The sequence below is a fragment of the Apostichopus japonicus genome, chromosome 2, assembly GCF_037975245.1.
Source record: "Apostichopus japonicus isolate 1M-3 chromosome 2, ASM3797524v1, whole genome shotgun sequence".
Lineage (NCBI taxonomy): Eukaryota > Metazoa > Echinodermata > Holothuroidea > Aspidochirotida > Stichopodidae > Apostichopus > Apostichopus japonicus.
Window position 1 is genome coordinate 31,739,411 of NC_092562.1, and position 241,792 is coordinate 31,981,202.

General features: G+C 38.3%; 14 protein-coding genes across 39 annotated transcripts in view; 9 read left to right on the forward strand and 5 right to left on the reverse strand.

Moving 5' to 3' along the window:
* The window catches only part of LOC139956844 (uncharacterized), a 64,148-nt gene extending 19,440 nt beyond the window's left edge, over positions 1–44,708 (forward strand). For 3 of the 4 annotated variants that reach the window (XM_071955235.1, XM_071955233.1, XM_071955237.1), the window contains 21 exons: positions 132–422; positions 565–762; positions 897–1,097; positions 1,360–1,641; positions 1,764–1,949; positions 2,134–2,331; positions 3,274–3,564; positions 5,092–5,286; positions 6,545–6,898; positions 7,871–8,017; positions 9,503–9,862; positions 10,454–10,557; positions 11,372–11,642; positions 15,049–15,208; positions 15,460–15,656; positions 16,654–16,736; positions 18,298–18,428; positions 41,524–41,823; positions 42,237–42,304; positions 42,792–42,891; positions 43,791–44,708. In XM_071955235.1, the coding sequence (XP_071811336.1) occupies positions 132–422; positions 565–762; positions 897–1,097; positions 1,360–1,641; positions 1,764–1,949; positions 2,134–2,331; positions 3,274–3,564; positions 5,092–5,286; positions 6,545–6,898; positions 7,871–8,017; positions 9,503–9,862; positions 10,454–10,557; positions 11,372–11,642; positions 15,049–15,208; positions 15,460–15,656; positions 16,654–16,736; positions 18,298–18,428; positions 41,524–41,823; positions 42,237–42,304; positions 42,792–42,891; positions 43,791–43,911 (4,238 nt within the window). In that variant the 3' untranslated portion in view covers positions 43,912–44,708. Of the gene's footprint in view, positions 1–131; positions 423–564; positions 763–896; positions 1,098–1,359; positions 1,642–1,763; positions 1,950–2,133; positions 2,332–3,273; positions 3,565–5,091; positions 5,287–6,544; positions 6,899–7,870; positions 8,018–9,502; positions 9,863–10,453; positions 10,558–11,371; positions 11,643–15,048; positions 15,209–15,459; positions 15,657–16,653; positions 16,737–18,297; positions 18,429–36,121; positions 36,419–36,715; positions 36,784–37,256; positions 37,357–38,274; positions 39,206–41,523; positions 41,824–42,236; positions 42,305–42,791; positions 42,892–43,790 lie in introns of those variants that run through there. The other variant, XM_071955234.1, reaches the window with a different exon arrangement.
* Positions 44,608–50,178, reverse strand: LOC139956906 (UDP-N-acetylglucosamine transferase subunit ALG14-like). Its single transcript, XM_071955239.1, has 5 exons — positions 49,988–50,178; positions 48,730–48,866; positions 48,361–48,483; positions 47,811–47,870; positions 44,608–47,105 (listed from the first exon to the last, which is right to left on the reverse strand). Exons 1-5 carry the CDS (start codon positions 50,148–50,150, stop codon positions 46,935–46,937), a joined length of 654 nt encoding a protein of 217 aa, XP_071811340.1. The 5' UTR covers positions 50,151–50,178; the 3' UTR covers positions 44,608–46,934.
* A 4,085-nt stretch (positions 50,179–54,263) lies between these two features.
* Positions 54,264–68,150, forward strand: LOC139956922 (TLC domain-containing protein 4-B-like). Of its 3 annotated transcripts, XR_011789429.1 has the most exons (8): positions 54,264–54,644; positions 56,226–56,444; positions 57,324–57,413; positions 59,565–59,623; positions 62,339–62,433; positions 63,031–63,104; positions 65,013–66,815; positions 66,910–68,150. XR_011789429.1 is itself a non-coding variant. In XM_071955240.1 (7 exons), exons 2-7 carry the CDS (start codon positions 56,257–56,259, stop codon positions 65,329–65,331), a joined length of 825 nt encoding a protein of 274 aa, XP_071811341.1. In that variant the 5' UTR covers positions 54,264–54,644; positions 56,226–56,256; the 3' UTR covers positions 65,332–68,150. The 3 variants fall into 3 exon arrangements, 2 of the variants coding, with proteins under 2 accessions (XP_071811341.1, XP_071811342.1); XM_071955240.1 differs by having other exon boundaries at positions 65,013–68,150; XM_071955241.1 differs by lacking the exon at positions 54,264–54,644 and adding an exon at positions 54,673–54,691 and having other exon boundaries at positions 65,013–68,150.
* A 4,165-nt stretch (positions 68,151–72,315) lies between these two features.
* Positions 72,316–80,006, reverse strand: LOC139956953 (E3 ubiquitin-protein ligase RNF170-like). Of its 4 annotated transcripts, none has more exons than XR_011789433.1 (6): positions 79,627–80,006; positions 78,478–78,701; positions 77,886–77,959; positions 77,511–77,621; positions 75,485–76,525; positions 72,316–75,355 (listed from the first exon to the last, which is right to left on the reverse strand). XR_011789433.1 is itself a non-coding variant. In XM_071955242.1 (5 exons), exons 1-5 carry the CDS (start codon positions 79,737–79,739, stop codon positions 76,250–76,252), a joined length of 798 nt encoding a protein of 265 aa, XP_071811343.1. In that variant the 5' UTR covers positions 79,740–80,006; the 3' UTR covers positions 72,316–76,249. The 4 variants fall into 4 exon arrangements, 1 of the variants encoding a protein (XP_071811343.1); XR_011789434.1 differs by having other exon boundaries at positions 72,316–74,839; positions 75,031–76,525; XR_011789436.1 differs by having other exon boundaries at positions 72,316–74,327; positions 74,460–76,525.
* A 3,219-nt stretch (positions 80,007–83,225) lies between these two features.
* LOC139957000 (adenosine receptor A2b-like) lies at positions 83,226–86,076 on the forward strand. 2 transcript variants are annotated; one of them, XM_071955246.1, is made up of 3 exons: positions 83,226–83,889; positions 84,350–84,605; positions 85,295–86,076. In XM_071955246.1, exons 2-3 carry the CDS (start codon positions 84,517–84,519, stop codon positions 85,995–85,997), a joined length of 792 nt encoding a protein of 263 aa, XP_071811347.1. In that variant the 5' UTR covers positions 83,226–83,889; positions 84,350–84,516; the 3' UTR covers positions 85,998–86,076. The 2 variants fall into 2 exon arrangements, with proteins under 2 accessions (XP_071811347.1, XP_071811346.1); XM_071955245.1 differs by having other exon boundaries at positions 83,226–84,605.
* A 230-nt stretch (positions 86,077–86,306) lies between these two features.
* On the reverse strand, positions 86,307–101,831 carry LOC139956984 (uncharacterized). Its single transcript, XM_071955244.1, has 18 exons — positions 101,657–101,831; positions 100,441–100,971; positions 99,841–100,006; positions 98,624–98,700; positions 98,249–98,322; positions 96,888–96,927; positions 96,511–96,668; positions 96,130–96,225; positions 94,475–94,639; positions 94,148–94,267; positions 93,744–93,887; positions 93,135–93,320; positions 92,677–92,838; positions 92,288–92,396; positions 91,444–91,601; positions 90,292–90,348; positions 88,518–88,734; positions 86,307–87,774 (listed from the first exon to the last, which is right to left on the reverse strand). The coding sequence occupies exons 2-18, from the start codon at positions 100,931–100,933 to the stop codon at positions 87,476–87,478; spliced, it is 2,721 nt and encodes a 906-aa protein (XP_071811345.1). The 5' UTR covers positions 100,934–100,971; positions 101,657–101,831; the 3' UTR covers positions 86,307–87,475.
* Positions 101,832–109,193: 7,362 nt separating this feature from the next.
* Positions 109,194–122,639, forward strand: LOC139957026 (transmembrane protein 59-like). 7 transcript variants are annotated; one of them, XM_071955254.1, is made up of 8 exons: positions 109,194–109,388; positions 110,322–110,433; positions 112,581–112,675; positions 114,685–114,892; positions 115,829–116,064; positions 120,123–121,018; positions 121,132–121,187; positions 121,331–122,639. In XM_071955254.1, the coding sequence occupies exons 1-6, from the start codon at positions 109,221–109,223 to the stop codon at positions 120,306–120,308; spliced, it is 1,005 nt and encodes a 334-aa protein (XP_071811355.1). In that variant the 5' UTR covers positions 109,194–109,220; the 3' UTR covers positions 120,309–121,018; positions 121,132–121,187; positions 121,331–122,639. The 7 variants fall into 7 exon arrangements, with proteins under 7 accessions (XP_071811355.1, XP_071811352.1, XP_071811349.1 ...); XM_071955251.1 differs by having other exon boundaries at positions 120,123–120,960; XM_071955248.1 differs by having other exon boundaries at positions 121,132–122,639.
* Positions 122,640–124,486: 1,847 nt separating this feature from the next.
* On the forward strand, positions 124,487–127,460 carry LOC139957102 (large ribosomal subunit protein mL64-like). Its single transcript, XM_071955255.1, has 3 exons — positions 124,487–124,781; positions 126,469–126,639; positions 127,060–127,460. Exons 1-3 carry the CDS (start codon positions 124,507–124,509, stop codon positions 127,310–127,312), a joined length of 699 nt encoding a protein of 232 aa, XP_071811356.1. The 5' UTR covers positions 124,487–124,506; the 3' UTR covers positions 127,313–127,460.
* A 5,185-nt stretch (positions 127,461–132,645) lies between these two features.
* On the forward strand, positions 132,646–161,349 carry LOC139957118 (alpha-N-acetylneuraminide alpha-2,8-sialyltransferase-like). Of its 6 annotated transcripts, none has more exons than XM_071955260.1 (8): positions 132,646–132,785; positions 147,138–147,616; positions 152,676–152,798; positions 153,807–153,957; positions 154,691–154,797; positions 155,625–155,714; positions 158,412–158,647; positions 160,473–161,349. In XM_071955260.1, exons 2-8 carry the CDS (start codon positions 147,414–147,416, stop codon positions 160,706–160,708), a joined length of 1,146 nt encoding a protein of 381 aa, XP_071811361.1. In that variant the 5' UTR covers positions 132,646–132,785; positions 147,138–147,413; the 3' UTR covers positions 160,709–161,349. The 6 variants fall into 6 exon arrangements, with proteins under 6 accessions (XP_071811361.1, XP_071811359.1, XP_071811358.1 ...); XM_071955258.1 differs by lacking the exon at positions 132,646–132,785 and adding an exon at positions 143,789–143,942; XM_071955257.1 differs by lacking the exon at positions 132,646–132,785 and adding an exon at positions 145,004–145,144.
* A 197-nt stretch (positions 161,350–161,546) lies between these two features.
* Positions 161,547–170,548, forward strand: LOC139957185 (uncharacterized). Of its 2 annotated transcripts, none has more exons than XM_071955263.1 (5): positions 161,547–164,774; positions 165,487–165,688; positions 166,391–166,552; positions 167,231–167,369; positions 169,299–170,548. In XM_071955263.1, exons 2-5 carry the CDS (start codon positions 165,489–165,491, stop codon positions 169,419–169,421), a joined length of 624 nt encoding a protein of 207 aa, XP_071811364.1. In that variant the 5' UTR covers positions 161,547–164,774; positions 165,487–165,488; the 3' UTR covers positions 169,422–170,548. The 2 variants fall into 2 exon arrangements, with proteins under 2 accessions (XP_071811364.1, XP_071811363.1); XM_071955262.1 differs by having other exon boundaries at positions 161,548–164,778.
* A 4,174-nt stretch (positions 170,549–174,722) lies between these two features.
* LOC139957211 (hydroxysteroid dehydrogenase-like protein 2) lies at positions 174,723–187,774 on the forward strand. 2 transcript variants are annotated; one of them, XM_071955265.1, is made up of 9 exons: positions 174,723–174,892; positions 179,393–179,556; positions 180,729–180,872; positions 181,349–181,418; positions 182,348–182,451; positions 183,316–183,417; positions 184,297–184,497; positions 184,857–185,069; positions 185,432–187,774. In XM_071955265.1, exons 1-9 carry the CDS (start codon positions 174,885–174,887, stop codon positions 185,671–185,673), a joined length of 1,248 nt encoding a protein of 415 aa, XP_071811366.1. In that variant the 5' UTR covers positions 174,723–174,884; the 3' UTR covers positions 185,674–187,774. The 2 variants fall into 2 exon arrangements, with proteins under 2 accessions (XP_071811366.1, XP_071811365.1); XM_071955264.1 differs by lacking the exon at positions 174,723–174,892 and adding an exon at positions 178,613–178,864.
* A 4,508-nt stretch (positions 187,775–192,282) lies between these two features.
* On the reverse strand, positions 192,283–204,816 carry LOC139957237 (phospholipase A2 AP-PLA2-I-like). Its single transcript, XM_071955268.1, has 4 exons — positions 204,597–204,816; positions 197,088–197,241; positions 194,826–194,956; positions 192,283–194,652 (listed from the first exon to the last, which is right to left on the reverse strand). Exons 1-4 carry the CDS (start codon positions 204,685–204,687, stop codon positions 194,504–194,506), a joined length of 525 nt encoding a protein of 174 aa, XP_071811369.1. The 5' UTR covers positions 204,688–204,816; the 3' UTR covers positions 192,283–194,503.
* Positions 197,670–202,617, forward strand: LOC139957253 (uncharacterized). Its single transcript, XM_071955269.1, has 4 exons — positions 197,670–198,268; positions 199,094–199,263; positions 199,930–200,087; positions 201,410–202,617. Exons 2-4 carry the CDS (start codon positions 199,177–199,179, stop codon positions 201,483–201,485), a joined length of 321 nt encoding a protein of 106 aa, XP_071811370.1. The 5' UTR covers positions 197,670–198,268; positions 199,094–199,176; the 3' UTR covers positions 201,486–202,617.
* A 1,638-nt stretch (positions 204,817–206,454) lies between the features above and the next one.
* Positions 206,455–238,035, reverse strand: LOC139957269 (receptor-type tyrosine-protein phosphatase epsilon-like). 4 transcript variants are annotated; one of them, XM_071955271.1, is made up of 21 exons: positions 237,695–238,035; positions 229,674–229,703; positions 228,031–228,072; positions 225,735–225,969; positions 225,208–225,260; positions 224,471–224,634; positions 223,688–223,775; positions 221,514–221,590; positions 220,922–220,958; positions 220,183–220,283; positions 217,544–217,666; positions 216,606–216,754; positions 215,914–216,049; positions 215,033–215,164; positions 213,729–213,828; positions 211,748–211,818; positions 211,485–211,610; positions 210,775–210,915; positions 210,450–210,601; positions 209,774–209,909; positions 206,455–208,189 (listed from the first exon to the last, which is right to left on the reverse strand). In XM_071955271.1, the coding sequence occupies exons 1-21, from the start codon at positions 237,846–237,848 to the stop codon at positions 208,007–208,009; spliced, it is 2,430 nt and encodes an 809-aa protein (XP_071811372.1). In that variant the 5' UTR covers positions 237,849–238,035; the 3' UTR covers positions 206,455–208,006. The 4 variants fall into 4 exon arrangements, with proteins under 4 accessions (XP_071811372.1, XP_071811371.1, XP_071811374.1 ...); XM_071955270.1 differs by having other exon boundaries at positions 229,674–229,706; XM_071955273.1 differs by lacking the exon at positions 228,031–228,072 and having other exon boundaries at positions 237,695–238,034.
* Positions 238,036–241,792: the final 3,757 nt, after the last annotated feature.

The following is a 241,792-nucleotide window of genomic DNA, read 5'->3' on the forward strand; positions in this document are numbered from 1 at the left end:
GATTATTGAGTTCATGCTCTTGATTCCTTAATATGATCAGAGCATTGCTAAAACTTGGTATCTTCAAAGACATGATTTAATGAGTCTCTTGAATGTCTACAAACCAGACAACTTGCTTCATTCTTTGATAGGGTTCTCCAGAGATGATGCCAATGCTGAGGAAGTCACAGCCAAAACCAGAACACAATATTCTGTCACAGTGAACTGGAAAGTGTCGGAGGTCAACTGTGATGTCTTTGGTTACACCATCCGTCTTAGGAACATTGAAACTGAGATTGTGAAAGCATTCTATGCACATGGAGGTGCTACCAACAGCCTGGTAGCAGATGGCCTGGAAAACAACTCCACCTACCAAGTCACTGTTGCTGGGTTACAAATTGACAGACAGTTACCTGAAGTTGGCTTTGTGAATGTGTCAACAGGTCAGTAAAGTGTTATTTTTAGCTGTAGAAAGAAGCTCCGATATTGGTACGATCTTTGAAAGCTAAAGCAGTATTTGATTAAAAGAAACTGGGTGGATTTAATCAATTCATACATATGATCTTTGACCTTTCTTTTTTTCAGGTTGTCCTGATGGATACGAGACCTCTCCTACTGGAGGCTGTTATTTCTTCTTCAGCGAAGGAAGAACGTACGATGTGGCTCGAAGAAGCTGTCTGTCAGATCCTGAAGGAGATCTTGCCATCATTGACACAGAGGAAGAGCTCAATTATCTTGTGGGTAGAACAGCTGAATTGATGAATAGTCAGAGTTGGTGGATTGGTGAGTAAATGTTCTATTTGAGTATTAATGTCTGTGAAACTCATTAAGACATTAATGTAAGTGTTGATGATGCAAATGCATGTTGCATTCAAAACTGTTGCTGACCATGGTTCTATAATTATCTCTTGAAACAGGTTTCTTTGATATTTCTGTGGAGGGCAGTTGGACGTGGGCTGACTGTACCCCAGAGAGTGAATGGCAAAATAGCTTGTGGGCTGATGGAGAACCAGGAAATGGAGTGGAAGACTGTGGAGCTCTCTCACCCAACACCAGCCAGCTCTATGATAATGTCTGTGATGTGTTCCTCCCGTACGTCTGTGAGCTAACCACAAAGAGTAAGTTTCATTCTGCTCAATTTCTTTGCTTTGGCAGCCTGGAAACTTGAAAGAGGCAAAGTGTCATAGAATAATAAGGCTCTTTGAATTTTGTTTTCTTCTTCAGTGCTCCAATTGAGATAAGGAACTTAGAGCTTATATATCAGTAAGAAAGATCTGGCTGGTTTCATTAATTGTATTAAGAACTCTATAATGCTGACACTCTGGATAACAGTTAGATGAAAGAAAGTATTTAAGATCAGTACTATCTTTCTCTTTGCAGGTTTCTCCAGAGATGATGCTAATGTACATAATGTGGCTGCTCTTCCGATATCCTACACTGAGACCAACGTCACTTGGGAGAATTCTGAGTTTAATTGTGATGTATTTGGATACAACATCTATTACACCTCCAGGAACACTGGAATTAGATCTATGGCCACTGTTTATGGCGGAGATGCTACAGAAGTGACTCTCCAGGAGCTGGAAGAAGGGGTCATCTACGACATCAGCGTTGCTGCTCTGCAGACTGAGCGAGAATTGCCTGAAGTCGGTCCTGTAGCAGGTATGAGGGAAACATTTGTCGCTTTCATTGCTCTTTTGAAATATTAACATAAGGTTGTTAAATTTGTTAGTTTGATGGTAACGATATTGACACCTTCCTCTGTTTTTGTTTCAATCTGACAGTTTGTCCTTACCTGTATGAAGCGAGCCCATCTGGAAGTTGCTACTATTTCTCCAACGGCAGAACCTCCTACCAAGGAGCTAGGGGCTCATGTTTGAGTGATCCAAATGGAGATCTTGCCATCATCAATAACCAGGAAGGGCTTGATTACCTGGTGGAAAGGATCGTTGGAGGACCCAGATGGATAGGTCAGCATAATGAAAGAAACTCTTTAGTGATAATTTGATGTCCTTAAGAGTTAATGAGTGTTGATTTCTAATGATTTTTTTTAGTATTTTTGTTTTTGCATATCCATTCAAGTAAAATGTTAGTATGCTAGAGAAGTTATGTTTGGGTGATACGATAACAGATTGGATTATTGACATTTTACAGGCTATTTTGATAGAGCCACAGAAGGGCACTGGACGTGGGCAGACTGTCAGGATGCAGAATCATGGCAGGAAGCTCTGTGGGGTCCAGATCAGCCAACAGGCTATGATGAAGATTGTGGTGCTTTGGAGAGCAGTGGACTCCTGTCAGACTATGTTTGTGACCAGAGTTTCCTTTATGTATGTGAGATCTCTCCCAAAGGTAAGATGTGAAACCATCAGTGGAGGAATACCTAGATTAATATAGAAACATGATAAGGATAATGTGGTTATTTACAATGGTAATCATTCACAGTAATTGTGGTGGCCTTTATGTGTTTTTGCAATTTTCTGTCCTTTCATGCATGTCTTGAGTTTATGTGGGTTTGTCAAGGTTGGAATTTGTACACATCTTTTGCATACAAGATTTCTCCTGTTTATAGTTGGGGTTAGCAGAAATTGAAATATTTAATACTGTTAACTATACTGGAATCTCAAAATAGACACTTGGATGATCCTTTTATAGACTTTCAAGGACGCTGCGATGATCTCAAACTCTGTTATATGGTTCATAAACTTTTATAGACTTCCAAGGACACTTGGATGATATAAAACTTGTTATAGGGTTCCCACGTTGATTGCAATAACCCTATGGATCTTAAGGTAAGGTAAATTAATATCAAAATTTAGAAACATTGGAAGAACAATATGGCTCATTCCATGAGGTTGGGTTGCAACGTATGGCATCAATGTCAAAGTTTCAAAATATTTTTTTGTTTTGTTCTTTGTATTGCCTTAAAGTTACATTGTGTTGCTTAGCTGTATCTACATTATATAAGGTTTAAATGAAAATACCCATGTAACATGGAAAGTAGCTTATTTTCAACTACTAATAAAATTAAAATTAAATAAAACTGTTAGCAAACTGCTTATCCACTAGAGAGCCTGTGTAAGAGAATATGTAAAAGTAAGTTGGCCTGACGTTTCGATCCTAGCAGGATCTTCTTCACTACGCTAAAATTTTAGCATTTGAAGAAGATTCCGCTAGGATCGAAATGTCAGGACAACTTAATAATATTTCATATCAATCTGCATTATTTTGACTAAAACTAAGTGAATATTTCCATGATCATAACCCATTTATTTTGATATTTTTACTCTCCAGGATTTTCAAGAGATGAAGCGAATGCTGCAGATGTTTTGGTGGAGTCTACATCGGCCACCCAATTCACTGTTACCTGGGTAACGTCAGAGTTTAACTGTGACGTCTATGGTTACACCATCAGACTCAGACATATTCCTAGTGGTGAGATGCACTTCTACTTTGCTAGCGGCGGAGATACTAATTACTATGTAGCAGACGGACTAAGAGCAGGTTTTACTTACCAAGTTACGGTAGCAGGACTGCAGATCGACAGGGAATTACCAGAGGTGGGATTTATCAATGTAACCACAGGTAATGATGCATGTTTGGATAGGTTAATGCATATTTCAGTTAACTCCCAATAATGTCAAAGAAAAGAGAAAGTAAATACAAAGTATTTCTGTTTATTCATTTACCTTAATCAGTTTGATATGTATCAAAAAATGAAAAACAAAACAATGGACACGTAGGTAACCAAAGTGGTTGTGTAGTTGGGAGCTTTCTCTTTCAATGACAAAATATTAATATGACAACATTTAATAAGGATAACAAATTCTGGTGCAACAGACAGGCTTCTTATCAGAATTATCTCAACATTATATTCCATTAAAGTTGTGTTCACTAACAAGTACATAGGCTTCTAGCTATTGAAACAACACACAGTATGAAAGGAGAGTGAAGACATACTACAGACTACACAATCAGTTTCTGATAACAGCAGTTAAGTAACTATTCAGAAAACATTCCCAGGATTTTCAATTAAACAAGGGCACTTCAATAGTTATGTAAGCAAGCCATACTGATAACTAACTGAGAGGTTATGCAACATACCAACCTACCTGTTTGCCTATGCACACAATCTGTGGCTGCATCAGTCATGGACTAATGTCAGCAATATATGCCTTGTACAGAGTCAGTATAATTGCAGACACTATTCTAGCTCCAAAAGATACAATTCTGATCCAATCAACCAATATGTCAGTAAATGCTTTCCCAAGCAATCCATAGATGAGGCAGGTCTCGGAAATTACAATTTAAGTCGATCAAAATGATCTGTACGGTTCTAGCTGAATAGTACATGTAACATGCAGTAACTAATGATTGGTGTTAAATGATGAGAATGATATTTATTGTTGAACCATGTGAATTGCTATATTTTGTCACTTAAATCTCAGATATCTTTTTCTTACAATGGTGTAAAGATTTTTTAACACTTTAGGATGAACATTTATTTTATTTTGCATTAGAAGCATTCTTATTTTCACAATTTCCTTCTGTCTTGTGTTGGCAACTTCTTATTCTTGATCACAATATGTGGCTGGCTTGTGTTACTTTTGAAGTTCCTTTATAATTGGTAGGTAATATTTTTATCTTTTTTTTGGGGGGGGGGGGATGGTCACACGCACCATTGGAAGTGTCTGGAATTCCTGTTCCAAAGACTCATTTGTTGGTCTTTCAGTATGGGGTATTTTCAAGAGGTTACCTTTTGAGGTGATCTATTTATATCATTTATTGGGGGACCATTGCAGGGCCCCTATTATCACGCCCACCAGGGAAAAACTGCAGGCGTCAAGAATCTTTACTAGTATCCAGACCAATCACTCACAAATTAGTGACCATCTCAGCTATACTAACCCACAGTGGCTGCCAGTCTTATATTACACAATATCAATACACAGTTTACTTGTTTAATTTCCTATTAGTACACAGCAATATTTGTTTTAGTATACTGCCATCATAGTTTCCTATTTTGCTAGGGTAATCCCCTCAGTCCATTAAGTGCATTATTTTACTTACTGCTGTTGTTGTGTCGTAAAAATGATGTTGCTATTTTTCTAGTTTGTCCATCATTCTTCGAGGCTGCCCCATTTGGAGGGTGTTATAACTTCTCCCCAGAAGAAGATACTTTTGATATACAGAGACAGTCATGTCAGAGCGCATCTGGAGCAGATTTAGTCGTTGTTGATAATCAGCAAGAATTAGATTATCTGATGTCAAGGACAACAGAGCTTAGCATCACTAAGTTTTGGCTGGGTGAGTAGAAGCTGGAGTAAAGGACAACGCTAAATATTTTGCTTGGGATTTTTAGTACTGTGTGTGATGAGGCAGGTCACATGACGTAAGCTCCCTCTAAAATTAAAGCTTATTGAAGATGTTTCGCTTTGATTCAAGCCATTGGAGTTTGGACTACTTATATACATGTGTTGAGGTTGACTGGAGTAAAAGTCCCCACTTAAAATAAAACTTATTGCAGATGCTACTCTTTAATTCCAGGTCTATTTGATTAAAGAGTGGAAGGTGACTGGAGGTGTGGGTCACATGTAAAGCCCCCACTAAAAATCAAACTTATTGAAGATGCTACTCTTCAATTCCAGGTCTATTTGATTAAAGAGAGGAAGGTGACTGGAGGTGTGGGTCACATGTAAAACCCCCACTAAAAATCACAGCTAATTGAAGATGCTACTCTTCAATTCCAGGTCTATTTGATCAAAGAGTGGAAGGTGATTGAAGGTGTGGGTCACATGTAAAGCCCCCACTAAAACTCACAGCTTATTGAAGATGCTACTCTTTAATTCCAGGTCTATTTGATCAAAGAGTGGAAGGTGATTGGAGGTGTGGGTCACATGTAAAGCCCCCACTAAAAATCACAGCTTATTGCAGATGCTACTCTTCAATTCCAGGTCTATTTGATTAAAGAGTGGATGGTGATTGGAGGTGTGGGTCATATGTTCAGCCCCCACTTAAAATTAAAGCTTATTGAAGATGCTTCTCTTCAATTCCAGGTCTATTTGATTAAAGAGTGGAAGGTGATTGGAGGTGTGGGTCACATTTAAAGCCCCACAAAAATTCAAAGCTTATTGAAGATGTTACTCTTCAATTCCAGGTCTATTTGATTAAAGAGTGGGAGGTGATTGGAGGTGTGGGTCACATTTAAAGCCCCCACAAAAATTCAAAGCTTATTGAAGATGTTACTCTTCAATTCCAGGTCTATTTGATTAAAGAGTGGATGGTGATTGTAGGTGCGGGTCACATGTAAAGCCCCCACTAAAATTCAAAGCTTATTGAAGATGCTTCTCTTCAATTCCAGGTCTATTTGATTAAAGAGTGGATGGTCAGTGGAGGTGTGGGTCACATTTAAAGCCCCCACGAAAATTCAAAGCTTATTGAAGATGTTACTCTTCAATTCCAGGTCTATTTGATTAACGAGTGGATGGTGATTGTAGGTGCGGGTGACATGTAAAGCCCCCACTAAAATTTAAAGCTTAACGGAGATGCTACTTTTCAATTCCAGGTCTATTTGATTTTGGAGTGGAAGGTGACTGGAGGTGGGTAACATGTGAAGCTCCCACATCGTGGCAGGAGTATCTCTGGGCACCAAAGGAACCTGGCAATGGTCTAGAGGACTGTGGTGTAATGGCATCCTCAACAGGTCAAATGTCATCAGCTGTTTGTGATGAGTATTTCAGAGCAATTTGTGAGGTCACACCGAAGTCTTTTACCTTAAATGATACCAATGTGATTAGTGTGTCTGCTCACACCACGAGTTACTCTACCATTCTTGTTCAATGGGAGTTATCACCAGTTGGCTGTGAAGTCGTCGGTTATAGAATATTTTACAGCGTTGGATCAAGCCCATCATCAGAGGGTTAGTAGTGCTATGGATAGTTCAGTATTAATGTAGTAACTGTTAAATTGTCTCATGGCAAGCATTAAACTGAATTGCACATTCAAGAAATAACATGTGGGTATTGCTGGTGGAGGGTGCTAAGGGGAGGGGAGAGCAATTGTGATATTTATTGTTTTAGTATGCTAAGAACATTTTAATCAGTAAAGTGATGTATGAAGGCTGCAGCTTGCATTCATACAAGCAACATTTAAGATTCATAGTTAATAATACATATGAATATTCATAGTCAGTCTAAATGGTAGCCATTTTGGGACAATTTGCTAATTCAAATACCACTGTATACTGTCCTTTCATATCATGCTTCAAAGCACTTGTACTAAGAGTATAAATAGTTCCTAACCTTTATCTAAAAGAATCAGGATATTCACACTGCTTCATGTACTGTCAGTAAAAGTGTTTGGAAATGTAACATGAAAGTACAGTAATTAAAACAAATGGTCCCAACTTGTTATAATGGTAAATAAGAAAGCAAATTAAACATGGAAGCTATCATGCTGGGGATTCTGTTAGCTTGGTCAAATAAGACCAGTACTGAATAAATTAATGAGTTATATTGTTTTGGTAAAATTCAAATGTAGCGTTGACTAATTATCGTACATAAGAATGATTTGATAGATTCTTGTACTTCAACATCTAATTCTATATCTTTAAGTCACTTTGTTATCTAAACTATCAAATATACACACACACAAAAGTTAAAATTTAAGTTATGTGGATTTTTAAGTAAAAAGATTTTTCTTTGGGCTTGAATATGATAAATAAAAATACTAATGGTTATTTGCAAAATCAACATTTGGTGAGCAAAAATCTATAGCTTGTTTATGTGTTGTCATCTGCAATCATGTTGATTAAACATTGGTGACTGTGATATTGTTGTTGTAAACCTGTTTGTCACAAAGTCCTTTCTTTTCTAACATGATTGGCTTTCAGAATCTAGAGATGTAAATGGCGGTGATGTAACCAGTTATGAGTTGACTGATCTTTTACCAAGCACGTTGTACATCACATATGTAGCAGCTCTCTATCGGAATGATGAACTAGATAAAGTTGGACCTGCTGTTGCTACAACATTCACAGGTAAGTCAATAACATTTCAGGACAGAGATTCATTGTAGCCCCTCTAAATGTATAAACTAGTTAAATTAGCATATTAATTTTGTCAAAATTTACATGACTCATTATGAAATTTGCCTGACTTAGAACACCATCTTGATATGAGAAAATTGCAAATCTACGAAAAATATTGACTAACAAAATATATTTAGCCTTTAATATCTCACACTGATCATGATGGTGTATCTGGTCTTTGTTAATGTTGGGTTCATCATAGTCCCATTAATGGTTTCGATTACTTTCGGTTTTTTGTCTGTTCATAATCATTATGCACCGCAGGTAATTGCTAATTATCTAAAAGCATCATGAAATTATTCTATATGCTTGATTCAGTTTGAATACTTGGTTGTAGGGCTACGTATTCTTGAAATTATTCTAGATGTTTGGTTCAGTTTGAGTGTAAAGCTATGTATTATTGAAATTATCATAGATGTTTGGTTCAGTTTGAATGCTTGAGTGTAAGGCTATGCATTCTTAAAATTATTTCTAGAGAAGTTCACATTTACCTTGTATAGCTTCATTAAGGTTAAATTTCTGTTGTTTGCTTCTTCCTATTTTTGTATCTTAGTATTGTTATATCTTAGTATTGTTATATCTTATATCTATTGTAGTATTGTTATATCTTAGTATTGTTATATCTTATATCTATTGTAGTATTGTTATATCTTAGTATTGTTATATCTTATATCTATTGTAGTATTGTTATATCTTAGTATTGTTATATCTTATATCTATTGTAGTATTGTTATATCTTAGTATTGTTATATCTTATATCTATTGTAGTATTGTTATATCTTAGTATTGTTATATCTTATATCTATTGTAGTATTGTTATATCTTAGTATTGTTATATCTAATATCTATTGTAGTATTGTTATATCTTAGTATTGTTATATCTTATATCTATTGTAGTATTGTTATATCTTAGTATTGTTATATCTTATATCTATTGTAGTATTGTTATATCTTAGTATTGTTATATCTTATATCTATTGTAGTATTGTTATATCTTAGTATTGTTATATCTTATATCTATTGTAGTATTGTTATATCTTATATCTATTGTAGTATTGTTTTATCTTAGTAAGGGTATAGACAAACCTGAAGAAAAACTAAGAGAAACAAACTGTTGTGTTTGATAGGCCAGAGCAGGACTAGCTACAGTTTATTAAAGCAACACGATACACACAGTAAAAAGAATGTTCGAGACTACTGACAATACATTATGCAAATAAGTACACACACAACAAATAACAGAACAGACTGCATAAACAGTCAATAATTACTCTACAACACCCATGAAGGTAGGAGAATTTTTCCTTTGAATAATCTTTTAAACATCTGTTATGTTTTCATTGGTGTTCCTAATGCTGTGGCCATTACATTATTACATTCTAATGGATACCAAGGTTCTTCCTTCCATAACATTTCTTTTCTTTCTTACCAAAGTCTGTGATCCTGTAACCATCATCAACCAGAATGGAACCATCACCAGTCCTCAATACCCAAACCCCTACCCAAACAATGCTTTCTGTGAGTGGTACCTGTCAGCTCCTGAGGAGAACTACCTCCTTTTACAACTCCAGGAGTTTGAGACCAAGAGGTCCTATGATTACCTTACAATAGGAGAAGGATCGACCATTGATTTTACTCAAGCCTTGTATCGCTTCTCTGGCATTTTGGGAGTAGATGAGGATATCCCTGCAAAGATTCTAAGCCCTAGTGAAAGTATTTGGGTTGTATTTGAGAGTTCAGCAATGTCAAACACACTCACAGGATTCAGTATAGATGTCTCCATTGTCAAACAAGGTAAAAGTAGTTCATGTTTTCATCCAATCAATCTTTCCTTTTTTAACAATAATAATCAATGATTGTTTTAAAAATCCTGACACCATGCTAAGAGCAGTTTGGGTTATGCTGACACTGCATTGAGAGCACGTTTGATTACTTAAATTGCTGGTACCAGTGTAAAATGAAATTTTGTTTGTTCAGAAACCCTCATGGATTGATTCCATTCATTCAAGTCACTAAACTGAAATTTGCTAATAATTAGTGTTTGTACCCATGAATGATTTAGGGAAGTGGTTAGGGGAGGGGGCACAAGTATTGCCCTTCTTCAAAATGGCTTCTGAATTCAAGCCATCCATACTCCGATAATGCAAATTTGTTAAATTATTCTCATAGGTGTGGTAATATGTAATTTGCATAACTCTCTCTCTACTCAAAATAAAGTGTGACTCTACAGTTCTGCCTCAGGTGTTTTAGCATTCCTGTTACTCTGTTTCTAATGATATTGTTGGATATCAGAATCTTGCAAATTTGTGGAATTTGCTCATTTGTTTCTTTGTTGTTGTCTTAATACTAAATATTAAATTAAATCCACTGTACTTTCCTTTTAAGGTCCAAGCACACCTGTTCAGGATTCTCAATACATCGTAGGCCAATCAGGAGGCACAATTTCATCACCAAATTTTGACCAAGGACTATTTTATCCTAACAACATTGTAAGAATGAAATCAAGTTTGAATCCAACAATGAGTGTGTTGTCTGCTCTTTTTCAAGTAAATCAAAAAGCAGGAAAACTAATTGTTGATGCATCATAGTGGCAAGACTAATTTTACATCTTTTCCAAAGACCTCAAAAATTTCAGGTCCCTGGATTAAATTGATCAAATAACTAGATGTTACCAACTATTTATTAAACTAAAGGCCTCTAGGTTCCCTGTTAATATACTAGGCAATGTACCTTTGCCGTTTTGACTTACCTAGGTTACCTATAAATCAAGTGATTAGCTTAGACATCTGTTGGGTAACTATGTAGTATAATTACCTGTGATGAGATACCTAGGTTACCTATAAATCAAGTGACTAGCTTAGACATCTGTTGGGTAACTATGCAGTATACTTACCTGTTATGACTCAATTAGGTTACCTATAAATCAAAACTTACTAGTTTAGACACATCTGTTGGGTAACTATGTAGTATAATTACCTGTGATGAGATACCTAGGTTACCTATAAATCAAGTGACTAGCTTAGACATCTGTTGGGTAACTATACAGTATACTTACCTGTTATGATTTGCCTAGGTTACCTATAAATCAAATGACTAGCTTAGACATCTGTTGGGTAACTATGCAGTATACTTACTTGTTATGAGATACCTAGTTTACCTATAAATCAAATCACTAGCTAACACATAGATCTGTTAGTTTACTATCTATTATTGTCTCTATATATTTGATTACTCACTTATTCTTGAACTTCATAACTCACACACCCAATGTAATTCATTAATTGTCTATGTTTTCATTGTCAGGACCTGATATGGTTCATCACTGTGTCCAAGGGTTATCAAGTTGATTTCCTTGTGACGTTGGTCATGATAGAAGAGAATGTTGATTACCTGAAGGTGGGTGAAGGTGTAGAGATTGAGCTGAATACGTTGTTAACCCTGACTGGCAATACAGAGGAAGATACGAAGACTAACACAGAGACCAACCAGGCCTGGATAAGATTCACAGCGGATGAATCCATTAGCAACAGAGGCTTTAGTCTGGAATGGGCTGAGGACAGAACCGTTGGAGAACGTAAGCAAACATTACAATCATCATTCTCTCATGATATCACAGATACTTCATTTGAGATGTTAACATCACCCTCTCATGATATCACAGATGTTTCATTTGAGATGTTAGCATCACCATCACCCTCTCATGATATCACAGATGCTTCATTTGAGATGTTAACATCACCATCATCCTATCATGATATCACAGATGCTTCATTTGAGATGTTAACATCACCATCACCCTCTCATGATATCACAGATGCTTCATTTGAGATGTTAACATCACCATCATCCTCTCATGATATCACAGATGCTTCATTTGAGATGTTAAAATCACCATCACCCTCTCATGATATCACAGATGCTTCATTTGAGATGTTAACATCACCATCATCCTCTCATGATATCACAGATGTTTCATTTGAGATGTTAGCATCACCATCACCCTCTCATGATATCACAGATGCTTCATTTGAGATGTTAACATCACCATCATCCTATCATGATATCACAGATGCTTCATTTGAGATGTTAACATCACCATCACCCTCTCATGATATCACAGATGCTTCATTTGAGATGTTAACATCACCATCATCCTCTCATGATATCACAGATGCTTCATTTGAGATGTTAACATCACCATCACCCTCTCATGATATCACAGATGCTTCATTTGAGATGTTAACATCAACATCATCCTCTCATGATATCACAGATGCTTCATTTGAGATGTTAACATCACCATCACCCTCTCATGATATCACAGATGCTTCATTTGAGATGTTAACATCACCATCACCCTCTCATGATATCACAGATGCTTCATATGAGATGTTAACATCACTATCATCCTCTCATGATATCACAGATGCTTGATTTGAGATGTTAACATCACCATCTTCCTCTCATGATATCACAGATGCTTCATTTGAGATGTTAACATCACCATCATCCTATCATGGTATCACAAATGCTTCATTTGAGATGTTTACATCACCATCATCCTCTCATGATATCACAGATGCTTCATTTGAGATGTTAACATCACCATCATCCTCTCATGATATCACAGATGCTTCATTTGAGATGTTAACATCACCATCATCCTCTCATGATATCACAGATGCTTCATTTGAGATGTTAACATCACCATCATCCTCTCATGATATCACAGATGTTTCATTTGAGAGGTTAACATCACCATCATCCTCTCATAATATCACAGATGCTTCATTTGAGATGTTAACATCACCATCATCCTCTCATGATATCACAGATGCTTCATTTGAGATGTTAACATCACCATCATCCTCTCATGAATTCACAGATGTTTCATTTGAGATGTTAACATCACTATCATCCTATCATGATATCACAGATGCTTCATTTGAGATGTTAACATCACCATCTTCCTCTCATGATATCACAGATGCTTCATTTGAGATGTTAACATCACCATCATCCTATCATGGTATCACAAATGCTTCATTTGAGATGTTAACATCACCATCATCCTCTCATGATATCACAGATGCTTCATTTGAGATGTTAACATCACCATCATCCTCTCATGATATCACAGATGTTTCATTTGAGAGGTTAACATCACCATCATCCTCTCATGAATTCACAGATGCTTCATTTGAGATGTTAACATCACTATCATCCTCTCATGATATCACAGATGCTTCATTTGAGATGATAACATCACCATCTTCCTCTCATGATATCACAGATGCTTCATTTGAGATGTTAACATCACCATCATCCTATCATGGTATCACAGATGCTTCATTTGAGATGTTAACATCACCATCATCCTCTCATGATATCACAGATGTTTCATTTGAGAGGTTAACATCACCATCATCCTCTCATGATATCACAGATGTTTCATTTGAGAGGTTAACATCACCATCATCCTCTCATGAATTCACAGATGCTTCATTTGAGATGTTAACATCACCATCATCCTCTCATGATATCACAGATGCTTCATTTGAGATGTTAACATCACCATCATCCTCTCATGATATCACAGATGCTTCATTTGAGATCTTAACATCACCATCATCCTATCATGATATCACAGATGCTTCATTTTAGATGTTAACATCACTATCATCCTCTCATGATATCACAGATGCTTCATTTGAGATGTTAACATCACCATCTTCCTCTCATGATATCACAGATGCTTCATTTGAGATGTTAACATCACATCACAGATGCTTCATTTGAGATGTTAACATCACCATCATCCTATCATGGTATCACAAATGCTTCATTTGAGATGTTAACATCACCATCATCCTCTCATGATATCACAGATGCTTCATTTGAGATGTTAACATCACCATCATCCTCTCATGATATCACAGATGCTTCATTTGAGATGTTAACATCACCATCATCCTCTCATGATATCACAGATGTTTCATTTGAGATGTTAACATCACCATCATCCTCTCATGATATCACAGATGCTTCATTTGAGATGTTAACATCACCATCATCCTATCATGGTATCACAAATGCTTCATTTGAGATGTTAACATCACCATCATCCTCTCATGATATCACAGATGCTTCATTTGAGATGTTAACATCACCATCATCCTCTCATGAATTCACAGATGTTTCATTTGAGATCTTAACATCACCATCATCCTCTCATGATATCACAGATGCTTCATTTGAGATGTTAACATCACCATCATCCTCTCATGATATCACAGATGCTTGATTTGAGATGTTAACATCACCATCTTCCTCTCATGATATCACAGATGCTTCATTTGAGATGTTAACATCACATCACAGATGCTTCATTTGAGATGTTAACATCACCATCATCCTCTCATGATATCACAGATGCTTCATTTGAGATGTTAACATCACCATCATCCTCTCATGATATCACAGATGCTTCATTTGAGATGTTAACATCACCATCATCCTCTCATGATATCACAGATGCTTCATTTGAGATGTTAACATCACCATCATCCTCTCATGATATCACAGATGCTTCATTTGAGATGTTAACATCACCATCATCCTATCATGATATCACAAATGCTTCATTTGAGATGTTAACATCACCATCATCCTCTCATGATATCACAGATGCTTCATTTGAGATGTTAACATCACCATCATCCTCTCATGAATTCACAGATGTTTCATTTGAGATGTTAACATCACCATCATCCTCTCATGATATCACAGATGCTTCATTTGAGATGTTAACATCACCATCATCCTCTCATGATATCACAGATGCTTCATTTGAGATGTTAACATCACCATCATCCTCTCATGATATCACAGATGCTTCATTTTAGATGTTAACATCACTATCATCCTCTCATGGTATCACAGATGCTTCATTTGAGATGTTATTTTTTTTGTTATCTTAGCTTGCCCAGCCCAGGAGCTAACAGAAGCATCCGGTTTGATTCAGTCACCTGACTACCCGAACTCTTACCCACACAACCAGGACTGTGTTTGGACCATCACGCTACCCTCTGAAGGGAATGCAGTACTTCTAGTCTTTGAGGAATTTGCATTGGAATTTGGGTAAGATGAAGCTAAAACATTCATTGTGAAAATACCACGAATGTAAATATTTTATCCATGGGTCAAAATCGGCTATATGAACATTGTATGAGCTCTAATCAATGTACTATCTAATCTAATGTAGGAATGGTCACTGATTGGACAGGGAGACACTCAAAGTTGAGATATAGTAATATCATCATTTACTGATCATTGTCATCACTAAACTAATAACAGTAATTACCATTTCTTCTTTATTATATCTTCAACAGATTTGATTACTTGTATGTCGGTGAAGGACCAGACCTGGATGAAAATGTTGTCTCTATTTTGACAGGGTTTGAGAATCCTTCTGAGATTCAGACTTCAACTAATCAAGTCTGGCTACGATTTACCAGTGATGAAGCTGAAGCTGCTGCTGGTTTCAGTATACAGTACAGCAGTACCCCCCTCTCCACACCAGTACCTAGTAAGCTCACTTGTATATACAGTATAGCAGTACCCCCCTCTCCACACCAGTACCTAGTAAGCTCACTTGTATATACAGTACAGCAGTACCCCCCTCTCCACACCAGTACCTAGTAAGCTCACTTGTATATACAGTATAGCAGTACCCCCCTCTCCACACCAGTACCTAGTAAGCTCACTATACAGTATAGCAGTACCCCCCTCTCCACACCAGTACCTAGTAAGCTCACTATACAGTATAGCAGTACCCCCCTCTCCACACCAGTACCTAGTAAGCTCACTTGTATATACAGTATAGCAGTACCCCCCTCTCCACACCAGTACCTAGTAAGCTCACTTGTATATACAGTATAGCAGTACCCCCCTCTCCACACCAGTACCTAGTAAGCTCACTTGTATATACAGTATAGCAGTACCCCCCTCTCCACACCAGTACCTAGTAAGCTCACTTGTATATACAGTATAGCAGTACCCCCCTCTCCACACCAGTACCTAGTAAGCTCACTTGTATATACAGTATAGCAGTACCCCCCTCTCCACACCAGTACCTAGTAAGCTCACTATACAGTATAGCAGTACCCCCCTCTCCACACCAGTACCTAGTAAGCTCACTATACAGTATAGCAGTACCCCCCTCTCCACACCAGTACCTAGTAAGCTCACTTGTATATACAGTATAGCAGTACCCCCCTCTCCACACCAGTACCTAGTAAGCTCACTTGTATATACAGTATAGCAGTACCCCCCTCTCCACACCAGTACCTAGTAAGCTTGAATTATTATATTGTGCCTTGGCATAATTTATTGTAAGAACCAGCAATCAAAAATATTCCAGCAAGTTATTTTGAATTAATAAGAATATAAATATTTGTTGCTGGCTTGGTTTACAGCATTTGTTCAAGGTGCTTTTCACTTACACTGATCTAGCAGAATGGGTATTTATGACATCACAGGGTGCATATCTATATATTCTACAACAATACTTTCTTCTTTTGCAGCTGAGCCTCCACGGACACCATCATTGGAAAACAGGCAAGACTCCAGTGTAATTATTGTGGTACTGGATCAAAACCAATCTTGGGTAAGAACAATTAACATCATATGATGAATTCTTGACCTAATATGTAGGTATATAGGGACAAAGAGAGGGCTGCAGCTACCTAATATGTAGGTATATAGGGACAAAGGGAGGGCTGCAGCTACCTAATATGTAGGTATATAGGGACAAAGTGAGGGCTGCAGCTACCTAATATGTATGTATGTGGGGACAAAGTAAGGGCTGCAGCTACCTAATATGTAGGTATGTGGGGACAAAGTAAGGGCTGCAGCTACCTAATATGTAGATATGTAGGGACACAGTGAGGGCTGCAGCTACCTAATATGTAGGTATGTGGGGACAAAGTAAGGGCTGCAGCTACCTTATATGTAGATATGTAGGGACACAGTGAGGGCTGCAGCTACCTAATATGTAGGTATGTAGGGACAAAGTAAGGGCTGCAGCTACCTAATATGTAGGTATGTTGGGACAAAGTGAGGTCTGCAGCTACCTAATATGTAGGTATGTGGGGACAAAGGGAGGGTTGCAGCTACCTAAAATGTAGGTATATGCGGACAAAAAGGGGGCTGCAGCTACCTAATATGTAGGTATGTGGGGACAAAGGGAGGTCTGCAGCTACGTCATATGTAGGTATGTAGGGACAAAGGGAGGGCTGCAGCTACCTAATATGTAGGTATGTGGGGACAAAGGGAGGTCTGCAGCTATGTCATATGTAGATATGTAGGGACACAGTGAGGGCTGCAGCTACCTAATATGTAGGTATGTGGGGACAAAGTAAGGGCTGCAGCTACCTTATATGTAGATATGTAGGGACACAGTGAGGGCTGCAGCTACCTAATATGTAGGTATGTAGGGACAAAGTAAGGGCTGCAGCTACCTAATATGTAGGTATGTTGGGACAAAGTGAGGTCTGCAGCTACCTAATATGTAGGTATGTGGGGACAAAGGGAGGGTTGCAGCTACCTAAAATGTAGGTATATGCGGACAAAAAGGGGGCTGCAGCTACCTAATATGTAGGTATGTGGGGACAAAGGGAGGTCTGCAGCTACGTCATATGTAGGTATGTAGGGACAAAGGGAGGGCTGCAGCTTCCTAATATGTAGGTATGTAGGGACAAAATGGGGGCTGCAGCTTCCTTATATGTAGGTATGTAGGGACAAAGGGAGGGCTGCAGCTATCTAATATGTAGGTGTGTAGGGACAAAGGGAGGGCTGCAGCTACCTAATATGTAGGTATGCAGGGACAAAGGGAAGGCTTCCTTAGGCACTCTCCCAACCTCAGTTATAATAGTGTTAAGAACAGTGTGACAAATTGTCCATATAATGATGCATGCCATTCTGATGAAGATATAGTTTAAATGTACAGTGCTAGACCACACAAAGCAACCACTGCAGGTTACTATTGCTACAGAGCAGTGGATGTAACCATAAACATGAACGGAGCCCTCAGTTACAGATCAACTTCAATGAACACTATTGGACATCCTTGTATCATTTTCATTTGCAGATCATACTTTGAGTAGGGAAAGTATCAATTTTGACTATTAAGATCAGAGTCATCATGCATTTGTTGTTTTTGTTAACAGTTTCCAGATAATGAGTTGACATTAGCTATCGCAGTAGCCCAAGCTCTGACAGAATACTGTGCTGAGAATCCAGGAAGCTGTCTCGAGGAATCAGTAAAGAGACGAAGGAAACTGTTAGCTTCAGAGTATCAGTAAGTATCTGACCAGGAAGTATCAATAATTCTCGTCAACATGTGGTCATGGGGAGGGGGTGGGGGTTGGGGATGTGGTAAAGGGGAGGGGGACATGTAGTCATGGGGAGGTGTGGGGGACATGTAGTCATGGGGAGGTGTGGGGGACATGTAGTTATGGGGAAGGGTGGGGGACATGTAGGCATGGGTAGGGGGACATGAAGTCATAGTGAGGGGGTGGGGGACATGTAGGCATGGGGAAGGGATGGGGGACATTTAGTCATGGGGAGGGGTTGGGGGCATGTAGTTGTGAGGAGGGATGGGCGTAGGCTGGACCACCACCTAAGCATTAATTTTACATCAATTAAACAATTCAGAAAAGTGTCAGGGCCAGAATATCTCAATGGCCGTCTATATAACATAATTTATGTTTCAGTGATTGTAGCATATACCATTAGTATATTAATGGCCATCTATATAACATAATTTCATGTTTAATTGATTGTAGCATGTGTACCATTAATATTCCAAGGTTGTTTCTTTTCATGACTCTAAACAAAGTAAGCGAGCAGAAAACACTGATCATAAAACATAATTAAATTGTAGAATAAGTCACATCATCTTCTGAATAAATGAAATTCCAGTCATGGTTACAAATGTTATATATCACATGATCAATATTATGTTTGGAGTAATGTCTAGTAACCATTCTGGTTAATATTACAACTACTACAGTAGTTACCATTTAAGAATACAGGAGAATGGTCACTTATATCATTAATGAGCACTCCAGATGGTATCATTATTAATGTTAGTAAGAACCAAATCATTAAACATAGAAAAGTCAGTCCATCTGACAATGTTAAGTTTCTTAAAAACAAACAATCCAACCCTACCACCTTTTCTGCTCACTCTGTGATTTTCTACTATAAAACTATGTAAACTTCCAATTGGATACCAGAGTTAGGTTCATTGTCAAGCCAAGATTCATCAAAGCCAAGGACGAGAAATTATGATTGAGAAGTGAGAGGAAGTCATCAATTAGTCAAATTACATCATTAAAAGTTTTGTTGAGGGTTCCACTGTTCATGTGAAAGAGTGAAATCATCTAGGAGTTCATTAAAAGTATCGGTGTGATACTATTTCCAAGCGTTAATAACATTTGTCATTCTTGTATGAGCAGGTAAGTACATGTCACAAAGATTCAACAATGACAAGGTTATTAGCTTGAATTGCATAAATATATTCAATATCATCAATCATTTGATTGAAAGGAAGACTATGCAACTCATACGTCCACTGGTTGGTTACGTTTCTAATATCAATGCAGTGATTATGATCATTATAGCATTGTATGACTGACAGCTAGTGTAATAAGACTCAGAAGTACAGTCAATATATCTGTTACACTTATGACAATTGCTGTTGTTTCACATTGTATTTTAGATTTTTCCTGATAACTGTACATTTGGATACTTTATTTATTGTTTTATATTGGATATTCTTCATGTATTTCTTATGACTGTTTGTTGCTCTTATATATTTTATGGAGGTTTTGTAAAGCACAGCCATCGCGTATTGCGCTATACAAGTTGCTTGTTATTATTATAATTAGTAAAACTACAAAAAGTAAAGAACACAATAGATTGTGACTTGCAACTTTGCTATACACAACTCAGATCAAACATTAATCAGGAGTAAAGGTTTTGTAGGTCGTTGTGTCCCCATATCAGTTTGTTATTTTCAGCACTGTTTCTCCTGCTGTAACTTCCTGGTCATGTGACCAAGCTAACTCAACTAATTCACTGGGTGGCTTGGAGCAGATCTTGCTTTTTCTTTGTAAGGTCTTCTTTGATGACAATTTTGGTTCCCAAGTAATCGGTTTCTGGCTTCAAGGTGTGTGGGTTTGACAATAACTGCCAGAGGCTTTTTTTCCATCTTTCTTGCTGACACGATGGGTTCATTCAATGTCAGTTTGGGTAAGAGTGTAACCCAGATGATTAGAAGCCAAGTCAGCTATGAAGTTATCTATGTTTTGTTTGGGGTTTCTTTACATCCAAACATCTTGCTGTACAAGTATGTATATGTATTGTAATGCATGATTGTATTTGTCTTTGATAGTACTAACTTTGTCCTGGATTTTCATGATTGCAGTTTCTTTTGTAGTACTAACTTTGTCCTGGATTTTCATGATTGCAGTTTCTTTTGTAGTACTAACTTTGTCCTGGATTTTTATGATTGCATTTGTCTTTGATAGTACTAACTTTGTCCTGGATTTTCATGATTGCATTTGTCTTTGATTGTACTAGTTTGTCCTGGATTTTCATGATTGCATTTTTCTTTCATAGTACTAACATTGTCCTGGATTTTCATGATCGCATTTGTCTTTCATGGTACTAGTTTGTTTTGGATTTTCATGATTGCATTTGTCTTTCATACTACTAACTTTGTCCTGGATTTTCATGATTGCATTTCAGGCATGAGACTCTTCCGCGGAAACGCGGATTTCAGATTATTTTTTTTTTCATTTTCGCATTTTTTCTCGTAATTCGCGTTTTTTATTATTTTTTGTATTTAATTTTTTTTTTTTTTTTTGCCGAACATGCTGGACTGTGAAGGGAAGGAACACCGAATTTGACCAGTGGTGGAATCAAGTAGCACAAAGCAAGCAAAAAAGCCTTTTTTTGGTTCAAAAAAGCTAATGGATAAATTATACAAGCAGAAATTCCACAATTTTTTGGCGAGTTACGTGATGTGATAGATTCCATCTAGAGTCCACCATTTTGCATTTAAGCCCTCCTTACCTGACAAAAAAAAATTCTAAAGGGGAGGGGGACACCCCGTCCCCTTAAACCCCTCCCCCAGGACGGCGATCAATAAATTTCAGATTTTTTTTCCGCGGCTCAGTCTCATCCCTGGCATTTGTCTTTCATAGTACTAACTTTGTCCTGGATTTTCATGATTGCATTTGTCTTTGATAGTACTAAGTTTGTCCTGGATTTTTATGATTGCATTTGTCTTACATAGTACTAATTTTGTCCTGGATTTTCATGATTGCATTTGTCTTTGATAGTACTAACTTTGTCCTGGATTTTCATGATTGCAGTTTCTTTTGTAGTACTAACTTTGTCCTGGATTTTTATGATTGCATTTGTCTTTCATAGTACTAACTTTGTCTTGGATTTTCATGATTGCATTTGTCTTTGATAGTACTAGTTTGTCCTGGATTTTCATGATTGCATTTGTCTTTCATACTACTAACTTTGTCCTGGATTTTCATGATTGCATTTATCTTTCATACTACTAACTTTGTCCTGGATTTCCATGATTGCATTTGTCTTTCATAGTACTAACTTTGTCCTGGATTTTCATGATTGCATTTGTCTTTCATAGTACTAACTTTGTCCTGGATTTTCATGATTGCATTTGTCTTTGATAGTACTAACTTTGTCTTGGATTTTCATGATTGCATTTGTCTTTCATAGTACTAACTTTGTCCTGGATTTTCATGATTGCATTTGTCTTTGATAGTACTAACTTTGTCCTGGATTTTCATGATTGCATTTGTCTTTCATAGTACTAACTTTGTCCTGGATTTTCATGATTGCATTTGTCTTTCATAGTACAAACTTTGTCCTGGTTTTTCATGATTGCATTTGTCTTTCATAGTACTAGTTTGTCCTGGATTTTCATGATTGCATTTGTCTTTCATAGTACTAACTTTGTCCTGGATTTTCATGATTGCATTTGTCTTTCATAGTACTAACTTTGTCCTGGATTTTCATGATTGCATTTGTCTTTGATAGTACTAACATTGTCCTGGATTTTCATGATCGCATTTGTCTTTCATGGTACTAGTTTGTTTTGGATTTTCATGATTGCATTTGTCTTTCATGGTACTAACTTTGTCCTGGATTTTCATGATTGCATTTGTCTTTCATAGTACTAACTTTGTCCTGGATTTTCATGATTGCATTTGTCTTTCATAGTACTAACTTTGTCTTGGATTTTCATGATTGCATTTGTCTTTCATAGTACTAACATTGTCCTGGATTTTCATGATTGCATTTGTCTTTCATGGTACTAGTTTGTTTTGGGTTTTCATAATTGCATTTGTCTTTCATAGTACTAACTTTGTCCTGGATTTTCATGATTGCATTTGTCTTTCATAGTACTAACTTTGTCCTGGATTTTCAGGATTGCATTTGTCTTTCATAGTACTAACTTTGTCTTGGATTTTCAGGATTGCATTTGTCTTTCATACTACTAACTTTGTCCTGGATTTCCATGATTGCATTTGTCTTTCATAGTACTAACTTTGTCCTGGATTTTCATGATTGCATTTGTCTTTCATAGTACTAACTTTGTCCTGGATTTTCATGATTGCATTTGTCTTTGATAGTACTAACTTTGTCTTGGATTTTCATGATTGCATTTGTCTTTGATAGTACTAGTTTGTCCTGGATTTTCATGATTGCATTTTTCTTTTGTAGTACTAACTTTGTCCTGGATTTTCATGATTGCATTTGTCTTTCATAGTACTAACTTTGTCTTGGATTTTCATGATTGCATTTGTCTTTGATAGTACTAGTTTGTCCTGGATTTTCATGATTGCATTTGTCTTTCATACTACTAACTTTGTCCTGGATTTTCATGATTGCATTTATCTTTCATACTACTAACTTTGTCCTGGATTTCCATGATTGCATTTGTCTTTCATAGTACTAACTTTGTCCTGGATTTTCATGATTGCATTTGTCTTTCATAGTACTAACTTTGTCCTGGATTTTCATGATTGCATTTGTCTTTGATAGTACTAACTTTGTCTTGGATTTTCATGATTGCATTTGTCTTTGATAGTACTAGTTTGTCCTGGATTTTCATGATTGCATTTGTCTTTCATACTACTAACTTTGTCCTGGATTTTCATGATTGCATTTGTCTTTGATAGTACTAACTTTGTCTTGGATTTTCATGATTGCATTTGTCTTTGATAGTACTAGTTTGTCCTGGATTTTCATGATTGCATTTGTCTTTCATACTACTAACTTTGTCCTGGATTTTCATGATTGCATTTATCTTTCATACTACTAACTTTGTCCTGGATTTCCATGATTGCATTTGTCTTTCATAGTACTAACTTTGTCCTGGATTTTCATGATTGCATTTTTCTTTTGTAGTACTAACGTTGTCCTGGATTTTCATGATTGCATTTGTGTTTGATAGTACTAGTTTCTCCTGGATAAACTTATCATATGAAATTTAATCTAAGGTCTTATATTTGCAGGTCTTTCAAAGGTGTATGGCATTACTATGCTAACAGAGATAGAGCAAATCAACAATCATGTTTGCACCTTGGTGTATGTATGCATATTATAGCCCTTGATCAAGGCCAACATGCAGTAAAATTCATTTGAATACATCACTTAGTACCTACCAGAGATACTTTCAATGCTTCACACTAATAACTAAATATTGACTTGATAATGAGAGAGATCCTGTACCTGCTACTATGTATCTGTTACTCCAACCCTGCTATGTTCTGATCTTAATCACTGTATTGTGTTAGCCTGCCTTATTTGTTGTTACAATGTCACACTAGCTAACTAACAATACCAGGGCACATACCAAACAGCCAGACTTTCACTTCATTCACATATACAGACATATGGTTTTATTTTCAGCTATTTATGGCCACAAACATTATTACCATTTTAATGATCAGTTTTCATGGATTTGGAAGTTGTAGACTATTGTCTGGAATGTTAGCAAAAACATTGGTGACCTTTACCATACCTCTAACATCTTCTATCATTTAATGATAATAGTATGATTAGAAAACAAGTCTTACATTACCTCAGACAGCTTGGTGGGTTACAGGTGGGTATTTCTAGGGTACATATACACATTGGGCTTGGTGGGTTACAGGTGGGTATTTCTAGGGTACATATACACATTGGGCTTGGTGGGTTACAGGTGGGTATTTCTAGGGTACATATACACATTGGGCTTGGTGGGTTACAGGTGGGTATTTCTAGGGTACATACATGTACACATATTGGGCTTGGTGGGTTACAGGTGGGTATTTCTAGGGTACATATACACATATTGGGCTTGGTGGGTTGCAGGTGGGTATTTATGGGGTACATATACACATATTGGGCTTGGTGGGTTACAGGTGGGTATTTCTGGGGTACATATACACATAGGGTTACATGTGGGTATTTATGGGGTACATATACACATAAAGGGCTTGTGGGTTACAGGTGGGTATTTATGGAGTACATAGACATATCATGGGCTTGTGGGTTTAAGGTGGGTATATCTCTGGGGAATATATATATATACATATGTATAAACAAAATAGGGCTTACACAATATAAATACAAATAGTTTGTAGACAGAGGTATCAGTTTTGTGGGATCTGATGGGAATGTAGTTATAGCTTGGAGATAGAGTTATCATATTTTAGTGGGTTTCATTGTGATTGTTCTGGTAACTTGGAGAACCTTTTTATTAGTTAAAAAATTGATAAAAGAATCATCTGATATGTTATATGATAGATCAATTATGCAGCATTGATGTTCTTCATTAGTCATGAAACTGCAATATGACCTGTCAGGTCATCAGGAGACTGCACAGAGGTAAAATAATGTCCAGAGACAGCTAAACTAAATAACTTAATTAGACTGGAGAACTATCAGTTAATTACAGAGATGTGGCAGCTTACTTATATCTTAAACATACTCTCTCAAACATATATCCCCCCATAAATGTTCTTGGATTGCAGTACATGCTCTCAGTAAATATCACATCTCCCCCTTCCTTTTCCCCACCGCTTAAAACAACCTTACCAAGTTTGTAAGTTGTGAAATCATCTAACTATCCATAAAGTCGTATGAAATGTTCTGATGAAGTTTCAACACATTTAGTTCATATCCAACCATATCATATCGGAGTCATTTAGAATTAGGTAAACTTTCTGAATGTTTCATATTTCGAGGAAACGTCAATGGCAAAATGATGAAATCAATTACTGAAGTAAAAGATCTTGAAACTTGCCATGTTCACGATGTTATTACAAACCAAACAGTTTGCCACAATTCCTGGAATCATGGCAACTATGAAGCTGTTATGCGGTAAAAGGCTTGTGTAAAAAGTGACATATTGAGGTTGTTCCTTTAGCTTGCGTTTTTCAGTGAGCGGAACTGGAATATGCATCTGGTTGTATTTGCTACATATTTTGATTAAATTCATTGTCTACAAGAACACATCTACACGACACCCGACTCACTCAACAGAAACATCTGTATCGCGCATAGGTACGACCGGCCAATATCATACAGCCAGCTATATTAGTAATGTCAGCTTGAGTTTGGTCGACTCAACATGTTGCGTTTTCCCGAATTGAAGTCGGCGACCACAATGTAGTTGTGAGTGGTACAAGGCTACAACTGCGCTGGTTCTAACAAATGTAGGTAAAAACTGAATAAATAAATTTAGGTGACGTCAGTTATTAACAAACACCTGAGTCAGTTTTACAACTATGAGTAGTCGAGTTCACACAGTCTCTGTTGAATCTTTGAGTCTTGAGGACTATCCAAAACTAGGTCACCACGGGGAAATTAGACTACTCAAACGAAAGAGGAGTCAAGTTTATACAGCACATGCAGTTGTCGGGTAACGTGAATGGATTTGAGATGTGGGTAAAATCCCTCATGTGATGAACATTTGCAACAACAGGCTTACTCATGTTGATATGGTGAAAACTGGCAATGTAATGAACTTCGGCAACTGATTGTAATCCCATTTTCATTCATCGTATCTGCTTACTGCTTCATTATTGTCATAATAATACGGTAGTAATATTTTTATGGTTTCCTCACTGTGAATCGATAATACAAAGATGATATCTGTAATAACATTACAAGTATGTTGAGAGGACACCTCGACAGACAACCCGTGGAGTTGTTGATGGACATATATACAAGGTCAATTTATCAGTCAGATCATAACAGCAGGCAGTGATTATAAGACCATCGCGTTTCAACAGTGGCTTGTACAAACCAATCGCATTAGCTTGATACTCTTGGTTTCTCCGTTTGATATCGGAGTTTATTAACACCGGAGGTAATGCACGTGTGGTCATGTTGAAGTACCAAATCCTGCTTAATATTATCTGTGAATGTTCCCATGGGAGGTGCTGGTCAGCATATTTCTGTACAAGGAGATGTATTAATCTGACAAGAAAGAAATAACATATTTTAACCTGAGTGAGATCATATGTCACACTCGCTTTGCTATCAGATTGAATGGTTCAGTTCGAAATACGTTGAGACAGTTGCTTGGAAGATTTAACTTTAAGAAGTAGGCCGAATATCAGAAAATTGGAAAAACGGAGATTATTAACGAATTTGAAAGATGAAAGTTTGGTGCCCCGACACACACAGGTAGCCTAGTTCCCCCTTCATTCGATACAATAATATAATAATATATAAATGTATATGCGGCGCAACCCTAAACAGTCGAAATTTCTTCAGCATCGTTTTGCAGCTTGCAAAAGATAGCACCATTTTGAATCCAAGCATCCTCGATTTTACCAAATTTTCGAAAAGGAGAAGGGACACCCCTCCTCATAGACCCCTCCCGACGACTTAAAATCTTAGCCACCCCCAGTTAAAGGTGATCCTGCCCACCCCATGATTGAAAACCCAGTACCCAACCAACTGATTAAGCTTTCCAGACCATAGGTATTGTTAATATCAGTACGTAGTAATTTCGTGTCCTTGAGCGCCAAACCTAGCCACATCACTAAGCGTAAAATGTAGTCTTGAGCTCCAGTCCTAGCCACATCACTTAGCGTACAATGTAAACCTTGAGCGACAATCATAGCCATGTCACTTAGCGTACAATGTAACCTTGAGTGCCAGTCCTAGCCACGTCACTTAGCATACAATGTAACCTTGAGCGCCAGTCATAGCCACATCACTTAGCGTACAACGTTACCTTGAGCGCCAGTCCTAGCTACATCACCTAGCGTACAATGTAACCTTGAGCGCCAGTCCTAGCCACGTCACTTAGCATACAATATAACCTTGAGCGCCAGTCATAGCCACATCACTTAGCGTACAACGTTACCTTGAGCGCCAGTCATAGCCACATCACCTAGCGTACAATGTAACCTTGAGTGCCAGTCCTAGCCACGTCACTTAGCGTAAAATGTAACCTTGAGTGCGAGTCCTAGCCACGTCACTGAGCGTACAATGTCACCTTGAGCGACAGTCCTAGCCACGTCACTTAGCGTAAAATGTAACCTTGAGTGCGAGTCCTAGCCACGTCACTGAGCGTACAATGTCACCTTGAGCGACAGTTCTAGCCACGTCACTTAGCGTACAATGTAACCTTGAGCGCCAGTCCTAGCTTCATCACTTAGCGTATAAATGAACATTGGGTGCCAGTCCTAGCCACATCATTTAGCGTACAATGTAACCTGGGATTAAACGCCAATTTTATCCGATACACCCCAGAGAGCGTTGAGGGATCTTAAGAAAAATGTGGGAAATTATCAACAAATTGTGTTGTAAGAGATGTTTTATATCGATTTCCCTTGAATGGTTATCAAACCATTCGACGAGTCGAGGTGATAGCCTCAGCACCCCACAAATCGTCTCTGGAATTAGTTACTCAGTACTTCTCAAGTCACTCTATAATATCCCATTGCGTATTATTTGCCTTGTTTGGTAAAGTAAACGAAGTTATGAAAAGTTATGTATAGAACGTCTCAAACTTTCTAGCATTTATCGCTAGGCTTCTCTCGGTTGTATGCACATTTGCTATTCAGCAACACTTAAGCAAGGAACGTACCAGTTCGTCCCACCCCCACAATGATACGAGGGTAAGAATGCAACTTGAAACCGTTTGTTTATGGTAACATTCCAACGTATTTTGTGGCGTATGCTGCAACGCCCCTATGTGTTTGACTATTGCAAAGATTTATATACTATATATCTTTGTAAACCACTATATAATAACTACGTGATCACAGATTCCCCGAGAGAGCAGCATATTCTGCCTGTACACTTTTCATATTATCAAATCTGCTCTCCGCCTGCTTGAAAACAGCAGGTTGTCATTCCTTAGGTTCAAAATTCGATCCCCGAGGAACCGCGCTTATGGATAAATTAAAGAGGCACCCTCACGGTGGTGAGCTAATGGTTGATTAAGATCAGTCGGGATGGTAAGTGAGGTTGATGAAGCATGAGCCAAATACACGAGACACAAGGGACTTTAGTATGCACTGATCAAAGAGGCGATATAATAATATATATATATAGAACCTTCTCACATCTTACACTATGCGATACGTTATGAGAGGAAAAAAGTTGGAATTTTAGCTTATAACTATGTTTATGTTGTGATTCGGACATTTTTGAGCGTAAATTTTCAAGAAGGACCCCTTTTTGACTGTCTAATACATTAGTGCAGGGCATTATTGCCATGATCTTAGAGAGAAGATATAACATTATCATACAGGTTCGTGCCTAGCCAGTCTTTTTTGTGTGAGAACGTGTGAGAGGGGAGAGTGTTTACAACTCCCTCAACACACTAGATCCGCACCTGAAAGGGGCTTTGTATCGGAGGGGTGCCCCTACCATTTGAGAAAATTTTCATATTAGGTTTAGACTTCAAAATTCGTCTTTTTAATATATTACGTAACGCATCCCCCCCCCCCAAAAATAAATAAATAAAAAATAAAATAAACGTAGATGAAAACCAATAGCGTAGCGCGCATCTTGCAGCCTCCCCACCTCCATTCCACCCCTTCTTTGAATCGGCCTCTACCTCCATATATGTATGTATGGTTGATACAACCCCTTTAATTCATCTGTTGGGTGCATATGTTGGGCTGATTCATATGGTAAGTATGGGTAATCTTGGTTGCATGCATGGTGGTTAACAGTCTACAACTTTAGCTGCGATCAGTTACGACGTCGGAAAGGATTTACTATCGTTAACTTATTTCACCATTTAGCCGAGTTTGACCCGCCTCATTACTGGATCAAGTTCGTGAGTAGTACCAGGCAGCCATACTTGTAATATGTTGTCTTATATAGGGAGGTTCTTTCCTCACTTGTAAATAGGCTGTCTTATGTAGGGAGGTTTTCTTGACTCACTTGTAATAATAACTAATCCCCTTATACATCTATCTCTTTGTGTTCACCATTCTCATTAACCTGTCTGTATTCTGTGTGTGTTTTTGTCCCTTCTGTTACTGTTATACTTGTCATTTACCCTTTGAAGAAGATCCTGCTAGGATCGAAACGTCAGGCCAACTTACTTTTACACACTTGTAATAATTTATATAGTTAGGTTCTTGTCATACTTGTAATAGGTTGTCTTATATGGGAGGTTATTGCCATACTTGTAAGTAGGTTGTCTTATATAGTTAGGTTCTTGCCTCACTTGTAAATAGGTTGTCTTATATAGGGAGGTTCTTGCCATACTTGTAAGTAGGTTGTCTTATATAGTTAGGTTCTTGCCTCACTTGTAAATATGTTGTCTTATATAGGGAGGTTCTTGCCATACTTGTAAGTAGGTTGTCTTATATAGGGAGGTTCTTGCCATACTTGTAATAAGTTATCTTATATAGAGAGGTTCTTGCCATACTTGTAATAAGTTATGTATAGGGAGGTTCTTGCCTCACTTGTTAATATATTGTCTTATTATAGAGAGGTCCTTCCCATACTTGCAAGTAGGTTGTCTTATATAGAGAGGTTCTTGCCATACTTGTAATAGGTATTGTTCTTGCCATACTTGTAATAGGTTGTCTTATATAAAGAGGTTCTTGCCATACTTGTAATAAGTTATCTTTATATAGAGAGGTTCTTGCCATACTTGTAATAAGTTATGTATAGGGAGGTTCTTGCCATACTTGTAATAAGTTGTCTTACATAGGGAGGTTCTTGCCATACTTGTAAGTAGGTTGTCTTATATACGGAGGTTCTTGCCATACTTGTTATAAGTTATATTATTTAGGGAGGTTCTTGCCATACTTGTAATAAGTTATATTATTTAGGGAGTTTCTTGCCATACTTGTAATAAGTTATATTATTTAGGGAGGTTCTTGCCATACTTGTAATAAGTGCTTTCACCTGTATTTGTTTCATTTTCATTGCTCTTTTACCTTGTCTGTTTGGCAAACCCGAACTGAAGGCTCTGTGCCCCCACCCCCATTATGTACGTGTTGTTATGTACAGTATGTGTTGTACTGATCACTGATGTGAATGATCATGCAAGCTTCTGTAGATGGTACTTTTCTAACAACCGTATGATCCATGTTAGTCTGTGACCGAGAGTATATTTATCTGTTGATATTGCAGTGTTCTCGAATATCCGTTTGTTAGGGCTTTTTTAAGGTTATGCTTGTGTTCAACAGTCTGAATATATACTTACATTTATACTTAAATGGCACTCAAGTTGCCGTCCAGTCCTGGCTGTTCTCTGGAATATTGAAATGGTGTCTTTCGTTTAATTAATAAACCTCTAAAGTTTGTGCGTTGTTATCACCGGTTTCTTGCACTTAGTTACTTCTCATTGGCGATTGTATTAACTTACAGTCTATGTATACTAATAGTCTCAGGATTATAGTGTAATTTTATCAGTACATCACACGGTTACAAATTAACATTATGATGATGTAATGTCATAACATCATGGTCTTCCTCCTCGTCATGGGTACATCATATTGTTCTTTTGTAGTACATCATTATCAAGTTTTACACGATCATCGTATGTGGCTTCCCTTTTGGCGTTCCATACAGTTGTGAAATAATGTCTTCAGTCCTACCGGAGAAGCAGATCTTCGAAATGTAATCTTGCAGACTGAAAGAGAGACTAATGTTGGATACATTCACGAGAAATCTAAGGAAATTCATTTCATTTGGGAGATATCACTGTTTTCACGTTCCTTCCAACAGAAAGCTGTAGACTTGATCAAGTCTAAATATGACGTCATCGAGTCGTGTTTAACTGCTTGAAGGGCCATGATTCTCTTTTATTATGTTTATAACTTTTATTTTCTGTAAAAGAGACAGATTTCGCAGTCGCTGTATCTAAATGACTGAAGTTCTTAATGGGACCTTGTGTTGGTTTCATTACCGTCTCTGCGGTGACATCCCTATGTTCCGACGTCTTTATGTTCCGACGTCTCTATGTTCCGACAAAAAGGAAAAAATCGGAGCAATTTTTTTTATCCACAAATTTGTTTGTACCAAGAAAATTAGTTTTGTGACCCCGAAAAATGTTGGTAAAAATACTTTTTCTGAGTCCAAAACAAAATTTTGGGTCCTTGAAACAAATTTGGAAAATAAATAATGGGGTCTGAAAACTTGTTTTCTCCGTACAAACGATTTTTGGATTAAAAAAAATTGTCCCAAATTATTTCTTTTTGTCGGAACATAGAGACGTCGGAACATAGAGACGTCGGAACATAAAGATGTAACCGTCTCTGCTCACATGTACATACGATACACCGTGAAAGTACGGTACACAGTGAATGTACGGTACACAATACATGTAAGACTGTCTTCATGCACATTCTAGTAATAGTATGACAATATACACTCACAAAGTTGCAGCTCCCTGACATGACTTATAAACCGCGACATCTCCCATTTTTGGGACAATTTCCCCCTGTAGGGTAAAGATGATGGGTAGCCATAATGAAATCGTGAATCAATTTACAACAACGTTTGTGAAATTATCATCAATTCTCAGTTTCTCACTATACGAATAAAGCGTGCACCTTATTGTGAAAACTGCAAACATTTCAAGAATGTTGAAACAACATCGAAATGACTATTAGAAAAACTACAGACAAGGCAAAACAATAAAATAAATGGTATCCTCGTTTTATTTAGTACACATAGAGCATGAAAAGGTGAAATTGTTTCACCCTTCGATCATAGTGACGGTAAATTTTACGGTATTTTTCCTTCCATACCTTTATGCAATGTTTATAAGTTGATTGTAAAATTCTTCATTCGTTCCCAAAGGTCGTCTTGCTTTGAGTAAGGTGTAGTGAGCTTAAAGGGTGTTGTGATAACAGCCGTTTACCCACCTGTCTCTGTATCTGATACGATACAGGTAACAGTCTCTATATTCCTATAGCTTTTCCTATGGGAGTGCCGTGGACAACCTTAACCTTCTTAGGTGGGATTGTTTCATCACCCTCCCCGGCCTTCCTCCTCTAGCCTCCCCTTCCCCAGGGATATAACTTTTGTCCTCAGTAGGTCGTGCTTATATTTCTCAACCCCGTCCCCACCACACACACGCACATGTAATTCCAGTCTATATCAGCCCTATCAAGTCCAGTGTGCTGATTCGTGTAGCCAATAAGATTCGTTCCAATCGTACAAAGTATACTTTTAACAGGAAACGAAACTGATTGTTGGCCACGGTATTCAGTATTTGGCAATCATTAGAAAGGATTGGACTGCTTCCATACCCGTGACCTATGTATGTGACACACATCATGGGATGGATGGAGTTGGCTGCATCTCAACTATGTTTAGTTTGGATGCCGCGGGGTGTGTCTTACAGCGTTATCTATATACTTTTGTTGTGTTTGATATATGATTTCTGTTGTTCATCCAGCCGGCCAACTGCATTAAATTATGGTCAGCGTAGTTCCAGTAGGGTCGTTCTTCATTCATGTACAGGTTTCTATAGCTACGTTCAAATATACAGATTAATAATTCCTGTATATTTAATGGTCAGTTTAGGTTGAATTTCCAAGCTGATATCATTAATACTAAAAACCAAGCTTTTCGTAGAGAAGACTATTGTTGACTTTTCCAGTAGATTTTTTGTTTCACCGATGTATATGTCTGGAGCCATCTTAGCTACCACACAGGAGAATACAAGACCATTTCATAACAGTGCCATTATTCGTTCCTGGTTTAATACGTTCAGTAAGTTACCATTCTTGTATCTTTATAACGCTCTAGACTACTTCCCCGTTTCATTCGTCGTTTTGCGTTCTTTTCTTCAGTTACACCCTTTAAATTTATCATTTTGTATAGTGGGCTACCAGGTAAAGCAATATTGCTTCCTCATTTCTCCTCAACCCCCTACCCATAGTGTGTGAGATATAATAGAATACATACAATCACCCACACAATCATACTGCAGAACTATTCATTACTCTACCAGGGCCCAGGCGCGTAGCCAGCCTTCGTAGTGTGAGGGGCGAAGCCAAAATATATTCCCCCAATTATCATTAAAATGAGGGAATTTAAGGTTAAGCCTTATTGACTGTATTGATATGACTCTTACTTGCACCATGTATAGGCTCTACATTATGTTACGAATTTTAGGGGGCGGGGCACAACATTTGGCTGACGTCTGTTCTGGGGGGGGGGGGTTCTTATAGGGAACACCCGACCTCTTTGAGAAATGTTTTTTTTTTCGGTGCAAACGAGATGCGCATTTGTGCTATCTATTTCCATCATTATTTTAACTATACATGTGTTTATACGACCATATGCCGTGTGTGTGATTATGAAATGTAAGCCATTTGGAAGAAAGTTTGTGAGAAAGTAGGAGACAGTGCCGTCCCTATACATGTCCCCCTGTACGGCACTGTATATGTAACGATATCAAACATTTACCAAAACATAACAGTACGTACGGTGGATCTCATATGGAGATATTGACACTTTTGTGGCTAATTAAACTTTTACAGTCACTGAGTCAAAGTTAACTTGTTCAGAGAAATGCTCGTTCTATGCTTAGAACGGCTTATGAGTAAAACTTTGTGAGAAGCACTGATACACCATGGTATCAAAACAAATAGCTTAAAAATGTGACTCGAAACGGAGTCAGTGACTCGATTTTGTTAAGCACATCATGTACATTACTGTGTTAAATAAGTGGAAATAACTCCAAGTGAACCGAATAACCTCGGAGTACGATTAGAGCATATGACTCTCGCTCTCTCTCTGTCCTGCATTCTCAATCTACTTGGCCTATTCTATCGGTGGTTATAACTCTTAGTTATTTCTTGGCCTTCCGTCAAGTAAGACACATCTTACTATGTATGAATACTTCACTAGTTTAGTGAGTGTAATATACTTCCATACATGGTTAATACCTGCATCAAGTAGCTGGCTGATCCCAATTCCCAAACTAACGCGTTTCTAGCTGCTACCTTCACCTTGTTGTTATTCAGTCTGCACCTGTTGGGATATGTCAAGCTGCTGAGGTCAGTTCGTAGGTCTCGCCCTGCGTTAATACCTGGAAATTACACTTTATATCAGCATAGAGGTATAGCAGGGTCGAGCAGTACAATGATCATACAATGATAATAATACCTTGCTACCCTGCATAAAGAGATGAGCGGTTATTGATTAACAAGTTAATGTGAAGATTATGTTCTTTGATTTCTTATATCTTGAAAATTCAAACCCATTTAAAGTTGCTATTTATAAACATATTTCACTTTCCTCCATTCAAGAATTCAATGTCGTGTTTAATCTTATTATTTATTAATGGACATATAAATATATTATTAGTACTGTTGTAGTGACTCGGTCTGTTTCTCGAATCGACTCAGACACGAGTCCCGATAATAAAGACTCGACTCGAGTCTGCATGCAAAATACTTGAGTTGAGTCTCTGATTCGTAAGTTCAAAAGACTCGAGTTTGACGAAAGGTCAAAATACTCGACTTGAGTCTCAACGTATTGTAACTCGATTGACTGGAGCCTGGCTCTTGTGACTCATCTTCTATTCGAGTCATTCCCTAAATTTGGGTCCAAACGGACTTGTGACTTGAGTCATAAAAAACAGTGAAGTACCTTTAAATATACGCAGTGTTATAACTAGAAGACTACGATCGCCAAACTCCGCACCGGGACAGACGACGGTAAATTGTGATAACCACATAAGTAACCATATAGTGATAGGTAGGCCCTATATCCAATAATGTGTGAATATGATAGGCCAAATGTCACATGACTTATAGTGATAGGTATATCCAATATTATGTGAATATGATAGGCCAAATGTCACATGGCTAGGTTATATATAGCATGAATACCACACGACATCTTATTACATACATTATATATGAAGGAGATATTCATGTTGGTATGTGTGTCGAATTTAATAGGCCTGTGTAATTTATATATGGAAGTAATAGAGATTTGCTTACATCCGGGAGTTCAGTATGGCTGTACATGTAGATGAGGGGTTCTCTATTAATATTCTGCGAGGGCTCGAGAGAAAACATTGATTATAGCAAAAATGATTTTGATGATGATGATCGTCATGATGATCATATCATGCATCATGCATGATGATGATGATCATCATCATCATTATCATGCATGATGATCACGATGATCATGATCTTAGTGATGATCAGGCGGATATTTTTACGACGAATGACAAATGTGGGAGAATCTCGCAAGGGCCTCTGGATTACTACTTTCACGTCGTGTCTTACAATTGTGTAGATAGATACACATCTATATAGTGTACCACACGGTATCTAGATTACAGGTACAGGATAATTCCTTCCAAACAGTTCACTCATTACCGATCAACTCTGTGTTGTCTATATTTTAACGTGCCTGTTTGTGTGTTCTTGCTTGTTCTTGTTTCGTTTTAATGAGATTCATCCTTTATTATTCTTGTTCTCTCTGCATCAGGGAAACTGACGTAGACTTTGTATTAGTTCAAGAGTCTGGAGATAACTTAGAGGTATACACGTGGGTATGGGAGCCGACTTCACCCGGTACTGGAATAGAACAAGATGTTCTAAAGACAGCTCTGGATGACAAACAAGAAACTATCAAAGAAATCATGGACGATCCTACGTTCGACTTTACCACTGAGCTGCCAGAAGACCCAATAACCTCACAGGGATTGGAGGCGTGGTCAATAGCCTTAATCATCGCCGCAACAGTCGTGCTGTTAATAGCAATAGTCGGTTACTTTGAATTTAAGTAAGTCAAGATAAGTTTGGATGCGGGCGTAGTCAATAATCTTAGATATAGCAAATATAGTATAGTTATTGAAACGTCAAATACTCAGTCAACTTTCTGTTGTTGAACCCCACCTCCACCCCACCTCCACCCCCGCCAACTATGTCCACTTCCCTTACCCCTTCCCTATCCATCATAACAAACATTAGCATGTGATATACATGCAACTGTGTTTATTGTAATTATTTCTTTGTCATTTTCTTATCAATGCTTCTGACCTGAGCATACAAAAGAGTTTTTTTTTATAATTATTTGTAGGTCAAGAAGGAAAGAAAGTAATTATCTTGTAGCTGGAGACAAAGAAGATGAAGAAGGACAAAGACATGGTCAGTTAATATCACGATTGATTCAAAGGATCACATCTAAAATGAAAGATAAATATAAGCTTACTCAAGGCTACAAGTCACAGATTGTGCATTTAGAATGGTGTATGGCCCCGGTTATGCAGTCAGTCGATTGGAGTCATATTAAGGGAAGGTCACTAACACTTGGTAGCCTACAATACACGATACATGCATCCACTTGTAAGAGTGTTATCAACTTGATATCACACCTTACCAGTCAACAGAAACTTTTAGAATGATTTGGCGAATATTTAGACTCAATGAACTCAGGAAACAAGACATGTGCAAGCCTATCAGCTGAGAACGATTTCAATATATCATTTAAGACTCATCATTTACTGATTTAATGCCGGTCTCTCCTGATTTAATGCCGGTCTTTCCTTATTTAATGCCGGTCTCTCCTGATTTGTTCCTCATTTAAAGCCGGTCTTTTCTCTTGCATGTTCCTCTCACAGATTCTGACAACACTCCAAGAGAAGCAGAAGAGGGCGCTGTTTCCCAAAATGGATCACCTGATGCACAAGCAACACTAGGGCAGACCCCAACAGAAACAAAGTTAGTATCAGAAAGCAAACAATTCTTGAAAGCAAGGTTTATGTTCCAAGCTTTACATTTGTAGTTGTGCATACAGTTTTCATTCTGTTTCATATACCCCCCCCCCCCACCCCCTCCAAGCAATGAAGGGAAGTATTGCATAATCCTTTCACATACTAACACAACCATGAAAAGAAGTAATATACCATAAATAGTCTAGACTGATCTCATTATTGAAGGCCTATTTGTTCAGCTGGAGCATATCAAACACATACAATCTCCATTTGGTGAAATGTCGTGTAGGTTACTTTCCAATGACATCTTTAATCTCCATGAGGCACATGTGACTGCTTAGCGGCTTAAAACAACCTATATTATAACATAAAAATAACACACTCACATGCTGTTTTTAACAGTGTGATATAATATGCACACAGGTAACGGTACAATGAAACTCTTTCTCATTGCAAATCTTTAAATTTATGAAGGACAAAAGGAACATGCTTTTGTAATTCCAAATTCAATACTACCCATGTCAACAAATATTTCACGTGCTGTTTTCACGTACTGACGAATATGCATATTACATTATTTTGTTTTACATAGTAATGAATGTTTTTGAAACATCTATATGCCCTTTAAATTGTTCTACTTCCTGTAAATTTAGAACGGCAATAAAATATAATTTGTTGTCGGTAACTTAAAACCAGGAGACTGCTTACAAAAATATTATTTGTGATCAAACATTCAGTTGCATATCAGTGAAATGATTTGGACCGTGATGTATTTATTTTGTAATATTCGTCAGTACGCGAAACATGGGACGATGTGTTCACTTGATTTATTTATAATCTTTATGTTACAACTTTCTGTTCTTTCCTTTTCCTTTTCTCCTTTATCTTCTACTGCCTCTTCTACTTCCCATCTTCATCCTGGAAGCAACGAGTATGAGGATCTCCAGGACATTCCATTACAAGAGAAGAAGGACAAGGAGGAGAATGACAGAGGAATGCTAAATAAGGCTTACGAAGATGAAGTGGATGAATTTACAAAAGTTTGATGAAAATATTTGTTGACACAGAGTTTTTAAAAGATTTTTTGATTTATAAATAAAGTTTAAGTAGAACTGGAAAACTTTGATTTATTGGCTGTCATTAGTTCAGTGTCTCTGACTGTGTTCAAGCAGCTGATAGCAGCACCAGAAATTTGAATGTTGGTGGGAAGGTGGGAAGTGGGGTGGGGGGTGTGCTTACAAGGTTTGTTGAGTGGTTGAAGTCAATTGTACATCTGTATTTTAATATTATGTCTTGAAGCATAAATATTGTAACAAGAGGGTAAGGTGAATTATTTCATATTCAATAATGCTTGCAATCATTACATGAGCACCTACTATTCACCAATCAAGACTAATAATACTTTTCAAATTTCAATTTTAGACACTTTTATAATTGTTTTCCACTAAATTGCCTATATCAGCAAATCAAGTTATCTTCCCACAAGATTTTAATCAATTTAATACACTTTAAGGTTAATGAAAGTAGTTAAAACAATTGTTTGTACCTGTCTGGAGAGAACCTTTTGAGGGATTGATATGCCCCCCCCCCCCCCCCCTCACCATTAACCATATAAGTTCCATGCTATGTTAGACTCAAGTAATGGTCAAATGCACAATGATGACTAGACATAGCTTGTTGATAGTAAGCAAGGATGAAAACTTAATGGTATAATATCTCTTTGAATTATCTTAAAGAAGAAGCAATTCAGGCCCATATTATAGCTTTTAGATCTATTTCATCATTTATGCAGTACAAGAACAAGTGGAATCAAGTTCGATTGGCCAATGAGTTGAATAAATTGAGTGCAATCATTAGTTCAAAATACTTTATCCTTCTTTTGTCATCTATTTGTTAATCTGGATTAAAGTTCAAGTCATCTCAAGTGGAAAGTGTGTCTTGGGTTGCTTAATAACTTTTTAATAACATTGCAAGATTTGTGAATAATGGTTGTGCCTGTCAAACATTAGGGGAAGAAAGAACTGTAAGAATGAGAGTTTCATTTGCCAAAAATATCCACAAGTATCTTTCAATATCCACAAGTACCTTTTTATATCCACAAGTATCTTGCGACATCCACAAGTATCTTGTAATATCCACAAGTATCTTTAAATATCCATACGTATCTTGTGATATCCACAAGTATTTTGTGACACCAACAAATATCTTGTGATATCCACAAGTATCTTGTGATATCCATAAGTATCTTGTGATATCCACAAGTATCTTGTGATATCCACAAGTATTTTGTGACACCAACAAGTATCTTGTGATATCCACAAGTATCTTGTGATATCCACAAGTATCTTTTAATATCCACAAGTATCTTTAAATATCCATAAGTATTTTGTGACACCAACAAGTATCTTGTGATATCCACAAGTATCTTGTGATATCCACAAGTATCTTGTGAAATCCACAAGTATTATGTGACACCAACAAGTATCTTGTGATATCTACAAGTATCTTGTGATATCCACAAGTATCTTGTGATATCCGCAAGTATCTTGTGATATTAACACTAAGTATCTTTTAATATACACACTAAGTATCTTGTTATAAAGTCACGCAAGAACTCAGTTCATTCTGAAACATTTTGGGAAATTTCACAATTGTTGTCACTTTTTCTTTCTGCTAGAGGTTAGTAAACAGAGAGGATATGAAGACGGTTTCAGTTCTAGTTCAAGTTTAAACTTTACCTTAAACCAGGATACACAATGTATCTGAACCTGTAACCTTGCATAGGGTCCGATGATGCGAGTATCAGATCTAATTTTTACTCAGTCGTAAAAGAATTACATGAAATGAAAGAAACAACTTCAGCTGTTAGCAACCTAAAAGACATGTAGTGTTATAAATGGGCGACAGTTCCATAACACGACGTTGTAGAAGATCTTACAATAGAATAGAAACCTAAGGGTTTTTTTTTATATAAAGACGCATGAAACTAATAATGTCATAAGATTAATAAAGGTTATCTTGTGAACTTTTGCTAAAATCATCATCTTATAAGTAGCCTACGTTCAACTTGTCACAAGGCATCTAGTATATTAATAACTAGGCTACCGTTAGTGAATTGAGTTGGTCGAGCGGGATTAATACGTAGAGAACATCATCGGACTATATGGTAGCATCCCGCAGTCATTTATTGCAGGTCCGTATATAGTTTCTCATACAAATTAACTATATTTTAGTAATTAAAATATTTATGACATCATTGGGGAAAGCGGTCTGTTGAGACCACGAGCTGGAGTAGTAATACGATTCACTTGTAACTTCCTTAATCAGTTTTGTAAAAAAATGCCACATCGTGGTAACAACATAAAACGATTTTATGGTTCGATCGCCAAACCCCGCACCGGGACAGACGACGGTAAATTGTGAAAACCACGTTAGTGTCTTATATAGTGATACTGATAGGTATATCCAATAATGTGTGAATATTAGGCCTACATAGGCCAAATGTCACATGAATAGGTTAGATTCAAGCCGGACTTAAAGCTATGTATATACAGCATGAATAGCACACGAAAACTTACAACATAGGGGGCCTACATTATATATGAAGGAGATATTCATGTTGGTATGTGTGTGTCGAAGTTAATAGGCCTGTGTAATTTATATATGGAAGCAATAGAGATTTGCTTACATCCGGGAGTTCAGTATGGCTGTACATGGAGATAAGGGGTTCTCTATTAGTATTCTGCGAGGGCTCGAGAGAAAACATTGATTATAGCAAAAATGATGATGATGATGGTGATGATGATGATGATCATCATCATCATAATCATGACGATGATCATGCATGATCATCATCGTCATCATGCATGATGATTATGATCATAGTGATGATCAGGCAGATATTTTTGCGACGAATGTGGGAGAATCTCGCAAGGGCTTATGGATTACAACTTTCACGTCGTGTCTTACAATTGTGTAGATAGATACACATCTATATAGTGTACCACACGGTATCTAGAATACAGGTACAGGATAATTCCTTCCAAACAGTTCACTCATTACCGATCAACTCTGTGTTGTCTATATTTTAACGTGCCTGTTTGTGTGTTCTTGCTTGTTCTTGTTTCGTTTTAATGAGATTCATCCTTTATTATTCTTGTTCTCTCCGCATCAGGGAAACTGACGTAGACTTTGTATTAGTTCAAGAGTCCGGAGATAACTTAGAGGTATACACGTGGGTCTGGGAGCCGACTTCACCCGGTACTGGAATAGAACAAGATGTTCTAAAGACAGCTCTGGATGACAAACAAGAAACTATCAAAGAAATCATGGATGATCCTACGTTCGACTTTACCACTGAGCTGCCAGAAGAATACCCAATAACCTCACAGGGATTGGAGGCGTGGTCAATAGCCTTAATAATCGCCGCAACAATCGTGCTGTTAATAGCAATAGTCGGTTACTTTGAATTTAAGTAAGTCAAGATAAGTTTGGATGCTTGCGTAGTCAATAATCTTAGATATAGCAAATATAGTATAGTTATTGAAACGTCAAATACTCGGTCAACTTTCTGTTGTTGAACCCCACCTCCACCCCACCTCCACCCCCGCCAACTATGTCCACTTCCCTTGCCCCTTCCCTATCCATTATTAAAACATCATCTGATATATATGCAACTGTGTTTACTGTAATTATTTCTTTAAAATAAATTTTAAACTGTTAGCAAACTGCTTATCCACTAGAGAGCCTTGACTTGTCATTAAGCCTTTGAAGAAGATCCTGCTAGGATCGAAACCTTACTTTTACACATTAATTATTTCTTTGTCATTTTCTTATCAATGCTTCTGACCTGAGCATACAAAAGAGTTTTTTTATAATTATTTGTAGGTCAAGAAGGAAAGAAAGTAATTATCTTGAAGCTGGAGACAAAGAAGATGAAGAAGGACAAAGACATGGTCAGTTAATATCACGATTGATTCAAAGGATCACATCTAAAATGAAAGATAAATATAAGCTTACTCAAGGGCTACAAGTCAACAGATTGTGCATTTAGTATGGTGTATGGCCCTGGTTATACAGTCAGTCGATTGGAGTCATATTAAGAGGTCACTAACACTTGGTAGCCTACAATACACCATACATGCATCCACTTGTAAGAGTGTTATCAACTTGATATCACACGTTACCAATCAACAGAAACTGTAAGAATGATTTGGCGAATATTTAGACTCAATGAACTCAGGAAACAAGACATGTTCAAATGTGCAAGCCTATCAGCTGAGAACGATTTCAATATATCATTTAAGACTCATCATTTACATTTTTCTGACATAATGCCGGTCTCTCCTGATTTAATGCCGGTCTTTCCTTATTTAATGCCGGTCTCTCCTGATTTGTTCCTCATTTAAAGCCGGTCTTTTCTCTTGCATGTTCCTCTCACAGATTCTGACAACACTCCAAGAGAAGCAGAAGAGGGCGCTGTTTCCCAGAATGGGTCACCTGATGCACAAGCAACACTAGGACAGACTCCAACAGAAACAAAGTTAGTATCAGAAAGCAAACAATTCTTGAAAGCAAGGTTTATGTTCCAAGTTTTACATTTGTAGTTGTGCTTACAGTTTTCATTCTGTCTCATATACCCCCCCCCCACCCCCTCTAAGCACTGAAGGGAAGTATTGCATAATCCTTTCACATACTAACACAACCATGAAAAGAAGTAATATACCATTAATAGTCTAGACTGATCCCATTATTGAAGGCCTATTTTGTTCAGCTGGAGCATATCAAACACATATTATCTCCATTTGGTGAAATGTCGTGTAGGTTACTTTCCAATGACATCTTTAATCTCCATGAGGCACATGTGACTGCTTAGCGGCTTAAAACAACCTTTATTATAACATAAAAATAACACACCTAGGATGTTTTTAACAGTGTAATATAATATGCACACAGGTAACGGTACAATGGAACTCTTTCTCATTGCAAATCTTAAAATTTATGAAGGACAAAAGGAACATGCTTTTGTAATTCCAAATTCAATACTACCCATGTCAACAAATATTTCATGTGCTGTTTTCACGTACTGACGAATATGCATATTACATTATTTTGTTTTACATAGTAATGAATGTTTTTGAAACATCTATATGCCATTTAAATTGTTCTACTTCCTTTAAAGTTAGAACGGCAAAAAAATATAATTTGTTGTCGGTAACTTAAAACCAGGAGACTGCTTACAAAGATATTTTTTATGATCAAACATTCAGTTGCTAATCAGAGAAAAGATTGAACCGTGATGTATTTATTATTAAATATTCGTGGGCTGATGTGTTCACTTGATTTATTTATAATCTTTATGTTACAACTTTCTGTTCTTTCCTTTTCCTTTTCTCCTTTATCTTCTACTGCCTCTTCTACTTCCCATCTTCATCCTGGAAGCAACGAGTATGAGGATCTCCAGGACATTCCATTACAAGAGAAGAAGGACAAGGAGGAGAATGACAGAGGAATGCTAAATAAGGCTTACGAAAATGAAGTGGATGAATTTACAAAACTTTGAAGAAAATATTTGTTGACACAGAGTTTTTAAAAGATTTTTTGATTTATAAATAAAGTTTAAGTAGAACTGGAAAATTTTGATTCATTGGCTGTCATTACTTCAATGACTCTGACTGTGTTCAAGCAGCTGATAGCAGCACCAGAAATGTGAATGTTGGTGGGAGGGGGGAAGTGTGCTTACAAGGTTTGTTGAGTAGTTGAAGTCAATAGTATGTCTGTAATTTAATATTGATTATGTCTTGAAGCATAAATATTGTAACAAGAGGTAAGGTGAATTATTTCATATTCAATAATGCTTGCAATCATTACATGAGCACCTACTATTCACCAACCAAGACTAATATTACTTTTCAAATTTCAATTTAAGACACTTTTATAATTGTTTTCCACTAAATTCCTGTATCAGCAAATCAAGTTATCATTCCACAAGATTTTAATCAATTTAATACACTTTAAAGTTAATGAAAGTAGTTAAAACAATTGTTTGTACCTGTCTAAAGATAAACCCTTTGAGGGATTGATATGCCCCCCCCCCCCCTACTATTTACCACATAAGTTCCATGCTATGTTAGACTGTCAAATAATGGTCAAATGCACAATGATGACTGGACATAGCTTGTTGATAGTGAGCAAGGAAGAAAACTTAATGGTATAATATCTCTCTGAATTATCTTAAAGAAGAAGCAATTCAGGCCAGTAATATAGCTTTTAGATCTATTTCATCATTTATGCAGTACAAGAACAAGTGGAATCAAGTTCGATTGGCCGATGAGTTGAATAAATTGAGTGCAAATATTAGTTCAAAATACTTTATCCTTCTTTGTCATCTAATTTTTTTTTTAATCTAGTTTAATGTTCAAGTCATCTCAAGTGGAAAGTGTGTCTTGGGTTGCTTAATAACTTTTTACTAACATTGCAAGATTTGTGAATAATGGTTGTGCCTGTCAAACATTAGGGGAAGGAAGAACTGTAAGAATGAGAGTTTCATTGCCAAAAATATCCACATGTATCTTTAATATCAACAAGTATATTGTTATATCCACAAGTATATTGTGATTCCAACAAGTACCTTGTGATATCCACAAGTATCTTGTAATATCCACAAGTATCTTGTGATATCCACAAGTATCCTTAATATCCACAAGTATCTTGTGATGTTCACACTAAGTATCTTGTAATATCCACACTAAGTATCTTGTAATAAATTCATGCAAAAACTCATAGTTCATTCTGAAACATTTTGGGAAATTCACAAGTGTTGTCACTATTTCTTTCTGCTAGAGGTTAGTAAACAGAAGATATGAAGATGGTTTCATTTAGTTCAAGTTTAAACTTTATCTTTAACCAGGATACACAAAGTATCTGGCAATAACTCTCAGCAAACATAAACACAGTTGAACACAATCCTATATTATTAGCCTATTGACTATTATAATACCTCACAAAACATTTGATACATTGCCAATATCTTTGGTACATTAAACCTTCAACAAATTTGTAGCTGATGTACCTAGGCCAAGTCTACTTTAACAGAAGAATCATGCAAGAGCTGTTAGGTTATTAACCAGTTAGTTGCACCAGCTACAGCAATATTACATTGTATTATTACAACAATATTCTATATTCCCTTTAGAAACTAGCATAGAGTCAGCACAAGCACTTCACCTTAACCTAACAGGTGTATATGGATGGTACCTAATGACATTAACAAATCAATCATAATATGAATTAAACCCATCTATCTAATCTGTGCTGCTTTCCCAAGCTAAGTCATTGTGCTTTCAAAACTGTTCCCCAAGATTTGAAACCCTGTTAATTTGACATTAAACTGAGCAAGCTAATAATATATTCTATGTTATAGTGTACTTGAATGATAAGAGATACAGCAAACTCACAGCCATATTTCATTTGAAATATCCACTATACATCACGTACAGGTTACACTGTAATAATAACCAGCTTAATAAATATTCTCATGTTTGAGTTGCATCATACACATGGATCCATTATCTATTTAGCATGAAAACTACTCAAAGGCAATTTTTGTAAGTTTAAGTTGATAATTGTTAGTATAAAATTCAATACTAAAATCACATAACAATGAAACTCTTTTGCTTGTCAAGGTTTCTTTAAATAATTAAGTAACCTTAATTAAGCTTTCACTTTCATGATGGCATGGATGTTGAGGATATCTGAGAGATAAAATGTTGACAATCAAACTAAAATCCTTCCTTACTTCCTTATTTCATTCACTGGATTAAAAATCAAGTCCTAGATTAGTCAATTGTTATCTTCTCTTCAGTAATACTTTGTAGGTTTGGTAAATTGCAGACCAAACACGAAACCGCTTTAAATTGATATATCAAATGTTGCAACTGTCCCTACCTCATGACTCATACCTCATAATAATACAACCAATGAAAAGCTATCAAAATGTAAAAGGAAAAAGCTGCTTGTATTTAATTGTAACATTTTCCTAAAATCATTACCTGAACTGTCCGTATCTTTTAGCTAAAAATAATTTCAAAAATGCAAAAAAATAATTACAAAAAAAACATCTTTGAAGATCTTACATGCTGTGGCAAGATATTTCTGGGATACACTCTTTGATTCACCTTCTTCAAGAAATTTCATATGACAAATTTCACACCTAGATTCCTGAGTTATGATAGAATAACATTAGCAAAACCTCATGATGTGAGCACACACCATTGATCTGGTGGAGCCAAATAACAGAAACAACCTTGTGAGTACATAAGACATCACATACAGTATTAATATGTATAGTGCTACTCAGATATCTTCATTTATGCTGATCTTTGTATAAAATTATCCATAGAAAAAGTGAACAAATTGACCTTGTCACACTGTAAGTGATATATCATGGTATTATTGACATGGAAGACACTGTGGATTGGTAACTTTCATTTCTCATCAAAGTTTTGCGGTTTTATATCATACGTCTGCATAAGGTCCAAACATCACCAACACAGAGACACTTCTGCATATCCTGTCCATATCCAGTTAAACTATTCGTCCAATGTACTGCGCCCTGGGATATTTAGTGACCAACTGTGGCCATTGGACCAGAAGTTTATCAGCGAAGTAGTACATGATAAGTCCAGACACGGAAAGATGTTCCACCCGACATATACTCTCTACATAGACTTGTATAACTGTCCTTAAACCTAACACCTGGAGAGTGGAGAGAATGAATCCAATTACAACATGAGAAAGACCTGAGTACTCTAACATGGGTAAACTTTACTTCAAATGGCAACAATAACTTCTAAAGACTGAACTAAATGTTATTACTAAGAATGGTACTCTGGCTTCAATGAACTTTGAAAGGCTTGAAAAAATAATGAACAACAGAATACCATGTAAGAACTTAATCTCAGTCACTTAAAAGACTTCTCAACTAGGTAGGATCAGAGCTGAGTCTTGCAAGATTAGATAAAAGGGGCCTGGAATAAGCCCTGAGAGTCTGCAACTCATAAATAAAGCATACTGCACATATGTATTTTATGAGTTATATACATGTTTGGAGAGAGTGGGGGGGGGGGGGATACTGGCTGCAGTCTTAAAATTTGCATTGCACTGTAAACTCTGAACATAGGCATTAAATTGCAATACATTTGCAGGAGATGGGAACCCAGGGAATAATATATTGAGTATCACATCACAAAATGGTGAAATTGCTGCACAAGTCCAAGGATGTGTAACAGTTGTTTACACAGTAACCCTGGTATTTGACACGAGACTTTAAACCTGCTACACAAAATTTGAACACCAAATCATTCCCTGGAAACACCCCCCCCCCCACCCAGCAAGTACTGGCCCTCCCTCCCGAAAAGTGGGGACCTAGGATAAGAGATTGCGGGTATCTCAGCTACTTACCCTCAACATGAATGAAGCAGCACATACAGGAATACAGGTTCCTGGTCCATTTACTAATACCTGAAAAAAATATCAGCTAGAATTAGAAAATGCAAACATGATAAGCAATGCAACAAGGAGAAGAATATCAACAACACAGTTAATCATGTTATATTTTCTTTCTGTCAAAACTATATTTAAGATAAATAATTAAGAGTTACCTAGTTTTCAATTATACTTAAAGAAAGAGGCACATGTCTAACTGACTTTGAAAGCAAGAGACTGATATTTTCTCAGTTTTTTAGTACAATGGGCCATTGCCAGTGACAGTTCTGTATAGAGAGAAAGTCACATTGCCAGCGGAGCCTTATTACTGTAACAGGTTGTGCCATTGCCACTAGATGAGTTATAGCTTCATAACTGCTGTATCGTCCTCATTGAGATGTATACACAAAACTCAAATTACTGGAACACTTTAGAACATCTTCATCGTTTTAAGTGTTTTCTCTTTGTTATTTCCTGTGACTTGACACAATCAAAGATGAAGCATGCAGTAGCTTAAGATACTTACTAGATCTGGTTTGACTCTAAACACCAGCGGGAAGGCGTACCATGTTGCATAGAGAGTAGAGGCGATACTTGTAAGATAAGACTGCCGAACCTCTCGGCTTCTGGGTATGATTTCTATTGAGTACTGTTAAAGAAATAATAAGGAGTGTGAATTGTGAACACTGAAAAAGAAACCACATATTTCAGAGAAACATTTTCTAGTTCTGGACAAAGCATTCACTTCAGTAGCAGTTGATATTAAAGGTTCAAATAAACAGAAGTTAACATACTGTAAATTAACAGAATTTTTGAAAACTTTTCAAACACACCTACTGTCTGACAAAGGTACTAAGGCTCCAAGAACATTGACAGGAGTATGTCTAATTCTCACCTCACAGTTTTTCTTTGATTCAAATTCTTGTACTTTATCACAACTCATCTTATCCGTGTTTGCTAGAACATAAACTCTAGGCTTGTAGTTCCCAGACAAGGATCCAAGCAACCTTAATAGTTCTGAAGTATGCCCACCTGAAAAGGAAAGATGGTTGAAGTTGTATCATGCTACGTTGGGAGTACTTTGTTACAAAACTAAATAGCTCAATGGGTTTCACCAAGGAGTGCTCTACAGAATGCCAAATTGCAATCACTTATTCAATATCAAACCTTTTCAAAAAGGAAGAAACACTTATTTGCTGTAAAACATAGATCAAAATAAAAGATGTAATTTGCTGTGATTACATACAGTATTTTCATAGGGCATACAAAATGTAAAGGCTGCTCACTGGGGATCATACGTCCAAAACAGTCATGAACAAACCACATAAAGTTTGCCTTACTCCTCCTTGAGATTGAACTGATGTATTACATACACTTCAATATTCACCTTTCGATGATAAATTTCTCCAAAGAGGAATGGAAATAAGTCACATATAACGCACATTTTGTTTAATGGCATGCACATGCATTTCACCGTTCCTGTTATGAAGCATCCTACCAACTTCTACTGTAGCTAAAATTGTTCCTAGCTCTCTGCACTTTCAGCCAGCTGTGCCAGATATACACAACTCAAGGTGACTACTTTGATTTTGTTTTATAGAATACCCTGCCTTTCAGAAGGTCTCTTTTTCAGGTGGAGTCACAGTCATGAAAAATTATTCTACCCACTGTGACGAGCAGACTCCTGCCAAAAAGCAATTTTGAAACATTTACCATCACCATCTCATTCCAGCATGAATAACCTGTTTTAGAAGATACTGTAGCAATGGTCTGCAATAATGTTTTGCTCTCAATGTAAAAGTTTATGAACTTCATAGCAATGCAGACTCTAGCATTATTATTAATTTCTTATTATGCCTAATGAAGCACATTTTCAACTCCTCAAACTGTTACCAGAACTGTTGCCACATGGGCCTAAATAACTGAATGTAAAAGATCAAACTCCATTCCTTTGATCCGATTCCAAAACTAGGCCTAGGCAAGTTAGACCTACAGTACAGTATTCCTACCGTGACTGCCTAGCATACTGTATCTATATATAGCTACTGTAGGCCTAGGCTACGTTATGTTACTGTACTTGTTATGTTACTTGTTACTGTTACAGTGTTAAGCATAACGTTTGGCATATGATAATTATGGAATCGCATTGTTACCAGAACCGGCGACCACAAGTAATTTCATTGCTCTTTCTGACTTTGTGTTTCTAGTTTTCACTTTCCCAAGGGTAAATATTATGTAAAGTACTCTAAAAAATAAAACAGATAGCAGTATGACAAGAAAGCAAAAAAGATAGATCACGAACATGGGCGCCGCCATGTTGGAACAGCTGTTTAAACGGCTGACCAAAACCTGACATAAGATTGCTAGATAGAACGTCCAGAGCCGTCTCTATATACGGCTCTGAGAACGTCTAGACGTGGCTGCGGACACTTCCAGGAAATTATAGTTGCCACTGAGCCTTCACGTGCTGTCATTTTGTTCAATATGTCCCCCTGTCCGCTGCAGTGCAGTTGTAAATATAGGTACAAGCCTTATTTTATACTGGAATGGGATATTTCTATCTAAGGATGTACTCTCCGGAATCATTTAAATTAGCTACAAGAATGTCGATCATATGCATGATGGTGGCCATTGCGAATGCTCGATTTTAGTTTATACAGTCTCCTTCATAATCAAGCGTCTAGATTTCGACTCAGTGTGTGAAGTTTGACATATGAAAAATTGAAACGTCACAATTTTTAGATGAAAACATGGTTACTAAAAAAGTTAAGGTTACGTTGCAGCCGAAACGTAGGCCTATATGTCCGAGAAATATATATTTGCTTTATTTACTGAGTTACTTCTGTGGCAACATATGCTCTAGAAAAGTTTCTGCTGAGAAATATGATCCCGCTGTACTGGCTTTCTGACACCCTCCTTCGATACCTTCCACCCCCTCCTCCACCCAACTTATTGTTTTAAACTTGAGCTCGCTGCGTGCCACCCCTTATGCGGGCGTATCCAGGATTTTCTAATCCGGGGGCCGCGAATTACTATCTAAGCGGAGCGCCACCATCGGTTGGCTGGCGTGACAATTTCTGGTTTTGATACCCCCCCCCCCCCAGATCACCGGAAATGGCACTTCTCGGGCTTGAAACTGACCAACCAGATGTACACTTTTGCCTGAGAACCAAGTATTTCCAAATATTTTTTTTTTGTTATCTGTAACCTTTTTGAAGATTGTCACCAGTCACACATCATGTTCGACCTCATCACATCTCCTGTGAATCATTGCTTTTGTAGGTGATTCTACGTCGCGGCCCACAATACCCGTCAGCCCCACTTTTCAAGGTTTTAAGCCCATTATTTGTTCAGAATTTGAAAATTCACATTTCTCGAGAATAAATTCACTTTAAAACATACCCATAATGTTGCACAAAATTTCATATACATACAACCAATATAGAAAAACCTCCTTCAACCCTAACAGACTGGTCAAAATTGCACGAGTAGAGGGAAGTATGATGAAGAATGTTGGTCAGGGAATTTTCGAAAATTCAGACGGTTAATTTATTGGTGTACAAATATTAAAACCTCTTATAACGGCTACTATAAAACTTCGTTGAAGGAAATAAACAAAATACCAGATATTTCCGAAACCGAACACTACACACATCGACAGTTTTGAGCCTGGGCGCAGATCATTCTTGGATAATGCTGGGGACGCGTGTCTGTTCTCTGACGCTATTTGAGTGGAGCGCGACCATGAGTTCGCGCGTAGCGTACAAGATTTTTTTTGGCAAATATACCTCCCAGATCGCCGCGAAATAACACTTCCCAGACCTAATGATGCTTCCAAACCTCCTTAAGTTTTAGATTTTACGGCTTAAAAATTTAGTTTGGGTAAATACATGGGCGTCTGCAGAAAAAAGGGACAAATAATCCAAGTAGACTTTTTTATATGATGGGTCTGGGGTACTCTCCCAGAAAACCATCATAGACTGCCGCAAATGCGATTTCCGTCCTTTATTTATCAACTGTGGATAAAATATAATAAAATGAGAACTGCTGCATATCGTTTGCACAATGCTGGATCAAATTGCGCCAAAGTTCAATTACAGGTGAATTTAAAATGCAGCTATTGGTCAAGACAAATTGGTGGGGACACGATATATCGTGTCCCCACTACTGGAAAAGTTGATGGGCACGCGTCCCGCTGTCCCCACCAGCATCTGCGCCCATGCATGGTTTGGAGGCTGTTCATCCTGGAACGCCATTTTCATGCTCACTGATATGATGTGATATCTGCTGTTTGCTTTACAAATTCGAATAATTGAAATGAAACTGAAATAAATAACTTTGATCTGTTTATTGTGCAATGCCCCACATTCTTTTCATTTCGAAAAACGCACAGTTTCAAGTTCAGTACACACTGAAGGCTTCGATTCTCTATCTGCCTTCAGTTTAGGGAAGATCTTGGGATTTTCATCCCTAGATATCACTGGATATTGCTAGCTATCCATACAGTACAGTGTCCTTGGGATTTTCCTGGGATTTTTCGAGGCTGATCTTGGGAAATTGCAAAATCGGGAGTGGTCACACTCCATTTAGGTCAGTGCACGACCTCTAGACGTCACTAATACACAACCCGATCACTAGTCTTGTTATCGATGAAGTGGTGGGTTGCCGGATTTTGTCAAGGTCGTACGGTACTACGGGCGAAGGTTAATTATTAAGTTTCGTAAGTCATCGGGAAGCGATTAGAGGGGTGGGGCGTAGGGGCTGTGGGCGCACGTTTTCATGCAGATGGGAACAATATCAAGAAGTGATGGGTGCATCCTCCCCCTCCCCCCCCCCCCCGCCCTTGGATCCACTACATGATATTCACATGAGATGTGCTCAAGGGCGGCGGAAGCACTTTAAATCTGGGGGGGGGGGCACCGACATCAAAGGGCACTTTGCAGAAATTCGATTGGACTGATGCAGCCTTATATTTAGTACCCTTTATAACTCTTATTGTATTATTTTATTTGCGTATACACATCACTCCATCAACACCCCCCCCCCCCAAGGAAAATATGCATATATACTAGCTCTGCAATATCCAATGTGCAAATTTTGAAACAAGGATTATGTTAATATCTTAACAAATTTTTTCCATTCGAAATAGCTTTGAGTTTGACCCACAGAAATTCATTAAAAGTTAGGAGCGTAGCCAGGATTTGCAAAGTTGTTTGCACGACTATCTGAGAGGAGCGCCACCATCGGTTGGCGCGGAGCGTACAAGAAAATTTTTGGTTTTACAAACCCCTCAGATGGCCGGAAACGGCCCTTCCCGAGTGTTCATTCTGGTTCCCTGGCCTCTTGCTAACTTCAGACACCTCAATTTGTATGTAGAAAAAGGGCACATTTTTAACCTGAGGAAAAGTGGGGGGGGCACGTGCCCCCCCCGGTTCCGCCGCCCTTGGATGTGCTCAATTCTCCAATCGCATGCGGAATTTATTTTTAGATTCATTGTAAGAGTTACGGTACTAGGTTTGGAGTAACAATTAGCATTCAGGTCGGAGTGTATAACATTTTATCTGTGGATGGCAGTGTTGCATCGAAGGACATAGGTCTAGTGCAGTTCGCATATAGATCCTGGTCTAATACCGAAATGCGTCATGTTCCCCGACGACTCGGTCGGGTTCGAGAGCCACAGTTGGTGCCATAGCATAAATGTACAATTGTTTAAGGCGTCCATACACACACACGCGTTATGATAGACCATATATTGTACGGTACATATAATATACATTAGTGAGAGAGGGAAAATGTAAACGTCAAAAATGGAGTTGTCAGTGTAAGGGGTAGGGTGAGGCGCACGCTCCATCCGAAATCCTCGATCCGTCACTGGCTACCTTGTGTATATAATAGGGATCAGCGTTGTAATTATGGACTGTTCCTCTTTCTCTTCCCGGTGTCTTGGCGTTTATCTTCTACTCCATCCTTTTTGAGTCCTTTTTCTCTCTTTCTTCTTTTTCTTTTCCCTTCCTTCTTCTCCTTCCTCCTCTTCCCCCCTCCCTTTCCCCATTTTCTTCTCTTTTCTTTCTCTCCTCTTTATCTTACCCGGGGGGGGGGCAACACCCCCTGGATACGCGCCTGTTATGCCCCCCACCTTTATGTCAACATGTTTATCTGGATTTCTTATTCCCCTGATGTGTGCACCAACCCATCTGTTTCAACACCAATGTGTCCCCACTCCTCCCCTCCAGTCAATTACCGATAGTATCCCTCATAAAAAAAACGGCGGCAAGTGGTGTCACTTTGTAATCTCTTTCAAAAGACAAAATGTCATGCAATTGTGTGCCTACAACAATGTAATTTACGCTGCCTTTCGTAACTCCCACTGCAACTTCATTGAATGATTTCAAGGCAAAATTGGACAACCACTGGAATCTAAATGATGAGGAACTGTATCGTTTTCAGGCAATTGGGGGTATCATAAGATTCCCGTGTAATGAGCATGTGATGACATTACAATTAGCACGCATAGCAACCCTGGATCAGAAGGTCATCCAGCTACCGTGGTAATTGTGCAATCAAGGGTCGTACGTGCAACAGATTCGCGTAACAGATACAACCACTGATCTGTACACAAAGTTAGTTTACACAAAGTTAGTGTACAGATCAGTGGATACAACACGTCGTAGTACTAGCCTACTACTAGAAGAGAATCAACTTGGAACGTGGTATCTCCAGATCATACATCGACACCAGTGAAAATTACTGTCGATTCCATAACTTTCAGATCTACACGCTCATCGCAAACTCAGTTTGGAAACTTCTAATGTATGTTATTGAATAACTGATGTTTCAACTTTAGCCAACCTAGCCTGGTACTAAATTAAGCTAGGCTAGTAGTAGTACTATTACTAACGTTAAGCTAGGCATAATACAGACTAGGACTAAACTAAAGTTAGCCTACTGGCTATCGCCTCGATCTAACCTTGGCCTTTACCAAATACGCCTAACTGTAAGGTAGCAATAACTTACCTAGGCTAGTCTATATGCATTTTGTTATTATAATTATTGTATTTGTACTGTTGCTTAACTTTAAAATAAGCCTTGAAATTACTGATAGCTGACCTACAATACTATTACTAGAAAGAAATATGTAATGTGTAATGTAAATAAAATTTTATATAGCACACTATGCACCATGCATCTGTGCACTTTACAAACAGTCTAGAAGATACAATGACAAAAAAACAGTAAATACATGTAGATACATACAGGAATATAAACTGCTGCAAAAAGTGCAGAGTTTGTATGTTGGTTGTATTAGTGCAACACACTTAGGAGGTTAAGGTTAAGGTGGTAACACTTGGTAAAGCGCACATTACTGTTAAAACACTCAATGGCGCTGAACAACAATACAATTATAAAAACGATTTCTTAAATAAGTGAGTCTTCAAAGCAACTTTAAAAGTTCTGATGGTCTTCGCATTTCTTGTGTCAACGGGGAGAGCGTTCCAAAGTCTGGGGCCAGCGACGCTGAAAGAGCGGCCTGCGAAACATTTGCGACGTGTGAAAGGAACCTTGAGAAGGATGCCCTTTGACGAGCATGTTGAACGACCAGGTGTCTGAATTATAAATACACTTATAAACGAGGAGGAGGATCTTGTACTCGGCACGGACATTGACGGGGAGGATATGCAGCTCCTTCAATGTTGCGGAGGCACTGTCATATTTTGATCTGCCAAGAATAATTTTAGCCGTTTAATTTTGGATCCTTTGTAGAGGATGAAGTGTGGAGGCCGGGAGGTTGATAAAAAGACCATTGCAATAATCCATATGGGAGAAAATCATGGCATTTGCAATTTTGAGACATGTCGACTTGTCTCAGGAGCTGAGATATAGGTTAATTAAAGTAGTTATAATTGTAATGAGCTGAGAATCATGTCTACTCTGATTAATTTGTATTGCTCTATAATAGCAGTAGGTTGCAAAGTATCTTTGTGAAATATAAAAGGCCATACAACAATGTGCTGAATCCCTGTCTCTGATATCCCTGATATTGTTTAAGAGGTTTCAGCCAACAGTAGTCTTAACAATAATTTGTATTGAACCGTTGTCAGATTGAAAAAACATACCAAAGCCGAGTAAATTTCTCTTCAGTAACCGAAGCCTGTATGGTAAGTAATTCCAAACAAGCAGCTGCATTGACCTTAGAAGGTTTTGCTGACTTATATTCAGTGATCGTTCAAGTTGGTCTTTAGTTAAAATTCTAACTCCATCGAAGTAAGAAAATGAGAATATATTGTTTATATGTAATTTTTTATTTTATGTGTATTTTGTATTTTTGGCATTGTAGGTTGTATTGTGTTTGTAATGTTGATAGTCTTATATTTGTTCTTGTGTGTTTGACAGAGCGGATTGGACATCCTTGAACAGATCTCTGATGGAAGGGAACATAACATATGACATTGATGAACTGTACCAGATCAATTATGCATATCCTGCAGTTGCTCTCATCAGCTGGGGTTTCTTCACGTTTCTCTTCCTCAAAGCAAGTCCGTCCTGGTCAAAGAAACTCTTTCCTGCCTATGATTCATTATCAGATAATCTGAAGCAAGATTGGAATTCCAGGTAAAGTTGCTATATATGTTAATTACATTGATGTGTTACTGTACATAGTCAAATGAGTGATATAGATGATTACACTCATGGGTTCTGGTAAAGACACATATTTGGTTTCGTAGCTATATTAACATACTGTAGTGCTAAATACTTCAATTCATATGTTATGATGCTTGGTCTTAACGTATTCATCTTTACCTTACAGACTGTATTAAAGCAGACACAAAACCAACCATCATCTTTTGCATTTATGGTATAGATCATTGTGAAGAACAACCCTCCCAAGCACTAAAGAAATCTAAATCCATTCTGGAGATGCCCTGATTAAAAAGTTGTGTCTGGGTCATTTTGTAAATCTGTGATTTCATGTAGCCACTAGGATTTGAAACCTTTAACCTTCTTTATATTATTAGTTTCATCCGTCCATCTACACGACAGAAAATTAACTTTCATAAAAGATAAACATAAAACTAAGGAAGAAGCATGTGTGGCTGGATGATGTCATATTTAGACTTCACCAAGTCTTCAGCATTGTGTTTGAAGGAACATTGATATCTCTCAAATGGAATAACATTTGTCTTAGCTGTTCAATCAGGAAGTTGTTTATGACAGTAATTATGGTATTCAAGGGGAAGGAATGAGACCGGAAGTATTACAGGAACACAACATAGTACACAAGATGGAGGACTGTATTTCTATGTTTGTACCAACTTGAGGATAGCATACAATAGAACAATGAATTCACCGCTAGAGGTCATAGAGAAATTCAATACTGTGACTATAATCTATATCACATAGACCAATTATGATGAGTTGGTATGTGTCCCCTTAGAGTGGATTGTTGTATCATCCTATTAAATAGAGTCTTTTTTCTTTGGATACTTACAGAGTTACATCCTTAGTGCACTGTGCTATTGTGTCTCCCATTGCCATTTATGTGGTGCTTGCCGATGAGGAAGTTAACAGAGACCCTGTCTGGTAAGACAGTCTGTACATATATATGTAACTTGCAGGACAGATTAAATCTTCATCAGCATGACATACAGCTTCTGTTATTTATGGCTGAATGTCTGACTTTGAGGCTCTCTGACTTCATCAGCAGCCTACACATTAGACTGTAGTGCATTGCTCAATCTCCATAATACCTCCATAGTATGCTTTCACCTAGCCTTTAAAGTTTACCTAATATATTATACCTAATGTATTATACCTACAGTAATATGTTATACCTACAGTAATATGTTATACCTAATATATTATACCTAATGTAAGGTCTAATATCTTATAGATGTTATCTTGCCACTAAAATGCTTCTCTATCAGCATCCATTCAGTACTTTGACTTTGTCACCCTTTTGTATTTAAGTGATCACTTAACATGTAGACAAACGTGGGAGGTTACTACTCTCTATTATAGTATATCTCTATTCCCATTGACTTACATACCAACACTCTGCTATAGTATAATGTTGATCACTATGTTGGCCAATTTTATTATCTTTTTGACATGTAGCCCACATACTGTTAATGTCTGTTTTTGAATCTGAGCATTTCTTGCTTCACCTCAGCCATCTTGAATTAATTTCCAATATTATTTCTTTCCATCAGACCTACTTTCTCATTTCTGTGTATACACATATGCATGACCACTACATGGCTAGATTATAATATTCTATTCTTAGTTCATTACCTCGTGTATACATATGCATGACCACTACATGGCTAGATTATAATATTCTATTCTTAGTTCATTACCTCGTGTATACATATGCATGACCACTACATGGCTAGATTATAATATTCTATTCTTAGTTCATTACCTCGTGTATACATGCATGACCACTACATGGCTAGATTATAATATTCTATTCTTAGTTCATTACCTCGTGTATACATATGCATGACCACTACATGGCTAGATTATAATATTCTATTCTTAGTTCATTACCTCGTGTACATACATATGCATGACCACTACATGGCTAGATTATAATATTCTATTCTTAGTTCATTACCTCGTGTATACATATGCATGACCACTACATGGCTAGATTATAATATTCTATTCTTAGTTCATTACCTCGTGTATACATGCATGACCACTACATGGCTAGATTATAATATTCTGTTCTGTTCATTACCTCGTGTATACATATGCATGACCACTACATGGCTAGATTATAATATTCTATTCTTAGTTCATTACCTCGTGTATACATATGCATGACCACTACATGGCTAGATTATAATATTCTATTCTTAGTTCATTACCTCGTGTACATACATATGCATGACCACTACATGGCTAGATTATAATATTCTATTCTTAGTTCATTACCTCGTGTATACATATGCATGACCACTACATGGCTAGATTATAATATTCTATTCTTAGTTCATTACCTCGTGTATACATGCATGACCACTACATGGCTAGATTATAATATTCTATTCTTAGTTCATTACCTCGTGTATACATGCATGACCACTACATGGCTAGATTATAATATTCTGTTCTGTTCATTACCTCGTGTATACATATGCATGACCACTACATGGCTAGATTATAATATTCTGTTCTGTTCATTACCTCGTGTATACATATGCATGACCACTACATGGCTAGATTATAATATTCTATTCTTAGTTCATTACCTCGTGTATACATATGCATGACCACTACATGGCTAGATTATAATATTCTATTCTTAGTTCATTACCTCGTGTATACATATGCATGACCACTACATGGCTAGATTATAATATTCTATTCTGTTCATTACCTCGTGTATACATATGCATGACCACTACATGGCTAGATTATAATATTCTATTCTTAGTTCATTACCTCGTGTATACATATGCATGACCACTACATGGCTAGATTATAATATTCTATTCTTAGTTCATTACCTCGTGTATACATATGCATGACCACTACATGGCTAGATTATAATATTCTATTCTTAGTTCATTACCTCGTGTATACATATGCATGACCATTACATGGCTAGATTATAATATTCTATTCTTAGTTCATTACCTCGTGTATACATATGCATGACCACTACATGGCTAGATTATAATATTCTATTCTTAGTTCATTACCTCTTTTCTTTGTCTATTTTAGGGGATATTCAGTGATATCTCGAATCGTCATGGCTATAACAGAGGGCTTTATGCTTGCAGGTAACTGAGAAAATGTTTGTCTTGGAAATTCCTCATAGTACTTTGAGTTTCATATGTGATATATGGATACTCACAGTTCAGTACAAACACCTTATTGTTGTATCTGGTGATACAATGTTGTGTGAGGTCAACAGAGGTGACAACAGAGTCAATGGAAAATGTGAACAAAACTTGTAAACACTGTATCTCAAGAATGGAATCTTGAACAAATCTCATTAGTGCTTCATATTTTGTTAAGGCTACTGTTTTTGGTATATATAGTTAAAAGGTCAGAAAAGCTCAACTTGCAAAATCCAACTTTGAAGGGCTATTTTGGATGGATCTTACACTTTCTATGTGCCCACAAGAAACCTAAAAAGGTTTAGGAGAAAGTATTATCTTACAAGCAGCTCTAGATAATAAAAACGAAAATGAATGAGATATCTGGATTAGATAAAATTAGATAGATGACATACTTGGTAAATAAATTACCAATATTGAGTAAAAGAAGTCTATTTTTGTATTGGTAAAGTTCCTGTGACAAAATATTGAGTATTTGTGAAGTTGTTGCAGATACTGTACAAGTGGGTTCAAGTATTAATGTTGGCTTTTAACATTCTTCTGACCTCAGTATTAAACCAAGTATTGAGAAGTAGCATATGTAAGTAGTTGTTAGCCTCAATCATTGTTGAGGTCATTCTGTGGCACATACTGTACAATTAAAAACCATACATCAGCAGGCCATACATATATTATCAGTCTCAACTGAGTCTGCAAACTACACTGTTGAAGACCATACATATATTATCAGTTTCAACTGAGTCTGCAAACTACACTGTTGAAGACCATACATATATTATCAGTTTCAACTGAGTCTGCAAACTACACTGTTGAAGACCATACATATATTATCAGTCTCAACTGAGTCTGCAAACTTCACTGTTGAATACCATTCATATACTATCAGTCTCAACTGAGTCTGCAAACTTCACTGTTGAAAATCATACATATATTATCAGTCTCAACTGAGTCTGCAAGCTGCACTGTTGAAGAACATATACATATTATCAGTCTCAACTGAGTCTGCAAACTACACTGTTGAAGACCATTCATATACTAACAGTCTCAAGTGAGTCTGCAAACTACACTGTTGAATACCATTCATATATTATCAGTCTCAAGTGAGTCTGCAAGCTACACTGTTGAAGACCATACATACACATATTATCAGTCTCAAGTGAGTCTGCAAGCTACACTGTTGAAGACCATACATACACATATTATCAGTCTCAACTGAGTCTGCAAACTACATTGTTGAAGACCATACATATATTATCAGTCTCAACTGAGTCTGCAAACTACATTGTTGAAGACCATACATATATTATCAGTCTCAAGTGAGTCTGCAAACTACACTGTTGAATACCATTCATATATTATCAGTCTCAAGTGAGTCTGCAAGCTACACTGTTGAAGACCATACATACACATATTATCAGTCTCAAGTGAGTCTGCAAACTACACTGTTGAATACCATTCATATACTATCAGTCTCAACTGAGTCTGCAAACTACATTGTTGAAGACCATACATATATTATCAGTCTCAACTGAGTCTGCAAACTACATTGTTGAAGACCATACATATATTATCAGTCTCAACTGAGCCTGCAAACTACACTTTTAACTACCATATATATATATATATATATATATATAATCAGCCTCAACTGAGCCTGCAAACAACACTGTTGAAGACCATACATATATTATCAGTCTCAACGGAGTCTGCACACTACACTGTTGAAGATCCTACACATATTATCAGTTTCAACTGAGTCTGCAAACTACACTGTTAACTACCATACATATTATCAGTCTCAACTGAGTTTGATAACTACACTGTTGAAGAACATACACATATTATCAGTCTCAACTGAGTCTGCAAACTACACTGTACAACATTGCAACCTCAATGCAAGTTTGGCTGTCATGTTTACAGTTATGAGATATAGAGGGCATTGTTGATCACTACACAGTTTATCTTCAGACAGGACACCGTAAGCTGGTAGTGAGACGAATTACTTAACCATAACATATCTGCCCAGAACCTAAGATGTGAATTAGGCTAGTCTTTTGTAAGTATATCTGCCATGAAAGTTTTAATATTTATTCTAAATCTATGTAACAGACTTTACATTGCATTAAAAGTGTTATGGAAAAAAGCCTGTTTTGGCAGTAATGTAAAAAACATTATATTTTAAGAGTGATGTGGTCAAGTGGTTAAGGCAGTGGACTTGTGATCGAAGGTTTACAGGTCAATCCCTGGCCAGATCATTGCGTTGTGTCCTTGGTCAAGGCACTTTATATCCATTGCCTCTCTTCACCCAGGTGTATATGTTGGGACTTGCCAGGTAACTTGTACATATAGTTGCGTGTGCCAGTTTGTGGCTGCACCCTATGGGAAGTCCTCCTGGTGACACATAGATGCGGTGTGCTGTAGTGTCTCAGGAGGGATTGTTTGAATTGTGCACACTTTGGTGTGTGGGTATGACAAGTTGCTACGGACCAGGGTTAAGTTGGGTGAGGGAGGCCTTGGCCTCAAACAAGACTGTAAACCTTCAACTTTTTAACTTGATATTCTGTGGTGATGAAGTTCTTATGATAGAATTGTTTCCTAACCAAGAATTGGTTTAGACCTTTCTGTAGTTTGCTGTCTTCTTTTTTTTAATTTCAGATTTCTTGGTGATCATCAAGTATTTTCCATTGAAGGATGCCATAATTTTTTCATTTCATCATTTAGCAACACTTTATCCTTATACCTACAATGTGGTAAGTAAAACACTCTACTTAATTTACCATGTAGTAGAGAGATCATAGTAGAGCCTTTCTCAAGGCTGTTCAGTCATCCTAGTCAACAGGTCAATCTTAATACCTCCCTCCCCCCCCCCCCATGTAGGAACACTTTATCCTTATACCTACAATGTGGTAAGTAAAACACTCTACTTTATTTACCATGTAGTAGAGAGATCATAGTAGAGCCTTTCAAGGCTGTTCAGTTATCCTAGTCAACAGGTCAATCTTAATACCTCCCTCCCCCCCCCCCCCCATGTAGGAACACTTTATCCTTATACCTACAGTGTGGTAAGTAAATCACTCTACTTGATTTACCATGTAGCAGAGAGATCATAGTAGAGCCTTTCTCAAGGCTGTTCAGTCATCCTAGTCAACAGGTCAATCTTAATACCTCCTTCCCCCCAGCAGAATTAGCAGGGGTTTTACCCCCCCCCCTCCCATCGCAGCACCCCTACACAAATATGATAAATAAAATCTTTCATTTACCTTCTTTTACCAAATATATTACTTTTTGTCTGAGATTATTATCTCTGATTTGTGTGATAGTCTTGATCATTTTTTCACTTTCCATAGCTGTACGGTCCAATGCCTTACTTTGGCTGCTTCAAACTAACCACAGAAGGTTCCACTCCATTTGTCAATTTAAGGTGAGCCACTTTCTCATGTTACTTGATTCTCTATAAAGCTATCAAACATAGGCATTGTTTTGGGTTCAATGTGGTTCTTTGGAAAACCTATTAGTGCTACTGGCAAAATATTGTCATTTTTATGATTAATAATTGGTTCCTACATATTGTTAATGTATTCCTACATATTAATTTGTTCCTACATATGATTCATTTGTTCCTGTGAATAGTTACTTAGTTGCTCCAAATTGTTATATTCATTGGTACAAATTTTCAATTCATTTTTATGACTCTTAATAAGTTGTGAGAACATATAATTAATTTTTAATAAAGTGTTAAGTTGTAAGAATGAATTAGTTGTGAGAACAAGAGAATAAAGACCAGCCTTTATTTCACACTAGAACCAAGTATTTAATAATTTATATAAAACACTTCACAAAAAGGTTGAATACTGAATAATTCCCTGTGATGTTGTGCTTACCAGATGTACATATACATAAGAAACTCATCAAACTTTCAAAATCCACATATTTTGCTATAGAATTTGCTATCAGACTGTCTATCTGACTGGATAGGAAATTTTAGAAATAAGTTAAGCATTGAAGAATGTTTGCAACTAATATCACAGACCTGAGCTAAAGATGTTTGAAGTGTACATACTGGGTACATGTAGTATGTAATTTCAGTCAGTATTATATCAATGCTAGATGTGTACATACTGGGTTTATTCAGTATGTAATTTTAGTTAGTATTATATCAATGTTTGATGTGTACATACTGGGTCCATTCAGTATGTAATTTCAGTCAGTATTATATCAATGTTTGATGTGTACATACTGGGTCCATTCAGTATGTAATTTCAGTCAGTATTATATCAATGCTAGATGTGTACATACTGGGTCCATTCAGTATTTCATTTCAGTTAGTATTATATCAATGTTTGATGTGTACATGTATACTGGGTCCATTCAGTATGTAATTTAATACAGTCAGTATTATATCAATGCTTGATGTGTACATACTGGGTCCATTCAGTATGTAATTTCAGTCAGTATTATATCAATGTTTGATGTGTACATTCTGGGTCCATTCAGTATGTACTTTCATACAGTTAGTATTATATCAATGTTTGATGTGTACATCCTGGGTCCATTCAGTATGTAATTTCAGTCAGTATTATATCAATGTTTGATGTGTACATACTGGGTCCATGCAGTTTGTAATTTAATACAGTCAGTATAATATCAATGTTTGATGTGTACATACTGGGTCCATGCAGTTTGTAATTTAATACAGTCAGTATTATATCAATGCTTGATGTGTACATACTGGGTCCATTCAGTTTGTAATTTCAGTCAGTATTATATCAATGTTTGATGTGTACATACTGGGTCCATTCAGTATGTAATTTCAGTCAGTATTATATCAATGTTTGATGTGTACATACTGGGTCCATTCAGTATGTACTTTCATACAGTTAGTATTATATCAATGTTTGATGTGTACATACTGGGTCCATTCAGTATGTAATTTCAGTCAGTATTATATCAATGTTTGATGTGTACATACTGGGTCCATTCAGTTTGTAATTTCAGTCAGTATTATATCAATGTTTGATGCGTACATGCTGGGTCCATTCAGTATGTAATTTCAGTCAGTATTATATCAATGTTTGATGTGTACATACTGGGTCCATTCAGTATGTAATTTCAGTCAGTATTATATCAATGTTTGATGTGTACATACTGGGTCCATTCAGTTTGTAATTTCAGTCAGTATTATATCAATGTTTGATGTGTACATACTGGGTCCATTCAGTATGTAATTTCAGTCAGTATTATATCAATGTTTGATGTGTACATGCTGGGTCCATTCAGTATGTAATTTAATACAGTCAGTATTATATTAATGTACTTTGTCTCCTTACAGGTGGTTTTTGAGCACTCTGGAGCTGACCGATGGTGACCTTTATTTCTACAATGGAATCCTCATGACCTTTTCCTTCTTTGTTTTGCGTATTCTGACTATCATTCCTTATTGGATTAGTGTCTACCGTACGTTTTCCACTCATCCGATGCCGGGCATCACACCTCACATGAGGAACTCATTAATTTTTGGAAGCATAGCGTTAGACCTTCTCAATATTTACTGGTTCAGGAAAATGCTGCTAGGAGCCAAGAAGGTCATGGATAAGCGAAACTTGGCGAACGAGAAGGAAGCTAAAACCATCAAGGATAAAGAGTTATAAGACAGGACCTTTTGATGTGGAATAAGTTGTCTTTGATTCCATGTTGCTATTGTCTGCTAAATGGATTGCTATCTATAGTGCAGCAGCATCAGGATTGTCCAACAATTTGCTGCTATTGAGAGAATTGAACTCTTAAAGGATTGGTTCAGGTGTTAAACATGTCTATTTTGTATGAAAGAGCACAAAAAGACAAAAAGAACAGTGAAGAAACTACCATGATAGCATGCTCTGTTAAGGAGATATGACACTTTGAAGATATCAAAATTTCTTGAAAATGAATGGTGTAGAAAGACTTACTGTGAGGGTGTGACGTCACATCCTCACTTTCTTAACATTTATATGAATATATTTCTTGAAAAATTATTTACATTTTTTAACACATTTGAAAATAATATAATCAAAAATTCTTCAGATGTTTAATCTCAAATACTTCCTTTGACAAATATGAGATCTCCTGACATATCTTTTGGTTGAAATTCATGAAATCTCACAAAATATTTAGAGAAAAAAAGAAAGACTTTTCAGGAATGTGAGGATGTGACATCACAGCTAGTCAGATTTCAGCAGTTTCTACACAATCTGATCAAACTTTACACTTGAATATCTCTTTAACAGAAAAAGATATTTGAACAGTTTTTTCACCATTGTTTTCTTTTATTGTCCTCTTTCATATAACATAAACATGTATGACAACTGAACCAATCCTTTAATGATCTTATTCTTTCTAACAGATAAATGTTTATTAAGATATTATTAACAGTAGATGATGATCCATGCTTTGTGTTTATTGAAAGGCCTAAGCTTTAAGTTATTACATGTACCTGCCATTTATAGTGTAGCACATTTTGTACCTGTAATTTGTACTTAAACCTAAACTTAGCCTAGGCCAACCTACCAATCAACTGATCTGTTGGGGCCTAGTGCTTTTGCACATTTTACCGATCTGTCAAGTACCACTTACGTCTTGATAGTTTGTAAAGATTATGACTGATCTTTTCATTTGTCTTGCATTTTGCCCTTTTCCAAAGTGTATTAGTGAAATCATCACTCATTGCTATTTGAAGCTATGTGAGCCTGCACTGTGCATTAAGGTGTGCAGGTAGTGGTACTCATATTGTATTAAGGCAAACAGTCACACTGTGAGATCTCTCCTACACAATATCAAGGTATAGAACTAGGTATGCAAGTGTGCAGGTAGTGGTACTCATATTGTATGAAGGTAAACGGTCACACTGTGAGATCTCTCCTACACAATATCAAGGTATAGAACTAGGTATGCAAGTGTGCAGGTAGTGGTACTCATATTGTATGAAGGTAAACGGTCACACTGTGAGATCTCTCCTGCACAATATCAAGGCATAGAACTAGGTACAGTATGCAAGTGTGCAGGTAGTGGTACTCATATTGTATTAAGGTAAACGGTCACACTGTGAGATCTCTCCTGCACAATATCAAGGTATAGAACTAGGTATGCAAGTGTGCAGGTAGTGGTACTCATATTGTATGAAGGTAAACACTGTGAGATCTCTCCTACACAATATCAAGGTATAGAACTAGGTACAGTATGCAAGTGTGCAGGTAGTGGTACTCATATTGTATTAAGGTAAACGGTCACACTGTGAGATCTCTCCTACACAATATCAAGGCATAGAACTAGGTATGCAAGTGTGCAGGTAGTGGTACTCATATTGTATTAAGGTAAACGGTCACACTGTGAGATCTCTCCTGCACAATAACAGGGTATAGAACTAGGTACAGTATGCAAGTGTGCAGGTAGTGGTACTCATATTGTATTAAGGTAAACAGTCACACTGTGAGATCTCTCCTGCACAATATCAAGGTATAGAACTAGGTATGCAAGTGTGCAGGTAGTGGTACTCATATTGTATTAAGGTAAACGGTCACACTGTGAGATCTCTCCTACATAATATCAAGGTATAGAACTACTGTAGGTATGCAAGTGTGCAGGTACAGTAGTGGTACTCATATTGTATTAAGGTAAACGGTCACACTGTTAGTTCTCTCCTACATAATATCACTATCTTAAATAATCCCAACTCTTGATTGGCTGCTGACTTTAGATGGCAGTTCATGGTAATTCCTATGGTTATGACCTCTGTCTTCCTATGTTGTACCTCAAGATATTAAATGAAGTAAGAAAAACATTAAATTACAGAATTAAGAAAATAAGAGCAGTAATTGTATTCTTACTTTGTACAAGAGCAGTATCTATAACAGAATGAGGTCAATTTTATGTGTCAAATTTACGTTCAATGACTTTTATGCTGTTTCCTATCCATCGATCAGGTGGTTTTATCTTAGTTTATATTTGTGGATAGCAAACAGTCATCATACAATTTCTTACATGTGGTTTCATAATGACACTATATACTAGAAGTACTACAGCAATGTGTTCATATTCAGATTTATTTTTTGCCATATAGCTGTAACCTCTGCAGTCACCTTGGCATGTGTGTGTATGTTTTGGGTGGTTGTGGTTGTGTGTGTGTTTTGTTGTGAATGCATCTCATTAAGGGAAGGTTACATGTGTGACTCATGCTCAGCATGTGGGTCCCCACATTGATAGAATCAAGTTGGGTGGGTTGGGGTTAAAGGTCAGAAATATTAACAATAGGGTATTGGATTATTCTCATGCAGTTTGTTATTATCTAAGCAGTAAACTTAGAAATGAGCATCTTGTTCAATTTGGGTGAAGACAAAGGATATGTTAATGGTGCACCATAGCCACTTGGTGTGGCACTAGACAGCTACAGGGTATTAAGCTGTTCATTGGAAGAATAAAAACATGGATGACTTGACAGTTTTAGAGTCTTGTCTCAAGTCATTGCAAGTTTTCAAATAAAGTGACTTGAAAGAATTTTTTTTTTCCTAAATTAGAGACAATACAGTGACGAGTGTCTGTGATGACTCAGGAACATGAAAAATAATGACTCATCTTGACCTTAACATGAAGTGACTAGTTACCAACTGTGTGAATTTATTAACATGAATATATGAATTATCTGAAATAGTTATTGATCTACTTATTGAATTACATGTTCTTTTCTTTCCTTTGACCCAGATGTTTGACCTAATTTGTTATATTTTTTAGCCAATATTTTTTAGCCAAATATTCATTTCAATTGATAAGAAGCATTATTATATTTATTAATCTGTAGTATTTGAATCCTCAGAGCAGCTGCTGCTTGCAGATTTCAGAAAGGTCTTACTGCATCATATTTAAAACAAATCAAGATGGTGTTGCAATTCATGCTTCATCTAAGTTAGTGTCAAATGAATCATATATGTTATATTTAACTCTACTCGGAGCCATTGACATCATAAGTTACAACACAGCCAGTCACTCAGTAGGAATGTAGTAACCAGTAATGGTTATAATAAACATGCATATGTTAAATAAATTTGAATTGAAATAAATGTTAAGAAAGTTTTGTTCATTTTATGCTTAGAATCCAGCAGCTGCCTTTCTACTTTAAGTATTTGAGAACACTTGAATGAAAGAATGTCTGAAATGAGACACAAACTTAATCTACACCATTGATCTATGTAGTAGAGTCGCCCGTGTAGTAGAGATGCCCGTGTAGCAGGGACGCCCGTGTAGCAGGGACGCCTGTGTAGTAGGGACGCCCGTGTAGTAGGGCCGCCCGTGTAGTAGGGACGCCCATATAGTAGGGACGCCCGTTAAGTAGGGACGCCCGTGTAGTAGAGTCGCCCGTGGAGTAGAGTCGCCCGTGGAGTAGGGACGCCCGTGTAGTAGGGACGCCCATGTAGCAGGGACGCCCGTGTAGCAGGGACGCCCGTGTAGCAGGGACGCCCGTGTAGCAGGGACGCCCGTGTAGCAGGGACGCCCGTGTAGCAGGGCCGCCCGTGTAGCAGGGCCGCCCGTGTAGTAGGGCCGCCCGTATAGTAGGGACGCCCGTTTAGTAGGGACGCCCGTGTAGTAGAGTCGCCCGTGGAGTAGAGTCGCCCGTGTAGTAGAGTCCCCCGTGGAGTAGAGTCGCCCGTGTAGTAGAGACGCCCGTGTAGTAGAGACGCCCGTGGAGTAGGGACGCCCGTGTAGTAGAGTCGCCCGTGTAGTAGGGACGCCCGTGTGGTAGGGACGCCCGTGTGGTAGGGACACCCGTGTAGTAGAGACGCCCGTGGAGTAGGGACGCCCGTTTAGTAGGGACGCCCGTTCAGTAGGGACGCCCATGTAGTAGAGTCTCCGTGTAGTAGAGTCGCCCGTGGAGTAGAGTCGCCCGTGTAGTAGAGTCCCCCGTGGAGTAGAGTCGCCCGTGTAGTAGAGACGCCCGTGTAGTAGAGACGCCCGTGTAGTAGGGACGCCCGTGTAGTAGAGTCGCCCGTGTAGTAGAGTCGCCCGTGTAGTAGAGTCGCCCGTGTAGTAGAATCGCCCGTGTAGTAGGGACGCCCGTTTAGTAGGGACGCCCGTGTAGTAGAGTCGCCCGTGTAGTAGAGTCCCCCGTGGAGTAGAGTCGCCCGTGTAGTAGAGACGCCCGTGTAGTAGAGACGCCCGTGTAGTAGGGACGCCCGTGTAGTAGAGTCGCCCGTGTAGTAGAGTCGCCCGTGTAGTAGAGTCGCCCGTGTAGTAGAGTCGCTCGTGTAGTAGAGTCGCCCGTGGAGTAGAGTGGCCCGTGTAGTAGGGACGCCCGTGTAGTAGGGACGCCCGTTTAGTAGGGACGCCCATGTAGTAGAGTCGCCCGTGTAGTAGAGTCGCCCGTGGAGTAGAGTCGCCCGTGGAGTAGAGTGGCCCGTGTAGTAGGGACGCCCGTGTAGTAGGGACGCCCGTTTAGTAGGGACGCCCGTGTAGTAGAGTCGCCCGTGTAGTAGAGTCGCCCGTGGAGTAGAGTCGCCCGTGGAGTAGAGTCGCCCATGGAGTAGAGTCGCCCGTGTAGTAGAGTCGCCCGTGTAGTAGGGTCGCCCGTGTAGTAGGGACGCCCGTGTAGTAGGGACGCCCGTTTAGTAGGGACGCCCGTGTAGTAGAGTCGCCCGTGTAGTAGAGTCTCCGTGTAGTAGAGTCGCCCGTGTAGTAGAGTCGCCCGTGTAGTAGAGTCGCCCGTGTAGTAGAGTCGCCCGTGTAGTAGGGACGCCCGTTTAGTAGGGACGCCCGTGTAGTAGAGTCGCCCGTGGAGTAGAGTCGCCCGTGTAGTAGAGTCCCCCGTGGAGTAGAGTCGCCCGTGTAGTAGAGACGCCCGTGTAGTAGAGACGCCCGTGTAGTAGGGACGCCCATGTAGTAGAGTCGCCCGTGTAGTAGAGTCGCCCGTGTAGTAGAGACGCCCGTGTAGTAGAGACGCCCGTGTAGTAGGGACGCCCGTGTAGTAGAGTCGCCCGTGTAGTAGAGTCGCCCGTGTAGTAGAGTCGCCCGTGGAGTAGAGTGGCCCGTGTAGTAGGGACGCCCGTGTAGTAGGGACGCCCGTTTAGTAGGGACGCCCGTGTAGTAGAGTCGCCCGTGTAGTAGAGTCGCCCGTGGAGTAGAGTCGCCCGTGGAGTAGAGTCGCCCGTGTAGTAGAGTCGCCCGTGTAGTAGGGTCGCCCGTGTAGTAGGGACGCCCGTGTAGTAGGGACACCCGTGTAGTAGAGACGCCCGTGTAGTAGGGACGCCCGTGTAGTAGAGTCGCCCGTGTAGTAGGGACGCCCGTGTAGTAGGGTCGCCCGTGTAGTAGGGACGCCCGTGTAGTAGGGACGCCCGTTTAGTAGGGACGCCCGTGTAGTAGAGTTGCCCGTGTAGTAGAGTCTCCGTGTAGTAGAGTCGCCCGTGTAGTAGGAACGCCCGTGTAATAGAGACGCCCGTGTAGTAGGGACGCCCCTGTAGTAGGGACGCACATGTAGTAGGGAGGCCCGACATATTTTGGAGATATCACATTTTTAATGTATCTTCACACACAAGGATGAAGTTATTGAAGTCTAGTGATGACATCATCAACCATCAGGTACCCCAAGCCTTTGTGTTTCTTCATTTTATACACTATCTGTTTATTTTAATTGTGACAACGCTGTTTGCAACTGACCTTAAAAATGTGAAGAACAAAATACCCAAACAGAAAGTGAAAGGATTCAGATGCTAGTGTCACCATGACAACACATATTTACAAACTGAGAGCTGCCAGAAACCAGGGTATCTCCTAAACAGGTTTTGAAGGTCTCTATCATAAGAGATAAGATTATAGTTTGTGTCTAATTCTCTTTTTGAGTTTTATCTAAGAGAATTGTCAAAGAAACAATTGCAATTATCTACAAACAAAAACAATTTATTTCTCAAAAGCGTAATATTATCACAGATGCTACCAAAACATGATAAATTGATTGACAAGTAGAAAAGTGTAGAGGGCCTAGGCCCTACCCTGGTATCTACCATTAATATGGATGATATACTTTCTTATATTCAGAGTCAGACTAATCCATAATTGAAATATTTTACTGCTTGATACTCTCCATCTGCGTCTTCTACTTTGTACTAACTTAGAAAACACTGTGAGAAAACTAGGAATATCGTTTGCAGTCAAAATATTGCAGATCATTTTGTTCATCCCAAAGTGAGAGTAACAAATACACCAGTAATAAAATACAAAACTAATGGTGATTGACTGGAAAATGATGACATCTTTACTTCATGAAAAGGGTATTGTTGAGTCTCCGTTTAGTGACGATAATAGTAAGGATATGGGTGCAAGGATAAGTTAGGTCATTAATGGCACACAAGTTAGATAAATAATATGAAAGATAAATACTTGATTGACTATCGGTCCTAGAGGAGTGGATGGTAAGAGAGGGGATGGGGGGGGGGGGGGGAAGAGGTGGGTGACAAGAACTCCAAATAGTCATCTCAAGTTCATTAATTTGTATAATTTCATATTAGCAATTCCTTATTGCAATAAAATACTATCATTTTTTTTTAAGGAAAAATCACAACATGATGGAGTAAATACAAACTAACAAGAACAAAATTGAAGAAACAGAACAAAAACTATCATCTCAAAACAGATTTATTTAGAAAAAGATATCAAGTTTGCAAGCTTTGAAAGCTTTTAGTTATATTGAGAACTTAAAAAAAATGTAATTTTTCCTCATGATAGTACAAAAACAATTATTTAAGTCATATTTTCTATGTATGATTGTAAAACCAAAACAGTATATAAATTATATGGTTTATTTCAGGTTAAATGAAGACACAGAGAAGCTTCTTCTCTAGAACAGACAATTGGTAACATTAAGCAAGTAGATATACGTATGATGGGTCTAACAGAGAATGTAAACCCACAAGACTTGCAAGGCATCAATTCAAGTACTGATCCCAGAAATGATCCACGCTTTGTGTACTGTCCAGGGAATATCTCCAAACTTGTAAAAAGAAACTTCACTAATTTCAAATTTTCTTCTGTTGGGCAAGATCCTATTTGTAGAGAAAGCTTGAACCTAATTAGACTGATGTTTACAACCACAAATATAAAGTTCATTTATGGCCCACAGGTGGAGGCAACGCAGGTATAGTTTTATAGCCTGGAATAAACCCATGTTGTACTTAGTGAGGAACAATAAGACCTGTCAACATACAGGGATGGGGGGGGGGGGGGAATCATGTCCGCAGACTTCCTGGAGTAATATTGTCACCTTTCATTAATGGTGGTTCTGGTCAGTACAAAGCAAACCACTCAGACTGTACGGAATATTGAGATGCAATGCTCAAGAAAGGTTACTTTCTCTCTGTGATTCAGAGTTATTTTGCCAGCAATATCTGTGAAGCTTTTAAGAGATCAAATCTGTAGTGGAGGTGGTTTAGGTGGAGGTGGTTTAACCTAGAATGATAGATCTTTAAAGCAAGGCACTTTTTTTTCTTGAGACTTGGAGCAAATACATAAAACTCCTAGAAAATAATAACTAGTGAACTTTATCTGAGACTGATATAAATGGAGGTACTACTGTAGTCAGATGTGGAATATATTAAAGGATGAATTCTATATTTGAAAAATACCCTGCTGTTATGCAACATTGTATTTCTATAAACAATTTAAATTTTTAGGATATCACTCTTCAGTTAAAGTGACTGGACCAATAGGTCACAGTTGCTCTGATGCAACACAAAAATTAAAGGGAAAACAAGAGATTATTATGGTCTCATGTGATGTGTTCACAATGCAGTATGACTTTGTCAAGGAAAAGTAATGTTGAATGTCATCCAAGGGTGCTCTGTTGTTCACATGAGGTTTAAAGAACATATTTTAGATGAGTTATTATTATTGATAGGACAATGAATTAACATTTAGGCCTGCACTGGAGAACTGTTGTCATCATCAATTTAGCCTTAGAGGAGCAATCCAGAGATCTGGCATATGTATAAGGTGAATATCTTGAAATCAAGAGAGCATTAGAATCAATACTTTCACTCAATTGTGTACTTTATCCTGGATCAGACACATCAAGACCAAACTTCTAGCCTGAGTCATCCTTCAACCCTCACCTAGGCCAGTACAGTAGGTGTGAGTATTACTAATATTATTATTAATATCAAGGAGAAACATCATTCATTCATCACTTGGAACATTCCATTCAGCAAATTCAGTTAACACCCAATGTCACCCAAGACTGTGTTTTCCAGTATGGTAATATTCTGATTGTTACTGAAGTAACAGCTTTTGCTATTTCAATACCTGCTTCTACATATGTTGTTTTCTATACCACTGTATTTCTGAATTGCTAGCTAACATGTTTATTGTACTTACTAACTTATTTTCTTTTATAGGCTGACTGAATTAAGTATTAACTACCAAATGCTTACATGATACCCTGTGTATACATTGCTAGCTACCTTGTCTGTTATCTTAACATTCTTCTGTTGACATTGCTAGCTACCTTGTCTGTTATCTTAACATTCTTCTGTTGACATTGCTAGCTACCTTGTCTGTTATCTTAACATTCTTCTGTTGACATTGCTAGCTACCTTGTCTGTTGTCTTAACACGCTACTGTTGACATTGCTAGCTACCTTGTCTGTTATCTTAACATGCTACTGTTGACATTGCTAGCTACCTTGTCTGTTATCTTAACATGCTACTGTTGACATTGCTAGCTACCTTGTCTGTTATCTTAACATGCTACTGTTGACATTGCTAGCTACCATGTTGTTTGCTTGAACAAGCTACTTTATGTAATATTTGCTTTCTAGTACATTGCTAGTACATTTACATTCTTTGTTTGACAGTATCGTTGCCATATGTCTTACTGGTATACCTTCTAGACATTTTATTCTATTATCAGCCACCTTCATACACCACAATTATAAATTTATTACTAAATCATTACTGATATAAGATTTACAGTTGTTGCAAGCAAGGGATTAAACCAATACAGTTGCAACAAAGAAAACATGATATTTATTTAAGAGAGGAAAAGATTTACAAAATCGTGCAAAAAGTAGCTGAAGCTAGGACTAATATTAAAGGTATGTTTGCTGTTAGTCTGTGAATACTGTACTACACTTCTTCTTGGAGAAGCAACCTGCCAGTTTGGCTGTCCCTAACCAGTGATTAGGAATCCAACCATTAGCTAGGCCATATATGCTAACCTGCCAGTGTGGCTGTCCCTAACCAGTGGTTACGAATCCCACCATTAACCATATATGTTAACAGTGTGGCTGTCCCTAACCAGTTACTAGGAATCCAACCATTGGCTAGGCTATATATGCTAACCTGCCAGTGTGGCTGTCCCTAACCAGTTACTAGGAATCCAACCATTAGCTAGGCCATATATGCTAACCTGTCAGTGTGGCTGTCCCTAACCAGTGGTTACGAATCCCACCATTAACTAGGCCATATATGCTAACCTGCCAGTTTGGCTGTCCCTAACCAGTGGTTACGAATCCCACCATTAACCATATATGTTAACAGTGTGGCTGTCCCTAACCAGTTACTAGGAATCCAACCATTGGCTAGGCTATATATGCTAACCTGCCAGTGTGGCTGTCCCTAACCAGTTACTAGGAATCCAACCATTAGCTAGGCCATATATGCTAACCTGCCAGTTTGGCTGTCCCTAACCAGTGGTTACGAATCCCAGCAATCAGCTAGGCTATATATGTTAACAGTGTGGCTGTCTCTTACCAGTGATTAGGAATGCACCATAAGCTAGGCCATATATGCTAACCTGCCAGTGTGGCTGTCCCTAACCAGTGACTAGGAATCCAACCATTAGCTAGGCCATATATGTTAACAGTGTGGCTGTCCCTAACCAGTGATTAGAAATCCCACCATTAGCTAGGCCATATATGTTAACAGTGCGGCTGTCCCTAACCAGTGATTAGGAATCCAACCATTAGCTAGGCCATATATGTTAACAGTGTGGCTGTCCCTAACCAGTGATTAGGAATCCAACCATTTGCTAGGCCATATATGTTAACAGTGTGGCTGTCCCTAACCAGTGATTAGGAATGCAACCATTAGCTAGGCTATATATGTTAACAGTGTGGCTGTCCCTAACCAGTGACTAGGAATCCCACCATTAGCTAGGCCATATATGTTAACAGTGTGGCTGTCCCTAACCAGTGATTAGAAATCCCACCATTAGCTAGGCCATATATGTTAACCTGCCAGTGTGGCTGTCCCTAACCAGTGATTAGAGATCCAACCATTAGCCTAGGCCATGTATGTTAGTTTAACTTTTGTTAACTTTGCTCTTGGAGAGCATGACAAGAAGCTTCAGAGAGTACATAGCATACCCAATGAACATTCTTATCCATCAGTCCTGAAAAATCAAGAAGACTTCCAAGGATCTTGGATCCATGTGAAAGTAAAGACCACAACAAAATGCTTAGCATTAGCTTCACTTGTTACAGAACTAATTTAATAAATTGGGAACTGTTGATAATCTTAACTTATCAAATTAGCATTATGAACTATTAGTAAGTACCTGCTATGTATCAAAATTGCCTCGGTTGGCAATAACTCCTCTGTAAATTATTGAGACATAAATTGCAAGTAATAAAATAACAAAAACATCATCTAGAAGACCTAGGACTCCAAAGACTGCCTCTGGGATGATGTCAAGAGGTGAGATGAAGTAGAGAAGAGCTGCGACGAAACACACAAAGATCCGGAAACGAAACATCCAAACAAGGCCACTGAAGGAGAAAAACTCTTGGAAAATATGTCTCAGCAACGTAGGCAGATCATAGATGTAGTCCATAAACTGTGAAAAGTCAAAGAATATAGAAGAAATGAACAATTTGGGATGAAATGGGGCATAGGGCAACTATCATTAACTTGAAATATTATCAAAAATAACTATTTCAGTGCATGTTAAGAATACCAAACATTGTTAGAGTATGCCATGTCACGGCAGGTACCTGGGTAATGCACCAGTTCTATTGGTCAGGTACACAGTTATGAATTTACTGCCCGGTGTAAGCACTGAGAAATATTGATTTCAATTTTAAAGTAACATAGAGTTACTAAACAAACCACATGTAATAACTTTGAAGTTAAATATCTAGCTTAATGTACAGTACAGTCACTTTAACAGAACTTAAGTTTACTGCAAGTTTGAATTTGCCAAAGGACACTATAATCTGGGCTGTTTCTTACAGGTACTGCAAATATCAAACATGTGTTCTTCAATGCCACTTTTACCAGAGGTTGACATCGACAGGTTAGCTTAAGGAGGGAATAAGACTTTTAAAGATCTGTTTTATTGGCTCCAATTATAGCACTCTATAGCTAGGAAAGTTTATTGATTACATAATCGACCTGTCACCGTAATAAATCGACCTCAGGCTGTACAATTAGCCTGAGTAGGTTCTTAACACAATTAGGCTCTTTTTGTAGACACTGTGGAAATATGTTCATGTCTACAGTGTAGTTAATCATACAGCGTTCACACAAATACCCTCATACAAGATAAAAATATGTGGCAAGCTGTTGCAGACTAATTGGTAAAAGAGGTCATTTTACTTCCAAGGCAGGTCTATTATGTAATCTCAAGATACGTTTCTATGATAGCATGCTATACTGTAGTTGGGATCTATACAGCAGACCTTTAAGGAGGTGCAATATCTCTAATATCCTCTCTATCACTTAATCTCAAGAGACGTTTCCATGATAGCGTGCTATAGTAGGGGTCTATACAGCAGACCTTTAAAGAGAGGGCAATACATATCCTCAGATCTATCACTTACTGGCCTTGATTCTCCTGAGAACCTTCGATTATAATTATTTATGTCATCCATCATCCGATTAGCATCATCAGAATTAGGGTCCTCTTGAAAGACGGGGAAGAGAATCGTCACCTGAGGCACCAAAAGAAGAAGAGTAAACCTGTTTGCTGCCATCATACATTGTTTTTTTTTTGGTGTCAAAGTCAACAACAGAGAGATTGCTTTCCAACAACCTACAAACGATATGATCTCTAACTCATGCCAGGCATGTTCTGATGAAGTATCTTAGCAAAAAATTAAATTGTGACTTGAGGCAACATACATATAAGTATCCTGAAATTCTACAACTAACAGCATACTAGTATTTATTGAGTTTTCACAACACAAATAACTCACCTGCTGCCTGCAGACTGGACAAGCGATGGCTCCTAACCAGTTACCATGTCTCCAGTAAGCAATTAGACAATCTCCTAAACAAAGAAACAGCAGATATTTTGCAAAACCACAAATTTGCGAGATAATACTTCAAAGCGTTAATATCTCTATTGTTATAAGTTTTAAGGGTTTTCTCTCCAAGGTACTAAAATATTGTTCTCTACTGCATTTATGATCTTAGTTATTGAAAACTTTCATGACTGCAGGGACGAATCAAGTTTCTTGATTTATGCAAAGGTGAGGCTAACTTAAACAGTTATTGATATGTAGTTTCTTTTAATTCCTAATGACCTCAAGTTCTTTAACACCTACCCTTGGCAAGGCAGTAATAACCAAAGTTTAAATCGATTTGTAAACTACTTTAACCAACTGTTTAAAAAGAGAAAATTAAGCAAAGACATACATTTTGGTAAAGGGCTGTCAAACTGTTGGGAGCATGCACTTGTTCATTTATTAATCACTGCTTCAGTAGAGAGAGTAAGTGACAGTAAAGAAGCAAGTAAACAACTCAACTTCAGCATGCTCCTGAAGAAAAGAAGTAAAAATGTCTCACCACAGAAGACATGGCCACAATTAGTTTCAGTAGATAGTTGTCTTTCCTGAAGACAAACTGGACATGTGCCATCTACGGTATAGCTTGGACCTCTGTTTTGATTTCTTGTGTCACTTGCCCCACTTGTGTTAGCTGTTGATGCAGCATCATTGCGGTTCAAATGTTGTCTGGTTTCTTGGACCCTTTGCACATTTTCAGGATGAATTTGCTGGTGTCTGGTGAACCTGGGGGAGTAACATTAAGATGAAATCCTAAGAAGCTTGGTTGTAGGATTGTTCTTTTTTTCTTTGTGGACGAGTTCAAACAAGAATGTTACTAAGATGTATTGAAATTTGACAAACAAATATTAAATCCAATCATGAATATTTGCATTTGATTTTGGTAGACAGATATTAACACATTGTATCGCTTAGTGGTATCATCAATTTGTCCTCTAGGGAGTATTGTATGTCGAGGCCTTTAAGGCATGATATAAATACTGTCACAGATACCCAAAGTGTATTTGACTTCCACTTTTTAGTTATGCTGAGAGGGAGTGATGTCACAAGCTACAGGCATGAGAACTGTCCAGTTAGCTACACTGTATATTCAAGTTGTGAGAAGGAAATGAAGCCTCATTTTTAAATAGTTATTCTCCCTAAATGAGCCACTGCCCAAAACATATATTATATAGATCATTAGTCACAACTCACATGTATCTTATGTAGTCAGGATGGGGAAGGATTTGGACTGGAACTGAGTTCACATTAGCAGCTAATGTCATACTTAATTTCATACTTTTCTCACTGTCTATTCTTTCTCCTACCTGCTGTACGAAAAAACTCTGTGCCTACACCCCTACATCATCGCCCACAAGATTACCACTCAAGCTTTCACAAGGTCACAAGACAAACAAGGGACTGTCCTCCTCCCCAAACTACTATCAACAAACCTAAAATTTAGGCCTCGTTGAGCAGAGGTAAGGATGAGAGAAGTTGGCTGTTATTACACGGCAAAATGAAACACAAATTTTTAACTGTGGAAACTGAAGAAAGGAAAATATTTTATTTTCGCGAAACTAGTCCCATTACACAGTCTAGCATACTTTAAGATAACATACGTAGACTAAAGTAAGTTAGGCCTGGTATTTTACGATGATCGTAAACAAACCTATGGAACATTGTGACAAGAATGGGGACAATGACCACAACAACACCAACAAGTCCACGGATAACATCGTCTCCGACACCTTCAATAATCGTTCCGGATTCTGGCTCTGCCATAAACCGAACTTCGTCTTACCAGAGGACTTGAAGAAATTCACTGTTAAAAATAGCTGTAAAAGAAATTGTCCTAGGCCGGGAGCACCTATGTAATAACGTTGGTCTACAAGACTCACAAAGCCTGAGCATACCATATATGTGGGCATCTACAGGTGCTGACTATAAAAGCCCAAAAAGGGAAATTTTATAATTATGGGTAACTTTTGCAATCTAAAATGAAGAAAACTTTAATAAAATGTCTTTAAAAAAGTGCTATATGTCAGAACGTTCCCCGCGCACCAATTGTAGATGGTTGTGTTATTATTACTTCCTGTTGGACAGCTTCAGTGGAATTATTGTTCCAACGCCTCACAATGATGCAACACTATCCATCATCCATCCTCCCCACCCGCAGGCCCCCTGCATCATCAAATCGACAGGCCGTTAGTCTGAGCTATGAATATACACAAGGGCGTAGGAACCGGGGGGCTGGGGGGGCGCCAGCCCCCCCCAGTGAAAAATGTGGAGGGGCGGAAGTATCATTCCGCCCCCCCGCTTCGCAAGTCAGAAAACCCCTTTTTCATTTCCAAATGAGAAAAAAAATCTCATTTGGAGCACCAAATTGCATCTAAGGCCAGGTGAAAATACAAATTAAGTTTTCAAAATGGAGTGAGTGTTGAAGTGTGCTATATTGTACCAAATTGCATTTGAGGCCACCTGGAAATGCAAAAAATTCCAAAGGGGAGGGGGACACCCCCTCCCCTTAGACCCCTCCCCCAGGCCGGCCATCAGTCTTCAGCCCCCCCCCCCCCACTCAAAAGTACCTTCCTACGCCACTGAATATACATCTGATAAATCAATAACATGCATGATTGAGGTATCTTCTTACTGGAAGAGATCTCACTGACAATATCTTATATATGTTTCGTCTGTTCATATAAATCCCCACTTAGCCTGTTTAGGCAAATGTAGCCTGCGTAGTAATTAAAAAAATGGTCAGTCATTCACTCTAAAAAAAATCAACACGCATTTGGCACCACCGTCAAAACATTCCCTCTCATCGAGAGATTTAATCGACTCATATATGAATACAAAGTCAGTGTCTGCGAATAACTTAGAGGTCAAGAACCTGGAAATTTCTGTTAAGAAATTTAGCAATTTAAGCATAATAATGTTGGGACCATTTAATACTGATCACCGTTATAGATTTACGTCAATCAGCTATAGTCATCGGCTATTCGATCCCTAAACGTTTTCTTTTGTTTGGAAAACAACTACTTTCTTTTAAAGAGAGAGAAAAAGAAAGTAAACAAATGAAAAATGAAAAAAAAAATCAGAAAAATGAAATAAACTGAGAAGATAATATATGACTTAGTTCTTACGAGATGATCAAATATAAGAATATACAGCCAAGGGAAAGGAAACTTCAGAATATCATAGAAAAAGCCTACTACATGTCCAACGCAATGCCCAATTGAGTACCAAAAGCACGTGCTAATCGCATTAAAAAAACTTGTGCCGAAGTGAAAGAGTTTCATTTTGTAGTAATATTCTATTGTACGTTATGGAAACACTTCGTTTTAGAGAAAAAAACATAAAGCCATCTAAATTAGCAAATCTTTCTTTAGGGATAAACTAAAATCTCTGCCAAAAATGCCTGTTCACAATTAAGCAAGATATTAGACTTCAAGTGCGAAGACCAAACTAAATGTTCAATTGATGAAGTCTCAGCTAAAAAAAGGATACAAAATGGAGACTCGGTTTTGCCCATAAAATTAAGCCATTTATTCGTTACTTAAATGAGATCTAAGAATCAGAATTGAAAAAAGTGAATTTATGCATTGGAAAATGTTTAAAAAAGACCTTTCATAATTCTGGTAACACAATCTCTATCAGTAACGTTAAACGTAAGGCTCCACAGCGATCAGGACTCGACACAAGGCGACCATCTGTTCGTGGAAAATCATGGACGATGGGGCAATCTGCGTACGGTGCTTCAAAGATTACTGTAGGCAGAATTTTTGTCTTGTTTTGTCAAAGTCCAAAAAAGAGTTTGACTGCTATTGTTATATTAATAACTATTTATATTCCAGTCTTCAATATATTAACTTGAAAAATATGCCAAATTTTTAGGATGCTGCACCTCTATAAATGCTAAAATGAGTGTTTTTGCATTTAACTTGCTAGGCGGGGATCATCACTTAATGTCGTGCTCATCCAATTGTCGAAAGGGCACCCTTATTAAAAACCAAACGGCTAACTCTACAGCATCTATTCCAGCATCATAATCGCATAGATTTGGTTCGATCCCAACGGCTAACTCCGCGGCGTCTATTCCAGCATGATAATCGCATAGTTTTGGCTCAATCCCAACGACTAAGTCCGCGGCATCTATTCCAGCATCATAATCGCATAGATTTGGCTCTTTTAGTGATTTATTACTTCTTTGGATCAAGAGGAACAAAACATCAGACGGTGAGAAGTCTATAGTGACTATATGCCAATTGTTGTTGGATCGTTATTATTTTGTCATTGAAATACTTCTTCCTTAAGTTTGCTCCTAAGATTGACATCAATATATATGTGCACATGGAATTTTATATTTCATATCTGCAAAGACTGCAATCACAAACATATGATACATGCGGGCATCCAGGCCAATATATGAATTTGTTGTATCAGGTAAAAATACAAGACTCTTCTTTTATTGTTAGAAAAATTAACGAAATTGTCTGTTGACACGAAGAGAAAGTCTTTTCAGGTGACGTCAGAAAATGAGCAGTTATTTGATATGGAAATAATTGTATTTGTTTTCTGGAAGTTTCATATGTCTATTGTTTTAGTGCTTTTTATGAACTTTAACCATCAAACACGCACGTATATGTTTTGATGAATATTTCCAACATGAAGTAATTCTAGCGTGATTGAAGGGTACAAGGAAATAGCACACTCAAACCTCAGTTTATTCAATTAATTTGTAGAAATGTAATCGTTGCACTCAAATGACCGATTCAGTACAATTGACTTTAGATGTACTGCGCATGCTCTGTGATCATGCAGACCAAAGCAAGGGGAATAAGAAAACAAGTTTGAACAACAAGCGGACATGACTTGGATCAACTTTTAGCTCACGTCCGGGGTAAACTTGTGATATGCTTTCAGTTTCAAGAAGACGTTATATCTGCAGGCTTTGAAGTATACCCGTACAGAGACTGGAACACAGTAGATGACTTAATAGGATAAGATATGCAACTAATTCATCGGCCGTTACTCCATCCATTCTCGGAAGTTAGATATGTTTGTATGGTGGCACTACATCGTGAAACTAGCGAGAGTGATTTAATTCGTGCTATGGACGCAAAATTTGTGTGAAATGGTAACATAGACTACTAATTTCTATGTCTGAGTGTACGCAGGAGCAATCAAGTATTTACCATTGGGTATAAGTGAATAATTTCGTGAGAAAAAAACATTGTAAATGCGTGAATACTGGATGTGCATATACAAGAAGCCGGAAACAGCCTCTACATGGAGGAACAAACCGTATCTTTTTAATTAAGAGTGAGATATAGAGAAGGTAACGAGCAAGTTCATGGAAAAAATTTCAGTAAAGGTGAATTTCAGATATTCCGTCGAGTCATTAAGTATTTCAATATTTGGTGATTTCTACAAATAATATTTAAATCCTTACACGTCACCTCAAATAATATTACCAAGCGGAAATCTGAATTATTTGACATTTGTAGATTTCTTTTGACTCACAAAATACTTTCATATCATGCTGATTGATTGTTTCTACCGGAAATTATACTTTACGCGGAGAGGAAAGAACTCCTACTACTCCGGACCACATATTAAACAACCAGTGCTATTAACTGGGGTTTGACTTACTACGAATTATTATTTATCGGGCGGACAATCGCGATAAGCTTAGTCGTAAGATCGATGATAATACGGTATAAGCAACGATATCAATGACTCATTTAACGAGGCTGAATATCACCCTACAATTCTTCTAGATGGAGGGTTATAATCTTAAAATATTTCCAGCTCATGACTTCTCGTTAGTGTCATACTCTGTTTATGATGTCGTTAAAAGTATGAATGTTCGATTCATATCTTATTAATTGGAATCTTTACTGCCATGGTTACGCCAGCTATATATAGAATGGTGAGTCATTGGAATGATCTATAATACTTGGAATTGTTCAAAGATAACATGAACTATCGTATATAGGCAATTATCGTACGCACGTGGAATATTATTCGGATATTACTCAGAATCATGGAAATGTTCTGGAGTCTGTTGGACTAAAAATATGAAAATTCAAAATTCATTTGACAGCTACTGACTGACTAAAGAGAGTAATCCGGCTCGCAATGTGAAGAGATTACAGAACTGATGGTGAAACATTCTTCCTTATCTAGAGGACAATATACTAAACATTTATCTTGAAAGGACGGTATTTATACAACATTTACTTTGTAATAATTCAACCACTATTGAGTTGAGATGATGAATGTGACACGTGATCTTGACATCGGGAACGATGACTGGCCCCATCTTCGCGTGGATCCATTTTGGGTTCCAATTTATATTTCTTTTTATTTTCCGATTATGTTTTTTTCAGTCACTGGAAATCTATTGGTACTAATATCATTTTACCGAGAAGTCGAAATACGGAAGCGACGTCATAATTACTTCATAGCGAGTTTGGCTTTGGTGGATTTACTGACAGGGTTGATTGCTATACCTAGTACAGTGATAGCTAGGCTCGTAGTAACAACATTCACATGTATGGCTAAGACACGGCCTATCCTTCATGTACCAGCTTATACACTGTGTGCAGCCTCAGTCAACCACCTCGTGGTTATCAGCTCAGACAGGTAAGCATAAAGAAGGTCACAATTAAAGGAAAATGATCAGGCTTGCATTTTTATTCAAAGAGACAGGAAGAAGAAAAAGGAAATGCTTTAATGATTAAATGCTTGAAGCAGTTTAGCTGGAATTTGCCAGGTAGAAACTTCGGTACTATTACAGTGGCATGGGGAAGCTATCAGAGATGAGGAGGGAGGACGGGGTGGAGGAGGATGAGGAGGGATGAGGAGGGGAGAGAATAATGACGAGGATTGGTGATTGCCTAGAAATAAAACATTTTTGATGATACGGCAGGCCAGACGGCTTAAACTTGCTCTCAAACTTAAAAATATTTTAACTCAACTTACCACTTTAGTTTTTCGATAAATCGACTTTAAGCAAGCAATTTCTGTATTATTAACTGTTTTTTTTTTATATCAACGTTGCAACATTTCCTTTACCAAATTTCAAATTAACTTCTAAAACTTTCGACCAAATTGGACTATGTTATTTCACAACTTCTACTTAAAGTTCTCATCAGTTTAACTTTTGTTCTCGACGAATAGAGCTATTCAGAATTATTGGTGTATCTATTTATTTTTTTTTAAATCATTTATCTCGTTTGAATATTTATTTTGCCTTTAAGATAAACAATAGTTTTCTGTTTTCTACCAGCGTATATGTTAAAAGTAGTTGTATATATATTTTGCTTATCTAGATACCTGGCTGTTACTAAAGTCCTAAAATACCAATCCATCTTGACGAGTAGACGGTGTTACTTTCTCATCGCTATTGCGTGGAGCGTCGCCATTTTGTTTGGTCTGACTCCGGTTCTAGGAAGTATGAAGAATCCAGCTGATTTATCTATATGTGATGGACATCGTTATAAAGCCAAGTCTGTTACTCTACACTCCTTGGCGATTATTGCTTTAATTCCAACCATTCTTATTATAGTTGTTGGAATATACGTACGCGTATTGCTGGTAGCACTGAAAGCTTCACATTTGCGGACTAATATCTCTAATGCTAGCAGCAATTCTACGCCATCCGAAAGAGAAGTAACCGCTCGTCTCCGAGCAACCATCACCATGGCGATGGTTTTAGGCGCGTTTATCTTCTGTTGGCTTCCTACAGTTTTCAAACATATCTATGAAATAAAACATTGGTATGATTTCGATATTATGTTTGCTGTGAGAACGATTGTTGAAATCATGGCCTACTTGAACTCTATGATTAACCCAATAATATATGGATACAGAAATCATTTATTTAGGAAATCTTACAAGAAATTATTAAATCAAGTTTGTCGTCGAACTAGCGGTAAATTGTTCAATGGTCACATGAGGTCTTTAACAATAAGACTTCAGTTAACGAGTAGCACATCAGTTGATCTTGAGGGAGGGGACCACTCACAACCGTAAACATCTTTGAGGTCATTTGGACATGATGGAACAATCCTCGAAACCGATTGTTAATAAAGTTACATGCCACCAGATGGAGGATGCACCTGTAATGCGGTTTTACATTAGTGTGGTGTTATACCATGAGGTTGTGATGGTGTGTATTGTCATGTCACGTCTTTATAGTCAATTAAGTTCCTTTTCATGTTATATACATCTATGAAGCTAAATAGCGAGAAGAAACAAAAAAAAATATATATATATGATAAGGCTCAACAGAAGAGTACAGTTTTATTAGGAAATGGTGCTTTTATCGTTAACGCAAATTGAACATATCCGTGAAAAATAAGATTACACAGCCAAACACTGGCAAGATTCATTCCTAGCAAGAAATAATATTACAATCCGCAGGTTTTTACAAGAACTAAAGATTTATAAATAAGAATAGAGTATAGGCATGAACTTTTTAGAACCAGATTAATGCATTTACGAAAGTCAAATTTAGCACAAATATTGACATCTTGTCTTAACAGTATCGACTATTTTCTAGTTTACAGTAACTTCTTTCAACAAAACAAAGGCAAGTTACCATAGAAACATAACGTTACCTGCTCTCGCACTAACCTCTGTGAACTATGATATTTATTAAAAGACATAGTTAACAACTAACGAAGTAGACATAAATAAAATACTGCAGTACATAAAAGGGTATTGTTTAGGCTATATGGGTAATAAAAATGAAGAGTAAAATTGTTTTCTACTATGATCTTTAGATTTCCTACTGCAAAGTCTTCAAAACAAGAGATTTATGCCCTGAATTAACCTTATAGTATATGTAGACAATTTATTATTCTTATTGTTAAATGTACTGGTACATTGAAATATGTTTGTACAATAGTCAGGTATTATGTAGATATGTATTTGGATACCATTATGACGTAGGTCGTGGTGTCTCTTACTACAGTATTCGCAAAACAATGAATGAAACTATTATATTAAATGACAAAGATTGCAAATACGAGATGATATTAGTTTAGAAATGTTGTATATAGAATTAATGTCCGTAAATTACCTTACGTATGTGAAATAAATTATCATTTTATGACATCGAATGTTACCGCAAGTTCACATTATATGTTCTCTCTTCTTATTTGGTCTTTATAATGAAAGAAATGACAAAACATTGGAAAAACAGTAAGAGAAACAACAATAGCTGCAAATAAGAAAACTGGTCAAACACCAGAGATTCTAGTAATATCGTTTGGTCATATATATACCAATATATATAACGTATCAAATACACCCTGTAGAACCAATCCTTGCATCAATTCAATCTCTAAACTAGCCAACTTGTCTCGGTCAGTTTATTTTCAACCCTGGGTGGTATATGAAGTTAATTAACAGAATACAATGACATTATAGTAATATATCGTGTGATGCCTTTTCACTATGCAGGATCAATAGAACAACAAAATATTTGACTAAATCATTGAATAAAATCATTCAATATTTAACTTTTCTTTGATTACATCAGCTAATTTTCCTTGGTCGACAGAATCAGCCTCCAATGCTTGTGTTAGAATGTCTAGTTTCTTCCTCTCATCAACAGTACCGGAAGTATCTCTCCATTTAGCTAACATTTCATAGATCTGGTCTCCTACACTAAGGTTGTTATCTGCCTGGATGTGATAAAGGTCTTCTTTGGTCAGACCTAGCATTCGACCCAAAGCCTTCCATTCTTGGCCGAGTTCAGCAGAAATCTCCGTCAGCAGTATGTCTGTTAATAGTTGATCTTTACCTATGTGAACAGAATAACGAGGACCTTATATTAGATGAACAACGTCCACGTTAGGAATTGCGAAACTAAGGGAACAACACACCGTGGTAATATTTGCAAAGAGAAACTCGCTGACCATAATACATGAATGACTTTAATGCCACAGTACTAAGCAAAAACTAAATTACACGTATAAATACGCATCCTTCCCACCAAGTTAAAGTTCTCTGCAAGTAGTTCGTGCCAAACGAAATTTGTGCATGTTTAAACCCCATGCACAGCCTGTATTCAAGGGTGCACTACCCCTAACCACATACTCATATCTAATAAATTAATATACTACAAGCGGAAATTTGGTGTTCTGTCATTATATTTGTGTAATAATCAATTTCCTTACATAGTACAGGTGCGATGCAGCCTGGGGAAGGCACAGAGGGCATATGCCTCTCCAATTTGTGTGGAACACCTGAGACTGCTCCTTTTCATAATCTAGAAGTGTCCATTTTTGTAATGAAACGTACCCTTTGGCATATTTGCATTCAAAAGTGCACTTTTGTTGTGATTTTGTAATAAACTGTTCCCTTTTATCATTTAAGTGGTGTAGGCTATGGTAGCAGAAACTTTAAATACATGGATTTTAAATACGGAATTCACACAGGAAGCATTTCGAAGAAGCATTATTTCCCCCTCAAGTAATGTCATATATCTCACATCCCCTCACCCAGACGCAAACATGCTCTGCCACGCCACATTTCATGGCTTACCGGCACAGGAAGCCTCCGCATTGGTTGAATCTTTGAACCAGCTTTGGATGGATGACGTCTGGATCTTGTGGTTGTTTTGACACGTGACCGAAGATTTACGAAGACAGGCATCTACATCTACTAGATTGTCACAAACTGGACACTTTACAGAGAAGGTAGACTTAAAACAACGATTGGAAGTTTTAATATTCAACTGTTTCTGAATTTCATCTTTGATCTAGTGAACAGAGAAAGAAAAGAACTGCAGTTTACTTCAAATATAAGGATTATGATTTCATGTATAGGCCCTAACCATGTTAGGGAGGCCGACAGTCACCTGAGACACAGTGTTGTTACAAATATAAGATCTTGAAGATCAAATGACACCAAAATTGGTTGTTAAATGACAGGCGGCCATTTTGGCCTTCCATAGAGACTTTTATGTTCCTGTTAATTACAGTTGTAACTGATACCATGCTTTAACACAATCTTTGATACAGTATTCGACTCTTACACTTACATCGGAGAGATAGTTGGGGGTAAGCTTTGAAATTTGTGTACTTTATATTTAGACCCCTACAGCTCACAGAGGATATCTTTTTGTCCCTTTGTGAGGATAACTGAGCTGTAGATGAGTCGTTTTTTCTCCAAGTGTGAGATGTAACGTTAGGTTCCGACAGTACTGTTTACTACCATACTATCGGTATACGCATTGTGTGAATACAACTTAGTTTGCGTTAAGCCTATATTAGTGAGAAGTTGCAAGGTTACTCGATGTCAAAGTCATTTAGTATCATGATTAAAGCCACATGTCTCTTTGTAATAGCCCTGTCTTTTTCCTGTGGTTCTTAATATTTTTTTTTATAACCATCGTATTTGCGGGTGTCATATTTATAGATTCTCAAAGAAAGGACTATAATACTTGGTGGTTTTCATTAAGGGCAGGCTTATGCCACATTGAAGCCTAGCTTTAGAAATTAGATCAGACCCAATGACAATCTGTAGTACCGCTTTCTCGGGTCAGGGAGCTCGCTATGTAGGTGATGTAGTTATCTTGTCTCTCCAAATGTGTATGTTATGATGAGTCTTCATATATTCGTTACTAATTACGGTAATCTTAAACACCAAAATTGTTACTACGTATACTGCAATTGTGATCAATTTCACTCACAGCATTTGTGCTAGTCCATTTTAAAGTTGTTTTTATAATAAAAAAAAAATATTGTGGAGACAAATGAAGGCATGAATCAACCGATACAGACCTGTAACATCAATAACCAAGCGAAAGATATTTAACACTTGTATATTCTATATGAATTCCTAGCTATCTTTTGGACAGCTACAGTAAGTTCTCTACTGGCTTGCAACCCTGCATGTGACACTGACAGTAATATCAATCAAAACCTGTTTTTTTATTGATGTATTTTTATTTCAGAGTACACAAATGGAAGTAAATTTGGTGCAAAACTTGGGTCAATTGAGGCAATTTTAGACAATTTTAGGCCTCCCAAGAGCAGTGTACGAAAATTGTTTACTACCGAGTAAAGAGGTTTGTTTACAAGTGATGAGAACTTCATGGTCTCATAGCAAAAATCTTTATGAACATAACATGAAAAACTGAAGGTGCCATAAATGGCCAACTTGTCAGCTATCCAGTGATGGGTAGAGTTTAGCTGGTTAGAACTTCTACAAGGAATAAGAGACCACATTACTTTGAAGATTTAATGTATAAGTCTGTGGGAAAAAAATACATGGAGAATTAATCTACATGGAGAATGCTCCCAGAAACACTTACCTTGCAAACTGTCTGTGCTTTAGGTCTACTGCTTCCACCTGAAGATGTGATGTAAACCTATTGGTAGGACGTTAAACAGTTATATTAGGCAAACATTAAAGAAAGAGTTCCAAATATACGTACACTACTTTTAATGCATTACAATGCATGATAATGTTATGTGAGGTCATCAAAAGTCTAGTTTCTGCTGAGGTTTGGATTGCTAGCCTAATGGTTTGTGTTGTAGATTTAGTTGTCCAGTCACTTTGACCAATGAGACACTGATAATTAAAACATCATTCCTCGCAAACCAAGGGTAACTGAGACTGTTAGCAGTGGTTATATAGTTTAAACTTATGTCAAATCTAACTAGAGCAGCAATCCTGCAGAATATCAATCCTACTGATGAGGTTTTACTTTGATGCTCAGTGAATCAGTTAATTAGACAGGTATTGTGGGTACAAGTCATTTAAGGCATGTTGTGAACATACATTGTCATGCACAGCTCAAGTCACAGGAGAGATCACCAATACTACAGAATCACATAATGACAAGTATTGCAACATATAGCCTTAATTAGAATGACGTCACTCCCAACGAACATATCTAAGTTATAAGACCACAGCCACACTGGCAGGATAACTTTGAAAGCAACAAGTTCCTTTTCAAGATTGATATCTAAGCTGTCTAGATATAATGATATAACCTTAGATGAGCTGAGCTGTGACCTTAGATGTTTCATGCAACAAACGGAAGGCAACAGTGCCCCATAATATGTCTCTGAAATTATTTTAGGCTTTACTAAAATAAAAACTTTGTAAAATAATTTCATATAGTATCCAGCGATCTGACAGGAGAAGCGAACAAACCATGGAGCTGTCAAGCATTACATGACGTCTACTGTGTATTGAGATCAAATATAATTCTGTGACAGGGCGTGGGGTTGCTCCCACCTACCCCCCCCCTCCCTGCAAAAAAGGATTAAGAAAAAATATAACTTTATTACGAGATAGAGCATTTTGAATTAAATTTACACTATACCTTAGCACTGTAAATAGGTCTGCACACACGGTTGTGCTAATGACTACTTTATAATGTGTGGTTGAAAGGGTGGATGGGTGTTGAAAAGTACCATGTCTCCCTGGATCCACGTACTGTATGGAATATACTTACCCCTAGTACTGACTGGTCGAAAGTACAACGTGTTAGTGTAAGTTCTGTATCCTCCTCAATATCGAAATGACAATGACCTTTGGTCAGTCTAGACCCACCCCAGTCGTTTTCAATAGTCCATTGTCTAATCGATATGCAAAGCTCTGTAAAAATGTATTCTGCGAGGAAACAAATCAGGAACAAAGTCAGGCAAACAACAACTATTTCACACTTCGACATCAAGTTCATTTTTATTGGTCGTGTGTTTGGTAGGAATTATTCATTCTTTTCGGTTTTTCTTTTTAGAGTGGAAGCATATACACATGACAATGTTATATGGCAGATTCACAGATTTTACTCATATTGGGTGTTTCGCACAAAATTGTACGTTGTTCAGCAATATCACCCGAAACAATAAATATGAATTTAATCAACTTTAGACACCCTCTTTGATTTTTCCCAGAAGGTTTTAGAAACATGTATTAAATCATTGCAATCGGATTCAACATTTCGTCCAAAAACACTATTTTACGATAAACTTCATCACAAACGTTTGTTAATTATTTGAAATGAAGTCTTAAGACTAATATAATGAATGAACTCACTGCTGACTATTAGTATCGAATACCACTGCAAACTTGATCAAAATCACCTCAAACACTGACTGCTGTAAGCAAATTTAGAAGCTTAATCCTTACCAGGCATGCACCCAGCAAAATCTACAAACAGTATGACATCATCACTGCTGGCTAATCTAATATATGAACTTAACTGCTGACTATTAGTATTGAATACCACTGTAAAGTTGATCAAAATCACCTCAAACACTAACTGCTGTAAGCAAATTTAGAAGCTTTATCCTTACCAGGCATGCACCCAGCAAAATCTACAAACAGTATGACATCATCACTGCTGGGTGTCTCTACTGGATCTGGATTCGGAAGTAGACTCGGGATCAGGAATTGTCGAGTTTTCTAGTAGATATGTAAGTATATATATATATGGGGAGAGAGATATATGTTAGTAAAATGTGTACAATAGATTACAAGAAATCATCTTGAGGAGTGCATATCAGGAGGTACTGTAGGTCTGCACTGCCCATTGGTTGTCTATCATTAAATATCCATAATACATATAAAAATTGTTAATCAATATTTATTGAAATTATCTCTGTTAATAGCTTTTCTCTGACAGATATGTGTTTATGAAAACCATTGAAAAAGATATATTTGAAATATGTATCTTGACACTGACCTCATTCTTTCCTGTTATGTCGTACAAGAGATGATGGAATTTCATAAAATCCAGGAGCGAGTCCTTCTCTTTGATACACTCCTTCCACATGTGACTCAGCAAATTTTCTGAAAGCACGCCCTCTTTATTCAGCTTGGTCCACATACGATCATGGGTGGACCACTGTTCATAACACACACACACAAAATGCATGCAGTTAGTACATTGATAAACTTGAAGTTAAAGTGAAAAATATTACTTAATTAGTAGAAAAAAAGTTAATAAGCTGGAATGAAAGTATTATAGTTGGAACCTGCTGTAGTGTATAAGTGGGACAAACGGACACGAAGCACTACAAGCACGTTGTTCTAACCGCCTGCAATAATTACAATCCAAAACAAGGTTGTAAGTAGGCTGCAATAATATCACCATGGTAACAACAAATCGATCACAAACATAATGTATACTGATAAACTTACACGCTCCGAGGGATCCACGACAGTCACTGCTTTAACTGTTGCGTCCAAGGTTTTGATTGGCTCAAGGAAGACGTATGGCCCGTCACTGTTGTATCCAGTTAAAGCGTCACCGGCCTCATTTACATAATGGAGCGCCTTCTTTATATCTGGCAACGTTTTATTCATCTCAGTACACAAAGTATCGACCTGATAATTAATATAACATTAAACAAATATGATTTAAAAATTAAGACACAAGTTGTTACTCTTCTACAATTTCAATTTATATCTGCGATATTCCATAAATTTGAGTTAATATATACACATATTTATATACATTTAATTAAAAAAACAAGACTTGTAACATATTAAAAAGATATGTGTATTAATGCATGTAATTAAGTCATGCATACAACAGGCTTTGCTTCCGATATTGGAATGACAGGTATGTGCAGGTGCCGTACACTGCATGGCACAGTGAAGTAGAAAGACAATAAAATTGTCTATCGGCACATTACGCATGTAGGCAAAACTAATTAACATGTGTGTGCCGTAACATGTTAGTTGACTCCCTGACCCTCCCCAGTTCTAGTCCTATCGTGAATGATCCAGAAACATGGTGATTGTTACCTCCGGAGGGGATAATGACATCACTCCGCCATCTCGTTTCTTCATGAGGTTCATCTGTAGAACATGATACCAAACTGGCGTCATGGTTCCCGTTTCTAGTTCTCCATCAGCTACTCGATTAATATGTTTACGCAAGTCATCGATCTATTAAAGGAAGGTACAGCAATTAATCAATTACTTTTTACCGATATCTTTCTATACTTTGCAGTAGGCGTATTTTATATTTAGTCATAATTCATTCAGAATAGTTTTTATTTTTGTAGCTAGTTTTCATATAGTCGTTGGAAGTTTTCATAGAGTTACGTTTTCATTACTTCTAGAACCTTCACCGATTCATCCTCTTACTGATATTACTACCCACTACCTACCCCCCCCCCCCCAACCTCATTGCTGTGGACAATTACCATCTTCGTGCTCTTGGAGTCCATTTCACCCAGCTCTTGATGGGGGATGGCGTGGTACAGACTGATCACGTGTGGCTGGTAAACCTTCTCCTCAAGGCTGCTCCGAATCAACGATTCTATCTAAGAGATGATGATAAAAAAAACACTATTTCATACTTTTATTTGCCTGAAATATCAATCTAACATGTACTTAAGATTACGAATTTGAAGGCAACAAAATGTTGCGACCATCTCCTTTTTCTCTGGAATCAATAATTTGAGAAAACACTATTAATATTGTTGAAGTATACAAGAAGTGAGGAAAATAGTAAGTACTGCGTATGTTACCTTCTCGATCTGCCCGTCAACTAATTTCTTTTCATCGTAAATTCCTACAACAATCACAGGTGGAGACAGATACTGTTTATGGACTGGTTCATTAGTCTCTTCGGAAGCTCCCAAGACTCGTGTGAATATCATCCGAAGAGTATTATGAAATTGATGGAGAAATAACTGGCAAATATAACAAAACAAAACCATAACATGTATCATCAACATTGCTTTATAACAGTGATATCGCAAATATCATTGCAAGGTGCATATAGCCCATACATACATTTGTGTTTTATGTTTAATGGCACACATAGTAAAAAACTATCTCTAGTTTATTCATGATAGATGTACACGATAAATGTCTAGTTTAACACAGTCATATACAATATTTGTCTAATATACATAGTCACATACTATAAATGTCACATACTATGAAAATAACTATTAAAGTATGGTCTCATGAGGCAATTGATGAGCTGTAAGACTGTTTTTTATCAGGTGGGATCAGGTAAGAGGGCAAGGACCTGCATTCATTCAATGCATGGTCAGAGTGACAGCATTCATTCAATGATACTGTGACTGCTTATAAACATTTCTGTCAAGACGTAGAGTATACTAAGACTGTTACGTAATACCCAAACAACCAGCCGCCCAAGTTTACACGAACATCTTTAACTAGTCATTGAGCTTGAGCGATGTACCTAGGTCATTCAAAGACGTAGTAATAGTTACGGCTCCAAAGAAGGGAAACATGTTTAAATGACTATCGACCAGTTGCTCTTACATCTGTAGCCTACCAATGGTAATTACGTTCGAGTGCTTTATTTTAACATTGCGGACATCAGTGAGACTTTGGCTCATTTGGTAAACAAATGTTCCTACGCCCGTGTACTTTGTATTGATTATAGTTCTGCTTTCAATACTATTATTCCTTCCCGGTTACATCTTAAATTATAAGAACACCTCAAACTCCCAGCTTCTATTTCTGATTGGATTCTAGATTTCTTTCTATGCTTGCAAACAGGCTGTCAGAGTGGGTACCATTCACTCAGAAGTCTCAGATGCTATTATATCGAACACAGGTACTCCACAGGATTTTATCACCGTAAAAACTGTTCTACTACGAATGTGAAGCCGCCGGCATGCGTGCCCAACTCTTGATAAAAAAAAGTGCCCAGGTTCAAAGTTTTACCCAACTTATTTTAGAGTGTGCGCATCATACCCGTTAAAAACATTTATATTTTGTGTAGAATTTTATACTTTGTGCACACTTATATTCTATATGTGTGCATTTATATATATTTGTGTGCTCTTATTTTTGTTCAAATATACATTTATATATTTTCGTACATTTTGCATTATGAGTGAACTTTGAAGTTTGTTTGTATATTGCATAGGTCTGTTGTTTACAATTTTGTTTTTGTTTAGAGCTCTTGCTATTACCCGATTTCCATTGCATTTTTGTATGCTTGGCGGGATAAATACCTATATATCTATAATACACATCTATCTATAATACACATCTATCTATAATACACATCTATCTATAATACACATCTATCTATAATACACATCTATCTATAATACACATCTATCTATAATACACATCTATCTATACTACACATCTATCTATACTACACATAGTCATATAATTTGAATGAAACACTTACCGACTCTCTTGGTTTATCTTGCTTGATATCTATAGTATCATAGTTTACAATATACAATACAGTCATTGGGTTCGTGATGGGAGCTGGCATGAAAACCTGTAACAAAACGAAAGTAATCTCGATTTAATTTACATGCTAACGTTAACCATACATTTAAAGGAACCTTAAAGTCATGCTATGACTGTACTAGCGGGCAGTACAGTAAACAACAAACCAAACTGAGCAATGATTCTTAGCAAACAGCTTAATTTGATCCTGCCACGAGTTCATGTTTTCATTGGACAGTTGGATGAATAGATTATCTAACCGAATATTGAACAGTTTATGAGTATTGATAATTTAAAATAGATTGATAAATATGTAAAACCGTGTATAACTGACCTCATGCAAAGACTTTGAAAGACATTCTTGACTGAATTCCCATATCGATAGGCGTGACCTCACTTGCTCATCTTCAGCTGTGACCTCTGTTACGTCATTGGCTGTCTTCAGCAACTTAAACTGAACTCTCCTTAAAATTCGGCTTTCTAAATCTTCATCTAAATTGTAATGGTGAACATCGAGGGTAAACTATAGTTAATATTTCTCTTACAATTTATTTTACGCAAGGTCTATTTTCAAAATGAAAACTTTCAATGTGCTTGAATTTAAATACGTTGCAGACTAAGAATAAATTTTAAAATAAAGTTTCTTTTAACATCGTGGTATGACTTTGGTAAGTTAAGTTATCCAATTACTTGGTTTCTTCTCTAACTTACCTATATGTATCTTTCTTGCTATTGGTTCTAATGAGTTCTTCTACAGAAAAAAGAAGAATTATTTGAGGACAATAGTCGTAGGCAATACTGAATGTATTATTCTCGTGGAAACATTATACATACGGTATTTTATCCTGTACATATCTGGGTAAGCAACTTCCGTGTCCAGGATTCACTTAAAGAGGGGAGTCGATATCAACTTCACATATCGCAATACCTACTGTCGCGCATGCGCGTCTTGCGTTATCTCCACGTGTGCGTTTACAGTTTTCAAACTACGAACGGTTGAGTCTTACATAAAACAGGTTCACTAGCAAGGAATCAACGAAGACCCCCCCCACCCCCCCCCCCGGTACGCTACTCAAATGACGTCACAACAAACCAACGTCGATAAATGTTTACAGAACAGACGATTAATAGATGTTGTTAATGAACATTTTCAAGCCAATTTTGCCGGAATAGAAGGAAGCAGTAGTATAAATATTACATAAAAAGGTCAACATTTCATTTGCGAAAATTCTCTTGAGTATAAGTGCCTCTCTGATGCTGTTTTACTTTTTCTTTATTCCAGGACAGATAAGGTCGTATGCACATATGGACAGCGTTATGGAACTATCACATATATGCGTGTACGTATTTTGACTTGTCAAGTTGTCAGAACAGGCCCTATACGACAACAGAAAATGAACGAATAGCTTTCAGAACACCGACTTCGCAATACGTCCATATATAATGAAAGTAGGATCATTAGGACACCCGTTTTAAATGTTTATTCTATAAACTCTACATTGTGCAGTACTATTCTTTGAGAAACTGAGTAATAAATAAGGCAGTGGCGTAGGAAGGTACTTTTGAGTGGGGGGGGGGGCTGAAGACTGATGGCCGGCCAGGGGGAGGGGGTGTCCCCTCCCGTTTGGATTTGTTTGCATTTCCAGGTAGCCTCAGATGCAATTTGGTGCAATATAGCACACTTCAACACCCACTCCATTTTGTAAACTTAATTTTGTATTTTCACCAGGCCTTAGATGCAATTTGGTGCTCCAAATGAGATTTTTTTTCTCATTTGGAAATGAAAAAGGGTTTTTTCTTACTTGCGAAGCGGGGCGGAATGATACTTCATCCCCCCCCTCATTTTTCACTGGGGGCTGGCGCCCCCCCAGCCCCCCCGGTTCCTACGCCCTTGAAATAAGTACAACTTCAAGAGGGCAAGCTGATTAAATTTATCGTTCCTCTGTAAAGCGATCTATAACCTACAAGATGGTCTGCATACCTTTAACACGTGACCCGTAGAACTATAATTAGACGCTAAGAAGGAACACTCCATTGCCAGAAAAGTAAGACATTTAAAAGTTTATACATACCGCCTCAGTGTTGGTTTCTTTTAACTTAAACGTCACACATTCTGCGCATGCGATCTCTATCAGTCTCTCTATGTCTGAAAAGGAAATTTGAGCTACGTTTTATGGTTTTCATGATAATCCTTTCTTCACAATATATTGTTGAAGTACAAAAGCACTTGGAATGAGCTCATTGCAAGGAAACTGCAATTAGCACCACAACGATGTAACCAATGGGACGATTTTGAGTACTCATTTATTTTAATAAAATGAAGAGTGCCCTCACTTTATAATAATTCAATTTTACTTTAGGTATCACCTGATTGGTGCACATTGTTTGGACTGTAAATTCAATGCTAGGAATTTACTGATGATTCTGCGCATGATCAGAAATCTTACCATTCCTCTTTAGCTTTGGTATCCAGTCTTCACAAAATGTGACGCATGCTAAACCTGTGGAATTACCCGAGTCTCCACTGTTGATAGAAAGCGGAACAAACAAGAAAAGAAAATAAAGCCGGAAAGATAAAGTGTCCGGTATGTGTGAATGTGTAATGAAATACTACTACTGAGTATCCAAAGCGGTGGAACGCGTGTTCGGCAATAATTTGCGTGTATATTCACAGAATCAGGCATGAGACTCTTCCGCGGAAACGCGGATTTCCGATTTTTTTTTTTTTTTCATGTTCACGTTTTTTCTCGTAATTCGCGTTTTTTATTATTTTTTATTATTTTTTTTAATTATTATTTTTTTTTTGGCCGAACATGCTGGACTGTGAACGGAAGGAACACCCAATTTGACCAGTGGTGGAATCAAGTAGCACAAAGCAAGCAAAAAAGCCTTTTTTTGGTTCAAAAAAGCTAATAGATAAATTATACAAGCAGAAATTCCACACTTTTTTGGTGAGTTACGTGATGTGATAGATTCCAAGGGCGTAGGAACCGGGGGGGCTGGGGGGGCGCCAGCCCCCCCAGTGAAAAATGTGGAGGGGCGGAAGTATCATTCCGCCCCCCCCCCCCCCCCCCCGCTTCGCAAGTCTGAAAACCCCTTTTTCATTTCCAAATGAGAAAAAAAACCTCATTTGGAGCACCAAATTGCATCTAAGGCTAGGTGAAAATACAAAATTAAGTTTACAAAATGGAGTGGGTGTTGAAGTGTGCTATATTGCACCAAATCGCATCTGAGGCCACCTGGAAATGCAAAAAATTCCAAAGGGGAGGGGGACACCCCCTCCCCTTAGACCCCTCCCCCAGGTCGGCCATCAGTCTTCAGCCCCCCCACTCAAAAGTACCTTCCTACGCCACTGATAGATTCCATCTAGAGTCCACCATTTTGCATCTAAGCCCTCCTTACCTGACAAGGGGAGGGGGACACCCCCTCCCCTTAAACCCCTCCCACAGGACGGCGATCGATAAATTTCAGATTTTTTTTCCCCAGCTCAGTCTCATCCCTGCAGAATGCAACATGACATGTTTTATTAACCACCAGATGCATTCACTATATTATTCACCATATGTAGGCCTACATGATGAATTGAATAAGAATTGTACAAACTGCACATGTTATTGTAAGTTTGGTCCAGCTGTTAGTCATATTTAATTATAGGATATCTTACCTTCCTTGCTGTCTTATCAGACCCTTCTTGATAAATCGAACGGACTCGGAGTCGTCCCCTAACAGCACTAACCTGACATCAAGTGGCGCCAAACATCGTGAGGACAGGAGAGCCTCGTTCAGAGCGTTGTTTGTGATAGATGGACATGTATTACTGGAGACTGTAGCTAAACGATAAACACAGTAATGTAGATATAATGCAAATTGTACAGTTTTAGGTTTCAGGCCCATCCCAACTCAAGACACGTGCGAAGCGGGCATTATCAGTTCCAAATTCATTGGGCATTCCTCTCTATCCCCGCCCACCCCCACCTCCTTACCAAAACGAAAACATAGAAAGGCAATGATAAAAATATTTCTGTAGCCAATTCAGTCAACAGATTCCATCTTGTCACATAATTTAGAATTGTAATTGTGAAACCCTTTCGCTCCTGTTTTATGTTTTGTATTTTGGGAAAGAGAATGATGTAGTGAGGGAGACCGAAAGTCATGGACCTTTGATATTTTTTTACTCTTCAACATAAGTCATAGATCTCACTACGTTCACACGAAGCTATATTAAAATGTCTAAAAGTTAAAATGAGCGTTTCTTTGAACTAACCTTTTGGAATGATCAAGCGGACTTTCGTAACTGATCCATATACATCAATGATACCCCAGACGGGTTTAGCGAAATCAATATTATCTTCTGCCTCTTTAAAGGTTACTCTTGCCACATCGTTTGTGCATAAGCTGACAGATTTGTCCTCTTCACACCTTAAAGTCACCCAGTCGTACTTCCTAAGAGAATTCTCAAGAGAAACCCCCCAGTTACCAGTCTTCTGCATAAAGTCAGGAACTGATGACGTCGGCAGTCGCTTGAATGATGCGGGGTCTTGATTGGTCAGTCCGATGCAAAGGGTCCCTGAATACGAAGGGTCCACTGCTAATATTTCTACGATGATAGGGGAATTTAAATCAATTGGAGAATTGGTGAAGGTCACTCCTTGCCCGAATGTTGTGTAAGAAGCACCGGTTGGGTTCTCGCGGCTCGCTATTGTTCCATTATCGAATAAAGTGATGTTTTTACCGCAACGGTCGGCGTGGAACGACATTTCAGGGTCTGTAGTACAGCTCACAGCTGAACGCGAAACTAAAAAGAAAAAGTATCATGTGATGTAATATGACTATATATCATTGCTCTGCTGATCTTCTTTCCAAGTCGAGTAGCTGTATCCAGCAACCATGAAGACACCTCACATTCGGCTAGAAAGTTAAAGGCTTGTATAATAATAATTCATGTTAGAAAAATATACTTGAACTTAGCTATATTTAAGGCCGCAACTTAACATTAATTGCACTGAATATGTCGGATCCAAGTACACCGTATAACGTTCAACCAAGCTTCAGTTTTGGATTGATGTTGTTTACAATGTTTTCAGGTTTTGACCTCTATTGTCGTATTATGACATCTTCAACTCCGTGCAAGAAACGATATTATTCTTATACTCAAAATAAGATCAAACAAATTGGCACAGTAATAAGTATAAAGCACATCCTAACTTTAGTTTTGAAGTTATTGCATTTTGATATCTGTTAATCTCAAATGACGTTGAACAAGTGTTACGATCAACTCGATCAAGGCCAGAATACACCTCCCCTTGGATTCACAACTCAAATGACTAAACAATACACTGTAAAATTTAACTTTAAATATAACAATAAGTATTTATTTAATTGTGTGTTCAAGGTAATTAAAATCAAACAAAGATCATTTATCAATATCAAAGCAGTTTACACTAAAACAGATTTAATAAGTTATACTATAATTTACTCACGACCTGGTGTGTGCCGCGACGCGAGCGCAGTGACAAAAGTCCTGGCGAATATTCCAGCGAAACTTGTAGACGGACGAATGTCCAATATTGAAGAAATCCAGCTCCCAACTTGATGACTTCCACTCCGGAGGTCGACTACTAATGAAGTTGTGCTTGCAGCTTGTTTATCCTTGGATTCCTGTCCTTGGGTAACTCAGAGGCCACAATAAGTAGTGCTGACTGGCACAGAACCGAAGACGGCTACACAACGATGGGCGACTTCGAAGCCGGTAAACTTGTAGCAAATCCACTAATAAAAAGACAGCTATAACTTTACTGTCAAACTAAGTGAGTATTTACTCACACTGGAATTGTAGGATTTACTTGAGCGAGATGCTATTAAACTCCCGGAGCCAAGATGGTTAAAAACTCTCGATCTCAAATTATCAGGTGCTTAGCCTTTTCACAAGTCCAGAAAGATCTTGCAATGTCCATCCATTCTAGAAGCATCTTACAGTAGCTCCAGCTCAGTTCAACCAATCCAAAAGGTCACTTCACCTTTCCAGGAAATCCTCACCTAGTGTTCTAAAAATAGCACAGGGGATGTCCCCTTGGCAGCATTCCAATGTTCTAGCACGTTCCAATGTGTGCTGTGTTGAGATGATCTAAATTGTTCTCAAATGTTCTAACTCTTCTAGAAGCTTCTCAACTTTTCCAAATATTCTGCACACACCAGATATGCACACACACCAGGCAGTTCTATACTATGATTCTTAGATTAATTTATAATATTCTATAATATTGATTTATAATACAACTAATTGTTGCAAAAATCATACAAATTATTGAGATTACTTAGGGGCCTGTAACACAAGATACATGTTGTATTTCTCGATAAGGTGGATACACATACCATATATATAAATTTAAACCGACTTTACTCAGAACTTTTCGTGTTTACAGTGTTTTCAGACATTGACCTCTCTTGTCCTCGCATGACCTTTGAACTTCGCAGCAAACAAGCGAATTATTCTACTGTACTCGCTAACGTGGGATAATATACAGTAGGCCTACCAACTGTACTAAATTCATTACTTTTGGAGTTATTCTATTTACAAACGTTTCAGGCTTTGTCGATCCCCAGAACGGGCGGGGTGGAGTGAGGGTGGAGATGGGAAATACAATATGTACACGTTTTACGACCATTGCTCACAAAAGTGTTGCCAGTCAGTTTTATGTGGTTATGGGCATAGGCGTAGGAGCCTCATTTGATTTGGGGGGCTGTAACGACTTGCCCGAAAAAATATAACCAAACTTTTCACACGCTCCGCGCACGTTCCACATGTTAATGTGCATATCATATAGGCATTCATCGGTTATTACATCACATGCCAATAACATAAAATCATTTTCCGTGTTATTACCCTTACATATTGGTTATAATTATTGGGGAAGTCGTTACAACAATAATGATAATAATATAAGTTTAACCATTGAAAAACACATTGCAAATTCTTCTTCTTTCAGTAGGTGCCAGTGGCGGAGCTAGGGGTATTGGTCAGGGGGAGAGAATGGTCTGTACGGGCGCTTTCGACACTATCGAAGCGGAGCGCCACCATATAGGTTGGCGCGGAGCGTACAGAAATTTTTTGAGTAAAGATACTCCCTAGATCGCCGGAAATGACCCTTTCCAGGCTTTGCTAATTTGCAGATAAATGAAGAATAAATAGGTGTCATCGCCATTTGTCAAAAAATTGCAGCAACAAAATGTGACAAATGTCAATAGGTATTTGAGAGCGCAATAATAAAGTCAATAATCGCGAATAAGTAGAAAGTGGTAAAAAGCTGAAAAGGGCGCCAGCAGTCCATTTGAGTCCGTCAGGGGGGAGGGGGGGCATCCGCCCCTCTGACCGTATGGACGCTCCGCCACTGGTAGGTGCCCGAAAAATTCTCAGCATATTGCCCAAATTTTCAGCAAAAAATTTGAAAAACACACTGCAAATTATTATACTTTCAGTAGGTGCCCGAAAAAATTCTCAGCATATTGCCCGAATTTTCACCAAAAAATTTGAAAAACACATTGCAAATTATTCTTCTTTCAGTAGGTGCTCGAAAAATTCTCAGCATATTGCTCGAATTTTCACCAAAAAAATTGAAAAACACATTGCAAATTATTATTCTTTCAGTAGATGCCCGAAAATTTCTCAGCATATTGCCCGAATTTTCACCCCAAAAAAAGATCGGGGGGCTGCAGCCCCCCAGCCCCCGCCTCCTACGCCTATGGTTATGGAGACAAGTGGATTGATGGGAGGACTGTTTCGTCACAGACAAGGGTAGCTACTGTAGAGGGGGTAAGTCATCTAAGGGTCGGCGGCTTTGGTACTTTCTGGGAACCAACCAAGCTACTGCTTTGGGATCCTTCATCTTAAATTAACTTACATTAAACGATCGGATAAGTTAAAAAAGTCAGGTAAATCGTACCTTGCATTAAAAGTTCAGGGTAGGTCCCATCCTCCCTGGCACCCCCCTCCCGCCACCTCTTCATAATACTCACTCCTAAATCCTAATAGCTTACCCGCATCACTCCAATGACACCTGTTTTACCGCAAAACGGATCGGAACTTCGCAAAAAGATATGAGCTTCAACGATCTAAATATCTATAGTTATCCCACCATACCATCCTTCACAAGGCCATCATCAGGTATCCTACCACACTATATAGTCTGTAGTAGGTCTATATGTGATCACACTAGACCTGGAAATAGTATATCTGTTCACACTAGACCTGTATGTTTAGTATCTCTACCCCTGTTTTGTGTATAAGTTACGTTAGCATGGTTCTTTCCGTGTTTTTGTTTATATTGGGGTGTTTTCACGCAATTTGATCGTACGATATTTAGCCGACATGCAACAATAATGTTATCAGAACAAATAACGAAGTAAGGAAAATCGCTAAGATGACATTTCCTGTTGCCATGCTCGCCTATGGCAGATATGAATTGATGTAATCTTTCTTTCTTCACAATATTAATCACATAATTAACAGCCTGTCGTTATTGCATCTTAACTTCCTGTCCTTTGCTTAAATTTTCAAAAGTGAAACTCTTCGACACGCCCCTCTGAGTTTTATAGTTTTACTTCCCTTTACTTCATGCATGTTCATATCATGTTTTATATATTGTGCACTTGAACTATTGAATGTTGTAGAAAAACAAATAAACGAATCGAAAGTAAGCTATATCTAAACTAGAAATTGTGTCTACGATACATCGCTTTGTCCATGAATATCTGTTTGTCATCGTGTGTATTAAGTATGTAATTAACACACTTTCAAATTAGTTTAATATAATGAAAGGACGGTACTGTTTATGGATATATGAATGTACTGAGCAATCGGCAGCTGTCTCAATATTTTGTTTTAATGTGCTATTTTGTTTATCTTGTGCATATTACTATAAGCACCACAGATACAAGAGCAAGAGGATATTTAGAGATATTAACCCTATAGTCGCAACGCCACTTCCGATATAAGATCGGACATGGTAAACTAGTTAATTCTCGTATAAAGTGAGACCCAAGTAATTTTCCAAACTGAATATTCTCTGGAATCGACAATTCTTCAAGGCATATGTAAAATAAGGTGACCATACTTGCCTGACTGGAATCAGGGACATTTATTTCGTGACTGATATGGGGGAGGGGTGTAAGGGAAGGGGTGTCCCCTTTGGAAAATTTTCAAGTGCCTAAGGTGCTTAGATGTAAAATGGTGATGCTCAGAAGCACTTTTTAAATCAATTTTATTTTCAAAAATGTAGCTTTTCTTAGATGAAATTTACTTACTTTACGAAAGAGTGCTAGGCTAGATCGATCTAGCATATTTTAACAGTGTTTCCACTTTACACTGGCTCACCTGAAATACTGTTTAGTTCCGTTCTGCGACTGCACACGTTACTAAATTTTGTTTTTACAATTATTTTACTATAATAATGTGGGATATTTTCGAAATTCCTGAACATTTTGACGAATCGGGGACATTTTCGGGGACACTTGTTCATCGGGGACAGCACACTGTAATCGCGGACTGTCCCCGAAAATCGGGGACGTCTGGTCACCTTAATGTAAAATTAAGTTCATTTCCCCCCTTCCCTACCCCTCGATCTCGCCGGGTAAAACCGGTGCACGAAGGTATAACTAATACTGGGTTAAAAGCCGTAAGATACACGGGTATGTTTCAGCCACTTGCACTGTTGACCTCTCGGCGGCCTGATTACAATGATTCCATACCCTTTGACTAGCTTGACCTGTACTCATAGCAATATATTACCTCCATGCAGTGGCGGAGTTAGGGGTATTGGTCATGGGGGGGGGGGGGGGAGAGAATGGTCTGTAGGGGCGCTTTCGACACTAAGCGGAGCGCCACCACAGGTCGGCGCGGAGCGCACAGATTTTTTTCAGTTAAGATACTCCCTAGATCGCCGGAAATTTGCTAATTTGCAGATAAACGAAGAATAGATAGGTGTCATCGCCATTTTGTCAGAAAATTACACCATGAAAATGTGACAAATGTCAATAGGTATTTGAGAGCGCAATAAAAAAGTCAATAATCACGAATAAGTAAAAAGTGGTAAAAAGTTGAAAAGGGCGCCAGCAGTCCATTTGAGTCCGTCGGGGGGGGGGGGGGGATCCGGCCCCTCTGAATGTATGGACGCTCCGCCACTGCCTCCATGGTTGAACTATATCATCGAATTAGAACAATACATACAAAGACATAGATACCCGTAGTAGTAACTGAAAAATTGACGGACATACGGACAGAGAGAACGATAAATGTAATGCTGCTACGGAGTTGTCTTTTACTGTGAGTCTGTGATTCATCTCCCAGCATAAAGGAGGAAGTGAATGATAAAAGAATGAAATATCAATTAGGCCCAAGGTACACGCTTAAGCGCGATGATGGTGGTGGGGAAGGTAGGTGGGGAGGTTGGAAATTTATTCGCGCAATTTATTCGCCATCTTCTACATTCGTTGCCACTGATCTTCAGTCCGGGATTTGCCAGGAAAGCCAAACACGCCGTACGTGTGAACCTGATCAGAGCCTGCTAGATTTCAGCGGAAACGATTACTTGCGCAAACTATACTAAGTACGATATGACAGTCCATTTTCGTAAGAAAATTGAACACTGCAGGACCAGGGAACTGCTACTCTGCATTGTAGCCACCTATATGGAGTTAGTAGTTACACTGTAAAACGCACTACACTGCTATCAGGCGCAAGAGAATTTCAGTTCTGTGCTACCAGGCCGTATCATTCCCATTGTACGTATACACTGTGTCAGCTAACCACGTAACTGGTTCGTACGACGAAAGACCTTCAACATACTTCTAAATGATAAACTACGAGAAATACACGTACACGTAGATTTTACAGTTCACGTCTAAATACCCACATTGCATACAGTACTCGTGTGCATATATAATTCACTAACTGTGCGGTATGCACGCCCAGAATTAATTTCCTTGTGTGTATAGCTTTGTAATAGGGGCTTCCCGTGCAATAATAATAATACTTCAATAACCGCTGTAAGACTATTTCTCTGTTGTGCAGAGTATTCCGTCTGTAGATTCAATGAGGCACAAACAGCTGCCAGGTTTCAGCAAAGGGAAAGTCATGCAAAGATATATCATTATGAGTCAAGTTTGAACCTTCTTAAATTGAAGTAACTTACCTTAAATACAAATGTAAGAATATTAAATATCGTGGATCCCCGGAGCTCATCGATCGGAGGTATGAAATCATACAACGCTATGTAAATAAGATGCAGTTGAGAGGTTGAATAAATTGAATTAGCCTTTGGGGGATACATGTACGGTGCGTGTAGCGTGCCATAAATCCTGAAATCGACATATATCGAACTAAATTTACATATGTAAGTTTCTCGTGCTTTGATTGGATAAAATCGACGCCTAGTGTGCCATAAGTCCTGACATCGACATATGTCAAATTAAATTGACATGTGTATCGTGCTCTTATTGGACGATCAATGTCACATCATGTTTTATAGTGATTGGACGAAATCGACATATGTGAAAGAAATCGATATAGGCTATGTAATTGGTTTCTCGTGCTCTTATTAGACGTTATGAATTTAGGGTCAATTAAGTTTATTCTATGCGGTTTATACTAACCTTATCCATTTCAAATTTAGACGAAGATACCCGCAGTTCCAATCGAAATATAATTATACAAATGTACGTAATGATTTACTTCATTTAAATATTTAATATTACGATTTCGAGCAATTGTTGGATCAGCAGTTATCTAGATAACCATGGAAATATTATTACAAAACCAGCAAGTTCGCGTAACATAACAAAATATACTGCCGAAAATCACAAACATTCTTCACTGGAACTAGCTAGCATTGAAAGCAACAGCTGAGCTGTAACTTATTCTTGAAATCGTTGATACTGAGTATTTAACTTATGAGGTAATGGCGATGTGTGAAATATAGAAGGTAGCAGTTGGGAGGAGGGGGGGAGGGGCTCAATAATGTCGGCTTTCTCCCTCCCTCCCTCCCTCCCTCCCTCCCTCCCTCCCTCCCTCCCTCCCCTCCCTCCCTCCCTCCCTCCCTCCCTCCCTCCCTCCCTCCCTCCCTCCCTCCCTCCCTCCCTCCCTCCCTCCCTCCCTCCCTCCCTCCCTCCCTCCCTCCCTCCCTCCCTCCCTCCCTCCCTCCCTCCCTCCCTCCCTCCCTCCCTCCCTCCCTCCCTCCCTCCCTCCCTCCCTCCCTCCCTCCCTCCCTCCCTCCCTCCCTCCCTCCCTCCCTCCCTCCCTCCCTCCCTCCCTCCCTCCCTCCCTCCCTCCCTCCCTCCCTCCCTCCCTCCCTCCCTCCCTCCCTCCCTCCCTCCCTCCCTCCCTCCCTCCCTCCCTCCCTCCCTCCCTCCCTATAAACCAACAAAATGTGACAAATGTCAATAGGTAGATGAGAGCGCACTAAAAAAGTCAATAATCGCGAATAAGTAAAAAGTGGTAAAAGGCTGAAAAGGGCGCCAGCAGTCCATTTGAGTCCGTCGGGGGGGGGGGGGGCATCCGCCCTGACTATATGGACGCTCCGCCACTGGTCAGGTCATGTATAGGCACTCAATAAACTGTCAAATAAGTCAATTGCTTCTGTTACACAGGTGTATAAATGGGGACCTTTGAAGTAACAAGTTGTATATATACCTGAGTTGGCCTAGTTATAAATGCACCGTGTGGTATATGTGCCCATGGGGGTCACATATATGGCGCACCGTGGTTCGCCGTAAGCGACCGTTTGAAAAATAATTGTGTACACTTGAATGTGAGGGCACGTGTGACCAGTTACCATGCAGTCACCCGGGGTTTGATTATAAAGCGTCGCTGAACATTCATTCTTCACCGAGGTTACATAAGTACCCACAATTTTAACGTATTTGACCCTCTCGTCTCTCCTCAGACGTCGATGCCTTGTAAGTATACACAATACCGTACACACGAGAAACGACTGATTTCCACTCTACAGTCTAATATGGTCTCAGCGGATTACGTCATCACAACAAAGCAAAATGGCCCTTACGATGGCTGGAACTACGTTCTTTTCGCTTTTAATTGTTGTTCTATGTTCAGTTAATGCAGAACAAACCACAACAAGTCCATTCGAAGGAATTTTAGAAGATGCAGCATCTTGTAAAGGAGACTGTGCTGGAACATACCCTCTTCATACTTACCCAGAAGTAGGTATTTCGTTGCTGAATATTACAGTAGGAAGTCCTAATGTTTTATCAATCAATCTTGTATAACGTTGGCAGTCTAATATGTTGTGTGTAAACTTTGTATAGCAGTGGTATACATTGGTGAGTGTGGTACGATCATTACTGTATGTCACACTAACCGCTACTGTATGTCTACTTATCAGATTTCGGACTAGGAAGATTTAATACAAAGCATTGCTCATGGTAACATGTCAGTCACCAACCCAACTGAGAAAGGACACATACAATTTCATAGAGAAAATCTGTCAATTTTAATATATTGAGAGATGTCAAATGTACTGTAAATGTAAACAAATTTGAAACTTTAATGATAACACAGATTGGATATAGTTATAACATTACACAAACCTTCATGTTGATAATGGCTATTCTCAGTTATAGGGAAGGGTTTGTGATATAAATATTAAATGTACTATCAGTATGTGTATAGTGGACACTCTATCAATGTGCCACGGTGTCCTGTAAACACCTTTTGATGACCGCTGAACTTATTGTGTAGTCATAAAGTGTTCACATTTTGTGTAGCACTTTGGAGGTTTATGGAGCAGGCAGTGACAAGATTATAGAAGTCTAGGGGATGTGTGGTCTATGATGGTTCATGTGCAACTGCTGCATTTTGGAGTGAATTTATCATTATGCTTGTTGTTACTGAGACTTGGTACTGTACTATAAATCCCAACAATAGATGGTCAGTACTATATTGTGTAATATATCTACTGTAACAGGTAACTAGAACGGTTAGTTCCTCACCAAACTACAAGTTTGCCATCAAAATCTGATACCACGACAAACTAAACACAGTGGTACCACGTGTAAACGGCACCATATTATGCTCAACGTGCTGGATGAAACTTGCAGATAACACAGTCTACCCTTTCTTGTCTTTTTCAACAGCCAGCCGATCTGAAAGCTTGTAGCAGAGGATGTCGTCTCTTCTCAATGATGGACTTTGTGGAAACTTCCTTTAATGAAGATTTCAACAACACTATAACAGAGTGTCGCAATGGTAGGCCTGCTGCATTACAATGCTACCACTGTATGCTTAACTTAAGATCAGTGGATAAAGTTGAAACTTCATGGCAGTTTGGCCAAATTAAAATGATTCATATGATGGTTGTTCAGTTCACATTAATGTGATGCCCCATACTGTTATTTGTCATAAATAAAAACTGTTACCATATTATGACAGCCAACATCATCTTTGTTTCTCAGGTTAGCTGTATTTACATTACAAATTATACATTGAGTGAAGGGTCTGAACTCTGAACCTCCCTCTATCCTACTTTATGGCTGGATCTTAATTCCTGTTAGCAATAACATACTTAAAACCGAGCGTGGGATGAACCCCATGCTCGTGGTCTAATGTATGCAGGTCCATGAGTACATATGTTCATCTCACTTAATACAGTACTTTGGAAGGGAGTGGTTGTTATGTTGTAAATAGAGACAGACCATGCTTTAATTAAGATTTTTCATGTGCTCAGATTCTGTGACAGGCCATTCTTTGGGGAGAAAAGCACCTTACTGTGATAAGGTGTTGTGCTGCTACAAACCAGTGCCCCCAAAAAAAGATTGCAACAGAGTCAGTACAGCTGGTATCAGCTTATGTTTATAATGGAATGCAGAATGGCAGAATGTTTTAGCTCACACACATTACTTGTGTGAGGTTGTGGAGTTCCTGTTGTTGTCAAAGTTTTCAACTTTTTTCAGTGACTTTTGCTTCCTGCTCTTTCCATTTGAGATTTTGTGAGCTTCTTTGGGGGAATTAAACTTCTTCTTTCTGCTCATGACTGATCATTAAGTGATAAAACTATAGGTTTTGGTAATTTTTATTATTTCCGCGAACAAATTGTTTATAAGATTTGTACATGACACAATCGTTTATTTCTGTATCAATTGGGTGTATGTATTGCCAGCCTTATGTTGAGCTCAATTAAAGTGATATGGTTAGTGTACCCCCCTTTCCTTATAATGTGGTATGTGCCGTATTCATGATACATCACTACTTTGTTCCAACTAACAGTCAACTGATATTGTTTCCAAAGTTGCGGTTACTACTTCTATTAAGGGGTTCCGTATTAAAATCCCCTCCCCTTTAAGTTATAACTGAGCGCTGTAACTTAAATCAACTGAAGCATGTCTGATTTCACACAACCAAGTCAATGGGATGTTAGGGTGTGATTTCCGTCGCAAACTGAACTCAATGGAGAAGGCCCATTGACAGTACTGTGTAAAAGTAAAACAACCGTTGAATCAACATTCTTGCAAAGAAGGAATCAAGAACGATCTTAACAAGAGTTATGTTGAGGTTAGATAATAGATACTTTGTTTATTTATATACATGTTGGCTGAAGAAAGTGAAAAGATCACTGAATAAAGCAACCACATTGTGAATAACAAATCAAACAAAAGATCCCCATAGTGCCAAGATTTGTGGGTTACTCTAGTGTAACTTAGTATGGAGGTAGGATGGAGATGTTACGCTTTGGCCTGACCTAAATTAGATGTAGGCTTAATGCTGTATGTGCTCAAAAGTCTGTTGTTTCAGGTATTGTCCGGAGGGCCGCTGGTTAGTTTGGTGTTCTAGTTTGATGAATGACCCGTTAAATGGCTATTACAGAATTGAGTAAAAGAAAACTTAATAGATCGCAGTGGACGAGTAACACGTAATCCAGTGCTCAAACTGGAACCTACTGGGGCTAACTTTTTGGCTAATTTAAAATAAAATAAAACTGACTTAGAATCTAATGTAAAGTTGTGACTTGCTCTTTCATCATTTATCTATTTGTCCTGGTGTTACCTGTCTATGCCGTCTTCTACAGGTACTTATATTTCCTTTTATGTATGATTGTATGATAAACAGATACTGTTTCTCAATGTTTGTTTCTGTTTACTTGTCAATCATAAAAGAACAAATACTTTAAGAGTACTGTGTTGTGAGGTGCCCAGTAGAGTGTTCCATTTTGTTTGCTAGATTTCCCAATTGTTGACACAATTCCATTCAATTTCAAATGTCTTCCCAAGACCTTATAGTAATAAATGATGAGGAATTGTTACAATGAGCTTCAGAGATATAGATTGATTACTTGTGGGCCCTCTCCCATGTACACCATAAAGTTTACCCTGTTTTCACTTGATAACACTTTTCAACAGCTTGTGGTGAGGCCCATGCAGACCCAAACCAGTTACTGGCGTGTGAACTTGGCTGTAGTTATCAACTTCCATATGCTGTGGCTCTTCACAAACAGGTAAACCATTTGCTTCAGATGGTGAGAAGTAGTTTACATAAGATATGAATTTACCCCTAAGTGCTGTGAGTTTCAAGTAGGTCCTCAAACTCAAAGGTTGTATTTTATGGAACGCCAAAACGGACATTATTCAATATGCTGAGTGAAAAGATCCGCACATAATGACTTGCAATGGTTTTTCTCATTATGTGACTGTGACACACAATTTACTACTGTAGAAGGAGTAAAAGCTGCATAAAAAAATACTGAATAACGTCCATTTGGCATTCCATAGTATTTAGGCGTAGATTTGTTATCAGCATCTACTGTTATAATTATTGAGGTTCAGGATAGGGTACCTGAAAACACAAATGACAAGGCAAATTACATATGCAAATTATATAGGTAATTACATAGGCAAATAATAACATATGTAAATTGCACCAGGAATGATAGATTTAGACACAAACATGAAAGGTTACCAATTAAATTATTAATATGGAACCAAATTTCCTAGATTGGATGGAACAGAATTTCATTTTATTTCTAATTATGTGTTTAAGTACTGTAGCTATGGTTGGTCAGTATGGTGCAGAGTTAATATTATAATATATTTTAAATGCACTATAAAGGAAAAAAATTAAATGAAACAACTTGGTAGGGCTTGTGCAGATAAAAGATGTTTTTAGTTTATACAAGGTTTATATTACAACATGGTTGAAATACAGCTGTTGCCACTCTGTAAGAAGCAGAATGTTAACTCAAAATCCCAGCTATGTACAGTATTACACTCCAATGATGGAAAGTTCCTTGGCCTGAACTTTGGACAAAACTCTGTACAGCATGCAGACATTGTAGTACTGAATATCTTGTAATACAGAAGACAGTACAGTTCTATTTAAGCTACTGTGAAGGTTCTTGTGACTGGACCATTGTAAGGACTGAATTCACTGTGAACTTACAATGATGTTCAGTGGGGCATGTCAGAGTGTATTGTACTAACAATGTACACAGACTGTCCTATTCACAAAGCTATAATTGGTAATAATTGTGTGCAGGTGGCGTGAAAGGATAATAAAGTACGTAGATTTGTACAGCTTACAGTGTGTTGAGTTTGGTTGTGGCTGTGTTACTGAAATATCACTGAAATATTATACAGACGGCAGCTGTCAAATTATACACTTACTGTGCATTACAGTAGTGTACAGTGTACATACATTACTGTAATATATGTAAATATTAATAACTATGGTAACTACAATAACTGATGTTAAGTGCAGTAAATATATGGATTACCACAGTGCACTGTACATTACTTTCATGTCCACACATTACTACTATCAACATGCACTATACATGTACATGATAGATCATTACAACATTTCTACAGACATACATACATTCCTACAATATAATTACAGCGTAGATGCATTCCTACAATTTACCTACAATATTACTATATACTACTTGTAGTTACAATTCTAAGCTTTAAACTATTCTAAACAAAGGTAACCCAACTGTTATCTAGTACATACAAGAGTTACTTATAGTGAACAAGGCATGGAGAATAGAGTTTGTAATTCAGTTTGAATTCAGTTTGTAATCTTAACAAAGATAAATTCTTAACAAATTGTTAACATAAAAATATATAAAATAACACTGTTAGCAAACTGCTTATCCACTAGAGAACCTGTGTAAGAGAATGTGTAAAAGTAAGTCAGGCCAACTTACTTTTACACAAATTGTAAACATGATAACTTCAAAGTGCAGCTTGGATGAACTTCATACTTGATATTTGCAACAACCCCATTGTTTATGTTAAAGGTAAAGGTCAAAAGAGGTTAAAGACTGAATACCTATTATACATTGTCCTTTCAAAGTCAGTATGGATTTCATACATTATAGGTAGGTCCACATCGGTGCAAGACATTTACTGTCAGCAATGGTCAAATCATTATCCTCTTGCCTGTATTTTATATTAAATGATTTCATATAAATATCTATTTTTTCATTCTTGTTCTTATGGCCAGTGGGCAGAGGAAGAAAGCAGTGTTCACCTCTTGATACCTTTGTTGAGTGTACAGAGTCTCTGGCAAGGCCTGTTGGACACCTACAGAGGTATGAGCTTATCCTACTGGACATTCTATATGGAAGATGAGAACGGCCAAGTCTATTTATTTGAATCACAACCAGAGATTGATGTGTTTACTCTCCACCCAGAGGGTAATAAAGTGTCAGGTAAGTTATGAGGAACTTGTTTGAGGAGTAAAACTTATCTATTGATTACAGGATCCTCAGCTATTGGCAATAATTGGTATGGACTATGTGAGCATCCATAGTTAGTCAGGCATTATTATGTAATGAGCAATTAAGGTAGTCATACATTAGTATGTGAATCTGTAAGTGCATGAGTATTGTTGAAAATATTCTTGTAACCCAGTACATTTAGTGCATGCTGTTCCAGTATTGTCCATACCCTTAATTTGGTGCATTTCCTCGTATATCAACCGACAAGTCTAACCACTGGTGAAATCATTTGTACACATTAATCCACCATTTCCATACCACCATTCTACAGGTTAGGATGCTCTCAGTGTTAAGTTGTATGGTAAACACACTTTATGTTCATGAAATGTCAACTGTACATTATCATGAAATAATTTATGAAGTAAGACTGATATATGTTATGTTTCAAGATGGACAACATTTTAATTTGCTTTCTCATACATTACCGTACCATAAATATTTCTAAGAATAGTGGTTCGTATAACATGTGCAACATGTAGGCTATACAGTAGCCTATAATTGTGTAGGCCTACCATTGAAATTGTGCAGTCTTACTGCAAACATGATAATTTAATGGAAAGATGATGAGAAAACACAAATCATTCATATTTCTATTACAATTCAGTCACATTAAGAATGCAGTAGTAAGAAACAACATTGAATGAGCAGGAATGACAAGATTGAAATGAAGAGGGACTTTACACAGATATGGGTTAGAGTTAGGCTATAGTTTTATTATATGTATGTGTAATCGGTAGCAGCTTATAGTGGGAATTGAAATATCAGTTATCGGCAGAAGCCGACAATGACAATATCAGTGCAACACTAATCTATATCAGTTACAGTCATTGAGTGCCTATTGTTTTTTTGTTTTCTTCTGCACTCTAGCTCGTAACTGGATTGACTCTGACACCAATTTACGAGTATACAATCCACAGACATCTACAGATGTTAATGGCCAGAACATCTACGATGACTCTTCAACCTGGCTGGAGTGTATTTCCCGTAAATCAGGACTTCCAAGATGGCTGCTGAGTATGACTCTCTTCCTCTCTGTCCTGGCTCTCATCTGGCTCTGCTTTGTTACTTTTGTCACAGCTCCTGAGCAGCGGATATCACCACCTGTAAGTCAACCTGCTCATTCAGGCCACTATGTCATGTTGAGATGTAGGCCACTATGTCATGTTGAGATGTAGGTCACTATATCATGTTGATATCTAGCTGACTAGCATACATATGTTAGCTACTCTAGCAGACTAGCATAGATATGCTAGCTACTCTAGCTGACTAGCATAGATATGTTAGCTACTCTAGCAGACTAGCATAGATATGCTAGCTACTCTAGCTGACTAGCATAGATATGTTAGCTACTCTAGCAGACTAGCATAGATATGCTAGCTACTCTAGCTGACTAGCATAGATATGTTAGCTACTCTAGCTGACTAGCATAGATATGTTAGCTACTCTAGCTGACTAGCATAGATATGTTAGCTACTCTAGCAGACTAGCATAGATATGCTAGCTACTCTAGCTGACTAGCATAGATATGCTAGCTACTCTAGCTGACTAGCATAGATATGTTAGCTACTCTAGCAGACTAGCATAGATATGCTAGCTACTCTAGCTGACTAGCATAGATATGTTAGCTACTCTAGCTGACTAGCATAGATATGTTAGCTACTCTAGCTGACTAGCATAGATATGTTAGCTACTCTAGCTGATTAGCATATATATGTTAGCTACTCTAGCTGACTAGCATAGATATGTTAGCTACTCTAGCAGACTAGCATAGATATGTTAGCTACTCTAGCAGACTAGCATCGATATGTTAGCTACTCTAGCAGACTAGCATAGATATGTTAGTTACTCTAGCAGACCAGCATATATATGTTAGCTACTCTAGCTGACTAGCATAGATATGTTAAATACTCTAGCAGACTAGCATAGATATGTTAGCTACTCTAGCAGACTAGCATAGATATGTTAGCTACTCTAGCAGACTAGCATATATATGTTAGCTACTCTAGCAGACTAGCATAGATATGTTAGCTACTCTAGCTGACTAGCATAGATATGTTAGCTACTCTAGCTGACTAGCATAGATATGTTAAATACTCTAGCAGACTAGCATAGATATGTTAGCTACTCTAGCAGACTAGCATAGATATGTTAGCTACTTTAGCAGACTAGCATATATATGTTAGCTACTCTAGCTGACTAGCATAGATATGTTAGCTACTCTAGCTGACTAGCATAGATATGTTAGCTACTCTAGCAGACTAGCATAGATATGTTAGCTACTCTAGCAGACTAGCATCGATATGTTAGCTACTCTAGCAGACTAGCATAGATATGTTAGTTACTCTAGCAGACCAGCATATATATGTTAGCTACTCTAGCTGACTAGCATAGATATGTTAAATACTCTAGCAGACTAGCATAGATATGTTAGCTACTCTAGCAGACTAGCATAGATATGTTAGCTACTCTAGCAGACTAGCATATATATGTTAGCTACTCTAGCAGACTAGCATAGATATGTTAGCTACTCTAGCTGACTAGCATAGATATGTTAGCTACTCTAGCTGACTAGCATAGATATGTTAAATACTCTAGCAGACTAGCATAGATATGTTAGCTACTCTAGCAGACTAGCATAGATATGTTAGCTACTTTAGCAGACTAGCATATATATGTTAGCTACTCTAGCTGACTAGCATAGATATGTTAGCTACTCTAGCTGACTAGCATAGATATGTTAGTTACTCTAGCAGATTAGCATAGATATGTTAGCTACTCTAGCTGACTAGCATAGATATGTTAGCTACTCTAGCAGACTAGCATATATATGTTAGCTACTCTAGCAGACTAGCATCGATATGCTAGTTACTCTAGCATGCTAGCATAGATATGTTAGTTACTCTAGCAGACCAGCATATATATGTTAGCTACTCTAGCTGACCAACATAGATATGTTAGCTACTCTAACAGACTAGCATCGATATGTTACCTACTCTAGCTGACCAGCATAGATATGTTAGCTAATCTAGCAGACTAGCATCGATATGTTAGTTACTCTAGCATGCTAGCATAGATATGTTAGTTACTCTAGCATACATATGTTAGCTACTCTAGCAGATTAGCATATATATATGTTTGCAGAATAGCATAGATATGTTAGTTACTCTAGCAGATTAGCATACATATGTTAGCTACTCTAGCTGACTAGCATAGATATGTTAAATACTCTAGCAGACTAGCATAGATATGTTAGCTACTCTAGCAGACTAGCATATATATGTTAGCTACTCTAGCAGACTAGCATAGATATGTTAAATACTCTAGCAGACTAGCATAGATATGTTAGCTACTCTAGCAGACTAGCATAGATATGTTAGCTACTCTAGCTGACTAGCATCGATATGTTAGCTACTCTAGCTGACCAGCATAGATATGTTAAATACTCTAGCAGACTAGCATAGATATGTTAGCTACTCTAGCAGACTAGCATATATATGTTAGCTACTCTAGCAGACTAGCATAGATATGTTAGCTACTCTAGCAGACTAGCATATATATGTTAGCTACTCTAGCAGACTAGCATAGATATGTTAAATACTCTAGCAGACTAGCATAGATATGTTAGCTACTCTAGCAGACTAGCATAGATATGTTAGCTACTCTAGCTGACTAGCATAGATATGTTAGCTACTCTAGCTGACTAGCATAGATATGTTAGCTACTCTAGCTGACCAGCATAGATATGTTAGCTACTCTAGCTGACTAGCATAGATATGTTAGCTACTCTAGCAGACTAGCATAGATATGTTAGCTACTCTAGCTGACTAGCATCGATATGTTAGCTACTCTAGCTGACTAGCATAGATATGTTAAATACTCTAGCACACTAGCATCGATATGCTAGTTACTCTAGCATGCTAGCATAGATATGTTAGTTACTCTAGCAGACCAGCATATATATGTTAGCTACTCTAGCTGACCAACATAGATATTTTAGCTACTCTAGCAGACTAGCATCGATATGTTAGCTACTCTAGCTGACCAGCATAGATATGTTAGCTACTCTAGCAGACTAGCATACATATGTTAGTTACTCTAGCAGACTAGCATAGGTATGTTAGTTACTCTAGCATGCTAGCATAGATATGTTAGTTACTCTAGCATACATATGTTAGCTACTCTAGCAGATTAGCATCTATATATGTTTGCAGAATAGCATAGATATGTTAGTTACTCTAGCAGACTAGCATAGATGTGTTAGCAGAATAGCATACATATGTAAGCTACTCTAGCAGACTAGCATACATATGTTAGCTATTTACCAGACCAGCATAGATATGTTAGCTACTCTAGCAGACTAGCATACATATGTTAGTTACTCTAGCAGACTAGCATACATATGTTAGTTACTCTAGCAGACTAGCATAGGTATGTTAGTTACTCTAGCATGCTAGCATAGATATGTTAGTTACTCTAGCATATATATGTTAGCTACTCTAGCAGATTAGCATCTATATATGTTTGCAGAATAGCTTAGATATGTTAGTTACTCTAGCAGACTAGCATAGATGTGTTAGCAGAATAGCATACATATGTTAGCTACTCTAGCAGACTAGCATACATATGTTAGCTATTTACCAGACCAGCATAGATATGTTAGCTACTCTAGCAGACTAGCATACATATGTTAGTTACTCTAGCAGACTAGCATAGGTATGTTAGTTACTCTAGCAGACTAGCATACATATGTTAGTTACTCTAGCAGACTAGCATAGATGTGTTAGCAGAATAGCATACATATGTTAGCTACTCTAGCAGACTAGCATACATATGTTAGCTATTTACCAGACCAGCATAGATATGTTAGCTACTCTAGCAGACTAGCATACATATGTTAGTTACTCTAGCAGACTAGCATAGGTATGTTAGTTACTCTAGCAGACTAGCATAGATATTTTAGCTTTTCTAGCATAGATATGTTAGCTCATTGATTGTTCCTATCTGTGTAACATCCAGTGTTAATTGATATACAAGGGTTAATAGCTACTTGCTATGCTGTGATCAAACAATCAATCACTTGATTTCAGAATAGATCAATATGTTTTTACTCAGTTGATTCTTTTAATCTGGTATTTGTGAATCTCAAATCTTCCTCTTACAGAAGCTGAGTATATATGGAGATCTGGAATACTTGAAGAAAGGAAAGGTCTCTCCGTATCCTGTTTACATCCAGAATATGGCTGCCAAGAAGCATTCTCATCCTCCCAGAGATAATGATGATGATGATGATGATGATGAGCCTCTGCCTCTCAAGGTGGATGTAGCTGCCCATCAATCAATAATATAAATAATAAAGGCTTCAAAAGTAGATCTTTCTCATTTGAAAGATCAATAGCTAAAGACTTAACGATTATTTTCTGTCCAAAAGTTTACTTTGTTTGAAGCAAAGAAATTGGTAAACTTTGGTCTTTTCTTTGATTTTTGTTACTTCTAACGATTGAACTGTCATGAAGATTGGTGAGTTCTTTCTTTCAATCTTTCAGTAGGTTTGATTTAAAATTTATCATTGTCTGTAGAATTCTACTTTTTTTGTTTTGGATATGGGTAAATATTTTCATCTTTTTCGTCTGAATTAGAACCTGCAAGCTCTTATTCATTGTTTACACAATTATTGTTCACACTTAATTGCCTTCCTCATTACATGTCACTAGCATCTAAAAATTAAGACTTTGTTCTCATTTTCTAAATAATTTGGTTCAGTTAATATCATATTGTAGTCCCTATGTCATTAGTGTGATAACTATTGTAATGCATGGCTGATCTTTGCTGACTGAGGACACTGTGACAGGATTGGTTATATTTCAACAGCACTGATAATGCTAAGTTAAGGACTCTATGACATTACAGGTAAAGTTATGTTTTGGGGCATTGTTACAACTGCATGTTTCTTAAAGTTTTGCTATATTTAGGTGTTTCTTGCTACTTATCAATGATTTCTGGTCTGATTACTACTCAAGTGATGATCAGGTCTGATGCCTGTACTCAAGTGATGATCAGGTCTGATCACTACTTAAGTGATGATAAGGTCTGATCACTACTTAAGTGATGATAAGGTCTGATCACTACTCAACTGGTGATCAGGTATGATCCTGTACTCAAGGGATGATCAGGTCTGATCACTACTCAAGTGATGATCAGGTCTGATCACTACTCAAGTGATGATCAGGTCTGATCACTACTTAAGTGATGATAAGGTCTGATCACTACTCAACTGGTGATCAGGTATGATCCTGTACTCAAGGGATGATCAGGTCTGATCACTACTCAAGTGATAAGCAGGTCTGATGCCTGTACTCAAGTGATAATCAGGTCTGATGCCTGTACTCAAGTGATGATCAGGTCTGATGCCTGTAATCATATGATCTCACTTCAGGATTGATCTCTGTAATTACATTTCCAGTTCCTTACAACAACCTTTGACTTTCATTGCATCAGTATGAATATAACATTAACACAAATTTCTAGGTCAGGCAATTCCATAATAAGTAATTAATAAAGGATAGAAGAACGAGCAATCAACTATTATGTGTTATTACTTTCCTCTTGGTAAAGAATACCGTGAAGGTTGACGTGAAGGTTGCAGCTTAAAATGAAAACATTATTTGCCAGTGTGATCAGTATTATTAATGTTCATTATGATGACCAAAATGTGACAAGAGCAAGAAGGATGAGAAAGCAAGATTCAATTGATTGTTGTGTTTAGGAATTGTTTAGTTTAATGTACTGGTAATAGCATAGAAATTTGATATTTGGAATAATAATCCTATATGTGAGGGCTTAATATTGGTATTGTTGACCCATTAAAAGCTTCCAGTGAAGTCATTTCCAATTTAAATCTCCTATTTTCAGTTTATCTCACTTTTCTACAGACTGATTTTTCTACTTTTATGTAAACAGTTTGACATTTGGTCTGGTCTGCATCACCATGGAGATGAATCTGTTAGTGTGACAGCCAGTGTGTTCCTTGACATCTGATGTAGACACACATAAAAACAGTCTCTCACTCCTTTGTTTAATCAATTTTCAGGCTATTTGTCTTAAACTTTTATGATCTTTATATTTTGTTTGTTTGGGTTTTTTTCTCTCTTTCGGAAAATCTTCTTTTTCCAAATTCTGTCAAAGCTACAATGACAGCAAACCTTTCAGTGAGAAAAACCAGAATAGAACAAAAGGTTCACAACTCCACATGTAAGACAGACACCTTAATGGTTCAACTGTCTTCTTCTTTGATCTTTACCATGTTTGGCAACTCCTGCAATACATCCACTGTGTTACCTAGTAATTGCAAAGTGACCATTTATTGCAGTGTATGTAGCAGAGAACACTGCTTGTAGCAGCAGACGACACTGCTTGTAGCAGACGACACTGCTTGAAGCAGACGACAGTTTTCTGTGGTGCATGTACCATAGGTCTCTTGTAACTAACAAGCTTTATGTAACACTGTGCAACCTGAATAAAGTGTTGACCAGTTGGAGGATGCACAATGGTTAAAGTTGACTAAGAAATATTGAAACTACAAGAAGACTGCCTTCCCTGGTCAGGTTTTAAGTTTATTCAGTTCTGGTTAAACTCTTTTTATTATATTGTTCTTTCTAAATAAATTATGTAACGACTGATATATTACCATTTACTTTCTACTTCTTTAGTTCTGCATTGATCATGTGTGTTAGTATTCTATGCACTATATCGCATTCAAGTACATGATGCAATTGGAAATCTTCCATAGAATGGGGTTTGGATGCCAGGATGGATTGGGGTATCTTCCAAAGAAGGGGGTCGGGGTGCCAGGATGTAATAGGGTATCTTCCATAGAAGGGGGTTGGGGTGCAAGGATGCAATAGGGTATCTTCCATAGAAGGGGGTTGCGGTGCCATGATGTAATGGGGTATCTTCCATAGAAGGGGGTTGGGGTGCCGTGATGTAATAGGGTATCTTCCATAGAAGGGGGTTGGGATGCCATGATGGAAAAGAGTATCTTCCATAGAAGAGGGTTGGGGTGCCATGATGGAAAAGAGTATCTTCCATAGAAGAGGGTTGGGGTGCCATGATGTAATGGGGTATCTTCCATAGAAGGGGGTTGGGGTGCCATGATGTAATAGGGTATCTTCCATAGAAGGGTATGGGGTGCCAGGATGGAATGGGGTATCTTCCAAAGAAGGGGGTTGTGGTGCCAGGATGGAATAGGGTATCTTCCATAGAAGGGGGTTGCGGTGCCATGATGTAATGGGGTATCTTCCATAGAAGGGGGTTGGGGTGCCATGATGTAATAGGGTATCTTCCATAGAAGGAGGTTGGGGTGCCAGGATGGAATAGGGTATCTTCCATAGAAGAGGGTTGGGTGCCATGATGTAACAGGGTATCTTTCATAGAAGGGTATGGGGTGCCAGGATGGAATAGGGTATCTTCCATACAAGGGGTTGGGTGCCAGGATGCAATCTGGTATCTTCCATAGAAGGGGGTTGGGGTGCCAGGGTGGAACAAAGGCGTGGCTGGCGAACAGAATGATGAACCACATGAACATTTCCAAAACACAACACGTTTACTCCATTAAACTTTTGTAAGTTTTCGTCCTTTAGTCAAAGCTTGGAGAGCTACTGTAGTAATGCATCATAAATGTACACCGACACAAGCATGAAGGGTGGGTTTGCTCAACCACCGATGGTGGTAAAATGGAAAAGCAGGTGAAATATTCTATAATATAAGTATATAGAAGCTGCTACATCTTCACAAAGATAACGTGACATATAGATCCACCAGACCCCTAAAACCGTTACATTTGCAGCTCTGTTTACATCCATATATCCCGAATTTCACTGCGCTACGCGGGAGGTTATTTAAAGGTCATCATTTTTATTCAGTACTCACAGTATGCTTGAAAGTTAAAATACTGGATACCGGTGTTCAAACACTATCCTGGAATTTGCTTCCAAACCCTCAAGCAGTTTCCTTCTATGACATAATTGTTTAACACAGCTTAGTGTCTGAGAATAATGTGAAGAGTAGGAGCCTCCAAATATGTGTTAAAATTGGTTTAGCAATCTTAAGTGTGGGCAACGCTAATGACCATTAAAGGTGTGTTATTATACCGCTATCCATGTGTTCAAATTCTCATTCGCAGTGACACATAAATCCAACATGGTCACTATCCGAGGCAAACATAATGAAAAAAAAAACCTTCCTATACTGTACACCATAAGTTCAAAAGTGAAAATAATGTAATGTGCAGTTTTGAAAACAAATCGGGATTAAACCAAAACTAGATTGCAATTAGCCCGTCTACTCGTCTTATCACATGAGCGCGAATAATACTCTGCAAGTCTCCCACACCTCCCCTCCCCTCAACAAAATCTGAAGTAATGATGCCTACGTGAATCTTTTGGTATAATGGCGCTATCATATCATTTCTTTGGAAAAACGTAGATACAGACACATCGATCGTATCTTGCGATAGCTAGCTGGTAGCTAGCTACAAGCCGATAACAAAGATGGCGGCCCCCTGTGGAAGAACCGTTCTAACAACAGCTTACAGAATATTCACTATTTCTCCAACATGTATACGTGATAGTGCCGTAAAAGTCTCCCCACTTTCTTCGTGCAGACTCTTTGGTAGTATTCGAAAGAAAACCGATGAGTTGAAGGAAGGATATGCACCCAGGGATCAACATTTAGAGGGCAAAAGTCCAGAAGAAGTCATCAAAGACCTTCTCGCCCAAGATGCTGGAAGACCGAGGAAAAAAACTAGATCAGATTATTGTAAAGAGTAAGCATATTCAGTAATATTTACATTATCGAAGCAATGGTTCAATCATTATGTCGGCGGAGTCTTAAAATCGAAAGTCAACCTACTATTCATGTTTTCTTAGCAACATGCGTCAGCGACGAAGTCTTGTTAATTATCGCATGTCTTCTGTTGCCTACAGGTACAGTATAAGACTAGCTTAACACTAGGCTAAGTTACAGTAGGCTATTGTCTAGCCATACTTACATACTACACATCAGATTTTATCACTCAGCAGAAAATGCTGTTACAAATTGAAAGAAGAATAGCCCACATAGGCTATAAGTATGGGACATGTGCCAAGTCTACTGTATGGTGTTGTTTTGTTATTAAAACTTGGTGCTGTCCATCCACGATCATCACAAGGATAGGGTTCATATGAACTTCGGCTAGCCTCCTTACCATTGGAATACCAAACATAACAAATATTTTCTTATCCAACATTTTTGTGGTATGTCATAGTCCAAGAAAAAAAATTGAGTACTGGTAATATTTCTAGACCTGTTTCGGTCTTTAGATTTTCAACATTTTACTAAATCTAAGGAGTGTTCAGGACTTGAATGCGTAATGATGATAGGTGCCTTAATAGTGTTAATTCATTTTCCCATAAATGCTAATAAATCAACCAAACATGGTCTCTGAACTTGAAAGGTTCAACAGAGCCCCCATGGGTGACTTTCAACACAATTAGCTTGTGACAAATTTGTAATAGGCCTATTCTATAACCTCTTGTCCTCCATTACCTCAAGTCATAGTGCAGTCTTATGTTTTGAGGAGCTGACCTGATGGTACAAGTGTCATAGGCTAAGTAGTTCAGCCACTTTCACTGATGAGCCTCAGGTCTCAAAAAGTTGCTTTTGAGTTGACTGGAAGACTATTACACTGCTTCAGGCCCTCAACACCTAATGTACAATAGGTGTCTAACCAGATTACAAGCTTGCCAAGAAGTACAAACATGTAGTTCATTCATGCATAGTCACATATAATGGCAACCTAGATCATTGAGTAATTTAGCAGTCCCTGAGTAATATTCAGATCATCTTTAAGTATATACCTTGAATTTTCCCATCTTTGGAATTAGATTTTAGACAAATTACTACTCTCTTTGAAAATTTCTAGAAACATGAGCATTTACCCATGATTTTTGAAAGCATACTGTACAACAACCAGAATTGAGATGGCCTTAACATTTCTCACTGTAAACACTACCTCCCCTCTCCAACCCCCCCCCCCCCCCCATTTCATTATGAGCGGTCAACCAGCAAGACAACGTCCCTGAATTTCCGAAGTTACAAAAAGGGTTACCTTATTTAAACACCATCTACACTAAAAGTTTCCAAACCAGACAATAACATATTCTCATTTTTGAATTTTCCTTCTGACGTTGTACGATTAGAGTATTTGGTCAGTATGTTGAGAAAGTGAAAATGAATCATAACTCTGAAAACTTTGTAAATCCAGTATCTCAAGAAAGGAAAGTTGCATGAATCTAGTACACGGATACCAAATATTGTGTAGATGAAATATATTGCTTTTAATAGTAAGCATGATACCTCAAGAAATGAATTTTCAAGTATCAGGCATGCAAAGTATTTAAAAAATGATGTCATTAAAACCTCAATACATTTATTTATTTTTTCATTTTTTGCTTTATTTTTGAAATTCCTAGATATGCCCTGCATGGTAAAGCATCTGGTGTGGATCCCTCTATTATGTGGCCAACCAAAGGAGAACTTAGACAGCTTGTTGAAGATGAGAATTATTACTGCAGAAGTCTAGAATCTATGCAAGCTGATCTTTTACTGGAAAGAAAGCGTAAAGAGCTGGAAGAATTGAAAAAGTATGTATTCAACTCACTCCACCTGCTTTTTTGTATACCATTTCTTTTTTTTTTTAAATAGTAATGTTTTAAATTGTTCATTTGTAGCATGATGTATGACAAGTGACAAATCAGGCAAGCAGACTGCATGATATGAATTATTAATTTGGCTACTGGTGTTGATAATAGAATTATAACAGGAATCTAAAGATGCTATAAAAACAATTATCTTAAAGCTTCTACTGATCACTACTGTACTTGATACCTTGCTTGAAAATGAACTCTTTGTAAAAACTTTAATCAAAATAATATGAATTACAATTAAGTATACCACCTGATGAAGCAAATCATGTGAGTAAGTAAAGTTTGAACTATTGGATGAATTTGTAGATCTCACCTCAAGTGCAAATTTTATTGGACGAATTTCTCGTTACTCTGCAGACAAAAACATATTGAGAAATGCTTGGCGCAGTTACCCAAGTTAGAAGAGGAGCATCGCAAGAAAGAAGAAGCAAGACTACTGAAAGAGGAAGAATCCCGCAAAAAGAAAGCCGTGTTGCTGGAAGCTGCAAGGGAAAAACTGGGTTATGCAATTGATCCTAGAAGTCAAAGGTTTAAAGAAATGGTGGAAGAAATGGAGAAGGAAGAGAAAAAACAGAAAAAAGCTTTAAAGAGGAAAGGCATCGGGACATAACAAAGGTGTTTATGATAATCGCATATCACTTGTATTGATATACAATGTACAGAACTATTAAGGTAATCAGCTGATGTCAGTCTCATGTAATTGGAATCATAGCCATGCAGGTCTGCAGGAACTTGTTGTAACATAGCATGAGTCTCATGTAAATGGAATCATATCTATGCAGGCCTACAGGAACTTCTTGTTACATAGTGTGAGTCTCAGGTAAATGGAATCATACTGTAGCTATGCAGGTCTACAGGAACTTCTTGTTACATAGTGTGAGTCTCAGGTAAATGGAATCATACTGTAGCTATGCAGGTCTGCAGGAACCTATTGTAACATAGCAATATGGTAGGTATCGCATCACAGATATATATATATATATATATATATATATACCTAATACATCTTTACATTTGTATAACAATTTGTCCATATTGTATACATTTTGTGATGTGATACTGGATAAATTATTTCTTGTAATTGAGTAAACCAATCTAACATTCTTGTAATCTTCATCCTCCAAAGAACGAAGGTAAGACTTCCTGGAGATGGATGTTCTGTCTGCTCAGTCTGCTGTCATCAATGAAACAGGTCAATAAATCTCTGCTTATTTCTCTATGATTCTTTTTAACTCTGTCTACATTTTTACTCAACTAAGACAGGCTGTTTCTTAACATCACTTCTCCTATGTTAAGTTGTTAATGTTGCATGGCATACAGTGTCTGTCACACTATTGAATGGGCATCTGGTGGGTAATGTTGCCCAGGAGAGCGAAGAGTGCACCAGTGGCAGGATAACATCTGATTGGATGACGAAACACTGCAGCATAAAAGCATAAAAGGAAACTGTGCAAACCCAGGCCTGCATCAGCTCTACCAACCCGATAAGGGATCAAGGAAATATATACCATAGAGATGGATGGATCTAAAAAGCTGTGTAAAGTTTAAAGATTTCCCCTTCAAGGGCTGTACTGTGGTAATTTGTGAGAATCAAAACAATTTGTAATAACTGATTCAATTTATTATAAAGGTTGCACTTACTATAACTGCCCTCTATTGTGTTGTTTCTATGACCTATGACCAGTGGCGGAGCTAGGGGTATTGGTCAAGTAGGGCGAGAATGGTCTGTAGGGGCGCTTTCGACACTAAGCGGAGCGCCACCACAGGTTGGCGCTGAGCGTACAGAAATTTTTTGAGAAAGATACTTCCTAGATCGCAGGAAATGACCCTTTCCTGGCCTTGCTAATTTGCAGATAAACGAAGAATAAATAGGTGTCATCGCCAACAAAATGTGACAAGTGTCAATAGGTAGATGAGAGCGCAATAAAGAAGTAAATAATCGCGAATAAGTAAAAAGTGGTAAAAAACTGAAAAGGGCGCCAGCAGTCCATTTGAGTCCGTCAGGGGGGGGGGGTATCCGCCCCCCTGACTGTATGGACGCTCCGCCACTGCCTGTGACCCTGTTAACTTCATTGCCTTACAGCATAGTTATCCTTCATTTGCATGGAGACCCTCAATTTTCCCCATTATCATCTTTGTAACCCTGCAAAGACAAATGTTGTTGCCTGGGGATGGAGTCTACCGGTGGCGTACCTTTCATGGTCCACAGTGCAATCAAGAGTGTTTGCAGAGGGGTACTTCACCCGTACATGTTTATTGTCCTTACTTTTCAGCCGATAGGAATGAGTTACTGAAATCATATTTTAAGAAAAGAATAAAATGAAGCATTTGTTTCAATCATCGGACAAAAATGTCCTTGTTAATCTAAGTAAATTTTGTAGTAAAATCCTAAAATCGTTCGTCTTTAAAATTTTCCAAAGTCCTAAACCCCCCCACTTTTCAAGGTTTTAAGCCCATTATTTGTTCAGAATTTGAAAATTCACAGTTCTCGTGAATAAATTCACTTCAAAACATACCCATAATGTTGCACAAAATTTCATCTATGGACAACCAATACAGAAAAACCTCCTTCAACCCCTAACAGACCGGTCAAAATTGCAGGAGTAGAGGGAAGTATGATGAAGAATTGTGGTCAGGGAATTCAGACACAGTTAATTTATTGGTGTACAAATATTAAACCTCTTATAAGGGCTACTATAAAACTTCGTTGAAGAAAATGAAAAAATACCAGATATTTCCGAAACCGAACACTACACACATCTACAGTTTGGAGGCTGTTCATCCCGGAACGCCATTTTCATGCTCACTGATATGATGTGATCTGCTGTTTGCTTTAAAAATTCGAATAATTGAAATGAGACTGAAATAAATAACTATTATCTGTTTATTGTGCAATGCTCCACCAGTGGCGTAACGATGAGCCTGGGGGGGGGGGGCTCCTGGCCCAAAGGGGCCCACTATCAGGAGGTCCAAGCAAGGGCGTCCGCAGAAATGTTTACAAGGGGGGAGGGATCAGTAGGTCATAAAGGTGTAACACACTACTTGATACTATCTAATCGGAGCGCCACCATCAGTTGGCGCGGATCGTACGACTATTGTTTTGCCATAAAATACTCCGAGATCGTCGGAAAAGATACTTCCCGTTCAAGTTGCATTTACACATCGGTTATGTTGAGATCTCGTGCCTTAGGAATTTGACTTTCAATAATTTCAGTAATGCATTATGGGTCCGTTTGCAATGAACATAACTAGAGAACCGTTGGTTGGGGGAAATCCTTGAAATGTCAAATGCTTAACTTTTATTTAAATGTTTGATTTTCCAGGGGGGAGCCTAAGCCTAATTTCCTGTTCTATTTTACTTACCAGATACACCGAAGGCATCTTTATTGTTACCTTTTATTATTATATTTATATGAAAGCCCTGCCTTCTTTTTCAAATGAACGCAGTTTCAAGTCTGTTGGGTGTTGGGTTATTGTTTTAGAATTTTTCATAAAATCATTTGTCCCGATGTTGTACTCAGTACAACATTGGCTGGAATTGGGTTTTAAATTATATACTTCGTTTTCTATTATAATAATAAATAACACAACTAGCTCGATACAGACATTAATACCCAATAAGCCCATGATCATGATGTCCGTATTCCGTATCACGTCAAAATATGTATATTGTCTTGTTCAGTCTTTGCATGAGTTTTTCTTTCCCAGTAAAACGGGCCCTCCCTATCCAAAGAGGTATACCCTTTTTCTGTGCATCAATTTAGCGGGGCCCCTTTTGGTCGGGGCCACCTGCTCAGCACGGTCCGAGCCCATAGGAGTTACGCTACTTTGCCCCACATTTTTTTCATTTCGAAAGACGCACAGTTTCAAGTTCATTACACACTGAAGGCTTCGATTTTCTATCTGCCTTCAGTTTAGGGAAGATCTTGGGATTTTTATCCCTAGATATCGCTAGATATTGCTAGATATCCATACAGTACAGTGCCCTTGGGATTTCTTGGAGTTTTTCGGGCCCTGATCTTGGGAAATTGCAAAGTCGGAAGTGGTCACACGCCATGTATGTCAGTGCACGACCTCTATATGTCACTAATACACAACCCGATCACTTGTTATCGATGAAGTGGTGGGTTGCCGGATTTTGTCAAAGTCTTGGTACTACGGGCGAAGGTCATTAATTAAGTTTCGTAATTCATCAGGAAGCGATTAGAGGGGTGGGGCGTAGGGTTGTGGGCGCGCGTTTTCATGCAAATGGGAACAATCTCAAGAAGTGATGGGTGCGTCATGTTCCCCGACGACTCGGTCGAGTTCGAGACCAGCCACAGTTGGTTTCATAGTACAATTCTACAATTTAAGGCGTCCATGCACACACGCGCGTTATGATAGACCATTGTATATATAGATATCTACATTAGTGAGAGAGGAAAACTTGGAAACGTCAAAAATGGAGTTGTCGGTGTAAGGGGTAGGGTGAGGCGCACACCCCCTCCGTAATCCTCGATTCGTCACTGGCTACCCTGTGTATATAATAGTGATCAGCGCTGTAATAATGATTGTTCCTCTTCTCTTCCCGGTGTCTTGGCGTTTATCTTCTACTCCCTCCTTTTCTCCTTTTTCTCTCTTTCTTCATTTTCTTTTCCCTTCCTTCCTCTTCTTCCTCTTCTTTTTCCCCCTCTTTTTCGCCTTTTTTCTTTTCTTTTTTTTTCTCTCCGCTTTTTCTTACCCGGGGGGCGCGCGCCCCCAACACCACCCTTGGATACGCGCCTGATATTTTGCCAAAATATTTTTGCAACGCTACGCTCCAAGCAGGGTGGCGCTCCGCTTAGATAGTCTTTGGGACGTCCAAGTCCCCATACCTTTCAGGCCTTAGGGGCAAACCCTGCTGGCATCCCTGAGTCGATCTTTACAGAAATTTTTGAGCACCTGCAAGAGAGCTGGTACTCCAAGTTGGAGGGGCACCAACATCGTATGGAGGGGCACCAATAATTAAAGGAGGGGCACAATACGCATGTGCTGTATACTTGTGAAGTATTTGTGCACGTGATGGTGGGACAAATTAAGGGGGTGAGGGTGGGAGAACACTATTCTGAAAGTGGAAGGGGTATGCCCCTGGGCCCAGCATGGCTACTAGACTACTGGGAAGGGTTTCATACACAAATGGAGACATATAGCCAACTTAGACAAATGCTCAGTGAATGACTGATTGGGAGGGGTTCATATTCAAATGGAGCCATAAAGCCACCTTAGACATATATGCTCAGTGCATATGATAAACTGATACACATTGTAAAGTCATGTTGAGGTAAAACGTTTGCCTGAAAAAGCTCAGTAAAAGATCTTCGAAAAATTACTGCATTTTTAACTGAAAGGCACCCCACAGTAATGAAACAAAACCCATGCAGAGGCCATTATTGTTGTGTATAACTTTATGATGCAGGTGCTTTGAAAAATAGGTCAAACGCAAAAAGATTTTGGGTAGAACTTCACGCAGTGTCACATTGCCTAAGTGGATACGAGTATATTGATACTTGCTAAATGATAGTAGAGATGGATAAGAGTAGGCTTTAATATCCTCTCTTATCCCCCCCCCCCCTTCCTGCATACAATGGATTTTACAAATGGCTTTTTACAAAGTGCATAACCAGGCACCATCATAAATGTAGGCCTATCACGTCGGGGTCACCAAATTGTGGAGGTGGTATTTATAAAACTTAAAAGTCTTACCTATTCCTTATGGCTGTGAGTGTTCACGAAAAGGTGGTGTTTCTGGAATCTGCTGCGCCGGCCCGTAAGTCGGATTCACGACAGGTATGATGGCGGCAGACAGAATTGAAATTATTGTGTTGAGGTTAGAACTTTTACATTCATTACTATTTACCTTTCCGTTGGACACCTTAAGTCCATGAACGTTTATTATAAAACATGTGAGCTCTGATTCCAGCTTATTTATATTTTTTGTGAGTGGATTAACGTTTCAACACAGTAATTTCAATTCTGTCTGCCGCCATCACACCTGTCGTGAATCCGACTTACGTGCCGGCGCAGCAGATTCCAGAAACACCACCTTTTCGTGAACACTCACTAAGGTAAGACTTTTAAGTTTTATAATTATAACCGCCTCCACAGGCCTACAGACGTGTATTGCAGCATTTTTAGTAGTCTGCAGCGTTCGGTGGTGCATGTTGACTCACATGTGCATACGCACAACCTCAAAAATAATGCATACATTTACAACAAGCATTTAATCTTCATCGTCATTTGTTTGGAAGGTACAAGGACTCCGTTGTGTTAAATCTTACACTCTAAAAACTGTTGGGCAAAACTGGTTGAGCAAACAAAGCATTGCCCAATATGAGTAAATATTAACCAACAACTGACTGAGTAAAAGAAATTACACAACTGATATGGGTGAACTTTGCTGTGCAAAAATTAAGATGTATTTTATTGTTACTTTCTGTTGGGCAAACAAGCTTAATTTGCCCAATGTTGTGCAAAAACCAGCATTTTGGCGCCATATCTCTGTACTGGTACTCTGCGCGATGTGCATGCATCATGAGTAGATCGTATATAGGCCTAGTGAAAGTGTTATAACTTCCACAATGGCTGACGAATTTGTTAGCGCAATACTCAAGAGGTGGGAAATGCCAGAGTTATGTGAAGGTGAGCGTAAAAACAATCCTCTGCTTGGTGTGTGCATCGAACACTGCGATCTCTACATATCAGTGGTATCGAATGATCGTTCGTTCTCTGGGTGGTACATGTAGGCTATACCAGTCATACGTAAAGGGCACTTATACTAATTGTATTTCCAGCATAGTTGTATTACGTTAGGCTAGTTTGTAGTGAAGCGATTCACAGGCGTACCCGCAAGTGTGTAACTAGGCCTAAGTTACTCACATTGTATTAACGATGCGAACGCCCGTGTAAATGCAGATCCTTGTCAACTTACGGTAAGCTTTGCGTATTCACCATATATCTTGGCTATAGACAAGGTTTCACTGTAGCATTTTTGCGTTGTAAATCATCACTTGCACTCCGTTTTTTTTTTTTTTTTTTGCGGCAAGTGACCACATGAACCCTTATTAGCTTAACGTTAGACCTAGCCTTTCATAACTTAAGCCTAATGTTAGACTTACACGTACGTTGTTAATGCTAGTACTAGTAGTAGTACGTATCTACAGTATAATAATGGACCCTTCGAAGTTCGAACACTTAAGCACTAAAATGCTCCAGAATTGTATTTGTTCACACTTCTTTTAAAATGATACTATTGATGGCGGAAGAAACATTCTCGTTATAAAAAAAGTCGCTTCATAGGTTTCGTCAAATTGGTCCTATTGTATTTGTGCCATGGTGACATTATGCATTCGTTAGGGGTGTCCGAACTTCGAGAGGTTTTTCGAACTTCGAAGTACAGTAGCCTAAGTTAGGCCTGGCATTTAATGAGTTCTAGGCTATAATAATATTAGTATAGCATAGTACATCAGCGCTAGTAATGTTATAGGCATTTGCATATTTTTCTCTTTCCTACAGGTAGAACAGGACTTCAAATTATTCCAAAAACCAACTGCCAACATATTATACAACAAAGTGGCCGAATATTTTGCATTAAGAGAAGACGTTGGATGCACTGACTGATGGTAAGCCTAATTTATTGTAGTTGTGGCCTGTTAATTCATTGCTAGCTTCACTTAGAGCTTATGCCATGACAATATAGTTTCTCTTTCCAGTATATCGGTAAAGATGGGTCAATATTTGGATTAACCTTCAAAATATGTTTGGTGGTTTGTTACTTTCTAAAAATCTATCAAAATCAACTGATCTGAATGGACTAAATCAGGTTAATGTCAAATGGTGGCTTCTGAACCTTTCTGCCGCAAACTTTATCTCCAAACATTGCATTCAATAATATTAATTGGTTACTAATTTATTTTGTAGTCGCATTTGAGTTTGTGTGTGGTTGAAGTGAGACCCAGCCCTGTTATAATATTAACTCAATGACAGTCACTTGGACATGTATCAGTGTTGTTTGTAGGTTCCACATAGGGTTGGAATAATTCCTGTTGATGTCTCATTAAGTGAAATGTTTTTTGGTCAGCAGGAGTAATTACTGAAAACCTCATTATTAGCCTTGTTCACTCATTAATGCTCAATTGAATCTAATATTTGGATTAATTTTAATGTCGATAAGCACAAACTTGAAAAAGACCAATGAACTGAAGCTGGATATGTATACTTTCCAATGCTGAGGAAAAGAATTTAGCTTGTTGTGTTGTGTATTCTTTTCAAGATGTTTTATGAGCAGGAAGATTAAACATGTTAAAACTTCTAGAAATTGATTTTTCCCAAAATATTGGACAATTGTATTCAGATTTCAGCAGTGGCGTAGGAAGGTACTTTTGAGTGGGGGGCTGAAGACTGGTGGCCGGCCTGGGGGAGGGGTCTAAGGGGAGGTGGTGTCCCCCTCCCCTTTGGAAGTTTTTTGCATTTCCAGGTGGCTTCAGATGCAATTTGGTGCAATATAGCACACCTCAACACCCACTCCATTTTGTAAACTTAATTTTGTATTTTCACCTGGCCTTAGATGCAATTTGGTGCTCCAAATGAGATTTTTTTTCTCATTTGGAAATGAAAAAGGGGTTTTCTTACTTGCGAAGCGGGAGGGCGGAATGATACTTCCGACCCTCCACATTTTTCACTGGGGGGGCTGGCGCCCCCCCAGCCCCCCCGGTTCCTACGCCCTTGGATTTCAGTACGACTGTGTCAGGATGAAAGGTTAGCACATATTATGGGCTTTTTCATTTTTTTCTTCAAAATCTTATAAAATTTGTCTTTTAATTAGTGTGTAGGGTAGGTAATTAAGTCTTCTAATACAAATGTGTTGGTCCCCTATGAGTACACACGCCACATTAACTTTCATGTTGCTGTTATTAATGTGTATGAGCATAAAGTTGTGGAGCACATTTAGGGCGGTGTAGATCCCTTGAATTGTATCCTCAGTCCTTGAAGTTTTATATGGTCAGACTATAGTGTGTCTTATTAATGTTTTTGTGGTTTATACCTGCAAGCATTCTCATTTCTTGCCTTAATCTCTTTTACAGATGAAAAGAAGAACTTAGCTTTCTTTCTGTTGCCATTGCTTTTTCGAGGACGGGCAAAGAAAAGCGGGTCTACTACGGTGACTAGTTGCCTTCAAGCATTCATAGACGATCAGCCAGTAAGCAAAATCATTAATTATATTTTAACTAAAATTCTTTTGGTGGTACACCTTTTGGTTCATACCAGCTCAGCTGCAAGTTTGTTTAACCTCATAAACTTGGTGTGTTGTTTGTTACTTATTGTGCTAGTGGTCAAAGGTCATTTGAGGTTAACAAGGGTCAAACACTTAAAACCTTGTAAATATGCTAACTTAAAGGGTGAAAGTTGGATGAATCTCATAGGTTTGCCAAAATGAGTACACGAATCCCATTGATTATAGTAGAGGTCAGAGGTCATTAGAAGCCACCAGGGCAAATTTTTTAATTACACTAGTGATGAAATTGGGGAAGGTTCAATAATTTCATCGGTATGTAAACCCTGGTCATAATAATGAAGTAATCCGTTGCATGATAGTGAAAGGAAAAGGTCATTTGACATTAATGGGGTGAGGGCTACACTTTGAAAACCTTGTCAAGATAACTATGTTGACTTTCTTGATCTGTCTTTATTTTAATTACACTGGTCCACAGTATTATAGCATTGTGCAGAAGTCATAAAACTCTGTCTATCCACCTGTTTTTGTTACATTTTATTTGCAACTCCAGGACTTTATTTTCTTTAATTTGCAGTCGGTGACAAGTGTTAGAGGACTACTGCAAGAAAATATCGAAGGATGAGAGACCACAGCAATTCATTCTGTGCTTAGGAGAGAGCAAAGGTTCCTCAGCAGGTTTTGTGATAATTGAGAGACATCCAATATGCAGTCCTCAATCCTAAAGGCAGTAGACTATTTGTTTTAAAAGTCATTATGTGTTGGACATTAACTTCCAAACTCAATGTAAGGGGGTTGGGAGTTTTTCCATTCTGAGGTGTATGAACTTGGTTTTATCAAAAGTCGTTCACTGAGTGCCTTTGGAGCTTTCGTAGCAAACAGAAGTATTTAAGGGTCATAATGTCCTGGAACAAACTTTTTAAATGGTTTCTCAGTATTAATCTGACATGTTTACATTTTAGGGTTGCAAACAATTTTTTGGGGGTCGGGGGGTGGTGGGGGGTAGGGGTAGATTTGTTATTGTATACAGTTGAGGCAAGGTTGGTATATCAAACAAACATTCAATTTGTGTGTCTTTCAGATCAGGGGCCAGCAGTGTCCCTATGATCACTTATAATTTTGATCTTGAAGCTGTTTTTTTTCTAGTACATAGAATCAATGTGGGATTTGTAACCATTTGGCTTTTGTTTGAAAGGATACATAAATTTTACACTTCATCAATCATCTAAGCAAAATCAAAATGTTAGCAAAATATGCCTTGCCTCCTTGCCAAAGCAATTGCAGATACAATGGTGTATCAATATTTTTCGGTGTGTGTCCTTGTTTAAAACATAAAATGGTTAGCTTCAATTGACTATATGTTGGAAAATATCAGTGATGTTATATTCACTTATTAAGACCAGAGTTGCTTGAAAGAGACCAACATTAAGCTGTACATGATTGTGTGTTGCACCCAGGGACGTCGCTAGAGGGGGGGTGTGGGGGGGGTCTCACCCCCCCAATCTTGGTAAAAATTACGATAGTTGGAAAATTTGAGTGCGGCAATCGGAATTTCCGACTGTCAGAATTTCCGACTGTCGCCAGCTTCAATTCGGAATTTCCGACTGTCGCACTTTAATTTTTCTGACTGTCGCATTTTTATTTTCATATGTTCTTGTAATTTGTGAGTGACATAAAATTTTCGATCAAAATTGACCTTTAATCAGTCATATTTACCACGTTTTCCTCGTCACATTGAGAAATTGTATCTCGCGATCCTTATACTCCACCATACAAAACTTCGTATTATTTTGAATGATACTCTAAAAAAAAATACAACGTTCGCCAGCTTCAATTCGGATAATTTATGTATTAATTTTGCTATTGGGTGGGTCGACCCTGTTCGCTTGCTTCAAGTAAGTTCAGGATATACAGGGACATAGCCAGGGGGAGCAGGGGAGCGACTGCCCCCCCCCCTTTAGTGTCGAAAAATATGTTTAAAAACTGTTGTTATTACACTGCTAATTAATACACGGCGATAACGATATTTGTTTTTAGGCCACTGCACATCTGGCTGTCTTACAAAATATGAAAGTTTATATTGTCCATCAGTTAAGTTCGTCAAATGTATTTCTGATATATTATGTAAAAGAACATGTAAAAGAATTCAAACAGGAAAACAAAATCTGCTGATAATATGATATCATATGATAATGATGAAACTGGCAACAAATTGCACCAGATCGCATCTAAGGACCTTCAATTGTTCAAAAATATCTCAAAGGGGAGGGGGAGACCCCCTCCCCTTAGACCCCTCCCCCATAACAATCGCAAAAGGTGTTCCCTCTTTCAAACTCTTGGCTACGTCGTTGGGATATATATTGTCTCTATGGTATACAAACGCCAATGCTAATCTATGGAAGCTTAAAAGTGCCATCAACATAAGAAAAAACTTTGCCCCATAAAGGTACAAATGTATCGAAAAAAGTTCGGAACATAAGTGCAGTCGCGAAAGATGGGGTGTCTGACTGACACTGACAGTATCGCTGACGATTAATGCGGGTGTGGGGTGGGGGGGGTACAAGGCAGCAGTCGGAATTTTCTGGCTCCAAAACCCATCCAGTGGGAATTTCAGCCACTACACCCCCCCAATCATCAGGCCTTAGCTACGTCCCTGGTTGCACCTGTACCTTGTGTAGTTGATGTCAACATACAGGAGGTCTTCTGTGGTCAACACATTTCAAGAACTGAAAATAGTAAACAATGGCACAATATGGATAGCTAATATTTTCAGCTTTAATAATGTTGATATGTTGATTGTGAGTTTATGAAATTATTGCTATGGATGGAAGTCACAGATCGTTTAACTAGGTAAATAGAGGTCAAGCACTGAATGCTGTGAGAATTCATACTGGAGGAACAATCTGAAGTCGGCTAAGACCAGAAAAAATGAAAGTATGAAAACATTGAATTACTTGTTTGTTCTTTATCATTGTCTGTTTAAGCTTTATAACCTATTAAATAAACCCAGTTGTATGAAAAAGTTTGCAATGTTACATTCCAATGTTGGTATTGTATTAGTTAACCAACCACTGTTATTTTTAACTAGCTGTTGGGCAAGAATCATTGGGTAAAGAAAAATCCATTGGTAAAAGGTTTTACACAACCATTGGGCAAATTGGTGACCAACATTGTTGGGTAAAGGCGTTGGGCAAAGGTGTTGGGCATTTATTTAACCGTTTGCTGGGCAAAATCATTAACCAACTTAGTTGGGCACTTTTTTGCCCAATATCAACCAGGAGGCATACGGACCCAACGGATGTGTAAATAATTGCCCAGGTTGGACAATACTCATAGGCGTACGGGACCATTTCGGTTTGGGGGGCAGAAACTTTTGTGCCCGAAAGTTCCTGTGACACTATCTAAGCGGAGCACCACCATCGGTTGGCGCGTAGCGTACAAGATGTTTTTTGGCAAAAAATGCCTCGCAGATTGCCGGAAATGGCACTTCTGAGGCCTTGCAAGTTGCATCTAAACATTCTTTATGTTATAATCTCCCGTTTAGAAATTTACACTTCCCCAAAAATTTGGTAAATTAGAAGAAGAAAAAATGGTAAAATCACTTTGAAGGGGAAAAATAGGACAGTATATTTTTTAGCTCCTATTTAGTTGTAAAAACCGTATTTATTATTTTAACACAGTACTCAGCTACCTCCAGAAAAACATCCATTGTAGGCGGGAAAATGTCGCTGTGTCGGGTGAGACTGCAATTTGTCTCACAAAAAAAGTATAAAAAATAACAAAGAATATGATAAACCTGTACTTTAAGGCTTGTAGGCACCCCCCCCCCTCCACCATCCATGAAAAAGAAAATGTTTCTTATATACACTCATGTCGGCAGGGGCGTCAATCCGATTTGAAACGTGGGGGGGGGGGGACGTAATCGCTTCGAGTATTCCGGCCGTAAGTACAATCTAAGCGGAGCGCCACCATCGGATGGCGCGCAGCGTACCAAGAAAATTTCATATTTTAATACCTGCCAGATCGCTGGAGATGGCACTTGACAGGCTGGATAGCAGCCATCTATAGTTGCGTGATTTCGGGAGAAAATTACAAATTCGTCACTCAGGAAATCTGCAATAAAGTTCATGCGACCTTCACTTTTGGTGGATTATTTCTTTTATTAGTGATTCCAATTGACATGAACATTAGACCCAGTGCAAGTTGACAAATGATGCGGCGAACTGGAACCCCAGCCCCATTTTGCCCTGTTTCAGGATAGAATACCCCATTTGTTCGAACCCATGTACAATCTGTGAATAAATTTACTTCGAAATGGGCACATTATATTGCACCAAGTCGGTCAATGAATGACCCCAGGGCCTCAGATATAGGCCTATTGCAGGGGTGGGCAACCTTTTTGAATGAATGGGCCAGATTTTAGGAGTGAAAGATTGACAGGGCCGCACCTAACCAACGACCTGCTGTTGATTTCAAACCTTCGATTCCGAGGACGTTCAAGCAATAGGTGTGTGTACTAGTTGCTAGGTGGATCTGCATCTGGTAATCGGGTGAATTCTGGTCGGAGCGTACTATGTAACCACCGTGTACCCAGGGACGTAGCTAAGGCCAGAAATTTGTACCCCCATGCACCCTCGCGCTGTTCCGAACTTTTTGCGATACATTTGTACCCACTGGCACTCATTTCACAAACTTATTAGCCCCCCACCCCAACCAAATATTTTGTGAAAATTCGGACAATATGCTGATAGCTTTTTTGGGCATCTACTGAAAGAAAGATAATTTGCAATGTTTTTTTCAGTAGTTAAACTGATATTATTTTTACCCAATAATTGTAACCAATACGGAAGGGTAATAAGACGGAAAATGATTGTATGTTATTTGCATGCGATGTAAATACCGAAGCATGCCTATATGATATGCACATTATTATGTGGAACGCGCGCGTAGCGCGCGAAAAATTTTGGTTTTCAAAAATCAAATTGGGCTCCTACGCCTATGACGGTAATTCTATTAGGTATTTTTTTTTTGTAGTATTCAAAATCATACGAAGTTTTGTACGGTGGAGTATAAGAATCGCGAGATACAATTTCCCAAAGTGGCAAGGAAAACGTGGTAAATATGACAGGTTAAAGGTCAATTTTGACCGAAATTTTTCAATTTTGTTAGGTCATGCACAATCACAGGGATAAATGAATAGGCTCTAGCTATGAAGTACTGTCTCTTATGATAATGACGGAGCGCACTAGTTTTCTACTGGAATCGGCCGAAGATGCGGCGTCTGTAATCCGAGGAACCAACGAACTTCTCTGCTAACTCCTCAGGCTTCAACTGGGCTAGACGTTCGCGGTGAATATGGCACACCAACACATGGTTCAGCCTCTGTTGAGTCATGGTGCTCCGTAGCATTGTCTTCAAACGCCTCAAAGCACTAAAAGATCTCTCGGCCTTCGTCGCGGAGGAGACGAGGAGCAACCGCAAGAGAGCCTCATCTTCACCAAACATAGCCCGTACCGCTGGATTCATCGACTTGAATATTTGTCTATACCCTTCAACCGACGACGAATGGAACTGGCCTCGAAAGAAAGGCAGACTAAGCTTAAGATTGTTGGAGAGCTCAGGGTACCAACTCACGAGATCTGGGTGGAATTCTCCATTCAGCAACATTGAGTGATATTCGATGATATGAATCCTGAGATGTGTAAGCCCTAACCAAATAGAGCAACGACACTACTCTTTTTCCAAATGTGTGGGGGGACATTTGATATTGTTGTCCCCACCCATCGAAATGTATTGACGCCCATGATGTCGGGGATGTCCAGGTATACAGTTGACTAGTTAGAAAAAATGTTTACTGCGGTTTTTTGCACTTCAGAGACTGCTACTCTCCATGCATGCATGTCACCACGATTGTGAGCGGCGTTCCCTGTTAATAATTTTGGGCGATAGTGCAAAAAGCGTGGTAGCCCAGATGAGCTGCGCTATCGGTGATGTTACACGGAAATATTCGGGCATCATGATGCTAAATATAGAAAATCATTAGGCCTATATTAATATTAATGTCACAAAACAAATAACACAAAACGCTCTCCACGGAATTGTCGGGCAAAAATATGAAAAAGATTCGGGCAAGCTACTGCATATTTATATATATATTTTTTTTTTTCTCCTCTTAGGCTGCCCGAATTTTTCAGGACTTTTGCCCGAATTTCTTGTCCTCTGGAAATGTGGAGGGGGGCAGTCCCCCCCCCCCCGCCTCGTTCGCCTATGGCGATACTTTGCCCAACAATTTTAAGAGTGTAGGCTTCTTTAGTTGATTAGCAATTTCAAATCAGTAAGGCACATCAATGGCCTATACCGGACAGTACTAACAGCAAGACCAGACTTTCATCTCAGTCCCAACAAAGCTTTTTATCACCAATACTTGTGTTGAATTCCAATTTCACATCCTAGCAATTGGATATAGCCTAGCGTAGTGAGGTGAACTATGAATATGCATGGTGGGTACTATTTCTTGAGGGTGACCAGTTATTGTTATAGGAGTGTTAATCATGAGACATGTTAAATGGGTTGATGTTGAATGAATGGCCACCATTTTGTTTATTATAGAGAACAAAGGGTTTGTTACGAGGCATATACCGACCACATGGTCCCATGTATGGATTTTATGATTATACTACTACTACTAGTAGTAGAACTACTAGTATATCGTCATGCTGAAGGAGTTGAGGATTTATGATTATTAATAGTTGTTTTCAGTTTAATTTATTCTGATGTATAGTTTGTTATGGCATATTAAGTCTGTATAAGAAAACTGTTATTGTTTCAGGGACGTAGCCAGTAGGAGCAACTTCTCACCCCCCCCCCCCCCCTTTCAGTGTCGAAAAATGTTAAAAACTGCTTTTTTTTTAGCATGGCATTTTTTGTCAGTGCTCTTTTGATCTTGAATACTCGTCAGCTCCGTTAACTCGATTATAATCGTAGTAACATTCAGACCTACTGATTGAGCTACTTACTTAGTTTGGCAGATGTAATTAGCTAAATTTAGCCCATAGCCTATTACAAGCCTTCGGTAGGCCACTGCGTAATAAAATACATATTGTCTACCTAACCGCACTCGATGGAGTGTCACGAACCGTATGCACAACAACGTCGACAACGTTCGTTCTCATCCTTTCTATATGATTCGTCCTAAGTTGTTGCACGAACAGCATGTTATGAAGCTAAGCTAGCAATCGTACGTGATACGCACTTCCTATAAATAATTATTACACTGCTAATACATTGCGATAGCGATATTGTTTTTAGGCCACTGCACATCTAGCTGTCTTACAAAATATGAAAGTTTATATTGTCTATCAGTTAAGTTCGTCAAATGTATGAAAGTCCAGACATTGGACAATAAACAAGAACCATCCTACTGGAAAAAAAGTTAAAAGAGCCATATGTTTGTCTTTCTGATATAATATGTAAAAGAACATGTAAAAGAATTCAAACAGGAAACAAAGTCTGCTGATAATATGATAACATATGATAATGATGAAAGTGGCAAAACATTGCACCAGATCGCATCTAAGGACCTTCAATTGTTATTAGGGGACACCCCCTCCCCTTAGACCCCTCCCCATATCAATCGCAAAATGTGCTCCCCCTTTCAAATTTCTGGCTACGTCGCTGCATTGTTTCATGTTATACTGTTATGTCATACTAATATACTGGTACACTGGTACTGATATACTGGTACTGGAATAGTATACTGATATACAGTGACCATACTGGTTACACATAATATGTGTAACCAGTAGGGTATAATATACGTAATGTATCCCGAGGTTCTTTCTTGCCAATTGCAGGGTGATTGGTATTAGTATAGTACTTGTGTGCATATTATGTTTGGTATAGGTTCTGTGTCGATCATCACACTTGGTACTGTAGGCCCGTACTGTCATCCCAGATATACATGATTCACTGCTGTCATTGTTTCGTTGGGTTGGTGAGTAGGCTGGCCTGCATAGGCCTATAGGCGGTTATGTATCATAAGTGGTTGAGAATCGAGATCCCACATATTGCCTCTAGTTATTACCTGGTGAAGAGTGTTAAAGATTTGGACACAGAGTACAGTTGATTTCGTGATTATGTGTTGTCATTCTTTAACCTGAAACTATATATTACCGCATAACATATATTAGGTTCATTAAAATGTTATTGTATCACTGTTAGATATTAAGAGGTAGTATAGTTAAGCTCAAGGTTATTCTCTTGTCATTTGAAACATGAGAAAATAGTACAAAGTGTGTCCCATGAATTTTATGGTGTTCCATGTACTTAGTTGTTGTTGTGACATATTACCGTAGTATTGTCATTCATGTTAAAGATACTTTTCTTTTTTGTCACATATTTCAGAGGCTGTTTTAACCTTGGTAAATAAATCGACAGTATATATTAAGCTCTAATCTTTGGTGTCACCCAGCTTATCGCTGTAACTGATTCTAATCGACAGTCTTACCCATCTTGTCCCCTTCCTTTTTATCGGTGCACGACCCTTCACTAGACATAGTAACTACTGTAGCTTGGATACAACCATAACTTTATAGTTACACTAGTATAGTACTACTACTACTATAGTTAACTTGTAGCTATGCTTAGATTATAGGCAAACCGTATGATATCGTCCGTTGTGTCACTGCCAGTTAAATACCAAATGACAGACGCAATGTAGAGGTAATATAATACTGATCGATGAAAACTTCGGTAACTTTCTACGAGTTGTATCTTAATTTGTTCAAAGCTGCATTTCAATTTCTTGAAAATGTGAGGTATGTTTCCGTAGAAAATACTAATTAGTATTTTTACGTGTGAGCATTACAGATCGAGCAGCAACAAACTTTTTGTATTAAATAAAAACATGTTAAGGTTCCTTTTCGCTTTCCATTCCGCATACACATACCCTTATATGTGTCTCACAATTCTGTGTATTTATTCATTTATTTATTATTAAGAATTTTTTACAATAAAAAAATGAAGGGCGCCATCAATAAGTAAAGCGACGACGTCAGCCGTGTTATATATACATCTTGGAAATAACAAAACAGACAGTCCATATCCAGACTAGGTCGGAGTAAACTCAAACATACAAATTTGTGACATTAGCCGATAAGTGCCATTTCGTCCGGATGCAACAAATTCCGCCGGCTGGTAGGTTAATTGTATTACATTAATGGAGTTCGATCATGAACAGCTAGTGATGTTTCCTTTTGTAAGCAATTGCCCAAGGTTACGCGTACTCTTCACTTTTATGGAACGCGAATAGGGAAAACGTAAGTAGTGGCAGCAACGCATCAGTAATAAACATCTGATAGGCTAGAAACGACCTGTTTTGAATTTATAACGACCTGTCTCGAATTAACGTGACGACCCGTTTTGAATTAAAAACGGCGTGATTTAACTTAACGGCATGTTTGGAAGAAGCAACGGATTATTGTTAGTAGTAACAACCTGATGTAATTAGTAACGGCATTACTTCAATTCGTAACGAATATAATATCAATTAGTAGCAACGCTGTCGTAAAATGGTTTATCAATGCGTGGAAAAAGCGATGTGTAAAAAGCAACATTAGGTAAAAATGATTTCTGTAATCGTTTCTAATAAGCTACTGCACGGAGGATGAACCAATACGTATATATCGACGGTGAGCTGACTGATGTCAGGAAACGGAGTAAGGCTATAGCCTTTACTATGTCATGGTGTGTATGATGTGATCCCTAACCCAAATGATAGCTACAGAATGAGCCTATACTATGTCATGGTGTGGATGCTGTGATCCCTAACCCAAATGATAGCTACAGAATGAGCCTATACTATGTCATGGTGTGGATGCTGTGATCCCTAACCCAAATGATAGCTACAGAATGAGCCTATACTATGTCATGGTGTGGATGCTGTGATCCCTAACCCAAATGATAGCTACAGAATGAGCCTATACTATGTCATGGTGTGGATGCTGTGATCCCTAACCCAAATGATAGCTACAGAATGAGCCTATACTATGTTATGGTGTGGATGCTGTGATCCCTAGCCCAAATGATAGCTACAGAATGAGCCTATACTATGTCATGGTGTGGATGCTGTGATCCCTAACCCAAATGATAGCTACAGAATGAGCCTATACTATGTCATGGTGTGGATGCTGTGATCCCTAACCCAAATGATAGCTACAGAATGATATGCATGAAACAATTGCAACTTGAAGTACGTACAGCCATACGGTTACAAAGTCATTCTGTGTTATTTAAACATTATTTGGGGAGAATGATTTATAAGACACACTTAAATTGTTTTGAAAATATGAAGCGCCGGACAAGAGGTGCGGTATGTTCTCTCAAATATGAAAAATGACAAAATGGTGGAGGTATAGATTTCATCTTTGCTTCTGAGAACGAAAGATCTATTCTTCTTGAATATCGAGTACAATTATCTGCCATTTTATTATCGCAAATAAAGTCAGAGTATATGATGCCATAAACATCAATATATTGACGCAGCGGTATAGCTTAATGTCATATTATAGTTAACTCAGCACTTAAGTGTTGACTTGAACAAGCTATATTATGATCATACATCATGTTACGGCTGACTGATCAGTAATTATAATCGACACTCAGCGTGTTATTAACAGAGTGTCATCAGAATGAAGTGGAAATGTTTTTGTAAGCATGTCTGTTAATACGTTTCAACTGCTTTATACATGTGCCAAAAACTAGTCAATTGTTTGAAGCATTGTCTGTTTTTGTAATGCGCTGATAGCGATTATCGCTGGAATTGGTGGCACAGTCTGCACCATCTTAACCAATCGAAATATTTACTAAGGTGTTCTTAAATTTGGTCACCTCTGCCACCCCGGAATGATCATGAGGATATTGTGGTCTTTCACTACATTTGCTACAATGATTGTCATCAGTGAAGCCTAATGAATGCCGTCAACAAGATAATGTATATTTGCTTTTATTAAACATATTCTTAATGTAGTGTGGAACTTTATTAACCTGTGTAGCTTGACAGAGCACTTACATGTGTATAATACAATGCGTTAAGCCCGTAAAAACGCTCCTGCATGCCGTCCGTATTCCCATAGCTTCACCTTATGTATTCAGCTTTATAACTGAAAACCGACTTCCTCTTTTTCAACAGATTCGATTCTACCAAATTCAAGAAGTTGCAAGAACATCCAGCCGTCACGTTTCCCTGTAGTAATTCTGGCAGTTTCCCACTTAGCGGTATATGCCGGTGAACTTGAAGCAAGCGAACACGGCGGAGATATATTTCTCAGTTTGACATTGATGTGTACTTTAATGGATATATGTGCATCAACGACACATCATACCATTTGGTTAATATTTTACATTGGATCTTGTAACCTTTCAGTTTGATTGTTATCAAGGTCAAATACTTGATAAGATAGATAAAATGAAGGCCTTTCAGACATCTAAGGTTTACCTGACTATTATTCTCTTGCTCAATTTTGTGTATCTTAGTTTCATTGGATTCCAGTTACAAAGTGGTAATTCATGTTTCGCTCCAGGGAGGACATCAACTATCAGCAGATCTTTGTCAAGACAGGCAGAAAGCATTACCACGTCAGATTTGTCGGAGAACAGGACAAGAAACAGGTAAAGAATTACCACTTATGGCCAATCACAATACTTTTGTCAATCAGATCGGACACCATGTTAAGTTACCTTTAAACATTGGAAATTATTTCTACTAGGCTTATAAGACATATGCCCCTGACTATGGCTTTAGCCTGGCGAAGATCGAATGCGTAGTGAAAGCGAAATCTCACAGAACATTCTATACATCATTCTTCCTCGGGAATTAAGAATGTCAGTATAATATATTCACGTTATAACTAATTAACTGCGTGGGTTTCTGTTTACAAGTTGAACCTTGAAAGTTATCTAGTACTATTGTTGTATGCAAACAGAATACTCCAGTTGTGCTCATTATCAGTGTATAGGCCTATAACCCACTAAGCAGTAACAACCATGTTTATAATGATCAAGGGTTAGCAGATTTGATTTCAAATCTCTCAGGATAATTGTTATAGGTCTATTACATTTAGTGCACTGTTAGATAGTACTTAGTACTCCAGAGTATAAAGAGTAAACAAGTGACCGTATAGTGCCTTAGCCTACTGTTATTTAACACTATACTTGGATCAATACCTAAGTATAGATAGAGAGTATAACCTTACGAAGAGTAAGTTCACAATTCATAGGCTATCAGTGGCGTATCCAGGATTTTCTAACCCGGGGGGGGGGGGCGCGAATTACTATCTAAGCGGAGCGCCACCATCGGTTGGCGCGCATCGTACAAGAAAATTTCTGGTTTTGATACCCCCCAGATCACCGGAAATGGCACTTCTCGGGCTTGAAAATGACCAACCAGATGTACACTTTTGCCTGAGAATCAAGTATTTCCCAATAGTTTTTTTTTTCCATTCATAACCTTTTTGAAGATTGTCACCAGTCACACATCATGTTCGACCTCATCGCATGTCCTGTGGATCATTGCTTTTGTAGGTGATTATACGTTGCGGCCCACAATACCAGTCAGCCCCACTTTTCAAGGTTTAAGCCCATTATTTGTTCAGAATTTGAAAATTCACATTTCTCGTGAATAAACTCACTTCAAAATATACCCATAATGTTGCACAAAATTCATCTATGCAGCCCCTAATTCGCCATTACTAATGTAAAAGACATTTTTGACATGATTGGACCTCCATGCTTTTTCTCCATCTATATAAGACATTTCGTTGTTTACACTAGCATCCCGCGGCATACTGCGCAACTTTCACCGACTGGACGGTACACGATGGCATGCGATATAATAACCGATGCTCGGTCAATGATATTGACATTACCAAGTTGAACGCGCGCAGAGCGCGCGAAAATGGTTGGTTATTTTTTTCGGGCAAGTCGTTACAGCCCCCAAATCAAATTTGGGTGCTAGACCCATGACTAAACACATAGACAGTTTGAGGCTGTTCATCCTGAAACGCCATTTTCATGCTCATTGATATGATGTGATATCTGCTGTTTGCTTTAAAAATTCGAACAGGCGCGTAGCGAGGAATTTGCCAAGGGAGGGGCTTGTAGGCAAACTATCTAAGCGTAGCGCCACCCTGAGTTGGCGCGAAGCGTACAAGAAAACTTTGCCCGAAAATGCCTCCCAGATCGCTGGAAGTTGTACTTCCCAGGCCTTGTAAGTTGCATCTAAGCATTTTCTATTTAGAAATTACTAGCGATATCATAAACAAAATATGCTCAAGGGGGGGGGGGGGCGGTCGCCCTCTTCCCGAAATGCGTCATGTTCACCGACGACACGGTCGAGTTCGAGACCAGCCACAGTTGGTTTCATAGCACAATTCTACAATTGTTTAAGGCGTCCATACACACACGCGTTATGATAGACCATATATAGTATGATATATAGATACATTAGTGAGAGAGGGAAAATGGAAACGTCAAAAATGGAGTTGTCGGTGTAAAGGGTAGGGTGAGGCACACGCCCCTTCCGAAATCCTTGATCCGTCGCTGGCTACCATGTGTATATGAAAGGGATCAGCGCTGTAATGATGTCACTGTTCCTCTTTCTCTTCCCGGTGTCTTGACGTTTTCCTTTTACTCCCTCCTTTTTCTCTCTTTCTTCTTTTTCTTTTCCTTTCCTTCCTTTCCTCCTCCTCTTTTCCCCCCTCTTTTTTCCCTTTTTTCCCTCTTTTTTTCCCTCCTCTTTTTCCTACCCGGGGGGCGCGCGCCCCCAACGTCCCCCCTGGATACGCGCCTGGCTATAGATATAAGCATAATCTCCCACTATGAAACAAGCAATTCATATGCAGTTGCTTTACAATTCTGGTACACTATATGCACTAATTATTTAACACTACTTGGATCAATGCCTAAGTATGGATAGAGAGTATAACCTTACGAAGAGTTTTCACAATTCATAGGCTATAGACTATGAAACAAGCAATTCATATACAGTTGCTTTACAATTCTGGTACACCATATATACTTACTTATGGTACATAAAACCATGCATACTGACTGTGTGTGTGTCTGTGACAATCAGATCTAGCGGCTATATTCATTACGTTCGTAAACGTCCATTCAAAGGAATATAACGAGCGTCATAATAAAGACAACCAGAAGAGACTTTATATGGTTAAAGTGATTCAGTTTGGTTAGGGACCATCACAAGAATATACTGCCGTAAATAACCATGACGTAATGGCATATAGTTATATATATATATATATATATATATATATATATATACATACATATATATATACATACATATATATATATACATACATATATATATATATATATATTTATACATATTCCATGATAGTGATGTCATGATACTGCATTGCTTCCTGGACTTGCACATTGTCACGACAAACCACATAAGTGCAAATGTCCATAATATCCTCATGGTTTCAAACAAAGTCATGAAAGGAATGAGAGGACATTTATTCTGACATTAAACCGTAATATCTTGAATTATCATCTAAACATAATTATCTTAAAAAGGAAAATCCCAGTCAAATAAAAGGGCTGGTTTCCTGGGTTAGACTGTTGTACTATAGTAAACATTAGTTTGAAGTTTTGAAGAGATTTAACCTTTAACATTATCACTATCGATTTGGCGACTCTGTATCCTCGTGGAGAGACATTCGGTAGCTTCCGTCGTTTTGCATTGAAGGTGGTGTCAATCAATGTGAATGACTGAACCATGATGATTGGACTGACTCTTAATGACTCTTAATAATCATGTTGTGTAAAGTTTGGCATATGTAGTTATGTGAGAGTACAACTAATATCAACTAATAGACAAGTAGACAATGATTCCTTTTGTATTAATGTTGTATTACTCTAGAATGAATCTCATCGCTCCCATAAGGAGGATGAGATAGTGTTGTTCCTTTGCCAGTTGAGCCATATACAGTTATGTCAGTTGCCATAACATGGCAGATTGTAAGCATTAAATGACCATCGCTTGGAAGTTGGAAGACAAACACTGAATCAAAAGAAGGTCCATATGTCTTAAACATGTCAAAACATGAATGAGTTCATTGACGTCGCTGAAACATGGTGCTTAAGCTGAACTGATTTATTTTTGTTGTTGATTGACCTGTGACACTTAGTTAAAAGTCTAGTTACAGGGTTTCCTTCCAAACGCCCTAACTTTGCATCTAATGCTTGGATTACATATGTTGACCTTATCATATATACATACGCTACATTCCATTGGGTTCGGTTTACTTGATCCAAGATTCCGTGAGCCGTTCTATTGAAATCGGAATTCGTTTCGTGGAATGGCTACACTAGAATCAACTTCACGACACGAGTTTATGAGTCTTGATGTTAACAATAACTCTTAATGCAATGTCTACAAGAATGTACAAAGAGATACTTTAGTTTGAAACTTCTTTGACTAACTTCAATTTCCCCCACATACGAGACATTAGAATTTCAGTGATTGACAATGAGTGGTAATCTTCTAGTGGTTAAGTTGGTATAAAATGGACAAGAACATGGGCGTCAGCAGGTTTCAGAAAGTGAGGGGGACACTATACTATCTAAGCGGAGCGCCACCATTGGTTGGCGCGTAGCGTACCAGAAAATTTTGGGTACATAAGACCCCTAGATCGCAGGAGACGGCCTTCCTGAGTCGTTTTTAGTTACATCAGAACCAGATCTGTGAGGAGAAATTTTGTCTCACAAAACTAAATTCCGACAGAAAGTACTGGTAGAAAGATGCCGTTCTGACACCAAGGGAGACGAATTACACAGCGTCCATCTCAAACGAAATATTTTCGGTAGTTTGGTATCATATAATACCCTGCATACAGGCAGAATACTGTCTGTAGGGCCTAAAATATATGATATTACCTTCCTGGTGGGGTCTTCGACTTGTTTTCAAGTTGAAATGCGTCGTTTTCTCTGATTCACAGTGTAGGGCAAGGGGAATTCCATTTCTGGCGAGAAGGGGTGCTTCCACAAAACACTCTAAAACATCGTTCAAACATCGCACAAACTTTTATCAGAGGTCTCGGACGAAGCGGGGAGGGTGAATATCAGAGGAAGGGGGATAAAGGGCCAAGCACTGTTCTAATTTCCAGTGCAATTTATTGATAATGATTCTTAAGTTAGATTCTACTTGAATCAGCTCAGCAATTGTGATAGAAAATCGCGCATATGCATGTGATTTTTTTAATAACTGCTCTGAAAAGTGGGGGGGACAAATGATATGATATCCCCTCCACTTTTGAAAGTGGGGGGACATGTCCCCCCGTCCCCCACCTGTTGACGCCCATGGACAAGAACAAAAAAAGGGGAAAATTTCACAATTATTTTCACTGTTAAAAGTATGATTCTGGAGTCAGGACTCCCAGCCTAGTTTAGTTCAGTGTAGTGTTCACAAAAGGATATAGTCATGTTAACATCAAAACGGTATTGCCATATTGTATTTCTAGTAATAAATTTGTTCATTTGAAATCAATGTTTGCTGGCGATGGGATATGCAACTCCGTGAATTGCCCTCATATTGTTTATTGTTCAAGTTAATAATGTACCGCAGTTTGTCTAGGATAGTAATGTTGTTAGAGCATTGTTTGACTGCTGTGCTAAGTTTAATTAATGTATTCTATGGTTTCAGTTTAACCGACAGTGAGCAGAAAATTTGGGTGTTCACGGATGATAATCTGGAGAAGATTTATTTCTACAACAGACTCCTGAAAAAAGAACATAGTTTTAATAAAGCTAACCTTAAAACATTTAGGTGAGTAAATCTCCGTACTGTCACCTTAATAGTCTTAGCTATGGCACTAAATCAATAGATGTGTTTCACTACAAGAGGAAATCAAAAAACAAAATTGATTACAGGGATATAGTACAATCAAACTCAGTTGAAACGTACTGCAGTGTGTTTATGAATTATATATGTAAGTTATATACTAACATATATAGTTAGTATAGTTTAGTATATCCAACACTAACACGACAAAGTACCACGTGATCGGTTTATGCAGAAGGAGTTTGGCAGACTTTTAGGACACCTGCTTGCTACAGCCTAGATATTTAATGTTCTGTTTATCGTAATCTATATATTTATTAAAACAGAGGGCAGTATTGCATTCAATTGTCCTGCAAATCGACATTAACCTGCTTCTATAACGCACGTACGTGGCAGCTGCCGTATTTATTGCTTATTTGTTCTCCAAAGTAACATATTTAGTCCTTTTCAGCTGTGTAAATTTCATAGGGAGGGGACACCACTCCTCTGTGAGAAATAGTTGTTTGGGGAGAGCCGCATATTTCTGGGAAATGGCGCTATCGATTCCGTCATTATAACTACATTGGTGCAGTTCAGGTATTCATTTTTGACCCGTGTTATTAAGTGCAAGCCGTTTGGAAGAAACTTCTGAAAAATTTAGAAGGGAGAGTGAAAATGCCACCATGCCCTTCCCGTAATTACTACTAGTCCATGACCAAAGTAACGCGTGATCGGTTATTGCAGAAGGAGTGATTGGTAAATTTTTAGGACACCGGCTTGCTGCCAGGGCATTGAATTTCTGTTTATCATATTTATTTATTTAGACAGTAGGCAATATTGTAATCGCATTAACACGTACGTTACAGCTGCCAAGTTATTAATTTGTTTGCGAACCTTTGTAAAACTTTCAGCCTTTCAGCTGTGTAAATTGATATTACCTTGAATAACAATTTTGTACGACTCGTAACTTACATTTCCCGTTTCTTTCTGACATCATCTGTTACATAATACCAGAGACAAGCTGTTTGGTGTATTGGGAGACGATTTCAATAACTATTTGGTGGTACATCGAGGAAATACCGCAAATAACTCACAACTTCAGTACAACGGAAGCAAGAAACTCCGCTTTAACGTAACTGATAAAGTCTATCGACGATTACCCCATGTGAGCTTTGTGCGGTTTTAACAGTCGCTTCTCTTATTATTAATATGCATATATAAAGTTAAAAAGCTGAGCAATATATCAAAGAAGAAGTTATTTGATAAATACCAAAAAAGTTTGTTCAGCTAATCTTGCACTGCCAGTGTCAAACTGTGACGTCATATTCATATCGGTGTAGTAAGGTTAAAGGGATCAAATATGAGGAAGGGAGGGCTGAGGCAGGGCGACCACGAGATGTGCGATCAGTGTGTGTGGGGGGGGGGGAGGGGTTAAATTAGGGAGCTCGGTAAAATAAGAGGTGAAGTTTTTATAAATTTAATATTTTCATCATAATTTTCATAACATATTTGAAGAGTTAAAATAGGGGACCTATGATATAATTGTCCACAGGTTTGGACCTGACTTGAGGATTGTTATGGTATGCCCCACCGTCCATCGTGACCCATATTCAGTTTTGAGAATTGGTCAGAACACTGTTATTCTGGTCCTCTTCATATCTTGAGTTGGAGACTCCATTAGCTTATAAGATCATGGAGCATGGAGTACAACTGTAAGAAAGCTTCACATATCTACATTGTTTGTACTTAGATAACTAGTGAATTAAGATTACGTTTTACGTTTTACTGTTCGACCATATAAGTTGGGAGCAAATTAAGTACAAACTGCAGTTTTAAATAATCGCTTGTTTGTCCTTCTGTAGTCTTTATTTTGTTTATTGTTGTCTCTTGTAATATAGAATTTTACCGTCAAAGAGTACAGACGTTGTAGCGTTGTAGGCAACAGCGGAGCGATACTTCAAAGCAGATGTGGACAAGATATTGATAAGGCTGACTTTGTCTACAGGTAAGGGGATCATCCATTCTAATCCTCGGTATACAGGTACGGGGATCATCCATTCTAATCCTCGGTATACAGGTACGGGGATCATCCATTCTAATCCTCGCAAAGAATTGTACCGTTCTGGTATGGACGTTATAATCTGTAAAGTTTACTGTATAGTATACCAAACACATGTTATCAGTGAAATAGATATATGTTAGCGGAGTTGTTGACTAAAATAAAACTAAGTTACTTATACTAAACCAATCATACCTTTAATCAAGCTTCCCAAACTGTCGAATGAGTCGCGAAGCTTTTACGGTAGATCGAGAGCCGGGTAGTGACAAACAAATTTGAAAAATAAAATTAAAAATGAAATTAAAACTACAATTGGTAAACAATATCATATCAACATCTCCTTGTCAAACGGTTAATTAATTCCATAATTCTGATAGATGTGTGTGAACTGTTGTTTACCGATCACTTAATATCAAACATATTAGTTACACGTTATTTATCAGTTCTCAGGGAGGAGAAATTTGATGGATGTTGGACCTCGGCTAGGAACAGTTTTTGAAGTAACGATCTGCTATCCGTGATGTTAGTATGGGGTCATTCAGCCTCATAATGAAAATATGAACTCTCTTGTTGTAAAAGTATAAGGGGTCAGTCCAATGACTATCACAAAAAATATTGGGCGGGGGAGGGGGTAGGGGTGGGAAATTATCTGCTAATCGGGGTGAATCCTCTTGTAAGACCGTGAGTTTTCGGTTCTTGGTCCTGACACTGCAGGCTAAAGATATTAAATGGAATCAATATTAAGACGATTGTGATGTTGTTAATCTTTGAAGATGCAATGCTGCCCCTATTCGACCATTTGTGAAGGACGCAGGAGAAAAGACAAACATAACCTCTTTTAATCCGAGTATTTTGGGCAAAAGGTGAGTTTAGTTATATTATAACGTTACCATACCAACCTGCGACCGTATGAAAAGCCATTTTAACATTTAATCGGGAATTTCAGATATCTTAAATTGTTTCTTAATGTAGATATCTGAAATTGCATTCGAGATATCTGAATTTGAATTCGAGATATCCGAAATTGAATTCGAGATATCTGAAATTGAATTCGAGATATCTAAAATAGATTTCGAGATATCTGAAATTGAATTCAAGATATCTGCAATTCTAATTCGAGATATCTGAAATTGAATTCGAGATATCTGCAATTGAATGCCAGATATCTGAAATGCATATGCAGAAATTCCCGATTAAATGTTAAAATGGCGTACGTATGGAAAGCCATTTTAAACATTTAATCGGGAATTTTCAGATATCTGCAATTGAATTCGAGATATCTGCAATTGAATTCGAGATATCTGCAATTGAATTCGAGATATCTGCAATTCTATTTCAGATATCTGAAATTGAATTCGAGATATCTGAAATTCTATTTCAGATATCTGAAATAGAATTGCAGATATCTCGAATTCAATTTCAGATATCTCGAATTCAATTTCAGATATCTTGAACTCAATTCAGATATCTCGAATTCAATTTCAGATATCTCGAATTTAATTTCAGATATCTTGAACTCAATTCAGATATCTCGAATTCAATTTCAGATATCTCGAATTTAATTTCAGATATCTTGAACTCAATTCAGATATCTCGAATTCAATTTCAGATATCTCGAATTCAATTTCAGATATCTCGAATTCAATTTCAGATATCTCGAATTCAATTTCAGATATCTGAAATTCTCTGGTATTTTGAGATATCTGAAATTGATTTTAAGATATCTGCAATTATTTGTAGATATCTTAAATAAATTGGAGATATCTGTAATTTAATTTGAGATATCTGAAATTATTTCGAGATATCTGAAATTCCTTATTAAATGTTAAAACGGCTTTCCATACTACCGAATGCAAAGACGTAGGATGCAGGGGTTTCAATTCTTTGTCATTTTATGAGCCGATGGGGAAAGGAATAGGGAAGGTTGTAGTTACCTCTAAATTCAGTCGACATGTTTCGAGAGTCTACCATATATAACTTCATATTGCTGAATTACAACCTAGTTGAATTTACCGCAGAGTGGGCAGGGTGATGGATAGGGCCAATGAGAGGGCCAGGGTGAGGGATAGGGCCAGTGAGAGGGCAGGGGTGAGGGATATGGCCAGTGAGAGGGCAGGGGTGAAGGATATGGCCAGTGAGAGGGCAGGGGTGAGGGATATGGCCAGTGAGAGGGCAGGGGGTTAGGGATAGGGCCAGTTAAATGGCAGGGGTGATGGATGGGGCCACCGTTGTCAGATACTTTGCGTGTTTCAAAGCAAACATGGTTGTCACTATATACGTAGGTGCATCAAAATCATTATTTCGGTTACCTCTTCTTTATTTTCTAAATCCCATCCTCTCCTCATTGAAGAATTGATTCCACTTGTCATAATTCCTGTATCGATTCGATTCCATGTTTCATTGGTCTCTTGTAATCACAATTGATTACTGCTATAGGATTTATACGAACAAAGTATCGTCACCATCTCCCACTTATGACACAGCAGTTGTAAATGATGGTACTTATATTCTATATTTCATTTTGATTAAATTGTGGTAATTGTCATAAGTGAAGTAAACAATCGGACACTTGTTAGTATAAATTAGTTTGTTTTACGTCAATGTATTATATAAATCCAGGTTGGTACCACTGATAATGTGTACGTAGTAACTAACATTGATGCATGGATATAACAGAACAGTACAATCAACTATATACGTGCAAAACGTTTAAACCATGTTAATAATTGAAAGGTGAACTTGTTGTACGGGACATGATCCCGTTTACACACTATACAACAATTAGCATTGAGTACCACACGAGTCCAACAATACAAGTATAACGCTATATCTATAGGCGGCTGTTATATACGTTCTCCACAGTTCTGTTATATTAAAGGCCAAATGAAGTCGAGGAAAGGTAGGATAAAAATGATGAACAGCTTATTGTGTTGTGCAGAAATAAAATATTGTAATCTATTCACCTTATTTGGATGAGTGGATTGCGCAATACATGTATATGATGCCATAATGGACTACAACAATAAATGTCCCTCTTCTTATGATTTCCAAATTATGATATAAAAAATATTCAGCTGTGAGGCGGTAAGGTATGATTGAAAAACTTCACCAAGTGATTTCAATTAATCAGCCCTAAATGCAGAAACAAAAACAATGAAAAACAAATAGAGATTAATTGTTGTCCATTTATGACGTCACAAATTATTTTGAACAGTTCCAGCAATGGAATAACGTAGCAAGAGGAAAGTGTTACTAATGTGTCTATGTTTACTCTCGCTGTAAAATACACTTTGTAAATCGCAGCCTTGAAGATATTCGATTGGAAGGGGGCGGGGTTCGGGGGGGGGGAAGGGGGGTAGTCCAAAGCTTACAAGAGGTATCAAACCTTCAGAAGTGGGCAGATTACCAAATGAATTATTAATAAAGTGGTCTAATTTAAGCTTAGCAAACAAAGCTCCCAACCATTACCAGCAGTATATATGTGTCGTCGCTGAGACTTGTATTTACATGTTGCTATTGCACTTTATAAGTTATATCTAATATCTTTTTGTTTACTTCAGATACCATCGTCTAACCCATAATGACAGCTTGACGTTATTCCTACGAGATATGAAAGAATATTACGGTATAGTATGGGCATCATGTTTTTCCTTCCAAGCCTACACCACTGAGTGCATACAAGTGCTTTGTAACTATACTAACACTGAAAACCAGTTTGTTCTGGCACATCCCGACCACTTCCTAAGAGTAGAAAGATTTTGGCGTTCTCAAGGTTTCAAGAAAAGGCTTACATCAGGTCAGTGTTTTACGTGATGTTTTGTTATAATAACATAATATTTTAAAGAACGCTTCAGTGTTATTGTATGTGAGTTACTCCAAATGAGGCGGTCCTGGGTGGGGGTGGTGGGCTTTAACAAAACAAGGTATTGTTTTTTTGACGTCAGGACGGACTTATACGTTATGAAATAATGTTTTAGCTCAATTCCTTTTGACATGGTACATCGTGTACAATTTGGAAACTGGAAAATGCTCTTAATGAGAACTATATTGATAAAGAAATATCGAGTGAATTTATAGATGTCTGGATTAGTCCATTTTGACTGTATGACCTCGACGACCCCACGTTGGCCTACCCATACTGGATAAATATTGAATTTCTGTCTATTATGAATGGAATATAAGGGCAAACAATGTTTAAATATATAAATAAATGATGCAACAGGATTTCATCATGAAAGTAAAACTGACTTTTGGCATCTAACAGTTTCAACAGGTGTTTGATAAATGAGGAAATAATCCCGCACTATATAACACACACGCACAGAGAGAGATAGGAAGTGTGAACAGATTCATGCTGAACCAGGAAACTGCCTCCATGACCTGAGCGATATCAATCTCATGCTTCCATTAATACCATAACTGAATAAAACAGGAAGCTACTAACGTGTTTGAGTGAGAGCGTGAAGCCTATATCAGAATTGGTTGTAGTTACTACCAGCAAGAGTTTCTCCATATTTTGAAGCTATACTATTTGTATAAAGAAACATATTGTTGTAAACTTAGAACTAATTTTTACGCAAAAGTAAGAACGAACGTTTGCGATATCTTCCTGTCATCATAATTGGATTTACACGATATTATTATAGAAGTGTTTGTTTGAGTCCATTCAGAAGCTATCTGTTCTGAATTAGGAAACTATTCAATCTACATTAGAGTGACTCTTATGAAACAGTTACAGCTGTATTAATCATAACGATGGTGACATAAGTGAACGATGCCAGTATAAATAAAGGAAACAAAACTAAAATAGGCTAAGTTTCTTGCTTAGATCGAGGTACATTTCATCTTCATTGGCTTATTATTGAGGGCCAGTAGTTACTTTTAAATCTTCTAGTATTACAATTAGCCTTCATGTTGTCAGAAACTTAGCCACGGGGCGGGGTTGGCATCGTTGAAGGGGGGGGGGGGGGGGGTGGGGTGAGGGCAAAGTGGCGTCGCCAAGGTGCCCCTCAAATGCGAGTTTTGGTGTTAAACAAATACTCAAACAGAAACGTTTTATAAAAAGGACGAAACGTATTATATTCATCAGTTAAACTTCTGCTCACCGACCAACACCCTTAAGTAATCAAAATGCACCCCTCACTTCAGACCCCTCCCCAGGACGGCATTCAGAAATAAACATTGTGCCCCCCCCTAAATAGGTGCTGTGTCCCCAGATTGAAATATCTGGCGACGCCACTGGTGGGGGGGGGGGCACGCTTCCCCATGCTTTCTTCCAAATGGCCCACATTTAATAACACACGTTAAAAATAAATGTTTGTACTACACATCTGTAGTGTAAATGGTAGCTTCATTTTACATTTTATGCCCCCTTACACCTTCCCCTTCCCCCACAAAAATATTCGACCTCCGTCTTATACTGCTTGCTGAGATTTTACATCGAAAAATAATTGAAATATTTTCCAAGATATTTTGTACTTGACATGGACAATATGACGGGGCTCCTATTGTTTTCCACTTTTTATCAAAATTTGCGATCCGATCTAAACCAACGGTGTGAACTTCGATGAATTTAAAGTCATTTCTTTCACACTGGTTTTAAAATTACGTCTTCTTTTCAGGCTTTTATCTTGCTACAGCTGCTTTGAGTCACTGCAGTGAAGTTCATCTTTACGGATTTTGGCCTTTTACTCACAAATCGGGAAGTACATTTGAGCAGCTCTCTTATCATTACTACGATAACTTGAGTTACAACACAGCGAGTAGCAAAGGTCCACATGGAATGATGACAGAGTTCGCTATCCTTGTTCAGTTCCATCTCAGAGGAATACTGAAGTTACATGCAGGGGAGTGTTGACAGTACTCAATGGATTTTACCTAGTAATACAGAATATAAGAGAGGATCGCATGGAGAGATTACAGAGTTCACCATATCCATGTTCAGTTCAAAGGCTCGCAGGAAATGACAAATCTTAGATGGTTTAAACCCGTCAATCTTTAAGCCCTGCCAACTGTTCGCGATTACTTGTTTGGTTTGAATTATCCGTCATATTTCTCTGTTGTTGGTATTATTAATTAATATCATGCAAACAATGGATCTATTTCAGGACGAAAGCATGAAGACACCAAGTCTGAACCGTCGCGTCATCAGCAGCTGTGTAACTGAACTAGATTATATTAGCTTTATTTATTTATGGCCTACCCTATGGGGACCTACTGCTATATTTTGACACCATCGATTTTGAAGATATTGCTTTATTTACCTATTAAGTTAGAGTACCCGAAGTTTCGTTCCAAATAGAATTTCCTTCGGCGGCTAACTAATTTATTATATTTAAAAAAATATTTTTCGTTTGTTTCAGAGGCTAACTTTGGTTTTTATATACAATTCACTTATACACAGACTTTCGCAGTAGATAAGTAGCTTGTATTTCTGTGCTTTCGTTGAACAATGGAAAAATACATTAGGTTGGTCAAATTGATCGCAAGGATAAAGTATTAGTATCATCATATACCGACTGAAGTCATTTGAGTAAGTATATATAGTTATACAGGGCTTGTATATCGGAACTGCGGTACAATAGAGACGAATCCAGCTATTTCGAGACTGATGAGACCAGTGGCGTAGCTAGACTTTTCCATCTGGGGGGGGGGCAAAGGGAGGGGGGACGAAGGGTCTGATTGGTGGGGCAGACTAAGCTAGGACAAAATACATACCAAACAGTTTGCATGACAAACTGTGGCAAATCGGGTATTGTGTCAGCAATGTAGGGTACAGATGGTCACTCTAATTAGCTGACGTTTTATGTTATTTCCACATAGGTATTATTAACGATAAAACAGATCACTGAAAAAGTCATCGATAATTCTCTTTAAAAATCTGAATAGACTATGCTCTTTCTGTCAGTATTCAAAGATGATCAGCATGATATCTGACTTGCCTGGGAGCGTAACCCCACCCCCCCCCCCGATCAACAAAAGATGTTATCATTCCCCCTTCGGGCCCTTCTTTTGCACTTTCTAGGGCTCACTCAAACAGTCTAGCGAAGGTTAATTCGCCTACTCTGATGACTGTCTGCGAACTTATCGACGAATTCGTCCAAATTGATCCCCCCTGACAGTTCCCTCTCGATATGTAAAACTCCGAGCTCACTACGGAAACACAAACGTATATAGACTACTAGGCTGTTCTGTGTTGAATGTACCTAACCCAAGAAACGCAGCGCGATTGGTCGCGTAGGCGTAGCAAAACTTGTAAGTTTCAGTCAAAATGCAAATTGTTTCTAAATACTGTGATATTCATTCTGCCATACACGTCACTCACGTGTGAATCATGTTTCGGAACACAATCCAGGGATCAGGGATAACCATGTGGCATGTGAACATTAACTGAACGTAGCCTGGCTTGTGAGTGCCGCGGAGACCGTTTAATTAAATTGCCAACCCGTTTCCACATTTGACAATACAGAGCCAGTGGCGTTTTTTGCGCTGCTGCTTGGGTAAAATTCTTTTTCAAGGCAATGTTCCCATGGAAGTGATTTTTATTTTGGCCACCCAATTTGGCAGATAGAGAATTAGGTAAATGGTAAAGAATAAAAATTGCATCAAAACCATGGTAATATGCACATTATGCCCAGCAACATATTTAGTGCGTATTCAAGGTTTTTTTCTAAGTCAATAATTCCACTTGGGGTCGGGAATGGGGGCGAGCATTTCAACTGGGGGGGCTCCCGCCCCTGCCCCCCCCCGCTGGCTACGCCACTGGATGAGACAAGTCTTAGACCATTGCAAAGCTTACCGAGTACGAGACAACTCAGAGCTCAAGACAACCCCGGGGCCCGGGTTCAAGCGCGAGTCCACAGAAATGGATTAGAGCAAGAGTCCTGCCTGGAGAACTGTAGCAGCCCGACCAGTATATTGATATGTGTGATATCCTTCGGTGTTAGGTTAGGGCATGTGTATAGAATGAACAAAGAGAGGCAGAGAGCAAACGATAGACGTGTGTTATCGTGCTCTATACGTACTATATTCTAATCTTCAAATCTGTCCGTTATCGTCCAATACGGTATAAAAGTTAATAATAAGGTGGCGGTATACTACTTCATCTTTACTATATTACAATATGGTGGTGTAAACATTAAACAAACACAAAAAAAAAAATCCTGAGATATGGGCCAAAATGTTCAGTTCAGATTACAGGAAGCCTGCCTACAAAGAGAATTGGGCTTCACGAAAGGTGATATTTCACGCATTGGAAACAGATATAACCAAATAGCGATTTGATATACGGTTCATGTATCTCGAATATATTGTAATATATTGTCGCCGGCCAGGACCTGGTTTATGTGCAAGCAGGGAAGAACGATCATGTGTATCGTTATAATGCTAAAATGATAAAGTTAATTATAAACTGTTTAACTTTTCTTGAGAAAGGAATATAATGATGTTGATTATCTTCCCATACACAAAATTTGTCGAAATTCAAACAAGTTGGAGGGCCTGAAGTTTCGATCCAACAGGATCTTCGAAGGCAAATTGGAACGAAAACAGCAAGGGCTCATTAGACCTAGACAGATGGAGAGACAATAAAATTGGACCAATGAAGAATAAATAAAATACAAAAGACTGAACAAAAATGAGATAAAACAGTTTAGGAGATAAAAGAGCCGTTTATTTACATATTATGCTCAGAGTGTATCATATAGGTGATTTATGATTAGTTATAATTAATCTATGGTACACTCAAAGCCGTATTTATATATACTTTTCTGAGTACTTCTCTGAGTTTACCATATATATTTATTATTTTTTATAAATAATCTATGGTACACTCAGATTCGTATATTTGTATTTACTGTTCAGAGTGCATCATAGGATATATATATAAATTATTAGTTGATTGATATATGAAGTGCACATGATTGATTGATAAACCGGAAACTGCTTTAAAGGGCGCAAGAGTGATAGATAGGGCCAATGCAGTGTACCTAATATGAGTCATTTGAGACTTAAGAATGTATACAATTTTCATTCTTTATTCTCATATTAATATCACTTATACATAGACTTTATAGCCATTGACAAGAACTCTAAAGGATTTTCTGTTGACCAAAGTTGATGTTAAGCAAACGTAAAAAAGATTTCTGAAACATTTAGGCGTAAACCACATCCTCGTTGCATTTTGTATCGCTATGATATGCATTCTTCAAATGTTGTGATACTTTGTAAATGCATCTGACGAAGGCAGTTTGCCAGGATGATGTCATCAGGGCACTTCAGCTAGCGCAGTGAAAATTTGTCCATCACGTTTCCACAGAGGGTAAGAATATATCTAAAAAGAAAAGGCTACATTTTGATGAAATTCAAAGGAGAGAGAACTTTGACAATTTAGCAAACTTTCCAAATGTATCAGGGGTCAAGGAGGCAACTCTGTGTAAATATTATTTTCCTTTGCAATTGAAATATTCAAAGAAATGTTATGACATTTTCAGATCAATAGCCCTGGAATTTGAAAACTGTTATGACACCCCCCCCCCCCCAAGTAGAAATCATACCTTTGCGATCAAAAACAAAAACTGTGAGTGTGATTTTGGCCTAAACCTGCGGAATATTTTCAGTAAATTTAGTTTTTGACAGGCAACGAGCCTCAGTCATCGAAATTTGGCGTTCCATATATCTCGAATGATTGTCGTCTGCTATCACCATCCATTCCATCCATAGCACAGAAATTTATGGTTATACATCTTTATGTTCCGTATTTCAGCCAAACCATCATTTTCAAGGTCGAAAAGCCGAATGGAGCAGCGAAATATTACTTTATCCTAGCCTACATCATGCATTTGTGATTTATTTTGACACGGAGTAGTCATAAACTTCCACGGCAGGAGGATCGATAGTTACGATATGAACAAGTTTGCGCACACGTAGGTTAGGCTTACGCATTTACTTGGGCTTAAGTTACATGACTACCGTAAGTAAGGCCTAGTTTCACGATGTCGGTAGAACTTCGGCCTACGGTAAAACTACACATTACAAAGTTTAAAATAACACTCAAAAGTTATTAGGGTTAACCGGTACAGACCGTCTAGACAGTCAACTTTGGTAGTACACTGCGTTAGGTTTGAAGTTTAAAACATGAAATTAATGGCTGACCTTTAGTGCGAAGAAGGAATGAAGGGGTTGATGTGTGTGTTTAAATAGCTTCATTGTATTTCCCCTCAGTCTCATAAAATCCATCGGCCTAATCTTCCACTCTAACAGTTAAATTACCTGAACCTTTCCAGACTTAACAGACTAAAACTCTATGGTATTGTACTATTGATGTTATTATGAGTGATAACTTCAAGTGTGTAGTGATCTGCTATACTCTCTTACTAGCTACATTATCAGCTCTAGTGATTAGCTACATGGTCCAACTTTGTAATAATCTGTGAAAGTTCCTTATAGAGAGTAACCATCTGAAGTTAAATTGTAAGCACTTTTAGGCTCTAATTACTATATGTTAACATATATCAGATTATTTTCTCTGTGTGTGTGTAAATATGTGGCGGAAGGGTGGGTTGGAGGGGGCTTTGGTTCACTCTGAAAAAAGCAGTATTTATTACAATTGCTTTTTTCCAATCTTTGTTCCCTTAGTGATGGATATTTGTCAGAGAATTACATCTCTGCTCCCTGGTGGTAATCCAGATTGGATGCAACAAATTGAGACCTGCTACAATGAAAGTACCAGGTATTACCACACACTGGATCATGTATGTTGTATGTTCAAACAAATGGACAGAGTATTAGATAAACTTGAAGATACTGAAGCAGTTTCCTGGGCAATTGTGTTCCATGAGTAAGTATGCAAACTATTCGGAAGACTTCAAGTGTTTTATGGATTCTTGAAGTAGCTCGGCACTTTATTTAAACCTGTTATAGAAACCCTGGTGTTAGAAGTATTTAAGTACATTCAGAAACTTCAGAAAGGGAACTGATGATGAATTGCTTATGTTAATGTACATTAAAGAACATATGGCATGTAAATAATTGTGGATACAAATGGAAACTTATTGGAATGTTTATAATGACAAATGTTGTGAAATGTTTTGTAAATTTATTTTGGAGACATAAAGGAAAACAATGTTAGGATGTTTATGAACAATCTTGACTTTTAAGAGTTTGAGGAATGTTTACCAAAGTAATAAGGGACATGGAGGTGGGTATGGGATGGTGGTTAGTAGGCAAGATATATGCTTCCTAAAAGCTAAGGAGGAACATTTAAGAAATGTTGCAGTTTATCGTAAAAGGCACCAGGTGTGTGAGGACGTATCTATCATATCCCTGTAATTCTCTTTTAAGTTTTTTAATCTTTGAAGATCATTATGTCTGGTATTAACTAGATGATCTGGAACACTTCATAAACATGATACATGATCAATCTGTGTAAGGTTTAATTTAGTTCCTGCTAGCCTGGCAAAGGAACTATACTTCAGGTTATTCCCTGTAAAGTATATCTGTATTATAATCCTTCCATATTTGTCACTCTCCATACATGCAGCATTATTTATGACCCTGAAAAGTCCAATAATGAGCTGAAGAGTGCAGAGTTATTCCAAACATTTGCTGTGGAGTGTCTCAACCACTGGAGCAAAGACAGGGTTCAGAAAGTAGTCGATTGGATCCTAGCAACACAGTCTCATTCTGTGCCTGATGAACACTGGTGAGAATATAAACAGGCAGTTGCAAAGCATGATGCCTCCTCTGAATGAACAATGAACAATTGAACATTTACTGAGGTAGAATGCCAAGTCAAATTAAAGCAAGTAATTTCAGTGTAAACCTCTGAGGTAACATTTTACATAAAACAATAAGAATGACCTCCCCAGATATGTCTTTCATAGAATCAGTTTTATTCTTTTTCTATGAATGCTGCTTGTTGCAGAGAAATGACCAGGATGTTATTCATCACTGAAATGGCATTCTAATCTGTAAAATGATGACTGTATGCCAATCATTGCACTAATACACTTTATCAAGAAACACACTGGAATTCTATTGAACATTTTGCTTGTTCCTTTGTCAGTTTGTCATGACTGTTAGCCAGTATACACCATAATATCTCTTATACACCATACTATCTATTATGCACCATAATACAGTATCTCTTATACACCATAATATATCTTATACACCATAACTATATCTGATACGCTATTCCTTATACACCATAACTATAACTTATACACCATAAATATATCTTATACACCATAATATCTCATATACACCATGCATAACTCTCTGATACACCGTAAGTATCTCTGCTATTATAAGCTATCTCTGATACACTGCTAGTATCTCTGTTTCAAGCAATCTCTGGTAAACATCCCATTTTTTGCAGTTCTGATCTATTGTTCTTCCTGGACTTGGACTTGCAAGTTCTTGGTTGGCCAGAGGCAGACTATGATATGTATTCAAACCAAATAAGAAAAGAGTATTCATTTGTGCCAGAAGATGTATTTAACCAGAAACGACCACAGGTATGATTATCACCGAACCCACTCAATGTTTCTTTAAATAACAAAACATTTTTTGCTGAGAATCATAAATGTTTTGTTGTTGTTTGATATAACTTGTTTCTAATATAATGTTAGCAAATTTTGTTTGATAGCAATATATATTCAAGAATCCACAGTTGACACTTTACAAAATTTGTTCATTTTGAAACCATAAGTTCACGTCAAAGTTATATAATAAGCCATTGTCAGTCACATAGTAACAAGAAAGTGACAGTGATGATTCGAAAGCATTAACTGCAAACTCAATAACAACACCATGAATGTAGACTGTAAAAAGTTAAATAGTTATGACCTAGGAAGGCTAGGATAACAGACAGCAGTACAATAGAGATGCTACTTGCACTCTGTAGCTTACAAGTCTGTTATAAGAATTGACAACTCACAAACTAATCACAGTAGTAGCAACAACAAGTCTTAGGAGTGATACGGCCAGAGTGGACATGTTGCTAGTCTTAGTAGCGATGCCAGAGTGGACATGTTGCTAGTCTTAGTAGCGATGCCAGAGTGGACATGTTGCTTGTCTTAGGAGCGATGCCAGAGTGGACATGTTGCTAGTCTAAGGAGTGATGCCAGAGTGGACATGTTGCTAGTCTTAGGAGTGATGCCAGAGTGGACATGTTGCTAGTCTTAGGAGCAATGCCAGAGTGGACATGTTGCTAGTCTTAGGAGCGATGCCAGAGTGGACATGTTGCTAGTCTAAGGAGTGATGCCAGAGTGGACATGTTGCTAGTCAAAGGAGTGATGCCAGAGTGGACATGTTGTTAGTCTTAGGAGTTATACCAGAGTGTTGCTAGTCAAAGGAGTGATGCCAGAGTGGATATGTTGCTAGTCTTAGGAGCAATGCCAGAGTGTTGCTAGTCTTAGGAGTGATGCCAGAGTGGACATGTTGCTAGTCTAAGGAGTGATGCCAGAGTGGACATATTGCTAGTCTTAGGAGTGATTCCAGAGTGGACATGTTGTTAGTCTAAGGAGCGATGCCAGAATGGACATGTTAGTCTTAGGAGCGATGCCAGAGTGGACATGTTGCTAGTCTTAGTAGCGATGCCAGAGTGGACATGTTGCTAGTCTAAGGAGTGATGCCAGAGTGGACATGTTGCTTGTCTTTGGAGTGATGCCAGAGTGGACATGTTGCTAGTCTTAGTAGCAAATGCCAGAGTGGACATGTTGCTAGTCTTAGGAGCGATGCCAGAGTGGACATGTTGCTAGTCTAAGGAGTGATGCCAGAGTGGACATGTTGCTAGTCTTAGGAGTGATGCCAGAATGGACATGTTGCTAGTCAAAGGAGTGATGCCAGAGTGGACATGTTGTTAGTCTTAGGAGTTATGCCAGAGTGTTGCTAGTCTTAGGAGTGATGCCAGAGTGGACATGTTGCTAGTCTTAGGAGCGATGCCAGAGTGGACATGTTGTTAGTCTTAGGAGCGATGCCAGAATGGACATGTTGCTAGTCTTAGGAGCGATGCCAGAGTGGACATGTTGCTAGTCTTAGGAGCGATGCCAGAGTGGACATGTTGCTAGTCTTAGGAGCGATGCCAGGAATGACATGTTGCTAGTCTTAGGAGCGATGCCAGAGTGGACATGTTGTTAGTCTTAGGAGCGATGCCAGAGTGGACATGTTGTTAGTCTTAGGAGCGATGCCAGAGTGGACATGTTGTTAGTCATAGGAGCGATGCCAGAGTGGACATGTTGTTAGTCTTAGGAGCAATGCCAGAGTGGACATGTTGTTAGTCTTAGGAGCGATGCTAGAGTGGACATGTTGCTAATTACTTGCTCTTTCATTGACTTTGGTTAACTAAATTAGAATGTCGTTCATACTTCAAACACTTCTTACCTTTAAGCTATTTCTGCTTATTCTTATATGTTACAAATCTTTCTCCTGAATTTTTGTTACAGATTTTGAGAAGTTTTTTAGACCGGCCTAGACTGTACCAGACAGACAAATTCTTTGAAGAATATGAAGAACAGGCCAGAGAGAATTTAAATAGAGAGATATTAAGATTGGAATCTATTGGATGAATCTTTTGATGTGCAACGAGTTTAACAAAGACATGTACATGTGATCAATACGTATTTGCACCCCTGTCTTTTATACTGCATGTAAAAATACCCACGGATAAGCTGTTGTTCACGAGAAATAAACTGTAAGTCTAATACATTCTGACTGTAAATATAGAACTTTGTGTTTTAGTTTAGTTTAGTAGAAACAAAAAGGATCAGGGGGAACCCTCAAGTCCCCATCAAGGACCATATAGGAGAGAAAAAAAACCTGAAGACACAAACACTCAGACCCGATTACAATGCTTAAATTCCTTGTCAAAGGATTCTTAAACTCATTCACACTACTTGAAACTTTCTCAGGCAAACTGTTCCACTCATTCACAACCCTATTAGAAAAAAAGTTTTGCCGAATAATAATCCTACTTTGTAACTTCTGGAGTTTAAGACAATGACCTCTGGTACAACTACTGTACTACAGTATGAGCAAACATCTTGAAAACCTGAATCAAGTCACCATGTAACCTCCTTAGCTCCAGTGTGGTGAGATTCAGCAGCTGTATAACCGCCTATAATAAAGAACACCCTCTAAGGAACTCATCATCCTAGTAGCCCTCCTCTGGACCTTCTCCAGTTCTTCCTTATCCTTAGCCCTTAGCAAAATATGGGTTCCACTGAAGCGTGCACAGCATACTCCAGATGAGGCCTAACAAACTGCTTATAAAGCCTAACAACTATGTCCTCTTTCAGCAAACTGGATCTACTCTTGATCATACCTAAAACCCTATTACCTCTTTTAGCAACTTCAAAACACTGTTTAGAAGGTTACAGAGATGATTTATTGTAGATACCTAGTTTCTTTCAACAAAGACCTCCTGTAACTTCTAACCAGTTGTCGGATCTGTGTCCGTGGATCGACCATATGATGAAATGTAAGGAAGAGCAAGTTGCTAACTCAAGTTGTCATAACACTTTACTATTCGTTTTTATGCATTATCAATTGATGGCGCTATATCAGTACACTACATCCCTTTCCTTTTCAGAATACAGAATTTATGATGTAATTGTAATATCAGAATTGTTTTTCCGCAAACACAGCACACTTGATTATAATGAATTTATGTGACTGTTATGCTTAATGAACATTTCTATAAATATATCTTTTCTTGCAAACTGAACAGAATTTTGTTGTAATTTTTGTGTCATAAACAAGTTAGTAACATATATACAAACACTTCAAATGTTCCTGTCTGGCTTGCAACAATTTAAGTTACATAATCCTCTAAATATTTAGGTGGTTTCTTAACTCTAACTATTCTAAATATTTAGGTGGTTTCTTAACTCTAACTATTCTTGGACTAGAACATTCTTGTTCCTGACATTCATTACCAGTTGACTCACTTTGACAATTATCAGTATTACTATCTTGATATGGTGTATTTTCTTCTATGTATTTCTTTGTGACTGGCATTTCGTCTATATTCCACCCTTGTGGAGAACGTACTGTCATTTGAGAGTGAAAATTGTCTACAACCTGAAATGGTTCTGGGTGGTTTGAAGGTGATAATTTGTTTTGTTTGTCCTGCTTAACAAGAAGTTCGTCACCTGGAACAATTTGGTTCTCTTTAGCATTTCTCTTTAGATCACAATAATCTTTAGACTTTTGTTTCATTTCCCTATCTCTATCAGCAACTGTCAAATTCTCAATGTTACCATAAAGTTCTGGCAATCTGGGTCGAATCTTTCGAATAAACAGAAGTTCGGCCGGACTAACTCCCGTCTTGTACTGTGGGGTGTCGATCGATAGGCAAGAAGAAATTGAATTAACTCAGTTTTCCAATCCTTCTTTTCTACTTGAGCAATTTTTAATGCCTTTAGGATGGTACTATTCTGCCCTTCTACCTCTCCGTTTGCTTGAGGCCATAGAGGTGTTGTTGTCCTGTGATTTATGCCACATGCCTCTAAGTAAGAATCATATTCAGCAGAGACAAAATTTGATCCATTGTCTGTTTTTATGGATTCTGGATACCCATCTCTACAGAATATGGCTTCAAGTTGTTACCTTAAGAATATCTACTTCAAAGTATCTACTAAAGTAATCAACAATTACAAATAGGTATGACCCATCTGGCAGTGGACCCATTAAATCTGCCGCTAGGTGTTGCCAAGGGGAAGAGGGTAGTGGGATTGATTGGACTGGGTCAGGATGTGATGCTAAGCCTACTACCTGACATCCATGACATGTCTTGCATTTTAGCTCAATGTCTTTATCAGCGCAGGGACACCAAATTTTTGTTCGTAGCCGTTAACGCCTACGAACAAAAATACACCCTGGTGTCCTTCGTGGGCCAATTCAATTACTTGTTTACGAACAAGGGCGGCGGAACCGGGGGGCACAGGGGGCACGTGCCCCCCCCCCACACTTTTCCTCAGGTTAAAAATGTGCCCTTTTTCTACATAAAAATTGAGGTGTCTCAAGTTAGAAAGAGGCCAGGGAACCAGAATGAACACTCGGGAAGGGCCGTTTCCGGCTACGCCCCTGACTTTTAATGAATTTCTGTGGGTCAAACTCAAAGCTATTTCGAATGAAAAATAATTTGTTAAGATATTAACAAGAAGTAAACTCTAATTCGGAAGATTCCTACATTAGCAACTAGCATGATTTCACCTCATTTTGTCTCCAATAAAAAACTTGTTCCTTGTTTCCCAATTTGCACATTGGATATTGCAGTGCTAGTATGCATATTTTCCTTGAGGGGGTGGGGGGGGGGGGCGGGACGTTGATGGAGTGATGTGTATACGCAAATAAGTTAATACAATAAGAGATATAAAGGGTACTAAATATAAGGCTGCATCAGTCCAATCGAATTTCTTCAAAGTGCCCTTTGATGTCGGTGCCCCCCAGATTAAAAGTGCTTCCGCCGCCCTTGTTTACGAAGTACCTTTGGCATATTCTATTACCTCTAAGAACTAGTTTGCCTACAACTGCTAGTTCATTTCTAACCATTTTGTATGGTATTGGAATTTGTTCGCAATTTTCCTTCTACACACACTCCCTTACAAGTGTTAACTCCTCATCCACACTACTTTCGTGTTCTAACTTTTTTGATAGGAATAGCCATTGGCATAGGCGTAGGAAGATGGGAGCTGCAGCCCCCTCCCCCAACCAAACATTTTTGTAAAAATTCGGGCAATATGCTGAGACTTTTTCGGGCACCAATTCGGGCACAAATTGCAATGATATGTAGCTAAAGGAAATCAATAGTTACAAAACCGATGCATGCCTATATATGTACATTAACGAAAAAAAAATCGGTTTTATTTTCCGGGCAAGTCGTTACAGCCCCCCCCCCCCCCCCAATCAAATTGGGCTCCTACGCCTATGGCCATTTGGGATGCATTTTTGGCAACAAACTTAATGTGATCTCCAATGTTTACCCTTGGTCCTACTTTGCCTGTTGTTAACCTAGATAGGGCATCTGCAACATTTTCTTTACCAGGTATATACTTAACAGCAAAATGTTATGATTGATGTCGCAACACCCACCGTTCAATTCTAGCTGATGGCTTAGATCGCTTAGAATAAATATACTCTAACGGCTTATGATCTGTTAGTAACTCAAAATCTGTACCATATAAGTAAATGTGATATCTTTCGCATGCCCATACAAGACCTGCAAGAGCTTTCTTTTCTGTTTGAGAATATCAACGTTCATACGTCGTTTAAGCTTCCACGGGGCTAGCGTCTGCTAAGTTACCTGCGTTTTTGCATCCTGGTCAAAGTATGCCAGTGTGTCTGTATTTGTAATGCATCTTTTAGGTTTTGGAAAGATTGCTCTTGTTCTTTCCCCCAAGTGAATATTTAACCCTTTTTGGTGAGCCTCCTTAGCGGCTCAGATATTGTCGCCAAATTCGGAATAAACTTTGAACAATATTGAACTAGGCCTAAAAAGGTACGCTCTACTGCAGCTGAAGTTGGCCGTCTAGCCTCTTTAACTGCTTCAACCTTTTCATAACTTGGACATATACCATTACCTGACAGTTTATATCTCATTAACACTAGTTATTTCATTCTAAATTCACACCTATGTTCGTTTAATGTAAATCCAGCTTCTTTGACTCGTTCCAACACTTTCTCAAGTCTTTGGTCATGTTCCTCCACATCTTTACCGTGCACTATGATATCATCGGATATGATGATATGAGTACCATCCCATCCTCGTCGCCATTGTAGGATCTGTGGCCGTGGATAGATAATATGATGAAATGTAAGGAAGAGCCAGTTGCTAAATAAAGTTGTCATAACACTTTACTATTCGCTTTTATGCATTATCCATTCATGACGCTATATCAGTATCAGTACACTACACCATTAAGAGTGTAGATATACTTTTGGTTACTAGCACCAATATGCATCGCCTTGAATTTATCAATTTTAAAAAACATATGCCATCGCTGAGGCAAGGAAAAAACCTTATCCAAATCCATTTGAAATTTCTCAGAATAGCTTTTGGAAGCGACTTGCAATGGACGCATACAGTTTGGTGTCATCAGCAAACTTCCTGGATGTACACGATTGTATCTCCATCAACGTCATTTATATAGGCAACAAACAACAAAGGACCCAAAAACAGACCCTTGAGCCCCACTAGTACTGTCAGGCGCGGCGGAACGGGAAAATTATGGGGGGGGGGGGGCTAAAGTGTGGAGACTATCAGAGCCGTGATAATATCATTGTACAATATAATTTTGGTTGTTTTACTTTATATTCATTTCATTTCATTTATTTGTTTCCACATTCAAAATATATTACATAAAAATAGAAGAAAATGTATGTGACAAGTGGAGGAGGTCTGAGAAAGCCGAGGCTCTTACGAGGCAGACCCCCCGTACAAAGACAATAAGAAAAAAATAATAATAATGAACAATGCATGCAATAAAACAAAGGTTTCACACACAAATAAACCATGTAACTGTACTTACATTACATAAGATAACATTATACAATTTAAAGAAATATCATATATGTAAAAGACAAAAAAGAAAAAAAAAAAAAAAAAAAAAAAAAAAAACCAAAAAATATGTTTTACCTTAGCCAACTTAAACTTATCATGATCCAATATAATTGTATGAGACTGAAATGGACTGAATGAAATACTTTTTTATTAATTGTAATACAATTGTTGTAATACTTTATTATTGTATTACGTTATTATGGTACAAAATCATTCTATGCTACATCTGTGTGAAAGGGTTACTGAACACAGTAATGAACGCCAGCCTACTTTCCCAGATCTAGGTCACCTTCAGGGACGAACTATAGTCATTTCATATTTGTTCAGTAGCACCTGGTTCTGCTCTATGCTCAAGGCCCATAATACTATGCACGGATACACAACCCTGCCTGTCTTCATTGATTGAACCAGCCAACGATCGTCATTAGCGCTCGACAAACAGATAGGTCTAGATACACCAAAAACGAAAATGGCAGCGTATGTTCCAGAAACTGTTTCGAGTGTTCACAGAATCTAACGTTAAACTTAGGCCTAGGCTAGGTCCGAGTTGGGCACAGTCGCTACTAACATAGGCCTAACAGTAACACTAGCAACAGTCACTGAGGCCTAAGCTATCCTACTCCAACTTTTCCAAGGCTATACACTAGGCCCACATTTCGTATGTACAGTAAATGGGGTAGCGCCTAGTGGTTAGGCTATGCCTAACGTTAGATGTCGGTACCGTATAGTCTGCAGGCTCTACTAATACTATATCTAGTATGCCTCATCACTCCTGAGTTCCAGTCCAGAGAGCGTGCTATTGTCACAAGCATGGTCGTGGTTATTTACCAATTAATTGGTTAAATAAGGATGTGTCACCCTTGCTTGTAACTCTATCATTGTTGAGCTAAGTAATATTGTGACGTCCATGTTAGCTTCTATGCATTGCCCTCAATCTAGGGAGAAGATGATAATGATCTCTGAGTCTGACAAACTATCATCTTTACAAGTTAGCCTAGGCCAACATAAACGGTATAGTTTTCTGCATTAGGAAAGTTTCTCCTATTGGGTTCCATTAAACTGGATTTATGTGCTACCAGTGTCTATACAGTCTTGGTAGTGTGCAAGTGTGTGTGTGAATGTGTGTGACGCCCAGCTTGTAAACACAATATCTCAAGATAGGCAACATGGTTACTTTGTATACTTGGCATGTGGATGCATTATACTGAATAGAAGAATCCTGTTGGTTTGGTGGAGCTCAAACTTTCTCCGAGGTCACCAGAGGTAAAACACTTAAAAACTTGTAAACATGATATCTCTTGATAGGAAGTACAGTATGAATACTTTAATACTTGGCATGTTGCTTCATATTGAGTAGAAGAACCCTAGTAATTTAGACTTAACATTTGGATGCATCTTATTGACAAGAAGAAGCCTATAGTTTTTCATTGAGGTCAAAGTTCATCTGAGGTCACCAGACATCAAACACTGAAAACCTTTAAAACAAACATGATACTGTATCTTACTGTAGGAAGCATGGATACCCTTCATACTGGGAATGTGGATGTGTTTTATTGAATAGAAGAACTCTATTGTTTTTGGTGGAGGTCAAAGGTCATCTGGGTTACAAGGGTTAAGTCTGAAAATCTTTAAAATGATATCTCATGGTAGGAATCATGGGTATTTCTCATACTTGGGGTGTGGATGCATCACATTGAGTACAATACTGTACCCCTATTGTTTTTGGTGGAGGTGTGTATTGCCAGGAACATTAGACTGACCTGTGTTTATCATGCCATAGTGTAATTGTACATCAAAATGGTGGTTCAGGACATTTATATGATAAGAGCTATTTCTAGTGCACAATAGAAGTCTAGTGTAATGAAGTCATTGAAACCTCATTGCATTTTTGCATTCTGCTTACTTTTTCTGATAATTGACAAGCCAGTTCATTTGTCAAAGAAATGATCGCACATGAGCATTGCCACGAGTCTCTTTCCATTGGTTCAATAAGCACTACTACAGTACAATGCTCATCTTTCTGACATTCAGTTCAACAAGTTTTGCACTAGGCTAGTATTGCCTAGTGCTTTTGACTGGATGATCAGTTAAATATATATAACTAAACATGCCATCCTAATCCTTAGGAGGGCATTGTGGTCAAGTGGTTAAGGCAGTGGACTGGTGATCTAAGGATTACAGGTTCGAGCCCTGGCCAGATCATTGCGTTTTTCCTTGGGCAAGGCACTTTATCTCCATTGCCTCACTTCACCCAGGTGTATAAATGGGGACTTGCGAGGTAACTTGTAAATATAGTTGCGTGCGCCGGTTTCTGGCTGCACCCTATGGGAAGTCCCCCGGGGGACACGTTGTTGTGGTGCACTGTGGTGCCCCAGGAGAGATTGATTGAATTGCGCACACTTTGGTGTGTGGGTGTGACAAGTTACCAATGACCAAGGCTAATAGCGCCTTTGAACAATTTATGTTGACTTTGTTGATTGATTGATCTAACTTATGACGGGATGTAAATATATGCTAAGTAAGCACTTGGAGAATTCTTATATAACCAACAGTCCTTTGAATTACCGTAGCAATCCTTGTTTGCAGGACCATTGGAGAAAAGGCTTCCACTAATAAGCATCAGCCATTTATTTGTCTGATTAGTAAAATTGATTTGGGAGTTATGATTGATTACTGATGACTTGAAGAACAAGAATGTCAAATACCATTTTCAAAGCATCTCTTAAAAAAATGAAGGTCTCTTTTACATACCACCGCCAGAATTGCTCCTGTCTTCTTCAACTTGCTATAGAACTGGCTAAATGTGGTCAAAACGGCCAAAGTTAGAATGACACCATCAACACATAATCAAATTTAAAATGAAACCATCAACACAATTATAGTTAGAATGACACCGTCAACACATAACCAAAGTAACAAATGATACCGTCAACATATAACCACTTATTTCCAAGTTTGCAAACCCCAAGGATAATGGTTAATTGACATTCCACCAAGGCTGGGAATGAGTATTGTTAGTAGTATAAGTTATGTAATCAAATATAAGTCAACATACACACCTCAAGCAGAGTAGCTTTACTGTCACTCCTCAGAAAAATTGATTCTCAAGTTCTCAACTTAGTATTTAGGTAATAGATTTTAACATTCTGAATCACTTTATCAAATAAAAGTCATGAATGCATTTCATAATGAAGAAAAGCAAGTTGTACAATCTGCACCGATATACTGTACCAGAGATTATTCTAGTCTGTTGCTTCTGTGGCGTTATTCTTTTCCTCTTGGCAAAGATTAAACATTGAATCAATGAGGTCTAGGAGCCAAAAGATAAAAGTAATTTTTTTGCAAAAGTGTGAGAGATAAGCAGACATTGCAGCAGCTTGCAGAGTATAGCAGGAAGGCTGTTCAGAAGTCAGAACACTTTAATAGTGAATATTTTGTTATTTAATGCAAGTTCTTCTACTTATATCAGAACAACAAGTTTTCAGGAGTAGTTGCTTGTGGAATACTGCAGGACCAACCAGTTCAATCCATTAATAGCAATTCTAGAAACTGCCAAGAATGAGGAAGCAGGATGAGATAACTGACTATTTCAGCTTCTTTGCTCTGTTTTCTGTCACAGATATCACTGATTTAGTGTGATATTGAAGTTCAATTGAGATAATAAGGGTACACATAAGTTGATTAAAGTGGCATGGCATCTGTTGATAACAGATGACTTTTAAGATGATTATGAAGAGTGGTTCTATGTGTAGACCTAGCTATATGCAGTTCAAACAAACAAGAGTTATTGCTGATGTCACCATCAATTGTCCCAGAAGAAAGGTTGTCACTTTAGTTAATATTTTATTAAGGTAAATGAAAATATTGGAAATTTGAAACAAAAGCCCATACACAATAAGTATTTACACCTTTTTCTTTTCTTTTTTGCAAAATATCTGTAAAGTTCAAATTTCCCAAAGTTGCTCAAGACTTGTCTGACTATGTTACAGTGTGTGTTGGTGGTGTTCTAGTGTTTGTGTTTGAAACAGCAGTCAAATAAAAATACAGTCTACAGGGGTCAAAGTTCGAAGAGCTTTATCTGTTTGGTCCATCTAATTACTTCAAACTAGCAAATTAAAGTCAGCAGAGCTCAAGGGTTGGAATCAGTCAGGTGATCTTAGTAATAATATGTAGCTTAGACAAGACCCACACTGTAGATAACTGTAGATAAGTAGACTGTAGGTAAAATCTCATAAGGTGCTGGTGTGTTACAGTATCCAGCTGATGTTAGTGCAATCAAGACTTGAATATATTGATTGGCCCGTCAAATCCCACCTACAGAAGTGTTTGTAACCTGGAATGAAGACCAGCACTCACTAGTTACCATACAGACCAATTGTGCTCGCTTAATCTCAATATTACAACAGGACAACAGTGCTTTATTTAAGTCATGCCAACCAAAATGAAAGGGTTTGTATCTTTGACTGTTACTTTTACTGTGCCCACACCATCAAGGTGGCATAGACATGCATGTCACAAAGTGTGTTCTTTCATATTAGTTTGCTAGTTAATCATATAAGTAAGCATTTGTGACAGTGATAAGCTATTTTAGGAAGAGTTGTCTTTGTGTCTGAAAGGTTAGGGTGTTAAGCCTTGTTCTGTACAGTGTTTGCATTGTGGTGCACTCTCTCACATTAATAGACAAGTTGCAAGAGACATTGCATGTTTATCACATGAATAGCTTAATTTGTTTGAATTTGGTAATTAAATGTTAAAATATGAACTATTGATATTTAGATTGCTAACGACCAGCTTTAGTTTTCAGCAACCATACGTACTGTAAGCTACAGAGTGTGTATCGGTGTGAATATGCTGCTCTCTGCTAAAAGACTTTCTAATCCACTTATTTATTTGAAACAATATGTATAATTCTTGTCGGCCATGGTTTGTTCTTCATGTACTACTAGTGTAAAACACTTTTATGTCTTTTCCCTACAGCCAACTAGCTGGAAAGACATTGTTCATCACTGGAGCAAGTAGAGGAATTGGCCAAGCCATTGCTGAGAGAGCAGCAAGAGATGGAGCCAACATTGTCATCGCAGCCAAGACAGCCACCCCTCACCCTAAACTACCAGGAACCATATACACTGCGGCTGAAGCAAGTAGGTTTACCCTGTACCCTGTCAATCTGTTTTCTCGTATTACAGCCAGGGAGACAACTGTTATTGTGGTTTGCTTTGACAGTATTTTGGTCTACCCAATTATCCCCTCCCCCTCCCCCACCCCATCTACACTGTAACCCTCTTATTTTCCCACATACATAGTACTATATTACATTTACTTACAGTACCATAAACACATTTCAAGATTAGCATGATGAAAATGTAAATGGTCTTGGACTTCAGCAGCACAACCCTGCCTCCATGACACTACTAACACAACCCTATCTCCATGGCACCAGTAAACACAACTCAATGACACCAGTCACACAACTCTGTTTCCATAACACCAGTAAAACAATTTTATGTTAACACCAGTAAAACAATTTTATGTCCATAACATTGGTAACACAACCCTATGTCCATGACACCAGTAACACACCCCTATCTCTATGGCACCAGTAATACAACACTGTCTCCATGACACCACGTACACAACCTTATCTCAATGACACCAGTCACACACCCATCTCCATGGCACCAGTAAAACAATTCTTTGTCCTTGACACCAGTCAAACAATTATATGTTCATAACACCAGTAAAACAATTCTATATCCTTGGCACAACACACCCCTGTCTCCATGACAACGGTAATAGAACCATAACTATGTCCGTGACACCATTACAACAATTCTATGACCATGACACCAGTAAAACAATTCTATATCTATGACACCATTAAAACAATTCTATGTCCATGACACCATTAAAACAATTATATGTCTGTGACACCATTAAAACAATTCTATGTCCATGACACCATTAAAACAATTCTATGTCTGTAACACCATTCAAACAATTCTATGTCCGTGACACCATTCAAACAATTCTATGCCCGTGACATTAGTAATACAACCCTATGTCCATGACACCATTAAAATAATTCTATGTCTGTGACACCATTAAAGCAATTCTATGTCCATGACACTATTAAAACAATTCTATGTCCATGACACCAGTAAAACAATTCTATGTCCATGACACCAGTAAAACAATTCTATGTCCATGACACCAGTAAAACAATTCTATGTCTGTGACATTAGTAACACAACCCTATGTCCATGACACCATTTTTGTGCTGATTAACTATACTGTCCATTTCTCTTCTTTACAGTTGAGAAACTTGGCGGTCAATGTTTGCCTTGTGTTGTTGATATCAGAGATGAAGCCGCTGTGCAGGCTGCTGTTGATGAAACTGTCTCCAAGTTTGGTGGCATTGACATACTTGTTAATAACGCCAGTGCTATCAATTTGTCAGGTAAAATCCTTAACGTCCACTGATTAATACTTAATTAAAGCTTAGTGGATAGTTGAAGAATTATGCACTATTGATCACCGCCAGTAAGGATGGACTTAGTTTGACATATCGAAAATCAATCTTTCATTTGTGATCACATCCTTGCATTTTCACTAAAACATTTGAGCATGAAGTACAAAATCTCCAATCGTGCAATAAGAAGGCAGGTTTGTCAATTGACTGCCTGAAGTCAGTTTACTCATTTTCAGATTTGAATAGGAGGTGTCTGAATTTTGAAGGATTCTTACTAGTCTAGCATTAAAGGTGTTGTATGAACTAACTAATTTACAAAAGTCACTCCTGGCTTTGTTCATTTCATGTTTCCTTTCAGATGAAACTCATTGTGAAATCATTGATATATCAGTGTATATATGTATGCTGTATAACAGGTACATATTGATATTACAATAAATATGTCAGTACAATTCAATTTACAGGTACTGAAGGTTTGGATATGAAGAGATATGATCTCATGCATAGTATCAACACAAGAGGAACCTACTTGTGGTAAGTATTTAGTATCCCTAATATGGATTACAAGAGGACTAAGTCCTAGGCCCTAGTGAGTTTCATTGTCCCTTATTCTGTATCAGTTAGAGAACACTATAGTTTATATCCTTTCCTGAGTGGTGTTGATAAAACGAAAGAGCTATTGTTTTCCTATGTCATTCAGTGATAAAAGTATGTCAGAAGAGAAAGATGGCTGGTTCTAATGTTGATTTGAAATTGTTATTACCTCACTTCATTTCCTTGACTCGTCTCCTTCATATTAGAATATTAGCAAGAAAAAAGGTCACTGATCCTTTAGAGGTCCTAGATTAATCCATGAATGCAAAACAATACAAGGCTTTGTAGATATTGTCAGCATGTTTGATTTCAGTATCTTTTTGTCCGTCTTTGATGTAAGGCTTGATAAGTTGCCTGTCAAGTGATCCTGTAGAGAAATCCTTGTGTATTGTTAGAAGGGAGAAGAGAAAGTAACTGGTCTAAATAATTTAGAAGTGTCTGGTTCCCACTCCACTGTTCAGCGACTATTATTCATTGCAAGAAGGGAGAAGAGAAAGTAACTGGTCTAAATAATTTAGAAGTGTCTGATTCACACTCCACTGTTCAGCGACTATTATTCATTGTTAGAGGGAGAAGAGAAAGTAACTGGTCTAAATAATTTAGAAGTGTCTGGTTCCCACTCCACCGTTCAGCGACTATTATTCATTGTTAGAAGGGAGAAGAGAAAGTAACTGGTCTAAATCATTTAGAAGTGTCTGATTCCCACTCCACTGTTTACAGACTAATATTCATTGTAAGCACTATTCAGTATTGGTGTCTATGAGTGCAACAAGCTGTTTTCTTTAAATATGGACTTCCATGTGCAATTATATCTCACCATATTCATTGAATATCTGTCCTATTGTCTGCCATGTTAATTCTCTCTGCAGTTCAAAGTTGTGTATCCCTCACCTGAAGAAGAGTTCCAACCCTCACATACTTAACCTTAGCCCGCCCCTTCTCATGGATGCTAAATGGTTCAAGAATCATGTTGGTGAGTGTTAGTCAGATCCTAAAAGTTTCCATCATATTTGGTTGTTTAAGTGTCTGAGTGGTAAACTTGAAGATGCTATAAAGTGAATTAACTGTGTGGTAAGGGTATTACAAGTTCATAACAGTGAACCGATGTTGTCTGAGTACATTTTAGGGGTATTGGACCTTTCTTAAGAGGCATTGTTTAAGAGGCATTGCATTCGTACATTGCTTGGTACAAGGACTTGCATACATTGTAGTACATTGCAGATGAAAGTTAAATCATTTGGAAGACTCTTAATTACTAGAACAATTGCCAGATAATGTTCACAGCCAAATTAGTCCTCACTCTCTCTGCTAATTACTAGTTAAAGTAACCATAAAATGCATTATTTCCATTAAATCGTAGCATTTCACCAGTATGTAATTATGTATTTGAGGATGTTGTAAATGCATTACCTACATACACAATTTAACAGCAGTGTTTGCAAATGTTTTTTCTATTGGAATTGTCCGAAATGGTCACATTTCATATTCAAAACTTTATGTCACGGTATGTCAAGGTTAAAATCAATTGACGCTTGTGGAATTCTATTTTGGTTGTCAAAACATTTTGGACAGTTTAGCCAGTTAGTTTGAAATTGTTTAGTTTATTTGTTATTGGAATTGCGTAGTTTATTTGTTATTTGTTATTTGTTATTGTGTATCAATTGGTTTTCATTATAATATCTGAATAAGGTAGGGGCAATGGAGAGGTTTTAATTATTAATGCATTTATCACCAGTTATAAGATGCTTATAAAGTATGCAGACCATGATATGTATTGTTCTTAACAACAATAGGTGTTGTTGTTTATAACAATGGGATTTGTTATTTATAACAATAGGTTATACCATGGCCAAGATGGGAATGTCTATGTGTGTCCTTGGTATGGCTGAGGAACTAAAAGATGCAGGCATAGCAGTTAATGCACTCTGGCCTAAGACTGGTGAGTAAAGAAATGATTGGATCATGTAAGCATTAATTATTGGGAATATTATAACATTATATTATTACATTGTTGGTATGGCTTCGGAACAGAAAGATGCAGGCATAGCAGTTAATGCACTCTGGCCTAAGACTGGAAAGTTGTCCTGTAAGTATTTACGTTAAACTGTTTTTTTTTATCCCTCCCACAGCAATCTACACAGCTGCAATGGAGATGTTGGGGGGGGGGGGGGTGGAGGCAGGTCATTTAAACTGTTTTGTTTTACCCCTCCCACAGCAATCTACACAGCTGCAATGTTTGGTTTTATCCCTCCCACAGCAATCTACACAGCTGCAATGGAGATGTTGGGGGGGGGGGGGGGTTGAGGCAGGTCATTTAAACTGTTTTGTTTTATCCCTCCCACAGCAATCTACACAGCTGCAATGGAGATGTTGGGAGGGGGGTGGGGTGGAGGCAGGTCATTTAAACTGTTTTGTTTAATCCCTCCCACAGCAATCTACACAGCTGCAATGTTTGGTTTTATCCCTCCCACAGCAATCTACACAGCTGCGATGGAGATGTTGGGGGGGGGGGGGGGTTGAGGCAGGTCATTTAAACTGTTTTGTTTTATCCCTCCCACAGCAATCTACACAGCTGCAATGGAGATGTTGGGAGGGGGGTGGGGTGGAGGCAGGTCATTTAAACTGTTTTGTTTAATCCCTCCCACAGCAATCTACACAGCTGCAATGTTTGGTTTTATCCCTCCCACAGCAATCTACACAGCTGCAATGGAGATGTTGGGAGGGGGGTGGGGTGGAGGCAGGTCATTTAAACTGTTTTGTTTAATCCCTCCCACAGCAATCTACACAGCTGCAATGTTTGGTTTTATCCCTCCCACAGCAATCTACACAGCTGCGATGGAGATGTTGGGGGGAGGCGGAGAAATCAAGAAGAGTTGTAGGACTGCTGATATCTGTTCAGACTCTGCTTATGCAATCATCACCAAAAATAGCAGATCTTTCACTGGAAATTTCTGTGTCGATGAAGACATTCTCAGAAAGGAAGGTGTAACTGACTTTACCAAATATGCATGTGAACCAGGTATGAGAGTCATAACTTTCAACAATCTTTGCATCTGACACCAAGACCCTTTCATCTCAAACCTATGACAACCACTCATTTATATGTTTGGCCAGTTTTTTTAATTACATTGTAATATCCTAGCTATGGTATTTTAACTGGTCGAATGCTTTGTTATTCGAAATCTTTTGAATACATGTTGACCTCAATCACTTTATGGACAAAGTAATAGGGCCAACAATACAATCTGTCCAATGTGGAATAGTACAGGCATGTAATTGTTTCATACTAGATACTAGATTGTCAGTCAAGACAAATATCCATTTTTTCATCGTATCTTGCTTCTTTTCATCTTAACTCTGTTTCTTCCTTTCCGTTAGGTCATCCATTACAGCCAGACTTCTTTCTAGATGTTGAGCCCAATGATCCGACATTCCAGGGAGATGTTTCTCAGATCTACAATGAATCACTAAAACAAGGAGTTGAATCTGTTGATGGAGGTCAAGTGGCTGGCATGTTTGAGCTCATCAAGGGTCAACTCAATGAAAAAATCGTCCAAACTACAGGCGCTGTTTTCCAGTTTGAGCTTTCAGGTAATTAATGTCTTTAATTACTGGTGGATAAATTTAAGGTTCCTAAACCTGTTTATTTTGGGTATTTTGTTCTATACATTACAATTGCCAGTTAATCAATTAGTTTAAGTCACATATGAAGGCGAGCAAGCATTTTAAGAGGTATGTGACATATATTTTGAGTTCTAACTTCAAGTGAGAAGTAATTATCTTTCATGTGAAGATGCTTATTGTTCTCCAGTTTTATATCTTGCTTGCTGACATGCCTGCTTCATCCTTAATCTCATTTGTATGATTGTGTTTGGATGCCAAAACCAGGAAACTCTCTGATATAAGAGAGTAACATTTTCCACTTTTACCTTAATGCTTCTCTTTATTTACAGGTAGTGAATCAGGGACATGGCACCTGGACCTAAAGTCAGGAGTTGGGGCTGCTGGAACCGGGGCCAGTCAAGGAGCAGCAGATGTGGTATTCAAGATGGACAGCAAAGATTTCATCAAAATGTTCAAGGGAGAGCTAAAAGCAACCTCTGCATTTATGACAGGGAAACTGAAGATCAAGGGAGATATTGGGAAAGCAATGAAACTGGAAAAATTAATGGGCAATGTCAAATCCAAAATGTAAAATTAAATCATGAAAGGTGTGTTAAAAAGTAGGTTGGATGGAGCAAAATAAGATTTGTTGTAATAGTAATGATAACTTGAATCACTGAGTGTTGTAGGAGATGTTGGCCAGAGGGTTTTCAGAAACTATTATTGATTGTTAGATGGAGAAGAGAAAGTAAATGTGATATGGTGACCACATGTTAATCACATGTTAATCACATGTTTATAATTTCAGACTGATGTTTGTAATACTTGATTGGGTGTATGACAGAGTAAGAAATATTAAATCACACACTGCCACAGATAAATCAGGAAACATTCCCCTGTGCAAGAATCCTCAAAGTGTGAGTGTGTGTAAATGTGGGTGGGAACTGGGTATGGGGGTGCAGGGTTGGTTGTTCAACCATTACCAGACACCAGGGTATGTATTTGAGTTTAATGATGCTAGTATATTTCATGTACTTGGTTTTTCACTCCTTTTATTTGAGGTATGTAATAGTGGAGACGTCACTGAAATATTTAATAGGATGTTGAACTGTTGCATAATGCAAGAAACTATTAAGCTAAAAGATAAAGGACTTATGAGTCTACCAAGCTACACTTTATCTTTTGAACTGAATGATAAGAAAGATATGTAATGATAAACAGTTCTGGCAGCAAAATATTGATGGAAAATCAAATTGTCAAACATCAAACTTTGTTGAGTTTCAATTTGATAGAAATTAACAAAAATGAAACCCTAAGCATGCATGAGTAATCTGTCTTTTAAAATGCTTGGTTGTGTTCTGTGTAGAATACTTCAGCAGTTAACAAACTGTAGCTCATGATGTAATCGTTATGGGCTTGTTTGATAATGTTAACATACTGCAGCTGATGACGTCATCGTTATGGGTTTGTTTGATAATGTTAACTAACTTGAGCTGATGATGTCTTATAAATACAAAGTGTACGCAGTGCTTAATTCTCAACTATCTCATTTTATTCTTGAATCAGACATTAAACAAAGGAAACTTTATTAATTAGTTTTAAATAAACTCTGAAACACACAAAGTAAATCAAGAAATTTAAGAATGCAGAACTATTACTTTATATTGGTTTACTAGCTTTAGTCATTTCCAATGCAAATCAACTGACTTTAATGGTGCACGCTAATGAAGTATCAAAATAAAGTTTAAAGTTTCCTCAAAAAAAAAAACATTGTGTCTTGTTTTTGCTTTCAGTGTTATAACCTCTGAAATCATGACAGTGAATGTTTAAGTAGATATATAGGCAATTGAATCACATCTATTATTAAATAGATGATAGTGTTTTGTGGAGGTCAGAGGTCATTTGATGCCATCATTGCTTTCGCCGAGGTGAATGGTCATTTGAGGTGAGAAGCAGACAACGTGAAAGTCTTGTAAGAACTGTAACTCAAAAAGTGATATTTTGATGGTTCATAGCATTAGGATATCCCACAGTGCCTGTTGCATTGTGGTTACTTACCGAAGGCAGGCAAACCTATGCAGTCAAGTTGGCTGTGTGCATACATATGTGTGTATGTGACGCCCTTGCTTGTAAACAATATCTTGAGGGGCACACTGTAGATCTCATATTTGGCATGTGGCTTCATCATATTTAGTCAAGAACCCTATTGGTTTTGGTGGAGGTGAAGGGTCATATGAGTTCAGCAGAGGTCAAAACATGAAAATCTCAAAAGTCTTATCTCCAAACCCAAACATCAAGGAAGCTCATATTTGCATGGGAGGTTAGTGTAATGCTGTGTGAAATCTCCACACTATTCTGGAGGTCAAAGGTCATTACAGGTCAGCAGAGGTCAAATCTTGAAAAACTTGTAAACACGATATTTCAAGAAACGTAACAACAGAAGATCTCGTATTCAGCATGTGGCTTCCGTGAATTGAGTGCAAGGTCCCTATTTTTTGGACCGAGGTCAAAGGTCACCAAGGGTCAACAAAGCTAAAGTTTGAAAATGTGAATACCTTTTTCTTCTCTAGAACCTGAGCATCCACAGACTTCATATTAGCATGGTATATTAAGGCAATATTGTAGAGCACTTAAACTCAGTTTCAACCTGAAACCTTGAAAATATAACGTCTCAAGATTCTGTATGTAAACTACAGTAGATCTCTGCATTTGCTTTTTTTTTGTCCAGTTTCAAGTAATAAGCCCAGTTAATAGTGCCTTCAGTATTGATCACACCCCGTAATTTGCTCATAGACAGCCACCTGAGTAGACTTGACTTACACACATCAAGACTTGACCTTTAATTCCTCATGGTTATTGTACATGTTGCTCTTGTCAAACAAAGCAGATAAGAGATATACTGTCTATTAGCTGTGGTAGGTGGTTTTCACGATATCTTGTAAGAAATAAGTGCAGTTTGAATCTTCTTGAAGCTGCTACATTAACATGTATTTCTGTCGAACGTTGCTAAAGTCAACACCGCTCACACAATAAACCACTTGCACACACACGCGGAGTAATGCAAACCTGCACAATCAGTGTGCAGAGCTTGTCAATCCCTGACATAATATCAATGTTCTCCTCTTTAACTCCAGTTTACCCTGATCCACGCTAACAGCAATGTAAAGCTGATATTGGATAGTTGGTTTACAGTCGTCAGTGAAAGCCTTTGGATGAACGCTCGTCTGCATGGGTTCAGTTCAAAACCCTCCAAGAGTAGCCAGCTTCTTCGGGTCTGAACATCTAAAGAGTCTTGTATCACGGTTCGGACGATTCCTCCATGTAACCAGATTTCTTTGAAGTGCTGAGTTCTCTTCCACGAATATTGCAAAATAATGTTATGCTACTCGTCAAACGTTAGGATTTAGATCTAGTCAATCGCTTCTGTTTGACAATGACACCCCCACGCCCCCCTTCCATCAACTTCGTTTGTAACTCAGACGTATGCAGAAATGGGTAAATGAAATGAAGTCTACAACTCTGTAAAATAGACCTTAAAGGCGAAGGGTATAGCTGGAGGCAGGAAAGTATTCCGAACTGGCTATGTGGTTTGCTGTTTAAAGGAGTGTACAGTTTGTTTAAAGTTCTTGACAGGTATTCACCACGTATGTACTTATCTATCACTACCCACCCCCCCCCCTTCCCACGACCTCGAAGCTGTGACGCAAGAGCTCAAAAAAGAGTTGTATATTGTTACAGCGGATTAGGTTTGATTAGCGCTGTACGTGTTATTGTGTGTAATGTCCAAACAGCGTCTAAGCAGTCAGTTGTTATTACAACTCACTTTTCAAAGTTTAAAAGGGTAACTGTCATGTGCAAATAGTGAATAACTATCATTGGTTACATTTTTACAATAATTTAACTATGCATAATTCTACACAGAAGAAAAGTTTTGAGTGTCAATTCTATATGTATTTTTCATAAGAATATTTGTTAAAGATGAACAATTGCTTATGAAAGTTACGCTGGCATACACAGAGCAGCAACAGGGAGGGTAGCAAATTTATCGAAGATTTTTTCGCATCAAGAAAATATATTTTGACATTTCTTCGATCCTGCATCACTGGCGGATCCAGGGCCTTTGTTTGGGAGGGGCCAAAGTGGCATTAGAGTGATATGGGGGAGGGGTCTAAGGGGAGGGGGTGCCCCCCTCCCCTTTGGAAAATTTTCTATTGCTGAATGCCCTCAGATGCAATTTGGTGCGACAAAAGTGTACAATGGTGATGTTAATTTACTTCTAAAAAAAATGTTTCCCAGGTGTAATTTTCTAAAATATTTATAAAACAAAGTTGGGATCATCTTTCTCAAGAAATTTTATTTCTCATAGGTTATAAATTTGTTACAACCAGCCTGTAACTGCAAAATGGTGTTAAACTGTAAATCCTCATGCTCATACATTTACATAGCTCCCAACTCTTGAGAAGGCAAATGCTGGTCCATGTCACGAATCGCCGTCCTGGGGGAGGGGTATAAGGGGAGGGGGTGTCCCCCTCCCCTTTTGATTTTTTTTGGAATCCTGGTTATGCCTACATGTAAAATGGTGGCACTTAGAAAGGCTTTTGTCACCCAAAATTTTCTGAGAAATATGCATTTTTGTGTGTGTAACATCAATAAATTGAATAGTAGGTGATAATTCATTCTTTCCCGTGGCAAGAAAATGTTCGCTGCTCGCCCCAATGAAAAGAAATATAGGCTAATTTGAGGTTCAAATGATGCTGTAAAGGAGGTTTTATACTCTATTATGCTAAATGCTAAAGAAATGATGGTTGCTAAGTCAAAATTTGATGCAAATTTTTTGTATGTATACTTGACAATTACAATGCGGTTTTTTTCGGACGCTTGTGCGGGTCAGCGGGTTTGGGTGTTAGAATGCGGGTCTAATTCCCGCGAATTGCGGGTCAGTTGGGAGCTCTGCATTTAATTTTAAACCAGAAAACGAAAAGGGTTAGACTAGTCTACCACTGCTATTCCTCTCGATTTATTTAATTTCCAATCATATGATTTAGCGGATGTTCGGAAACACTTTTTGGCTCACCTTTGGGGGGGCCATGGCCCCCCCCCCCCTTGCCCCCCCCCCCTTGGATCCGCCAGTGTCCTGCATCAATGGCAATGAAATATATATTCATTTAGGAGTAAATTGTCTGTACTTTTCATTAGTGATACAAGCTAACGTATTTCAGTCAATGGTTGAAAGGTTCAAACAGGTCAAATATTTGTCCTAATTCAAGTAGAGCAACAATTTCTGCAGGAATCCAATTAGTTCATAACGATGCCCCAGCATCTCAAGCAATTTTATTGTACCGTTTATTGTGTGATAGTTGATTCTCTGGTATGTGAATCCAACATGTGAATGCATTGGTGAGTTCTTTGCAAAATATTGATGCTGTATGCCAACGTCAGTACATAAACACAATTGAGCTTTGACCTCAAGGAGAAAGATGCTGATGAAACATTCTCTGAGATATAAATACTTTTGCTTCCCTTACCAACTCTTGATACTCACGTGACGTAATATCATCATGATCATACGGTTACAGATGTCTCCGATGCGAGGGAAATGTGGTTGAGAATGGATCAAATTGTTTGATTCCGTGTCCAGGCTCTATCTTGAACGCAGGCGCAACCACGTGTACCTCTGGGGTGGGGGAGGGGGTAGCTATAGAACATCCCCTTCCCACTGGCAGACAAAAATATTACAAGAATTCTACTAGTGTGCAGTAAGTCAATGTATAACATGCGTTACAACCTGGACAGTTGTAAATATAGCACTATTTTGCATCGAAGCACCCCCTCCGCCGAATACCAAAATGTCTCAAAGGAGAGATACACACTTACACCTCTCCCTGGAAAACTAACAACATATCCCATCACCACTCCAAACACTAGTGGTTGCACCGCTGATCTTGGGTGACTTCTTAAAATATGTCCTTCGAGGAGAACGAATTTCTGCCTGGAACTGATATCATGAATCAAAGGTTTTCATTTCCTTGTTCATTCATAGTATTCTGTACCATTGTCTCCTTAGAGGGGAGTGAAGGGTAGACCATGGTCTCCTTAGAGCGGAGTGAAGGGTAGACCATGGTCTCCTTAGAGCGGAGTGAAGGGTAGACCATGGTCTCCTTAGAGCGGAGTGAAGGGTAGACCATGGTCTCCTTAGAGCGGAGTGAAGGGTAGACCATGGTCTCCTTGGAGGCCTGTGAAGGGTAGACCATGGTCTCCTTGGAGTGGAGTGAAGGGTAGACCATGGTCTCCTTGGAGGGGAGTGAAGGGTAGACCATGGTCTCCTTGGAGGGGAGTGAAGGGTAGACCATGGTCTCCTTGGAGGGGAGTGAAGGGTAGACCATGGTCTCCTTGGAGGGGAGTGAAGGGTAGACCATGGTCTCCTTGGAGGGGAGTGAAGGGTAGACCATGGTCTACTGGGAGGGGAGTGAAGTGTAGACCATGGTCTCCTTGGAGGGGAGTGAAGGGCAGTCCATGGTCTCCTTGGAGGGGAGTGAAGGGTAGACCATGGTCTCCTTGGAGGGGAGTGAAGGGTAGACCATGGTCTCCTTGGAGAGGAGTGGAGTGTAGACCATGGTCTCCTTGGAGGGGAGTGAAGGGTAGACAATGGTCTCCTTGGAGGGGAGTGAAGGGTAGACCATGGTCTCCTTGGAGGGAAGTGAAGGGTAGTACATGGTCGCCTTGGAGGGGAATGAAGGGCAGTCCATGGTCTCCTTGGAGGGGAGTGAAGGGCAGTCCATGGTCTCCTTGGAGAGGAGTGAAGGGTAGACCATGGTCTCCTTGGAGGGGAGTGAACGGTAGACCATGGTCTCCTTGGAGGGGAGTGGAGTGTAGACCATGGTCTCCTTGGAGGGGAGTGAAGGGTAGACCATGGTCTCCTTGGAGGGGAGTGAAGGGTAGACCATGGACTCTCTTGGAGAGGGGAGAAGTTGTAGATTCTCTTTTAATTGTAGGAAGAGAAGGGGGAGGGGAGATTATCTATCGGATTAGGTGTAAGGTAAGTATTTCTAATTCCAATGTTTCTCGGTAATGTTGCAACGAATTGAGTTGCTCTAGGCAATTCAAAATGACAAATAGGTTCAGCAGTTGATTCTTAATCAATTCATATACTTGATAAACAGAAGATAAACTGAAACAAAAGAGGATTACAGTGAAACCGAAATGATAGACATATTGTATGTCGCTTTCATTGATACTTAATGATATTAACTACATTGTCTCGCAAAAAGTATTTGCACTGTATTGCCCCTCACCAAGCTATTGAATACTATTTTACAGAAAAGAGCGATCAGACTTATTACTCTCTCTCTCACCATAGGGATCACACAAACGTGTTATTTAAGTCAATATTTACTGAAGCTCAATGATCTGTTCTATCTTAATATTCTCAGTTTTGTTTATCGTTCATTACACGAAATGCTACCAAATACTCTGAATGCCTTCTCTACACAGAACTCGAACATCTACGCTCGCAACACTAGGCAAGCTGATTATCTGCACCCAAGGCAATGTCAGTGGCGGCGGAACCGGGGGGGGGGGGCTTGGGGGGGGGGGGCTCAGCCCCCCCAATGAAAAAGTTGAGGGGGCAAATGCATGATAAGCCCCCCCAATATTTACCAAGGCTCCGAAACGTGCATCTGCCCATTTTTTAATGCATACTTGTCGATCTGTCCGATGCACTCGTATATATACTATATAGGTGTAATAATTAAATATGATAATTGATTGTCTGTATCATGCCTCATCGAATATTAGTGTTTTAAATAAGAGGGTAATAAGCTAAACGCTACACTCATCAACATTTGCGTTTACACTACGAGTACACGCAAGGCGTGAAACATGGCTTTAAGTTTAAACGCAATCAATTATTAAACGAACAAAAACACAATATTAGCATTTCACCTGTACTGTATAGGGTACATGCATTCATGACATGATGACAGTGCTAGGTCATAGAAATTTGTTGGCAACTGCACATGGTTTTGGAATGACCCATTTGTTGACATTAAGAAATGCTTTCTGTTTTTTTTTCTGATGACATTTATTTAATTCAGGGGCGTCGGAGCCGGTACGGGCAGGTCCGGCGAACGCCGGACCAAAATTCACGACGCAAAAAAAAAAAAAGTAGAACTAAAAAATGTAAAAAAATTTTTTCGGAGGTATATGTTTCAATAATTTTCAATAATGATGACGGCAAGTAGGCTAAATGTGACTACTCTGGCATGGCAGGGGTCTTGTTTTCAAGCTCGGGAAGTGCCATTTCCTGCAATCTGGGAGGCATATTTTCAAAATTTCTCCATTACGCTACGCGCCAATCATGGTGGCGCGTAGCGTAGTTTGACCTTCCAAACGTCCCCCGATAATTATGATAGTTGGCCACACTCTGAACCGCCGTACCAATCAAAAAAAGCTTCCGACGCCCTTGTCTGAATTATTGCATTTAATTGCAAGTAGTAATTTACTACACTCAAAAACGTCTTTGCGAGTACACGTCGAGTAATAGCTACTCTCTTAAAACACCATCGAATATACAAATTACAATGTTTTTACAGATTTTAACGTGCAATCTGAGAAATTGCAGGCTTGAGACCCATGTTTTAGGGCTAGGTATTCGCAGCATAAAACACTCGGGAAGTGCCGTTTCCGGCCATCTGGGGGGTTTGAAAAACCCAAAATTTCCTTGTTCGCTCCGCGCCAACCGATGTGGCGCTCCGCTTAGATAATCTCCACATATTAGCCCCCCCCCAATAATTTTCCCGTTCCGCCGCGCCTGGGCAATGTCACAACAATATCTCTAAAAATAGCTCACATCATCGAGCCATCACAATCTGGAATCCCCTACCTTTTACTGGCAATGCCTTCTTTAGTGGCTTTTAGCAAAAAAAAACTTACATGGCTAGAATTGGGATTTGGTTTTGCCTTCTACTCAATATTTGCTTGTACTTATGGCAGGGGAGAGGGAGGGGAAGGGCGGGGCGGGGAGAGGGAGGGGAAGGGGAAGGGAAGGGGCGGGGAGAGGGAGGGGAAGGGAAGGGGAGAGGGAGGGGAAGGGAGGGGCGGGGAGAGGGAGGGGAAGGGGCGGGGAGGGGTGGTTCTGTTTTGTTTTTGTTCTCTTGTCTAATTGTAAAGCTCTGTATTTTTTCAGGGAGCGTCACTACCCGACAAACCATATAGGTTGTTTTTTTAGTACACTTCCTTGCACAAGCTTTGTTTCTTATCTCCTTCTATGTTATATGTCAGACTTAGGTTGTGATAAAATAAAGTAAATGAAATGAAATAAACGTAATGAAAGGTAATTTAAACATTAACGCTTAGTCAGAACTAATAGTATGATTCACGCTGGTTAATTATATACTACCGAGAGATCAATCATCTCACTGTTCTCAACAACTTATGTAGAGGTTACTCGAACTGTAGGTGTCTTTATTATCAGCAAAACACTTGGCAGCAGCTCTGTCGCACTCACAAGTCCCTGCTCCACATTTATGCAAATTAGTGAACCGTTCAAACCATGAATATTCAGAAGGAGCACCTAGAAGAGAAAAGAAGCAGAACGTATCAATACTGTATGTTCATTGGCAACGTCTTCTTTTTCATCGTCACTGGCATCTCCATAGCAACCGTAGCCATTGCTTTCCTTCAAAGTCGTTAATTTGATTATCATCAGTAAACTAAGTGCTCTCATAATGTCGGAAACTAACTTACTGCAAGTAACGGAGGCGTCGGCTTGGCCGCAGTTGTTGCGTGAGTACTCGTAGTCTACAGTATACACAAGTTCATCAGGGGTACACTCACTATGCTGATCCTCGTAGCATCGGTCGTGGTCATAGCAACATCTAAACAAGGAAGAAAAGACGTTTATGTTGTTTATATATATATATATATATATATATATATATATATATATATATATTCATTTATTTCATTTCATTTATTCAGATTTTTCATGCAAATATGGTACAGAGCTGTTTTGTATAAGGTAGTCTTATATACAAATAGAGGACCTTATACAATGCATTCCTTATTTGAATGTTTCCTTGAAACGTAAAGAACGTGGTTCGTCATTATTTTTATTCAAAATATAATGTTCAACGTCTAACGAAAATAGGAACTTATGAACGAAAATTGCAGAATCGGTATTTGTTTTGTTTTTTAACAGTTGAAGATAACGTACTATGCATGAAGTTAAAGGAAGTTGATAGGATGCGAAATATCATGAAGATTACGAAATTTAACATGTGCAAAGGTGAAATTGAATTGTTCCTAAACAAGAAGATTATAAGTATATTTTCCAAAACTAGTTTACACAGGGACATAACCATAAAGATGATCTAAGGTTTCATTAACTGAGTTACAAAAACTACAAAAAGGTGAAACTTTAAATTATCACGTACGTACGTAACGACTATTACGTACGTTCGTTATAAATATTACGTACGAACGTAGTCAATATTACGTACGTACGTAATAAAATTTTATTTTTACCATGTCCATTCTAGAGCTTCGTAATTCTGAAACCACGAAGACTTATTTTTACCGGCCAGGGGCTTTTCGCCCCTGGGTCGCTGAAGCGCAGTAAGGCGGAAACAACTTTTAAGAAGACATATCGAATCGTAGTAGCAGAAACAGATTTTGTTTATAGGAGAAGAGAGAGTATCGGAATTGTTAGTGAAGTCAAGCGACTGAATGAGTTCTACTGGATTAGCAGAAGGTTTGGAAAATCGGATCAGTTTTAATCCTTGTCGGATTATGGTATCGCCATTCCGTCGTAACATCAAAGGAATTGCTTTGAAATATCTGGTCAGGTAGGTCGGTTCGGATGTTTAAGGCAAATGGTATAAGGGGTTTTCGGTTTAGTTCCTAGAAATTGTCTTTCCTTTTCTAAATTTTTCGGTCCAAGAATCGCTTGGTCATAGCAACGTAAATTCTCAATTGGGTGATTTGGTCTAAGTTTATTATCAGTACTGTAAAGCCTTGAGTGATTATATCAATAAACTTTCTAATACTAACATTTCCCACAGTAAAGATGCTGTTTTCCTATAGGAGTTACCCTTGACAGCAAAATTAATATTACTACTATGAGAGCCAGGGGGATACTAAATACAAATTCTCAGTAATCGTAATTGCCCCCCCCCCCCCCCATGTCCTATTGCAATTTCATATAACTGAAATAAAACAAATAAGCACGGTAGTATCTGCCTAATAAGTTGCTCTAGTATTCAAATTAAATACTGATTAATAACAATGCAATTATAATTTGTCTAAACATACCTAGGTATTGAAGCAGCGAACACAATCTCTCTCTGTTATTGCTTCAAGCAAATAATACTCCAGAAACACTCTTCACCTTGACCCCCTTATTAAAAATCTCCTTCTTAAGTATATCATTAGTAAAAAATACGCTAAGAATAATTTAAAATACTACTAAGATAAGCTTGATTTTCTAAATTCGGAGAAGGCTTCGGCTTTGGCAGAGGGAGGGGACCTTAGTTTATGAATCAGGTGGCTAGAGGACTCGTGAGTCAAACTCCGGAAGAAAAGATTTGTTTTCTTGGGAACAGTCCAGCCACCGGGAATCGATTTTTGCTCCTATCGTGAGGGAGGTATTTCCAGGTCTTGGGCAGCCTTCAAGCTTCCCCTCACTCTTAGTTTTCTTGCGAGTATGCTTATCAAAATCATTTGAGGGGGGGGGGGGCTAACCTGAAGGAGCAGATCAGGCTTGTTACCCCTGACACAGCAGTGATTTGGGAGATTAAAATGATTTGCAACAGCTTGGTTGATGTTCATTTTTTTCTTCTTTTGATCTATGTTGAGTCATTCTCATTATAAGACTCGCCAACGTATTGTACGTTGCAAATATTGCAGTAGATAAGGTAAATGACATTTTAGAGAGACAGTCTACTAGCTTATACAAATACAAATAAAACGAACGTCACGTCGTGTTTGATGAGCATTCTTGGGACTTACTGATCAGTGGCATCTACAGGAGTTCCCGATCCTCCAGGCCCGCACCAGCATCCGTACTCAGTGTACTGGACCGCAGCGTTCAATGTGTCAATACCCTGGTAACACGCAATCATCTGTCCAAACTGATACACACTTCGTCGAGAAATTTCAATGGCTTGACGTAGACAGCATTTCAAAGAGGAAAAAACATTGTGAACAAAAAATAAGCTATATGTTTGTTTTTAGTTTTTTTTGTGGACACTTAGTGTGAGGACGTGTTCCGTTTATAACGGAATTGACCGTTAATAACGGTCAGTATTGTAAAAGGTGTGGTACAGCAAGTATTTATACTCAAGAATATGAAAGGACATCAAGCATAAAATGATGTAAGTAGTGAATGTAAAACCGCAGGATTTGTATAAGTAAAGAGTTCTTAATGAAACAGGCATGTAGGTCCAACCTCAATGTTTTCTATGAATGTTAAACTACAGATAAAAGCATCTTACATAAACGGATCAACATGGAAAGCTCGCCCTTATCCGCTGCAGCCAGCACTGAGCTAGAATAAGAAACACGATTCACCGTCAGTCGGTCGAATAAGGACCGGTGTAGCAGTACAAACTGTCGCAAATATTCCATATTCAGTATAAACTGTCCCAGTCCCACTGGGACAGTTTATACTGAATTTACCAGTACATTTAGTCTCCCGGACCTTTTGTACAAGGCCAGTTGGTACAGACTGTCTCCCAGGACAGTTTATGCTATGATGAAACGAGGGGGGACATTATTTGTTGGTCGCATATTTGGTTGTAAATTGTGTCCCCCTGAACACTACGTCCGCATTAGCATGTACGTTCGAGTAGCAAAAATTTAATTAGTAATGGACTCTGGCAGTATCCGTATTTTTAGCAAACTGTCGTATTTCGGCTTCCGTATATTTAGCAGTAAAGTCGTGCGACAACTAAAAATGGAAAAGCTAACAGAAAACGTGAGACAAATTGCAGATATTCTAAGAGATGAGAGCTATCCAAGTGGGTTTACAAGAATAAAACAGAGAAGGATCTTACGGAGACAAAGTCAGTCTTTCAGACTGGCTGAAAATGGAACTCTTGCATACCGAAAATAAAGGAAAGTTTTGCTATCTAGGGCTTCTCAACTCGCCCAAATCGAGGCAGCTCATACTGACTAGTGACATCTATAAGGTAATGTCTGTAACTTACAGTATAGGATACACAATATGGTATTGGTTGTTAAATGGCGAACGGCCATTCCACAGTTAAACTATAACCAGGCCTCTAGGACTGATTGGTGCACAAATCATGATATTCTTTTACCACGTTTGGTTAGTTGTAAAAACTCATTCGCAAAAGTCAAGCAATTGCTTATGCAACATTATAATCAGTTGTATGCTTGAGCAAAGTTGTAAGTGCATGAACAAAGTTGTTAGGGCCTATTTCTTTTCGTTTTGTTTACCCAATTGTCATAACAAATTTTTGTGAAAATTATTATAAATTTCTACCTTTTATCGCCCTGCCTATCATAAAAGATAACAACAGATCACTAACGCTTACAGAGCTAGTCTGGTTTGCATGCATGGGACACTATACAGTAAAATGCTATTATTGGACTATAGCATATAGCCTAGCACACTTCTAGAGGAAAGTGGCACTAATACTGTACGTAACAAATTCACGTTCATTAATTTTGGTTGGTAAGAACAGATATTGAAGGCCTGATAGTACTTTTTTAGGTGTGGCATATTCTCCACATGCCAAGCCTCACTGCAGAAGAAAACTCCTTAAATATCTATAGACCCAAATAGTGGCCATGCAATATGTACAATAATGGGAATATTCCATTTCAAACATCGACATAGAGTTGTAATTCAATTTTAAGGCACTTCAGCTAGAACTACCAATCCTGCAGCCCATATATTTGTGTGTGTGTTTTTTTGTTTTTTTGGGGGGGGGGGGTGGGCAAAAAAACATGATATCTCCTTGATCATGAATTTTCTTATCTCTTTGAAGGTGTTCATCTTTGCATAGATAAACCAGACAACAGACTATGTCTAGATTCTATTGGAAAACTATCAACGTTGATGTAACAAGTTATGTTCAACAGGATGTCAAAGCGTCATTGTCCTGTAGACCTACGAACAAGTCTCCATAGCATTCCTGTAACTGGATTATGGAAACAGGTAAATTCTCAATCTGTTTTAATTGCACAAGATGTCCGCAGTATGCAGTGAAGGTTTGGTATAGTTAATGTCACTCTTTCTGGACAAATTCAACATTTACAAGTTTAAAGGTAGTCTGTATTGGCCCTAAATTTTGGCCACTTTAATTGCTAAAAGTTTTCAAAAAGTACTTTCCAAGGGGTAATAACTCTTTAAATTGTGCTCAGACATTCTAAATGATGACACGAGATATTGAATGTCCCAGTGAGGTAAATTTCCTCCAGGGAAATAAACATACTTAAAGAATTTTGTCCATAGTGAAAATTTGGCATATTTAAGGCCTATACAGCATACCTTTAAGCCACACTCTGGCCTAACTGCAGAGCAACCATCAATATAGGAATATAATTGTAAGTTGCAAAAAGTGGCGTATCATTTTTCTGGTTTAGTGGTTGAAGAGATTGTAAATATATGGTACAGTATGGTGTAAGTTACATTTTCATGTTTGCAAGGTAAAAATAATTGGCCTAAATCCACCAACACCCTGTTTCGATCAGATATCCCACTGTTTTTATCTAGATCTCTGTACAGAATGAAGCAATGGAATAGAACAACAGTCAAGGCAAAGCATGCAACTTGTAATTGTTTTTGAAATTAGCACCTAAATGCTGTCTTCTTTCTTAACAGGTTGGTGTAGATCTTATTGGTCCTCTACCAGTGACAGCTGCCAAGCAACTGTACATCATAACACTGTCTGACTTCTATTCAAAGTGGCCTGAGACTAAGGCAGTGCCTGAAAAGACTGCAGCATCGACTTCTTATTGCATTACTGATGTGATGATGAGGTAAGCATGTCTTAAAAAGTGAATAATTTTCTGTAGTTAGTTCCAATATGAATGGCATCATATCTGTTATTTGTACCATGCAAATAACTTGTAGTGCATGGCAGAATGCTGTGTTTGAGTATAAATTATTTCCCAATAGGTATTAAGCATACAGAAAGATCACGAAGGTAGGTGAGAACAGAGAAAGTGTACTGTAAATCTTTGCAGGTTAAGTCCCCATTAACAAGTTTATATGTACATAGTTTTTGTTCCTATATTTACTTGCAAAGTTTCCACCTCTGGTTCTTAAGTAGCATATAGCCTGACAATTGTCGTCATTTGATTACATCCCCAAAAAGTGATTTTGGCTGGACATGTTTCACTGCAGCAGACACAGTTTATTTGTTCAAACAAATGATGAGTAAATAATTAAGACCACATTCCACAGCTAGACACCACCTATTGTGTGTTGTTTTTCAAAAAGGTGTTGGACAGTTTGATATTGTAACCACAGGGAACCTTTCTGTTTAGAAAGTGTGAACTTATTACCACTTGGCTGTTTTGACAGGAATTTCGACAAGATAAGAGAGATAATGTATCAACTGAGTTTTGGTACCATTTCTCTGTTAGGTCCGTTGTGGAAAATTGCTAAATGTGTTTGTGTGTGTGGTGGGGGATATTTCCTGAAACCTGGGAGAGGGACCCCTTTTTCTTTGGCAAAATAAGGCAATGTTTAGGTCTCTTGATGCAAAATGATGTATAATAGTACATTTTACTATAATAATGGTAAGCTAGCATTATTTGTTTTTGCATTTGGGTCATACAGAGGGTGTTTTGAACCCCCCATGGATCCTGATTCAGGACAATTAATGTTTGATCAGCATTAAACAGTCATACCATGCACACATACATCAATAGAGCACCAAAAGGCATCAAATTTCTGTTGTATCCTAGCTTACTCTAATTTGATAAATTTCTGATATTAAATTTAATTAATATGCCCCAAAGTTGTATTGGCTCATGTGGTTAAAACTTTTCAGGTTTGGTAGTGAACTGTACAATATAGCGCCAAAATTATGACATGCAATCTCCAATTAATAAAATGGAGCCAGTAATCCCATAAACATGTAGGTGTCACAATAAAAGATCATCCAATTAACTCAATGCCTAAGCATAGTTCAGTTGTACACTATACAGTCTACACTTAACCAACATGGTGAATGTTAATTATCTTTGTAGTGGAGCTTACACATAACTTTTCAAGATGATAATTTATTTTATATATGACTTACAGTGTGGTATTCACTACTCATAATATTGCTTTCAACTTTTATTTTGCACAGATTTGGTTGTATTGATATCTCATCCCTGACCACCAATGGAGGGAGTATGCATGAGGTTAACAGAAGACATGTCTAGACGATTTTCTTAGCAGTTAACTTGTTACCGACAATAATCTTGTCTTTCACTCTATGATATCATGAGAGAAAATTGCGTCGGCTGCTATACGTTTAAGCAAAGACAGGCCATTGACTTTTCACTGCCAGTCGTAGTCGAAGGGATGTGACGCTCGAAATTCTTTATCACCTCATTACTTCATTAAATAACAAATAAGAAGGCGTGTTTCTTGGTTCTGGAAGTTGTGTTCAAGATAAGTTCTCATAGTAAAACATATAACCGACCATATTCTTCTTCCTGTTGTAACTTTTGCTGTTATGGATTTCTGTGTAAGTCTTAACGAAAAACCCATTGGATATATGAGAATCAGCTATTTTATTTGTAATTAACAATCAAGATTAAATTTTGACGGTATCAAGTTGCACATTAAAGCATTATATAGGTAATCCTACTGTTTGTGGAAAGCAGTTCAAGGGGGGAATTCTAATAGGGAAACTTCTGCATGGTTTTATTGAGGTCTTTACCAAACTCTAAAGAGGATGTTCTTCATGTGGATTATGAGAGTTTCAAGTACATATTGTTTGAAGAAGAGTGACAGTAGTATATCATTCTAATCAAGCAATACCTCCCTGCTTGAAGGATGCTCTAGAAAGCATGGATTATCTTTAGTTGCATCAGAGCTACAAAGGGAGAGTCATCATTCCAGTTAAACTTCCCCATGCAGGGGGTAGGAAGTGAGGGTGGGCACACAACATCAGAGGGACATTTTCTCATTCCACAACCACCACTCGTTATGCTATAAACCGATACACACCGGCCATATCACTTAAATATATATGATGTGTTAGTATGTTATCAATACTATTTATTGAGATTGTTAATTGTTAAACGTGCTATAAAAAGATATGGGATGCCATTTAAAAATAGCATGTACAGACAGTGCCCCCCCCCCCAGGCTCCTACCTCCCAGATCCCATGTATAATCATTTTTCACTCTTTGCCCAGTCTGATATAGATTCAGAATATTGTGTTTGTGCATGACTATCATCCAATTTCATGTTTTGATTTTTACTATATTAACTTTCTTTTAACAAACTTTTCTCTACAAGAATGACATATTTAAAGTGTGAGAAACATGATGAGACAAAAAATCTAGCATATTGCATCCTGCTCTGTCCTATTTGCTTTATTCTTTCCCTTGTTTGGCTTTGTTTTGTTTCCTGTATGTTTGCAGCTCTTTTGAAGAGGGTATCGTTCTAATATATCTTTTCTAATTTGAACCACTTTTGTCCAATAAGAAACATTCATAATAAGAAACAACGAACCTTTATCACTGGAATTGCCTGGAATGCCATTTGTCTATACAAATGAAAATTTGCTTCACGCATGGCCATCACAACGGGGCTTAGGGGGAAGGGGGTGGGGGAATGGCCCTCCACCTTGTTGAGAGGGAGAAAACCTTGACGATTGAGTGACAAAAATAAGGAAGGGTAAAAAAGTAAACAATAAAGTAGTAATGAAAGTCAATAAATAGGTGTCAAGCCCATACGGAGAGGGTTGGGGCAGTGTTGACATGTTCAAGGTCAGAGAAGTATCTAGTCCAGCTACTTCATGGTTGTTATTAGCAAACAAAAATATTTTGTAACTCATCACAGATAGGTCACAGACTTAAGAAGACCCCTCCCCAGGACACAAATTCGATAACTTACCATCCCAACTCCCCCCCCCCCCTTATCCGTAACTTGAAAACACCCCCGGTTCCCGTCCTATAATGAGCTTTACGCAGGGATGAAATTTCATATTGCCTAGGCAACTCTCGTAGACCCATGAAGTACAGTTACCATACTTGCCAAAACTTACCCACTGTGTGTTAGGGAAATACGGCAACAATGAAGTTTGGACTCCTAAAGTTCGTAATATTTTACCTCTGCAATTATCATTTTTTGTTGTAGCTGTTGCATTCCCTATCCCGTACCCGCCCTCCGTTGGGAGGGGGGGGGAGTTAGGTTAAACTATCTCTCCCTCTGTAAAGATGACTATGAACGCAATGTAGTTGCCGAATACAACATGCAACATATACGGAGGATGAAATAGCAGCAATCACAACAAAAACATGATTAACATCTTCTACAGATGGAAGACTTGTTTCTTTTTCTTCTTCTTTTTTTCCCCTTTTATTTTTTGTTTTGCAGCAACGCACAACGTCTCATTTATTTCCTGTAACATTTAACTCTGATGTACGCATCTGCTCTAATTATTGATATAATGAACTCAATTGCCTTTTGAATGTCGAAATGCTTAAATTTTATGCGGGACAAAAGATGCTATGAAGTATTTGCGGACATTCTGTACCAGGACATTTCGTCCGGTGGGACTATATTTGCTGTGAGGGTGGGACACAATTTTCAGCAGATAATGTCCGACCGGACTAAATATGCTGGTACAAAGTGTCCGCGGAGACACTTTGTACAGGGGGACACTCTGTACTGTCACACCGGCGCGCTATGAGACATTGTCTTATTCATAGATTAAAAAAGAGGGCTTCTAAACTTGGTGAACACATGTAGGGAGTCACGCTAAAGGCCAATAATAGATCAAATGTTTAACAACCATCCATAGATTCGGATGCAAGTGGAATGGTTTGCAGAAATGTCACGTGTAACTACGAGGGGTTGGTTAATCTCAGTACCCTATTATGGTTGTTTTAAAACCTCGCAGTACGAGCCAGACAGTTTGGTGGATAGAATATTGTAAAGTGTGGATTATTACTACTTGTCATTCACCTTAACAGATTATAATGTGAATACCGATCAAATCAAACCTTTGTTTTGGGCTTTGACATTTGGGCTGAAGTTATAGCTGCACACCGTGTGAGGCAGGCTCTCGTACGTTGAGAAGGTTCTTCTTGCTTGCCATTAGTGATGGAATATCATACGATATCTAATAGTAAATGGCATGTATGTTGAAAGCCCTGTTTCCTTTGTATATGTTTAATTTAATACGCTTTACAAGGTCATAACGGTTGTGTTATCTATATGCTATACTTACCAGAGATTGGGGTTGGAAAATGAAAAGAATCAAACTTATCACGAATTGATGAAAACATGAATTGTAAACTCAAAAAATGCTTACCATCTTCTACCGTTTTATCAAGACTTGCTGCTGAGCAAGGGTTGATAAACATTAACAGCGCACCAATCGTTACAAGGAAAGCTTGATCCATATTGATGGTTGATGTTTCTAGGAGTCTCTCACTTCGATGAATTTCAATAAATAAGTCTTCCTTTCAATTTATAGGCCTTAATACTGATCTTATTCTACTGGTACTTTAATGAATTTCTACTTTTTCAAAAAACCAGCATTTGTTAATCGACCGAGAAAAAGTTATGAGTTCTTAAATTTCCGTTTTGAAGTACATCTGGAAGAGTGAAACGATACACGTGATGTCAAGTATCTTTTAAAGCTTCAAGTACTTTGAATCAACTCGAAAAGAAGAACAATGGTCAACAGGGAAACCTTAACTTGTGTTGTGCGTGTTAATGGTGCTGCCTTATTTAAGTTTGGCACGAGTACTCAACTCAGTTTTTTGTTGTTGGTCCAAAGTACATTTTGGAATAGAAAATTTCAGACGTGAACTTCCCACTTCTTTCAGGAGCTGCCACCTGCTTAATCTAAGAACAATAAATAGTTACATTCTATCGTAGAACACGTACTACTCGTACTACGTGTGAACAATTATAGTAGTTCATTTACTCCATTAGTCCATTTGGATGTTTATGTTTGTAGTGACCCAAGCCATTCACCGTGTTTACTAACTACTTCTTTGTTGTTGTTTTTTCAAGCGATGGTGCACCATTAGTATACTTATTTATACTTCGCCCTCTTATATTGCTCTGTGTACATTTAGTGCCTTGCAACATCTTCAAGGTGTCTGGCCTACCATGGAGGTAAAAACCTCCATGGGCCTACTAAAAGCTTAGTCTGGGCGATGCGTTGTGTATTACATTAGTTGACATTCCGTACATTGGCAATATTGGGAGATAGTTGAGTGCAGGCGGATGACTTGAGTACTAGAGGATTATTAAATTTATTTGCTGAGGGTAAGTCATTCCTGACAACCTTCTTCGCATTAACCAATCATATCTCTGTATTTCCTGTGACGTATTTATTAAAACTATAATGACCGTAACCAATGAGTTTCTGTGAATTAAGTATATTAAGTCTGTGTATCAAATGTCTCGATCAAGATAATACCAAATTATAACCAAAGACAAATTGTAACTGTACCAGCAAAAAGTGACCACTTACATAAACTTGAAGCCTTGAGCATGCTCGTATCGGGCTAAAGACTATATCGCTCGAAACAATCTCAATTCCGGGGCCTACTTGAGAAAGTAATTAACAAAGCCTTCATGTCACCTGGTACAGTTTAACTTTCGATCATTCTGACACACAACGCAGTTACTCAAGGGAAGGGGAGGGGGAGAGGGAGGGGAAGAGGAAGGGGAGGGGGGAGGGGAGGAGGAAGAGGGAGGGGAAAGGGAGGAGGAAGGGGAAGAGGAGGGGAAGGGGAGGAGGAAGGGGAAGAGGCGAAGGAAGAGGAGGGGAAGGGGAGGGGGGAGGGAAGGGTCACCGGTTTGGATCCGAATTAAACTTGGGGTAAATATGTGATATCTCAATTCTTACATAATAAGCTTCTGGAGATTTTTTCGTAGCCATGGTAACGATAAATGCTTTTGAAATTAATGTTGCGATTATGTGTTCCATATTAAAGATGTAACATTAACTGCTATATTACATTATGGGAATCGACATATGCCATATGCCCGGTCATTTTTATCAGATCATTGAGAATCAACAAATACCAATTTAAGATCGGTATATATCAGTTTTAATCGGTATATGTAAATTTAAATAGACATAAAACTTGCTTCTTACGAAGCCAAACATATATGGTTTTAATTTAACAATCAACAAAATGAGGACCAGATCTTTTTTTTAAATATATTATTTGCTTAGTTTATAGCAAATCAGTTATATCACGTGCAGCTATAACAAATATTTCCAAATAACCCGCTTGTGCAGAAAGAGTAAAAAATATCGTAAGAAATAAAAATGATTACTAAAAAGATAATTTTTTAATTGCTAGAAATAATTTCCCGTGAAAATCGCAAAATGTATAACAAAGAACTCCCTTCAGCCAGTTTATACATTACTAATGTGGAACCATGTGTATATACAGAGTTTGATGTAGCCAGGACTCTTTCAGCAGGCGGGCATCATCTTTCACAGGTTATTTAACTATGAAATATTTGTTGAATGTTGTTAAATTGTATATCATAAATTTGATCAAAGATGCATGTACTCATATTTATTAATTACTACAAACAGCCCGACACTTCCATCGATGTGTAGCTTTAAGTATTTATCATCAAACGTTACCCTACACTATCAAATTTGTAGGACATACTTTATGTGATAAATATACATATATAATAATAAGATTTGTAAAAGATTACATCAATTAACACCATTAACAAGAACAATAAAATCCATCATGTCCGTCTGGTGGGTTTGACAATTGGTTTCAAAAGTTTAAAGAAAGAATCACTCAAATATTAATTATCTCAAAGTTAATTTCGAAAAGTTGTGCAGGTTTGTTTTATATTACATGATGTGCGTAATTAAGTTCTCGTGCTTATAATTAATGAAATGAGATACCAATCACCACATAGTGTAACGTTCATTGGATAGGCACATCGGACATTACACCGATCATTGGATAGGCACACCAGATATTACACCGATCATTGGATAGGAACACCTGATAATACACCGATCATTGGATAGGCACACCGGATATTACACCGATCATTGGATAGGCACACCGGATCGTACACCGGTCATTGGATAGGCACACCGGATCGTACACCGGTCATTGGATAGGCACACCGGATCGTACACCGGTCATTGGATAGGCACACCGGATATTACACCGATCATTGGATAGGCACACCGGATCGTACACCGGTCATTGGATAGGCACACCGGATCGTACACCGGTCATTGGATAGGCACACCGGATATTACACTGGTCATTGTATAGAAATACCGAATAGTACACCGTCCATTAGATATAAAATACCATTTACCAAGCCAATATATTAAAACTAAATATGAAATCTCCATGTGGGAGGCCTACCGCTTCCCAACGCACCATTGTTAAACACAGATGAGATTCAACATAATCATCCCATTATCCCAAGAAAAGATCATCGTGATTATGTCTGTATTGTACTTCTATTCTCCAAATGGCTTTGATCTTCGATAATTCCAGCCTTCCTAATTAGCTATAGAAAGCAAATTGGTTGAGTCTACTGTTAACCAAGCCTGTCGTTTGTGTGTAAGTGCGGTATAGACTATTTGCACAAGAATAAAGAAGCCTACAGTGTACAATTGGCCGATACAATAAATGTATATAACCATTGAGAGTTTCAAGAAACTCCGTGAGGGTTCCAAGAGCTGCTTAAAACATTTCCTGTTCATTCGCCACCAGTAGTTGATCCTTTGCGATAGTTTGCATAGGTTACATCTTCTTCTCCAACTTCTTGACCTTTCGTTGACCCTTTTCGATAATTTGCATAAGTGACCTCATTTGCCTCCTCGTGGCCATTCTGTAGTTCGATATACCTCTCAACAATCCTAAAGACCAGGTTATACTGAGCCTGCAGAAACAGCAAAGATTAACATTTCAGATACAGAGATAATTTTTAACATAAGTCACCCAGGAAGAACCTGGGCACGAAAAACCAAACAACCGAACGTCTGATCCGCTCTCAACCACAGTCCCCTTGCATCGAGACTGTGACTGTGTGATCATCGTCAGGTGTGCATCACCATTCCCCTCGAAAGGGAACAGATACTACACATGATCTTAACCAAAAGGCCGAGAACGGATCATGTCAGATACAGAGATTACATGGTAACTTCTATTCGCGCTAAGCCTGCATATACAGCAAAGATTAAAATGTCAGATACATTGATTCAATAGTAACTTCTATTCGCGGTCATAAGTATAATTTTTCAGATCCTTTAACAACAACACTTATATCGATTTTTCTTTCATCTCTGATATATTCCATAATTTGAACAGTAATATTATTTCACTTAAATAAAATATTAGCAAATTGATGAGATTATTGTACTATTATAAATGAACACAATTGTAAGGGCTCTTTGCTACGACTTGAGGGAGGGATGAGGGCAGGAGTAGAGGGAGGGCAGGGGTAGAGGGAGGGCAGGGGTAGATGGAGGGCAGGGGTAGATGGAGGGCAGGGGTAGAGGGAGGGCAGGGTTAGAGGGAGGGCAGGGGTAGAGGGAGGGCAAGGGTAGAGGGAGGGCAGGGGTAGAGGGAGGGCAGGGGTAGAGGGAGGGCAGGGTTAGAGGGAGGGCAGGGTTAGAGGGAGGGCAGGGGTAGAGGGAGGGCAGGGGTAGAGGGAGGGCAGGGGTAGAGGGAGGGCAGGGGTAGAGGGAGGGCAGGGGTAGAAGGAAGGGCAGGGGTAGAGGGAGGGCAGGGGTAGAGGGAGGGCAGGGGTAAAGGGAGGGCAGGGGTAGAGGGAGGGCAGGTGTAGAGGGAGGGCAGGGTTAGAGGGAGGGCAGGGGTAGAGGGAGGGCAGGGGTAGAGGGAGGGCAGGGGTAGAGGGAGGGCAGGGGTAGAGGGAGGGCAGGGGTAGAGGGAGGGCAGGGGTAGAAGGAAGGGCAGGGTTAGAGGGAGGGCAGGGGTAGAAGGAAGGGCAGGGGTAGAGGGAGGGCAGGGGTAGAGGGAGGGCAGGGGTAGAGGGAGGGCAGGGGTAGAAGGAAGGGCAGGGTTAGAGGGAGGGCAGGGGTAGAAGGAAGGGCAGGGGTAGAGGGAGGGCAGGGGTAGAGGGAGGGCAGGGGTAGAGGGAGGGCAGGGGTAGAGGGAGGGCAGGGGTAGAAGGAAGGGCAGGGGTAGAGGGAGGGCAGGGGTAGAGGGAGGGCAGGGGTAAAGGGAGGGCAGGGGTAGAGGGAGGGCAGGTGTAGAGGGAGGGCAGGGATAGAGGGAGGGCCTGGGTAGAGTTTGTGACTGCATCTTACTAAGCTGCATCTCTCCATCCACAAATAATAATGTGAACATTTAACTAAATCAAGAGGCAGAGGAGTAGTACCAAATTAAAACAACTAAGAAACTTGAGAATGGACTGGTAGCCGAAGTGAGGAGGGGGGGGGGAGGGGATTAAACAATGGCCTAAATTTGGAGCCGGGGTAATTAGGAGGGGGGGGGTTGTTACCTCTGTTTCAACCATTTTCGGTTGAATTTTCCTAACTCTCTTGACTGCCTGGAATACATCAGTACCATTCTCTAGTTCAATCTGGTCGATACAGATCTTACTGGACAGAAACACCCCCGACATTGTGGCCCCGTCACTGGAATGAGATAAAAATGATAGTCATTAGGACAGTGTTTCAGGATTAGACCTATAAGATACACTCCCGACATTGTGGCCCGTCACTGGAATGAGATAAAAATGATAGTCATTAGAACAGTATTTCAGGATTACACCTATACGATACGACCAAGACATAGTGGCTCGTTACTGGAAAGCAATAAAAGGATAGCAGTGTAAGAACATACGATACTAACACATCTAGTAAGTAGAGGGTATCAACATGTTAATTCACATCCTGGTCTTTCAGTGATATATATATATATATATCTATATATACTAAGTTAGCCTTATGTCGGATGCTAAGACAGTGTTCTATACATGTGTGCCATTCGAACAGTGTTTCAGGATTACACCTATATATACGATACTATCACATCTAGTATAAGCAGAGGGTTTCAACAGTGTCCTTTCAGTGATATCTAAGGTAGGCATATAACGAATACTAAGACAGTGTTCTATACATGTGTATTTTATGTTTGCTTTCATTTATGATTTAATGCGTAACAAGTGCACGTACAGGCACTGCACGAGTGTGACTCCCTCTGTCTGGTTCTGTGGGATGCCTGCGCCAGTCATCCTGAGTAGCTCACAGACGGGGTCAAGCAGGGTCAAGCTACCTTGCAGACTCGGAAGCTCCTTCAAGTGATAGAGGAACATGCACTGGAATTCCTTTAGGTAGAAACACATTAGATGAGGTACAGTTAGATCAAAACACAAGAGTATCATTGAATTTAATATAGAAGCATGAATATGACTCAGACCCAGACCCTCCCTCCCCTCTCCCCCTTTCACACTCATATTTATAACATCAATGTTTAGCGGAAGCAATTAGAGCTACTCACATCCTGGTCTTCTTCGTGGTGAATGGTGAAATTTCTCTTCGTGAAGTGGTCTTCTTTCTCTTCCAACTCGAGATGGATGACAATGGCCCCGTAAGTCAAATCTTCATCTCTGCTAGGCCAGTAAGGTGTCTCATCCAAGTTCTGAACAATGAATGCAACATCTCATGAGGTACATAATGACGTAAGACACACATACTATTACATGTTTAAATATACAAGCAAGACCAACTACCGTATACGTTACGATATCCAAACCGAAGACAGTGATCACGTGGTCACGTTCAAAATGTTAAAGTAATGAATCGAGCTAATCGTGACCAGAAATGAGTATTATCTGGCAATTGATTCAATAACGAAATGTTTCCCTTCCGTACCCCTTCCCGTGGCCCTTGTTGTGCCATTTCTTGTACACCTTTCTGTGAGCCTTCTTATACACCTATATGTGCCAATTCACTAAGCCTAACCCTAAATATTCCTTTATTTACCCTCTCTGTAGATGTAATTATTCTTGTAATCTTTCCTGTACCCCTCCATGTACGCCCTTCATCATTCCCACACCCCTTACATGCTCCCCAATGTACCCTGTCTATGTATTCCATTCATGTTAACTTACACCCATGATCTCGTACCCATTTCTGTGATCATTCACGTACCCCTCATTCACTTTAGAGTGTCACTTCATTTCTATATTTCTATTAGCTAAGATTTACCGTTTCTCCATTGTCTAATAAGATAATAGTTGTGATGTCATATTCATACACCATTTCCCAAAAGTCTTGCTTCGTGTGCGCTAACGGAATTTGCGTTGCAATAAACTCATTTGGCTTCACAAATCCCTGGAGAAGTAAAGAAAACATACGGTTAACTTAAGGAACACTGCATGAAATGCATTTAATTGACGAATATTCATAGTTCATATTGTAAAGGGATTAAAATAATGTTATTAATAACAACAATTAGATTGGATACTCACATCGACGAATGATGCGTTAATGTAATTACTCTCTGTGTCTTCCTTCTGAAGAATGACTCTCCATCCATCCTCTGTAAGATAAATACAAACACCGAACAAGATTGCTATCAAAGGACAGAAGCATTACTATCGGGATGGCCCCCTACACTCATCGATGTGTCTCCACAACCATCAGTATGATTTCACCAAAAGAAAAATAATACACAGGGGCGCAACACCCCCATACACGACCCTTCTCATCCTCACCCCCCCCCCCCCCCTCCCTTCTCTCCCATATTTGAGTAATAGGTACTAATTTAAAGTTGAAGCTGGTCAGTGTGTATAGAGTTAATATTTGTTGCATTATAATATTTTTGATCATAATAAAGGTGTCGGACAAGTTATAAGGTGGCGTAAATATTATATCGTGGCCGACCCTAAGTCAGATGGGTAGAGACGGGAGTGGGGGGGGGGAGTGGAGAGGTCACGTTGGGCTGATATCAAGAATGTCAGACATCGATGAGACAGATAACCAATCGCTGTGATATGAAGCAAGACGGTTGCCTTATTGGTAACTCTGAAGGGGTAGGCAATTTAATATGTATCTTAAAGAGATAACATGGATAAAGCACACTCTATGTTAACATCTTGTCCCCCAATATATCATTGATTCATGACCACTCTATGTTAACATCTTGTCCCCCAATATATCATTGATTCATGACCACTCTATGTTAACCTCTTGTCCCCCAATATATCATTGATTCATGACCACTCTATGTTAACCTCTTGTCCCCCAATATATCATTGATTCATGACCACTCTATGTTAACATCTTGTCCCCCAATATATCATTGATTCATGACCACTCTATGTTAACCTCTTGTCCCCCAATATATCATTGATTCATGACCACTCTATGTTAACATCTTGTCCCCCAATATATCATTGATTCATGACCACTCTATGTTAACATCTTGTCCCCCAATATATCATTGATTCATGACCACTCTATGTTAACATCTTGTCCCCCAATATATCATTGATTCATGACCACTCTATGTTAACATCTTGTCCCCCAATATATCATGGATTCATGACCACTCTATGTTAACATCTTGTCCCCCAATATATCATAGATTCATGAACACTCTATGTTAACATCTTGTCCCCCAATATATCATGGATTCATGACCACTCTATGTTAACATCTTGTCCCCCAATATATCATTGATTCATGACCACTCTATGTTAACATCTTGTCCCCCAATATATCATTGATTCATGACCACTCTATGTTAACATCTTGTCCCCCAATATATCATTGATTCATGACCACACTATGTTAACATCTTGTCCCCCAATTCCACATTCCCACTCAATCCTAACCTACATCCTCTCTCAACACGAACCCAAATACCCACTCAACCCTAACCCACATCCACACTCAACCCTAACACACATCCACACTCAACCCTAACCCACATCCACACTCAACCCGAACCCACATCCTCACTCAACCCTAACCCACATTCCCACTCAACCCTAACCCACATTTCCACTCAACCATAACCCACATCCCCACTCAACCCTAACCCACATCCCACTCAACCTTAACCCACATCCCACTCAACCCTAACCCACGTTCCCACTCAAACCTTACTCACATTCCCACTCAACCCTTGCCCACATTCCCACTCAACCCTAACCCACATTCCAACTCAACCCTAACCCACATCCACACTCAACCTTAGCCCACATTCCCACTCAACCCTAACCCACATTCCCACTCAACCCAAACCCACATCCCCACTCAACCCTAACCCCACATTCCCACTCAACCCTAACCCCACATTCCCACTCAACCCTAACCCCACATTCCCACTCAACCCTAACCCCACATTCCCACTCAACCCTGACCCATATTCCCACTCAACCCCAACCCACATTCCCACTCAACCCTAACCCACATCCCCACTCAACCCTAATTCTGATATCTTACGGGGTATGATATCGGCACGTCTGTTCTTTTCTTTGTTCTGTTCAAGTTTGCCTTGAGTTTGACGAAGTTCATCGACCGTCGGTACAACATTGTCAAGTACCTGGTGATAATGAAATAAAGATGGGCTTACAGGTATTGTTAAACCCTTTAGAACATAAGAAATGGTTTAAATGACTGGACAGCTGTTGGTCATTAATCAGACTGTAAATTGTTACTTTAGCTGAGTAAGTTTCTTTTCTGTTATAGCTCACTATTGACGTAGTACGTCTTAGGTATTCTGTAATCAGGAATTCCTACCTTGATTCATTGTTAAAGTCTTGTCAATATTTTATTATCATTCATCGTAGACGCAATGAATTTTAATTAATGCATTGTATACCCATTGCCGTGTGAGTTGCATAGGTTATAAAGGAGTTTACACGTTGAGTAAAAGTATACATTGGGACTAAGGGTTCCATGCCCCAAAAGAATTCATTTTATGTTTGTCGTCCCTACTCCCGCAACCCCAAATATCACTGTAAAGAAATTGCGCTTGCCAATGTCGCACCGCAACACCAAACTTTTAATTGAGGTTAACGAAGCTAATTTATACATGAAATATGTAGAACATTACTATAGTTAGTCAAAGGAATAAACGTGTAACTGGATTCATAATTCGGTAGGTGTGTTATAGTTGCAGCCTTCATTGATACACACTGACCACAATATGCAGTGAAACGGTTATAATTTGCAATGCTTCTAAAGGAGGAGCACAAAACTACGGTGGCTTAATAGAGACATAGGTGGGAAACAAATTGAGATAAAAAGTCAAAATTTTGAGATAAAAAGTACAAATTTTAAGATAAAAAGTCAAATTTGTCAAGCTTTTGGGATAAAAAGTCAAAGTTCGAGATAAAAAGTTTAAATTTTGAGATAACAAGACAAAACATATATATATATGATCCCTACTTCTTACGTAATCCGAGCACTGAGGTATTACATGCGCAGTTCATGCTGATTTGCATAGCATATCATTCCTGCTTGTTTGGTGTGTTGAGCACGTAGTCATTTTGGAAACAACTCTGACTGGATTGATTCATATATAGCGCCATCAGTATTAATTCAAATCATTACGACGTGAATATCATGGCATCAGCTACAGTTAAGACGAAATTACTTAAAATATGCCATCATGCAGTTAAGTGCATTTGACCTCAAAATAGACATTGAGTCTACCAGCAAAACTTTACAAATTAGACAAAAAAGAGAGATTTTCTTTCGAAAAGGTTTTCGGTAATAAGTGTAAAGTCTAATTATACATTTACCGAGAATTCCAGCTTTCTTCTTTCCGGTGCTTCGCTCATGTTAGCTTTCTTCACGAAGTCTTCAGTGTCTGTGAATGTGTCCTTGCATAACGACCATTCCAGTACACACTCATAGATAAATAGGTACTGCTCCTAAAACAACAGGATGGAAAATATACAAAGAGTAAATAAACAAATAAAAACCGAATAATGTTATTGGAAATAACATAATACGACACATAACTTTATCGTTTGGTTTTTATTAAATGATAATAAAGAAAACGCATTGAGGAAAATTGAATTAACGATTGTGCATTGTTTAAAAAATAATAAACAAATCCACGATGTTGTTGTATGCTCTTGAAGAATTCAGGAAACTGGGGGATCCCCTCAAACAACGCTTGAATTTGTAGTATAGGCTGAGAATCAGCAGGTGGGTGTGAATTGTTGTATTTATCTTGTGTGAGGTATTTACCTTCCTTAGCGTGACGTGCAGTAAACAGGGTTGAGAGGGAGTTAATGGGAGTGTTCGTATATATTGTCATCATCAACCTAACCTCTGCTGGAGAAATGAAATATATTCTAAGGTGACAGAAGCAGAGACGCTATGAGTTACTGCATGTTGATTGGATGTTGATAATGAACCTGTAGTGTTATTCACGGAGGGCCAATTGAGCAACAATAGTAGTGTAAAGAGGACATCCACTAAACAAGACACATCGTCTGCTTTTGCTTTGTTTTGTATGATTTTTCCCATCTACCTGCGTTACAACTTGTTTGCTCTTTTAAACTCTTTAGGGGATTTCACCCTTCAGAGGATGGTTGGTGGACGTTCCAAATCCTTCATAATCACGCAATTAATTAGTTTGTTAATTACAGTTATACTCTACTACAATACTTACTACTGTTTGTACCATCCACGGTCTATTTGATCTCATGTCTTGACAACAGTTGAAGATATTTACACATTGGTCTTTTAGTAGCATCTTAAGTTCTCGATCGATGGCAATGTACACACCAGTTCGGCCGATCCCAGCGCTGTAACAACAAAACAATATGATTGGCTCTTTAAACCCTTCTGTATCTTCAACAGGTTAGGATATAGTTAAACTTTAGATGGTGTTTTGATGTGATTTCCCTATCCTCAACATGCATGCTTGCTGTAACATAACACTAAACCTGTCAAAGTTTGGCTAGGATCATGTGTAGTATCTGTTCCTATCCAAGGGACACGTGGTACACATTTGCCATAAAATCGTCATAATCATACTTTCTCGAGATCTGGGCACGGTTCCTGAGAGCGGATCACTTGAGTCGTTACGTATCGTGCCCAGGCTCCATCTTGTGTGATATTTCTTTAAAGTTTGGTTGGATTCTTAGGTTAGATTAAAACGATATAACTGGGATAGATTGTAGTAGTTAAATAAATTGAATATTTTCTTTGGTTCTGGCACTTCTGGTATATTTCCTTACCTGCTGATGGGCACTACATTCATCTACAATTTCTGTCGGGATTATATTTGCAAGAAAGATGTTCACGAATGAAAGAATAAAATTCCCAATTATTTAATCTCATATAATCTTTATTCATTACCTACAGTGTACCAGGACAGGGTTTTTGATTTGCTCTGTTACCGGGGTAACCTTCTGTATGAACCGTAGCAACCGGGACGAGTCGTCTGGAATCTTCTTATCTGGCCACGCAATGAAATGATACTGAACCACTTCACGTGTTTCTTCACCCTGCAGTCAAAAATAATTTCATATAGTAGAAAGTATAAATGGACCTAAACGTTACACCGAGAAATCCCCCGCCTTAGACTGTACATATAGTCATTGTCACAGCATGTGTCTTAAAGTTCCAAGTCATATCCCATTGAAGGCCGTAGTGGACAGTCACAGCGGAGTAGATGCTTAATCGTAAGTACAAGCAATACTGATTGCTGTATATACTTTCTTTACAAATGGTTACGCATTATTTAAAGTCAGTGAGCTGTCCATGTGATAGAAACGCCGTATGTTATATGTCCAGCAGCTTCCTGGCTACTCAAACAAACAATTAGAATGTTATAGAGGCTTTATGTGAGAAAATGTAGTACGCACGTTGGGAACAGACGAGTAAGGGAATAGTGCTCAAGCACAAATCAGGAAGGTTGGATTTGATGATCTTACATTGATTCGGTGTAAACGGAATCATACTAATTGTAAAGAATGAACTTATCAGCATGTATATGCATGTCTTATTAATGAAATCTTCAGCATATACAAGTTGCAATAATGTAGTTATCAGAACAGGTATATCCATGGTCCTCTATGCGTGGCGGAAAAGTATGTGAACACTTATGTATGTTATGTCCATGGTCCTCAATACGAAGGTCAATAAGGTACTCGTGTGAACACTTACGTAGGCCTATGTTATGTCTATGGCCCTTAATGCGAAGGAAAAGGAAGGTACTTATCTGAACACTTACGCATGTTATGTCCATGGTCCTCAATACGAAGGAAAAGAAAGGTACTTATTTGAACACTTACGCATGTTATGTCCATGGTCCTCAATACGTAGGAGAAGAATGTTTCTTCACTGTGACATTTCACCTTGATTGTGTCATACCAAATTTCCTGGTCTTTGTCGGGCCAATATTTCTCACATTTGACCTAAAAATAGAAATACGCACCTTAAAGACCAACTATGGAGACTTTTCGATGAACATAAAAACCCACCATTTTCATGTTATTGATTCATTTGATTTCTGTTACATACTTTATAAGTTGTTAACTGTAAAGTGCATCAGTATCGCTGTCATTACCTGATTCTCTGCTTCTGTCATATGTGTCAGCATCCCTTACTCCCCAACAATACCCTATTGTCTCCTTCTGTAGAGTGAGACAATATCACTACATTCCCTACATTACCCTATTCTCTCCCTCTGTTTAGTGAGTCAATATCACTACATTACCCTATTCTCTCCCTCTGTATAGTGAGACAATATCACTACATTCCCTACATTACCCTATTCTCTCCCTCTGTTTAGTGAGTCAATATCACTATATTTCCCCTACATTACCCTATTCTCTCCTGTTTAGTGATTCAATATCACTATATTTTTCCTACATTACCCTATATTCTCTCCCTCTGTTTAGAGAGTCAATATCACTTCATTTTCCTACATTACCCTATTCTCTCCTGTTTAGTGATTCAATATCACTATATTTTTCCTACATTACCCTATATTCTCTCCCTCTGTTAAGTGAGTCAATATCACTTCATTTTCCTACATTACCCTATTCTCTCCTTCTGTTTAGTAAGTCAATATCACTTCATTTTCCTACATAACCCTATTCTCTCCTGTTTAGTGATTCAATATCACTATATTTTTCCTACGTTACCCTATATTCTCTCCCTCTGTTTAATGAGTCAGCATCACTACATTTCCCCTACTTTACCCTATTCTCTCCCTCTGTTTAGTGAGTCAATATCACTATATTTCCCCTATATAACCCTATTCTCTCCCTCTGTTTAGTGATTCAATATCACTATATTTTTCCTACATTACCCTATATTCTCTCCCTCTGTTTAGTGAGTCAATATCACTACATTTTCCCTACATTACCCTATTCTCTCCCTCTGTCTAGTGAGTCAATATCACTTCATTTTCCTACTTTACCCTATTCTCTCCCTCTGTTTAGTGAATCAATATCACTACATTTTCCCTACATTACCCTATTCTCTCCCTCTGTTAAGTGAGTCAATGTCACTTCATTTTCCCTACATTAACCTATTCTCTCCCTCTGTTAAGTGAGTCAATGTCACTTCATTTTCCCTATTTTACCATATTCTCTCCCTCTGTTTAGTGAGTCAATATCAATTCATTTTCCCTACATTACCCTATTCTCTCCCTCTGTCTAGTGAGTCAATATCACTACAATTTCCCTACATAACCCTATTCTCTCCCTCTGTTTAGTGAGTCAATATCACTTCATTTTCCTTACATTACCCTATTCTCTCCTTCTGTTTAGTGAGTCAATATCACTTCATTTTCCCTACATTACCCTATTCTCTCCCTCTGTCTAGTGAGTCAATATCACTTCATTTTCCCTACATTACCCTATTCTCTCCCTCTGTCTAGTGAGTCAATATCACTACATTTCCCTACATTACCCTATTCTCTCCTTCTGTTAAGTGAGTCAATATCACTTCATTTTCCCTACATTACTCTATTCTCTCCCTCTGTTTAGTGAGTCAATGTCACTTCATTTTCCCTACATTACCCTATTCTCTCCTTCTGTTAAGTGTGTCAGCATCACTACATTACCCTATCCTCTCCCCCTGTTTAGTGAGTCAATATCACTTCATTTTCCCTACATTACCCTAATCTCTCCCTCTGTTTAGTAAGTCAATATCACTACATTTCCCTACATTACCCTATTCTCTCCTTCTGTTAAGTGAGTCAATATCACTTCATTTTCCCTATATTACCCTATTCTCTCCCTCTGTCTAGTGAGTCAATATCACTACATTTCCCTACATTACCCTATTCTCTCCTTCTGTTAAAAGAGTCAATATCAATTCATTTTCCCTACATTACTCTATTCTGTCCCTCTGTTTAGTGTGTCAATATCAATTCATTTTCCCTACATTACCCTATTCTCTCCCTCTTTTTAGTGAGTCAATATCACTACATTCCCTACATTACCCTATTCTCTCCCTCTGTTAAGTGAGTCAATATCAATTCATTTTCCTATATTACCCTATTCTCTCCTTCTGTTAAGTGTGTCAGCATCACTACATTACTCTATTCTCTCCCTCTGTTTAGTGTGTCAATATCAATTCATTTTCCCTACATTACCCTATTCTCTCCCTCTGTTTAGTGAGTCAATATCAATTCATTTTCCCTATATTACCCTATTCTCTCCCTCTTTTTAGTGAGTCAATATCACTACATTCCCTACATTACCCTATTCTCTCCCTCTGTTTAGTGTGTCAATATCAATTCATTTTCCCTACATTACCCTATTCTCTCCCTCTGTTTAGTGAGTCAATATCAATTCATTTTCCCTATATTACCCTATTCTCTCCCTCTTTTTAGTGAGTCAATGTCACTACATTCCCTACATTACCCTATTCTCTCCTTCTGTTAAGTGAGTCAATATCACTACATTCCCTACATTACCCTATTCTCTCCTTCTGTTAAGTGTGTCAGCATCACTATCTTCTCAACACTCTCTTGCCATATCATTAACCAGAAGTCGTCTAGAGTTTGAGGAAGAGGTCCTGTAGAGATATGAAAAGAGAAAGTACTAGTGACATTTTGAAGTATATCTAAAACACAGAGATATGTTACATGTTTATATTAATGCGTACGATTTATTGTTAGCAATACACGAAACCACCAATTTGCACAAAGAAAAACGATCGCCATCATGATTTAGTCTGAAGAGAACTGTCACCAATGTCATTACTGAGATAATGTCTGAAGAGAACCGTCACCAATGTTATTACAGAGGTAATGTCTTAAGAGAACTGTCACCATGTTATTACTGAGATAATGTCTGAAGAGAACCGTCACCAGTGTTATTACTGAGATAATGTCTGAAGAGAACTGTCACCAATGTCATTACTGAGGTTTAGCCTGAAGGGAACTGTCACTAATGTTATTACTCGGGGTAATGTCTGAAGAGAACCCTCGCCAATTTTATTACTGAGGTAATGTCTGAAGAGAACTGTTCGCAATGCCATTACCGAGGTAATGTCTGAAGAGGACTGTCACCAATGTTAATACCGAGGTAATGTCTGAAGAGAACTGTCACCATTGTTATTACTCAGGTAATGTCTGAAGAGGACTGTCACAAATGATTCAACAGGTTTTCTTCATAATATTGCCTTGATGTGATTTTTCCTTTATGACTCACCTTGTGCCGCAATATAGGATGCTTCCCCATCAAATCCCTAAAATGGAAACAAATTAAATATATCATAATTTCCAAAGTACTATAAACATGACATTGCTCTATTTTCTAATGAAGGTTTGATTTCATTTATTTTTAGCCATTAAAAGCATAAAAATATGATTCAACAGTAATATGATAGACTATGATATTATAAAAAAAAATATATACATGTAAATATTAGTTTATAAAATGGGACAATCAAAAGTTAAAGTCTTAATTTACTAAGAAATAGTCTACAACAAATGTTCAAGGGGTTCTGCCTGAAGAAAGATTGCAGCACGGTCAATAAAATAATTTATTTTGGCAAGATATGAGGATTTCCGTAAATTTCCATTAGCTGCAACTATAATACCCTCCAGTACAGCATAATTTATCGACAGATGCCCTACATAATTTGAGCAACTCTTTCAACTTCAGAAAACGATCCGTTTTATGTTAAAGCTTTCTGACTGACTTTTCGGTCTATAGACGTCAGTTTACACACGGTAGTGTGTACGGTGATATGTGTATAGACTTTAACACACGATAGGGTGCATAGTGATAATACACATACGTTAATATAACTGGCGTTGATGTAGCCCTTATCTTCTGTCGTTACTCGAGATGTCAGGATAACACGGGATGCATCATCTAGGGCAACATAAAATTGAAATCATGTTACTGGTGGCAGAAGGGTAACAGAGTTGATAATCAACTGTGGTAGAGAGAGGGGGTGGGAGGGGGGTGGGGCTATAACATTTTAGTGGTGGAAGAAGGAAATGACGAGTATGTGTGCCACCACCGCACAAGTTACACCATCCATCTCAAATAGATCTAAAAGGCACAGGTTACACCATCCATCTCAATAGATCTTAGAAGACACAGGTTACACCATCCATCTCAAATAGATTTTAAAAGGCACAGGTTACACCATCCATCTCAAATAGATCTTAAAAGACACAGATTACACCATCCATCTCAAATAGATCTTAAAAGGCACAGGTTACACCATCCATCTCAATAGATCTTAAAAGGCACAGGTTACACCATCCATCTCAATAGATCCTAAAAGGCACAGGTTACACCATCCATCTCAATAGATCTTAAAAGACACAGATTACACCATCCATCTCAAATAGATCTTAAAAGGCACAGGTTACACCATCCATCTCAATAGATCTTAAAAGGCACAAGTTACACCATCCATCTCAATAGATCTTAAAAGGCACAGGTTACACCATCCATCTCAATAGATCTTAAAAGGCACAGGTTACACCATCTATCTCAATAGATCTTAGAAGACACAGGTTACACCATCCATCTCAAATAGATTTTAAAAGGCACAGGTTACACCATCCATCTCAATAGATCTTAAAAGGCACAGGTTACACCATCCATCTCAATAGATCTTAAAAGGCACAGGTTACACCATCCATCTCAATAGATCTTAAAAGACACAGATTACACCATCCATCTCAAATAGATCTTAAAAGGCACAGGTTACACCATCCATCTCAAATAGATCTTAAAAGGCACAGGTTACACCATCCATCTCAATAGATCTTAAAAGGCACAAGTTACACCATCCATCTCAATAGATCTTAAAAGGCACAGGTTACACCATCCATCTCAATAGATCTTAAAAGGCACAGGTTACACCATCTATCTCAATAGATCTTAGAAGACACAGGTTACACCATCCATCTCAAATAGATTTTAAAAGGCACAGGTTACACCATCCATCTCAAATAGATCTTAAAAGACACAGATTACACCATCCATCTCAAATAGATCTTAAAAGGCACAGGTTACACCATCCATCTCAATAGATCTTAAAAGGCACAGGTTACACCATCCATCTCAATAGATCTTAAAAGGCACAGGTTACACCATCCATCTCAATAGATCTTAAAAGGCACAGGTTACACCATCCATCTCAATAGATCTTAGAAGACACAGGTTACACCATCCATCTCAAATAGATTTTAAAAGGCACAGGTTACACCATCCATCTCAAATAGATCTTAAAAGGCAAATAATCATTAATATGATAAACACACATGTACTCTTCCCTTACCTCATTCCACCTAACCCCAAGTTCTCTCCAAAATGTGATTAAAGAAATTGATATTTTTTCTTCTAATTTACATGGGAATAACTGACATGGGCACCTTAAGTCATGTTTGCGCTTTGTTATTTAATTATGCAATCGTGTAGCAGTTACTTAAGGTTTAAGCATGAGTTATAGAACAACAATTTACGAAATCAATACTATATCCATAGGTATCCATAGGCGTATCCATATATATATATATATATCCATATATTTATATATATATCCATATATCCATAGGAGCCCCTTTCCCTCTATCTCAAGTGGAAGGGGGCCTTGTGATTGTTCTGCCCCTCACATTACAAGTATGGATGGACTCCGCGGCAGTGCTCAATCAAATTAAAAGTAAAAAATCCAATTTTTAAGTCCCATCTGGACCACTGTAGTCTCTGTAAAAAAAAAGAGATTCTTCTGGTGAAGACCACACCGACCCAACTCCCCATCCCAACCCATGTCACTCTTTGATAGCGTCCTACGCCACTGGGATCTACTTGAGTTGCCATATCATACGTTATATGCATGTGTTGTTTTCAAGTGTTCGCGTTGCAGGACACACACTGTAATAGTGTGTAGGACACACACTGTAATAGCGTTGCAGGACACACACTGTAATAGTGTAGGACTATTTGACTTACTCGGGAAGATGTTTCTGTATCTGTTTCTCTTGATGTTGTCTGCCGATGCTGCGATCATTGCCAACGCAGGATTGCTTGGAATCAGATTCTGTATCGAAAGTACAATATAAATACATAATAAAAAAAGAATGACTCATAGTTAGTCTACAATTATATAGCTGAAATATTGGTTTATGTTTCAGTTTCCTTCAAAGATGTCATAGCTCGAAGTAACGAAGGACATATTTCAATGAATATTGCATGTAATTAATTTGTGAACTGTATCGAGCTCGGATGTGTGTTAGATGACTATATCCTCTATTAAGTTCAGTATCAAGTCATAGATGACGACCCATTATAGCAAGTCAGCAGATTATCATCCAATTGGTTATTATCCATCTACACCCCATCCCTCCTCCCTCCTGACCCCCTCCCATCCTTGTGGTCACACTGATTCCATTACCCAAATATGCTAGTAATCTAGAAATGGTTACCCGAGCTCACATTTTTGTATCCATTTTACATTTTCTATCATATACAATTGTCTGATCTATCTCTGCGAAGTGTTTAGGATACAACATAGAGACAGATCACATGCATCAAGGAAGTACTTTATATGAACTTCAAAACTTGATTTCTTTCTTAAAACTGTAAGCATCTCTGAAGTTATATATTTGTTCATGCATATTCAACATCTGTAGGATTTATTTGACTTCCGGGATGTTGCGTTGTTGTCTGTTTTAAGATTTGTATTTTATTTATCTATACTCCTTAATTGTTTAAGAATGATAAGCGACTGCGTACATGGAACTGAGCCTTCAAGTTTCCATCTGCTCTGTTTTCTTTGATGTAATTCGCTAGAGCATCTCCTTTGATGGCAGGCAGGGTTTGAACCTCAATCACTACCGGTACTATGTTTTCTCCTGCTTGGCCGTTGGTCATTCCAATTTCAGTCATTTGCGTACTGCCTGATAAAAACATTAATCATATACAAATGAGTCCACTTAGAGAACTGAAAAGCAAATTGCTTAAACCTAGGAATCATACAAATAATTTAAATAAATTCTGTTACCATTAAAGTGACTTTCTAATGTAATGATCAAGTTATTATGACCGTTACATATCTGTAAAGAACATGCTCATATTTCTTTCAACCTAATCATCTTCAATCGGTCTTGACTTTCTGGGTCCTCTACATATCCTGAAAAGACCATTGCAATATTTACGTGTACCCTTATGACCTTCAATTATTCCATAACGCCATCTTACACTAGATTTTCCATTCGTACAAGTTTCCTTTATACATAATGGTCTTAATATTGGAAATATATTATTCTTGAAGGAATGCACACATTTTTGGCTATGTCTTACATACAAGAGATAAGGCTAAAAACGAAAACAACTGTCACAAATAAACTTTAAAACTTGAAATAAAAGGAATGAGTTGATGGCTTCAGATTAAGGCTCGCATTATTGAAAACAAACTAAAGAGGGCGTCTCTCTAATCTGAAACATTTATCTACAACATTACATGTTTTTACCTCTTCCGCTGTTGTGATGCACGCGGGTTGCCTGCTCATCTTCCCATATTTTTCTGTAATATGGAAAAAGAGAAACATATCATAAAAGGAAGTTTTTCAAAAGTAGTCTACGTTCCATCCATGACGTATCTTTACACGTGTACAAACGAGTTAACGCCATTTCAGGTTACCTGTTGTACGCATCAATGCAACTTACTCGAAGTTTGCTGGTTTCTAACCAAAAAAGAAGGTTAAGAGGAATGAAGGTGGCGTGGAAGAAGGAAGTTATTAGAATAGGGTTATGTTAATTTATGAAATTGAAAATCAACTCTATTTCCAAACGAGAAGAATGGCAAGCGTTACTGCCATTATACTGAGTTTCGTATAACAAGGTGTACTCAATTATTGATCTGTTGGTACCCCCACCCCCACCCACCCACCCCACCCCACCCACCCCACCCACCCCACCCCCACCCACCCCACCCACCCCACCCACTCCCCACCACCAATTCGTAATCACTAACGAAAGAAAGAAGTGTTTCACTTACTTGATAAAGATGACTATTACTGCAGCGAGTAATACTGTGAGCACGCCAAACAGGTATGATAAGAAATCAAATGTACCGGAGGGAGCCGCAGTTGTGGATTTTGCTGTTGTTGGGGTTGGGGTTGGGGTTGGGGTTGGGGTTGGGGTTGGGGTTGGTGTTGATATACTTCTTCGGGGAGGGGTGGGAACTGTTCCTGTTGTCGCCTCTGTTATAGAGTCATTCGAGGACGATGTCACTGTAGGATGTATAATCAGGAAATCGATATGGGCCTTCATTGTGGCACTATAGGGTCTGAACAGATACGGTACACAATACACATGTTAACGGATAGGATGCGAACAGACACAAAATACACATGTTAACGAATAGGATGCGAACAGACACACAATGCACATTTAAACGGATAGGATGCGAATAGACACACATTACATATGTTACGCATAGGATGCGAACAGACACACATTACACGGGTAAGCGGATAGCATGCAAACAGACACACAATAACACATGTTAACGGATAGGATGCGAACAGACACAAAATACACATCAGTTATGCATAGGATGCGAACAGACACACATTACACGGGTAAACGGATAGGATGCGAATAGACACACATTACATATGTTACGCATAGGATGCGAACAGACACACATTAAACGGGTAAGCGGATAGGATGCGAATAGACACACATTACATATGTTACGCATAGGATGCGAACAGACACACATTACACGGGTAAGCGGATAGGATGCAAACAGACACACAATAACACATGTTAACGGATAGGATGCGAACAGACACAAAATACACATCAGTTATGCATAGGATGCGAACAGACACACATTACACGGGTAAACGGATAGGATGCGAATAGACACACATTACATATGTTACGCATAGGATGCGAACAGACACACATTAAACGGGTAAGCGGATAGGATGCGAACAGACACACAATAACACATGTTAACGGATAGGATGTGAACAGACACAAAATACACATGTTAACGAATAGGATGCGAACAGACACAAAATACACATGTTAAGGGTTAACGGATAGGGTGCGAACAGACACACAATATACATGTTAACGTAGAGTATGCGAACAGACACAAAATACATATCATAACTCATAGGATGCGAACAGACACACAATACACATGTTAACGGATAGGATTCGAACAGACACACCATTCACATGTTAAGGGTTAACGGATAGGGTGCGAACAGACACAAAATACACATGTTAAAGGAGAGTATGCGAACAGACACTTAATACACATCATAACGGATAGGATGTGAACAGACACATTTTAACGGATCAGTGGGTGTGTCTGCAGTGCGGTGTGGCAAGAAGTGGGTAATATATTTTAAACCACAGTGCACTGTAAACATGTAATATGTTAACTTTCAGTGCACTGTAAACATGTAATATATTAACCTTCAGTGCACTGTAAGCATGTGGTATAGTAACCTTCATTGCACTGTAAACATGTAATAGGGTAACTTTCAGTGCACTATAAAAATGTTATGTGAGTCCACAAAAGTAATCAGATAACATGCATTAAAGTAGTAAACCAACCTTCGGTGCACTGTAAACATGTGACATAGTAACCTTCAGTGCACTGTAAACATGTTATGTGCGTCCACAAAAGTAATGTACTAACCTGCAGTGCATTGTAAACAAGTTAAGTGATTACGCAAAGTAGTTTATAAACATGTAGTGCATTGTAAACAATATATGTGAGAACACAAGCAGTGCATTGTAACTATGATTGGTGAATACGCAAAATGATGTGTTTGCATTTTTTTTTATGAAGATTTCCTCCGAAAAGCAGAGTTGCTTCTCTCTTATGTCCCAATCACTTAATGATCCCAATGTTCAATGAGTAATTTTGATGTGAGTTGGACTGATATCATATGCCCTTAATAATGGTCATGCAACACTGTTTACATAAAGTTTTCCTTTCCTATTAACATTATTTTATGAATATCCAATCTTGATGCTGGTAACCAGAACAACCACTGAAAACAGACTGAATTATTTCTCGGGATATAATATTAATTAAACAATACATTATTCATCACCATTACACTGCAACATACTACAGTAGGGTATAACCATAACTTACTATAACCATGACTTACTATAACCATAAACTTACTATAACCATAACTTACAATAACCAGAACTTACAATAACCATAACTGACTATAAACATAACTTATTCTAACCATAAACTTACTATAACCATAACATATTATAACTATAAAACTACTATAGCCATAACTTACTATATTCCGTAGAGTAGTCGGTATTCGATTCGTTTGAAACACCTTTAAAAAAAGGAATTTCATATTTATGACAAATCTTTAAGAGAAGAGTAAGACTAAACAATCCATATTTCGATAATAAATGTTGAATGTAAACATTTTTCTGTCTCGTATGTTTGCTGGTTAAATCAAAACAAACATTAAGTTTCTAGATTAAGAAGACACTAGGGGAATTTAAATTGAACTAACGCTTCTCTTTATAATTTTCCTTGACACCATATAGACTCTACACTCTGTTATGAATTTGACTTTATTATATTTGGTTGGTGAGGGAGGACAACATGTAATTGATGTCCAGTTCTGGGGAGGGGTCTGAGAGGAGTGCCCTTTGAGGAATTCTGTTTCTGTAAGGAAGCTTATATGCAAACGATGTTAAATCATTCCATCTGTTGAACTACATTAGTGAACATGAATTTGCGTGCGTGTGTAATGAAATGGTAGCCATATTCTTTTTTATTTTGGTGGGGGAGGGGGATGGGGGGTGACACGAGTTCTCATTTCTCCAGTGACTACGGCCCAGTATGTGTTAACGATATCAAAACTTTACAATGAATACATATCTCATATATGAGATATATATTCATTGTAAAGTTTTGATAGAGATATAACTCTATATTGTCCCAACTGGAGATATATTAATCAAGACGACAATCAAAATTATGCGTTGCGCGGAACTTTGAATAAAAGTATAAATTACTGAATCAAAGTTAACTGGTTCACAGAACTTTCGTCCTAGTCTTAGTATAGCTAATGAGTAAAACCTTCTAAGAAGCAGTCACACCGTGTCATAAAAACAAATATATAATCCAGGATCATATATATCATTTAGATATTTATTTTTCTTTTGACAATTATTTGCTGTGCCCCATGTCTTCCCTGAAAAATGTTCTTTTGGATGAGAGAGAGACAGCCCCCCCCCTGCTCCCCTGCACCGGTCCCCAACTCTGGCTACGTCACTGATATGGGGCATGCTAACATCAATTGCAACGTTGCATTTGCTGCATATGACGCATATTACATAAGAGCGAAATATTAATCTGCTTGACGCTAAGTTATGTTCCAGCGTGACCACTTGATGAGTGTAGATAGCGGCTATGTAGGAAGACTAATCAATGAGCTAGAGTTAAGACTACTTAATACGTACTGTGCTTGATCGTGACATTGAGATATTTAGATAATATGTCAATATCTAAATGTTTTTGTGGCTAGATATTGGAGAATTTCTCTCATGAATCATATACTTTGACATAAAAAGGATATCAAGATATGATATGTGAATATTGAAATATCTGAAAATCAAGATATTCAAATGGTAAGATGAATATCTGAATATTAAAATATTATTATATTCAAATACATGTTTCTAATATATAAATATATTGAACTTTGATAAAGACGTTGAGGTATTTATCTAAATATCTAAAGATCTCAATCTCACATTAAAAGCTCCGTAATAGGCAAATCTATAGTTTAAAAGTGCTTTTTTTTTTAATGATGGTGATTCTGTTAGCCAGCAATTATTGCCTTGTATTATGATAAGAATGAACCTTTAAATATTATCAGTTGGCTCTATGGTATCATGTAAGGATATACGGAAAGCTTACCGTCGGTCTTGAGATCTCTGGAAACGCTGGCTTCTGAAATGAAAGGGTTTGCAGATTTAAGTAAATGACGTTATTATGTTTTATTTATTAATAATGGTGCTAATTATTTAGTGAAGGAGACACTAACCCATGCATCATCATTGGTCTATGTGATGAAGATAACTGTCTGGAAAACACTATTTCAAAAATCTAAGAAACTTTGTAGTCTATTTGAGAGATAGCACTGATGTAATGTTCGGGCTTCACACGAGAGTCTGAAAACGACTTGATCAAGTCGAAGTATGAGATCATCAAGCAACGTATGCTTTGAGGTGTTCTGTTTGCTTGATTTACTTATTACAATTGTCTTTTCTGCAATTGCGATTAGTTTGGTAAATGCTAAATCGAAAATAATATAAAGCTCTTGACTATTAATATGCATTGAATTGGAAAATGAAAACAAAGAGAAAATGAAATGCTTTAGATCCTATTCTCTCGTTATCAAAGAATTCTACAATGTTAGCCCCAGGCACACAAACGGAGCAGGATTTATCTTAGCTGTTGTAAGGAGGTAGGATGGGGTTGGGATGGGGTGGGGATGGGGTGGGGTGGGATGAGGGTTGCTCATCACAAAGACCTCTTAAATTCTACAATGTTAGCCCCAGGCAAAATACACGGAGCAGGATTTATCTTAGCTGTTGTAAGGAGGTAGGGATGGGGTTGGCATGGGTGGGGATGGGGTGGGGATGGGGTGGGGTGGGGTGGGTGGGTATGGGATGAGGATTGTTCATCATAAAGATCTCTTGAATTCTACAATAAGACCTAGGCACAACACATGGAGCAGGATTTATCTTAGCTGTTGAAAGGAGGTGGGGATGGGGTTGGGATAGGGTGGGGATGGGTTGGGTTGGGATGGGGTGGGTATGGGATGAGGATTGTTCATCATAAAGATCTCTTGAATTCTACAATAAGACCCAGGCACAACACACGGAGCATGATTTATCTTAGCTGTTGTAAGGAGGTGAGGATGGTTTGGGGTGGGGTGGGGATGGGTTGGGGTGGGGTGGGATGAGGATTGCTCATCACAAAGATCTCTTGAATTCTACAATAAGACCTAGGCACAACACACGGAGCAGGATTTATCTTAGCTGTTGTAAGGAGGTGGGGATGGGGTTGGGATGGGGTGGGGATGGGTTGGGTTGGGGTGGGTGGGTGGGTGGGTGGGTATGGGATGAGGATTATTCATCACAAAGATCTCTTGAATTCTACAATGTTAGCCCCAGGCACAACACACGGAGCAGGATTTATCTTAGCTGTTGTAAGGAGGTGGGGATGGGGTTGGGATGGGGTGGGGATGGGTTGGGGTTGGGATGGGGTGGGTATGGGATGAGGATTGTTCATCATAAAGATCTCTTGAATTCTACAATAAGACCCAGGCACAACACACGGAGCATGATTTATCTTAGCTGTTGTAAGGAGGTGAGGATGGTTTGGGGTGGGGTGGGGTGGGGATGGGTTGGGGTGGGGTGGGATGAGGATTGCTCATCACAAAGATCTCTTGAATTCTACAATAAGACCTAGGCACAACACACGGAGCAGGATTTATCTTAGCTGTTGTAAGGAGGTGGGGATGGGGTTGGGATGGGGTGGGGATGGGTTGGGTTGGGGTGGGTGGGTGGGTGGGTGGGTATGGGATGAGGATTATTCATCACAAAGATCTCTTGAATTCTACAATGTTAGCCCCAGGCACAACACACGGAGCAGGATTTATCTTAGCTGTTGTAAGGAGGTGGGGATGGGGTTGGGATGGGGTGGGGATGGGTTGGGTGGGTGGGTGGGTGGGTATGGGATGAGGATTGTTCATCACAAAGATCTCTTGAATTCTACAATAAGACCTAGGCACAACACACGGAGCAGGATTTATCTTAGCTGTTGTAAGGAGGTGGGGGTGGGGTTGGGATAGGGTGGGGATGGGTTGGGGTTGGGATGGGGTGGGTATGGGATGAGGATTGTTCATCATAAAGATCTCTTGAATTCTACAATAAGACCCAGGCACAACACACGGAGCATGATTTATCTTAGCTGTTGTAAGGAGGTGAGGATGGTTTGGGGTGGATGGTGTGGGAATGGGTTGGGGTGGGTTGGGGATCGGTGGGTGGGGTGGTATGGTTGGGTGGGATGGGATGGGGTGGGGTGGGTGGAATGGGGACGGGGATGGGGTGGGGGTTGTTCATCACATATATCTCCAACATATTCACTAACGATAACTGTTTTGTTGGTAATTCCTTAAATAACGCGATATATAGGCAAGTTGAAACCATATTTTATTATGCAGTAATGTCATCATATATATGCAGTTATGTCATCATATATATGCAGTAATGTCATCATATATATGCAGTAATGTCATCAAATATATGCAGTAATGTCATCATATATATGCAGTAATGTCATCATATATATGCAGTAATGTCATCATATATATATATATGCAGTAATGTCATCATATATATGCAGTAATGTCATCATATATATGCAGTAATGTCATCATATATATGCAGTAATGTCATCATATATATGCAGTAATGTCATCATATATATGCAGTAATGTCATCATATATATGCTTTGCTCATACGTACTAACAGTCACACATAAAATATTTCTCAGGCTTACACCAGAAGTGAGGATACAGTATCAGATCAATGTTGTCCAACCGGTCACTTTATGGTTTAGGACGTGGAGTGATTGGTGTGCAGCAGTTGTCCCAATGATAATATCAAAGTATTGTACATTCGTAACCAGAAATTGGGTTTGTATATTTCTTCAATAATTGTTGCAATTATGCACAGATATATATATATGAAATCTATACCAAATTAAAGCTAATGGATGAATGGTTATGCGGGCAAGGGTCTTAGTAATCATGATTGATAATAATTTCGCATTTTTGAAATTCAATCTGGATTGACGTAAGAAGCTTGATAATTGGTAAAAGCAGTTGAATTTCAGATTAAAACTACCGCATAGAAACATGATGTTTTGCTGCTGGTACACGGCAAGGATATTTATCTTATAATGGGCCTAAACCGCGCTCTGTGGTAAATGAAAACGTAACTTGTGGTCAGAAAATAAAATAACTACACTGAGTTCGTACCATAGTAACGCTTAGTGCATGTATACCATAGTCCTATCTCAATCGAAACGCTATTTCCTGTTACACATGAATACGTAGTACACCGAATATACACTTCAGCCTACATTCGTGTTCTCTCTATCTGGGGAAGAGGAGGGGGGAGGGGGTTATATACAAGGGAAGTCACCAATATGAAAATGATCTTATTAATCTCAGAGCTAAAAACAAAACTTGACAAATTATCCTGTTTATGAACAAATTAAAACTGAGAGATGAGCAGCATTATCTCACAGATATAGCTTAATTTATTTTGCTCAGTACATTCCAAAGTGGTGACGTCACTGTAAACGGATCACCAATTATTGTTTGTTGGCCTTGTACATTTAAAGGTTGCATAAAGCGGTTGGATTGTCTACACCGACTCGATTTTCAATCAGGCGCCATTTTATGGAAAATTAATAAACCAGTGGAAAATTTATGTTTGCTGATGAAAGAGGAATATATTATAATTTTTCTGCTGAAATTTACATGTTACCATAAGTTAACTTGAAGCTTGCATATGTGGATTCATATATAGCTGCGCAATACATGTGTGACGTCATATATAACTGCGCACATGACAGCAAATGTTTAGTTTGCCTGAATGTTTTCCTCTATGTTGCTTCGAGTGGAAATGATTGCAACTGTACCTAAATGGATGTGAAGTTATATAATATATAACATAGTCTATACTCCTTTACTCGAGTAGTAACAGTTGAGAATTAATCTGAGTTTCAATGTGTCTCGGGATGAAGTGTGGAGAGTGAAATGAATATTCATTAATCATGCACTTATTAACCTTCATTGAGTGGAAACAGTAGGTAGATGTCCTAGTTTTATTAATAACAATTGTATTTGTGTAATACTCGTATTGACGACAAAACGCCGAAATAAAATCCAAACTCCAGGGTTACAGATTTAAGTATAAACATCACTGCAAAATGAGTAGAAACTAACTTGAGTTTAGTTTCGCTTATTTGCAAATTCAATAGAAACCTATGGCTGAAACAATTAAATAGAGCAGCATACCCTCGGCCCTTTGAGTTCAATAAGTGGGTTTATGCACATCAAATCGTTAATTATTGAATATTAATTAATTAACGAGTTACTCGTTGTAAACGGGTGTGTCACGTGAATCAGTAATACTAATGGCGGTTTTAAAACAATAACAAATCAGATTTGTCGAAGACATTTCCTTTAATAGAGTACTCATACGTAATATGTGTGTTTCTTTGGAACATTATCGCATTATGGTGTTATTCAAAACACCTCACATTGACAAAATTACATGAAATGAATAACAAGGAACATCTTATATAAATACCGGATAAAACAGACACAATGAAATGAAAAACCAGAACACTACAGAACCATCTCGATTGTAGATTGTACTATCAAAACACATGACCTAGAGCAGACAAACAAACAGTGTATACCTTCTCTCACAGTAATCACCCACACTCCTCCCCCGCCTTTGTCGAAACAGTCTCCCCGGACCCCTCTGGTACGGCTTGTTTACTTATATTTATAGAACACGTAGAATATCTCCCTGCGATGTTTAACCCCGGTGTAATATTGATGATTTACATGTGCCTATGATGTAGGTATGCGCATGAGTAAACTGAAAGGATGACGTCATCTATAGCCGTCCGCTTCGCAGACACTTTCTATTTAGGAATTAGGTCATATGATTTGTCTACTTTTAAAGTGACCTCAAAACTTTCTTTTTTTTTAGATGGAGAAGTTTGTCACAAAGAGGAAAAAATTGTTGAGAATAGGTATAGTGGTCATGACAATGAGGAACTTTGAAAGATGCTATTGAGGTGATACAACCCTCATGGAATTTTTTGTTTGTTTTTGAATATCCAATTAGACAGAATATTAAAGTGATATTTTGCTAGGAAAATTGCATCATCAAACTGAAATTGTGAATTGTATTTATTGTTACATATGCACACCATGTACATGCATCATATCTGAATCTTAAGTCGTGTGGAATTGAAAAAGTTGATATAAATATTGTCTGAACTTCCCTCCGACCGTTTTGCGTACTTAAACAGCATTGATCACATGTCTTGTACACTGAGGGTATTGGATATTATGCAACGAAGTGATGTTATCCGGTAGGATGTTTTAAACTAAACTATAATATCCACACGCACCAAACACTCAGGGGGGGGGGGGGAGATGTTATACTGCCTTACCGGTATTGTCTAATGCTCTCCAATCCTTTTCCAGTCCGCTTAACGTATTTCATATATGTCATTGTCTCTTTAATAGTTCCTTGTACAGTGTATTTGGTTTACGATATTTCCTCTTTCCAATTATAATCAAATCTATTTCTGCCAATATAAATAAACTGCGGGATGGGATCGTTCCTCCGTTGCGAGCAGACATTCGATAATAATATAATTGATTATTTATGTTACTGAACAGTTCTCAATGAAACAAACAAATACAACTTCTCCCTTCATGGTGAGAATAACCATATAGTGTGTGTTACAAAACAAATCAAAGGCGTATGATTAGTCTGATTGCAAACAGCGTATGTTCATGTGTTCGAGTCCGTGTTGGGGGGAGGGGGTGGGGGTGGGGGTGGGGGTGGGGGTCTGCTTTATAGTAGAAGCTGGTATACATGCTTTATTTCTATTAAATGGTGTCATGCAGTCCACTATTAGCTGCTCAGTGAAAACTCATTCGACAAGAGACGTAGCTTACCGTTTCGCAGCCTCGGTAACATCTTCCAGGGGTTTGACCCTGGTAGTTGCCGTCGGGGTGGGGGGGGGGGGTACAGCGCCTTTAGTGGCAGCGAACTGAATGCTAAAATTGTTATGATGGCTAATAATCATATTTAAATATTTTCTACGACAGCTTAAAAGTGCCATAGGATAAGAATATCTTTACCCTAATAAGTTAATATTTTTCAGGACGGCATTCAACAGACAAGATAACACACTGTCAAAAAACAACAGAAAAAAAGATAGATGATGATTTGTTTGTGTTATCTTGACAATTCAACAGTTTTATTAGAAAATGATTAAATCACGACTCATTTCTTCTAGTCATTTCAGCAAATATCTTCAAAGTATTAAATTGTGTCCATATGTGCAATTTAACATTGTGTCCATATGTGCAATTTAACATTGTGTCCATATGTGCAATTTAACATTGTGTCCATATGTGCAATTTAACATTGTGTCCATATGTGCAATTTAACATCGTGTCCATATGTGCAATTTAACATTGTGCCATATGTGCAATTTAACACAGAAACTGTTGAGATTAAAAACTTATAACATGTCTTCATTTCAACAATTTTCTCAACAATAGGGTTTCATATCGCTATCTTAATGACACTTGTAAGCGTACGTTTTCAATTAATTAGAAATCCACGTTACGCAACTGTATGATGCCGTTACTCGTCAATGATCATGTAAACTCGTGCTGCGTGATTGATGACGTCATAGGTCAAAGGTCAGAGGTCAAGAAACGTAAAAATGTTTTTATTTTTTATTTATTTTTTTTAATTTTTTTTTTAGAGCCGGTTCCTGCTTGTCAACATGTAGGGAAAAAGGCATTAAACCATACGCTATGTAGAGAATGATTATGCCAAATTTTACAATAGGATGGATTTAGGAAGTTAGGGTCGGAGTCAAAGGTCAAACCCCTACACTGTAAGTCCTCCGATCTTGTTCAAATTTAGTTGGTAGGTGCCTGACCATGAAAACTCGTGCCCGCGTGCTTGGTGACGTCAGAGGTCAAATAGCCCAAAAACTGCTTTTAGCCACTACCTGCTTGTCAGCAAGTTGCAAAAAGTTATTTAACTTCAAGATATGTAGAGAATGATGGGACAAAGATAAAATAGTACTTAAGTGGTTGTTAAGGGTCGTGGTTAAAGGTGAATGAATGGTCAAATTGGCCTAGAATGTGCGAAAAGTTTGTCGCGAACTGCTATTAAACCGTTGTAGGACATTGTAAGACACTGATACTGCACACCACCACATAATATACTTCATTGCATGTTATTATAGTATGTGCGCCATTGCCGTCATGTATATTCTATACTGTGCTCCAACACACTGTGTTGACCCCATTTCTATTTGTCACCTTTGTTTCTACGTTGTCCGACCTACCTAAGCTAAGGCTGCACTTGGACAGGTGGTATTGCTATTATGATTCAATGACGCAATGACGGTATAACTAGAAGCAGTTGCGCGGGAGTGGGTGAGGAGTGGGGGTGGGTGAGGCTTTCCCACCAATATCGTCAGTCGGGGAAAAGTGTAACCGGAATATAAATAAACATTCAGTCTGGGAAGTATAAGACTACTCCATCGGTCCCAGGATGCCCTTAGGTCGACTCCCTGGGGTGTTGGGATGTACAACCTGAAAGAACATTACCTTTATGATGCAACAAACAACATATTTATTAGGGAGGGAAAAGGCTAAAAACGTTAGCAATCTGATCATTACATGAGGTCACGTGAAGGCTTCATAATTATTTGTGGAAATGTCAGTTTCTACCGTTAACATTTCAATGTTTAGTGAATGCTCACATCGTTAGTTTTATTACAACTATACAACATGATATTTGCCGCTTCGAGCAACGTTGAGATTTCTTTTGGTTACATCCGAATTGACGACAATTCTTCTTCCATCATGACAGATAACTGATTTACTTAATATCGATACAGCTACAAATAAATATTATAATCCATTCTATTGAGAATAACTTCAACAAAGTCACGGTTATTGGAGGATAAAAAAATATTGTGTAATATTTCGAGCGAGCGAATACTTTGAATAAGTTTAAAAATAATTGTTTCATTTTTAAGCACATGGATAGAAGGAAAAAATCGACGAAAAACTTACCAGTTGTGGAAACTGTGTCAGTAGTGGTATTTTGGGCATTGCCAAGAGTCATATGTTGGAGAAGAAAGAAGATGATGAAGACGATATTCCATTGAAAAGACGTCATTTTTAACAGTAAAATAATATCTTTAGCTATCAGGAAATGTTGTATCATCACACCACACCTCCTTTATTAAACACACAACATAGGCTTGCAACCCCTACAGCGCAACAAGCTATGCCAGTACTGTGGTAAAGGTATTATGCTGATAATATCTAATCAAAGTTTCACTTTCTTTCACGATGTGAAGGGAAACTAGTCTTGCTGCCATGAATAGTTGAACTATAACAGAAAGAGAAAGTCAATCATGTAATTAAATATATAATTGTTGCACATGAAGTACCTGCATTTAGTGTATAACATACAAAGGAAGCACTCCATACGCACATCACGTGCACAGATTGTGTATAGTCCTTACTTAATGCACAATTGAGATATTCAGTACGACGACAGTAAAAGCTACGTGCAATATCGATACTCGATTCAACGATACGTGGCCATGTACTCAAACATATTTAAATTTAAATGTTGGCTGGCAGCTCATTTATTAAGAACAATTCCGTCTGATACTACAGTTAATTATGTTGATGCTATACATTGTCGCCACCGATTCGGTTTAGCTCAAGTCGAGTTAAGCCTCAAGCCATTTTATCTGAAGTCAAGTCAAGTCAAACCAAATCCAGTCAAACTTAATTTGCTTTCATTGTAAGCCAAGTTACAAGTTAAATAATCAGCAACTTATAAAAACATACTAAATGCGCAATCTCAACGAAATCAACAGCTAATGTTCCATAGCCTGGCATGATCTAGTGTGTGACTTATAATATACTTGAATGAACTCCAGATGCAATGCTACGAGGAGAGTCAAGGGAATGCTATAGTGGCTGGACAGCAGGTGGACGTTATTGTAAAATAGGACCTCTTTCTTAATCCAATAAATGAAACTATGACATTCTTAAAACAATGAAACACGACAATACAATATTCTTGGCTGTGATCACATCTTTTAAATATACAGCCAACTTAGCAAATCTTGTGCCATCTAGGGGTGAGGTCAATCGAGCTAAACAGCTTCTAGGCCTACATGTATATTAGAATCAACTAACAATACAACATATATATGAATATTACTTCATGTATTAGCACATAGCTACTCTACATACGTCATATCCCCAAACAGAGGGGATAGTCAATGACGTTTATGATGAAAGTAAATAAAAAACTAATAAGAAACCAGTCAACGAACCATCATATTATGGCAAAGAAATATGGAATATCATAAGATTCAACTATTAATAATGAATGTTGTCTTTTCTGCAATCTCCTTTTCTCATTGCCGATTTTTCTTTGAGTGTGACGTCATATCAGACTCACATTTTAAAAAGTGTATTTTTGCCGAGGTAGTTGTTTATAAATATGGTGCACTATGAACCGTTCGTGGGATTAAAAAAATCATGCATCTCCTGTATTGAGGACAAATGACAAATGAATATTTCCTTCGATCGCACAAAACATTATTTTCCATTTTTAGTTTTGGAAGCAACCACTGGAGTAATTTCAACAAGTCAAATATTATTCAAGACAATTTATTTGAATTTATCACGAGTCAAGTTTAATATTTGATTTTATGTCAAGTCACGTGTGATATATATATGTATGTCCACTCAATTCACATGTAATACATCTGACTCGAGCCCGGAGACTATAGAGTCAGAACAACTCTGACATCTCTTGGTAATCAGAGTTGGAGCCTAGGTCAAGGTAAGGAACTCTTACATTAGAAGTATAATCAGTGGCGAAATCATTATGTGACAGGCTAAATGGAAGGAAAATTAAGCCCTCGATCAAAACCCCATAGCTTTCAATCCGGCCGGACACAATTTCTGGATAAATAGTGCAGTTGAATATTATATACTGGGACAATATTTACTGTTATACCCAAAGGGGTAGGAGCCCAGTTTGATGTGGGGGGGGGGGGGCTGTAACGACTTGCCCGAAAAATATAACCAAAATTTTTCGCGCGACCGCGCACGCTCAATACGTTAATTGGTTATTACATCGCATGCCAATAACATACAATCATTTGCCGTGTTATTACCATTCCATTTTGGTTAGAATTTTTGGGAAAGTCGTTACAATAATAATGATAGTAATAATATCAGTTTAACCATTGAAAAACACATTGCAATTTATTTTTCTTTCAGTAGGTGCCCGAATAATTCTCAGCATATTGCCCGAATTTTCACAATTTTTTTTGGATGGGGGCTGCAGCCCCTCCCCCCCCCCCGCCTCCTACGCCTATGGTTATACCTGCCGGGGACGGCTCATCATACTAGAACCCGTAGGACGAATTCCTACGTAAGTTGAAGGGGTAAATAAAGTATGATTGTAATCCTTGTATGTCCACATAGTCGTAAAACAAGAGCAGCAAAGCTACCGGCTCAGCTAAGCTTCTATTTGAGAAATTCCTGAAATCCTGTGACTATTTCCCGAAATGGACTGATTTCAACGGTTGTTAGCCCTACTTACTCTAGGATGTATACGAACATTGTCGTATTGCGAGAAATTTCCTTCAAAGTGGAAACACTGTCACGAACTTATTTTATGCAATAGATCGTTGTAATAATTACTAGGGATACGCTATACACAATGAAAAAAGAAAACAAAGAACCAACAGTACATCCACTTCGTAGTTTTCATACATGCAATCATACAACGAAAACGTAAACAAACATATTCCTCTGCTAAATCTGCTACAATGTTGTGAATATCACGTTTGAATTGTGTTAACCCACTTATTTACAATCGACGTTCCACAGAGAAACGTTAAAGAGCAGAAATCGGAGTCTGCTCCAACAATATAGGTCATGTCGTATTCCACACATAAACGTTTGAAAAGTTCAAACTGCAAATCTGCCAAGTAGTCCTTTACAGAGAATGACATTGAACTAGATAGGAAGCCTGAAAACAACTAAATATTTCACTTGATTAAATCTCCCACGGATGGAATTGTTTTCGAAAATGACGGGAACATTAAGATGGAAGACATTTTGCTCCTCATTTAAACGATATAAAGGTCATGAATACTAAACAGTTGAAAAAGAAATTTCCTGATCATTGCATACGTTCTGTGGCCAACATGTCATCGTTACTGAAAACTTTACAGATGGTCCTGATTTGGGCCCTCATATGACGATAAAATACTGTTAACTGAACAAGTGTGGTTCACCACCATTCAAACGTTATACATATCCACAACATTTCAGCAAACTTGAACAACTAAAACGCTCAAGGAGAAGTAGCATGTTTTACGTTTTCAGAAAATGACCTTTCGTGACCTCTTAATTACCTTTGAATGTATAAACTATGGTCACATGTATGAAAACTTACACAATCTATTCACGAAATTTCAGCCAAACCCGAATGTAAAATAACGAAATGGCAGTCAATCAAACGCGGCGGCAAAAAGTGACAGAATTTCGGCAAAATTCGGCAAGCTTTCAATTGAGCTAAAATTGGCATGCGGGTAAAAGGTCGTAGACAATGATCCATCATGACGAAATTCGAAAAGGTAGTGTGTTAGATAAATGCACCCGCATGTGCGTCACCACAACGAGGTAAATGAATCTGGAGAAACTATCACACAGTAAATACGGGCGTACGCGCGTACCATGTATGGAGGGTCATGTGATGTGTTCCAGGGTGGTACTAATATACTACTCTCCCTATTACGCATGATTATTTCACCCAACTAGTACGTAAATGTGTTTGCGTGCTTAGAGCAGCAGACGACACCCGTTACCTAGCAATAACCGTGCCTGTAGCCTAACGTGATAGCTATATTCCCGTCGAGCAGCATTAGGCTCTGTTCCATGGAGAATTCCGTGGTTGCACTGAACTAAACATTTCCCATTTCTACATTAACTTATAGCGTGTATTAAAACGTTAGGCCATATGAGACAAAGCGTGCCCTAGAGCTGTATTAATAAGTACGATTATGTAGAAAGCCTGCCTTCATTCAAGAGAATAAGGTTGAGCGTTAGCATATTAGCACTATT

Excerpts from the sequence above, each read along its gene's own strand:
- LOC139956906 (XM_071955239.1), bottom strand. The coding sequence starts at position 50,150 with ATGGCGGCGCCCATGTTCGTGATCTATCTTTTTTGCTTTCTTGTCATA. Across the intron at positions 48,867-49,987 it reads ACTTGTGGTCGCCGGTTCTG|GTGGGCATACTTCAGAACTA; the intron begins GTAACAATGCGA and ends TTTCCTTTTCAG. Across the intron at positions 47,871-48,360 it reads TTAGAGTCAAACCAGATCTA|GTATTAGTAAATGGACCAGG; the intron begins GTAAGTATCTTA and ends TATTTTTTTCAG.
- LOC139956922 (XM_071955240.1), top strand. The coding sequence starts at position 56,257 with ATGGAAGGGAACATAACATATGACATTGATGAACTGTACCAGATCAAT. Across the intron at positions 57,414-59,564 it reads GTTAACAGAGACCCTGTCTG|GGGATATTCAGTGATATCTC; the intron begins GTAAGACAGTCT and ends TGTCTATTTTAG. Across the intron at positions 62,434-63,030 it reads ATCCTTATACCTACAATGTG|CTGTACGGTCCAATGCCTTA; the intron begins GTAAGTAAAACA and ends CACTTTCCATAG.
- LOC139956953 (XM_071955242.1), bottom strand. The coding sequence starts at position 79,739 with ATGGCAGAGCCAGAATCCGGAACGATTATTGAAGGTGTCGGAGACGAT. Across the intron at positions 78,702-79,626 it reads CTTGTCACAATGTTCCATAG|GTTCACCAGACACCAGCAAA; the intron begins GTTTGTTTACGA and ends TTACTCCCCCAG. Across the intron at positions 76,526-77,510 it reads TCTCAGGAGAATCAAGGCCA|TTTATGGACTACATCTATGA; the intron begins GTAAGTGATAGA and ends GACTTTTCACAG.
- LOC139957000 (XM_071955245.1), top strand. The coding sequence starts at position 84,232 with ATGATGAATGTGACACGTGATCTTGACATCGGGAACGATGACTGGCCC. Across the intron at positions 84,606-85,294 it reads GTGGTTATCAGCTCAGACAG|ATACCTGGCTGTTACTAAAG; the intron begins GTAAGCATAAAG and ends TTGCTTATCTAG.
- LOC139956984 (XM_071955244.1), bottom strand. The coding sequence starts at position 100,933 with ATGTCGTTCCACGCCGACCGTTGCGGTAAAAACATCACTTTATTCGAT. Across the intron at positions 96,226-96,510 it reads TTTCAAAGTCTTTGCATGAG|GTTTTCATGCCAGCTCCCAT; the intron begins GTCAGTTATACA and ends GTTTTGTTACAG. Across the intron at positions 92,397-92,676 it reads ACATAACAGGAAAGAATGAG|AAAACTCGACAATTCCTGAT; the intron begins GTCAGTGTCAAG and ends CATATCTACTAG.
- LOC139957026 (XM_071955248.1), top strand. The coding sequence starts at position 109,221 with ATGGCCCTTACGATGGCTGGAACTACGTTCTTTTCGCTTTTAATTGTT. Across the intron at positions 109,389-110,321 it reads CTCTTCATACTTACCCAGAA|CCAGCCGATCTGAAAGCTTG; the intron begins GTAGGTATTTCG and ends CTTTTTCAACAG. Across the intron at positions 116,065-120,122 it reads AGCAGCGGATATCACCACCT|AAGCTGAGTATATATGGAGA; the intron begins GTAAGTCAACCT and ends TTCCTCTTACAG.
- LOC139957102 (XM_071955255.1), top strand. The coding sequence starts at position 124,507 with ATGGCGGCCCCCTGTGGAAGAACCGTTCTAACAACAGCTTACAGAATA. Across the intron at positions 124,782-126,468 it reads AGATCAGATTATTGTAAAGA|ATATGCCCTGCATGGTAAAG; the intron begins GTAAGCATATTC and ends TGAAATTCCTAG. Across the intron at positions 126,640-127,059 it reads GAGCTGGAAGAATTGAAAAA|ACAAAAACATATTGAGAAAT; the intron begins GTATGTATTCAA and ends GTTACTCTGCAG.
- LOC139957118 (XM_071955260.1), top strand. The coding sequence starts at position 147,414 with ATGAAGGCCTTTCAGACATCTAAGGTTTACCTGACTATTATTCTCTTG. Across the intron at positions 147,617-152,675 it reads GAGAACAGGACAAGAAACAG|TTTAACCGACAGTGAGCAGA; the intron begins GTAAAGAATTAC and ends CTATGGTTTCAG. Across the intron at positions 152,799-153,806 it reads GCTAACCTTAAAACATTTAG|AGACAAGCTGTTTGGTGTAT; the intron begins GTGAGTAAATCT and ends ACATAATACCAG.
- LOC139957185 (XM_071955263.1), top strand. The coding sequence starts at position 165,489 with ATGGATATTTGTCAGAGAATTACATCTCTGCTCCCTGGTGGTAATCCA. Across the intron at positions 165,689-166,390 it reads TGGGCAATTGTGTTCCATGA|CATTATTTATGACCCTGAAA; the intron begins GTAAGTATGCAA and ends CCATACATGCAG. Across the intron at positions 167,370-169,298 it reads TTAACCAGAAACGACCACAG|ATTTTGAGAAGTTTTTTAGA; the intron begins GTATGATTATCA and ends TTTTTGTTACAG.
- LOC139957211 (XM_071955264.1), top strand. The coding sequence starts at position 178,845 with ATGCCAACCAAAATGAAAGG. Across the intron at positions 179,557-180,728 it reads ATACACTGCGGCTGAAGCAA|TTGAGAAACTTGGCGGTCAA; the intron begins GTAGGTTTACCC and ends TCTTCTTTACAG. Across the intron at positions 184,498-184,856 it reads CAAATATGCATGTGAACCAG|GTCATCCATTACAGCCAGAC; the intron begins GTATGAGAGTCA and ends CCTTTCCGTTAG.
- LOC139957253 (XM_071955269.1), top strand. The coding sequence starts at position 199,177 with ATGTTCAACAGGATGTCAAAGCGTCATTGTCCTGTAGACCTACGAACA. Across the intron at positions 199,264-199,929 it reads TAACTGGATTATGGAAACAG|GTTGGTGTAGATCTTATTGG; the intron begins GTAAATTCTCAA and ends CTTTCTTAACAG. Across the intron at positions 200,088-201,409 it reads ATTACTGATGTGATGATGAG|ATTTGGTTGTATTGATATCT; the intron begins GTAAGCATGTCT and ends TATTTTGCACAG.
- LOC139957237 (XM_071955268.1), bottom strand. The coding sequence starts at position 204,687 with ATGGATCAAGCTTTCCTTGTAACGATTGGTGCGCTGTTAATGTTTATC. Across the intron at positions 197,242-204,596 it reads TGATAAAACGGTAGAAGATG|CCATTGAAATTTCTCGACGA; the intron begins GTAAGCATTTTT and ends GTCTACGTCAAG. Across the intron at positions 194,957-197,087 it reads CCTGTAGATGCCACTGATCA|ATGTTGCTATGACCACGACC; the intron begins GTAAGTCCCAAG and ends TTCCTTGTTTAG.
- LOC139957269 (XM_071955270.1), bottom strand. The coding sequence starts at position 237,848 with ATGATACAACATTTCCTGATAGCTAAAGATATTATTTTACTGTTAAAA. Across the intron at positions 221,591-223,687 it reads ATACAGAAACATCTTCCCGA|ATGATGCATCCCGTGTTATC; the intron begins GTAAGTCAAATA and ends ATGTTGCCCTAG. Across the intron at positions 215,165-215,913 it reads CGTGGATGGTACAAACAGTA|GAGCAGTACCTATTTATCTA; the intron begins GTAAGTATTGTA and ends CTGTTGTTTTAG.